Source organism: Mercenaria mercenaria, chromosome 7 (assembly GCF_021730395.1).
Source record: "Mercenaria mercenaria strain notata chromosome 7, MADL_Memer_1, whole genome shotgun sequence".
Taxonomy (NCBI): domain Eukaryota; kingdom Metazoa; phylum Mollusca; class Bivalvia; order Venerida; family Veneridae; genus Mercenaria; species Mercenaria mercenaria.
In genome coordinates, this window is record NC_069367.1 from 18,219,927 (window position 1) to 18,508,284 (window position 288,358).

At 36.2% G+C, this 288,358-nt stretch overlaps 1 protein-coding gene and 4 long non-coding RNA genes across 7 annotated transcripts; 2 read left to right on the plus strand and 3 right to left on the minus strand.

The window, feature by feature from the left end:
• Positions 1-8,810: 8,810 nt before the first annotated feature.
• Positions 8,811-59,333, minus strand: LOC123554815 (uncharacterized). Its single transcript, XR_006687132.2, has 5 exons — positions 59,209-59,333; positions 26,627-26,776; positions 24,647-24,873; positions 22,753-22,865; positions 8,811-15,890 (listed from the first exon to the last, which is right to left on the minus strand). It is a non-coding gene; the product is annotated as an uncharacterized LOC123554815 (long non-coding RNA).
• On the plus strand, positions 59,278-80,224 carry LOC123554816 (uncharacterized). Of its 3 annotated transcripts, none has more exons than XR_006687133.2 (5): positions 59,278-59,417; positions 69,455-69,605; positions 70,977-71,203; positions 72,786-72,898; positions 79,314-80,224. It is a non-coding gene; the product is annotated as an uncharacterized LOC123554816 (long non-coding RNA). The 3 variants fall into 3 exon arrangements; XR_008371615.1 differs by lacking the exon at positions 59,278-59,417 and adding an exon at positions 61,686-61,887; XR_006687134.2 differs by lacking the exon at positions 59,278-59,417 and adding an exon at positions 67,118-67,575.
• Positions 80,225-82,968: 2,744 nt separating this feature from the next.
• LOC123555571 (uncharacterized) lies at positions 82,969-126,169 on the minus strand. The gene is made up of 3 exons (XM_053547057.1): positions 126,018-126,169; positions 85,399-85,774; positions 82,969-84,810 (listed from the first exon to the last, which is right to left on the minus strand). Exons 1-3 carry the CDS (start codon positions 126,167-126,169, stop codon positions 82,969-82,971), a joined length of 2,370 nt encoding a protein of 789 aa, XP_053403032.1.
• A 108,074-nt stretch (positions 126,170-234,243) lies between these two features.
• On the plus strand, positions 234,244-240,019 carry LOC123555569 (uncharacterized). The gene is made up of 3 exons (XR_006687329.2): positions 234,244-234,443; positions 237,818-237,926; positions 238,464-240,019. It is a non-coding gene; the product is annotated as an uncharacterized LOC123555569 (long non-coding RNA).
• An 18,775-nt stretch (positions 240,020-258,794) lies between these two features.
• Positions 258,795-261,954, minus strand: LOC128558448 (uncharacterized). Its single transcript, XR_008371621.1, has 3 exons — positions 261,857-261,954; positions 259,742-259,864; positions 258,795-258,984 (listed from the first exon to the last, which is right to left on the minus strand). It is a non-coding gene; the product is annotated as an uncharacterized LOC128558448 (long non-coding RNA).
• Between the last annotated feature and the right edge of the window lie 26,404 nt (positions 261,955-288,358).

Consider the following 288,358-nt stretch of genomic DNA (forward strand, 5'->3'; position numbering starts at 1 on the left):
AGTTTCGCCAATTCTGCCGGTATTCGGGATTGTAATTAGGGCGATGAAGGGCACCGAGCTGATTAAAATGATCTTCCCCTGAATAACGAGGAAGGTCTTGTCCGACTGAAATGATAAAAGTACTTTCAACGCTTTGATCACAACCAGTCAACGTTTTTGTTTTACAATTTTAAGAACTTTAATATTAACGTACCTTTAAATTTCTTCAGTACGTTTAGTGCTTTGATTTTTTTACGTATAACATTTTCAGTTAATTCAGTATCCTTATACATAATTTCCGGGGGTGGGGGTGTTCGATCTACCATTATAACTTTGTAAAGTCTTTACTTAAATTTACACTTTGCTCCCCTCTATGAGACGAAAAAGTCAAAATATATCTGCTTTTACTAGATTAAAGGCCTAACAAGATTATCCTAACCACCATTCGTGTTTAATATTGCAGTTTTGGTTTATTATTTCATTTTTGACTGCTTTTGTTTTACAATTTTAAGAACATTAATTTTAACGTACCTTTAAATTACTTCAGTACGTTTAGTGCTTTGATTTTTTTAACGTATAACATTTTAAGTTAATTCAGTATCCTTCAGCGCTTTTATTGTTTCAGCTTTTCGTTTTGTTTTAGTATAATACTTATACATAATTTCCGCGGGTGGGGGTGTTCGTTCTACCATTATAGCTTTGTAAAGTTTTTACTTAAATTTACACTTTGCTCCCCTCTATGAGACGAAAAAGTCAAAATATATCTGCTTTTACTAGATTAAAGGCCTAACAAGATTATCCTATCCACCATTCGTGTTTAATATTGCAGTTTTGGTTTATTGATTCACTTTTGACTGCTATTATTTGGGTGGGTGGGTGCGTGCGTGTGTGTTTGTTTGTGTGTGTCCGGGTTTAACTTTTTAATTTTTCAGTCATATAAAGTACGGGCTATTATTTGTACTATATTATGCAGAAAATGACTTTGTATATTTGTGCTAGATTTTATCAATTCTTAGACAGGAAAACAAAAACATACACACACACACACACAAAACGCAGACGGCTAATCTGAGGTAAGTTCTTTTCAGTTACTTAAAATTATGGGGAATAAATAAGATAATGATAAACATGTAAATAATATTAAAGTAAAATGCGCTTACCGCTATATCTCGTTTTTATAGTACAGAATATTCCGTAATTATTATTAAAACTTTTCTTTTTGTGTTAGTGTAATACTTATACATAATTTCGTTCTCCCATATACGTTGGTGTTATTTACGATTAACGTTACAATAGAGGTAGTGTTTCATCCTATAATAGAATGTCACTTATTGTTTTCTACATTTATAGAGATTAGTTTTCGTTACTCCGGTGGCACTTTTTAGTTTAATTCAGATTGTCAATGATTACGCATTGAAGGGGATTAAGTATATTGAAATAAATGCAAATAAAACAAAAACCCTTGTATTTATAAAATTCAATACGAAAACAAAACTTTTATTGTTTGTCTATCTGGATGTTTCCTTATTATTGTACGGATCTGAGATATTGGGTATCTAAAGTCATAAAGATATTGTTAAACTACATTTAAAATTTTGCAAATGTGCATAAGGGAGCCGGAAACAAACTTTGACTGGTGCAGTTTATAGTGAATTAGGAAGATTTCATATAGGTAATGGTATTTAACTGAACGGAACAGAACCAACCTTTTTACTTTTCTGATGAAGCTACCAAAGATTTGAATGTTGTTTACATAGTGGAAAACATTAGTGAATTTATTGTTTGTTATTACCTCCATAAGAAAAATGTTTGCCTTTTCGTCTCGGAAACGTTTTGCAGAATGCTCCTTGCTGTCAATGCGGTTTGCTAATAAATACAGACATAGATAGGGTCGCCGGCTTAGGGATTAAGTCGGATTAGAGCCAAAACGCAATTCCTGAATCACTCTTATGTCCTACTTACGTAAATCCCGCTGCACCAAAGCCGCTGCTGCCCCATTGCACCATTGCCCCGATTACGAGGGGATTAAGCCGGATAAGGGATTATGTAGGCTTAGGGATTAAATCGGATTAAAATGAAAATGCCCCGCAATGCCCCAATGCCCCAATGCCCAAATGCCCCAACTCTGCCCAACTGTCCGATATCTACTACTGTCAATAATATTTGTTAAGGAAGAAATATAATCAATTGTACTCCTTTGCTTACGAAAAACCATTTTGTTCATCGACTAAAATATCATAATGCTCCGCCCAAGTAGCTAGTCTAGTATTCAAAATAGAACAATATATTTTGTACATCGAGCATGATAACGAAATACCTCTATAAGATAATGGGTCTCGAGGGTCAAGTGTACTACATTTTGGTTTAGGATTAATTAGGTAGCTGGGTACACTTTCGAATTTTGGCCCCCGTCAATATTTGTTATAAAGAGAACATCGTGATTTTGGATGTCTGTAAATTAAGGTGAGAGATAATGATTATTAATTCTTTAGAAAATTTATACAGCCGATACATGTAAAATTCTGATGTCAGTTGGAAAACTAACTGCTGGTAGCTTTGTATGATCAATGAGACACCATTTCGCGGAAAAATTCAATTTACGGAAGGGTTCTGTGCTTGTTGATTGATACTCATGAACATTTTCGTTATTTTCCGAAAAAAACGAGCTAGATGGGCCCCCATTCCGTTTATGTCCTGACGTTCAGTAAGGACTATTAAATTAAGAAATGCAATAAAATTGGACAGTGTTCTTGCAGCGGGATCATTGCAGACTGTCCAAAAGGTGCAAAATTGATGATTTTGGCACGCTATTTTTCATGGATGATGTAAACCTTTCGCTTTGATAACTTTCTTTATTCTTGTTTGAGAATCCTGATCTTGCCATTAATAAAAAGCACAAAACATGCACGCAATTTATAAGATAGCCACCCAAATTTTGCTCATAGGGGAAGTGCAATATTGCGACTCGCTACATGTAAGACCGTCCGTGCCCAAAATTTTCGCATCTAAGTGTACCTTGCTACCTTAATTATTTTACCCCATTCTGATGGCATAACCCCTGTGTTAAAACAAACATTATATAAAATATGTAAAAAAGAGACACATGTCTCATTTTTTAAAATATCCACAGGCAAACTATCTATTCCACATGCTTTTCCACATTTAGCTTTCATAATAGCTGTTCTAACATCGAGAAAAATATATCTATATTTAATTCTGAACATCTAGCCCGACTTTCATCTGTTACTATACCATTTGTTACATTATTACCGTAATGCACATTATTCTGTCTAGGTACAAAAAGATTTTTTGAAATCATTTTTCCACTTACATAGCACTGTTTCAATATTATTTGAAATAGACCCATCATCATTTACTACTTGAAACGGTATTGGTTTAGACCTGGAATGAGAAACACCTATTCTACCTATGGACTTCCAAAAATCAGTGTTATTATTATCACAGTCCGAGAGCAATTCTTTTTGAAAAGACACCCAGTAAGCTCTTTTACTCTTTTGGACTTCCCTATCAAAGACACGTCTGGCTGAGACAAATAATGACTTTTCTCCTTGTTCCATCCGTACATCTTAACCAGTCCCGCTCGGCCTCACACATTCTAGTCGATAGGCAGGAAAGATCATTGCTCCACCAAGGCTTACCAACCTTTTTCTTTTTATTAGAACCAGTATAAGGGGCATTCATGGTTTTGTGTTGCAATTTATTAAACATTTCAGCTTTAATATTACATAGGCAGGAAAGATCATTGCTCCACCAAGGCTTACCAACCTTTTTCTTTTTATTAGAACCAGTATAAGGGGCATTCATGGTTTTGTGTTGCAATTTATTAAACATTTCAGCTTTAATATTACAACATAAATCAGCATAGGCAGCATCAATATCATTTTGCAACCGTAAACTTTGCTCTAATTTAAAAACAGTATTGTGGACAGCAGTTATAAAACTGTTTGAAGTCATAAAACTTTCTGACAAATTTTTCATAACTAGATGTGCTTATGTATGGCTGTGTAACAGAATTCTCATCAGTATTACAGACTTCTGAAAGATCGACCTTCCAAGACAAAACTGAATGGTCTAGCACGGACGACGGTGAGAACCCATTATGTAGCTGCAACTGTGATATTAACTCAGTACTTCTAATTACGGAAAATTCTCTAAACATATACAGATAATCATGTGGAACAAGACAATAGTCCACTACAGCCGAACCTTTCACTGAAATTGACGTGAAATCATTTTTCACACAATTACGCCCATTCAGTATACATGTATTACTATCAATTAAAAATTCTATCATCTTATCTCCATAAGAATTACTTGTAAAATCTATGACATCTCTCAAAGGTAATTCATCTACACCAACTATAAAATCATCTATGTCCCCAACTCTACTGTTAAAATCCCCACAAATAAAATTAATACGGTCCCTTATTTTGAAATGTATATATATCAGCTAATAGTTGATCATGAAATTCACACTCGTCAACTTGTCTACTGGAATTTTTAGGTGGCAAATAACAAAGACAAATATGAAAAGAAAAACATGTGTGTTTTTCATAGAAACGAAGTCACAAAATACAATCATGACTGTTTTCAACTATCTCAATATCATAATAGTTACATAATTCTTCTTTAACTAAAAATCCAACACCCCCTGACCCAGTTCTAGCATTAATATGTAACAGTTTTCTGTTATTACCAAACCATTAGTAACCAGGTAAATAAATACATTGATCATGTTTCAGATGAGTCTCTGAAATTGCTAAAACATCAAAATCTAAAAAATATAAACACTGTTCTCTTAAATAATAATTGTTACTATTTTCTAAGGTGCTCCAGCCATTAACGTTCCAAAACCCGATTTGGACCTATGTAGTGCCACCACGTCCTCTCCACTGGCGCCAGACCAGAAAGAAAATGCCTCTGTACATGTTATACCCTACCCCTAGGTATTCTATAAGAACCATGGTCATGAACGGGAAAATATACTTACCCTTTTCAATCGTACATTTCTCAACTTAAACGCGCAGTTCGGTGAATGGGTACCTAGTATATTGAACAAGCGATAATTTATCTTCCAACGTGCACCAGTCACATTGTCTCAATATTCCATATTGCTGAGATTATCAACATATTTTATGCATTCGTCAACGTTACAGAAAAAACTTGCGTGACCTTCCCTTATGAACATCCGGTCTAGAGGTCACGACAGTGTGCACATGTTAGGCGAAACGTAAACAAACAAAAACAGAATTTAAAAAAAAATCACAATTTTACACTAAAACTCGAAATGATGAATGAAATTCATCTTGTATATGATTTTTAATTTGAAATCATACATTGGTCTACATCTGTTCTGTTTATTAGTCCCCTGCTGGTTGAAAACCAGTTTCGGGGACTATAGGAATGCGCTTTTCCGTTCGTGTCTAGTCCATAACTCTGTCATCCATGAAGGGATTTTAATATTACTTGGCACAAATGTTCCCCATAATGAGACGTTATGTCATGCGCAAAACTCGGACCCCTAGCTTAAAGGTCAAGGTCACAGTTGGAGGTCAAAAGTCAACAGGGCTTTTTTCCTCTCTGGTCCATAACTATGCCATCCATGAAGGGATTTTAATATTACTTGGCACAAATGTACCTCATAATAACACAATGTGTCATGCACAACTTTCAGACCCCTAGCTTAAAGGTCAAGGTCACACTTGGCTGTCAAATGTTTACATAGCATGAACAGGGTCTGTTTTGTGTCCGGTCCATAACTCTGTCATTCATTAAGGGATTTTGATATCACTTGGCACAAATGTTTCCCATGTCATGCGCAAATCCCGGACCCCTGACTCAAAGGTCAAGGTCACAATTGGAAGTCAAAGGTCAACAGGGCTTTTTTCCTGTCGGGTCCATAACTATGCCATACGTGAAGGGATTTTAATATTACTTGGCATAAATGTTCCCCATGATGAGACAAATTGTCATGTGCAAAATCTGGACCCCTAGCTCAAAGGTCAAGGTCACAATTGGAGATCAAAGGTTAATAGGGTTTTTTTTTCCTGTCCGGTCCAGAACTCTGCCATCCATGAAGGGATTTTAATATTACTTGGCATAAATGTTCCCCATGATGAGACGACATGTCATGTGCAACACCCAGAACCCTAGCTTAAAGGTCAAGGTCACACTTTGAGATCAAAGGTCAGTGGGAATTTTTCCTGTCTGGTCTATAACTTTGTCATGCAAAACAGGATTTAAATATCAGTTTGCACAGTTATTCCCCTGGATGAGACAATGTGTTGTGTGCAACACTCGAGTCCTTTGCTGCAAGGGCAAGGTCACACTTGGAAGTCAAAGGCCAAAAACTCAACAATCCTTAAAGGGATTTTGATATTACTTGGCACAAATGTTCACCTTAAGACGGAGTGTCATGCGCAAGAACCTGGTCCCTAGGTCTAAGGTCAAGGTCACACATAGAGGCCAAAGGTCAAATACAAGAATGACTCTTTGTTTGGAGCATTTCTTCTTCATGCATGGAGGGATTTTAATGTAACTTGCCACAAATGTTCATCACCGTGAGGCACCCTTGTTTCTAGAATTACCTCCCTTTGTTGTACTATAAATAGATTATATTGTAACTTATTTATTACTGTTTGTAGGAAAAATCGTTTTCTGTGGTATAACATGCATGTTATATCCATTTTTAGGAGCATTTTGACCTATCTTTACCTGGTAAAGAGTTTCTTGTGGACTTATATTTTTTTCTTCCCTTTGTTGTTACTATAACTAACTTTTGACACCTTTTATGATAATCGGCCAAAAAATTGCCATAATGAAAACAACTGTAGGTTTTTATATATATAAATTTTAATCCAAGTGTTTTGTTATAACATATTGTATATATAGTACAATATTGTCAGATATCAGTTCATTATGTTATACTGCAGTAGAGAAAATTAGGTGCCTTCCAGAAAGGGGACTTTGTATTGCATGGCAATACTTCATTCACTTGTTTTACTCATTTTGCACAATTATGCTGCATTTTCACATATTAGCGAACACGTGTAGTAAAATGACGATTGACATACATTTTCACAACAGCCAATCAGAATGGTTTTGTAATCTAGAACGGAACTTCACCAGGGAAGGTCAAGCAAGTTTTTTGTGTAACGTTGAAAAAACTATAAACCAACACGTTGTTTTTGTAAGATAAGAAGTATTGAAGAAAAGCGACCGGTACACAATGGAAGATAAATTACCACTTGTTTGATATCCATAGTACACATTTACCGAACTGCGTGCTTTAGGTATGAAATGCGCGATTAAAACGGGTTAGTATATTTTCCCCTTCATGACCATGGTTCTTATAGAATACCTAGGGGTAGGATATAACATGTACAGAGGCATTGTCTTTCTGGTCTTGCGCCAGTGGTCCTCTCCATGCATTTTGTCCACGACCATTTCCTCTATGACCCTGACTTCCTCTGTGACCACGTCCGCGTCTGCCAGCACCTCCAGGAAAATTACTATTTTCCTGTGATGTATCACGGGGAACGTTCCTATCACTGTTGTTTCCAGCCAGAGGATTACCATTAACACTTTGACCACGATTCTGAGCATTATACGTGTTGGAATTTCCATGAGCCTCGGAGTGTTTTGTTAATTGGTTCAATCATTAAAGTACCTCGTAAAACATAAATTACAGTGGAACCGCTCCAATCCAGAACCACCTCGTAGTTGCTGATAATACATAATGAATAAAACACCATGTACTCCGTTTAAAGTGTTTGAAAATAACAGCATTTTCAAAATTGATTTGTTAATTCTCCGCCACAGCCTTCTTTCAAACAATATATATATGGTGGTGGATTTCTGCCATTTCGTTTTGGTGTGTTGGTGCGTTACCTTACTAAGTTTATCCAAATTTTATCGTATCGGCGTGCTTATTCGTCAGTAGTAATATATATAGCGTTTTTAAGCCACTCTAACCCCAAATTGACCCCATTTTGACCAATGCTGGCCAATCCAAAAAACATTCGGTTTGATGAACGTAAGTCCATTGGTCAAAGGGACAAAACTCTACATGGCTTAGCTTATACAGTAACTAAAACAAGAGCGTTAATTCTCACTGGTGAGAAATCGATAACCACCTGTGCTGGTAAAATCATCTGTTAAGCAATGTACGTGTTCATGATAAAATGGAGTTATAAGATATAGAGTAAGTATACGAACAAGTAAGTTGTTATAACACATTAAGGATCATGTACAGTTGTGACCTACTTAAACGTACTAGATCAGCAGATGCGGAAGTGAAAATCAATGCATTTCATTGGTTGGCTTTTGAAAGTACGTGGGAATATATTTACTACACTTCATTCAAAAGCAAGTATAGTAAATCCGATACACCTTGTCATACAGAAGTAGAATTAAAATGGATAACAACAGATAAATATTGAATTAAAAAAGGAAACTGTTTGAGGAGATACGTATAGAATTGAATTGGTAACTTCCGTGTACATGTTCTGAATTATGTAACAAAATACGTAGTGAATCACCGACATTATATGTCTGGAGTTAATAGAGCGTGTGAAAGCGATATTTAAGCTCGGACTTGGAGATTTAAGTTAATAAAAAATCCAGGACAAAGACAAATTCGAGCAGCGCCAGTAGGATAAATTTTGTACAACGCAGCACAGATAGTCCCATGGATTTAAAAGATTTGTTGAAATATTCAAATGATGCAATTAATATTACTATGCAAACAGAACAATTCAAACAATATAGTAATAGAGTTTTACAAACATTAAAAGGTTCAGAACGGAATACAAATGAAACTACAAAAAAGAACGAATCAACGAAATTGAGTATCTACTTTGAAGCAAAAGTGATATAGATGTAGAAATCAACACATCCTCCCCATAAAAAAGTAAAACAAATAACTGTATAAGACAGTTTTTGGAGTAGTATAGAATATAACGTTTTTACCACATTTTGACAGTAGTATAGAATATAACGTTTTTTTGTCACATTTTGTTAGTAGTATAGAATATAACGTTTTTAACACAATTTGACATTAATTTGATTAAAAATAGATTTCAACCTTTTTCATTGAAATAATTTATGATTGTTTGTTCATTTTGTTTTGTATTGTTAACTTTTAGTATTTTATACAATAAATCATAAATGTTTATACCATCTTGTAACATTTTCATGAAAAATAAACAATAATAACCACATAATACACTTGTTTTGTCTTGATATTATATGTTGTTATACTTTACTTCAGGTATATATTTGACTATTTCCTTTGGTGGAGGAAGTCCGAATGGGTCAAAGTATATTTTATTTACATAACATACCCAGTGTGTTCCAGATCCGACAGAACCATCTAAATTGATTATTCCGCATTCAGTTTTTCTCCATTTTGTTTTTGGTAGATTATTTCTACTAAATACACCCCTAAAGTTTTTAATTGTTTTACCCATTGTTCAATTTCAAAGTTAGAGATTGGTTTGATTATAATTTTTTTTTATAATAGGAATTCGTCTGTAAGGTCTTCTTTGTGAATCTATCTGTATGCCCTGACCTTGTTCCTTACCACTTAACAAAGATGTAATCAAAGGTATTCCGAGACTAGCCGTGAACATACCCAAAAACTCACCGTTTTGTTTCTGTTTTTAGAGTTAATGTAATTACACCAGTTCCCCTTAAATGTTTTCTTTGATTAGGTGTAAGATATCGTGTTATCATATTTCATCATATTAGCTACCGAAACCATACCATTCCAAAGTAACTTATTGACACCAGTACTGGCAAGCCCAGACAAAGCACCAACGCCTAACGGCCCTAATATTTTTGGAGCTATTTTTGCTGCCATTGGAAGAATTGTTTTTCCTATTAATCCAGCTAAAGCACCTAAGAACCCTCCATTTTGACCTTGACTGGACATTTGTTTTTTTGAAATTGTAATTTCTAATCCTTTCTTATTCCTAATCTGTGTTTTTGTTAAAAGTAAAGGAAAGTTTCCACGCAACTGTTCATATTTTAATCTAAAAGTATGTGGAATTTTGTTGTTATAAGCTTGTGCTAAAAAAAATTTCTGTTCATCTGTTAAATCTACTTTATATTCAATATAATTTGATGTCATTATATATTTAAAATTTATTTTATTTAAACAATAACAAGTTCCTTTCCAATAGTATTTATTTCAACTGTTTCTTCGTACAATACAATTGCGTAAACACGGTACCTTGCAGTGGGAAGTGTATTTAATTTAACTGTTAATGCAATATGTTTAGGATCTTCTGCAATTCCTTTTTAAATTCTAAGTTAAAATGAACAAACCCGAACAAACTTTGAAAATTTGATAAATTTAAAAGATTTCCAGTGGTTTTATTAATTTGTTTATGAAAATAATTAAGAACATCATCGTAAATTCTTGATATACTTGTATATTCCGTTTCTGGATAAAAAACACCATTACCAACATCAAGACGACAAGATTCCAGCTTACAGTTATCATCTGCTGCATTAAGTCTAAATGTATCTAATAAATGTGGGTTATGCTCTTGTGAATTACTTTTATTAGGCCGTAGTAAATAAACAAACACATGTTCGGGCTTTGTTACACCAGCTGTTATTCTAAAAGACATATTAACCTGCTGGGTGTCTGCAAATTGTGTCAGCATTTCACGCAGATATTTCCACCTTGCTTTTGTATATCTTTCAGAAATTAAATTAATTCGATAAACATTAAGAAAATTAAACGTGGAACCCACAAAATTAATTTAGTTACAATTACTCTACCCGCATCGGCAGCATTAGCTCTGTAAATTAATTTATCATCATTAGTTAATTGTAATGTTATTTGGATTTGACTTGAAGGTAATTTGTTTTGTTCTAAACCCTGAAAAAATGAATAATTATTTAACGGAATTTTAACATTGACACTATTACCACCTTCGATTAATTTCTTTCTAATTTCAAAACCTTTATTATATCCATCTTGGTCATCCCTACTTTCAGCACCAAGAGAAGTATCTAAATAAATAAATTCATTTGGTTCAGTTGATTCTGCATAATCCTTAGATAGTTCAACTAATTTTTTTAAGTTAATTACCTTGTATAAATTATTACAATCATAGACAATTTTTCCATTTTGTTTAACTATAAGTTGATCTATTATTGAAGCTACATTATCAATTAAAGCAATTTGATCTCCATCAGCATAATTATTATTATCAGCAAGTTTATGAACTTTAAAACTTACTTCAAAATAACCATTAAACCAATCAAAATATGAACTTCTATCATTAATTGTAAAATGATATCCACTTTTTTGCTGTTTAAACATTATTTCGCAAGATAGAAATTAAAGGTGTATCTGATTGAATAGGAGTTAGTTCATATCTTTCACAATACTGTTTTGTTCTAAACATGTATATTATATATTATTTTCTTTTGAGCAATGCTCAGGTGAGTTTTTCTGATCACTCGATGTCCGGCGTCTGCCTGTCGTCTGTCCGTCAACATTTAGCTTGTGTATGCGATAGAGGCTGTATTTTTCAACTGATCTTCATGAAATTTGGTCAGAATGATTACCTTGATGAAATCTAAGCCGAATTCGAAAATGGGTCATTTGGGGTCAAAAACTAGGTCACTAAGTCAAATCAAAGAAAAACCTTGTGTATGCGATAGAGGCTGTATTTTTCAATTAATCTTCATGAATTTTGGTCAGAATGATTACCCTGATGAAATCTAGGCCGAGATCGAAAATGGGTCATCTGTGATCAAAAACTAGGTCAAATCAAAGAAAAACCTTGTGTATGCGATAGAGGCTGTATTTTTCAAGTAATCTTCATGAATTTTGGTCAGAATGATAACCTTGATGAAATCTAGGCCGAGTTCGAAAATGGGTCATCTGGGATCAAAACCTAGGTCACATTAAAGAAAAACCTTGTGTATGCGATAGAGGCTGTATTTTTCAATTAATCTTCAAGAATTTTGGTCAGAATGATTGCCTTGATGAAATCTTGGTTAACTTCGAATATGGGTCATCTGGGTTGAAAAAGTAGGTCATTAGGTCAAATCAAAGAAAAACCTTGTGTATGCGACAGAGGCTATATTTTTCAATTGATCTTCATGAAATTCAGTCAGAATGATTGCCTTGATAAAATCGTGGTCAAGTTTGAATATGGGTCATCTTGGGTCAAAAATTAGGTCACTAGGTCAAATCAAAGAAAAACATTGTGTATGCAATAGAGGCTGTATTTTTCAATTGATCTTTATGAAATTTGGTCAGAATGATTGCCTTGATAAAATTCAGGTAGAGTTTGGTTATTGGTCAATTTGGTCAGAATGATTTCCTTGATCAAATCTAGGTCAAGTTTGAATATGGGTCATCTGGGGTCAAAAACTAGGTCACTAGGTCAAATAAAAGAAATACTTGTGTTTGTTCCAATTTTAATGATACTTGGTCAGAATATTTTTTTCCATGCAATCACTAGGTCTATGTTTACACTGTTATGGTGTATTATGGTGTGTTTCTCAGGTGAGCGACCTAGGGCCATCTTGGCCCTCTTGTTTATAAATTAATCTATTAATACGCTTACGCTGAGCTGAAGCTCCGGAACCCGACAATAATTTATTTATTCTTATATTAATATCCTCTTCATTATTATTTTTACTATAATTTGTTTTTTGTAATTCCTTAGCAATTAAATTATCAACAGCAGGTGTTACAGGTTTTTTAAAACTTTTGATTTTCTCTGTAATTTTATTAGCAGCTAAATTTCCAACTTCCGTTCCAATCCTGCGGGTTCCACTTTCAAATGCAGCTTTTCCTGCAGTTTCCAGAGCTTTTTTTCCAGCAGTGCTAATTGAGGATGCAACAGAAGATTGAATTAATTTTGTTAAAGTGTCTAAGATACCTGTACCAGAGATGGAATCTCCGGAGACCGCAGGTCTACCTTGTATAATTTCTTCTACGTTCCAAGGATTAACATAAATAAATATTCCTTTATTTTTATCATAAACTTTTTTGTACATTATATAAAACTAAATTTTATAATTTCATAATTTATATTTCTTTTAAAATTAATGTAAAACTTGTTTCAACTCCGTTAAAATTAATTATTCTACCAAATACGTCTGTAATATATATTCTTATTGAATTAATAACATTTTTATTAATTTCAGAATATCCGACTCTGTTTGGTTCTTTTGTAAACGGATAAGCTCTTGCTAAATCTGCAGTACTTAAAGCATAGATAATATCACTAAAATTACCATCAACAAGTGTATTATCAGTAAGATCACAATGAATATAAATTGTATCTACAGAGTTAGTTATATTTGGTGTTGTAGTTCCCCATTCAGTATTTCTCAAAGCTTTTTTCTCAAATCCAAGCAATGTATGAAAATTTGTCATTCTTAAATCCAATGTAAAATTATCATGAATTGAAATTAATATCTTAAAACTACTTAAATCAAATTCCAAACTTATAGGGGCAATGTTTGATTTATCAAATTCAAAATCACCATTGCTTATTAATGTTTCCCTGATATAATTATTAATGTCTGTATAACTGTAAGAACCATTTTGGAAAATAACATCTTTCCAATCCTTACCATTATTATAACGAATTCTTTTATTATCATATTCATCACTAATATTATGCCAAGAGTAAGTCATAGTGTTAATACTATCCAAACCAATAATATAAGTTTTATTTTTATCTAAAAGTAAAGAACGACTGAATCTAACTGTAAAATCGCTTGGAGTATTTTTAGTGTTGTTTTTAACTGCCTCAGAACTTAATACTATTTTTTGTTCCATTTATATATTTAAGAAAAATGTTTTTTATATAACATTTCATGTTCTTTTGGTAACAATTATTTATTTTTAATAGTTCATCAATTATGCTAAGACCTTCATTTTTTAGTTTTTCATTATTATTTCCAGAATCAATTGAACCACAAATTAACTCTAAGTTATTAACCAGTTCTTCTGGATTGCATAGACAAACTTCGTAACCTTGACCCCTAATTACTTTTTTAAATTTCATAGATCTTTTATTGATAGGTAATCCTGATTTTTCTGTTAATTCTTTAAATATTTTCCTAGAAAGTATTGAATGTTTTTTAGTATTGTTATATCTCTTATTAATCAAATCAATTAAATCATTATCTACTTTAGTGTTAATTACTTCTTTTCCAGTTTTTTGATCCTTAGCAATCAATTTGTTTTGACCATAAAGTTTATTAAGATCAATCAATAAATTACCATATTGTCCATTTGGTAAAACTTTATATGGATTCAGAACCTTTGGTTCTTTAAAAAAAACTTTGTTTTCGATTATGGTATCTTATTTCTTTTCCCATATATTTTCCTTGTTTAAGAATATCGTTGAGTACTTCTCTAACTTTTTTTATAATTATTTGACTTAGCTATAATTGCTTCCTGTTGCTTCAGCTCGGGTTTTGTGGGATTTATCGTTCTAGTTATTCCCCCAGATTCATTACCCAATTTTCTTATATCCTCTGATACATTTTCTATGATATTCTCTACTTCTTCCCTAGTCATTTTTTCATTTGGATCTTTAGATTTGCTGTGAAACAAGTCAAACACTTCTATTGGTGTTTTATATTTTTCATCTATAAGATCTAAATCAATTCCTTGATTAAAATCAACTTTAAATTCTTTTGGTCTTGCTCCCAATTCTTCTAATTCTTCAGGAAATTCTTTAACTCCTAGTTTTTTCACCTCTTCTTTAGATAATAATCTAATAGATCCTTCTTCATTATATATTGGTATATAGTTTTCTTCTAATTTATTAATATCTTCTTTTGATAATTTACTAATCTCTTCTTTTGTCATTATATTCTCTGGTGGTAACGGTTTTTCTGTTATCCTCATTTTTTCTCTTTTATAATCTTCCAGTACTTTTTTAATTTCTTCTTCAGTAGGTTCTTTGCTTATTTCCCTGTATTTTTATATTTCCTCGCCAGTTCTTCAGGAGACCATGTAATTGGTTGCGGTTCTTGGAATAGCTGAGGTAAGCCTTGATATGTTTGTATGTCATTTATTTCATCACTGAGTGATTCTAATTGTTGTTTTATTGCAGGTAAACGTTTTAATTCTCTTGACAATTTTTCTTTTTGACTTTCTATTCCTTCTATAATTGGTTTATAAATTTCACTATACATTTCTCTGTTGGCAGCCTTTTTTATTTTTTCTCTCATTATTTCATCTCTAAGAGCTCTTACCATTTGTCCGACTAAGTTTTTTCTTTTTCTTATTTTATTAAGTTTTGATTGCATTTATATAGAACTAAATTTTATAATTTCAATAATAATGTAAGATAATGTAAAATATTGTAAGATAATGTAATATTATTATATAAATGAAAATTCCAAATTATGATACAAAAAGTGATAAATCTAATAAATTTAAGCAATTTTATCCTTTTATGCCAGATTAATGCCTATTTCACTTTCACAACTGAATATTCTCTGATGTCATGTTCAGTAAGTTTAATAAATCATCTTTATCTTTGTATCTTTCCAGCTTGCCAGTAGACCCATGGTAGCATTTAGTCTGCGATCAATCATTACTAACAGACAGCAATATATCATTGATAAGTCATTTCTCTGATTTTTTTTTTCTGACCAGAGAGAAACAATGCTCGGAATCTGTGCTACTTTGTGGAAAATTCAACACTTGACTCGCTATTTTGTGGAAAATTCAACACTTGACTTGCACTGGTATTCTCGACTCTTCCATTGGCTGCCAGGAAACAGCGAGAAACTTGGTCTGATCAGTGCATTCCGTCTTCATGCCACTTTGACAGTCAATGACTTCGTGAAAAAGTTCCATGGGAAGCAGCTTCAAGCAAGGGACACAACTGAAATGATGCAAGAAAATTGATACGAAATAATGCAAGAAAATTGATATACAATTAACAAACAGAGCTGGTTAGATTTTGATTCAAAATATTAGTCTGTGGCCCACATTATGTGGGAAACATTATATATATATATATATATTTGATTTCAACGTAAAGACTTTTGAGTTCATAATCCTTTCCTCATACGTTCAATGTATACCAAGTCTTATGTCAAAATAAAACCCAAAAAGGTAATCGATTGTTAGCTTAATCGCCTGTTAAAAGTTTCAAACATCTGGGCCTAAATGGTTACTCAATTTGCAAATAAAAGTATAAGCATGTTTGTTGTTTTCTGTTTAAAAGTATTTATAAATATTCTTGCATGACTTAACATACATTGCCAGTTGATAGTTCATGTTATATGACCAGTCCATATTCAACAATTGTTTACTGGGTTAAAATGTCCAAATATTCTAAAACAAAACTGTGAAAATTAATTTCTGGTGTCATGTAATGAATCACTTCTTGAATGACTCTCAGTCCTTTGCATCTCAGGCAATAGACTTGACTACTGATTTGCAAGTCATTCAGTAAGTGTATAATAGTCGTTAGTCGTTACAAAATTGTTTCATATGTCTAAATGCAATCTATAACAATATTGTTAAATTAAGAAGGTATAAAACAACAGCTATCAGAGGACAGCAGGGCTCGACTTTTCAACAGCCTTGTTAATTGAATTAATGTTAAAGTTGAAAACGGAGAATGCATGTCCGCTCATCACAGTGGACAAGTGTGTGAAGTTTCAATTCATTCTAATTAGTGGTTAATGAGCTGCTTTCTTACAATAACAAGAGCTTTGCCAGTAAAAACTTTAACAAAAAAAATCCAAGTTAAAAAGGGACATAACAAATTCAAACCAAAGTTATGGGGATTGTTTCTCCTGGTGTCAACTTTGATAGTAAATAATTATTTAAAGTTTCAAGACAAAAGTGTCAATAGTAACACAAGTTATTTGACTTTATCAAAAAATTTTACCAAGTTAAAAAGGGACATAACTCTGTCAAAATTCGAACAGATTAATGGGAATTGTTTCTCCTGGTGCAGACTTTGATAGTTAATAACTATTTTAAATTTCATGTCAAAAGCTTTGATAATAACAGAGATATATGACTTTATCAAAAACCTTAACCAATGACGAGATACCAGCTTACATACAGAAACTTAACCAAATCATGATGCCGACATCAACGCACAGGTGAGCTAGTCCGATAGCTCTACCTATTCTAAGAATAGTCCAATTTAAACAAGAGCTCCGCCAAGTGGGGCAATATACGCCCGAAGGGTTACATCAGAGGATGGGAGCAAAATTTCAAGAACTTGACTGTTGAAGCCCAAAGGACAGGAACAACAAAGGGAAGAAATTCCAAAAAAAATTCTAAGTCCAAAAAAAATCCTTACAAGGTATAGGTATGTTAAAATACACCTAAAAGTTGGCGGTACCATTCATGTTGTACCACAGAAAAGTGGTCTTGGTTTTTCTCTATGGCCAATAATAAAAATTTTCAAAATATGCTATTTATAGTAACATAAAAGGGAAATAATTCCAAAAAATTTTTTTATTGTAAGTGAACAAAAATGGGATCTGCCAAATAAAACCAAGAGCACTGCAATGCAGAGCATTATACACAAAGCATCATGTATGACCTTTGACCCCTAAGTGTGACCTTGACCTTGAAGTGAATCGCCTGAAACGTGTGCTCTGCACATCGTCTCAGTGTAGTGAACATTTATGCCAAGTTTCTTGGAAATCCTTCAAGGGGTTCAAGAGTTACTGAGTGGACATGAAACTGCTGACGGACGGACACATAGGGTATAACATAACATGTCCCTTTGGGCGTGTAAAAATATTTCTTTAAAAGATATCATTGGGACCTTCATTTTCCTACCAGATAAAAACATTCCAAATGCTCACCTGTACAGCAAGTCAGGTTTTCAATAGAGGTAAATAAATGAGGAAATGATTGAAAATCTACAATTTAAACACTATAAAAAAAAATGTTTACTTGAAATTCTCATGCAAACAAACAATGCATTTTACCTCCAACAGCAAGTCCAGCTATGAAAAACAAGAGCGCCGCCAAGTGGGGCAATAAGCGCCCAAAGGGCTACATCAGAAGATGGGAGCAAAATTTAAAGAACTTGACTGTTGAAGCCTAAAGGACAGGAACAACAAAAAGAAGAAATTGAAAAAAAAATAATAAAAAAATTCTAAGTTCACAAACAAAGTCATACCAGGTAAAGTTATGTCAAAATACATCTAAAAATTGGATGTTCCATCCATGTTGTACCACCCACAGAAAAGTGGTCTCGGTTTTTCCCTACTGCCAATAATAAAAAAGTTTCAAAATAAGCTATTTATAGTTACAAAAAGGGGAAGTAATTAAACAAGAGGGCCATGATGGCTCTATATCGCTCACCTGTTATCATTGCACTTGAGGACAAGAAGGTTCTCAGAAAAAATATCTAAGTCCAAAGGACAGGAACAACAAAGGGAAGAAATTGAACCAAAAAGAAAAAAATTCTTACAAGGTATAGATATATCAAAATACACCTAAAAATTGGAGGTACCATCCATGTTGTACCACAGAAAAGTGGTCTCGGGTTTTTCCCTACGGCCAATAATAAAAAAGTTACTAAAAATAAGCTATTATTAGTAACGTAAATTGGAAATAATTAAAAAAAAAATATTGTAAGTGAACAAAAGAAGGATCTGCCAAATAAATCTGTTGACATAAATGAAATTTCAGATCAGTATCTTCATTAGTTACGGAGATATACCCATTTTAATTTGAAATAAAGGGAGGTAATTTGACATAAAATCAGTTCATAGTTATCTACCCCGATTGTCTCAGTCCAACTAATAACAATAATGAAATTTCAAATAAGTCTTATAAGTACTTACTGATATAAATCCATTTTGATTACAATCGGGGGAGGTAATCAGATATAAAATAACTCTGGAACCTACGATTGGATCTGATTTGTCATGGAATCCAAGATTTATTGTTGTTGAAGATATTTTGGAAGTTTGTATCAAATAAAACCATAAATAAAGTCTCGATATGGCTGCAAAAGCCAAAATAGCCAATTTTGGACCTTTAAGGGGCCATAACTCTGGAACCCATGATGGAATCTGGCTAGTTCAAGAAAGGAACCAAGATCTTGTGGTGATACAAGTTGTGTGCGAGTTTGGATAAAATCAAATCATAAATGAAGCTGCTATTGTGCAGACAAGGTCAAAATAGCTAATTCTGGCCCTTTCAGGGACCATCACTCTGGAACCTATAATGGAATCTGGCCAGTTCTTTATGGTGATACAAGTTGTGTGCCAGTTTGGTAAAAATCAAATCATGAATAAAGCTGCTATTGTGCAGACAAGGTCAAAATAGCTACCGTATATATCCGGCCATACGTCGACTTCGGCCATAAGACGAGAGCCTACTTTGGATAAAAAATCTTAGATTTTCAACTTGCCCCGACCATAAGTCGAGGGATGGATAGTTCTAGCATTTTAACAACTGCTATGGCACAAAAAACTGTGAAAAGAAAAATGTTTCTAGCAAGTTATCTTTCTAATTTCGCTCGCGATTTTGTTACGTTTCCTCGATAAATTATTACTGCCGTAATAGTGTTGAAGTATACTGTTAGTTTTACAGTAAAGGCATATATAATTGAACAAACAAAAATAAAAAATAAAATTTTACTTTATTTTATTTCATTTTATGACCAATAAATGTGTTTATAACGATAGTCAAACATTTGTTAATTACCGTACAAACAAGCATTAAAATACGCGATTTATCTAGCACCATTAACAAGCGTGAAAAATTACTAAGTGAAAAAAAAAATCAATAATCAGACACATGAACAAAATTAAAGATTTGTAGTTGTACCTACGTTTCAGTGGTTTATCCATCAGTCATTAAAATCCATCAGACTCACTAACATAATCACTATCGAGTATTCTCTATCAGTAATGACACTAAATCACAGGGATCAAGACCCTCTTTGTTCTCTTTCATAAATTAATGATCCATTTAGTTAAAAAAAAAAACCCTGATAAAATGCAATAAAACTGTCAACAACTCTCAGATGAAAAATCAATGCAGTTGCAGCAAATTATGTTGTCTTCTCCCCGCCCTCCGCTGTCAATCAAACTGCCCTTAGCCAACCAAAGATCGATAAAGGGCCATTCAGTGAGACATGACATTTACCTCGGCATACTTCAAAACAACACCTGGGATATTGTTTACAACTTGTTAAGACAATGAAAGTCTTTTGAAGCTGTAAATTTCAAAGCAAAGGGGAGTTGTACATTTGAAGGTTGTAAGCGGTTAGAATTAATTGATTTAAATTGGCTCTGATTAGCGAGATTGAAAATGTGGCAGTGGATCTGTCTAAGTGTACCATTAAACTGTTAATTGTTTGCCGATTGTGACAATAGGTGGTAAGATAATTAATGCCCCCGGCATGTATCAACAAAAATGCAATCAGAATGACATCAAGTTCTTAATTCAAACCAAAACTCAAAGTCCTTTGTAACGATCTGTTAAACTTTATAGATCAAATGGCCAGTAATTATCGGCAATTTGTGAGATGCCTCGTGTCAGTTTTGTTGTTCACAGCAGTTTGATCTCGGTTAAAGGTATAATAAAATTTACGATTTTTTCATTTTTTTTTCAAAATACAATTAACTTTAAATAAAACTAATTTTGTTTAGTTACGGAACGTAACGGCAATCGTTGTTTTTAGCCTAGACAATTAGTGCGCAAAGAGTAGTTTCCCTTTATCAAAATGGCGAAAATCATAACAAACTTATTAGAATGCCTTACATGCGCTGTGTTCGATCCGAAAATGGATAGAGGATCATGACTACGTTTAGTTATGCAGCCAAAAGTCGACCCTTGACTTCAGAGCTAATTATTTGGTCAAAAAACCTCGACGTATGGCCGGAAATATACGGTAATTTTGGCCCTTTTAGGGGCCATAACTCTGGAACCCATAATGGGATCTGGCCAGTTCAAGAAATGAACCATGATCTTATGGTGATACAAGTTGTGTGCAAGTTTGGTTAAAATAAAATCATAAATAAAACCACTATAATGCAGACAAGAAATTGTTGACGGACTGACGGCGGACGAAGAGTGATCACAAAAGCTCACCTTGTCACTATGTGACAGGTGAGCTAAAAAAAATACTGTAAGAGAACAAAAAGGGATCTGCCAAATAAAAACAAGAGCACTGCAATGCATAGCAATATACACAAAGCAAAGTCATATATGACCTTTGACCCTTAATTGTGACCTAGACCTTGAAGCGAGTCATCCAAAACATGTGCTCTGCACGTCACCTCAGTGTGGTGAACTTTTGTGCCAAGTTTCTTTGAAATCCTTTAAGCAGTTCAAGAGTTACTGAGTGGACACAGCAAAGTCATATAGGACCTTTCACTCCAAAGTTTGACCTTGACGCTAGACATCCAAAACAAGCGCTAGTGTGGTGAACATTTGTGCCAAGTTTCTTTGAAATCCTGTAAGCAGTTCAAGAGTTACAGAGTGGACACGAAACACTCTCATATGATCTTTGACCCCTAAGTGTGATCTTGACCTTGAAATGAGACATCCAAAACATGTGCTCTGCACGTCGTCTTGGTGTGGTGAACATTTTTGTCAAGTTTCTTTGAAATCCTTCAAGAGGTTCAAGAGTTACAGAACGGACATGAAATTGCTGACGGATGGACGTACAGACAGAGGGACACCGGGACCATAACATAATACGTCCCTTTGGGTGTATAAAAACATGTTCGTGAGCTATTATAGTAGACAACGCACTTGTCTACTTCGATGCTGAATAGCGAAAAAACAGGCATAACAGAGGAAACTTGAGCTATCACTGGAGTGATTAACACCACTAATGTGGATTATGATGTTGGACACCAGTTTGAATCAGTAAAATCTATTTCAAGTAATAGCAGGGAGGGTTCTGCATTTAATCACACTAATATAAAATGTCACTATGAGCAAGTAGTAGTACAGTAAGTATCAAATGAATATCCTATGCAATGAAGATATTGGACTTCATCATAAAAACTTATAAAAATCTAATTTCTTTAGTTTACAAGAGTGCCTAAGCACTAAACTGCTGCATCCTCTGACCACTCCATGAATATTGACGCCAGTGAAAACGAAAGTACACTTTGGCACGTGGCGGTAAAATGACGTAATTTTAAGACTGGTTTGCAAATTGTTTTGAACATTACGGATCAGCGACTATGATCATATTGGATCAGTCTAAAATCTAGCAGGCACATGTTTACTATTGCCTCCGGGTATGATTAAACGGTTAATTGTTTGCAGATTGTGACAGTAGGTGTAAGATAAGTAATGCCTCGGGCGTGAATTTCTCAATGAACAAGAGGATTATAGACAACTTTCAAAATTATGTTTGACGATTAGATAATCGATTTCCAGGCTACCTGATATGGTGTAATTCTGCCCAGTGGTTTTCAAGAAGAAGATTTTTTTAGAAATTGTTGACGGATGACGCACGACGGACATCAGGCGGTCACAATAGCTCACCTTGTCACTTCATGACAGGTGAGCTAAAAAGGTGCTAATTCTGACAATACTGCAGGTGGAGTTACACAGCCTAACATACTATTGAACATTATCACTACTAACCAGTACAGCATGTTTTAATTGAATATTAATTAATGAAGAAAATATTGGACAACATAAAGCCTTGACTAACACTGACGCATAAGGCCAGGGAAAGTGCAATAGCCCTCCTTATTCTTTGAATAGTCAAGCTAAAAAAAACTTACATGAATTAGCCGATACTTTATCCATCAGTTTGGTCTTGGTTTGCAGGAATGAATCTTGGAACAGGGGCATCTGTATTATGTTGGCTATGACCTCCATGAACCCTACGACAGATCTGTAATTCAATATATGTACACACATTTAATGATCTAAACAATTAACATTGTTTTATTTCCTCAAGGTGTGCAATTCCATTTTTAAGTTCTTGTAAGCTCTTGGGATCCATTGTGCTTGATAGGTTTTTTTTAACTGTTTCACTTAATTTTCTCACATATATATAATATTTTCAAAGTATAATATAACTTCCCCATCTGAAGCTAATCCTGGCAAATAACTACAGTCATGTAGCTTTCATTCTGAATATGTAATTTAAACAAGAGGGTCATGATGACCCTGAATCGCTCACCTGAGTAATAAGAGCCACATGTTTGAAATGGCAAAATGATGCTAAAATATTAGAAAGTGGGTCAGTAGGTCACATTCATGGTCACTGAAAGTCAGATTTAAAATCGGTGTGCAAACCTGTACATGTCATCCAAATTTCAAGGCTGTATCTCAAAAAACAAGTAGGACAGTAGATCAAGGTCACAGTCAAGTGACCCTAATCACCTGGAGTCATCAGGTAATTATAATTAAGCAGTCTAGGAAATACGATCTGATAATATTTGAAGTATTTATTCCTATATAACTCATATAACAAAAAACTAAGTGACCCCAGGGCGGGGCCTCTTTAAACCCCAGGGGCATAATTTGAACAATTTTGGTAGGGGACCACAAGGCAATGCAATATATCAAATATGAGAAGCCTAGGCCTTGCAGTTTCAGACAAGATTTTTAAAGTTTTTTCCTATATATATATATATATATATATATATATATAAAACATGAGATTCCCACGGGGCAGGGCCTCTTTTCACCCTAGGGTTATAATTTGAACACTTTTGGTAGAGCACCACAAGGCAATGCTACATACCAAATATCAAAAGCCTAGGCCTTGCAGTTTCAGACAAGACGATTTTTAAAGTTTTTTCCTATACAAGTATATATAAAACTGGGAACCCAGGGCAGGGCCTCTTTTCACCCTAGGGTTATGATCTGAATAATTTTGGTAGAGGACCACAAGGCAATGCTACATACCAAATATCAAAGGCCTAGGTCTTGTGGTTTTAGACAAGAAAATTTTTAAAGTTTTTTCCTATGTAATACTTGTGACCCCCGGGACGGGGCCTCTTTTCACCCCAGGGGCATAATTTGAACAATCTTCATAGAGGACCATTAGAAGATGTTACACACCAAATATCAAGGCTCTATGCCTTGCAGTTTTGGACAAGAAGATTTTTAAAGTTTTTCGGTTCGGTTGCCATGGCAACCAGAATTCTGCATGGAATTCAATTCTTTGAACAATTTTGAAAGGGGGGCATATAAGGATCATTCCTGTGAAGTTTAGTGTTATTCTACCCAGTGGTTTTCAAGAAGAAGTTTTTTTCAGAAAATGTTGACGGACGACGCACGTCGCACTATGGACATTGAGCGGTCACAAAAGCTCACCATGAGCCTATGGCTCAGGTGAGCTAAAAATCCTATCCTCACTGGCAAAACTAACATACAGGTAACTCACTGGAAGAATGAGAATGAGAAAGGTTTTCAATAAGGTATGTTTGGCACCTAGGTCATGGCCATAGTGATTCTCAGGACAATAGACTGAAGTGCCGCTGACTCAGAACAAAATAATGTGTAAATGTAAATTCCATTTGTTGATTTAAACCAAATAAGAGAGAGGCTTAAAAAGTCAATCAGCTGACCTGCCTTGCCATTTGCAACTTTTGTTTTTTTTCAGCACTCAATCCTGAAAAGAGATTCTATTCCTGCAATGTGTAACTTAAACATTCATGTTACCTGAATTATAGTATTGACTGTACAGATGTGGTTCAAATGAACTCCAGAAAGTTCCAGACAAGATCCAGCTGAAAGTTATTCATTCAATGCCAACTCTGTCTCACATTTCCAGCAACTACTGGTAGTTTAGCATCTGAATTAGCTGATCTGATGTTGCTTAATTGTTGTTGTTATAGTTTTATTCATGTCATTTTTGCCAGTCTCTCCAAACACTGTCTGCACCAAAACTAAATGAAATGTATGCAGAAAGTTAAAGTATGTGAAAAACTACCATGAATAATATGTTTGCAGGAGTTATGGTTTATGCACACTGCAGTTCCTTAACCCGTACCCTGCTAAATTTCTATATAGAACTTGTCCATCTTCCAATCTGGACAGTACCATAAACTGTTAAAAGGGGTGCTTCCCAAAAAGATACTGACTGAATGACAAACAGTGCTGGTCATGATCAGACTTCATGGATGTGCAGGCTGATCATGATCTGCAGTGGTTGCAAAGGCAGGATCAATAGTGTCCAGCATTGTAATTAAGGTTTATGTTCTCAAACACACAGTGTCATGTGAAATTTAATCATTTTCAGAAGGTTCAGGCATAATTTCTACAGGAAATATCTTTATTAAGCAAAGTTGAGTTACGGTTCATGTACACTGCACTTAATCTTAATGTCATCTTTAAGTGTGTGAAATTTTACCAAGTTCTGTTTGAGGGGCCACAATGACTATGCTGTAGCTGCTGCCTTTTTGTTATAAACATAAAACACGTTACTCTTTAGTTAAATTCTGTTATCAATGATGGTTTTCTCTTTTATTTTATACTCTTCTGTGAAATACTGAAATTTATCAGTGAAATAAAATTGATATTTTCACTGTTTCAAACAGTGAAAATAATTATCATTTTTGTTTTTCACTGGTACGGAACTACATTTGAATGCGAAATGATATGAATTATAAATGATAGGAAATTCCTTGAAAAATATTCTTCAGTAAAGGTAAATATGTTATAAATAATAAAAGGATCATAAATATTTACATTTTATCATAATAAAATGTCACAGAAATCTGAAAACGTAATAGAACTATTTATAGTTTTTCTACAAATATATGACATCCTGATGTCACAGCATTATCACGTTAAGGTGCGATGCACGCAACGCTGCGCGGGCAAATACTATAATTTGGTTAAAACCAATAAAAATGCATGAAATAAATAGAAAATTTGTTTGTTTCAGTGTAAGATCGAAATATATTTCACTTGTGAACACCACAATTTACATTTTCACTGTGGCTGTGCCACTTGTGAAAATATTGCATTATTGTGTTCACTTGGTGAAATATATTTTGATCTTACACTAAAACAAATATTCTCTATATATTTATCACAGCTTTGAACTGATTTTATTACCTCCCTTTATGGTTCTGTCTGTATAAAGTCATGTGCCATAATGGAAGATATGCTTTTCTTACTAAGCAATTATGTATTATTTTCTATTTTGACAGCCATTTGTCTGTTTTTAACCTAAAATTAAAGCCTGATGGACCAAATTATTTGTTTTGGAGTCATACTCTGGGGTAAAGTGTTGTAAATAATGGGAAGTAATTCAAAATGTAAGCAATGTTAGATTTTCATCAAACCTCAAACATCTTAGAATATATAAAGCATGTACTCAAATTCTATCATTATAATCAATTAGGATATAAAGTGCAGCTTAGGTGCTTAAATATTTTTTTTCTGAAAAAGCTATTTGTTGATAAATTGTTTCTTATACTGGCATCTCCGTCTTGAATATAATTTATCTTCATACAGTTACCAGCTGAGAAAAATAAGAAATTAGGCTTAATTTCTATCCATTTAACTGTTTTGCTGAAGAAAAATTTAGAAACCTGCAGATTTATTCTATTTTATTAAATTATTATTATGACAACGATATTTAATATTTTAGTGCAAATTCCGAGAACAAATATTTAAAGAGAATATACTTACGAACAGAAGACACCAGCAGTAGAGGTCTAGAAGATTGAAGGCAGGGAACATACAGAAGGACTTGCACCCTGTTTGGCTCACTCACTGTCCCTACTAAAGGTCTGGCATGATTTCACATTTCCATGGGAATACAGTCTCTCTGCTCCCAAGCTTGTAATTAGAAAAGAGCCAAAACAGGAAAAACTGAACTTGAAATTATTTTATGTTAAAAAAGTTACTTATTAATTAATAAGGCAAGAATTTAATACTGCAGAAGTGAGCTACATGAAAAACAAATCTGACAATATGGCATGTCCTGGTAACGGAAGGCAAAAATTCAAAGGAAATCTGAAAGGGAGAAAATCCTGCCTGTTCCTGGCAGGCCTTGAACCTGAAAGAAATAATATCCTGCCCAATGTATGTTCCGTCCAAGTAAAACATGCATTTGAAGACCTGGGCAGGGTATGGTCCTGAAATAAAGAAGAAATCCTTGCAATCCCTGATATCCGTCTCTCTCAGCAAAGGAACAACTATCATCTAGCAACCCGCCGGCGAGAATTGAAGACCAGTTATCCCCATTAACGCTTCCCATCTTGCGGACATATTGACACCGGGTCCTCGAAGGTTATGCAAGTAGTCTTGAACAACAGTTAAGGGATCTGCCAGGCCTTGAAATCTGAAAAAAATATTCTGCCATCTCTGTATGTTCAGCTGTCTTCGGCAGACTTTGAACCTGAAAAAAAAGAAATCCTGCCTACCTCATAAAGGTGGTCCTAGACAGGTCTTGACACTGAAAGAAAATCCTGCCGACTGCATGTATGGACGGGACATACAGTCAGATATCATTGGCAGGCTGTGGACCTGAAAGAAATAAAATCCTCACAATCCCTGATTCCCATCTCTCAAAACACAAAGGAACAACCTTCATCTAAACACTGCCAGCGCAGAATTGTACACCAGTCACTTCCACACGTTTTCATCTTGCGGATATATAGACACCGGATTATCCTCGATGGCAACGATGATAAGTCTTGATCAATAGTTAAGGGATCTGTAAGGCCTTGGCAGCTGTAACAAAAAGCAACTCTGCCAATCTTTTGAAGCAGCATCTGCTCCTCAGCAGTCTGGAAGATTGGCAGGAAAACAAAACAAAACAAACAACAGGGCCCTGAAGGCCTTGTATTGTTTTTACTCTAGATAACCTGGTGCCTTATTTGGCCTAGATTTCATAGAGACAAACAATTTGACCACCTCTTATGTAAAACAGGTAGATCATTAATCAAGTTTTTCAATGATTTGACCTAGTGACATAGTTTTTGACCTCAGGTACCCCACTTCTGAACATGACCTAGATTCCATACAGACCAACATTCCCACAAAAATTTATGAAGATCAAGTTGGAAAAGTGACCGCTACAGTTTTTTTTACAAAGTTTTTCTATGATTTGAATAAATGACCTAGTTTTTTTTCCCAAAGTGACCCAATTACAAATTTATCCTAGATTTTAAACAGAGAAACATTCCAACCAAGTCTCATGGAGATAAGGTAGAAAATGTGACATTTGGAGTGTAAATGTCATTCTATAATTTGACCTTGTGACAAAGATTGACCTAGATAACCAAGTTTTTGAACTTTACCTAGATTTAAAAGAGACAATTATTCTGACCAAGTTTTATATAGGATCATGTAGTAGGCATAGGAAAAAGAGATCAATATAATGCACCTTTACTAATCCTACCAGGTGTTCTGTATTACAAAAGTGTTTCTATTGTGACAGTTTGATACAAGCAAAACTGTATTATCTGCACTATAAAATACTTATTGGTATTTCATTTTATTATCAGCTTGTTAAAAGTTAATTTTTACCATAAGTAAGTTGACAAAATCATAGGAACCAGTGTTTCAGGGGTAAATCAAACAATTCATAAATCCTAAACGATTTTGTTGTTCAAAAATGTATAATATTGTGTCTTAAACCGTTTTCGTTTTCTACTCTATTGTGTAATTGCAAGGGAAGTAAACTAATAAATATCTCTGCTTTAAAGTACTAGCCCAAGGCAAGAGTTGACATTCTTTGCGGATCACAACTTTGAATTAAATATTAAAATTTCTGTTATTGATATTAGCAAAACTATCATACATTGCACATTTGTGAAATCATTTTTGTTAATTTCAAGGACTTGGAAATCAATTTCTAGACTTTATTTAATGTATTTCTATCAATGAAAATGTTAGGGTCTGTCTCTGCATGTAGTAAATGTGTCATTGCTATGATTTGACCGGTTGACCTAGTTTTGACCTCGGGCAACCCAGTTTAAATTTTATCCCCATTTCTTATAAAGAAAATTATTTTGACATAGTTTCATAAAGATGAGGTGAAAAATGTGGCCTCTAGAGAGTATTTTTTATCCAAGATGACCCATTAACAAACTTGAGATTTTACTGAGGATTCTGACCAAGTTTCATAAAGATTGAACTAAGACTGTGACCTCTAAAGTATTCTCAGTCAAATTCTTTACAATGCATGACACGCAGCGCATGATGACAGATGACGGACATATGATGAGCACAGTAAAGATGGAAAAAAGTCCTTATCCTAACCAGAATTTAATGCAATATCAAGCATAAAAATAATTTAAACTGAAAAACCAAAATTATTCAAACTTTATTAAATAAATTTTACAAAAATGAAGAGGGTCACAATAGTGCTAGATTGCTTGACCAAGTTTTACTATATTAAACTAGAGTGTAACCAAGATTTTTCTGTGATCCATTGACCTTAAATGATTCAGTTTGAACATTCCTCTCACTAAATAAGGTTATAAGTTGTATTAGATAATACCTAGTGAACTTTAACACAGATGAACTTAATTTATTTCACACCATTCAAAATGGTTTTATTCCGGTTACCTAGAAAATTTGGCCTCTGCCTTGGTAAGACTTCAAAACTGACCTTGTGACCTATTTTGTAACACAAAATTGCCAAGTTTCTATTTTGACTTTAGTTTATTGAATAGGGGTAGAAAATACCTCTTTACAGTGTTAACATTGGTTTTCTATGATTTTTAACTTCATGACCTACTTTACCCACAAGCTTGTATATAAGATAAGTAAAGGTCTCCTGTGTTGTGCTAACAAGGATTTATTTATGACCTGACCTAGTGACCTATTTTATGACTGATGACAAAGTACATAATTTTTTAGGATAAAGGAATATAGTAACAATATAAATTACGACAATTTATGCTAATTTCAGGGCTGTAACCTTGGTGGTTTTTGGAACAACTCTGTTCACTATTGAACTTTACCAAAATATCTTCTATTATCCAATTACAACTACCTTATGATTTTGTTCGATTTCATAAAATTTGCCCCTAGGATTAAATATTCAAGAAAATTGAAATCAACTCTTGCATGCATTCAACTCATTTACCTGGCCACTTAAACATTACACATATATTATATCAACTTTTAGAACCACTGTATTTTACAAATTATTCCTTATACAGACATTGCAAATGATTTTCCTAGATGCCAATTAATTTCAGTAAATTTAATTAATAAAGAAAACATTTTTGATAAACAATGCCAAAGTTTTAAAAAGTATAATATTTCTGTTACATTGCAAGAACGCCACATTAATAATACAAACTGTCAAGAAAGACCTTTTTGGAAGTATTACCCACAAAAATTTTGATACAGCAATTTTCTACCTTAGCAATCTTATTAATTTTTTTCTTGACCTTGTAACCTGGAAACCTTGTCAGTACTCAAGATCCCTGTTTGAATTAAATGCACCATAAACCAAAATTTATTCACTTTCAAAAGGACTGACTCTCATACCTTAAATTTACTTTATAACACCAGCCATCGAGTATAGTACAAATACTAAGAAATAGTAACCAACACTTCACTCCTTTGTCAAACTATGCTAGAAACAACAAAAGTACCATACCAATCAAATTAATTCTTATTTTTACAATTCTCTACCACGAGAGATGTAAAATTTGAAATTTTGACTTAAATTCAAGGGTCATTACTCTGGAAAGCTTTTCACTTTCATATTATATAACATGACCTACACATTCAGTATGATTGAGATCAAAGAACAAAAACTTTACTAAATAAATAAAGACAACCAGTATCAATTGGAAATTTTGACTAATTCAAGGGGCATTTCTCTGGAGATACTGGTCTTAACTTAGTGATATTGACCTTTACTCCGACTTTATTGGCAGTTGCAAAATATCAAATACCTTTCATCCAGCAGACAACATTAGTTTTACAATTTTGACTAATTCAAGGGCAGTGACTCTGGTGCTACAGTTATAAAACTTGACCTGGATTATATAGAAATAGTGTATTTGAGATCAAAGGAAAGTAAAAACTGAGCAGAAGACAGTCATTATTTACAATTTGACAGTAAAGGACAGTACATTTGTAATTGTGGAGAAAATGGTCCAAAAAGGCTACTTATCAAATTTAGTCTAGATTGTTACAGAGATACAAACTAACAAATTTGGTGGTTAAAATCAACGTTAGGAATATCCCTTGGTTCTGGGACTAGAATTTAAGTACCCAAAAGCAATGATTTTTCAAATATTAATTTTTGAAAACCATTATATTGCAGAGCTTAAAAGCTTCAAGTTTAAATTGCTTAGAAAGGATTCTATCAAACAGCAAAAAGTCATACAGGCTGAATTGTTTTGAATTTATTTCTGTGGTAGGCCATTTAATTGAAATTGCTTCTTCATAGTTACCATATTTCCATGATGATAAACCAGTTTTCTAGTTGAAATATTTTTGTAATTAAAAGTTGCTAAATATTAAAAGACTGAAAGACTAAGGTCAAGAAGAACAATAGCTAGATGAAAAGCTAGCTGGCTGTATACAACCATACAATTCAGCAGCTTTAGCTAGCTTGATGGAAGAAATATACAACCTGGTAGCACACAGGAGAGCTACTTAGATTTAATGTATAGCTGGTATAAAGGAGATGTGTTTGGGGAATGTAATATACTGCCAATAAGACCTATAGGATATTGGAATATATAGGCTATAGCCTTTAAGAAGCGAAGAATGTAAAGTGCTCCCTAGAAGAAACATGGGCTGGCTGGCTGTATGCAACATCTTTCTTGGTAGCAGCTTTGGCTAGCTTGATGGATGAAATATACAACCCGGCAGTACATGCGAGAGCTAGATATAATTATGGCCCTAATGGCAGTAGGGGATAGGTAGCTAGAGACAGGTGGATGTGATAGTTAGAAGGAAGAAATATATACCCTAGAAGCATCATGGGGGACACCATGGGATAGCTAGTTAGAGAAAAATGGAGGAGGTAGAAGGAAGATATATACCCTAGAAGCATCACGAGGGGACACCATGGGATAGCTAGTTAGCGATAGATGGATGTGGTAGTTAAAGAATGAAGAAATATATACCCTAGTAGCATCATGGGGGGACACCATGGGTTAGCTAGCTAGGGCTAGGTGGATGTGATAGAAGATATACCCTAGTAGCATCATGAGGGGACACCATGGGATAGCTATCTAAGGCTAGGTGGGTGTGATAGTTAGAAGGAAGATATATAGACCCTGAAAGTAGCATCATGGAGGAACACCATGGGATAGTTAGTGAGAGATAGGTGGATGTGATAGAGACACTGTAGCAACATAGGAAAGGAAGCTGGATGGGAAAGCTAGCTGAATGAGGATACAAGCACAGCAAATAAGCTGTATTGATAGAAAAGCAATAGAGTAAAATAAAGAGAACTGATCTAATCTTTCAGTCTTTAAATATGGAGCTTTTTAAAATACTTCATTTAATAAATCATATGCTGAACTAATTTCATACGGAATGTGAAGACAAGTCAAGAAATATGGTAAACTTAGAAGTAAACAATACTTATAGTAACCTGCTTAAGCCCGAGCTTTAATTGGGCGCATGAGCGGTATGGTACATTTCATTAACTCTCAAAACAAAGCAATCAAAGGATCTTCTACATTCTTTTTTTTTTAAATTTTGAATATATTCATTTTAAAGACCAAAATGGTTTGCAGTATGAAACTGCTCATTGACCTTTATGCAGTACAAGATTCTAAATCTGCACTAAAATGGTTACTCCCAAATCATAATATCCTCTTAACACTTATGTTTAAACTAAATTCAATCCACCAATGTAAATCCTTTTTGTGTGATTTTTTCACCACATACAGCTTCATTAAACTTGATGTGTAAGTACTATATTTGTAACAATTATTTTCTATGTTGAATAAAGAGATATGCTAGTTCCAATTTATTTAAAAATATTTCCAAAAAGAATGTAAATCATACTTGAAATACTGCCTATTTGACCTTTCACCACGTAAACTTGACCCTACAATATACCGGTATACTAAATTGACTGGACATGACTGAAAGTTGCATGATGAAAAGAGTTTTGCCAAGTTGATATAAGTCTTTTTCTGTGTTAAAGATATGGAATGTACATGAAAACCTGACCTTTGATCTCAAAATATGACCTTGACACTGACCCAACATGACTGAAAGTCATCTTACTTTGGTAAAACTTACGCCAACTTCTTTAAAATCTTTTAAACAGGTAAACAGATAAAGATTTTGCTACTGATCTCATCATACAACCTTGACCTTGAACTGACATGACTTTAAGTGGCCTCATTATCATAAAAAATATGTACTAAGTCAATACTAGAATTTAATTAAAACTCATCATTTTATTTTCAGCACAAAGTAGTGGACTGATGGTATTTATTTCAAAGTACAAATTAACCACATTAATAAATATTGCCAAAGGTGTTTTTCAAAATACTGAAATTCTGTCAAAAATTTATTCCACATGTATGTAGCATTAGGCTACTTTTGACTGAATTTGTAAAAAGCTATATATGTATATGTATGTGACATTTTAAGAAAATGAAGACCTGAATGTTTTATTTTTTCTTTAAGCTACAATTTTGTTAATAGCATTATATGCTTCCAAATGATCATCTCACAGATTTGAATACAAACACTTTCTTCCTGACTGCAAAGACAGAAATGCTCTATCAAATCCTTCCTTCAATTGTTGCTGACTTAATCTGTTTATACAAGAGGGCCATAATGGCCCTATATCGCTCACCTGTTATCACTGCACTTAAGGACAAGAAGGTCAAAAAATCATAATCAAGATCAATCAAAAGAATCATGAGAAAATATAGTTGAAAATTTCTTAAAGGTACAGATATGTTAAAAAAAACACCTAAAAATTGGAGGTACCATCCATGTTGTACCACAGAAAAGTGGTCTCCATTTTTCCCTATGGCCAATAATAAAAAAGTTACTAAATAAGCTATTTATAGTTACATAAAAGGGAAGTAATTAAAAAATTTATTGTAAGTGAACAAAAGAAGGATCTGCCAAATAAAAACAACAGCACCGCAATGCAACTCAAATGCAGAGTAATATACACACAAAACAAAGTCATATAACCTCTGACCCCTAAGTGTGACCTTGACCTTGAAGTGAGCCATCCGAAACATGCGCTCTGCACGTCGTTTCGATGAGGTGAACATTTGTGTCAGATTACTTTGAAATCCTTCAAGGGGTTCAAGAGTTACAGAGTGGAAGGGATATTGCTAACAAACAGACAGACAGACGGACACTGAGGCAATAACATAATACGTCCCTTAGGGCGTATAAAAAGAAATTGAGATCTTATGGTAATACAAGTTGTGTGCAAGTTTGGTTAAAATCAAATCATAAATGAAGCTGCTATTGTGCAGACAAGGTCAAAATAGCTAATTTTGGCCCTTTCAGGAGCCATAACTATGGAACCCATTATGGGATCTGGCCAGTTCAAGAAAGGAACCAAGATCTTATGGTGACACAAGTTTTGTGCAAGTTCGATTAAATTCAAATCATAAATGAAGCTGCTATTGTGCAGACAAGGTCAAAATAGCTAATTCTGGCCCTATCAGGGGCCATAACTCTGGAACCCATAAAGGAATCTGGCCGGTTCAAGAAAGGAGCCAAGATCTTATGGTGATACAAGCTGTGTGCAAGTTTGGTTAAATTCAAACCATAAATGAAGCTGCTATTGTGCAGACAAGGTCAAAATAGCTAATTCCGACCCTATCAGGGGCCATAACTCTGGAACCCATAAAGAAATCTGGCCGGTTCAAGAAAGGAACCAAGATCTTATGGTGATACAAGTTGTGTGCAAGTTTGGTTAAATTCAAATCATAAATGAAGCTGCTATTGTGCAGACAAGGTCAAAATAGCTAATTTTGGCCCTTTCAGGGGCCATAACTCTGAAACCCATAATGGGATCTGGCCAGTTCAAGAAAGGAACCAAGATCTTATGGTGATACAAGTTGTGTGCAAGTTTGGTTAAAATAAAGTCATAAATGAAACCACTTTCGTGCAGACAAGAAATTGTGGATGGACGACGGACGAAGGGCGATCACAAAAGCTCATCCTGTCACTATGTGACAGCTGAGCTAAAAATATATGCTTGAAATTTCAGAAATCAAAACTTAAAGAAGGGTATATTTTTACCATTTGTTTCTTAAAGTACCCAAGATAGGTTTCATGACCTACAAGTTTAAAATCATGCAATGTCTGTGAAAGATATAACATTGAAAAATAAAGTAAGTTCCTAAATTCAGCATTAACAAAAAAGTATATATACCATATCCCCATATTGCCCCTATATATATATGTGTGTGTAACACTTAAAAATCCTAAACTATATACTATTGCTTAGAGTTTCTGAATAAATAACAAAAATGTATAGAGTGGATAGGTCAGAAATTGAATAAATACATGATACATTTGTATGTGGCAAACAGGGCTGGAAGTCTAATGAGCAACAGACTATACCTTAATGCTGAAATACACAAGTTCAATATTAGTGAGTTAAGCCACTATTTCTTTACATAGTCCTACCATATTCCAAACAGCTAAGTTTTACAGATTTGTTTGAGAAATATGCTGTATTCTGATATTAACCAGTAGCAAGCAATTATAGTGAGCTACAAAGTATTTTCCAAAGATGATCAATGCTATAGGAATTTTGACTAAACATGGGAGAAAAGTAACATTTTTTGAATTGTGGGACAAAATCAGGTGACCTGTAAACATAAACAACATAAATGAATGCAAAGTATCTTTTAATGCAGACAATTATTATGAACCAGCAGCCAGTCACCCTGTTTCCCTTATCAAAGACTTTTTCAGTATTTTTGAAAGATGACCTATACCCTTACCTTTTGAAATTTTAATGGCAATTTTGTCAAAACAGTTAACCACCTAAAATTGAAAACACCAATATACACATGCTACTTTACAATTTCTCCATATCTGCTATAAAATCAGCTAAAAGATTATAAAATTAATGCTTCAAAAATAAACGACATTGTCTTTAAATGCAATATTTAAACATGAACCAGTAGTAGTATTTCCCCCATTTCAAATAATCACTAACAGATTTAATGTGTACAATCTTTCAAAAACCTGATCATTTATATTATATACTTACTCTACAGAATGTAGTCCCTTTTAGATAATATTTTGTAGCAAATATGTTGCCAAAAATAAATTTATTATGATTTATTCATAAACCTTTACCCAGTACCTCTTTGCCATTTTATCTTGGGTAAGTATTGACCAGAAACTGTTCCGTTTTTGTTTTGTTTTTAAGTACCCTGTGACCTGACTCTAGTATCTGTTAATACAAACTGTTTAAGTTTGCTTATACACACAAAGTTTGGTGACAAGATTTTGTTTTAATAACTGTTATAGTGACCTTGACCTTGAGCACAAAAGGCCCAAATACATCCCAAGTTAGGTCATGCTATATTATATGCAACTCCAACTGGTCAGAATAGGTCATTCCAAATAATCTTACTGACCAGAAGTTTTTTTTCTTCTAGTTTTTAGTAACAGTGACCTTGGCTCTGGTGGCCCTAACTGCAATTCAACACGAATTTTGACCTTGATCCCTAAAGCCTTACATACTATATTATAAAGCTAGGTCCCCATAATATTATAAACTTAATGCTATACATTTCTCTTTGTGACAATATGTTTACTAGGAAAGCAACACGGAACTGAACCAAATGGCCTCAACTAGCTTACACACCAGGTTTGGTGACACTATGTCAGTCTGGACATAAATTATTAACCAGCAGCCCCAATTGGTGCCGTTAGCCCCATTCTTTAACCAAATCACAAACGGAAACCTGTTACTCACCAAAAACTCTTGTTATTAAAGAAAGCTAGGTCTAAATTTATATAAGTTTACTACACACACTAAGTTGGTGACAAAAGTATCAATCTGACCTACAAACACAGACTGAGCCGGCTTGTCAGCCCACCTTACTACGTTACTTTAAGTACCCCCATGTGGTCACCAGGATTTTCAGAATTGCAACATGGAAGTGATAATGATTCACTAAAATCCATTGCATATTAAACCTGATTTATTATATGATGAATCTGGACAAGTGCTGTCATGTGTGACCTAATATTTGAGGAAGAGACCAGACTCTCAACACATTTCATTATTAACATTTTTTAAGTTTCAGTATTGTTACCGAGACACAATATAAGTTCTAGTAGTTAAATGAATGTGTATAATACATGTGCCCTTGTCTGTGACCTTGAGATTTGATTACTGACCAGACTATCCTACACAACATAGCATCATGCTGAACATAGCATTTGAATTACTTATATACTAAAGTAGACTTATGAAAATACATGAAAATGATTGAAATTTAATGGTACATTACACTCAATTTGACTTGGAACTTTAGTGCATGCAGGGTATGTGCAGGGATGCTGAACAATGCAGGAGAACAGTGCAAGGGAAGGATGCAAAGGAAGGATGAACATAAAGTCCCGTATCAAAATTGTAGTATAAAGTACCTTAGAAGATTCTAGAACCTTAAAAATGATAATGTTACCAGCAGATGTATGTTATACAAAATGTCTGCCCTCAACATTTTACCAAGTTGCATTAATTTTGAACTTTCTAGAAAATGATCAGCTAAATTTGTCTGCCCAAAATATGTTAGAAAGTGTAACCAATTTGGAAAATATCATTATTAAGATGGAAAGATATTAAAATGCCAAAATGACTGCTTTTTAGAGAAAACTGGTCGAGAGCCTGATGATCCGTTCCAAATTAAGCCAATAGCTTTTGGAAAGACACTAACTGGTTCAATGGTTTTCCTAATTAACCTTTTAGAGGATACTGGTTCAAATATATTGTTATTTGTAAACCAAACTGACCATTGGGAGGATACTGGTTCAGACCTGACCTGGTTGACTATTGAGAGGATACTGGTTCAGACCTGACATTGGTTTTCCTATTAACCTTTTAGAGGATTCCAGTTCAAACATATTGCAAACCATGTTGACTATTGAGAGGATACTGGTGCAGACCAGTCATTGGTTCTCCCAATTAACCTTTTAGAGGATACCAGTTCAAAAATAATGTAAACCATGTTGACAAGTTTACTATTGAGATGATACTGGTTCAGACCTGGCATTGGTTTTCCTATTGACCTTTTAGAGATACCAGTTCAAATATATTTTTAACCAACTTGACTACTGAGAAGATACTGGTTCAGACCTGACACTGCTTTTCCTATTAACCTTTTAGAGATACCAGTTCAAATATATTGTAAACCATGTTGACTAATGAGAGCATACTGGTTCAGATCTGACATTGGTTTTCCCAATTAACCTTTTAGAGGATGATAGCTGGTTCTAATCTATTGAAAACCAAGTTGACTATGAGAGGATACCGGTTCAGACCTGACATGGTTTTCCCAATTAACAAGTTCAAATATATTGTAATCCAAGTTGACTATTGAGAGGATACTGGTTCAGATCTGGCACTGGTTTTCCCAGTTGACCTTTTAGAGGATTACTGGTTCAGTTTCATTTTAAACCAAGTTGATTATTGAGAGATAACTGGTTCAGACCTGACATTTCCTAATTAACCTGTTAGAGGATACTAACTGGATCAGTTTTATTGTAAACTAAATTGTAACTATTGAGAGATTACTGGTTCAGACCAAACATTGATTTTCCCAATTAACCTTTTAGAGGATACTGGATCAGGTTTGTTGTAAACCAAATTGACTATTGGGAGATTACTTGTTCAGACCCGACAGTGTTTTCCCAATTAACCTGTTAGAGGATACTTATTCAGATCTAATGTAAACCAAGAAAATGTCTATTGAGAGGCTGTTGGTTCACAGCATTGACATGTTTTCCCAAATTAATGTTTTAGAAGATACTGGTTCAGAGCAATTGCAAATCAAGACAATGACTTTTGACAGAGTATTGGTTTTAGAACTACAACATATTTTTACCCAATTAATTTATTTTGAGAATTAATTTTAGAGTATAGGCCTACTGGTTCATTTCTCTGGAAAATCAAGATGTTGCATTTTATTTTTGAGATAACTGATTAAGTCCTGACCCAAACAAACGAACGTACTCGACTTCAACAAATTTCATCATATAATCAGGATATACATGTGTTATGCAAAATAAATAAGTTATGGCCCTTTTCATGGTTCACCACATCCAAATATATTGCCATTAATAGCAAACAAAGCTGTTTCGGTTATTTTATTTTTTGACAAGCCTAAACACTTAATGACAGTACTACTTACAAATTAAGATGTTTATGCATTAAATCAGCAAAGCCACCAAACCTCCCCTTTTGTATGTGTCAAACGGAATGATGTTCCAGGCAATGAGATGAAATGCAAAAGCCTTAACTGTATCTCAATGCAAGGATATTTATAATTTTATTTCCCCTTTTTGTACTTTGACATTTTTGTAACTTTGTAACTCCAACAAATAAAAACAGAATTCAATTGCACTGAATATTTTGACAAATAACAATGAGATTAAATGCAATGTGCAAGAACCATAACTCTGTATCGAATATATATCTTCTCCTATACTTTCATCATATCGTTGCACTCGTTCAATTTTGTATGTGAGGGATTTTTGCCAAGGGAGCCATATGGAGGAACAGTATTCAAGCTGTGGGTTGACATTCTAGTAAGAGTTGTAAGATGTTTCTGACAGTTGAACCACACACTGGATAACCGGCTATCTTGACGCCCGCTGGAAATGTAACTCAGCTGGAAATGTAACGCAGCTGTAAATAGGTAGGTAAAGTTTTTCATTTATTTCTATTAAAACGAAGCCAATTCTTGCAAATCAACTTGACAGTTTTATCAAGGAATGACCATTGCTTACATTTACAATTGCTGGGCCAAAAACGATCGTTATGTTTTGAGATATTCTCTAACAATTTCTTCACTTTGAAAAATCGAGCAAAAATCCAAAGTTTTGCGCAAATTGTTTTGTTTATGAACAACCTGTGAAAAATTTTATCATCTGGTTGAACAGATGTGTCCTTTTGGAACACCTGTGTGAAGTTTCCGGGTTCTACGTTATTCCTGAAAAAGTATATTAGCCGTTAAATAGGCATGGTCGAAAAAAAAAGACTGTCGAAAACGGCCGCTGTATTTGCAAAAGGCAGTCGTTGAAGTCAGCTGTCGGCTATCGAGAATACAGCTGTATCAAAGTAAAAAAAAATGTCTTGTAGACATGTAATATGCCCCGTAGAGTCTCTTCTTTATGTATATTTTGGATCTGTTTTGTCTGTCTGTGTTTTTGCGACTTCTTTCGTCTTTAATTTGTGTAAAATGTGTATACTTGCAGTCCGTAAACAGTTTGAATATACTTATGTATGGTCCTTATTGCCTTGTCGAGTAATTCTGGTTGATTTCATTATCATTGTCCGTTTGGTTTAGGGTCTAAAAGTTGCTTAGTTCCTTTCGTCTGTCCGTTCGTCCGCCCGCAGTGTCTTGTCCGGAATCTGATTCTACATGCACGTGAACAATTTCCTCGTGTGCAGAACCTGAACTTGTCCTCTAATTGATTTTTGGATCTAAGATATCCAAATGACATCTATCATGTTTTGAAGTACGGGATTGGCAGTACAAATCAATAGGCTATCATTGTACCTCTGAGTCACATTTATACACGAATCTTAGTAGATAAGGTATATACACGAATACACTAAAAGTCTGTGTTTTATGGCAGCTTATTTATGGCTTATAATACTGTGTATGCGTAAAACTTTTATTTTTAAACAAAAAGACATTATGTATGTGAAACAATATACAATACCTAGCGTTGTACAAAATAACAGTGTAAGACAGAAAGAGCAAATGCGTAAACTGCACAAAAGGGGATAACTCTTGTGACATAAATTCTGGGATCCGTTATCGTAAGATCGTAAAAAAGCAAAGAACAGTTCCGATCTACCTTGTTATATGTTGATTAAAGCTACATGTGACTGCCATGCTAAGAAATAACTAATTAACATTCATGTGAGATTTTGCAAAGTACTGCTTATTTAGATTTGAAACAATCGTTTTCAATCGTTTGCCTCTATACATCAACAACTTGCAGTTTTAGACCATGAATAAACTGGTATTTGTTGAAAAGGTATTTATGAATAAAACAAAATAGCAGATTTACATTAGGAGCAATTAAATAATTATGTATGAGCAAATAATATTATACACCATCTAGCACCATCAAAGACTGACGGCCAGAAGCAATCATTTGCACTTGCAAAACCCAAGGTGAAATTACTTTCTGTAGCAGCCCGGAGGCACCTGTAGTGGTTTTCCTCCACCAACAAAAGCTGGCAAAATTGCAATATGCACTGTATTGCTTCGGTGTAACTGCAAAAAAATATATGGTTGGCTTTCGCATGCTGGAAAAATGGCAAGAACGCGTGAACTACGTTTAAATTCAGCCCGGGTGTGAAGGAATATAGTCCTAAAGCCTCTTGAAATGAAAGTGCCAATTTTAAAAATAATTACTTTTCCGTCAAATCACTACCAGTAATACTTTTTACTTACAAAAGTATTCAAAATCATCGGAGTTAATGGATAGTCTATAAATGCTAACATCTGAGTTCAACGACAGCACTAGCGGCCGTTTTCGACAGTCTTTTTTTTTCGACCATGCCTATTTCACGGCTAATATACTTTTTCAGGAATAACGTAGAACCCGGAAACTTCACACAGGTGTTCCGAAAGGACACATCTGTTCAACCAGATGATAAAATTTTTCACACGTTGTTCATAAACAAAACAATTTGCGCAAAACTTTGGATTTTTGCTCGATTTTTCAAAGTGAAGAAATTGTTAGAGAATATCTCAAAACATAACGATCGTTTTTGGCCCAGAAATTGTAAATGTAAGCAATGGTCATTCCTTGATAAAACAGTCAAGTTGATTTGCAAGAATTGGCTTCGTTTTAATAGAAATAAATGAAAAACTTTACCTACCTATTTACAGCTGCGTTACATTTCCAGCTGAGTTACATTTCCAGCGGGCGTCAAGATAGCCGGTTATCCAGTGTGATAATACACATACATTTCTTTGAGTTCCAAAGACCTTCTGTAAATCTTGACCTGCCAATCTTCATTATTCAGTGTCTTGCAGAAGTCTATGCACTGGCTATCAAAAAAATTGCCAACTCACTTTCCCTTAGTAACGGACCTTTAATCTATTTCACACCATTCAAAATGGTTTTATTCCGGTTACATAGAAAATTTGGCCTCTGCCTTGGTAAGACTTCAAAACTGACCTTGTGACCTACTTTTTAACATAAAATTGCCAAGTTTCTATTTTGACCTTAGTTTAATGAATAGGGGTAGAAAATACCTCTTTACAGTGTTAACATTGGTTTTCTATGATTTTTAACTTCATGACCTACTTTACCCACAAGCTTGTATATAAGATAAGTAAAGGTCTCCTGTGTTGTGCTAACAAGGATTTATTTATGACCTGACCTAGGGACCTATTTTATGAGTGATGACAAAGTGCATACATTTTTAGGATAAAGGAATATAGTAACAATATAAATTATGACAATTTATGCTAATTCCAGGGCTGTAACCTTGGTGGTTTTTGGAACAACTCTGTTCACTATTGAACTTTACCAAAATATCTTCTATTATCCAATTACAACTTCCTTATGATTTTGTTCGATTTCATAAAATTTGCCCCTAGGATTAAATATTCAAGAAAATTGAAATCAACTCTTGCATGCATTCAACTCATTTACCTGGCCACTTAAACATTACACATATATTATATCAACTTTTAAAACCACTGTATTTTACAAAATTATTCCTTATACAGACATTGCAAATGATTTTCCAAGATGCCAATTAATTTCAGTAAATTTAATTAATAAAGAAAACATTTTTGATAAACAATGCCAAAGTTTTAAAAAGTATAATATTTCTGTTACATTGCAAGAACGCCACATTAATAATACAAACTGTCAAAAAAGACCTTTTTGGAAGTATTACCCACAAAAATTTTGATACAGCAATTTTCTACCTTAGCAATCTTATTAATTTTTTTCTTGACCTTGTAACCTGGTCAGTACTAAAGATCCCTGTTTGAATTAAATGCACCATAAACCAAAATTTATTCACTTTCAACAGGACTGACTTTCATACCTTAAATTTACTTTACAACACCAGCCATCGAGTATAGTACAAATACTAAGAAATAGTAACCAACACTTCACTCCTTTGTCAAACAATGCTAGAAACAACAAAAGTACCATACCAATCAAATTAATTCTTATTTTTACAATTCTCTACTACAAGAGATGTAACATTACTCTGGAAAGCTTTTCACTTTCATATTATATAACATGACCTACACATTCAGTATGATTGAGATCAAAGAACAAAAACTTTACTAAATAAATAAAGACAACCAGTATCAATTGGAAATTTTGACTAATTCAAGGGGCATTACTCTGGAGATACTGGTCTTAACTTAGTGATATTGACCTTTACTCCGACTTTATTGGCAGTTGCAAAATATCAAATACCCTTTCATCCAGCAGACAACATTAGTTTTACAATTTTGACTAATTCAAGGGCAGCGACTCTGGTGCTACAGTTATAAAACTTGACCTGGATTATATAGAAATAGTGTATTTGAGATCAAAGGAAAGTAAAAACTGAGCAGAAGACAGTCATTATTTACAATCTGACAGTAAAGGACAGTACATTTGTACCGTATTTTCCCGTATTAAGGCCCCCCCTCTAATTAACGCCCCCCACCCGTTTTGGAGGGAAAAAATGTCAACAAGAACGAAAAAAAAAGTCACCTACCTCATTTTTATAAGTCAACATAATAAGTAATTTACAGTATGTATCCAATGTATTAAGAAATAAACACACTTTTAAACAGTCCATGTACCGTAAATCCAAAATGTTTATACTAAGTACGGTACGTATCCAATCATCAAATAGAAAATTAAATGGTAAATCCATTTTTGATTTGTTTTTGCACCACCCGCGCACAAGCTTCCTGTCGTCTTTAAACAAATTTGCGGCAAAGTGTTAACCTTTTCTTCGGCAGTTTTAATAATTTTTAATTTAAAAGCTGGCACATAAGCAGCGTGTCAAACCACTGGCATTGTGTATTGCTACCCGCATGTACTAAAGAAAATATTATCGGAGTACACAGCTGTTTGGGTATGGTGACATAATGTGTAATGTCGCGAGCGTGTCACGAAATACATGAGGTACCGTTTTTAAATGCATAATTTTAAGACACACTGTATTAAATTGGATGCCAAATAATTACGTTTTGGGGGAATTAAACAACACAGAAACACTTTACAGTTGGTTTGAACGATGTTTTTAAGTTTTTTATTTTTTTACCTCAAATGTAACTCCCCGGGGGCGTATATTCGGGAAAATACGGTAATTGTGGAGAAAATGGTCCAAAAAGGCTACTTATCAAATTTAGTCTAGATTGTTACAGAGATACAAACTAACAAATTTGGTGGTTAAAATCAACGTTAGGAATATCCCTTGGTTCTGGGACTAGAATTTAAGTACCCAAAAGCAATGATTTTTCAAATATTAATTTTTGAAAACCATTATATTGCAGAGCTTAAAAGCTTCAAGTTTTAAATTGCTTAGAAAGGATTCTATCAAACAGCAAAAACTCATACAGGCTGAATTGTTTTGAATTTATTTCTGTGGTAGGCCATTTAATTGAAATTGCTTCTTCATAGTTACCATATTTCCATGATGATAAACCAGTTTTCTAGTTGAAATATTTTTGTAATTAAAAGTTGCTAAATATTAAAAGACTGAAAGACTAAGGTCAAGAAGAACAATAGCTAGATGAAAAGCTAGCTGGCTGTATACAACCATACAATTTAGCAGCTTTAGCTAGCTTGATGGAAGAAATATACAAACTGGTAGCACACAGGAGAGCTACTTAGATTTAATGTATAGCTGGTATAAAGGAGATGTGTTTGGGGAATGTAATATACTGCCAATAAGACCTATAAGGATATTGGAATATATAGGCTATAGGCTTTAAGAAGCAAAGAATGTAAAGTGCTCCCTAGAAGAAACATGGGCTGGCTGGCTGTATGCAACATCTTTCTTGGTAGCAGCTTTGACTAGCTTGATGGATGAAATATACAACCCGGCAGTACATGCGAGAGCTAGATATAATTATGGCCCTAATGGCAGTAGGGGATAGGTAGCTAGAGACAGGTGGATGTGATAGTTAGAAGGAAGAAATATATACCCTAGCAGCATCATGGGGGACACCATGGGATAGCTAGTTAGAGATAGATGGATGTGGTAGTTAGAAGGAAGAAATATATACCCTAGTAGCATCATGGGTGGACACCATGGGATAGCTAGTTAGAGAAAAATGGAGGAGGTAGAAGGAAGATATATACCCTAGTAGCATCACGAGGGTACACCATGGGATAGCTAGTTAGCGATAGATAGATGTGGTAGTTAAAGAATGAAGAAATATATACCCTAGTAGCATCATGGGGGGACACCATGGGTTAGCTAGCTAGGGCTAGGTGGATGTGATAGAAGATATACCCTAGTAGCATCATGTGGGGACACCATGGGATAGCTATCTAAGGCTAGGTGGGTGTGATAGTTAGAAGGAAGATATATAGACCCTGAAAGTAGCATCATGGAGGAACACCATGGGATAGTTAGTGAGAGATAGGTGGATGTGATAGAGACACTGTAGCAGCATAGGAAAGGAAGCTGGATAGGAAAGCTAGCTGAATGAAGATGCAAGCACAGCAAATAATCTGTATTGATAGAAAAGCAATAGAGTAAAATAAAGAGAACTGATCTAATCTTTCAGTCTTTAAATATGGAGCTTTTTAAAATACTTCATTTAATAAATCATATGCTGAACTGATTTCATACGGAATGTGAAGACAGGTCAAGAAATATGGTAAACTTAGAAGTAAACAATACTTATAGTAACCTGCTTAAGCCCGAGCTTTAATTGGGCGCATGAGCGGTATGGCACATTTCATTAACTCTCAAAACAAAGCAATCAAAGGATCTTCTACATTCTTTTTTTTTTTTAAATTTTGAATATATTCATTTTAAAGACCAAAATGGTTTGCAGTATGAAACTGCTCATTGACCTTTATGTAGTACAAGATACTAAATCTGCACTAAAATGGTTACTCCCAAATCATAATATCCTCTTAACACTTATGTTTAAACTAAATTCAATCCACCAATGTAAATCCGTTTTGTGTGATTTTTTCACCACATACAGCTTCATTAAACTTGATGTGTAAGTACTATATTTGTTATTTTCTATGTTGAATAAAGAGATATGCTAGTTCCAATTTATTTAAAAATATTTCCAAAAAGAATGTAAATCATACTTGAAATACTGCCTATTTGACCTTTCACCACGTAAACTTGACCCTACAATATACCGGTATACTAAATTGACTGGACATGACTGAAAGTTGCATGATGAAAAGAATTTTGCCAAGTTGATATAAGTCTTTTTCTGTGTTAAAGATATGGAATGTACATGAAAACCTGACCTTTGATCTCAAAATATGACCTTGACACTGACCCAACATGAAAGTCATCTTACTTTGGTAAAACTTACGCCAACTTCTTTAAAATCTTTTAAACAGGTAAACAGATAAAGATTTTGCTACTGATCTCATCATACAACCTTGACCTTGAACTGACATGACTTTCAGTGGCCTCATTATCATAAAAAATATGTACTAAGTCAATACTAGAATTTAATTAAAACTCATCATTTTATTTTCAGCACAAAGTAGTGAACTGATGGTATTTATTTCAAAGTACAAATTAACCACATTAATAAATATTGCCAAAGGTGTTTTTCAAAATACTGAAATTCTGTCAAAAATTTATTCCACATGTATGTAGCATTAGGCTACTTTTGACTGAATTTGTAAAAAGCTATATATGTATATGTATGTGACATTTTAAGAAAATGAAGACCTGAATGTTTTATTTTTTCTTTAAGCTACAATTTTGTTAATAGCATTATATGCTTCCAAATGATCATCTCACAGATTTGAATACAAACACTTTCTTCCTGACTGCAAAGACAGAAGTGCTCTATCAAATCCTTCCTTCAATTGTTGCTGACTTAATCTGTTTATACAAGAGGGCCATAATGGCCCTATATCGCTCACCTGTTATCATTGCACTTAAGGACAAGAAGGTCAAAAAATCATAATCAAGATCAATCAAAAGAATCATGAGAAAATATAGTTGAAAATTTCTTAAAGGTACAGATATGTCAAAAAACACCTAAAAATTGGAGGTACCATCCATGTTGTACCACAGAAAAGTGGTCTCCATTTTTCCCTATGGCCAATAATAAAAAAGTTACTAAATAAGCTATTTATAGTTACATAAAAGGGAAGTAATTAAAATAAATTATTGTAAGTGAACAAAAGAAGGATCTGCCAAATAAAAACAAGAGCACCGCAATGCAACTCAAATTTATGCAGAGTAATATACACACAAAACAAAGTCATATAACCTCTGACCCCTAAGTGTGACCTTGACCTTGAAGTGAGCCATCCGAAACATGCGCTCTGCACGTCGTTTCGATGAGGTGAACATTTGTGTCAGGTTGCTTTGAAATCCTTCAAGGGGTTCAAGAGTTACAGAGCGGAAGGGATATTGCTAACAAACAGACAGACAGACGGACACTGAGGCAATAACATAATACGTCCCTTAGGGCGTATAAAAAGAAATTGAGATCTTATGGTAATACAAGTTGTGTGCAAGTTTGGTTAAAATCAAATCATAAATGAAGCTGCTTTTGTGCAGACAAGGTCAAAATAGCTAATTTTGGCCCTTTCAGGAGCCATAACTATGGAACCCATTATGGGATCTGGCCAGTTCAAGAAAGGAACAAAGATCTTATGGTGACACAAGTTTTGTGCAAGTTTGATTAAATTCAAATCATAAATGAAGCTGCTATTGTGCAGACAAGGTCAAAATAGCTAATTCTGGCCCTATCAGGGGTCATAACTCTGGAACCCATAAAGGAATCTGGCCGGTTCAAGAAAGGAACCAAGATCTTATGGTGATACAAGCTGTGTGCAAGTTTGGTTAAATTCAAATCATAAATGAAGCTGCTATTGTGCAGACAAGGTCAAAATAGCTAATTCCGACCCTATCAGGGGCCATAACTCTGGAACCCATAAAGAAATCTGGCCGGTTCAAGAAAGGCACCAAGATCTTATGGTGATACAAGTTGTGTGCAAGTTTGGTTAAATTCAAATCATAAATGAAGCTGCTATTGTGCAGACAAGGTCAAAATAGCTAATTTTGGCCCTTTCAGGGGCCATAACTATGAAACCCATAATAGGATCTGGCCAGTTCAAGAAAGGAACCAAGATCTTATGGTGATACAAGTTGTGTGCAAGTTTGGTTAAAATAAAATCATAAATGAAACCACTATTGTGCAGACAAGAAATTGTGGATGGACGACGGACGAAGGGCGATCACAAAAGCTCATCCTATCACTATGTGACAGCTGAGCTAAAAATATATGCTTGAAATTTCAGAAATCAAACTTAAAGAAAGGTATCTTTTTACCATTTGTTTCTTAAAGTAGTTCCCAAGATAGGTTTCATGACCTACAAGTTTAAAATCATGCAATGTCTGTGAAAGATATAACATTGAAAAACAAGTGAATGAAGTATTGCCATGCAATACAAAGTCCCCTTCTGGAAGGCACCTAATTTTCTCTACTGCAGTATAACATAATGAACTGATATCTGTCAATGATGTATACAATATGTTATAACAAAACACTTGGATTAAAATGTGCATATATAAAAACCCACAGTTGTTTTCATATTGATTTTTTTGGCTGATTATAAAAATGTTATCATGTAAGTTATTTATAGTAAAAACAAAGGGAAATTAATCTTTAAAAAAAAAAAAAAAAAAAAAAAAAAAATCTATATAATATAAGTCCACAAGAAACTCTTTACCAGGTAGAGATAGGTCAAAATACACCTAAAAATTGGATGTAACATGCATGCTGTACCACAGAAAAGTGGTCTCGATTTTTCTCTACCGCCAGTAATAAAAAAGTTACAATAAAATCTATTTATAGTAATAACAAAGGGACGTAATTCTAAAAACAAGGGTGCCTCATGGTGGTGAACATTTGGTCCAAGTTACATCAAAATCCCTCCATGCATGAAGAAGAAATGTTCCGTACAAAGTTATTCTTGAATTTGACCTTTAACCTCTAAATATGACCTTGACCTTAGACCTAGGGTACTGGTTCTTGCGCATGACATGTTGTCTCATCCAGGGGAATATTTGTGCCAACTGATATCTAAATCCTGCTTTGCATGACAAAGTTATAGACCGGACAGGAAAAAAATCCTCTTGACCTTTGATCTCAAAGTGTGACCTTGACCTTTAAGCTAGGGTACTGGGTGTTGCGCATGACACGTTGTCTCATCATGGGAAACATTTATGCCAAGTAATATTGTAATCCCTTGATGGATGACAGAGTTCTGGATCGGACAGGGAAAAACCTTATTGACCTTTGACCTCCAATTGTGACCTTGACCTTTGAGCTAAGGGTCTGGACTTTGCGCATGACATGTTGTCTCATCATGGGGAACATTTGTGCCACGTAATATTAAAATCCCTTCATGGATGGCAGAGTTATGGAGGGGACAGGAAAAAAACTCTGTTGACCTTTGACCCCCAATTGTGACCTTGACCTTTGAGCTAGGGGTCCGGGATTTGCGCATGACACATCGTCTCATCATGGGGAACACTTGTGCTAAGTGATATTAAAATCCCTTAATGAATGTTAGAGTTATGGACCGGACACAAAACAGACCCTGTTCATGCTATGTTAACGTTTGACTGCTAAGTGTGACCTTGTCCTTTGAGCTAGGGGTCTGAAAGTTGTGCATGACACATCGTCTTATTATGAGGTACATTTGTGCCAAGTAATATTAAAATCCCTTCATAGATGGGAGAGTTATGGACCGGACAGGAAAAAAGCCTTGTTGACCTTTGACCTCCAATTGTGACCTTGACCTTTAAGCTAGGGGTCCAGGTTTTGCGCACAACACGTCGTCTCCTCATGGGGAACATTTGTGCCAAGTAATATTAAAATCTCTTCATGGATGGGAGAGTTATGGACCGGACAGGAAAAAAGCCCTGTTGACCTTTGACCTCCAATTGTGACCTTGACCTTTGAGCTAGGGGTCCGGGATTTGTGCATGACACATCATCTCATCATGGGGAACATTTATGCCAAGTAATACTAAAATCCCTTCTAGGATGGGAGAGTTGTGGACCGGACAGGAAAAAAGCCCTGTTGACCTTTGACCTCCAATTGTGACCTTGACCTTTGAGCTAGGGGTCCGGGTTTTGCGCATGACACGTCTTCTCATCATGGGGAACATTTGTGCCAAGTAATATTAAAATCCCTTCATGGATGACAGAGTTATGGACCGGACACGAAATTGCGGACGGACGGACGGAAAAGTGCATTCCTATAGTCCCCGAAACTGGTTTTCAACCAGTAGGGGACTAATAAAGTAAGTTCCTAAATTGAGCATTAACAAAAAAGTATATATACCATATCCCCATATTGCCCCTATATATATATGTGTGTAACACTTAAAAATCCTAAACTATATACTATTGCTTAGAGTTTCTGAATAAATAACAAAAATGTATAGAGTGGATAGGTCAGAAATTGAATAAATACATGATACATTTGTATGTGGCAAACAGGGCTGGAAGTCTAATGAGAAACAGACTATACCTTAATGCTGAAATACACAAGTTCAATATTAGTGAGTTAAGCCACTATTTCTTTACATAGTCCTACCATATTCCAAACAGCTAAGTTTTACAGATTTGTTTGAGAAATATGCTGTATTCTGATATTAACCAGTAGCAAGCAATTATAGTGAGCTACAAAGTATTTTTAAAAGATGATCAATGCTATAGGAATTTTGACTAAACATGGGAGAAAAGTAACAATTTTTGAATTGTGGGACAAAATCAGCTGACCTGTAAAACAACATAAATGAATGCAAAGTATCTTTTAATGCAGACAATTATTATGAACCAGCAGCCAGTCACCCTGTTTCCCTTATCAAAGACTTTTTCAGTATTTTTGAAAGATGACCTATACCCTTACCTTTTGAAATTTTAATGGCAATTTTGTCAAAACAGTTAACCACCTAAAATTGAAAACACCAATATACACAGTCATGTTACTTTACAATTTCCCTATATCTGACAGCTATAAAATCAGCTAAAAGATTACAAAATTAATGCTTCAAAAATAAATGACATTGTCCTTAAATGCAATATTTAAACATGAACCAGTACCAATGTTTCCCCCATTTCAAATAATCACTAACAGATTTAATGTATACAATCTTTCAAAAACCTGATCTTTTATATTATATACTTACTCTACAGAATCTAGTCCCTTTTAGATAATATTTTGTTGCCAAAAATAAATTTATTATGATTTATTCATAAACCTTTACCCAGTATCTCTTTGCCATTTTGTCTTGGGTAAGTATTGACCAGAAACTGTTTTTAAGTACCCTGTGACCTGACTCTAGTATCTGTTAATACAAACTGTTTAAGTTTGCTTATACACACAAAGTTTTGTGACAAGATTTTGTTTTAATAACTGTTATAGTGACCTTGACCTTGAGCACAAAAGGTCCAAATACATCCCAAGTTAGGTCATGCTATATTATATGCAACTCCAACTGGTCAGAATAGGTCATTCCAAATAATCTTACTGACCATAAGTTTTTTTTCTTCTAGTTTTCAGTAACAGTGACCTTGGCTCTGGTGGCCCTAACTGCAATTCAACACCAATTTTGACCTTGATCCCTAAAGCCTTACATACTATATTATAAAGCTAGGTCCCCATAATATTATAAACTAAATGCTATACATTTCTCTTTGTGACAATATGTTTACTAGGAAAGCAACACGGAACTGAACCAAATGGCCTCAACTAGCTTACACACCAGGTTTGGTGACACTATGTCAGTCTGGACATAAATTATTAACCAGCAGCCCCAATTGGTGCCGTTAGCCCCATTCTTTAACCAAATCACAAAAAGAAACCTGTTACTCACCAAAAACTCTTGTTATTAAAGAAAGCTAGGTCTAAATTTATATAAGTTTACTACACACACTAAGCTGGTGACAAAAGTATCAATCTGACCTACAACACAGACTGAGCCGGCTTGTCAGCCCACCTTACTACGTTACTTTAAGTACCCCCATGTGGTCAACACATTTCATTATTAACATTTTTTAAGTTTCAGTATTGTTACCGAGACACAATATAAGTTCTAGTAATTAAATGAATGTGTATAATACATGTGCCCTTGTCTGTGACCTTGAGATTTGATTACTGACCAGACTATCCTACACAACATAACATCATGCTGAATATTTCATTTGAATTACTTATATACTAAAGTAGACTTATGAAAATACATGAAAATGATTGAAATTTAATGGTACATTACACTCAATTTGCCTTGGAACTTTAGTGCATGCAGGGTATGTGCAGGGATGCTGAACAATGCAGGAGAACAGTGCAAGGGAAGGATGAACATAAAGTCCCGTATCAAAATTGTAGTATAAAGTACCTTAGAAGATTCTAGAACCTTAAAAATGATAATGTTACCAGCAGATGTATGTTATGCAAAAAGTCTGCCCTCAACATTTTACCAAGTTGCATTAATTTTGAACTTTCTAGAAAATGATTAGCTAAATTTGTCTGCCCAAAATATGTTAGAAAGTGTAACCAATTTGGAAAATATCATTATTAAGATGGAAAGATATTAAAATGCCAAAATGACTGCTTTTTAGAGAAAACTGGTCGAGAGCCTGATGATCCGTTCCAAATTAAGCAAATAGCTTTTGGAAAGACACTAACTGGTTCAATGGTTTTCCTAATTAACCTTTTAGAGGATACTGGTTCAAATATATTGTTATGTGTAAACCAAACTGACCATTGGGAGGATACTGGTTCAGACCTGACCTGGTTGACTATTGAGAGAATACTGGTTCAGACCTGACATTGGTTTTCCTATTAACCTTTTAGAGGATTCCAGTTCAAAAATATTGCAAACCATGTTGACTATTGAGAGGATACTGGTGCAGACCAGTCATTGGTTTTCCCAATTAACCTTTTAGAGGATACCAGTTCAAAAATAATGTAAACCATTTTGACAAGTTTACTATTGAGATGATACTGGTTCAGACCTGGCATTGGTTTTCCTATTGACCTTTTAGAGATACCAGTTCAACTATATTGTAAACCAACTTGACTACTGAGAAGATACTGGTTCAGACCTGACACTGGTTTTCCTATTAACCTTTTAGAGATACCGGTTCAAATATATTGTAAACCATGTTGACTAATGAGAGCATACTGGTTCAGATCTGACATTGGTTTTCCCAATTAACCTGTTACAGGATGATAGCTGGTTCTAATCTATTGAAAACCAAGTTGACTATGAGAGGATACTGGTTCAGACCTGACATGGTTTTCCCAATTAACCAGTTCAAATATATTGTAATCCAAGTTGACTATTGAGAGGATACTGGTTCAGATCTGGCACTGGTTTTCCCAGTTGACCTTTTAGAGGATTACTGGTTCAGTTTCATTTTAAACCAAGTTGATTATTGAGAGATAACTGGTTCAGACCTGACATTTCCTAATTAACCTGTTAGAGGATACTAACTGGATCAGTTTTATTGTAAACTAAATTGTAACTATTGAGAGATTACTGGTTCAGACCAGACATTGATTTTCCAAATTAACCTTTTAGAGGATACTGGATCAGTTTTGTTGTAAACCAAATTGACTATTGGGAGATTACTTGTTCAGACCCGACAGTGTTTTCCCAATTAACCTGTTAGAGGATACTTGTTCAGATCTAATGTAAACCAAGAAAATGTCTATTGAGAGGCTGTTGGTTCACAGCATTGACATGTTTATCCCAAATTAATGTTTTAGAAGATACTGGTTCAGAGCAATTGCAAATCAAGACAATGACTTTTGACAGAGTATTGGTTTTAGAACTACAACATATTTTTACCCAATTAATTTATTTTGAGAATTAATTTTAGAGTATAGGCCTACTGGTTCATTTCTCTGGAAAATCAAGATGTTGCATTTTATTTTTGAGATAATCAAAGTCCTGACCCAAACAAACGAAAGTACTCGACTTCAACAAATTTCATCATATAATCAGGATATACATGTGTTATGCAAAATAAATAAGTTATGGCCCTTTTCATGGTTCACCACATCCAAATATATTGCCATTAATAGCAAACAAAGCTGTTTCGGTTATTTTATTTTTTGACAAGCCTAAACACTTAATGACAGTACTACTTACAAATTAAGATGTTTATGCATTAAATCAGCAAAGCCACCAAACCTCCCCTTTTGTATGTGTCAAACGGAATGATGTTCCAGGCAATGAGATGAAATGCAAAAGCCTTAACTGTATCTCAATGCAAGGATATTTATAATTTTATTTCCCCTTTTTGTACTTTGACATTTTTGTAACTTTGTAACTCCAACAAATAAAAACAGAATTCAATTGCACTGAATATTTTGACAAATAACAATGAGATTAAATGCAATGTGCAAGAACCATAACTCTGTATCGAATATATATCTTCTATACTTTCTTCATAGTCAAAACTTTGTTCATATAGATAAATAGAAAGATCCTGATATCAAATAACTTTGTAAAAAGGTTACAGCCCGGACAAGATCTAACATGACCTTTGACCCTATAAGTATATATCCTTAAACTTTAAGAACAAAAACCTGTATCTTACTGCAAACACTGTTTCAAATTGTGGCAAACATTTATGCCAAATAAACAAATATTGCTCTATGCAATGGACAGATGTATAATATACCTAACAGCCATTTTAAGGACATGTTGACCTTACTGCAAGAAGACTTGAAAAATAACAATGAAAGGAAATATTATTTTGTAACCATATTGTAGAGATGGTACCTACCCAAATAAATCAAAGGGGGACAACTCTGAATTGACCAATAAACTGAAGCCAACATTAAATATTGATCAAAAGTGAAAGAAAAATCAGATAGGTCCTTTCTCAAACAACTTATCAGACAGACAAAATATGACCTACATTTTTTTAAATCCCTTTGTATTCAATATACAATATGCACGCTTTTCTCATGACTTACACTGACAGTTATTTTGTAAGTTGTAGTGAGGCCCTGATAGAAAGTTTAGTAATGCATGAAGATTATATAGAATGATGCATAGTTTTTTACATTCCTTTGAAGAAAATTAACGACATTAAGAAACCTTATTAAGTTTTGATCTTTTAGCCAAAGTTATTTATCAATGGTGATACATTGGTTTACACAACATTTATATATCAAAATGTAAAATGTATATATCCAACAATGAGAAATAACAAAAAAAGTTAAATTGGTAACACAAAAATTCATTGTCGTCAAATATAATTACAATGGATTAAGGTAGTGGTTGTAATTATTACATGTTAAGGTAGCTGAGAGGTAATGACTCTATGTAATGTATTTTAAGCAATTCTCAATTTAAACAGTCTCTGGAGGGAACTAGCACGGATCATTTGCTTTCCTTGAAAAACGAATAAATGCTGAAAAAGCATATGGAGATTACTCTATATGATGATTTTCGTTACAGGCCAACTACCCTAAACAAACTAAAAGGTGTTTTATTTATTGTTGAAAACAAAGTAATCGGATAATTTCAGATATCAACATTAATTTAAAACTTATACTGTTTACAAAACTTGAAAAAAGGTTTTTGTTGGGGCCTCTCATTTACAAATATATCAACAATTATCACCTGAATTGAGTGCATTCATGAGTGGATAATATTGATGGTAAAATGGTGTAGGGGTTTGTTTACAATATAAAATCTTTAGTAACTTCTTTAAGGTACATTTTTGGTATCGTTTTGGTAAGCTTATAATAAAAAGCATGTCATTCTCTTTCACTCAGAATTTTTTCAAGCGTTTTAGACTCTTGGCTAGTCTTGGAATTTGACTTTATTAAAAGACAAAAGGAAGTTCAGTATAGGCTCTTTCAAACTGTTGAAAGTAGAGTAAACTTACATTATACTCTATTGAATTTATTTAGCTGTGGGAGCTTTTGATATAGACTATAATTTGGGAAGTCCTAAAATCTTTGAAAAACGGTCAATACAAGAGTTGTTCATTTTGCTTCAGATATTTTGAGAAAGTCATTTTTTAGATATCAAATATTTCTATTTTTGACATGGAGAAGAGGAAAACCATAAATATATTTAGAAAATTGGTGCACTTAGCTATCATTTCACTCTGAAAAAAACCTGTAAAGATGAATTTGAATATTTTAGGTACCATCTCTACATATTGCATTGACAGGAAACTGGTTCAAGCCTAATACATCATGACACGCTGCTTTACCACAAACAATATTTCTTGCAAAACTGCTCTAAAGCACGCCATGTACCCGGATAATCCTAACTCTGTTCAGCGACCCTAACTCAGTGCTCGAAGTTCTTTGATCTACCCACCCCTGCAGGGATGTGGGATTCCTATGTCCAACTTTTCCGACTCGTGATTTTTTGCCGGCGGACAAGTGCATTTTTCATTCTGTGTGTCCACGGACAAGCATACGTTTTCAGGTATGAAATGAGAAAACATAAAATATCATTTAGATTGTGTGTTGCTTCAAGTGTATGGAGGTGATAAAGATAATGGGTTCTTTGACTAGGTCTCGCACACACTGTAACTCGGTGACTATGATAAAATATCAGAGAAGATTTAGATACAAGAACATTTATTTAACGTCGGAAAAGTATAAACATATAACGCTAGCTTAAAGCTATTTTCCGACAAACACATGTAAATAAGCTCAACATAAGTAAAACAGCTGTAATAAAATGTAAATATGTTAAAGCACATTAAAGCAAATAAAGCATCTGGCTCTAAGTAGATAGAAACAAATCACAAATTATCACATACATGTTACAGCGCATTAAAACAAAATAGCACATAATTATGTACTAGCAAATAAAACGAAAAAGTAATTTACCACATACAGATTTAGCACATTTAAAGCAACATAAAAAAATTAGCTGACACTACACAAAAATAAGAAGAGTCACATTTTACAACATGCATTTAAAAAAAAACAGCATAAAAGAAGAAACCATATACATGCTAAAGGGAACATAAGAACTACTTAAAGTAGCTGAAGAAAAATATTTGCATCATCAGCATATAGCATTCTGTAACTAAAACTAAAAAAAGGAAAAAAGGGTTACACACAGAGAACTAAAAGGACATTTAAAGACATCAGAAACGTAAACAACTTAAAAAAAGTATTATGACAAGTTTGTAAGTAGAATTCCAACTGCTGAGACAATAAGTCACTGTCAAAGGAAATATTTGACCCAGTAGTCAGCCAAATTAAAATCAAAAGCACACAGAGATCGCAGGTATGACTAAAACAAGTAGGAACGTTTTAAGAGTCTTTCTCTGAATTCATCTGGCTTTGCACCATTGCATGGCCAGTGTTTCGGGCATGACCTCAAAAGATCCTGAACACTGCTTACGCGATTTCAGACTTTTATAAACGTTAAAAGGCAAATATTTCAACAACTTATATTTTACCACAGTTACTGTAATATGCTTTTCTTTTCATTGTCCTAGATAAAGAACTCAAACTCCAGTCTATTTGCGCTTTCATGAAGGTTTAATATTACAAATCAGAGCAAGTGAAATTTGACTATGGACAAGTAGATTTTAAGTGTCCGTGGACAAGTGAAAAATGTAAGGATACCCACATCCCTGTCCCGTCAGTCCATGCATCACTCCCCCACCCCACCACACCACACACACTTTTATTCCCTATTTACCGTCTGAAAAATATCATATTTAATAATTAATCATAAATCTAATCCCATTTAAACAATATCAAAAATATTCCATTAGCACCTCTATAAAAATCTCTTACACTATACGATATACAAGATTTGAAACAAACACAATTCTTCTGAAACAGAGAGTGTGTGTGTGTGTGTGTGTGTGTGTGTGTGTGTGTGTGTGTGAGAGAGAGAGAGAGAGAGAGAGAGAGAGAGAGAGAGAGAGAGAGGGAGATAGGGTTGGGAACTACAGAACTTCGAACATCGGTGGTATTAAATAATTTCTTATGTAAATATACTAATAATTTTGACTTTATACTGAGTTACTTTTTAGGGTTTATCCAGATTTTTCCAAACATTGCTATTTGCATAATATTAAAATTATGAAAAAATATTTGACTGTAGTGGGCATACATTAACATCTTAAAATTAACGACAAAGTTTGAAGACAATACCGCTTATAAAGTAATGTTTACAATAATCAGACCATGTACATGTCAACTCATTCATTTCTATAGAATACTAGTCAGTTAGGTGTTTATCTGTCACATAATTTCGTGTAAGTTAGGCTTTTATCCATTCTTCATGTAAACTGAGTTCGGTTTTTATCAAATCAAAGTTAGGTTTTTATCCCTTTTCTCGCTGTCAGTACATTTGAACATGTATTGTGTCAACATGTAGTGGGTTAACAACATAGCGTAAAGGGGCCTATAAAGCAGTATATCTTTGCTTTCAAACAACAAAATAGTCGAGGCATCAAAAGCATAGAAGTATTTTTAAAGATTTTTTGTAAAAGTTTTCACTGAAAAAGTTGCCTTGTTCGTCGTTTTTCCACCTGAATACACTGTACACAAAGGTTGATATATTTAACATGATACATTTTGAAATAAATATACACTTGATCAATGGTGATAGATATAACAACAGAAACATTCCTTTATACATCGTAATTACACAGAAAACAAAGTTGTATCGGCTTTACATCCGCCATGTTGGCACTGAGTTAGGGTCGCTGAACAGAGTTAAAATTATCCGGGTACATGGCGTGTAAAGATAATCTGGAAAACTGTTGCATGTTGATATTAAAAAACACTCTGAACATCAAATGAAAGTCTAAAAAGCTAAACTTTAATTAAACATTTCTTTTTTAAAATTAATTTTACCTTCCTTCCTGTGTTCGTTCTTTGTCCTCCTTTGTCCGCCAACGACTGCCTACGACTGACTGAGAGTGAAAACGAGTTCACACACAACACAAATGTCACGTGATTCGCTCTTCGGGCAGATTTCTCTACACATTCACTAGCCGTTACCTGCTACACAATGATAACAATTCAACCGAAATGCGGTGTTGTCTAGCAACATATCATATTGTGTACGACACTGTTCATTTTTCTAAACCACAACTTAGGTTTTTGTTGCGGCTGTTTTGAAAGAGTGCTACTGGTTCACACTGGATAACCGGCTATCTTGACGCCCGCTGGAAATGTAACTCAGCTGGAAATGTAACGCAGCTGTAAATAGGTAGGTAAAGTTTTTCATTTATTTCTATTAAAACGAAGCCAATTCTTGCAAATCAACTTGACTGTTTTATCAAGGAATGACCATTGCTTACATTTACAATTTCTGGGCCAAAAACGATCGTTATGTTTTGAGATATTCTCTAACAATTTCTTCACTTTGAAAAATCGAGCAAAAATCCAAAGTTTTGCGCAAATTGTTTTGTTTATGAACAACGTGTGAAAAATTTTATCATCTGGTTGAACAGATGTGTCCTTTCGGAACACCTGTGTGAAGTTTCCGGGTTCTACGTTATTCCTGAAAAAGTATATTAGCCGTTAAATAGGCATGGTCGAAAAAAAAAGACTGTCGAAAACGGCTGCTAGTGCTGTCGTTGAACTCAGATGTTAGCATTTATAGACTATCCATTAACTCCGATGATTTTGAATACTTTTGTAAGTAAAAAGTATTACTGGTAGTGATTTGACGGAAACGTAATTATTTTTAAAATTGGCACTTTCATTTCAAGAGGCTTTAGGACTATATTCCTTCACACCCGGGCTGAATTTAAACGTAGTTCACGCGTTCTTGCCATTTTTCCAGCATGCGAAAGCCAACCATATATTTTTTTGCAGTTACACCGAAGCAATACAGTGCATATTGCAATTTTGCCAGCTTTTGTTGGTGGAGGAAAACCACTACAGGTGCCTCCGGGCTGCTACAGAAAGTAATTTCACCTCGGGTTTTGCAAGTGCAAATGATTGCTTCTGGCCGTCAGTCCTTGATGGTGCTAGATGGTGTATAATATTATTTGCTCATACATAATTATTTAATTGCTCCTAATGTAAATCTGCTATTTTGTTTTATTCATAAATACCTTTTCAACAAATACCAGTTTATTCATGGTCTAAAACTGCAAGTTGTTGATGTATAGAGGCAAACGATTGAAAACGATTGTTTCAAATCTAAATAAGCAGTACTTTGCAAAATCTCACATGAATGTTAATTAGTTATTTCTTAGCATGGCAGTCACATGTAGCTTTAATCAACATATAACAAGGTAGATCGGAACTGTTCTTTGCTTTTTTACGATCTTACGATAACGGATCCCAGAATTTATGTCACAAGAGTTATCCCCCTTTTGTGCAGTTTACGCATTTGCTCTTTCTGTCTTACACTGTTATTTTGTACAACGCTAGGTATTGTATATTGTTTCACATACATAATGTCTTTTTGTTTAAAAATAAAAGTTTTACGCATACACAGTATTATAAGCCATAAATAAGCTGCCATAAAACACAGACTTTTAGTGTATTCGTGTATATACCTTATCTACTAAGATTCGTGTATAAATGTGACTCAGAGGTACAATGATAGCCTATTGATTTGTACTGCCAATCCCGTACTTCAAAACATGATAGATGTCATTTGGATATCTTAGATCCAAAAATCAATTAGAGGACAAGTTCAGGTTCTGCACACGAGGAAATTGTTCACGTGCATGTAGAATCAGATTCGGACAAGACACTGCGGGCGGACGAACGGACAGACGAAAGGAACTAAGCAACTTTTAGACCCTAAACCAAACGGACAATGATAATGAAATCAACCAGAATTACTCGACAAGGCAATAAGGACCATACATAAGTATATTCAAACTGTTTACGGACTGCAAGTATACACATTTTACACAAATTAAAGACGAATGAAGTCGCAAAAACACAGACAGACAAAACAGATCCAAAATATACATAAAGAAGAGACTCTACGGGGCATATTACATGTCTACAAGACATTTTTTTTTACTTTGATACAGCTGTATTCTCGATAGCCGACAGCTGACTTCAACGACTGCCTTTTGCAAATACAGCGGCCGTTTTCGACAGTCTTTTTTTTTCGACCATGCCTATTTAACGGCTAATATACTTTTTCAGGAATAACGTAGAACCCGGAAACTTCACACAGGTGTTCCAAAAGGACACATCTGTTCAACCAGATGATAAAATTTTTCACAGGTTGTTCATAAACAAAACAATTTGCACAAAACTTTGGATTTTTGCTCGATTTTTCAAAGTGAAGAAATTGTTAGAGAATATCTCAAAAGATAACGATCGTTTTTGGCCCAGAAATTGTAAATGTAAGCAATGGTCATTCCTTGATAAAACTGTCAAGTTGATTTGCAAGAATTGGCTTCGTTTTAATAGAAATAAATGAAAAACTTTACCTACCTATTTACAGCTGCGTTGCATTTCCAGCTGAGTTACATTTCCAGCGGGCGTCAAGATAGCCGGTTATCCAGTGTGATTATGTTGAAATTTCAATGAATCGACAGAATGACCCCCCAGGTCTTTTTAACTTTCTTCATACTTCATAGAAAAATAATTGTACATATACTGCGATTTATTTCGAATTTCTACATACCAACTTTCATTTTCCAATAAAATGAAAAAGTTTCTGTGCTTTTTAAAAGAAATTAAAATGTTCACTTTCTTTAGTATTGGACCTTTAAGTTCATCTGTGTTAAAGTTCACCAGGTATTATCTAATACAACTTATAACCTTATTTAGTGAGAGGAATGTTCAAACTGAATCATTTGAGGTCAATGGATCACAGAAAAATCTTGGTTACACTCTAGTTTAATATAGTAAAACTTGGTCAAGCAATCTAGCACTATTGTGACCCTCTTCATTTTTGTAAAATTTATTTAATAAAGATTGAATAATTTTGGTGTTTCAGTTTAAATTATTTTTATGCTTGATATTGCATTAAATTCTGGTTAGGATAAGGACTTTTTTCCATCTTTACTGTGCTCATCATATGTCCGTCATCTGTCATCATGCGCTGCGTGTCATGCATTGTAAAGAATTTGACTGAGAATACTTTAGAGGTCACAGTTTTAGCTCAATCTTTATGAAACTTGGTCAGAATCCTCAGTAAAATCTCAAGTTTGTTAATGGGTCATCTTGGATAAAAAAATACTCTCTAGAGGCCTTTTTTTACACCTCATCTTTATGAAACTATGTCAAAATAATTTTCTTTGTAAGAAATGAGGATAAAATTTAAACTGGGTTGCCCGAGGTCAAAACTAGGTCAACCGGTCAAATCATAGCAAAGACACATTTACTACATGCAGAGATAGACCCTAATATTTTCATTGATAGAAATACATTAAATAAAGTCTAGAAATTGATTTCCAAGTCCTTGAAATTAACAAAAATGATTTCACAAATGTGCAATGTTTGATAGTTTTGCTAATATCAATAACAGAAATTTTTTATATTTAATTCAAAGTTGTGATCCGCAAAGAATGTCAACTCTTGCCTTGGGCTATTACTTTAAAGCAGAGATATTTATTAGTTTACTTCCCTTGCAATTACACAATAGAGTAGAAAACGAAAACGGTTTAAGATACAATATTATACATTTTTGAACAACAAAATCGTTTAGGATTTATCAATATATGTTTGATTTACCCCTGAAACACTGGTTCCTATGATTTTGTCAACTTACTTATGGTAAAAATTAACTTTTAACAAGCCGATAACAAAATGAAATACCAGAAAGTATTTTATAGTGCAGATAATACAGTTTTGCTTGTATCAAACTGTCACAATAGAAACACTTTTGTAATACAGAACACCTGGTAGGATTAGTAAAGGTGCATTATATTGATCTCTTTTTCCTATGCCTACTACATGATCCTATATAAAACTTGGTCAGAATAATTGTCTCTTTTAAATCTAGGTAAAGTTAAAAAACTTGGTTATCTAGGTCAAAATCTTTGTCACAAGGTCAAATTATAGAATGAGCCCGCCCGCTTAGCTCAGTAGGTAAGAGCGTTGGTCTACGGATCGCGGGGTCGCGAGTTCGATCCTCGGGCGGGGCGCATGTTCTCCGTGACTATTTGATAAACGACATTGTGTCTGAAATCATTAGTCCTCCACCTCTGATAATTCATGTGGGGAAGTTGGCAGTTACTTGCGGAGAACAGGTTTGTACTGGTACAGAATCCAGGAACACTGGTTAAGGTTAACTGCCCGCCGTTACATGACTGAAATACTGTTGAAAAACGGCGTTAAACCCAAAACAAACAAACAAATTATAGAATGACATTTACACTCCAAATGTCACATTTTCAACCTTATCTCCATGAGACTTGGTTGGAATGTTTCTCTGTTTAAAATCTAGGATAAATTTGTAATTGGGTCACTTTGGGAAAAAGAAACTAGGTCATTTATTCAAATCATAGAAAAACTTTGTAAAAAAAACTGTAGTGGTCACTTTTCCAACTTGATCTTCATAAATTGTAGCGGGAATGTTGGTCTGTATGGAATCTAGGTCATGTTCAGAAGTGGGGTACCTGAGGTCAAAAGCTATGTCACTAGGTCAAATCATTGAAAATCTTGATTAATGATCTACCTGTTTTACATAAGAGGTGGTCAAATTGTTTGTCTCTATGAAATCTAGGCCAAATAAGGCACCAGGTTATCTAGAGTAAAAACAATACAAGGCCTTCAGGGCCCTGTTGTTTGTTTTGTTTTGTTTTCCTGCCAATCTTCCAGACTGCTGAGGAGGAGATGCTGCTTCAAAAGATTGGCAGAGTTGCTTTTTGTTACAGCTGCCAAGGCCTTACAGATCCCTTCACTATTGATCAAGACTTATCATCGTTGCCATCGAGGATAATCCGGTGTCTATATATCCGCAAGATGAAAACGTGTGGAAGTGACTGGTGTACAATTCTGCACTGGCAGTGTTTAGATGAAGGTTGTTCCTTTGTGTTTTGAGAGATGGGAATCAGGGATTGTGAGGATTTTATTTCTTTCAGGTCCACAGCCTGCCAATGACAACTGACTGTATGTCCCGTCCATACATGCAGTCTGCAGGATTTTCTTTCAGTGTCAAGACCTGTCTAGGACCACCTTTATGAGGTAGGCAGTTCTATATATCCGCAAGATGAAAACGTGTGGAAGTGACTGGTGTACAATTCTGCACTGGCAGTGTTTAGATGAAGGTTGTTCCTTTGTGTTTTGAGAGATGGGAATCAGGGATTGTGAGGATTTTATTTCTTTCAGGTCCACAGCCTGCCAATGACAACTGACTGTATGTCCCGTCCATACATGCAATCGGCAGGATTTTCTTTCAGTGTCAAGACCTGTCTAGGACCACCTTTATGAGGTAGGCAGGATTTCTTTTTTTTCAGGTTCAAAGTCTTCCGAAGACAACTGAACATACAGAGATGGCAGAATATTTTTTTTCAGATTTCCAGGCCTGGCAGATCCCTTAACTGTTGATCAAGACTACTTGCGTAACCTTCGAGGACCCGGTGTCAATATGTCCGCAAGATAGGAAGCGTTAATGGGGATAACTGGTCTTCAATTCTCGCTGGCGGGTTGCTAGATGATAGTTGTTCCTTTGTTGAGAGAGACGGATATCAGGGATTGCAAGGATTTCTTCTTTATTTCAGGACCATACCCTGCCCAGGTCTTCAAATGCATGTTTTACTTGGACGGAACATACATTGGGCAGGATTTTATTTCTTTCAGGTTCAAGGCCTGCCAGGAACAGGCAGGATTTTCTCTCTTTCAGATTTCCTTTGAATTTTTGCCTTCCGTTACCAGGACATGCCATATTGTCAGATTTGTTTTTCATGTAGCTCACTTCTGCAGTATCATATTTAGTATAGGCCATTTATGAAAAAAGGGGAAAAAACTCGCAAAGAATTGATTTTTGGTGAAAGCATTACACAATATGTATGTAACAGCATACTAAAAGTATAGAATGTTATCATGGTGCAAAATGCATTTTTTGGGGGTAAAAAGTTAAAAAATATGATTGAAACTGTGAATTTCTGGAATCGGCCCATAATGATGTCAATATTTTTATTAAGAAAGTGAAATTTTGCATGGTAGTAGAAAATTATAACACAAAAAAATTAAGCTCATGACTATTTTAAAAAATCCAAGATGGCCGCCAAAATCCAAGATGGCCACCATTAAATCTCATTACACAGGAAAACCGTTTAAGCATTTCACAAAGTTCAAATAGTGTGAAAAATGACCAGCATCATAAAAGATACACACATTTTATCTCAAAACACACAAACTTCAGTCTTAAACAAATTCAAGATGGCTTCTCAATTCCAAAATGGCCGCCATAGGGTCATTTAGACTATACAGACCCCGAATAAAGAAATGGCGCTAAAAATGGTTCGACTAAAAATATTTTTCTTGTATCAAACATGACCCCCATTTTTTCTGATTTTTATTCAGCACTGACAATGTTCGTCAAGAGAATGTAAGATACAGACATTTAAAGTAGGTCCTGATGTGTGCTGCAGACATTGGAAATATGACAATTTTATATAGAATAACGAAGAACAGCTATTTAGTCTGCTGTAACATACAAGGGAACATTGGCAAAAATTGAAATCTGGCTCTTTAGAGCTATTTTCCTTATTTTCTTTGCAATATTTGCTGAAATCATGATAGATCTATGCTTGACATGTAGGTAGCATTTTCATAATAAAATAGCAACACTACAGAATGTGTCATGTTGACTTAGATCATACACTACCACTGTAGTTTGGGATCTCATTGTTTAGCTAATTTTGCAGTTTGTGTGTTTGACTGAAAATATTTTTCTGCATCAAGCATGAACCCTGCTTCAGTATTGACAATATTCTGCAAGAAAATATAACTTACAGACATTTAAAATAGTCATTGGAAATATGTGAATGTTATAAAGAATAAAAAAAGAACAGCTATTAAGTGTGTCATAACCTTAAAAAAAACATTAATTGAATACATTTTACTAAAGTACGATTCGAAATAGCATAGAAATTTATATCATAACAACACTTCAACATAGCATATGTAAATATCAGGATACGAGTTATATGACACGGGAAAATGCTTACGCCTTTAGTATCTTGAACAATGTAATGTATCCAATCACTATGGTGACTGTGCTATGTTAAAACGTAGAGCTGTGAGACCATATACAGTACCTTATAAATATTTTTATTCTCTGGCTACCTCGCCTAAATGATTCATGACTGTAATGATTTCAGGGATCAGGCTAATCACTCAATGTTTCAAACTAACAACCTTAAACTATGATAATCAGCTCAAACTCCTATAGGCTGGGAATACTGTATTTAACTTTTTTCTTTCAAGTTCCTGTCCGCCAATGAATCGACAACATACGAGTGTCCTTTCGCATAGATGTTCAGCCGATGTTCTCTTATATGAAGCTGCAACTCAGTATGATTGCCCTAACTCTCGGATGCTCAGTGCTTATATGCTATAAAATATAGCATTAGCTTTGGCTGTACTTCAGTGATAACGTTGAACCCACAGGCACGGGTCCAGTGTATATTTTTTTGTTTAATATAAAAAAATCACTTTTTTCACACAATTAACCTTTTATATGTTAGTCAAGTGAAAAAAAAAAATCGATGACAAAAAATCCGGACACAGTATCATATACATGGAAAAGGTAAACTATACGAGCGTAACGCTATGGGAAACTACTCGGCAAACTTGAAGAACATTTCAAAATTGGAGTTTATACACTTGCAGCCGCTACCTGCATGATTGCACCTTCGAAATATTTAAAGCCTTCCATAAATACTAAACTGACCCCATAAATTGCTTTGAAATACACAGTACAAGTCTCTACGAGCGAAATATTTCAGTTATCCCCGGTGATTTCATTCCGGATAGCGGACGTGTTCCTGGTTTTTATCACTTCGTTTGGCAGCTGAAGTTACGCTCGTATAGTTTACCTTTTCCATGTATATGATACTGTGACCGGATGTTTTGTCATCGATTTTTTTTTCATTTGACTAACATATAAAAGGTTAATTGTGTGAAAAAACCGTGATTTTTCATATTAAACAAAAAAATATACACTGGACCCGTGCCTGTGGTTGAACCTCGTTCTCTTACTGACTCAGACGATTACCAAACCAAACGTCTCTGTCTCAGATTTCCGATGATCAGCCTATATTTTCTATCGTCTATCCCGTAAAGGTTTAATTTCTATGCGCTGGCGTTAACGCTCGAAACCTAGTTACAATACTGCAACTCTTCTTATAAGATCTAACAAATAGTTGGTCCTGTTTTACTATATGACTGTATATAACATAATGTGCGATGCTGAGATCCAGTTATGACTGTTATTAACCCAAGTCGTTCATAAGGTTATAACACACTAAATAGCTGTTTGTCTTTACACTATATAAAATTGACATATTTTCAATGGCTGCAGCACACATCAGGACCAATTTAGAATGTCTGTAACTTACAATTTATTGAAGAATGTTATTAGTGCGGAATAAAAATCAAAAGAAAAGCGGCGGTTAAGTTTGATTAAAGAAAATTATTTTCAGTCAAACACACAAATTGCAAAAATAGCTGAAAATGAGACCCCAGATTGTAGTGGTAGTGTGTGATATAAGTTTCCATGACAAATACTGTCATGTTATTATTTCATTGTGAAAATGCTACGTACATGTCAATCATAGATCTTTCATGTCATTTCAGAAATAAAATTGCAAAATATAAGGAAAATAGCTCTACAGAGCAAAAAAAAGGAAGAAAAAGGCCGAGGACTATTTGTATGTGCCATTTCCTGTTTAATAAAAAAGACAAGAACTGTCAGTGAACAGCACGCTCGACTATTCTCAGTGCTTAATAGTATAATATAAGCTATGAGTAAAACTTTAACATTACAATAAGCATATTCTTAGTCGAAAAGGGGCCATAATTGAGTCAAAATGCTTGATAGAGTTGTCTCCTCCTTTTTACAGAATGGGGTCATGATGGTAAACAAGTATGCAAAATATGAAAGCAATATCTCAATGGACTTTGAAAATATTTGGGATGGTATGCAAATTTTAACATTACAATAAGCATATTCTAAGTCGAAAAGGGGCAATAATTCAGTAAAAATGCTTGATAGAATTGCCTCCTCCTTTTTACTGACTGGGGTCATGATGGTAAACAAGTATGCAAAATATGAAAGCAATATCTCAATGGACTTTGAAAATATTTGGGATGGTACGCAAACTTTAACATTTGTGTGATGCTCACACTCACGCCAAGGCCGGGGCGAGTAGGATAGCTCCCCTATTCTTCGAATAGTCGAGCTAAAAAATAACTGAAAACACTTTAATGTAATTTTGCCTCAAAACCATAATTATCATATGGGAAATGATCTTACTAAGAAAGGAAAGTACGCATACTCGTATATTTTGTTAATAAATAATTAAGTCATTGCTGCTTTACGACAATTTCTACTGCCGAATGACTCGGCAATTTTGTCTTTGTACTTCACTATTGCCCGGTATTGAATCTGCTGGCAAATGTTTTCCATCTTAGGTAAACTGCATACTGTAACTAACAATAACCAGCTTATTATATGTAAAAGCAATGATATGAGACAATTTGACATAAAATCGACGACAATTCTGGTTTAAATGTCGTTTTTATGGCGGCCATATTGGATTTAGGACGCCATTTTGTTTTCTTCTAAATTTCTAATTAGTTTACATTTTGCACAATATAGTAATCTAACGTTGTGCCAAAGTTGGACCTCGTTAGATGCATAAATCTATTGTTATGGGCCGATTCCAGAAATCCGCAGTTTCATTAATATTTTGAACATTTTAACCCCAAAAATAGACATTTTGCATCATGATACTTTTCTATACTTTTTATATGTTGTTGCATACATCTTGTATAATACTTACACAAAAAATCAATTCTTTGCGAGTTTTTTCCTTTTTTTGGCATTTTGGCCATAAATGGCCTTTACTAATTCTTGCCTTATTAATTAAGAAGTAACTTTTTTAACATAAAATAATTTCAAGTTCAGTTTTTCCTGTTTTGGCTCTTTTCTAATTACAAGCTTGGGAGCCAGAGAGACTGTATTCCCATGGAAATGTGAAATCGTGCCAGACCTTTAGTAGGGACAGTGAGTGAGCCAAACAGGGTGCAAGTCCTTCTGTATGTTCCCTGCCTTCAGTCTTCTAGACCTCTACTGCTGGTGTCTTCTGTTCGTAAGTATATTCTCTTTAAATATTTGTTCTCGGAATTTGCACTAAAATATTAAATATCGTTGTCATAATAATAATTTAAAAAAAATAGAATAAATCTGCAGGTTTCTAAATTTTTCTTCAGCAAAACAGTTAAATGGATAGAAATTAAGCCTAATTTCTTATTTTTCTCAGCTGGTAACTGTATGAAGATAAATTATATTCAAGACGGAGATGCCAGTATAAGAAACAATTTATCAACAAATAGCTTTTTCAGAAAAAAAATATTTAAGCACCTAAGCTGCACTTTATATCCTAATTGATTATAATGATAGAATTTGAGTACATGCTTTATAAATTCTAAGATGTTTGAGGTTTCATGAAAATCTAACATTGCTTACATTTTGAATTACTTCCCATTATTTACAACACTTTACCCCAGAGTAAGACTCCAAAACAAATAATTTGGTCCATCAGGCATCGCACCTTAACGTGATAATGCTGTGACGTCAGGATGTCATATATTTGTAGAAAAACTATAAATAGTTCTATTACGTTTTTAGATTTCTGTGACATTTTATTATGATAAAATGTAAATATTTATGATCCTTTTATTATTTATAACATATTTACCTTTACTGAAGAATATTTTTCAAGGAATTTCCTATCATTTATAATTCATATCATTTCGCATTCAAATGTAGTTCCGTACCAGTGAAAAACAAAAATGATAATTATTTTCACTGTTTGAAACAGTGAAAATATCAATTTTATTTCACTGATAAATTTCAGTATTTCACAGAAGAGTATAAAATAAAAGAGAAAACCATCATTGATAACAGAATTTAACTAAAGAGTAACGTGTTTTATGTTTATAACAAAAAGGCAGCAGCTACAGCATAGTCATTGTGGCCCCTCAAACAGAACTTGGTAAAATTTCACACACTTAAAGATGACATTAAGATTCAGTGCAGTGTACATGAACCGTAACTCAACTTTGCTTAATAAAGATATTTCCTGTAGAAATTATGCCTGAACCTTCTGAAAATGATTAAATTTCACATGACACTGTGTGTTTGAGAACATAAACCTTAATTACAATGCTGGACACTATTGATCCTGCCTTTGCAACCACTGCAGATCATGATCAGCCTGCACATCCATGAAGTCTGATCATGACCAGCACTGTTTGTCATTCAGTCAGTATCTTTTTGGGAAGCACCCCTTTTAACAGTTTATGGTACTGTCCAGATTGGAAGATGGACAAGTTCTCAGATTTAAATTAAGCAGGGTACGGGTTAAGGAACTGCAGTGTGCATAAACCATAACTCCTGCAAACATATTATTCATGGTAGTTTTTCACATACTTTTACTTTCTGCATACATTTCATTTAGTTTTGGTGCAGACAGTGTTTGGAGAGACTGGCAAAAATGACATGAATAAAACTATAACAACAACAATTAAGCAACATCAGATCAGCTAATTCAGATGCTAAACTACCAGTAGTTGCTGGAAATGTGAGACAGAGTTGGCATTGAATGAATAACTTTCAGCTGGATCTTGTCTGGAACTTTCTGGAGTTCATTTGAACCACATCTGTACAGTCAATACTATAATTCAGGTAACATGAATGTTTAAGTTACACATTGCAGGAATAGAATCTCTTTTCAGGATTGAGTGCTGAAAAAAAACAAAAGTCGCAAATGGCAAGGCAGGTCAGCTGATTGACTTTTTAAGCCTCTCTCTTATTTGGTTTAAATCAACAAATGGAATTTACATTTACAAGTTTGTTTGTTCTGAGTCTGTGGCACTTCAGTCTATTGTCCTGAGAATCACTATGGCCATGACCTAGGTGCCAGAACATACCTTATTGAAAACCTTTCTCATTCTCATTCTTCCAGTGAGTTACCTATATGTTAGTTTTGCCAGTGAGGATAGGATTTTTAGCTCATGGTGAGCTTTTGTGACCGCTCAATGTCCATAGTGCGACGTGCGTCGTCCGTCCGTCAACATTTTCTGAAAAAAACTTCTTCTTGAAAACCACTGGGTAGAATTACACTAAACTTCACAGGAATGATCCTTATGTGGCCCCCTTTCAAAATTGTTCAAAGAATTGAATTCCATGCAGAATACTGGTTGCCATGGCAACCGAACAGAAAAACTTTAAAAATCTTCTTGTCCAAAACTGCAAGGCATAGAGCCTTGATATTTGGCGTGTGACATCTTCTAATGGTCCTCTATGAAGATTGTTCCAATTATGCCCCTGGGGTGAAAAGAGGCCCCGTCCCGGGGGTCACAAGTTTTACATAGGAAAAAACTATAAAAATCTTCTTGTCTAAAACCACAAGACCTAGGCCTTTGATATTTGATATGTAGCATTGCCTTGTGGTCTTCTACTAAAATTATTCAGATTATAACCCTAGGGTGAAAAGAGGCCCTGCCCTGGGGGTCCCAGTTTTATATATACTTGTATAGGAAAAAACTTTAAAAATCTTCTTGTCTGAAACTGCAAGGCCTAGGCTTCTTATATTTGATATATTGCATTGCCTTGTGGTCCCCTACCACAATTGTTCAAATTATGCCCCTGGGGTGAAAAGAGGCCCAGCCCTGGGGGTCACTTTTTATATGAGTTATATAGGAATAAATACTTCAAATATTATCAGATTGTATTTCCTAGACTGATTAATTATAATTACCTGATGACCCCAGGTGATTAGGGTCACTTGACTGTGACCTTGATCTACTGTCCTACTTGTTTTTTGAGATTCAGCCTTGAAATTTGGATGACATGTACAGGTTTGCACACCGATCTTAAATCTGACTTTCAGTGACCATGAATTGACCTACTGACCCACTTTCTAATATTTTAGCATCATTTTGCCATTTCAAACATGTGGCTCTTATTACTCAGGTGAGCGATTCAGGGTCATCATGACCCTCTTGTTTAAATTACATATTCAGAATGAAAGCTACATGACTGTAGTTATTTGCCAGGATTAGCTTCAGATGGGGAAGTTATATTATACTTTGAAAATATTATATATATGTGAGAAAATTAAGTGAAACAGTTAAAAAAAAACCTATCAAGCACAATGGATCCCAAGAGCTTGCAAGAACTGAAAAATGGAATTGCACACCTTGAGGAAATAAAACAATGTTAATTGTTTAGATCATTAAATGTGTGTACATATATTGAATTACAGATCTGTCGTAGGGTTCATGGAGGTCATAGCCAACATAATACAGATGCCCCTGTTCCAAGATTCATTCCTGCAAACCAAGACCAAACTGATGGATAAAGTATCGGCTAATTCATGTAAGTTTTTTTTAGCTCGACTATTCAAAGAATAAGGAGGGCTATTGCACTTTCCCTGGCCTTATGCGTCGGTGTTAGTCAAGGCTTTATGTTGTCCAATATTTTCGTCATTAATTAATATTCAGTTAAAACATGCTGTACTGGTTAGTACTGATAATGTTCAATAGTATGTTAGGCTGTGTAACTCCCCTGCAGTATTGTCAGAATTAGCATCTTTTTAGCTCACCTGTCATGAAGTGACAAGGTGAGCTATTGTGACCGCTTGATGTCCGTCATGCGTCATCCGTCAACAATTTCTAAAAAAATCTTCTTCTTGAAAACCACTGGGTAGAATTACACCAAACTTCACAGGAATGATCCTTGGTGGCCCCCTTTCAAAATTGTTCAAATAATTGAATTCTATGCAAAACTCTAGTTGCCATGGCAACTGAAAGAAAAATCTTTTTGTCCAAAACAACAGGCCCTAGGACTTTGATATCTGGTGTGTAGCATCATCTAGTGGTCCTCTACCAAAATTGTTCAAATTATCCGCCTGGGGAAAAATACTTAAAAAATCATCTGATCCTATTTCCAAGACTGTTTAATTATAATTACCTGATGACCCCAAGTAATATGATGTCACTTGACTGTGACCTTGACCTACTGACCTACTGTCTTGTTTTTTAAGATACAGCCTTGAAATTTTGATGACATACACAGTTTTGCACACAAATCGTAAAACTGAATTTCATTGACCATGAATGTGACCTACCGTGACCTACCGAATATAAGACGCACATATTTTTACAAGATTCTTGTCTTGAAGGACCGATGCATCTTATATATGGGGATAGAAAAAGACCAAACATTTCCCCCGACTCAAAAATTAAGAAAATCGATCTTTGTTTACCCCGTGTACCTCGATCTATATTGAAGAGAATTCAAGGGGATTAAATACCTATGACTCAGGCATAATTGATAGCCGGTATCGAAACCCAGCGTCTTAAATTACTTTTGTATAAAATGTAAAATTTAGAGCTCGCATAAAAAAGATGCTGTTTTTCATTAAAATATATTTTACAACGCATTTCTGTAACTGATCGTTAAGTTTTTAACAAGACCTGTGTAAAACTTTCCCGGTGTGTTTTCACACATTTTGCATTAAAATATTGAAACTCCATATCAGGTAGCCCGGAAATCGATTATCTAATCTTCAAACATAATTTTGAAAGTTGTCTATAATCCTCTTGTTCATTGAGAAATTCACGCCCGAGGCATTACTTATCTTACACCTACTGTCACAATCTGCAAACAATTGACCGTTTAATCATACCCGGAGGCAATAGTAAACATGTGCCTGCTAGATTTTAGACTGATCCAATATGATCATAGTCGCTGATCCGTAATGTTCAAAACAATTTGCAAACCAGTCTTAAAATTACGTCATTTTACCGCCACGTGCCAAAGTGTACTTTCGTTTTCACTGGCATCAATATTCATGGAGTGGTCAGAGGGTGCAGCAGTTTAGTGCTTACGCAGAGTTATGCTTTTCAGTTTAAATACTTGCCACAACATCCAAAAACATCGACAATGATTAAGCAAAAACAGGCAAGTTCGTTGAAACTATAGCGAATTTTGGACAAACATAAATTCAGATAAGTGGTAAGTGGGTATAAGCATTTTTCTAGAATTCTGCTGATATTTTTCACTGTGTCCTATACACGAGTGCGACCTATATTTGGCCAATTACGGTACTGACTTTCTTAATATTTTATCATCAGTTTGACATTTGGAACATGTAGCTCATATTACTCAGGTGAGCAATCCAGGGTCATAATGACCTCTTGTTAACTAAAGAAATTAAATTTTTATAAGTTTTTATGATGAAGTCCAATATCTTCATTGCATAAGATATTCATTTGATACTTACTGTACTACTACTTGCTCATAGTGACATTGTATATTAGTGTGACTAAGTGCAGAACCCTCCCTGCTATTACTTGAAATAGATTTTACTGATTCAAACTGGTGTCCAACATCATAATCCACATTAGTGGTGTTAATCACTTCAGTGATAGCTCAAGTTTCCTCAGTTATGCCTGTTTTTTCGCGATTCAGCATCGAAGTAGACAAGTGCGTTGTCTCCTATGATAGCATGAACATGTTTTTATACGCCCGAAGGGACGTATTATGTTATGGTCCCGGTGTCCCTCTGTCTGTCCGTCCGTCCATCAGCAATTTCATGTCCATTCTGTAACTCTTGAACCTCATGAAGGATTTCAAAGAAACTTGACAAAAATGTTCACCACACCAAGACGACGTGCAGAGCACATGTTTTGGATGTCTCATTTCAAGGTCAAGATCACACTTAGGGGTCAAAGGTCATATGAGAGTGTTTCGTGTCCGCTCTGTAACTTTGAACTGCTTAAAGGATTTCAAAGAAACTTGGCACAAATGTTCACCACACTAGCGCTTGTTTTGGATAACTAGCGTCAAGGTCAAACTTTGGAGTGAAAGGTCCTATATGACTTTGCTGTGTCCACTCAGTAACTCTTGAACTGCTTAAAGGATTTCAAAGAAACTTGGCACAAAAGTTCACCACACTGAGGTGACGTGCAGAGCACATGTTTTGGATGACTCGCTTCAAGGTCAAGGTCACAATTAAGGGTCAAAGGTCATATATGACTTTGCTTTGTGTATATTGCTATGCATTGCAGTGCTCTTGTTTTTATTTGGCATATCCCTTTTTGTTCTCTTACAGTATTTTTTTTAGCTCACCTGTCACATAGTGACAAGGTGAGCTTTTGTGATCACTCTTCGTCCGCCGTCAGTCCGTCAACAATTTCTTGTCTGCATGATAGTGGTTTTATTCATGATTTTATTTTAACCAAACTTGCACACAACTTGTATCACCATAAGATCATGGTTCATTTCTTGAACTGGCCAGATCCCATTATGGGTTCCAGAGTTATGGCCCCTAAAAGGGCCAAAATTAGCTATTTTGACCTTGTCTGCACAATAGCAGCTTTATTCATGATTTGATTTTTACCAAACTGGCACACAACTTGTATCACCATAAGATCTTGGTTCCTTTCTTGAACTGGCCAGATTCCGTTATAGGTTCCAGAGTGATGGCCCCTGAAAGGGCCAGAATTAGCTATTTTGACCTTGTCTGCACAATAGCAGCTTCATTTTTGATTTGATTTTATCCAAACTCGCACACAACTTGTATCACCACAAGATCTTGGTTCCTTTCTTGAACTGGCCAGATTCCATCATGGGTTCCAGAGTTATGGCCCCTTAAAGGTCCAAAATTGGCTATTTTGGCTTTTGCAGCCATATCGAGACTTTATTTATGGTTTTATTTGATACAAACTTCCAAAATATCTTCAACAACAATAAATCTTGGATTCCATGACAAATCAGATCCAATCGTAGGTTCCAGAGTTATTTTATATCTGATTACCTCCCCCGATTGTAATCAAAATGGATTTATATCAGTAAGTACTTATAAGACTTATTTGAAATTTCATTATTGTTATTAGCTGGACTGAGACAATCGGGGTAGATAACTATGAACTGATTTTATGTCAAATTACCTCCCTTTATTTCAAATTAAAATTGTTATATCTCCGTAACTAATGAAGATACTGATCTGAAATTTCATTTATGTCAACAGATTTATTTGGCAGATCCTTCTTTTGTTCACTTACAATATTTTTTTTTTAATTATTTCCAATTTACGTTACTAATAATAGCTTATTTTTAGTAACTTTTTTATTATTGGCCGTAGGGAAAAACCCGAGACCACTTTTCTGTGGTACAACATGGATGTTACCTCAAATTTTTAGGTGTATTTTGATATATCTATACCTTGTAAGAATTTTTTTTTCTTTTTGGTTCAATTTCTTCCCTTTGTTGTTTCTGTCCTTTGGACTTAGATATTTTTTCTGAGGACCTTCTTGTCCTCAAGTGCAATGATAACAGGTGAGCGATATAGGGCCATCATGGCCCTCTTGTTTAATTACTTCCCTTTTTGTAACTATAAATAGCTTATTTTGAAACTTTTTTATTATTGGCAGTAGGGAAAAACCGAGACCACTTTTCTGTGGGTGGTACAACATGGATGGAACATCCAAGTTTTAGATGTATTTTGACATAACTTTACCTGGTAAGAATTTTTTTGTGAACTTAGAATTTTTTATTATTTTTTTTGGAATTTCTTCTTTTTGTTGTTCCTGTCCTTTAGGCTTCAACAGTCAAGTTCTTTAAATTTTGCTCCCATCTTCTGATGTAGCCCTTTGGGCGTATATTCCCCCACTTGGCGGCGCTCTTGTTTTTCATAGCCGGACTTGCTGTTGGAGGTAAAATGCATTGTTTGTTTGCATGAGAATTTCAAGTAAACATATTTTTTTTATAGTGTTTAAATTGTAGATTTTCAATCATTTCCTCATTTATTTACCTCTATTGAAAACCTGACTTGCTGTACAGGTGAGCATTTGGAATGTTTTTATCTGGTAGGAAAATGAAGATCCCAATGATATCTTTTAAAGAAATATGTTCACCACAACCAGACGACATGTAGAGCGCATGTTTTGGATGTCTCGCTTCAAGGTCAAGGTCACACTTAGGGGTCAAAGGTCATATCAGGTTGTTTTGTGTCTGCTCTGTAACTCTTGAACTGCTTGAAGGATTTCAAGGAAGCTTGGCATAAATGTTCACCACACTGAGACGATGTGCAGAGCACACGTTTCAGGTGATTCACTTCAAGGTCAAGGTCACACTTAGGGGTCAAAGGTCATATATGACTGCTTTGTGTATAATGCTCTGCATTGCAGTGCTCTTGGTTTTATTTGGCAGATCCCATTTTTGTTCACTTACAATAAAAAAAAATTTTGGAATTATCTATTATTGGCCATAGAGAAAAACCAAGACCACTTTTCTGTGGTACAACATGAATGGTACCTCCAACTTTTAGGTGTATTTTAACATACCTATACCGTGTAAGGATTTTTTTTGGACTTAGAATTTTCTTTGGAATTACTTCCCTTTGTTGTTCCTGTCCTTTGGGCTTCAACAGTCAAGTTCTTGAAATTTTGCTCCCATCCTCTGATGTAACCCTTCGGGCGTATATTGCCCCACTTGGCGGAACTCTTGTTTAAATTGGACTATTCTTAGAATAGGTAGAGCTATCGGACTAGCTCACCTGTGTGACGGTGTCGGTATCATGATTTCTGTATGTAAGCTGGTATCTTGTCATTGGTTAAGGTTTTTGATAAAGCCATATATCTCTGTTATTATCAAAGCTTTTGACATGAAACTTAAAATAGTTATTAACTATCAAAGTCTACACCAGGAGAAACAATTCCCATTAATCTGTTCGAATTTTGACAGAGTTATGTCCCTTTTTAACTTGGTAAATTTTTTGATAAAGTCAAATAACTTGTGTTACTATTGACACTTTTGTCTTGAAACTTTAAATAATTATTTACTATCAAAGTTGACACCAGGAGAAACAATCCCCATAACTTTGGTTTGAATTTGTTATGTCCCTTTTTAACTTGGATTTTTTTTGTTAAAGTTTTTACTGGTAAAGCTCTTGTTATTGTAAGAAAGCAGCTCATTAACCACTAATTAGAATGAATTGAAACTTCACACACTTGTCCACTGTGATGAGCGGACATGCATTCTCCCTTTTCAACTTTAACATTAATTCAATTAACAAGGCTGTTGAAATGTCGAGCCCTGCTGTCCTCTGGTAGCTGTTGTTTTATACCTTCTTAATTTAACAATATTGTTATAGATTGCATTTAGACATATGAGACAATTTTGTAACGACTAACGACTATTATACACTTACTAAATGACTTGCAAATCAGTAGTCAAGTCTATTGCCTGAGATGCAAAGGACTGAGAGCCATTCAAGAAGTGATTCATTACATGACACCAGAAATTAATTTTCACAGTTTTGTTTTAGAATATTTGGACATTTTAACCCAGTAAACAATTGTTGAATATGGACTGGTCATATAACATGAACTATCAACTGGCAATGTATGTTAAGTCATGCAAGAATATTTATAAATACTTTTAAACAGAAAACAACAAACATGCTTATACTTTTATTTGCAAATTGAGTAACCATTTGGGCCCAGATGTTTGAAACTTTTAACAGGCGATTAAGCTAACAATCGATTAACTTTTAGGGTTATATTTTGACATAAGACTCGGTATACATTGAACGCATGAGGAAAGGATTATGAACACAAAAGTCTTTACGGTAAAATCAAAACTTTATATATATATATATATAATGTTTCCCACATAATGTGGGCCACAGACTAATATTTTGAATCAAAATCTAACCAGCTCTGTTTGTTAATTGTATATCAGTTTTCTTGCATTATTTCGTATCAATTTTCTTGCATTATTTCAGTTGTGTCCCTTGCTTGAAGCTGCTTCCCATGGAACTTTTTCACGAAGTCATTGACTGTCAGAGTGGCATGAAGACGGAATGCACTGATCAGACCAAGTTTCTCGCTGTTTCCTGGCAGCCAGTGGAAAGTTGAGAATACCAGTGCAAGTCAAGTGTTGAATTTTCCACAAAATAGCGAGTCAAGTGTTGAATTTTCCACAAAATAGCACAGATTCCGAGAATAGCACAGATTCCGAGCATTGTTTCTCTCTGGTCAGAAAAAAAAATCAGAGAAATAACTTATCAATGATATATTCCTGTCTGTTAGTAATGATTGATCGCATACTGAATGCTACCATGGGTCTACTGGCAAGCTGGAAAGATACAAAGATAAAGATGATTTATTAAACTTACTGAACATGACATTAGAGAATATTCAGTTGTGAAAGTGAAATAGGCATTAAAAATATTAAGATCAAGTGCAAAACTTATGGTTCATGATTGACATTAACATTTACTGAATGTAACATTAAAGGATGTGACAGTGAAATAGACATTAAACATTAAAGATCAAGTTGTAGTTTAAGATAAAATACTGAAAAGATCAACACCAGGATGTTCACAATAATGTTACAATTTATTTTAAGGCATTTAGAACCCTAGCATTAATATGAATTTTGATATTGTACTTACCAGCGTTCTCTATCTTTGCTCCATGACACTCACATGAGACATTATAATTGACCAGATCCTTGTTAGTTAGCTTTCAGTGTCTTCTAACAATTTTGGCATAAACACTGCTGTAACATCAGTTAGTTGATCAATGGTCAATGGCAAAATAACACCAATTGGCTCATTTTCGACTCTGTATGTACGCTCACAATCAAGGCACTCAAAACCAAGGCAGTCTTTGTATTAAAATTTGAAGTGTTGTTTCCTTTATTGTATTTGTCACTGACCTTAATCTTTGGTCAATCATGCACCTGCTTTTGAAACATCACCCTGTGACATGCTAAATGCCACTAATTCTGGTGCGAGTAAAAGCACTTTTCCTTTTTATACGCCCGTCTTAAAGTATGGTGTATTACGTGAACACCTGTGGTGGGCGGGCAGCGTCCACAGCATGTCTGCTCTTCAAGTCAAACAGTTATCATCTGATCTTCACCAAACTTGCTGACAATGTTTGTGGGCATAATATCTCGGCCAAATTAAGCATTAGGCCAAGTAAGATCATGGGCGTATTTTGTGATAGTCGGAACTCTTGTTTCTTGAAACAGTCGTTGAATAAGGACAAACTCATTCATTCGTTCATAGTGCATTTGATCCAATAATAAAAACAAGAATCACCAATCCAAACATGCCACCAATGGTCAGCACAGGCCGATTTCAACTTCTGAAAAAAGAATGAAACAAATGGGGGGGGGTGGGGTTGCGGTTAAACTCTATATAAGAACGCACGTCTGGTTCATATGAATCTATTATTCAAACTCAAGATGTTTACAATATCAGGAAGTGATGTCAGTGACGCCAAAACGTAATACAAATAAATAGCGTTAAACGTTGTGATACATAAATGTACGTTATTTCTGACATTCTGGGGGCCGCGAAATGCTTCAAAGTTAATTAATCTGAAGCATAGAAAAATATCTATATTTAAAATATCATGAAAATGTTATCCCAGAATGCTGATCAAATCATAGAATAAGTCTTTCATAAATCACATTCTCGCGTAGATTCTAGAACTATTAAAGTACAGTGTCTATGTAATTCAAATTATCCATAATTTCAGTTAATATAAATTTACTCTGTCAGTCTATAAATGTATACTTAAACTGTGTATTTATCTTTTTCACGTATTTCCGTAATTCAATTTTGATAAATTCTTGCATGAAATTACGGTCTCTCATTTTTATTCAGCTCAAGGGGGTAAAGTTTCTTAATAGCTCGTGTTGTAAGATCACTTCCGGTACGAATCATGGCTGATCTGGTTAAACCATCTTTACCAGGCATCAGTTCCTCCACCACGGCAAGTTTCCATCGTAATCGAGGACAGTCTTCATGCACCTGTACCACGTCACCAACTTTTATCGTCTGCTTGTTTTGACCGCTTTGCGTGTGTCGTTCACGTAATGATGTAAGATAATCAGTCTTCCATCTCTCCCAAAATCCATTGAGTAACTCTCGCTGGATTCGAACCTGTTTATTTGCTGTGTTGTGGTTACTGTTTACGTTCTGAATAGCTGAGTAATCCACCGGAGTCGTTATCCTTCGACCATATAGTAAATGCGAAGGGGTAAGCGGTTCTGGGTCTGAAGTATCGGATGTAACGTATGTCAGAGGACGGTCATTAAGAACGGCTTCGATTTCTGTAAGTATCGTCTGCAGGGATCCGTAAGTTACGAATGACCGACCAAGTACCTTCTTAAGTGTGGTTTTAACAAGTCCAATCATTCTTTCCCACCATCCGCCAAACCATGGTGAGCGATTTGGGATGAATCCCCACTCTGTTCCTGTACTATTGAGTTGGTCTTTCAATGTTTGGGATTCGAATATTTTCTTCAGTGTATTAGACGCTGCATGATAGGTTGTTGCGTTGTCAGATATTATCAGCCTTGGGAATGATCACCTGCTAACGAATCTCCGAAACGCTTGCATAAATGAATCTTCTGTAAGATCATGCACAAGTTCAAGGTGTACTGCTCTGGTAGCCGCACATGTAAAAAGACACACATATGTCTTGGACTCTCGGCCGGACTCTCCTCGGACGTAAAGTGCTCCACTGAAGTCAATCCCTGTCACAGCAAAAGGTGATGAATTTTTCACTCTGTATGTTGGTAATGGTGGTGGATCTGGAGCAAGGTAGGGTTTGGAGTTGATTTTACGGCATATTGTGCACTTTCTAAGTAGTGATTTTACACACTGACGTATTGTTGGAATCCAATATTTCTGTCATAGGTGGCAGATAGTTGCACTTGTACCTGAATGTAATTGTTTCTCGTGCGCATCAAATATGATAAGTTTTGTCAGGTGATGTTTTGCTGGTAAGAGAATGGGAAACCGGGTATTTTCGTCCAGGGGTGCGTTGTGTATTCTGCCTCCACATCTGATATAACCATCTGAATCTAGGTAAAGACGTAACTGTCTAACAACCGGTAACCGTGATTTTCTGGATTGTAGATTAGATATTTCTTCACTGTAGAAAATTCTGTTGACACTGTCGAATAAGTAACATTTCTGCATTCTCAAGTTCTTGTAGTGTTATGGAACCACTGTTTCTTGACTGGCTTACTGTTCTACAATTACGTATAAATCGCAAGACATAAGCTGTGACGCGTAGTAATCGTTTAAGCTTGCTGAATCTAGTCACTTCAATCACATCTTGGATTGCAAAACTATTTTTTCTCGTCATGTGGGTTGGAGATTCTTCGTTGGTTCGACTTCCGGTTTTGTCGTCTGCTGAAGTAGATAATACGGTTGAGACTCTAACATTCCATGTCGGCCACTGAGACTTCTGGGTGATCCACAATGGTCCATTAAACCATAAATTACTTTCTTGATATTGTTTGGCAGAAATTCCACGGGTCAATAAATCTGCCGGATTCTCTTGGGTTGGACAGTATCGCCAATTCTGATTTCCAGTTAAAGCTGTGATTTCTGATACACGTGTTCTCACAAATCAGTTGTTGTTTTCTGTGTTAATGAGCCAATGTAGTACAATTTGGCTATCAGTCCAATAGTATATCTCCTGTATTCCTAGTGCTGACTGTAAATGCTGTGATAATCTGGCTCCTATGACGGCTGCCATCAGTTCAAGCTTTGGTAGAGTGAGTGTTTTAACTGGCACAACTCTGTTCTTTGCCATTACTAAGCTTGAAATATCGCCTTTGCTGATGTAAACTGTAGCACCGTATGACTGTGTACTAGCATCAACGAATACGTGTAAACAGGGTACTGATTTGTCATCTGCACCTGTAAAATAATGTCTTGAAAACTGTGTTTTCATTGAAGTATTCAAATCTGCCGCTATGTTCAACCATCTCCCTTGATAGGTAATAGGCAGTGGTGTATCCCAAGTGAAATGTTCTTTCCAAATATCTTGGAGTAGTAACTTGGCTCTTACGGTAACTGGACTGAGTATGCCGAGAGGGTCATATATTCGTGATGTACTTTGTAAAATATAACGTTTGGTCGTAATCGGGTTTGTGTCTATTGGTCTTTCTGCAAATGTCATTATGTCCATTTCTGGTTGCCATCGTAATCCTAACAGTTTTGTTATTTTATCTTCGTCGAGTACATTGTGATGTGTCGCCATTTCCCTGAGCAAGATACTGTTTGAATTCCACGATCGTAGCTTAAATCCTGCAGCTGACATAAGATTATGTGACTGCCGAAAATATCTTAATACGTCTGCTTCCTTATCAAAACTGGACAAGAAGTTGTCAACATACAGATCCTTGCACAGTTTTTCACTGACCCAATTGTCGCAATTTCTCTGTAGATGCTTCAGTATTGTTGCATTTAATATAAAGGGGGAGCAAACTGATCCGAAAAGTACGGACTTTAAACGGTATGTTTTCAATGGGCTGTCTGGATTAGTTGGATCTGAAGGCCATAAAAATCGTGTGACATCTCGGTCCTTCTCGTGTAGTCCCACATGTAGAAACGCCTTCTCGATATCACTAACAACTGCAAATTTGTGAAATCTAAATCGAACTAATATGGCTGTCAAGTCGTTGAGTTGCGGTGGTGTAGATTGCAGACAATCGTTTAAACTCTGGTGGTTTCGTGACATCCGACAACTACAATCATACACAATGCGTATGGGTGTTGTCGAAGATTCCTTTTTCACGGCGTGATGGGGAATGTAGTGTACTCTCTTTCCGGGTTCATCTGTAGGCATGACTTCTTCTATGAATTCTTTCTTTATCTGATCTTTTATTATAACATTGTAATGGTTCAGTGTAACTGGATCTTGACGTAACTTGTTTAATAAGTTTCCAGTTCTGCGCTTCACTATGTCATAGTTTGTAGGTAGAGGTGGGCTATCTAATTTCCATGGCAACTCGGCTGTGTATCTCTCACCCGTAATCGTGATGGAATTCTCTTGATATGTACTCATGTAATCCATTTTGTCGTATTCAGAGTCATCATGTTCAATTCCTAAGCTTTCAAGCTTCCAGAATTTTTCTAAATCGATTTCGTTTGGAGCTTGCGTGATAACATGTAGAGTTAAATTGGTTGTAGATTTTCGTCCTGACGGTTGAAATGGAACCGGACCGGAGAGGAGGTATCCAATCTTGGATTTTACAGCTGTAGGTCCCGAGCCACGGATCACTTCATCTTCAATAACCTTCCAGTAAAAATCTGCGCCGATAAGTAGTTGTATTTCAAATGTTTCGTCATCAGTTACTGGATGTGCAAGTTTCAGACCTTTTATGTATTGGAGGTTTGTCACACTTCTGTTGTAATTTTGTAGAGGCACTGCAATAGCTGGCACTATCAACACATCTATCGGGATCTTTTCACCGGAAGTTGTGATCAAATAAATTCTGGTTGTTCCCAAATGTCGGACCTCATTTGTTGAATTCCCGAAGCTTTCGAGATGTATCGTGTTAGTTCCCGTTGTTGTAAGTTTAAGCCTTTCTGCTTGATTTTGCGTAATAAATGATCATTGTGATCCCTCATCAAATAATATATTTGTGTCTGCTGTACACATGCCGGAAGTAACTGTTGATATAGCTGCCTTCAGTAGCACATTGGAAGACAATTGTAAGGATGTCGTCTGTTTGCGTGTGATGTCATCGTAGGTATGTAGAGTCGCCGCTTGCTGATGAACTTGGGTATTACCTGAACTTGGACCTGGTGTTGAATATATAGTACCGTTTTGTGTCTGTTCTGTACTGCCTGTATTCTGACAAATACTTGTATGATGTCTCCTTTGACAATTTCTGCACTTTTTCTGCGATTTGCATTTCGACACTTGATGCGTACCCAAACAATTGAAGCAAAGGCATTTATTTCTAACAACTGTCATTCGTGATGTGTAATCAGTTATTACATTACAGTCATTTGCTAAATGTGTGTTACTTGAGCAAAAAACACATACCTTTTGGTTACTAGGGCGTCGATCTTGTTGCTGAGAATGTTGCTGCTGCTGAGAATGTTTCCTATCTTTATTCCGCTGAAATCCTTGTTTAGGACCGGAACTTGTTAAGAGTGACATTGTAGCGGGGTTTTCTAATATGCTGTGGCTGTTCATCTGACCTGCTTCCATAACGTTAATTTCCTCGTAAATTGCTTTGCAAAGTTCGTTTAGCTGAAGATTACTGCCCTTATGTTCTCGTGCTAAGGATTTTCGTATTTCCGCCGGAAGTTTATCAAAGACAACTGGCACTAAGAGTGTTCCGTAAGATTCCTGATGTTGATTCAATGATTCAAGTCCACGGATATAGGTTTCAAGTTTATCATAATAATTTCTCAGACTGCTGAGTGTGTTGTTTAGTGCAAAAAATGTAACAAAGCCTGCATGTATGCGTGTACAATTTTATGCGCCTGCCCATACTGTTCCTGTAGAAGTTAGACTGTCTTAATGTAGTTGGAGTTCGTAAGTGCAAATCCCTCAATAGTTCTGGCTGTGTCGCCATCCACCTGCGATCGTAGATAATTAAATTTCTGCACATCTGACAAGTTCGGATTTGTGTGAACAGTAGTGCTGAAAGAGTCCCAAAACGATTGCCACTGTAGAATATTTCCGTCAAAAGTAGGTAACGATAATTTAGGAAGACGATGATTCTGTGCTGAATGTACACTGCTAGCGCTCGGAAAAGTTACAGTCTGATGTTGATCTGAAGATGACGAATTATTTCTCTCCTGGTTTGAAAAATTCACGAAATTGACGAAGTTGTATTTCAATTTGCAACGAAAATTCTTCACTGCTGATAAGTTCCTCTTCAATTTCCGTTATTTCTGTCTGTTCTAATATTTTCTTGTTCAGTGATTTCAAATTTTCTACTTTGTTCGTAATTGTTTCCAAGATTGTTCGAAATTCCAACATCGATGAATTTTCTTTAGCACGTTGAATTTTCTCAAGTTGAATTTCAATAACTTTGCGTTGGCTGTCTCAGTGATCGCAATTTATCTACTTTCATTGTTGCGTTTGTCACGGCACCAAAATGTGGGGGGGTTGCGGTTAAACTATATATAAGAACGCACGTCTGGTTCATATGAATCTATTATTCAAACTCAAGATGTTTACAATATCAGGAAGTGACGTCAGTGACGCCAAAACGTAATACAAATAAATAGCGTTAAACGTTGTGATACATAAATGTACGTTATTTCCGACAGGGGGCAACACCTTGGAGTGGTCAGTGACAAAAATACCACGAGACAGAGATATGTTCTTCCCATTATAGAATTGAACCAATGTGGTGCCTCTCTGTACATTGTGCAATCAAGTTTGTTGTTTTTACATCAACATTGCATTGCAAATAAAAATTATGCCCCTTTTTCGATGGTATCTCGGTACCCACTAATGGGAATGGATTCTTATTGAAACTTCACACACTTGTTCACTGTCATGATCTGACATGCAGTGCACAGGTTCCATAACTCCACATTGTATTTTTACAAAATTATGCCCCTTTGACTCGGCAGTTTTTGGTTAAGTTTTTGTATGTAAGCTGGTATCTCAGTACCCACTAATGGGAACGGATTGAAACTTAACACCAATGTCCACTTTCATGAACTGATATGCATTTTACAGGTTCCATAACCCTTTTTAGCAATTTTACAAAATTATTCCCCTTTTTCAACTTACTTTCATTCAACTGACATGGCTGTTGAACAGTGAGCATTGCTGTCCTCCAACAGCTCATGTTCTACTGGTATTCATTTATTTATGTAAGTGACAAGGCTGAATGGTAGAGCAATGCTGTCTTTCAACAGCATCTGTTACTTTAGAACAAATATAAGAAGAATATATAGTATTAGTATTTGTAAGAAACTTTCAACATCTCTACTGCATTAACAGATTTATTTCATTGCACATAGTTGTTCCCAAGGGGATATCATTTAATTTTGGGGGCAGGAAATTCTTAGTATTGGCTCCATTGTATGGGGAAATAAATATGCAGATTTCAACTTAGAGAAGATAAAAGGAATGGCAATTTCAATTGTTCAATGGGTTGATGCAGCCATAAATCCACAAGAAGTAGTCCCCCCTTAAATATTAAACATTTTATATTATAACTTCAAATGTCTGGTTTGTCTGTTAATTTTTAGCCCAACTATTCAAAGAATGTGGACAGCTATACTACTCACCCTGGCATCGGCGTCGGCATTGGTTAAAGCTTTTTTATACATGTGTAATATCAAATATCTTAAACACTATCAAAGATATTCAAGTGAGACTTGGAATACTTGCATAAAATTATAGTGACAGTGTGCACATGTATGACAGGGGATATTACTCTGTCAACAATATAAAAGTGAGTCTACCTTTGCGACCAGTGCAGACCAAGATCAGCCTGTACATCTTTGCAGTCTGATCATGGTCTGCACTGTTCGCTATTCAGTCAGTAAATTTTCTGTGAACACCCCTTAGAATAATAAATGGTACTGCCCAAATTGAACGACGGACCAGTCTATTTTAGAAATTTAGCAGGCTATAAAATATATATATATGTCTATCAAAGCATCATCAATTTGCTCACATAGGTACTGAATTCTGGAAAGGGACTTCATGAAGGGGCCATATCACATCTTTAAACACACACCATTTTTAAAGAACTGTTGCATGTCTTTGTTTTTATGCAACTGCAGTTATGTCCCAGTGCTTAAACTGCACATTTGAACAATTAATTGTTTACTTTTATTATCCCCTGACAAAGTCGGAGGGATAAAGTTTTGGCGTTGTCCGTCTCCAGAGCCATATCTAGGAAGTTGTTGGGAATATTTAAATAAAACTTCATATACATGTTTACCACTATGAGGTTTTGCGGCCCGTCAAGTTTCAGTCAGATTGCCCAAGTAACATCAGCATACATGTGATCTCCCATGCGGGAGGGTCAAAATCCCGATTTTTTCACCTTGCCTCCCGTCTCCCGACCAAAACCATATTTCTCCCGCTTTTCAAATTTTTTTTTTAAAAATCAGTATTATGACTGGGCTGATAATTACCGAGGAGTGCCAAACATGTTTACACAGTAAATCAAAGTGTCACCGACAGTTGTGTATTATACATGTTTGACACACATGTAGCTGGAGGAAAGAGTTGTTTTTCACAGGGGAATTATTAATTGTTTGTTTCGATTGACTCTGAATTAAAGCTTTGCCAGTAAAAAGGGCATAATATAGTCAATAGCTTTGAATGTAACAGAGATATAAGACATTATATAAAACTTTATAAAAAAAATGAAGTTAAAAAGTGGCATAACTCTGTCAAAATTCAAATCAAGAGTTATGAGGATTGTTTCTTCTGGTGTAGACTTGTATACATTATTGTGTGGCCAAAAATGTTTGATTTTGCCTCTAAGTTATGTGTCCGCGCGCTTAATTTGTGTCGATAAAAACCCTCCAGTTTTGAGACCCCAACTCCAGCTGAAAAATGGCAAACCTCCAGTTTTGGGATTCTGAACTTATCACATGTATGCATCAGAGTTATGGCCCTTAGAAGTTTCTAGTGTTAACTACATAGGGTGATATAAATATGGCAATTTCTGCTTCATAACTTCTGATATATTTGACCTAGAACTATAAAACTTAAACTGAATTTAGATAACCATAATGTGGTTGTGAACACACAATCTCGTCTGGATTTCCTTTAATTGTTTAAATTTCCACATATTTGTACATAACAAACTTACCATTTGGTTGAATTTCATTAAACTTCTTTCATTCTTTTCCATGAACATTTATTATAAACATGTGAAGTTGTGTACCCACACCTGATCACCCCCTTCTTTACAAATGGCACTCTTTTATATAAAGGGGACAACTTCTGAGAACATTTTAAGTATCCAATGGTACAGGACAGTAAGGTAAAACGTGTATTATTAAACGGGTAAATTGTTGATAAAAATGTTGTTCCTTTACCATACATTTCTGTGATTTGGTGATACACTGCTAAACCTTAAAATAAATTATAATGATAACAATCTCTGCAATGCATTGATACATTGGATTCAAACTTCACACATGTCTTTAGGGTCAGTAAATACAGTCGAATTTATATTTTTACAAAATTATGTGCCTTTTTACACTCGGAAAATTATGTGTTCATACACCTTTGTAAGTCCTTGGGTGGTGGGCGGCGCTATTGTATTGGAACTTCGCACATGTCTTTGGGTCGTTGCATACAGTCACTGGACCAAGTCCAATAACTCTGAATTGTATTTTAACAGAATTATACCCCTCTGTCTACTTAGTGCATACTGAGGTTTTGCATGCAACTTAAAATCTTTTAAGCACTAGGGCTATTGGATTGCGAAAGCTATGTTAAGGGTTGGTGTACAAGGTCGCATATCTTAGACACTTGTATTTTAACAGAACTATGCCCCTTTTGTACTTAGTGTGTAAATACTGAATACAAATTTCTGCCATTGTAAGTACTTGTAAATTACAGCAGGTTTTATAATTTTGACCCTTAATGTGTCATAGTTGTAACAGTACTATTCTAAAATCCATTTTATTGATGAGCCTTTGAATAGTCGAGCGCGCTGTCATCAGACAGCTCTTGTTTTTAGCTCACCTGTCACATAGTGACATGGTGAGCTTTTGTGATCACCCTTCGTCCGTCGTCAGTCTGTGTGTCAACAATTTCTTGTCTGCACGATAGTGGTTTCATTTATAATTTTATTTTAACCAAACTTGCACACAACTTGTATCACCATAAGATCACGGTTCCTTTCTTGAACTGGCCAGATCCCATTATGGGTTCCAGAGTTATGGCCCCTGAAAGGGCCAAAATTAGCTATTTTGACCTTGTCTGCACAATAGCAGCTTTATTTACGATTTGATTTTTACCAAACTTGCATACAACTTGTATCACCATAAGATCTTGGTTCCTTTCTTGAACTGGCCAGATTCCAATATGGGTTCCAGAGTGATGGCCCCTGAAAGGGCCAGAATTAGCTATTTTGACCTTGTCTGCACAATAGCAGCTTCATTTATGATTTGATTTTATCCAAACTCGCACACAACTTGTATCACCACAAGATCTTGGTTCCTTTCTTGAACTGGCCAGATTCCATCATGGGTTCCAGAGTTATGGCCCCTTAAAGGTCCAAAATTGGCTATTTTGGCTTTTGCAGCCATATCGAGACTTTATTTATGGTTTTATTTGATACAAACTTCCAAAATATCTTCAACAACAATAAATCTTGGATTCCATGACAAATCAGATCCAATCGTAGGTTCCAGAGTTATTTTATATCTGATTACCTCCCCCGATTGTAATCAAAATGGATTTATATCAGTAAGTACTTATAGGACTTATTTGAAATTTCATTATTGTTATTAGTTGGACTGAGACAATCAGGGTAGATAACTATGGACTGATTTTATGTCAAATTACCTCCCTTTATTTCAAATTAAATTTTGTATATCTCCGTAACTAATGAAGATACTGATCTGAAATTTCATTTATGTCAACAGATTTATTTGGCAGATCCTTCTTTTGTTCACTTACAATATTTTATTTTTTTTAATTACTTCCCTTTTACGTTACTATAAATAGCTTATTTTTAGTAACTTTTTAGCTCACCTGTCACAAAGTGACAAGGTGAGCTTTTGTGATCGTGCGGTGTCCGTCGTCCGTCGTCCGTCCGTGCGTGCATCCGTAAACTTTTGCTTGTGACCACTCTAGAGGTCACATTTTTCGTGGGATCTTTATGAAAGTTGGTCAGAATGTTCATCTTGATGATGTCTAGGTCAAGTTCGAAACTGGGTCACGTGCCATTAAAAACTAGGTCAGTAGGTCTAAAAATAGAAAAACCTTGTGACCTCTCTAGAGGCCATATATTTCACAAGATCTTCATGAAAATTGGTTAGAATGTTCACCTTGATGATATCTAGATCAAGTTCGAAACTGGGTCACGTGCCATCAAAAACTAGGTCAGTAGGTCTAAAAATAGAAAAATCTTGTGACCTCTCTAGAGGCCATATATTTCACAAGATCTTCATGAAAATTGGTCAGAATGTTCACCTTGATGATATCTAGGTCAAGTTCAAAACTGGGTCACGTGCCATCAAAAACTAGGTCAGTAGGTCTAAAAATAGAAAAACCTTGTGACCTCTCTAGAGACCATATATTTCACAAGATCTTCATGAAAATTGGTGAGAACATTCACCTTGATGATATCTAGGTCAAATTCGAAACTGGGTCACGTGCCATCAAAAACTAGGTCAGTAGGTCAAATAATAGTAAAACCTTGTGACCTCTCTAAAGGCCATATTTTTCATGGGATCTGTATGAAAATTGGTCTGAATGTTCATCTTGATGATATCTAGGTCAAGTTCGAAACTGGGTCACGTGCGGTCAAAAACTAGGTCAGTAGGTCTAAAAATAGAAAAACTTTGTGACGTCTCTAGAGGCCATATATTTCATGACATCTTCATGAAAATTGGTCAGAATGTTCAACTTGATGATATCTAGGTCAAGTTCGAAAGTGGGTCACGTGCCTTCAAAAACTAGGTCAGTAGGTCAAATAATAGAAAAACCTTGTGACCTCTGTAGAGGCCATTTTTTTCATGGGATCTGTATGAAAGTTGGTCTGAATGTTCATCTTGATGATATCTAGGTCAAGTTCGAAAGTGGGTCACGTGCCTTCAAAAACTAGGTCAGTAGGTCAAATAATGGAAAAACCTTGTGACCTCTCTAAAGGCCATATTTTTCTTGGGATCTGTATGAAAATTGGTCTGAATGTTCATCTTGATGATATCTAGGGCAAGTTCGAAACAGGGTCATGTGCGGTCAAAAACTAGGTCAGTAGGTCTAAAAATAGAAAAACCTTGTGACCTCTCTAGAGGCCATACTTGTGAATAAAAATTGGTCAGAATGTTCATCTTGATGATATCTAGGTCAGGTTTGAAACTGGGTCACGTGCCATAAAAAACTAGGTCAGTAGGTCAAATAATAATAAAACCTTGTGACCTCTCTAGAGGCCATATTTTTCATGGGATCTGTATGAAAGTTGGTCTGAATGTTCATCTTGATGATACCTAGGTCAAGTTTGAAACTGGGTCAACTGCGATCAAAAACTAGGTCAGTAGGTCTAAAATTATTAAAATCTTTTGACCTCTCTAGAGGCCATATTTTTCAATGGATCTTCATGAAAATTGATCTGAATGTTCACCTTGATGATATCTAGATCAGTTTCGAAACTGGGTCACATGCGGTCAAAAACTAGGCCAGTAGGTATAAAAATAGAAAAACCTTGTGACCTCTCTAGAGGCCATATTTTTCATGAGATCTTCATGAAAATTAGTGAGAATGTTCACCTTGATGATATCTAGGTAAAGGTCAAAACAGGGTCACATATCTTTGAAAACTAAGTCAGTAGGTCAAATAATAGAAAAACCTTGTGACCTCTCTAGAGACCATATTTTTCAATGGATCTTCATGAAAATTGGTCAGAATATTTATCTTGATAATATCTAGGTCAAGTTCAAAACTGGGTCACATGAGCTGAAAAACTAGGTCACTATGTCAAATAATAGAAAAAACGACGTCATACTCAAAACTGGGTCATGTGGGAAGAGGTGAGCAATTCAGGACCATCATGGTCCTCTTGTTTATTATTGGTGGTAGGGAAAAACTGAGACCACTTTTCTGTGGTACAGCATGGATGGTACCTCCAATTTTTAGGTGTTTTTTGACATATCTATACCTTGTAAGAACTTTTTTTTTCTTTTTGGTTAAATTTCTTCCCTTTGTTGTTCCTGTCCTTTGGACTTAGATATTTTTTCTGAGGACCTTCTTGTCTTCAAGTGCAATGATAACAGGTGAGCGATATAGGGCCATCATGGCCCTCTTGTTTACTGTATTTTCATCAGGTACAGCAGTTAGTAATTCCATCAATACTGAATTTCCTAAATACTAATTCCAGTCTTTGCAAGTAAGTGACAACTTCTTCACATGAAGTACTAACTGGTTCCCTGCAAGTAACTGACAAAAAATCCACATAAATCTCTGCTAGTAATGATAACATCTCTAATGAAGTACTCAATCTTTCTGCAAAAAAAACCAAACCCTAGAAACTTCTGATGAAAATTTACCCTGTTTTCTGAAAGTAACTGACAATATTTCCAAGTGAAGTACTTGACTGTTCATTGAAAGTAACTGGCAACTTATATAAAGCATGCACCTGTTTTTCTGCGAGTAATGACATCTCCACATGAAGTACGAACATCTACAACTCTTCACAACATAACATGTTCTCTGCAAGTGACATCTCCATTGTAATGTCTTCAGGTACATTTGGTATTGTGTAAAGCTGACATTCTTTTAATCAAAATTTAGATCACCTGAGCCCTCCTTGCTCGGGGGAAGCTGCTATAACAACTCCAAAATCCCTTTTGTAGAAGTCTGGACAGACAGACGGGGGAAATCAGTGCTAACCCCACTTTTTTTTTTTCTAAAGGAACCTTGAAAATATCGGAAGGTAATTTGGGGGTACGAAACAGTCAAATCAGTCGATCTTGAAAGTTAGTGCCAACTGTTTAATTGGACTGGGATGATTACTCGGTTAATCGGAATCGATTCAATTACTAGGTGAAACCGGTTTCAATTTTGCAAAACCACTAATCGCTCTTAAACAATAAACATCACAAATAATTTATCTTTATACATTTCTTTGACCAGCACATAGACCCGCAGTATATTTCCACAAAAACACATCAACTTGAATATAATCAATAGTCTCAGATTTGCTTGTCGTGATATATCTGAAATAAAATACACCAAAATATGACTTATTAATTGTCACAATGTTTCCAAACGATAAAGTCTGCAAGTTCCTAATGAAGTCAGCTGTTGAATTTTTTAGTACCTTTATAAGGTCTTCAGGAAAGAAAACAGCATTTCAGATATGGCAGCCAATTAACCGGTTCGATTTGATTTCATACAAATGATTTACCGGTTTCAAAATTTTGAAATCGTCCGAGCCCTACTGTTTAATGATGTCATTGTTTGGACAGTTTAATGTTTAAAACATTTTAGCAATATATAAAATCAGGGCCTATATTCAAAAAGTCTGAAATGTAGACATACACTTGAAAATCCCAAATTTTATTGTGTTATATTTGCTTTGACTGTAATGAAATTTTCTTTAAAACTACACTAGACAATAACAGATATTACAATGAAATTTTATCATTATAATTGTTTGTTATAAACAAAATTCCAGTGAATTGAATATTCTTTAGTCTAAGTCTGAAACTCCAATTTTTAATGTTGAAGAATATGGGCCAGTAATTACAATTACTTGAAATGATGATAACAAAACAGTAAGTATACACAGGGCTACACAAACGAAATTTGAAACAAAATGAACTAGTTTCAGCTATCAGCTCATCAGTGTACATACATATATATATATAACAGTCTCAGCCATGCAGAAGAGGAATATGGTGTTTATTTTTAATCATGCATACTGATTTAAAGTTATTTTGACTGAAAATTCTACTTTGCCTCATATCAAACATTCATACTGGAGAGATGCCTCATTTATTGCACATTCTAAAATGTTGCATACTGTTTACATGTTGAAATATGGACCAAAGGCTGCATCCATATTAAAATCAATGCATGTGGAAATGATAATGCATATTTAATACTTCTGTATAATTTTGAAGCAGAATTACATGTTTATGAAATTGTTAAATCCCTCTAATTTTCAACAACAAAGCCATGAATAAGGGATGGCTTACTAAAATATTCATATCTATATCTAACATATTTGTAATATTTCAAATGAATGGAAAAAGAAAGTTATGTAAACCTGTAGGGACACTTAACCCTTACCCTGCTAAATTTCTATAATGAACTTGTCTATCTTTCAATTTGGACAGTACCATTAACTGTTAAAGGGGTGCTTACCAAAGAATACAGACTGAATGGCGAACAGTACAGATCATGATCAGACTGCACGGATGTGCAGGCTAATCATGATCTAAACTGGTCACAAAGGCAAAATCAGTTGTGTCCAGCATGATATTGGGTTAACATGTCTCCTAAAATTTAGATGCAGGGACTTTAATGGAGACCTTATTTGTACAGCGATGTAGCAGAAGCTGTAAATTTTACAATATATAAATATGTAAATAATACAGTTTGTTCGCTCGAACTCGTATAATTTGAATACAGCTCTTTGCTCAAAAATAATAGACAGATCCCTACACAATCTTTGAATAAATTATATATATATTACTGCTCACACTGCTAAAAACTGAACAAATTAGCCTGTCCTGTTGAGTTTGAAAGAAAAAAGTTTGACTGTATGTCTGTCTTAGATTATATACTCGATCATAACAGCAAACCATGCCTTTTTAGCTCGACTTTTCGAAGAAAAAGTAGAGCTATTGCACTCTCCCTAGTGTCGGCATTGCCGAGCTGTTGGTTAAAGTTTTTGATAAAGTCAAATATCTCTTATTATCAAAGCAGTTGACTTTAAACTTAAAAATTTATACACTATCAAGGTCTACACCAGGAGAAACAATCCCCATAACTCTGATTTAAATTTTGACAGAGTTATGCCCCTTTTTAACTTAGAATTTTAGTTAGTTTTTGATAAAGTTAATTATGATAAAGATCTATGTTATTATCAAAGCTTAAACTTTAACTAGTTACTTACTATCAAAGTCTACACCAGGAGAAACAATCCTCATAACTCTTATTTGAATTTTGACAGAGTTATGCCTCTTTTTAACTAAGAATTTTTTGGTTCAAGTTTTTGATAAAGTCAAATATCACTGTTACTATCAAAGCTTTTGACTTGAAACTTAAAATAGTTATTCACTATCAAAGTCTGCACCAGGAGAAACAATCCCCATAACTGAATTTTGAGTTATACCCCTTTTTAACTTAGATTTTTTTGTTGAAGTTTTTACTGGCAAAGCTCTTAATTAAGAGTCAAGCACTGAGAATAGTCGAGCGTGCTGTCTTACGGACAGCTCTTGTTAATCAAAAACTATGTTTATTATGGATTGAACAATTATAAAGAAAACATTTTACATCAGAAATGTTTGAAATGCATGCTGCTACTCTTACACTTGTACAGTTTGACAATTTCATTGAAAAAAGTAAAACAAAACTGCGTTTCCTTCAATTTTAGGATGAACTGTATTTCACTGTAATATGACTAAACAAATGATTTACCGATGTACAGTTTTACATTGTATTCCATCTTGTTATAGGCACTTAAATCAGGACCATAGCAAGAAAACATTTTACCAAACTAGTGTTGAAAAAATGGTAATAAACCTTAAACAAGGAGAAAAGTTTAAAATGGGACATGAAATTATGCATTCTGAAACATTCTTGCATAAAAGTTCAGTTAAAATTGTGTTACAGCAGAAGAAAACAAAGTAAAATATATCTGTTTTTCTGAAACGCTCACGCCCACATTGTAAACTTAACTAGAAGATGCTTTTGTAGAATAGTGCATGTTATGGGCGGTGATAACTGCCAAAATTAGTAAATATACAATCCATTCATAGACAAGTCCGTCAGTGCAGTGCATTTCAATGCCGTCTAGTCTAAAACTCCATCCCATCCAATATATTTGCATTCAACGCATTGTATTTTGAAACCATTTTATGCAAAACCAGTGCATTCCAGCCGTTTAACACAACATGAGTACGTGCAGTGTAAAATGAAATGATTTATTACAGCTTGACGCCGTCTAATGGATATTGAAACCATGTTGTGTGATTTGGAGCGGCATATCAAAAGTTGATGCCATGCAGCCAAATGTGAAGCCGTTTAACGAAACACAAGTTCGTGCAGTGTAAAATGAAACGATTCATTAAAGCTTGGCGCCGTCTAATGCATATACTGAAACCGTGTTGTGTGATTTGGAGCGGTGTATCAAAATTTGACAGTATGTCAAAATTACATGTGCTTCACTGTACAGTGCAATGTTTGTTTTGTTTTTGTTTTTTTTTTGCTGGTGGGGGGGGGGGGTTGCAGAAGATCTTATGCTATTATTAAACAGTATTTCATTTAAGTTGGACAGTCAGTTTCCTGGATTTCATACGACCTGTAAGGGGAATTGTGAACCGAGCGAGTGTAACAGATACTTGTGGAGATAAAGTTAATACTTGTATGAAATCCAGAACTTAAATGGAATACTGTTTAGAAACGGCAGTTAATACTTGTATGAAATCTAGGACTTGAATGAAATACTGTTTAGAATCGGCATAAGATCTTCTACCCCCACCTATCCCTGAAAAAACAAACAAAAAAACAAAAATTGACAAAATATTATACAGTGAAGTACATATAATTTTGACATGCTGTCTAAAAACATAAACATGTTAACATTTATTTTATATGATTGATAATTAACTCTGGAGATTTTTAGTGTTTGTTGATTTTATCATTATTATTTCTATTACTGAGTCTGTTTCACGAAGCATACTTCTGACAAAGCTTAAACTAAGAAGAAAGATGTTTCTCGAAAATAAGGTCCCTTTTTAATATTTAGATAAATCGCAGGAACTATGTAAAATTAAATGTTAAATTTTACTACAAGGTCGGTTTTAGGACAAATTTTAAGATATTTTTATATAAAACTGATCCAGAATCTATATTTATAACAGGTCAAACTTATGAACTGATAGTCTTATTAACCTTTTACAATGCACATACTCGTGTTTCGTTAAACGGCTTCACATTTGGCTGCATGGCATCAAATTTTGATACGCCGCTCCAAATCACACAACACGGTTTCAGTATGCATTAGACGGTGCCAAGCTTTAATGAATCGTTTCATTTTACACTGCACGAACTCCTGTTGTGTTAAACTTCTTCACATTGGACTGAATGGCATCAAGTTTTTATACACCGCTCTTAATTACACAAAGTGGTTTCAATATGCATTGGACGGCGTCAAGATTTAATAAATCATTTCATTTTACACTGCACATACTCCTGTTGTGTTAAACGGTTTCACATTGAGCTGCATGGTATCATGTTTTGTTGGATGATTTCATAGTACAGTGCATCGCAACAAGTTTTTCAATGCATCGTTCCATGTTTAAATAGATTAAATGAAGTTTTGTATTAAATAGTTTCAAAATACAATGCGTTGAATGCAAATTTATTGGACGGGATGGAGTTTTAAATTAGATGGCGTTGAAATGCACTGCACTGACCGACTTGTTTATGAATGGATTGTATATTTACTCATTTTGGCAGTAACCGCCGCCCATATATTTTTCCCTATTATTTGTCAAAGTTTGAAGATGAACATAGAAGAAAGTTTTATTGAATATATTGGTTTTTATTACCTCCCTTTATGGCTGTAATTGTAAAAGTTCATGTGCAGCATCAAAAATAGCAAACCTTTCTACCCATATAATTATGCATAATATCTATTTCGGTAGCTGTTTCATCTGTTTTTAACATAAAATTTAAAGCCTTAAGGAAGTTTAAACTAATTAATAGATGTGTCTGCTATAAAATATTTGGTTCTTAGCCTTGTATGTAAAATACTGGATCAAAATATCCTTCACCTTTAATAGTATAATTTTTTGATTTCTCTATAATATAAGCAGGTATATGTGACATCATCAATAGCTTGATTTATTTAAAACAAATACAATTAGCATATTAGAATTTTGATTTAATAAACCATAGTTTAGCTCTGTATGATATGATCTGTGTGTATATATATGTATGTCGGTACTTATACATATATTTACGTATGTATGTATGTGTTTATGTATATGGGTATATATGTATGTTAATATATGTGTGGGTATATATATATATATGTGTATATCACTCTCTCTCTCATATGTATGTGGGTGTATATATATATATGTGTGTGCTATATTGATGTGTGAAATATATATGTATGTTTATATGTATGGATGCTAATGCAAGTATTAAGTATTTGTTTGTAGCAGTGCATGTGTACATACATATATATATTGCATACATAATCTTCGGTTCACATAACGTACTAGGGTGTTGTGATTACAGGGTAAATCTTGTTTTAGTTATTAACTAGAAATGTTATGGTTGTCATTTAATATTTGATTAAATAGTCTCATATAATTCTATGTCAAGAATGGTCATATGCATTTTTAGTTGAGTTGTTTTTATGTTTTATATGTGTTTGTATGCATGTGAATGAGACTTAAATAAATATATCAGTATCAATTCACACAACAATGAACATAAACTCATTAAATAATTAGTGTCCCTTCAGCACGAAAATGTCTATGATCTATAAAAATGAAAACAACAAAATAAAGGACATTTTTTATTTCAAACAAACAATTACACTGAGGTACATGATATATACTTGCAGAAAGATAACAGTCACTTGATGGAAAGCAAATTAAAACAATTTAACAATAGTATATGCATACACAACTGACATACAATAGTACATACACAACTGACACAATAGTACATACACAACTGTCATAAAATTTTAATTTTATTTATACATTACAACAAGAAACAGTTACCAAAATACACCAGAAGATCTACTGCAAACACAGGCTAGTTTTGATAGGAACCCAATGGATACTAACATTTTTTTGTCCATTTAAACCCCTTGCAGAGGCATAGACAGATGGTATGTCTGAATATAATTATATCCCTTAACACAAATTATCTATATATATTCAATGTATCCTTGAGATCCAGTTAACTTTCAGAGAGAGAAAATATAGCTTCTCTGGTCCCAATCAGTAATAAGGACTAAAAAGTCACTACTGATTTGTGAGACATGAAAACAGAGATTTGAGTATATATATGCAAATGTTGAACCAGTACGAATGTGTAGTACAATTCGGGCTCGTATATAAAGCAGTATCGAAACTAATCTTATTGGGTTAGTGGACTTGCTGTGGCATGTGCGTGTTCGTTTGTACTGCTAGGCGCTTTACCGTAATTGGTCTGGTATATTGTGGTGGTGATTTAGTTCGTATTAATTAATTCTCTCTACTATATAATAATTTATGATGCGAACTTGTATCCTAGCGGATCTCACTTCAATGTATCCTCGAGATCCAGTTAACTTTCAGAGAGAGAAAATATAGCTTTTCTGGTCCCAATCAGTTATAAAGACTAAAAAGTCACTACTGATTTGTGAGACATGAAAACAGAGATTTGAGTATATATATGCAAATGTTGAACCAGTACGAATGTGTAGTACAATTCGGGCTCGTATATAAAGCAGTATCGAAACTAATCTTATTGGGTTAGTGGACTTGCTGTGGCATGTGCGTGTTCGTTTGTACTGCTAGGTGCTTTGCCGTAATTGGTCTGGTATATTGTGGTGGTGATTTAGTTCGTATTAATTAATTCTCTCTACTATATATATATATATATATATATATATACAGGTAAAAAGAAGAAAACAAACGGGTAGGTTGTTAAAAGTAAAAATGACCCATTATATTTCTAAAGAAATGTGCATCAGAGTTATGGTTCTTGACCTTCATATTAACCTAATGATGATAAACAAGTTTGCAAACTTTCAAAGCTATTGCTCCTAAAGTATTAAGGTAAAGTGGACATAAAAGTCTAATTATAAAAAGGTCCATAATTCTGATAAAATGCAAGTGAAAGTTATGGTTCTTGACAAAGATACTCGACTTATGATGATAAACAAGTCTGCAAAGTTTCAAAGCTATTGCTCCTAAAGTATTAAGGTAAATTGAACATAAAAGTCTAATTATAAAAAGGACCATAATTCTGATAAAATGCAAGTGAAAGTTATGGTTCTTGACAAAGATACTCAACTTATGATTACAAGAGGGCCATGATGGCCCTATATCGCTCACATGAGTACCATTGCTCTTAATGATAAGATCAAGTTTTGACAAAGATCACCTAGGCATACACTTTAAAATATTATCAGGATAAATATTTTCTTGTAACAATCCCTTAAAAACTAATTAAAACATGCATCTGCTATAAAATATTTGGTTCTTCGAGTCTTGTATGTAAAATACTAGATCAAAATATCCTACACCTTTAATAGTATAATTTTTTGGTTTCTGTATAATATAAGCAGGTTGATGGGACATCATCCATAGCTTGGTTTATTTAATACAAATACAATTATCATATTAGAATTTTGATTTAGGTCTGTAATATATATCAGTATCAATTCACAACAGTACCAACAATGAACATAAACTTAATAAATAATTAGCGTACCTTCAGCACGAAGATGTCTATGACCTATAAAAATGAAAACAACAAAATAAAGGACAATTTTTTACATGTATTTCAAACAAACAATCACACTGAGGTACATGATATATATTTGAGGAAAAAGACAACAGTCACTTGATGGAAAGCAAATTAAAACAATCTAACAATAGTACATACAAAACTGACATAAACTTTTAATTTTATTTATACATTTCAACAAGAAATAGTTACCAAAATACACCAGAAGATCTACTGCAAACACGGGTTAGTTTTGATACCTTGTAGGAACCCAATGGATTCTAACATTTTTTGTTCATCTGAACCCCTTGCAGAGTCATAGACAGATGGTATGTCAAACTGATAAGGATGAGAAGAAAAGGAGAATATATAATTATATACATATATATACAGGTAAAAAGAAGAAAACAGGTAGGTCGATAAAAGTAAAAAATGGCCCATTATATTTCTGAAGAAATGTGCATCAGAGTTATGGTTCTTGACCTTCATATTAACCTAATGATGATAAACAAGTTTGCAAAGTTTCAAAGCTATTGCTCCTAAAGTATTAAGGTAAAGTGGACATAAAAGTCTAATTATAAAAAGGACCATAATTCTGATAAAATGCAAGTGAAAGTTATGGTTCTTGACAAAGATACTCAACTTATGATGATAAACAAGTCTGCAAAGTTTCAAAGCTATTGTTCCTAAAGAATTAAGGTAAAGTGGACATAAAAGTCTAATTATAACTAGAATGTGTCTGTAGGACACAGGGTGTGCCCCCCACTGGTACATCTATCACAAATAAGGGGCATTTATTCAAATGTTTGCAGTCTTAATGGGGTATAGCCTCAACAAACATTTTATGAAAAGGATTCATTATTCTAGGCTCTATACTTTTTGAGCTATGAGCATCACAAACAAAAAATCCACTATTTTGGCTATTTCAAGGGCCATAACTCTGTAATAAGGGCTAAGATTCTCAAGAAAAATGCTAAGTGTGCAAGGTCACATCACGATAAAGACTCCAGCAAGGTTTCCGGAATTTTCATCTAATACTTCTTGAGCTAGGCACATAATTAGGTGAAAAAGTGCATTTTTTTACTATTTCAGGGGCAATAGCTTTAAAAATAGGGGGTGAGCCAGCCAAAAAATTACAGGTGTGCAAGTTTATATCATGATAAAGACTTATGCAAGTTTTCAACCATTTATATTAAATACTTCATGAGCTAGGTTCGTCACAAGGTGAAAATGTGCATTTTTGACTATTTCAGGGGCCATAACTCTGAAAATAGGGGGTGGAGCCAGACGAAAAATAGGAGGTGCGCAAGTTCATATCATGATAAAGACTCATGCAAGGTTTCATCAATTTATATCAAATACTTTTTGAGCTAGGAGCGTCACGAACTTCAGACGGACGGACGGATGCCCATACATTCATGTATTAGGTGGTCATTCCATTGTTTGAAAACAATAGAATGACCACTTAAGGAACAAAAGAATTAAGTGGTTATGGAATGAATACAAAGGATTTCTATTGTCCTAGGCCACACCTCCTACCACCTAAGGTACCAATCGTTTCGGACAAACGGACGGACAGATGCACGGACAAGACCAAATCTATATGCCCCCACCACTCATGGGGGGGGGGGGGGGGGGGGGCACAAAAAGGACCATAATTCTGATAAAATGCAAGTGAAAGTTATGGTTTTTGACAAAGGTACTCAACTTATGACGATAAACAAGTTTGCAAGTTTCAAAGCTATTGCTCCTAAAGTATTAAGGTAAAGTGGACATAAAAGTCTAATTATAACAAGAGGACCATGATGGTCCTGAATCGCTCACTTGTCCCCACATGACCCAGTTTTGAACTGAGTATGACATCGTTTTTTCTATTATTTGACATAGTGACATAGTTTTTGAGCTCATGTGATCCAGTTTTGAACCTGACCTAGATATCATTAAGATAAAAATTCTGACCAATTTTCATGAAGATCCATTGAAAAATATGGCCTCTAGAGAGGTTTTTATTATTTGACCTACTGACCTAGTTATTGATGGCACATGACCCTGTTTCGAATTTGACCTAGATATCATCAAGGTGAACATTTTGACCAATTTTCATGAAGATCCATTCAAAAGTATGGCCTCTAGAGAGGTCACAAGGTTTTTCTTTTTTTAGACCTACTGACCTAGTTTTTGATCGCACGTGACCCAGTTTCAAACTTGACCTAGATATCATCAAGATGAACATTCAGACCAACTTTCATACAGATCCCATGAAAAATATGGCCTCTAGAGAGGTCACAAGGTTTTTTTATTTTTTTGACCTACTGACCTAGTTATTTAAGGCACCTGACCCAGTTCTGAACCTGACCTAGATATCATCAAAATAAACATTCAGACTAACTTTCATACAGATCCCATGAAAAATATGGCCTCTAGAGAAGTCACAAGGTTTTTTTACTATCTGACCTACTGACCTAGTTATTGATGGCACGTGACCCTCTTTTGAACTTGACCTAGATATCATCAAGTTAAACTTTCTGACCAATTTTCATGAAGATCCATTCATAAGTATGGCCTCTAGAGAGGTCACAAGGTTTTTCTACTATTAGACCTACTGACCTAGTTTTTGATCGCACGTGACCCAGTTTCAAACTTGACCTAGATATCATCAAGATGAACATTCTGACCAATTTTCATAAGGACCCCATGAAAAATGTGACCTCTAGAGTGGTCACAAGCAAAAGTTTACGCACGCACGCACTGACACTGCGCAATCACAAAAGCTCACCTTGTCACTTTGTGACAGGTGAGCTAAAAAGGACCATAATTCTGATAAAATGCAAGTGAAAGTTATGGTTTTTGACAAAGGTACTCGACTTATGATTATAAAAAAGTTTGCAAAGTTTCAAAGCTATCTTCTCTTACAGTTTTTGAGAAGAAGTGGATCCAAGCAAAATTTTAACAAAGAAATTCATATTATCTAAGTACAAATAGGGCCATATTTCTGACAACTGCAAGTTAGCATTCTTGGACTACTTATCAACCTATTTAAAGAATGTTAAAAAAGTGTACAAAGTTTCAAAACTATAGCTCTTATGGTTTGTGACAAAAAGGTAGTCCTAAAGAAAAATCTTAACTAACATGGATGCCGCAGATCAACTGATGATAATACTATGTAGTTTTTTTCCCCTCCAAAATCTGACATGCCAAAAAAGAAAAGCATTCATATTATTCTTGTTTTTTCACAAGGCAAATTACCACATTTGAAAAAAGGAATAAATATATAGAGGTTATTTGTTTGTTTTAATGTAATATTGAAATATCTTTCACAAGTGTGTGCCAGATGCAATATTTTCACAAGTGGCATAGCCACTAATGGAAACGTAAAATATGGTGTTCAAGAGTGAAAAAATGTTTTGATCTTACACATAAAACAAACAAATTTTCTTTTAATTTCATGTTTTGACTAAATTTACCTATTTTGTAGTTTCTTATCACTGAAAAATATATACTTTCACTGTGAAAATACGAGATATATTTCATTCTAAAATTTCAATAATTCACTGAAAAACGTAATAAAAAGCTGTTTTTGTTCATCAGTCTTTACCAGCTAAAGCCATGAAAATTCATTGAGAAATCAAGAAATTCGTGAAAAACACAATTTGCATTACACTGCACATATTGTGAATCGAAAAAGAAATTATGAATATATAAAGCACCATGATGTGAAGCACAACAATATGTTTGTTTTGTTTGTTTTGGGGTTAACACCGTTTTTTAACAGTATTTCAGTCATGTAACGGCTGGCAGTTAACCTAACCAGTGTTCCTAGATTCTGTACCAGAACAAACCTGTTCTCCACAAGTAACTGCCAACTTCCCCACATGAATCAGAGGTGGAGGACGAACAATTTCAGACACAAGGTCTTCTATCAAATTGTCACGGAGTACATACGGCACATCTGAGGATCGAACCCATGACCCCGTGATCTGTAGATCAGTGCTCTTCCTATTGAGCTAAGCGGGCGGGTCTACACCACAATATGAATTTATAAAGCAACAAGACTAACAAAGTGTCTGCTAATAAACATGTAAAATGTACACTAACTCTGAGGCAAGCTTGTCAAGATATTTTGCATGATATTCAAAAACGTATGTCTTGGCGAAGAAATTGTTTTTACTTATATACCTGGCAAATAGCAATATTACTTCATCAAATAAAAAATTATATTGAATCTATTACTGAATGAACACCTAAATGAACATATCGTATTTACAGATGGGTGTATTGTCAATGTGTTTAGTTAGCACTCATGAGATGTGGGTTGGAGTCTTACAAATGGCATATTTAAACAAGAGGGCCAAGATGGCCCTAGGTCGCTCACCTGAGAAACACATCATAACAGAGTAAACATGTTTCTCCAGATGACCCATATTTGAAATTGGCCTAGATTTCATGAAAGCAATCATTCTGACTAAATTTTATGAATATCCAGTGTAAAATGCATTCCCTATTGCGTACACAAGGTTTTTCTTTAATTTGACCTAATGACTTAAATTTTGACCCCAGATGACCCATTTTCGAACTTGGCCTAGATTTCATCAAGGTTATCATTCTGAAAAAATTTCATGAAGATCAGTTGAAAAATACAGCCTCTATCGAATACAAAAGATTTTTCCTTGATTTGACCTAGAGACCTAGTTTTTGACTCAAGATGACCTATTTTCAAAAATGGCCTAGATTTCATCAAGGTAATCATTCTGACCAAAATTCATGAAGACAAGTTGAACAAGAGGACCATGATGGTCCTGAATCGCTCACCTGTCCCAACATGACCCAGTTTTGAACTGAGTATGACGTCATTTTTTTCTATTATTTGACATAGTGACCCAGTTTTTGACCTCATGTGACCCAGTTTTGAACCTGACCTAGATATCATCAAGATGAACATTCTGACCAACTTTCATACAGATCCCATGAAAAATATGGCCTCTAGAGAGGTCACAAGGTTTTTCTATTATTTGACCTACTGACCTAGTTTCTGACGGCACGTAACCCAGTTTCGAACTTGACCTAGATATCATCAAGGTGAACATTCAGACCAATTTTCATGAAGATCTTGTGAAAAATATGGCATCTAGAGAGGTCACAAGGTTTTTCTATTTTTAGACCTACTGACCTAGTTTTTAACCACAGTTGACCCAGTTTCGAACTTGACCTAGATATCATCAAGATGAACATTCAGACTAACCTTCATACAGATCCATGAAAATATGGCCTCTAGAGAGGTCACAAGGTTTTTTTATTATTTGACCTACTGACCTAGTTTCTGATGGCACGTGACCCAGTTTCGAACTTGACCTAGATATCATCAGGTGAACATTCAGACTAATTTCATGAAGACCCATTTAAAAGTATAGGCTCTAGAGAGGTCACAAGTTTTTCTATTTTAACCTAATGACCTAGTTTTTAACCGCAGTGACCTCAGTTTACAAACTTGACCTAGATATCATCAAATGAACATTCAGACAACTTTCATACAGATCCAATGAAAAATATGGCCTCTAGAGAGGGTCAAAGTTTTCTAATTATTTAGACCTACTGACCTAGTTTTTGGCGGCACGTGACCATTTTCGAACTTGACCTAGATATAAATCAAGGTGAACATTTCCTGACCAATTTTTCATGAAGATCTTTTGAAAATATGGCCTTAAGAGGTCACAAGGTTTTTCTTTTTAGACCTACTGACCTAGTTTTTGACCGCAGTTGACCCATTTCGAACTTGACCTAGATTTTCATCAAGATGAACATTCTGACCAACTTTCATAAAGATCCCATGAAATGTGACCTCTAGAGTGTCACAAGCAAAAGTTTACGCACGGACGCTGGACGCACGGACGCAACGCACGGACGACGGACAAAACGACGCCTGCGGATCACAAAAGCTCACACTGTCACTTTGTGACATGTGAGCTAAAAATACAGCCTCTATCGCATACACAAGGTTTTTCTTTGATTTGACCTAGTGACCTAGTTTTTGACCAAAGACAACCCATTTTCAAACTTGACCTAGATTTTATCAAGGCAATCATTCTGACAAAATTTCGTGAAGAAAAGTTGAAAAATACCGCCTCTATCTCATACACAAGCTAAATGTTGACAGACGACGGACATCGAGAGATCACAAAAACTAAAAACAAGAAAGTAGGTCAGTAGGTCAAGTTCACAGTCAATTGACCCCTAATCACTTATGGTCATCAGGTAATTATAATTTAACAGTCTAGGAAATAAAATCAGATAATTTTTAAGTGTTTTTTTCCTATATAACTCATATAACAAGTAAATGAAGTATTGCCATGCAATACAAAGTCCCCTACTGGAAGGCACCTAATTTTCTCTACTGCAGTATAACATAATGAACTGATATCTGTCAATGATGTATAAACAATATTGTACTACATATACAATATGTTATAACAACACACTTGGATTAAAATGTGCATATATAAAAACCCACAGTTGTTTTCATATTGAATTTTTTTGACTGATTATAAAAATGTTATCATGTAAGTTATTTATAGTAACAACAAAGGGAAATTAATCTTTAAAAAAAAAAAAAAACAAAAAAAAAAAAAAAATCTATATAATATAAGTCCACAAGGAACTCTTTACCAGGTAGAGATAGGTCAAAATACACCTAAAAATTGGATGTAACATGCATGCTGTACCACAGAAAAGTGGTCTCGATTTTTCTCTACCGCCAGTAATAAAAAAGTTACAATAAAATCTATTTATAGTAACAACAAAGGGACGTAATTCTAAAAACAAGGGTGCCTCATGGTGGTGAACATTTGGTCCAAGTTACATCAAAATCCCTCCATGCATGAAGAAGAAATGTTCCGTACAAAGACATTCTTGAATTTGACCTTTGACCTCTAAATATGACCTTGACCTTAGACCTAGGGACCTGGTTCTTGCACACGACATGTTGTCTCATCCAGAGGAATATTTGTGCCAACTGATATCTAAATCCTGCTTTGCAAGACAAAGTTATAGACCGGACATGAAAAAAATCCTCTTGACCTTTGATCTCAAAGTGTGACCTTGACCTTTAAGCTAGGGTACTGGGTGTTGCGCATGACACGTCGTCTCATCATGGGAAACATTTATGCCAAGTAATATTGTAATCCTTTGATGGATGACAGAGTTCTGGATCGGACAGGGAAAAAACCTTATTGACCTTTGACCTCCAATTGTGACCTTGACCTTTGAGCTAAGTGTCTGGGCTTTGCGCAGGACATGTTGTCTCATCATGGGGAACATTTGTGCCAAGTAATATTAAAATCCCTTCATGGATGGCAGAGTTATGGACGGGACAGGAAAAAAACTCTGTTGACCTTTGACCCCCAATTGTGACCTTGACCTTTGAGCTAGGGGTCTGGGATTTGCGCATGACACGTCGTCTTATCATGGGGAACACTTGTGCTAAGTGATATTAAAATCCCTTAATGAATGTCAGAGTTATGGACCGGACACGAAACACCCTGTTCATGCTATGATAACATTTGACTGCTAAGTGTGACCTTGACCTTTGAGCTCGGGGTCTGAAAGTTGTGCATGACACATCGTCTTATTATGAGGTACATTTGTGCCAAGTAATATTCAAATCCCTTCATAGATGGGAGAGTTATGGACCGGACAGGAAAAAAAGCCTTGTTGACCTTTGACCTCCAATTGTGACCTTGACCTTTAAGCTAGGGGTCCAGGTTTTGCGCATGACACGTCGTCTCCTCATGGGGAACATTTGTGCCAAGTAATATTGAAATCTCTTCATGGATGGGAGAGTTATGGACCGGACAGGAAAAAAGCCCTGTTGACCTTTGACCTCCAATTGTGACCTTGACCTTTGAGCTAGGGGTCCGGGATTTGCGCATGACACATCATCTCATCATGGGGAACATTTGTGCCAAGCAATACTAAAATCCCTTCAAGGATGGGAGAGTTGTGGACCGGACAGGAAAAAAGCCTTGTTGACCTTTGACCTCCAATTGTGACCTTGACCTTTGAGCTAGGTGTCCGGGTTTTGCGCATGACACGTCGTCTCATCATGGGGAACATTTGTGCCAAGTAATATTAAAATCCCTTCATGGATGACAGAGTTATGGACCGGACACGAAATTGCGGACGGACGGACGGACGGACAGACGGACGGACGGACGGAATGACGGAAAAGTGCATTCCTATAGTCCCCGAAACTGGTTTTCAACCAGTAGGGGACTAACAAGTGACCCCACAGGATGGAGCCTCTTTTCACCCAAGGAGCATAACTTGAACAATCTTGTTAGTTTCAGGCAAGATTTTTAAAAAAAATTCCTATATAAGTCTATGTAAAACATAGCATCCCCTTGATGGGGCCTCTTTTCACCTGGGTGGGGGGGGGAGGCACAGTAGAGGGCCGCAAGGCAATGCTACATACCAAATATCAAAGGCCTAGGTCTTGTGGTTTCAGACAAGAAGATTTTAAAGTTTTTTCCTATATAAGTCAATGTAAAACTTGGGACGCCCTGGGCAGAGCCTCTTTTCACCCCAGGGTCATAATTTGAAAGGACCATTACATGATGTCACATGCCAAATATTGAGGCTCTATGCTTTGTGCTTTTGGACTAGAATATTTTTTATGTTTTTCCTTAGGTTGCCATGGCAACCAGAGTTTAGTGTGGAATTCAATTCTTTGAAACATTTTGAAAGGGGGCCATCAAAGGATCATTTCTGTGAGGTTTGGGGTAAATCTGCCCAGTGGTTTTAAAGAAGAAGATTTTTTTAGAAAGTGTTTACGGACGTACGACGAATATCGAGGTCACAAAAGTGGTTGTTAGAGTTATGACACTTGTGCCATATGAATGAAGCAAATCAATCAAATTACTATAGAGACATTTAGGCAGTCAGAAAGACAGCTATATCACCAAAACAGTTTAAATATGGACAGTGAAAGGGTTGATTGTATTGGGTGGAACCATTAAACATTCAAGTTGTGACCTTGACCTTGACTTTCAGCTGGCAGGGGTGAATATTGAATTCTGCACATTTTCTTGATAATTTTTTTTTTTTTTTTTGGTTGGGTTTAACGTCGCACTGGCACATTTTAGGTCATATGGCGACTTTCCAGCTTTGATGATGGAGGAAGACCCCAGGTGCTCCTCCGTGCACTATTTCATCACGAGCGGGCACCTGGGTAGAACCACCGACCTTCCGTAAGCCAGCTGGATGGCTTCCTCACATGAAGAATTCAATGCCCCGTGTGAGGCTCGAATCCACATCGATGAGGAGCAAGTGATTTGAAGCCAGTGACCTTAACCACATGCCACGGAGGCCCCTTTTCTTGCTAAGGGGAAATTGTTGTTACAGCAAAGTCAGATTAAAGTCCTTCAAAGGATTTAGGAGATGCAGTGCAGACATAAAATGGAAGGCTCAAACCTTTGACCTTGACCTTGAGCCAACATGGTTGACTCATGAGTTCTTTTGTTTTGGGTTTAACGCTGTGTTCCAACAGTATTTCAGTCATGTAACGGCGGGCAGTTAACCTAACTAGTGTTCTGGATTCTGAACCAGTACAAACCTGTTCTCCGCAAGTAACTGCCAACTTCCCCACATGAAGTATCAGAGGTGGAGGACGAATGATATGAGAGACTCATGAGTTTGGCACAGCGTCTTGATAAGGTGATAAATTGATCTAATTTTCCTTTAAAGGATTTAGGAGGTACAGAACAAACACAAAATGGAAGTTGTGAACTTGACCTTAAGCCGACATGGCTGACTCAAAAGTTCTGCACATCATTTTGATAAGGTGATCATTTGACCGAAGTTTCTTGCTTGAAGTTCCTTTCAAGGGGTTTAGGATATATAGGGCAGACACAAAATTGAAGGCTCAAACCTTTGACCTAGAGTTGTGATCTTGACCTTGAGCTGACATGGCTGACTCATGAGTTCTGCACAGCGTCTTGATGAGGTGATTATTTGACCCAAGTTTCATGATAATCCTTCAAGGGGTTTAGGAGATACAGAGCGGACATGAAATAGAAGGCTCAAACCTTTGACCTAAAGTTGTGACCTTGACTTTGTGCCAACATGGTTTACTCATGAGTTCTGCACATCATCTTGATGAGGTGATCATTTGACCCAAGTTCATGATTATCCTTCAAGGGGTTTTGGAGACACAGATACAGAGCAGACACAAAATGGAAGGCTCAAACCTTTTGACAAAAGTTGTGACCTTCACCTTGAGCTGACATGGCTGACATAATCTTAATGACGTGATCATTTGACTTAAGTTTCATGATTATCCTTCAAGAGGTTTAGGAGATACAGAGCGGACACAAAATGGAGGCTCAAACCTATGACCCTGAGATGTGACCTTGACCATGAGCCGACATGGCTAACTTACTGGGTTCTGCAAATCGTCCTGGTGAGGTAATCATTTGACCCAAGTTTGATAAAAATCTTTCAAGGGGTTTTGGAGATACAGAGCGGAAACGAAATGTTACGGACGGATGGATGGATGGACGGAGACCAATCCTATAACCCCCTACCACTCGTGGCAGGGGGTTAAGAGTGGTGGGAATTAATAAAGAGGAAGTACATCAAAACTTTAACAAAGGTGTAGACGCAGGACACCGACGCTGACACCAGGTCGAGTAGGATAGTTCTCCATATACTTTGTATAGTCGAGCTAAAACAATTTGTTCAAATTGATGTAGATTAGCAATAATGAATTCAGTGTCAAGATCCTTTGGAAACAAGTGAATGAAGTATTGCCATGCAATACAAAGTCCCCTACTGGAAGGCACCTAATTTTCTCTACTGCAGTATAACTAATGAATGATATCTGTCAATGATGTATAAACAATTGTACAATATACAATATGTTATAACAACACACTTGGATTAAATGTGCATATATAAACCCACAGTGTTTCATATTGATTTTTTTGCTGATTATAAATGTTATCATGTAAGTATTTATAGAACAACAATGGAAATTAATCTTTAAAAAAAAAAATACTAATAATATAAGTCACAAGAAACTCTTTACCAGTAGAGATAGTCAAATACACTAAAATTGATGTAACATGCATGCTGTCCCACAGAAAATGGTTCGATTTTTAACAGCCAGTAATAAAAAGTACAATAACTATTATATAACACACAAAGGAGTTTTTTCTAATAAACAAGGTGCCTCATGTGTGAACATTTGTCCAAGTTAATCACAAAATATCCATGCATGAAGAATGAAATGTTCCGTACAAAGTCATTCTTGAATTTGACATTTGACCTCTAAATATGACCTTGACCTTAGACCTAGGGACCTGGTTCTTGCGCATGACATTCTCATCCAGGGGAATATTTGTGCCAACTGATATCTAAATCCTGCTTTGCATGACAAAGTTATAGACCGGACAGGAAAAAAATCCTCTTGACCTTTGATCTCAAAGTGTGACCTTGACCTTTAAGCTAGGGTACTGGGTGTCGTCTCATCATGGGAAACATTTGTGCCAAGTAATATTAAAATCCCTTCATGGATGGCAGAGTTATGGACGGGACAGGAAAAAAAACTCTGTTGACCTTTGACCCCCAATTGTGACCTTGACCTTTGAGCTAGGGGTCCGGGATTTGCGCATGACACGTCGTTTCATCATGGGGAACACTTGTGCTAAGTGATATTAAAATCCCTTAATGAATGTCAGAGTTATGGACCGGACACGAAACAGACCCTGTTCATGCTATGTTAACATTTGACTGCTAAGTGTGACCTTGACCTTTGAGCTAGGGGTCTGAAAGTTGTGCATGACATATCGTCTTATTATGAGGTACATTTGTGCCAAGTAATATTAAAATCCCTTCATAGATGGGAGAATTATGGACCGGACAGGAAAAAAGCCTTGTTGACCTTTGACCTCCAATTGTGACCTTGACCTTTAAGCTAGGGGTCCAGGTTTTGCGCATGACACGTCGTCTCCTCATGGGGAACATTTGTTCCAAGTAATATTAAAATCTCTTCATGGATGGGAGAGTTATGGACCGGACAGGAAAAAAGCCCTGTTGACCTTTGACCTCCAATTGTGACCTTGACCTTTGAGCTAGGGGTCCGGGATTTGCGCATGACACATCATCTCATCATGGGGAACATTTGTGCCAAGTAATACTAAAATCCCTTCAAGGATGGGAGAGTTGTGGACCGGACAGGAATAAAGCCCTGTTGACCTTTGACCTCCAACTGTGACCTTGACCTTTGAGCTAGGGGTCCGGGTTTTGCGCATGACACGTCGTCTCATCATGGGGAACATTTGTGCCAAGTAATATTAAAATCCCTTCATGGATGACAGAGTTATGGACCGGACACGAAATTGCGGACGGACGGAATGACAGAATGACGGAATGACGGAAAGACGGAATGACGGAAAAGTGCATTCCTATAGTCCCCGAAACTGGTTTTCAACCAGTAGGGGACTAATAAAGTACACAACCAAGCAACAGAATAGCAAACTTGGTTTGGCCGAGTCTGTTTAAGAGGTAGTTAAATTGGTGAAATTGTGTACTTCAGTTGTGGTTATTATTACACTGATGATTTAGTAATCCTTTCATCATCAAAATGTATGACTTGTTTCCTTAATCTTTACCAGTTCTAAGTTCCTACAATGGACTGGTCTATGATACAATTTGGGCATTGCCATTTATTATCTGAAGGGGTGTTTACTGAAAATTTATTGACTGAAAGCAAACAGTGCATACCATGATCAGCCTGCACAGATGTGAAGGCTGGTCTTGGACTGCACTGGTCACAAAGACAAAACACTTGCTACAAGTGGTCTTAAGGTTAATTCAGTTTTACACTGTAACTGCTTTATAACGTATCACACCTGAAAGGTGGTACTAAATTCATTCAGAGGACCCATAATGAATTCAAGGAAGTGGTAACTCAGGCTGAACAACGCATCAGTGAGTCTGGCAGAACATCTTTGAACCCTGTTTCCAGACATTTCACTGTCATCATGACTGTTCAAGTAAGACTTCAAGGCAGGGCAGTGCTGAAGAAACCGTCTCGCACATTTCTCAAGGGATAGCCAGCATGCTGAACAGTGTTTGAAAATCTTCAAAGGCTCAGTATCGGTGAAAGACAGGAATTCTCCATGTATCTCCTTGCTCTTGAAACTGCAAAATAATTTAAGGCAACCTGTGGAATAACATTTTCTTTTATCTTTTATTTCACCTGTAACTTATTACCAGAAAATGCTTACATTTTGTGTTCTTGTTATGCTGGCCCTCTCGAGACTGATCAGTGTCATGAACTTTTTACTTGAAGCGTGGTACTTTAATTCTATAGCAAAATGGTTTTAAACCTTGTTACAATGTTACTGGAAAGCATTCAACATTTCCTTTTTTGTTGGGTTTAATGTAGCGCTGACACAGTTATAGGTCATATGGCGACATTCCAGCTTCGATGGTGGAGGAAGATCCCAGATGCCCCTCCTTGCATTATTTCATCACGATCGTGCACCTGGGTAGAACCACCAACCTTCAGCAAGCCAGCTTGATGGCTTCCTGACATGAAGAATTCAATACCACGCCGAGGTCGAACCCACATGGATGTGGGGCAAGTGATTTCAAGTCAGAAAAGCATTTATTATTCATGTTCCTCTACAATTTGTGTATATTTAGGTTTATTCTATGTTAGACTATATTGTATACATGTCACACATATTTCTGAACCTAGGGCAATAAATTAAACAAGTACGGCAGACAGTTTGATATCACATGCAAATATCAAGGTTCTATTATTGATTCAGAGAAAAAGTTTTCAAAGTTTCTTATATATAAGCCTATGATAAGTACATGTCACACATAGGGGTGTGGCCATTATTGACCTTAGGGCAATAGTTTGGAGAATAATGGTAGAGAGTCAAACCCTTATACCACATACATGCCAAATATCAAAGTTCTAGTCTCAGAAAAAGATTTTAAAAGTCTGATAGCTGAAAACCTATTTTCAACTAAAAATTCCCATATGTTCAACGAACGGAACCATCTGAACAGCTTTGAAAGAGGGCTATTCAGAGATCATTTGTGTAAAGTTTAATCAAAATCCATTCAGTAGTTTTGGAGATGTTGTCTAAAGGAATTGTTGATGAAAAGTGACCATGCCCTCTGGCAGACATGTTTTTTTGATGAATTAAAAAAATTTAAACAATATTTGTAGAAGGTCACACAAGGAGAATTTGTGTGAAATTATTTTAAAATTAACAGTTTTATACTAGAAGATTTTCTGAGTTTCTACTATATATTATATAGGGAAAAGTGACCACGTCCCCTGGCAACCATGTTTTTTGAAGAATCAAAATAATTTGAACAATTTTGGTATAGGGTCACACAATGACCATTTGTATAAAATTATTTTAAAAGCGGGCCAGCATGCAGTTTCACACAAGAAGATTTTTTAAATTTCCACTATACACATATAGGGAAAAGTTACCACGCCCCCTGGCAACCATGTTTTTTGAAGAATCAAAATAATTTGAACAATTTTGGTATAGGGTCACATAATGACCATTTGTATAAAATAATTTTATAATCGGTCCAGCAGTTTCACACAAGCAGGTTTTTTAAATTTCCACTATATACATATAGGGAAAAGTTACCACGTCCCTGGTGGTCATGTTTTTTGCTGAATCGATATAATTTGAAAATCTTTGTAGAGGGTGATATAAGGACCATTTGTGTGAAATTGTTTCAAAATCGCACCATCAGTTAGGGAGGAGATTTTTCTATTTTCAGGTGCCCCCCCCCCCCCATGTGCAAACAAGTGGAACCATTTTAACAACTTTAGTACAGGACCATGATGATGTGGACCTAGTCCAAACCAACTTTCATCAAAATCAATCCAGTGGCTTTGGAAAAGATGTTGTTTAAACAGAATTGTTGACAACGGATGGACAGACAAATGCACGACAGACACAGCGTGATCACAATTGCTCACCATGAGCACTTTGTGCTCAGGAGGGCTAAAAATTAGTGTTATGGTTTGTTAGTCTCATTCTGATTTTGTTTTCGAACAAATTTCTCAATGTATCATGGACATCGGTATGGACAGTCAAGTGTGCCTCCAACTCACACCCACTACCCCCTCCAAAAAAGTTGCAGGGTAAATAAATGTTGACAACTGACAAAAACATTGACTACAAATGCAGGAAATCATGATGATTTATTAAGAAAACAAGAGGCTCTGACAGCCCTGTATCACTCACCTGACCTACTGACCTGAAGATCAGATCATCAAGATTGACATTCTGACCAAGTTTCATTAAGATATGGTCATAAATGTGGCCTCTAGAGTGTTAACTAGCTCTTCCTTTGATATGACCTAGTGACCTAGTTTTTGACCCCACATGACCCAGATACGTACTTGACCTTAAGATCATAAAGATTAACATTCTGATCAAGTTTCATGAAGATACAATCATCAATGTGGCCTCTAGATTGTTAACAAGCTTTACCTTTGATTTGACCTGGTGACCTAGTTTTTTACCCCACTTGACCCAGACTGGAACTTGGCCTTTAGATCATTAGGATTAACATTCTGATCTAGTCTCATTAAGATAAGGTCATCGATGTGGCCACTAGGGAGTTAACTAGTTTTTCCTTTGTTTGACCTGGTGACCTAGTTTTTGACCCCACATAACCCAGATTCGAACTTGACCTAAAGATCATCAAGTTTAACATTCTGACCTATATTCATGAAGATACAGTCATAAAAATGACCTCTAGAGTGTTAACAAGTTTTATCTTTGTGTTTTTGACCTGGTGACCTAGTTTTTCATCCCACATGATGCAGGTTCGAACTTGACCTAGAGATCATCAAGACAAATATTCTGATAAAGTTTCATTAAGATATGGTCATAAATGTGCCCGCTAGAGTGTTAACTAGCTCTTCCTCTGATATGACCTAGTGACCTAGTTTTTGACCCCACATGACCCAGATTCGAACTTGACCTAAAGATCATAAAGATTAACATCCTGATCAAGTTTCATGAAGATACAATCATCAATGGGGCCTCTAGATTAACAAGCTTTACCTTTGATTTGACCTGGTGACCTAGTTTTTTACCCCACTTGACCCAGACTGGAACTTGGCCTTTAGATCATTAGGATTAACATTCTGATTGAGTCTCATTAAGATATGGTCATAAATGTGGCCTCTAGAGTGTCAACTAGCTTTTTCTTTGATTTGACCTGGTGACCTAGTTTTTGACCCCACATGACCCAGATTCGAACTTGACCTAAAGATCATCAAGGTAAACATTCTGACCAAGATTCATGAAGATAGTCATAAATGTGACCTCTAGAGTGTTAACAAGTTTTACCTTTGTTTTCTTGACCTGGTGACCTAGTTTTTGATCCCACATGATCCAGATTCGAACTTGACCTAGAGGTCATCAAGACAAATATTTTGATAAAGTTTCACAGAGATATTGCCATAAATGGTCTCTAGAGTGTTAACAAGACTTTTCCTTTGATTTGACCTGGTGACCTAGTTTTTGACCTCAAGATGACCCATTATCCAATTTGTCCAAGATTTTATTGAGGGTAACATTCTGACCAAGTTTCATTAAGATATGGTAATAAATGTGGCTTCTAGAGTGTTAACTAGTTTTACCTTTGATTTGACCTAGTGACCTAGTTTTTTTACCCCACATGACCCACATTCAAACTTGACCTTAAGATCATAAAGATTAACATTCTGATCAAGTTTCATGAAGATACAGTCATCAATGTGGCCTCTAGATTGTTAACAAGCTTTAGCTTTGATTTGATCTGGTGACCTAGTTTTTTTACCCCACCTGACCCAGATTGGAACTTGATCTTTTAGATCATTAGGATTAACATTCTGATCGAGTCTCATTAAGATAAGGTCATCAATGTGGCCTCTAGAGAGTAAACTAGCTTTTCCTTTGATTTGACCTGGTGACCCAGTTTTTGATCCCCACATGATCCAGATTCAAACATGACTTAAAAATCATCAAGGTTAACATTCTGACCATGATTCATGAAGATACAGTCATAAATGTGACCTCTAGAGTGTTAACAAGTTTTTCCTTTGATTTTTTGACCTGGTGACCTAGGTTTTGACCTCTGATGACCCATTATCCAGATTGTCCAAGATTTTACTGAGGGTAACATTCTGATCAAGTTTCATTAAGATATGGTCATAAATGTGGCCTCTAGAGTGTCAACTAGCTTTTCCTTTGATTTGACCTAGTGAGCTAGTTTTTGACTCCACATGACCGCGATCCAAACTTGACCTAAAGATCATCAAGATTAACATTCTGATCAAGATTCATGAAGATACAGTCATAAATGTGACCTCTAGAGTGTCAACAAGTATTTCCTTTGATGTTTTGACATGTTGACCTAGTTTTTGATCCCACATGATCCAGATTTGAACTTGACCTAGAGGTCATCAAGACAAACATTCTTATAAAGTTTCAGTTTCATAGAGATATTGCCATAAATGGCCTCTAGAGTGCTAACAAGCTTTTCCTTTGATTTGACCTGATGACCTAGTTTTTGAGCTCAGATGACCCATTATCCAATTTGTCCAAGATTTTAATGAGGGTAACATTCTGACCAAGTTTTATTAAGATTGGGCCAAAATTGTGACCTCTAGAGTGTTAACAAGCTTTTCCTTTGATTTGACCTGGTGACCTAGTTTTTGACCCACCTGACTCAGATTGAAACTTGACCTAAAGATTCTAAAGATTAACATTCTGACCATAACTAGCTTTTCCTTTGATTTGACTTAGTGACCTAGTTTTAACCCCACCTGACCCAGATTTGAACTTGACCTAAAGATCATCAAGATTAATATTCTGACCAAGAATCATGAAGATTCTTTTATAAATGTGGCCTTTAAAGTGTTAATAAGTGTCCTTTGATTTTTTGACCTAGTGACCTAGGTTTTGAACCCACCTGAACAAGATTTGATCTTAGCCTACAGATCATCAAGAATAAAATTCTGACCAAGTTTCATAGAGATATTGCTATAAATGTGGCCTCTGGAGTGTTAGCAAGCTTTTCCTTTGATTTGACCTGGTGACCTAGTTTTTGACCCCACATGACCTAGATTTAAACTTGACCTAAAGATCACCAAGATTAATATTCTGACTAAGATTCATTAAGATGTGGTCATGAATGTGGCCTCTAGAGTGTCAACTAGCTTTTCCTTTGATTTGACCTGGTGACCTAGTTTTTGACCCTACATGACCCAGATTCAAAACTGACCTAAAGGTCATCAAGATTAACATTCTAAAAAAGTTTTATGATGATACAGTCATAAATGTGGTCTCTAGAGTGTTAAGGTAGTTCTGCACGTTTGGATCGAATTTTTTTTTACAATGTAGAATTTGATTAAACACTGATTTTTCAAAACTTCAGAATATACACAGAAAATTCAGCAAATAAAAATGATAGGGTCATGTGCTTAATTTTTTGCTAGACTGATTTGAAAAATTTGGACCTCATGCAATATTTCACAATGGGAGTCTATTGGAAAATCATAACTTTCATAACACTTTCGCGAACAGAATTTTTTTTGCAATGTAGATTTTGATGAAACTTTTCACAGTTGTAAATAAACACATGGCCTATAATTTGGTGAAATAAAATATATAGGTCCGTGTGCTTATTTTAGAGATATATGACCAGGATTAATGTGAACCGGACATTTCAAACTAATTTTAAGACATAACGAGCCATATGTTTTAATATCATATTTTGACTTTAGAAATATAGAAACGGTGCCATTGTAATAAATTTACTCACAGGTTTCGAATAATTCATAAAATGATTTTCATTTCCGTACGCTGAATCCAGGCTTTATTCTACGTTTTTCCGATAAATGACGTAACGCCATCACTTCCGGTTTATCAAATGTGCAGAACTACCTTAACAAGCTTTTCCTTTGATTTGACCTGATGATCTAGTGTTTGACCCCAGATGACCAAATATCAAACCGTTCAAGATTTTATTTAGAGTAACATTCTGACCAAGTTTCATTAAGATTAGGCGAAAATTGTGACCTGTAGAGTGTTAACAGTCAAATGGTTGGTGAGGGACGACGGACACAGGGTGACCACAAAAGCTAACCTTGAGCACTTCATGCTAAGGTGAGCTAATAACAAGGATGCCATAGTTACAAAATATGCCCGTCAAGAGCTTATTGTCATTCTTGTATCTGACCTTTGACCTCTAAGTGTGACTTTGACCTTAGACCTAGGGTCATGGTTCTTGCACATGACACTTCGTCTTATGATGGTAAACAATTGTGCAAAATTACATCAAAATCCCTCCATGCATGAAGAAGAAATGGCCCAAACAAAGTTGTCATTCTTGTATCTGACCTTTGACCTCTAAGTGTGACCTTGACCTTAGACCTAGTGACCTGGCTCTTGAACAGGACACTTTGTCTTATGATGGTGAACAATTGTGCCAAGTAACATCAAAATCCCTCCATGCATGAAGAAGAAATGCTGCAGACAGTCATTCTTGAATATGACATTTGACCTCTAAGTGTGACCTTGACCTTAGACCTAGATACCTGGTTCTTGTGCTTGACACTCCGTCTCATGATGGAAAACATTTGTGCCAAGTTACATCAAAATCCTTGGATGCATGAAGAAAAAATGCTCCAGACAAAGTAATTCTTGTATCTGACCTTTGCATGCATAAAATGAATTGGGATGATTTATTAAGACAAGAGAGTCATGATGACCCTGGATCGCTCACCAGAGTAATATGAGCTACATGTTTCAAATGTCAAACTGATGATTTTTAGAAATTTTTTGGAAGATTTTCCGATGTACAATCAAGTAACCCCTGGGGCGGGGCCAATTTTACCCCGGGGGTCATGATTTGAACAAAGTTTGTAGAAGTCTACTAGGCAATGCTACATGTCAAATATCTAAGCTCTAGGCCTTCTGGTTTATTTTTAGAAAATTTTGAAGATTTTTCTATGTACAATCAAATAACCCCATGGGGCGGGGTCAATTTGAACCCCGGGGATCATGATTTGAACAAATTTTGTAGAAGTCTACTAGGCAATGCTACATGTGAAATATTTAAGACCTAGGCCTTCTGGTTTATTTTTAGAATTTTTTTAAAGATTTTCCTATGTTTAATCAAGTGACCCCTGGGGCTGGGTCAATTTTGATCCCGGGGGTCATGGTTTGAACAAATTTTGTAGAGGTCCACTAGGCAATGCTGCAAGTGAAATATCTAAGCTCTAGGCCTTCTGGTTTATTTTTAGAAAATTTTGAAGATTTTTCTATGTACAATCAAGTAACCCCATGGAGCGGGGTCAATTTGATCCCGTGGGTCATGATTTGAACAAATTTTGTAGAGGTCCACTAGGCAATGCTACATGTCAAATATCTAAGCTCTAGGCCTTCTGGTTTATTTTTAAACAAATTTTGAAGATGTTCCTATGTAAAATCAAGTGACCCCTGGGGCGGGGCCAGTTTTACAGCGGGGGTCATGATTTGAACAAAGTTTGTAGAAGTCTACTAGGCAATTTTACGTATCAAATATCTAAGATCTATGCCTTCTGGTTTATTTTTAGCAAATTTATGAAGATTTCCCGATGTACAATCAAGTAATCCCTGGGACTGGGTCAATTTGACCCTGGAGGTCAAGATTTGAACAAATTTTGTAGAGGTCCATTAGGCAATGCTACATGTCAAATATCTAAGCTCTAGGCCTTCTGGTTTATTTTTAGAAAATTTTGAAGATTTTTCTATGTACAATCAAGTAACCCCATGGGGCGGGGTCAATTTGACCCCGGGGTCATGATTTGAACAAATTTTGTAGAAGTCTACTAGGCAATGCTACATGTCAAATATCTAAGCTCTAGGCCTTCTGGTTTATTTTTAGAAAATTGTTGAAAATTTTCCTATGTAAAATCAAGTGACCCCTGGGGCGGGGTCAATTTTGACCCCGCGGATCATGATTTGAACAAATTTTGTAGAGGTTCACTAGGCAATGCTTCACACCAAATATCTAAGCTCTAGGGCTTCTGGTTTTTGAGAAGAAGATTTTTAAAGTTTTTTCTTTCGGTTGCCACGGCAACCAGAGTTCTGCATGGAATTCAATTCTTTGAACACCTTTTGTAGAGCTTCACCCAAGGAACATTCCTGTGAAGTTTGGATGAAATTGGCCTAGCGATTTATGAGGAGATGTTGTTTAAAGAAAAAGTTTATGGACGACGGAAGACAAGACGCCGGACGGTGACTGACCAGAATAGCTCACCCTGAGCCTTTGGCTCTGGTGAGCTAACAAGGGTGCCTCATGGTGGTCAACATTTTGTCCAAGTTACATCAAAATCCCTCCATGCATGAAGAAGAAATGCTCCGGACAAAGTCATTCTTGAATTTGACCTTTGACCTCTAAATATGACCTTGACCCTAGACCTAGGGACCTGGTTCTTGTGCATGACAATCCGTCTTATGTTGGTGAACATTTGTGCCAAGTTACATCAAAATTCCTCCATGATGAAGAAGAAATGCTCCAGACAAAGTCATTCTTGTGTCTGACCTTTGGTCTCTAAGTGTGACCTTGACATAAGATCTTGGGCCCAGGTTTTGTGCATGACATGTTGTCTCATCCAGGGGAATATTTGTGCCAACTGATATTCAAATCCTGTTTTGCATGACAAAGTTATAGACCGGACAGGAAAAAAATCCTATTGACCTTTGATATCAAAGTGTGACCTTGACCTTTAAGCTAGGGTTCTGGGTGTTGCGCATGACACGTCATCTCATCATGGTGAACATTTATGCCAAGTAATATTGTAATCCCTTGATGGATGACAGAGTTCTGGATCAGACAGGAAAAAAAACCTTATTGACCTTTGACCTCCAATTGTGACCTTGATCTTTGAGCTAAGGGTCAGGGTTTTGCGCATGACATGTTGTCTCATCATGGGGAACATTTGTGCCATGACCTTGACCTTTGAGCTAGGGGTTGTGCATGACACATCATCTTAATATGAGGTACATTTGTGCCAAGTAATATTAAAATCCCTTCATGGATTGGAGAGTTATTGGACCAGACAGGAAAAAAGCTCTGTTGACCCTTGACCTCCAATTGTGACCTTGACCTTTGAGCTAGGGGTCTGGGTTTTGCGCACGACACGTCGTTTCATCATGGGGAACATTTGTGCCAAGTAATATTAAATTCCCTTCATGGATGACAGAGTTATGGACCGGACACGAAATTGCAGACGGACGGGGAAATGACAGAAAAGCGCATTCCTATAGTCCCCGAAACTGGTTTTCAACCAGTAGGGGACTAATAACAGAGTTATGGACCGGACAAGAAGCAGACCCTGTTCATGCCATGCTAACATTTAACTGCTAAGTGTGACCTTGACCTTTGAGCTAGGGATCTGAAAGTTGTGTATGACACATTGTTTTATTATATGGTACATTTGTGCCAAGTAATAATAAAATCCCTTCATGGATGGGAGAGTTAAGGACCAGACAGGAAAGCCCTGTTGACCTTTGACCTTCAATTGTGACCTTGACCTTTGAGGTAGGCGTCCAGGTCTTGAGCATGACACATCGTCTCATCATGGGGAACATTTGTGCCAAGTAACATTAAAATCCCTTCATGGATGACATGAGTTATGGACCGGACTTGAAGCAGACCCTGTTCATGCCATGCTAACATTTAACTGTCATCAAATCCATTTTGTAATAACTTGAGATCTAGTGAAAATGAATCAAAATTAACCTTTAACTCTAAGTAAAAGGGGTATAATTCATGAAAAATTGGTGCCAGAGTTATGGACCTTTTGTCATATGATAAGGGTGATAAGGTGGAACAACTATTTTAAGTTTGAATCAAATCCATTCAGAAAAAATTGAGAGGGAAAGTGCATCAAAACTTTAACCTGAAATTTTAAGAAGAGAGATAATTCATGAAATGATTGTGCAGGAGTAATGGCCCTTGTGTCATATGACGTAAGTGATGATGTTGAACAACTATTATAAGTTTGAATCAAATACATCTATTAATAACTGAGATAGAGTAAAAGTGCACCAAAACTTTAACCTCAAATTCTAGGTAAAAAGGGGGGATAATTCATGAAATACTGGTGCAAGAGTTATGGACATTGTGTCATATGATGTGAGTGATGATGTTGAACAACTACTTTAAGTCTGAATCAAATCCACTTAGTAATAATTGAGATAAAGTGAAAGTGTACCAAATTCTAAGTAAAAAGGGGGGATAAATCATGAAATATTGGTGCCAGAGTTATGACCCTTGTGCCATATGATGCGGTTAATGATGAGGAACAACTATTTTAAGTTTGAAGTAAATCCATCCAGTAATAACAAAGATAAAGAGAAAGTGCATCAAAACTTTAACCAAAGTGTGGACGCGGAAGGATGCCGACGCCAGGTCGAGTAGGATAGCCCTCCATACTTCGTATAGTCGAGCTAAAAATCCCTTCATGGATTGGAGAGTTATGGACCGGACAGGAAAAAAGCCCTGTTGACCTCAATTGTGACCTTGACCTTTGAGGTAGGGTCGTCTCATCATGGGGAACATTTGTGCCAAGTAATATTAAAATCCCTTCGTGATTGACAGAGTTCTGGACCGGGCACGAAATTGCGGACAGACAAACAGACAGAAGGACAGACGGAAAAGCGCATTCCTATAGTCCCCGAAACTGGTTTTAAACCAGTAGGGGACTAATAATTCACTTGGGCTATGCCCTTGTGAAATCATTCCACTGACATATAACCTCTTTCCTTGCAATAATAACATTAAAACATGGTTTTTCTATATATTATTTCTTTAACCAGACATTTGGTTTAGGAGGACATGTCGACAGATTTTTTTTGTTTTTTAGCTAAGGCGGCCTCTATATGCAATTAAGTCCAACTGTTTGAACAGTTTTGGTAGAGGACCATTCAAGGAACATCCACACAAAGTTTCATCAAAATCCATTCAGAGGTTTTGGAGGCGATGTCTTTCAAACAAAAATGTTGATGACAGAGGACTTGACGCACGCACGACGGAAGACGGACACAGCGTGATCACAATAGCTCACCTTGAGCTCTTTGATCTCCGATGAGCTTAAAACATTTCTTGAAAGCAAACAATGTAATTGACTAAAGTAATGGCATAACCTAGTCCGCTCACGAGATATAAATGACTTGTTACAACCACATAAGAACTGTAATATGTTTTAGATTTCTTCTTACCTGAAAAGCTCTCTGATGGTTTCTGCTGGAATATCAGGGTTGTCATGAAGATATGTAGGGAGTGTACCCATACCCACAGCAAAGTCCTCATCTGGATGTTGGTTTTCCCTCTCCTCTGCAGGGACTTCAGTGATGGTTTTGGCAGATGTCATAACCTTGGTCTATACAAATGTTCCTAAAAACTTCCGCACTAGTTGTTCCATTTCTGGATGGAGATAACCAATTATTGACTCACTAGCCTGAAAAGAAAAAGATGTAACATTTTGATCAAAGAAGTTGTAAATAAAAGCTGTCACAGAAGACAGCGCCCTAGACTATTTCATTGCTGGATAGTGAAATTAGGCACATCTGAGGAAGTTGGATGTGGATGAAGATATTGGGCATGTTTGTGTCAAATATATAACAGAGATAGAGATAAAGTTTATCAAAACATTATATAAGTATATATAAAAGAGACATCATTCATGAACAAGAGGGCCATAATGGCCCTATATTGCTCACCTGTTATCATTGCACTGGAGGACAAGAAGGTCCTCAGAAAAAATATCTAAGTCCAAAGGACAGGAACAACAAAGGGAAGAAATTTAAACAAAAAGGAAAAAAAATCTTACAAGGTATAGATATGTTAAAATACACCTAAAAATTGGAGGTACCATCCATGTTGTACCACAGAAAACTGGTCTTGTGTTTTCCCTACGGCCAATAATAAAAAAAGTTACTAATAATAAGCAATTTATAGTAATGTAAAAGGGAAGTAATTAAAAAGAAAAATATTGTAAGTGGGCAAAAAAAGGATCTGCCAAATAAATCTGTTGACATAAATGAAATTTCAGATCAGTATCTTAATTAGTTATGGAGATATAACAATTTTAATTTGAAATAAAGGGAGGTAATTTGACATAAAATCAGTCCATAGTTATCTACCCTGATTGTCTCAGTCCAACTAATAACAATAATGAAATTTCAAATAAGTCCTTTAAGTACTTACTGATATAAATCCATTTTGATTACAATCAGGGGAGGTAATCAGATATAAAATAACTCTGGAATCTATGATTGGATCTGATTTGTCATGGAATCCAAGATTTCTTGTTGTTGAAGGTATTTTGGAAGTTTGTATCAAATAAAACCATAAATGAAGTCTCTATATGGCTGCAAAAGCCATAATAGCCAATTTTGGACCTTCAAGGGGCCATAACTCTGGAACCCATGATAGGATCTGGCCAGTTGAAGAAAGGAAGCAAGATCTTGTGGTGATACAAGTTGTGTGCAAGTTTGGTTAAAATCAAATCATAAATGAAGCTGCTGTTGTGCAGACAAGGTCAAAATAGGTAATTTTGGCCCTTTCAGGGGCCATCACTCTGGAACCCATAATGGAATCTAACCAGTTCAGGAAAGGAACCGAGATCTTATGGTGATACAAGTTGTGTGCAAGTTTGGTTAAAATAAAATCATAAATGAAGCTGCTATTGTGCAGACAAGGTCAAAATAGCTCATTTTGGCCCTTTCAGGGGCCATAACTCTGCAACCCATAATGGAATCTGGCCAGTTCAAGAAAGGAACCAAGATCTTTTGGTGATACAAGTTGTGTGCAAGTCTGGTAAAAATCAAATCATAAATAAAGCTGCTATTGTGCAGACAATGTCAAAATAGCTCATTTTGGCCATTTCAGGGGCCATAACTCTGGAACCCATAATGGGATCTGGCCACTTCAAAAAAGGAACCGTGATCTTATGGTGATACAAGTTGTGTGTAAGTTTGGTTAAAATAAAATCATAAATGAAACCACTATCATGCAGACAAGAAATTGTTGACGCACAAAAATAGCAAATTCTGCCCCTTTAAGGGGCAATAACTCTAGAACCCATGATGGAATCTGGCCGGTTTTCGATAGGGAACTGAGATATCATGCCAATACACGTTTTGTGTAAGTTTAATTAAAATTGCTTGCAAAATGTTGTCTCTATCTTGTTCACAAGAAATGGTGGATGGACGACGGACAGACGGACGAAGGGCGATCACAAAAGCTCACCCTGTCACTATGTGACAGGTGAGCTAAAAAGAAAAAAAAAATCTTACAAGGTACAGATATGTCAATATACACCTAAAAATTGGAGGTACCATCCATGTTATTCCACAGAAAAGTGGTCTCGGTTCCCTACGCCCAATAATAAACAAGAGGGTCATAATGACCCTGAATCGCTCACCTGAGTACATTGAACCACATGTTTCAAATGGCAAACTGATGCTAAAATATTAGAAAGTAGATCAGTAGGTCACATTTATGGTCACTGAAAGACAGTTTAAAGATTGGTGTGCAAAACTGTGTATGTCATCCAAATTTTCAAGGCTGGATCTTAAACAAGAGTGGTCACAAGCAAAAGTTTACGCAAGGACACACAGATGACGTAGACCTACTGACCTAGTTCTTGACCGCAGTTGACCCAGTTTTGAACTTGACCTAGATATCATCAAGATGAATATTCAGACCAACTTTCATACAGATCCAATGAAAAATATCGCCTCCAGAGAGGTCACAAGGTTTTTCTATTATTTGACCTACTTACCTAGTTTTGCTAGTACGTGACCCAGTTTCGAACTTGAACTAGATATCATCAAGGTAAACATTCTGACCAATTTTCATGAAGACCCATTGAAAAGTATGGCCTCTAGAGAGGTCACATGGATTTTCTATTTTTAGACCTACTGACCTAGTTTTTCACCACAGTTGACCCAGTTCCAAACTTGGCCTAGATATCATCAAGATAAATATTCAGACCAACTTTGATACAGATCCCATGATAAATATCGCCTCTAGAGAGGTCACAAGGTTTTTATATTATTTGACCTAATGACCTAGTTTTTGACCACACATGACCCAGTTTCGAATTTGAACTAGATTTCATCAAGGTAAACATTCCGACCAATTTTCATGAAGACCCATTGAAAAGTATGGCCTCTAGAGAGGTCATAAGGATTTTCTATTTTTAGACCTACTGACCTAGTTTTGTTCTGCAAGTGACCCAGTTTCAAACTTGACCTAGATATCATCAAGGTAAACATTCTGACTAATTTTCAGGAAGATCCATTGAAAAATATGGCCTCTAGGGGGGTCACAAGTATTTTCTATTTTTAGACCTACTGACCTAGTTTTTAACCGCACGTCACCCAGTTTCAAACTTGACCTAGATATCATCAAGATGAACATTCTGACCAACTTTCATAAAGATCCCATGAAAAATGTGACCTCTTGAGTGGTCACAAGCAAAAGTTTACGCATGCACGGACGTACGACGGACACTGCGCGATCACAAAAGCTCACCTTGACACTTTGTGACAGGTGAGCTAAAAAGTTACTAAATAAGCTATTTATAGTAACATAAAAGGGAAGTAATAAAAAAAATTTATTGTAAGTGAACAAAAGAAGGATCTGCCAAATAAAAAACAAGAGCACTGCAATGCAACGCAAATGCAGAGCAATTTACACTCAAAACAAAGTCATATGACTTTTGACCCCTAAGTGTGACCTTGACCTTGAAGTGAGCCATCCGAAACATGCGCTCTGCACATCGTTTTGATGAGGTGAACATTTGTGTCCGGTTTCTTTGAAATCCTTCAAGGGGTTCAAGAGTTGCAGAGCGGAAGGGAAATTGCTAACCAACAGACAGACAGATAGATGGATAATGAGGCGATAACATAATACGTAACTTTGGGCGTATAAAAAGGAATCGAGATCTTATGGTGATACAAGTTTTGTGCAAGTTTGGTTAAAATCAAATCATAAATGAAGCTGCTATTGTGCAGCCAAGGTCAAGGTCAAAATAGCTAATTCTGGCCCTATCAGGGACCATAACTCTGGAACCAATAAAGGAATCTGGCCAGTTCAAGAAAGGAACCAAGATCCTGTGGTAATACAAGTTGTGTGCAAGTTTAGTTAAAATCAAGTCAAAAATGAAGCTGCTATTCTGCAGACAAGGTCAAAATAGCTTATTTTAGCCCTTTCAGGGGCCATAACTCTGGAACCCATTAAGGGATCTGGCTGGTTCAAGAAAGGAACCGAGATCTTATGGTGACACAAGTTTTGTGCAAGTTTGATTAGATTCAAGTCATAAATGAAGCTGCTATTGTGCAGACAAAGTCAAAAAAGCTCATTCTGGCCCTTTCAGGGACCATAACTCTAAAAACGATGAAGGAATCTAGCCAGTTCAAGAAAGGAATCAAGATTTTATGGTGATACAAGTTGTGTGCAAGTCTGGTTAAAATCAAATCATAAATGAAGCTGCTATTGTGCAGACAAGGTCAAAACAGCTAATTTTGGCCCTTTCAGAGGTCATAACTCTGGAACCCATAATGGGATCTGGCCAGTTCAAGAAAGGAACCAAGATCTTATGGTGATATAAGTTGTGTGCAAGTTTGGTTAATATAAAATAATAAATGAAACCACTATCATGCAGACAAGAAATTGTTGATGCACGGACGGACAAACAGTCGGACTGACGACGGACCAAGGGTGATCACAAAAGCTCACCTTGTCACTACATGACAGGTGAACTGAAAATTTCTGCAAAAGTAATGCACCATATGTCATATTATGTGGCTAATAGTGTGGAACAATTATTTTAAGTTTGAATCAAAATTTATATATTGGTATAACCAATGGGGGTATTCGAGCTACTCCTTACCACTGAAACAAAATGGCGGCCAAAACAGAAAATGTTAGTTTTTCTTACTTTTTATCTTTTTCAAGGATTTCTAGACCATGACACATGGCTATCAACCTGCTCCACTGTTTTTTCTATCTATCGGTACCTTTAACTTTGGAAACAGTGCTGTAATTTGTCTGGAATGCTGGTCATGGGATTTGAATCAATGGAAAATCCTCTGGTAAACACAGGATAAGGAATAGTGTGAATAGCAAAAATGGTCTTTTTTCCTAATTATTCAAATAGTTGTGAGCTATTTTTCTGATTAGAAGTAAACTTTCAATATATATTTCCATCATGGTTAGTCTGGAGATGATTAAAAGTCGTAATTTTAAATTACACAGTTTTTTGTCTGATGGTAAGGAACAGTGTACGAAAATAAGAGGATAAGGTGCAGTTCACTTCTTCAAGCGACTTTTTTCTCCGCTCTTTTCAGAGACAATCAAGTAAAATTCTGTTACAATAATATTTTGGTGATCATTTATATCTATCTCTTGCTCAATGTAGTAAGATTTAAAAGGTATCCGCCTGTGATGTGCAGAAAGCCAAAAGTTTAGCAAGTATTTTATATAGTATCCCTCGCCAACATTTAACTATCTATAAATTTCTATTTGGTATAGGAGGGTTTACACTATTCATAATTTTATGCTTTTTTCTTTGTGTTTTGACAAGTGGTGCTCATGCTTCTAATGTTTTTAGGGTTCCCACTATGTGTTAAAGCATGCATGTTAATTTCAGGGGTGAAAGCAGTATCATAAAATACATTTATCAACACATCTAGTTCCATAAGCTTTATAAATAAACGAATCTAAATCATAATAATATGATTTGAAAACACTAATCCTAACATCTTTTTATAAAAAGGCCCGGACTACTACTTATTTTCCACAAGCCTTTCTCCTAATGGTAAATAATAATTCAAACATTTTAAAAGCTTTTTTGGGGAAGTAATACACCCAAAATCACTAATGAGGCGCATATAGGGCGTAAAAAATCTGAAAAATAATTTTGAGGTATACAAGTGAGGTGCTTTCATTTCCAAAATAAAAGATACCTAGATTAAACACAAAAAAAATCAACCATGAAAACTTTCTCTGAAGAAAGTTATGATACATTAAAAAACATCACCTTTTTTTCCTTGAGGGTTTTCAAAATACATACGTGACTACATCAGTGTTTAAAAAACAAAGTGTTTTCGGGAACAGTTGTGCGGTTGACTGTCAGTATGTTAAGTAGAATAGCTGAAAATATACCAGCTTTTAAACATACTGATTATACAAACTGAATTTATTTTTCCGACTTCGTATATCAAACTAACAAGATAAATTGAAACCAAATTTTATTTAAACATTAAAAGTGAACTAAACCAGTTTTTTTCTTTTTTTCTATGTAATTTAAACGTAATTCAAACAATCAGTCTGAAGGAAAAGTCCTGGAATATTTACAGTCATTCTCACAACTTTGAGAACATTCTATCATATTTTCATCATACATAACACAAAATCGACGAGTATGCTCAAGGTAACGTATGTACCAGTTAAGTAAATTATGCATATTGTCATAGAAATTAGAAATTTGGTAGAAGTGTTAATTATAAGGTGTCGCCATCGTTGAAACTTAATTTTCGCTGCCACCAATTTAGAACTTTAAACTGTTCTAAATAAAATCAAGAGAACTGTTTCTTCTTCTAATATTTATTTCACTCATATTCTTTCACAGAGTTACACAAATTCTTGAGAATTCATACTATCAAGTTGTTCTATCAAAAATCCCCTATCCAAATTGTTCTATCTAAAATCCCCTGAACCAAACATTAATTTGGTTTATATACTCTTCTATGAAAAGGGCCCCAGAAAGTCGTAAAGGGCCGCAAAAACTCATTAACCTATTTAAAAGATAGTGTAGAGGAAATACCTGACAGTAGCATTATTAAAAAACAATTAACCTATACATTCAAGATTATTTACGAGAATTTGCGGACCATGATTTGGTGGCCTCTCTTACATAATTACTTGTGAGGCAGTGAACTCACTGAACTAATACATTACATTAAAAATTAACAAGAGGACCATGATGGTCCTGAATCGCTCACCTCTTCCCACATGACCCAGTTTTGAGTATGACGTCGTTTTTTCTATTATCTGACATAGTGACCTAGTTTTTGAGCTCATGTGACCCAGTTTTGAACTTGACCTAGATATTATCAAGATAAAAATTCTGACCAATTTTCATGAAGATCCATTGAAAAATATGGTCTCTAGAGAGGTCACAAGGTTTTTCTATTATTTGACCTATTGACCTAATTTTCGAAGGTACGTGACCCTCTTTTGAACTTTACCTAGATATCATCAAGGTGAACATTCTCACTAATTTTCATGAAGATCTCATGAAAAATATGGCCTCTAGAGAGATCACAAGGTTTTTCTATTTTTATACCTACTGGCCTAGTTTTTGACCGCATGTGACCCAGTTTCGAAACTGACCTAGATATCATCAAGGTGAACATTCAGATCAATTTTCATGAAAAGCCATTGAAAAATATGGCCTCTAGAGAGGTCAAAAGATTTTAATAATTTTAGACCTACTGACCTAGTTTTTGATCGCAGCTGACCCAGTTTCAAATTTAATCTAGATATCATCAAGATGAACATTCAGACCAACTTTCATACAGATCCCATGAAAAGTATGGCCTCTAGAGAGGTCACAAGGTTTTTTTAATTATTTGACCTACTGACCTAGTTTTTTAAGGCACATGACCCAGTTTCAAACTTGACCTAGATATCACCAAGGTGAACATTCTGACCAATTTTTATGGAGATCCATTCACAAGTATGGCCTCTAGAGAGTTCACAAGGTTTTTCTATTTTTAGACCTACTGACCTAGTTTTTGACCGCACATGACCCTGTTTCGAACTTGACCTAGATATCATCAAGATAAACATTCAGACCAATTTTCATACAGATCCCATGAAAAATATGGTCTTTAGAGAGGTCACAAGGTTTTTCTATTATTTGACCTACTGACCTAGTTTTTGATGGCACGTGACCCACTTTTGAACCTGACCTAGATATCATCAAGATGAACATTCAGACCAACTTTCATACAGATCCCATGAAAAATATGGCCTCTAGAGAGGTCACAAGGTTTTTCTATTATTTGACCTACTGACCTAGTTTTTGTAGGCATGTGACCCACTTTCAAACTTGACCTAGATATCATCAAAATGAACATTCAGACCAACTTTCATACAGATCCCATGAAAAATATGGCCTTTAGAGAGGTCACAAGGTTTTTCTATTATTTGACCTACTGACCTAGTTTTTGACAACACGTGACCCAGTTTCGAACTTGACCTAGATATCATCAAGGTGAACGTTCTGACCAATTTTCATGAAGATCTTGTGAAATATATGGCCTCTAGAGAGGTCACAAGGTTTTTCTATTTTTAGACCTACTGACATAGTTTTTGATGGCACGTGACCCAGTTTCGAACTTGACCTAGATATCATCAAGATGAACATTCTGACCAACTTTCATAAAGATCCCATGAAAAATGTGACCTCTAGAGTGGTCACAAGCAAAAGTTTACGGACGCACGCACGCACGCACGGACGCACGCACGGACGGACAACGGGACACCGCGCGATCACAAAAGCTCACCTTGTCACTTTGTGACAGGTGAGCTAAAAACTGTAATACTAAAAACAGTAACAATATACAATATATTTACCGACACCACTTTTCGTTAATTTAATAAAATCTTCTATATGCCCTTTGAATATGTTTCGATAACATTAAATTTTGTATTACTGTTAATGTGCAATAGTGTATTCTCATTTGAATTCAATGATCTATGACACTGCCCTGAAATTTATGTACGTCCTAAATTTCTAGTATATTGGTCTAAAACTATAATAAAGAAAATGTTTTAAGATGTTTAAACACTATCGAGGCAGTTATGCATATCATGTGAATTGCAGAAAAGTAGAACAAGGGGGCCATGATGGCCCTATATCGCTCACCTGTTATCATTGCACTTGAGGACAAGAAGGTCCTCAGAAAAAATATCTAAGTCCAAAGGACAGGAACAACAAAGGGAAGAAATTTAACCAAAAAGAAAAAAAAATCTTAAAAGGTACAGATATGTCAAAATACACCTAAAAATTGGAGGTACCATACATGTTGAACCACAGAAAAGTGGTCTCGGTTTTTCCCTACGGCCAATAATAAAAAAGTTACAAAAACTAAGCTATTTATAGTAATGTAAAAGGGAAGTAATTAAAAAAAAAATTATTGTAAGTGAACAAAAGAAGGATCTGCCAAATAAATCTGTTGACATAAATGAAATTTCAGATCAGTATCTTCATTAGTTACGGAGATATACCCATTTTAATTTGAAATAAAGGGAGGTAATTTGACATAAAATCAGTCAATAGTTATCTACCCTGATTGGCTCAGTCCAACTAATGACAATAATGAAATTTCAAATAAGTCCTGTAAGTACTTACTGATATAAATCCATTTTGATTACAATCAGGGGAGGTAATCAGATATAAAATAACTCTGGAACATACGATTGGATCTGATTTGTCATGGAATCCAAGATTTATTGTTGTTGAAGATATTTTGGAAGTTTGTATCAAATAAAACCATAAATGAAGTCTCTATATGGCTGCAAAAGCCAAAATAGCCAATTTTGGACCTTTAAGGGGCCATAACTCTGGAACCCATGATGAAATCTGGCCAGTTCAAGAAAGGAACCAAGATCTTCTGGTAATACAAGTTGTGTGCAAGTTTGGTTAAAATCAAATCATAAATGAAGCTGCTATTGTGCAGACAAGGTCAAAATAGGTAATTTTAGCCCTTTCAGGGGCCATAACTCTGCAACCCATAATGGAATCTGGCCAGTTCAAGAAAGGAACCAAGATCTTATGGTGATACAAGTTGTGTGCCACTTTGGTAAAAATCAAATTAAAAATAAAGCTGATATTATGCAGACAAGGTCAAAATAGCTAATTTTGGCCATTTCAGGGGACATAACTCTGGAACCCATAATGGGATCTGGCCAGTTCAAGAAAGGAACTGAGATCTTATGGTGATACAAGTTGTGTGCAAGTTTGGTTAAAATAAAATCATAAATGAAACCACTATCGTGCAGACAACAAATTGTTGACGGACGGACGCACGGACTGACGACGGACGAAGGGTGATCACAAAAGCTCACCTTGTCACTATGTGACAGGTGAGCTAAAAAGCTAAGTTTGGCTCTTTCAGGGGCCATAACTCTGGAACCCGTTATGGGATCTGGTCAGTTCAAGAAAGGAACCGAGATCTTATGGTGACACAAGTTTTGTGCAAGTCTGATAAAAATCAAATCATAAATGAAGCTGCTATGGAGCAGACAAGGTCAAAAAAGCTAATTTTGGCCCTTTCAGGGGCCATAACTCAGGAAAACATAATGGGATCTGGTCGGTTCAAGAAAGGAACTGAGATCTTATGGTGACACAAGTTTTCTGCAAGTTTAATTTAATTCAAATCATAAATGACGCTGCTATTGTGCAGATAAGGTCAAAATAGCTAATTTTGGCCCTTTCAGGGGCCATAACTCTAAAACCCATAGTGGAATCTCCCCAGTTCAAGAAAGGAACCAAGATCTTATGGTGACACAAATTGTATGCAAGTTTGGTTAAATTCAAATCATAAATGAAGCTGCTATTGTGCAGACAAGGTCAAAATAGTTAATTTTGGCCCTTTCAGGGGCCATAACTCTGGAACCCATGAAGGAATCTGGCCAGTTCAAGAAAGGAACCAAGATCTCACGGTGATACAAGTTGTGTGCAAGTTTGGTAAAAATCAAACCATTATTGAAACTGCTATTGTGCAGACAATGTCAAAATAGCTAATTTTGGCCCTTCAGGGGCCATAACTCTGGAACCCATTACTGGATCTGGCCGGTTCAAGAAAGGAACCAAGATCTTATGGTGATACAAGTTGTGTGCAAGTTTGGTTAAAATAAAATCATAAATGAAACCACTATCATGCAGACAAGAAATTGTTGACGCACAAAAATAGCAAATTCTGGCCCTTTAAGGGGCAATAACTCTAGAACCCATGATGGGATCCGGCCAGTTTTCGAAAGGAATTGAGATGTCATGCCAATACAAGTTTTGTACAAGTTTGATCAAAATTGTTTACAAAATGTGGTCTCTATCTTGTTCACAAGAAATTGTGGACGGACGGATGGACGACGGATGAAGGGTGATCAGAAAAGCTCACTCTGTCACTATGTGACAGGTGAGCTAATAAACAATATCGCGACAACAAATAGCTTTTTTTTTTCAAAGCAAGTACATACGTTGACTGCACAATTTCACTGGCATGTAACCTCCTGCTGTTCAAAAATAAGAATCTGCGTTATGTAATCGTCAAAATTCTACGAAACAATATAAAATCCATCCTGTACGAATGAATTGAAGCATTAAGATTGATGTAAATGAATTACAGATTAAATGGAACTTGAATTACATTGTCAAATCAACTTTGGAGATAAATAATGGCACTCGTTCAAAATTAAACATAATGCAAAAATACTTTTCTATCTATTCATATCCTATATATTCCAAACAGGATACTCAAATAATTTTATTACTACATTATGAATGCCACAAAAAAGGAAATGCTTTTTATTTGAAATTATACATACGTTACTATTTGTTACGTATGTATCACTCGTATTCGTCAGCTGTATCTTTACTTTTATATACATTAATATATATGTAATGATTTCATTTGAAAATAATAAGCATATTTTATATCTAAAAATTATTAGATATGAAAATTTATTATGGTGTGATATTCTCTTATCATAACTATAGCATAAAATTATAAAAATTGAATTTGTTTACAATGTGTAGCGTGATAAAAGGTTATCAAAATTAAAAGTTGGCGTCCTTCAAAGCTTGTAAAAATGAAACCCTGCGTCACTGATGATGAATGCTGACGTAGGAGTTAGTTTTAAATATTTCAGTAATGTATGTATCGATCACGTATGTATCATTTCCTTCTTTAATGCTCATAAAGAATATACATAGAAAGATATTTGTTATCTAAAGGGTAATCAGCTATCAAATATGACAATGAACTTCGTCTTTAAAAGCATTCCAAAAAAATGAATTAAATTGTGATATGTCTACAGTACGGTAACGGATGTATCAATCTGTTATATACGCTCTAGAGTAAGGTTTTCCACGCTGATATGGTATAAAATGTAACCCGAGTTAACAGCATGAATCATCTTGTGAGCAAGCATAATAGTTATATAATTTACGAATAGGCATGTGTGAATGTTTATTTTACACAGAAACAGCAGAAACATTACCATATTCTTTGGCATAACGTATGTATCACTACAGTTGAGACATCATTTTAAATGATGACTGATACCAAAGGAGACTGGAAAAATTTGTATCTATGTTTGATAATAAAATAACTTCGTACGTTACATCATAAAAATAAGTGATTTCGTAGGTCAGTAGGTCACATTCATGGTCACTGAATGTCAGTGTTAAGATTGGTGTGCCAAACTGTATATGTCATCCAAATTTTAAGGCTGTATCTTAAACAAGAGGGCCAAGATGGCCCTAGGTCGCTCACCTGAGAAACACACCATAACAGAGAAAACATGTTTGACCTAGTGCTTTCATGGAAACAAATATTCTGGCCAATTTTCATTAAGATTGGACCAAAAATGTGGTCTCGAGTTTTAAACAAGTATTTTTTTACATAGAACCTAGTGACCTGGTTTTTGACCCAAGATGACCCATATTCAAACTTGACCTAGATTTGATCAAGGCAATCATTCTGACCAAATTTCATGAAGATCAACTGAAAAATACAGTCTCTATTGCAAACACAAGGTTTTTCTTTGATTTGACCTAGTGACCTATTTTTTGACCCCAGATGACCCATATTCAGACTCGACTTAGATTTCATCAAGGCAATCATTCTGACCAAATTTCATGAAGACCAATTGAACAAGAGGGCCATGATGGCCCTATATCGCTCACCTGTTATCATTGCACTTGAAGACAAGAAGGTCCTCAGAAAAAATATCTAAGTCCACAGGACAGGAACAACAAAGGAAAGAAATTTAACCAAAAAGAAAAACAAAATTCTTACAAGGTACAGATATGTCAAAATACACCTAAAAATAATTGGAGGTACCATCCATGTTGAACCACAGAAAAGTGGTCTCGGTTTTTCCCTACGGACAATAATAAACAAGAGGACCATGATGGTCCTGAATCGCTCACCTATCCCCACATGACTCAGTGTTGAACTGAGTATGACGTCGTTATTTCTATTATTTGACATAGTGACCTAGTTTTTGAGCACGTGACCTAGATATCATCAAGATAAAAAATTCTGACCAATTTTCATGAAAATCCATTGAAAAATATGGCCTCTAGAGAGGTCACAAGGTTTTTCTATTATTTGACCTAATGACCTAGTTTTTGAAGGCACATGACCCACTTTTAAACTTGACCTAGATATCATCAAGATGCACATTCTCACAAATTTTCATGAAGATCTTGTAAAAAATATGGCCTCTAGAGAGGTCACAAGGTTTTTCTATTTTTCAATCTACTGACCTAGTTTTTGACCGCACATGACCCAGTTATGAACCTGTTCTAGATATCATCAAACTGAACATTCTCAACAATTTTCATGAAGATCCATTGAGAAATATGGCCTCTAGAGAGGTCACAAGGTTTTTCTATTTTTTGACCTACTGACCTAGTTTTTGACCCCACGTGACCCAGTTTCGAACATGACCTAGATATCATCAAGGTGAACATTCTGACCAACATTCATGAAGATCTCATGAAAAATTTGGCCTCTAGAGAGGTCACAAGGTTTTTCTATTTTTAGATCTACTGACCTAGTTTTTGACCCCACGTGACCCAGTTTCGAACCTGACCTAGATATCATCAAGGTGAACATTCTGACCAACATTCATGAAGATCTCATGAAAATATTGCCTCTAGAGAGGTCACAAGGTTTTTCTATTTTTAGATCTACTGACCTAGTTTTTAACCCCACGTGACCCAGTTTCGAACTTAACCTAGATATCATCAAGGTAAACATTCTGACCAATTTTCATGAAGATCCATTGAAAAATATGATCTCTAGAGAGGTCACAAGGTTTTTCTATTTTTAGACCTACTGACCTAGTTTTTGACCGCAAGTGACCCAGTTTCGAACTTGACCTAGATATCATCAAGGTGAACATTCTGACCAATTTTCATGAAGATCCATTGAGAAATATGGCCTCTAGAGAGGTCACAAGGTTTTTCTATTTTTAGACCTACTGACATAGTTTTTGACCCCACATGACCCAGTTTCAAACTTGACCTAGATATCATCAAGGTGAACATTCTGACCAATATTCATGAAGATCTTATGAAAAATATGGCCTCTAGAGAGGTCACAAGGTTTTTCTATTTTTAGATCTACTGACCTAGTTTTTGACCCCACGTAACCCAGTTTCAAACTTGACCTAGATATCATCAAGGTGAACATTCTGACCAATATTCATGAAGATCTCATGAAAAATATGGCCTCTAGAGAGGTCACAAGGTTTTTCTATTTTTAGATCTACTGACCTAGTTTTTAACCCCACGTGACCTAGTTTCGAACTTGACCTAGATATCATCGAGGTAAACATTCTGTACAATTTTTATGAAGATCCATTGAAAAATATGGCCTCTAGAGAGGTCACAAGGTTTTACTATTTTTAGACCTAATGACCTAGTTTTTGACCCCACGTGACCCAGTTTCGAACCTGACCTAGATATCATCAAGGTGAACATTCTGACCAATATTCATGAAGATCTCATGAAAAATTTGGCCTCTAGAGAGGTCACAAGGTTTTTCTATTTTTAGACCTACTGACCTAGTTTTTGACCCCACGTAACCCAGTTTCGAACTTGACCTAGATATCATCAAGGTGAATATTCTGACCAATTTTCATGAAGATCTTGTGATATATATGGCCTCTAGAGAGGTCACAAGGTTTTTCTATTTTTAGACCTACTGACCTAGTTTTTGAAGGCACGTGACCCAGTTTCGAACTTGACCTAGATATCATCAAGATGAACATTCTGACCAACTTTCATAAAGATCCCATGAAAAATGTGACCTCTAGAGTGGTCACAAGCAAAAGTTTACGGACGCACGGACGGACGGACGGACGGACGACGGACACCGCGCGATCACAAAAGCTCACCTTGTCACTTTGTGACAGGTGAGCTAAAAAGTTACTAAAAATAGGCTATTTATAGTAACGTAAAAGGGAAGTAATTCAAAAGAAAATTATTGTAAGTTAACAAAAGAAGGATCTGCCAAATATATCTGTTGACATAAATGAAATTTTAGATCAGTATCTTCATTAGTTACGGAGATATACCCATTTTAATTTGAAATAAAGGGAGGTAATGTGACATAAAATCAGTCCATAGTTATCTACCCTGATTGGCTCAGTCCAACTAATGACAATAATGAAATTTCAAATAAGTCCTGTAAGTACTTACTGATATAAATCCATTTTGACTACAATCAGGGGAGGTAATCAGATATAAAATAACTCTGGAAACTACGATTGGATCTGATTTGTCATGGAATCCAAGATTTATTGTTGTTGAAGATATTTTAGAAGTTTGTATCAAATAAAACCATAAATGAAGTCTCTATATGGCTGCAAAAGCCAAAATAGCCAATTTTGGACCTTTAAGGGGCCATAACTCTGGAACCCATGATGGAATCTGGCCATTTTAAGAAATGAACCAAGATCTTGTGGTGATACAAGTTGTGTGCAAGTTTGGTTAAAATCAAATCATAAATGAAGTTGCTATTGTGCAGACAAGGTCAAAATAGCTAATTTTGGCCCTTTCAGGGGCCGTAACTCTGGAACCCATTAGGGGATCTGGCCGGTTCAACAAAGGAACTGAGATCTTATGGCAACACAAGTTTTGTGCAAGTTTGATTAAATTCAAATCATAAATGAAGCTGCTATTGTGCAGACAAGGGCAAAATAGCTAATTCTGGTCCTTTCAGGGGCCATAACTCCGGAACCCATAATAGAATCTGGCCAGTTCAAGAAAGGAACCAAGATCTTATGGTGATACAAATTGTGTGCCGGTTTGGTAAAAATCAAATCATAAATAAAGCTGCTATTGTGCAGACAAGGTCAAAATAGCTGATTTTGGCCCTTTCAGGGGCCATAACTCTGGAACCCATAATGGGAGTTGGCCAGTTCAAGAAAGGAACTGAGATCTTATGGTGATACAAGTTGTGTGCAAGTTTGGTTAAAATAAAATCATAAATGAAACCACTATCGTGCAGACAACAAATTGTTGACGGACGGACGGACAAAGGGTGATCACAAAAGCTCACCTTGTCACTATGTGACAGGTGAGCTAAAAATACAGCCTTTAACACTTACAAAAGTTTTTTCTTTGATTTGACCTAATGACCTAGTTTTTGACCTCAGATGACCCATATTCAAACTCGACCCAGATTTCATCAAGGCAACCATTCTGACATAACTTTATGAAGATCAATTGAAAAATACAGCCTCTATCGCATACACTTGGTTTTTCTTTGATTTGACCTAGTGACCTAGTTTTTAAAACCAGATGGTCTATTATTTAAACTTGACCTAGATTTTATCAAGGCAATTATTCTGACCAAATTTCATGAAGATCAATTGAAAAATTCAGCTTCTATCGCATACACAAGGTTTTTCTTTGATTTGACCTAGTGACCTAGTTTTTGACCCCAGATAACACATATTCAAACTTGAACTAGATTTCATCAGGGCAATCATTCTGGCAAATTTTCATAAGATCGATTGAAAAATACAGCCTCTATTGCATACACAACATTTTTCTTCTATTTGACCTAGTGACCTATTTTTTGATCCAAAATGACCCATATTCAAACTCCACCTAGATTTCATCAAGGCAATTATTCTGACCAAATTTCTTGAGAATCAGTTGAAAAATACAGTCTCTATCTCATACACAAGAGTTTTCTATAGTTTGACCTAGTGACCTAGTTTTTGACCTTAGATGACCCATATTCAAACTTGACCTAGATTTCATCAAGACAGTAATTCTGACCAAAGTTCATGAAGATCAATTGAAAAATACAGCCTCTATCGCATACAAAATGTGTTTTTTTATTTGACCTAGTGAACTAGTTTTAGACCCAAGATGACACATTTTCAAACTTGCCCTAGATTTTATCAAGGTTATCATTCTGACAAAATTTCATGAAGATCAGTTGAAAAATACAGCCTCTATCACATACACAAGATTTTTCCTTGATTTGACCTAGTGACCTAGTTTTTGACTCAAGATGACCTATTTTCAAAAATGGCCTAGATTTCATCAAGGTAATCATTCTGACCAAAATTCATGAAGACAAGTTGAAAAATACAGCCTCTATCGCATACACAAGGTTTTTCTTTGATTTGACCTAGTGACCTAGTTTTTGACCAAAGACAACCGATTTTCGAACTTGACCTAGATTTTATCAAGGAAATCATTCTGACAAAATTTCGTGAAGATAAGTTGAAAAATACAGCCTCTATCTCATACACAAGCTAAATGTTGACAAACAGAAGACAGACAAGACGACGGACATCGAGAGATCACAACAACTCACCTGAGCATTGCTCAGGTGAGTTAAAAACAAGAAAGTAGGTCAAGTTCACAGTCAACTGACCCCTAATCACTTATGGTCATCAGGTAATTATAATTTAACAGTCTAAGAAATAAAATCAGATAATTTTTATATGTTTTTTTCCTATATAACTCATATAACAAGTGACCCCACAGGATGGAGCCTCTTTTCACTCAAGGGGCATAACTTGAACAATCTTGTTAGTTTCAGGCAAGATTTTTAAAAAATTTTCCGATATAAGTCTAAGTAAAACATAGGACCCCCTTGATGGGGCCTCTTTTCACCTGGGGGGCGGGGCGGACACAGTAGAGGGGCCACAAGGCATTGTTACATACCAAATATCAAAGGCCTAGGTCTTGTGGTTTCAGACAAGAAGATTTTTCCTATATAAGTCTATGTAAAACTTGGGACACCCAGGGCAGAGCCTCTTTTCACCCTAGGGACATAATTTGAAAGGACCATTAGATGATGTCACATGCCAAATATTGAGGCTCTATGCTTTGTGGTTTTGGACTAGAATATTTTTTATGTTTTTCCTTAGCCATGGCAACCAGAGTTCTGTGAATTCATTGAAACATTTTGAAAGGGGGCCATCAAGGGATCATTTCTGTGAGGTTTGGGTTAAATCTGCCCTGTGGTTTTAATTAAAGAAGAAGATTTTTTAGAAAGTGTTTACGAACGTACGACGAATATCGAGAGGTCACAAAAGTGGTTGTTAGAGTTATGACACTTGTGCCATATGAATGAAGCAAATCCATCAAATTACTATAGAGACAAGGCAGTCAGAAAGACAGCTATATCCCCACAACAGTTATGGATAGTGAAAGGGTTGATGGTATTGGGTGGAACCATTAAACAAGTTGTGACCTTGACCTTAAGCTGGCAGGGGTGAATATTGATTTCTGCACATTTTCTTGATAATTTTTTTTTTTTTTGGTTGGGTTTAACGTCGCACCGACACATTTTAGGTCATATGGCGACTTTCCAGCTTTGATGACGGTGGAAGACCCCAGGTGCCCCTCCGTGCATCATTTCATCACGAGCAGGCACCTGTTCTTTTGTTTTGGGTTTAATGCTGTGTTTCAACAGTATTTCAGTCATGTAACGGCAGGCAGTTAACCTTACTAGTGTTCCTGGATTCTGTACCAGTACAAACCTGTTCTCCGCAAGTAACTGCCAACTTCCCCACATGAAGTATCAGAGGTGGAGGACGAATGATATGAGAGACTCATGAGTATGGCACAGCGTCTTGATAAGGTGATAAATTGATCTAATTTTCATGAAAATCCTTTAAGGGATTTAGGAGATACAGAACAAACACAAAATGGAAGTTGTGAACTTGACCTTAAGCCAACATGGCTGACTCAAAAGTTCTGCACATCATTTTGATAAGGTGATCATTTGACCCAAGTTTCTTGCTTGAAGTTCCTTCAAGGGGTTTAGGATATATAGGGCAGACACAAAATTGAAGGCTCAAACCTTTGACCTAGAGTTGTGACCTTGACCTCGACTGGCCAGCTGGATGGCTTCCTGACATGAAGAATTCAACATCACGAGTGAGGTCAAACCCACATCGATGTGGGCCAATTGATTTCAAGTCAGGAAAGCATTTATTAATCATGTTCCTCTACAACTTGTGTATATATTTAGGTTTATTCTATGTTAGACTATATTGTATACATGTCACACATATTTCTGAACCTAGGGCAATAAATTAAACAAGTACGGCAGACAGTTTGATATCACATACCAAATATCAAGGTTCTATTATTGATTCAGAGAAAAAGTTTTCAAAGTTTCTTATATATAAGCCTACGTTAAGTACATGTCACACATAGGGGTGTGGCCATTTTTGACCTTAGGGCAATAGTTTGGAGAATAATGGTAGAGATTCAAACCCTTATACCACATACATGCCAAATATCAAAGTTCTAGTCTCAGAAAAAGATTTTTAAAGTCTGATAGCTGAAAACCTATTTTCAACTAAAAATACCCATATGTTCAACAAAAGGAACCATCTGAACAACTTTGAAAGAGGGCTATTCAGAGATCATTTGTGTAAAGTTTAATCAAAATCCATTCAGTAGTTTTGGAGGAGATGTTGTCTAAAGGTGCCCTCTGGCAGCCATGTTTTTTTTGATGAATCAAAAAAAATTGAACAATATTTGTAGAAGATCACTCAAGGAGAATTTGTGTGAAATTATTTTAAAATTTACAGTTTTATACTAAAAGATTTTCTAAGTTTCTACTATATATTATATAGGGAAAAGTGACCACGTCCCCTGGCAACCATGTTTTTTGAAGAATCAAAATAATTTGAACAATTTTGGTATAGGGTCACACAATGACCATTTGTATAAAATTATTTTAAAATCAGGCCAGCAGTTTCACACAAGAAGATTTTTTAAATTTCCACTACACATACAGGGAAAAGTTACCACGCCCCCTGGCAACCATGTTTTTTGAAGAATCAAAATAATTTGAACAATTTTGGTATAGGGTCACTCAATGACCATTTGTATAAAATTATTTTAAAATCAGGCCAGCAGTTTCACACAAGAAGATTTTTTAAATTTCCACTATATACATATAGGGAAAAGTTACCACGCCCCTGGTGGTCATGTTTTTTGCTGAATCGATATAATTTGAACAATCTTGGTAGAGGGTGATATAAGGACCATCTGTGTGAAATTATTTCAAAATCGCACCATCAGTTAGGGAGGAGATGTCGTTTGAAGATCTTTCTATTTTTAGGTGGCCCCTATGTGCAAACAAGTGGAACCATTTTAACAACTTTTGTACAGGACCATGATGATGTTGACCTAGGAACATCCACACCAACTTTCATCAAAATCCATCCAGTGGTTTTGGAAAAGATGTTGTTTAAACAGAATTGTTGACAACGGATGGACAGACAAATGCACGACAGACACAGCGTGATCACAATTGCTCACCATGAGCACTTTGTGCTCAGGAGGGCTAAAAATTAATGTTATGGTTTGTTAGTCTCATTCTGATTTTGTTTTCGAACAAATTTCTCAATGTATCATGGACATCGGTATGGACAGTCAAGTGTGCCTCCAACTCACACCCCCTACCCCCGACCCCATCCCCCCCAAAAAAAGTTGCAGGGTAAATAAATGTTGACTACTGACAAAAATATTGACTATGAATGCAGGAAATAATGATGATTTATTAAGAAAACAAGAGGGCTCTGACGGCCCTGTATCGCTCACCTGACCTACTGACCTGAAGATCAGATCATCAAGATTGACATTCTGACCAAGTTTCATTAAGATATGGTCGTAAATGTGGCCTCTACAGTGTTAACTAGCTCTTCCTTTGATATGACCTAGTGACCTAGGTTTTGACCCTACATGACCCAGATTCGAACTTGACCTAAAGATCATAAAGATTAACATCCTGATCAAGTTTCATGAAGACACAATCATCAATGTGGCCTCTAGATTGTTAACAAGCTTTACCTTTGATTTGACCTGGTGACCTAGTTTTATACTCAACTTGACCCAGATTGGAACTTGGCCTTTAGATCATTAGGATTAACATTCTGATCTAGTCTCATTAAGATAAGGTCATCGATATGGCCACTAGGGAGTTAACTAGCTTTTCCTTTGATTAAACCTGGTGACCTAGTTTTTGACCCCACATAACCCAGATTCGAACTTGACCACCCAGATTCGAACTTGATCTAAAGATCATCAAGGTTAACATTCTGATATATATTTACCTAACGCAAGGATTTAAGTCACATGATAAATGAATATCCACTGACAGACAGGGCCATCTGTCAGAATCGTCATCTGTCCAGTGTCCCTTGAATGCCCGCCAGTTGCAGTGGGAAAAATGCTGTCCATGCAGTGCATTTTTTACCATTGAATTTCATTAGATATCATTAGTACCATTTATATTCATTGATTTACCACTGATTTTCATTAGATATCATTAAAGTACCATTGTTTTTCATTGACTTACCATTGAAATACCATTTATTTTCCATTAGAATTCTTCCAGGTAAGAGTTATGGATGTAATTTAACTAGAACAAAAAGGATTTCCACTGCCTTTTGGGGTGGGGGTCATCAGCATTTCACTGGTATTGAGATGATATTCTGCTTGTATTCAGATGGAATTCCACTAAAAACTTGATGGAATTCTACTGTAGTCTTGATGGTATATCACTGGTATTTTAAGTGAAATTCCACTGGAAACCTGATGGAATTCTACTGGAATCTTGATGGTATACCACTAGTATTTCAAATGGAATTCCACTGGAAACTTGATGGAATTCAACTGGAATCTTGATGGTATACCCCTGGTATTTTAAGTGGAATTCCACTGGAAACTTGATGGAATTCAACTGGAATCTTGATGGTATACCACTGGTATTCTAAGTGGAATTCCACTGGTATTCTGGTGGAATTCCACTGGTATCTGGTGGAAATCCACAGGTATTCTGGTGGAATTCTACTGGTATTCTGGTGGAATTCCACTGGTATTCTTGTGGAATTCCACTGGTATCTGGTGGAATTCCACAGGTATTCTGGTGGAATTCCACCGGTATTCTGGTGGAATTCCACTGGTATTTTTCAACGGTATTTTGGTGGGATTCCACTGGTATTCCAAATGAATTCCACTGGAAAATAATCGCTATTCCAGTGGAATACCAACACTATTCCATTGAAAAATACCAGTGGAACTGAGACGGAATTCCAGTTGATGTTCCAGTGGTATTCCAGATGTTCATTTTCACTAGGGTAGGGCTTCTGGTTTTTGAGAAGATTTTTTAAGATTTTCCTATGTAAAATCAAGTGATCCCTGGGACGGGGTCAATTTTAACCCCTGGGTCATGATTTATATAAAATTGGTAGAGGTCCACTAGGCAATGCTTCACACCAAATATCTAAGCTCTAGGGCTTCTGGTTTTTGAGAAGAAGATTTTTAAAGTTTTTCCTTTCGGTTGCCATGGCAACCAGAGTTCTGCATGGAATTCAATTCTTTGAAAAAATTTTGTAGAGCTTTACCCAAGGAACATTCCTGTGAAGTTTGGATGAAATTGGCCTAGCGGTTTATGAGGAGATGTCGTTTAAAGTAAAAGTTTACGGATGACGGACACTGGACAACGGACGCTGGACGGTGAGTGATCAGAATAGCTCACCCTGAGCTTTTGGCTCTGGTGAGCTAAAAATAACAAGGGTGCCATAGTCACAAAATATGCATGTCAAGAGCTTGTTAAGTTGTCATTCTTGTATCTGACCTTGCGCTTGACACTGTCGCATGATGGTGAATATTTGTGCAAAGTTACATCAAAATCTCTCCATGCATGAAGAAGAAATGCTCCGGACAAAGTCTGTGGATGCCGTCAGCCAGCTTGCAGGGCGTTCCAAAAAAAAATTTCCATCTTTCAGACGGGCGTATAGAAAGGATTTTCTTACTAAATTTTCTTAATTTAAATCAGCATTTAATTTTATGTGAGGTAAAAAGGGTCAAAATCTCTTCATTAACTTGTAGACTGAAATAAGTCATGTAATTATAAGATATGAATAATCATTTCAAAAGGTGGATTTTGTCTACATTTTAGGTGTAATAAGTGATACAGCATGTTATTCTTGTTAAGACATTTTTGTGTGATTCCAGCCTCATTCTCAAAAAGAATAGCAAAAACACACTTGAGAGCCTTTTGATTAACATGTTTTGTTCAAAGTTAATATGCATGAATCTAGACTGCAACAGACTAAAACTATTAAATATGCATCAACAATTATTGCAAGAAAATGACTTTTTTACTGTCTGATTGTGCTGATCTCTCCTGCATCAGATGGAATTCAGCATCTTAAATGTTGTGTCAAATTTGATTTTCATTCCGCTGTGGGTTTTTTGGACAAAATTTAATGCATAAAATTTGTGATAAATGTTTCATCTGATATATGTAATTAAGAAACTAGAAGATACATTTGTAGAAAAGTGTATGTCTCCCCCACTGCATAGTCGTATAGGCAAGAAGTCAATAGGGGACAGGAGTGAAAGTCAGAGAGACACTGATGGTTGGTTGCAAAAGGGATCACCAACTTGGCATGTGCGGATCCAGCCATTTTTCTCAGAGTGGGTCAGACAGACCCTATACTATGACAAACATGTCACCCTGCACCCTGCCTGTCTTTATACACTTAATAATTTGTTTGTTTTTATGTTAGCCGCTTCTTTTTCTTTTTTTTGAACCGGCTGAAATGGAAAAGTAGCCGATAATGTAGGGGGATCCAGGGGCATGCCCCCCTGGAAAATTTTGAAATTCAGCGCTTCATTTCCTGCATTCTGTCGCATTTTAGGAACATTTAAGAACACCTTTTCCACTGCAACTTTATATACAATATACCCCTTATTTTCACATTTTTATGAGCTCACCTGTTAAATTTGGGAAAAAAATAATAAAATTAAGTTTCCTTAAAGGTAAAATTCTTTGTTTCTTTCAGATAATTAACATAAATATGAAATACGTCGGGGTCGTATGTAGCAGCAGCCACATACACTTTGAATGCGGTCCTAATGTTGCCTTTTCGAAAAACCATTGTCTTTCTTTCTTCTCTTCTTTCCCTTTTTAAGGACTTTCCAGGAGGGGGTCTAGACCCCTGGTCCTGCCCCCTCCCCCTTCTGGATCCGCGCATGCTTCGCATATCCAATCATCCCACCAGGTTTCAACATTTGGGGCCTAGTGGTTCTCAAGTTATTGATTGGAAAGAATTGCCTATGTTCAGCCCCCTTTGACCTTGACCTTTAACGGAGTGACCCCCAAAATCAATAGGGGTCATCTACTCTACATGACCAATTATCCTATTAAGTTTTAACATTCTGGATCAAATGGTTCTTAAGTTATTGACTGGAAATGAATTTCCATGTAACTGTCCACTGTGACCTTGACTTTTGACAGTGACCCCAAAATCAATAGGGGTAATTTACTCTGCATGTCCAATCATCCTATGAAGTTTCAACATTCTGGGTCAAGTGGTTCTCCAGTTATTGATTGGAATGGTTTTCCATGTTCAGGCTCCTGTGACCTTGACCTTTAACAGAGTGAACCCAAAATCAATAGGGGTCATCTGTTCTGCATGTCCAATTATCTTTAGAAGTTTCAACATTCTGGGTCAAGTGGTTCTCAAGTTATTGATCGGAAATGGTTTTCCATGTTCAGGCCCCTGTGACATTGACCTTTAACAGAGTGACTCCAAAATCAATAGGGGTCATCTACTCTATATGATTAATCATCCTATGAAGTTTCAACATTCTAGTTCAAGTGATTCTCAAGTTCTTGATCAGAAATGGTTTCCCATGTTTAGGCCCCTGTGACCTTTGATGGAGTCACCCCAAAAACAATAGGGGTCTTCTACTTCATAAGCCCTGCCACCTTATGAAGGTTCTAGGTCAAATGGTTCTCCAGTTATTGATTGGAAATGAAGTGTGACGGACGAATGGACTGGGCAAAAACAATATGTCTGGGGACAGACATAAATATGCAAAATATACAGACTTGCCAAAAAATCTCATATACATATACTTACTTGAAGAATGAAGATGATTAAGAAATGTCTGATTTTTTGCTGAGGTACTTTGACTGCTAGGTCATCAACAGGAGGATTTTCAGGCACTTTAATTTTCACCATCATGACCAAGTCAGCTGAAGAGGTGGCAGACTTTAGCTAGGTTACAATGTTTCTTGGTGCAGATGACCCATCATACACTAAGCAGCCTGAAACAAGACATTAATTGTTCATGACATTTCCATAATATACAACAAGAGGGCCATGATGGCCCTATATTGCTAACCTAAGTTTAGTTGCTTGCTTGCTAAAGCTTAAGAAACAAACAAGAGGTACACATGTCTGATCAAGTGTGTGATGATTGAATCCATTCCCATTAGTGGGTACTGAGATACCAGCTTATACACAAAACCTTAACCAAAAATTTCTAAGTCGAAAAAGGGGCATAATTTTGTAAACAAGAGGGTCATGATGACCCTAAATCGCTCACCTGAGTAAAACGAGCCACATGTTTAAAATGGCACACTAATGCTAAAATATTAGAAAGTAGGTCAGTAGGTCATATTCATGGTCACTGAAAGTCAGTTTTAAGATCGGTGTGCAGAACTGTACATGCCATTCAAATTTCAAGGCTGTATCTTAAACAAGAGGGTCATGATGACCCGGGATCGCTCACCAGAGTAATATGAGCTACATGTTTCAAATGTCAAACTGACGATTTTTAGAATTTTTTTGGAAAATTTTCCGATGTACAATCAAGTAACCCCTGGGGCGGGGCCAATTTTACCCCGGGGGTCATGATTTGAACAAAGTTTGTAGAAGTCTATTAGGCAATGTTACATATCGAATATCTAAGATCTAGGCCTTCTGGTTTATTTTAAGCAAATTTATGAAGATTTCCCTATGTACAATCAAGTAACCCCTGGGGCTGGGTCAATTTGACCCTGGGGGGTAGAGGTCCACTAGGCAATGCTACATGTCAAATATCTAAGCTCTAGGCCTTCTGGTTTATTTTTAGAAAATTTTGAAAAATTTTCTATGTACAATTAAGTAACCCCATTGGGCGGGGCCAATTTGACCCTGGGGGTCATGATTTGAAGAAATTTTGTAGAAGTCTACTAGGCAATGCTACATGTCAATATCTAAGATCTAGGCCTTCTGGTTTATTTTTAGAAATTTTTTGAAGATTTTCCTATGTAAAATCAATTGACCCTGGGATGGGGTCAATTTTGACCCTGGGGGTCATGATTTGAACAAATGTTGTAGAGGTCCACTAGGCAATGCTGCATGTGAAATATCTAAGCTCTAGGCCTTCTGCTTTATTTTAAGAAAATTTTTGAAGATTTTCATATGTAAAATCCAGTGACACCTAGGGCGGGGTCAATTTTGACCCCGGGGTCATGATTTGAATAATTTTAGTAGAGGTCCACTAGGCAATACTACATGTTAAATATCTTAGCTCTAGGGCTTCTGCTTTTTGAGAAGAAGATTTTTAAGATTTTCCTATGTAAAATCAAGTGACCCCTGGGGCGGGGTCAATTTTGACCCTGGGGGGTCATGATTTGAACAAATTTTGTAGAGGTCCACTAGGCAATGCTACAAGTGAAATATCTAAGCTCTAGGCCTTCTGGTTTATTTTTAGAAATTTTTTGAAGATTTTCATATGTAAAATCAAGTGACCCCTAGGGCGGGGTCAATTTTGACCCCGGGGTCATGCTTTGAACAACTTTAGTAGAGGTCCACTAGGCAATGCTACATGTCAAATATCTAAGGTCTAGGGCTTCTGGTTTTTGAGAAGAAGATTTTTTAAGATTTTTCTATGTAAAATCAAGTGACCCTTGGGGCGGGGTCAATTTTGACCCCGGGGTCATGATTTGAACAAACTTGGTAGAGATCCACTAGGCAATGCTTCACACCAAATATCTAAGCTCTAGGGCTTCTGGTTTTTGAGAAGAAGATTTTTAAAGATTTTCCTTTCGGTTGCCATGGCAACCAGAGTTCTGCATGGAATTCAATTCTTTGAGCAATTTTTAAAGAGGACCATCCATGGAACATCCCTGTGAAGTTTCATCAAAATTGGCCTGGTGGTTTAGGAGGAGATGTTGTTTAAAGGAAAGTGTGGACGGACGGATGGACGCCGGACGGACGGACAGACGCCGGACAATGAGTGATCTTAATATTTCACCCCGAGCACTTTGTGCTCAGGTGAGCTAAAAACAAGGCAGTCTGAAAGACAGCTAAATCCCCCGCCACTGCTATGGATAGTGAAAGGGTAAACCTTTGATTTTAGCTGTTACCTTGACCTTGACCTGACATTGCTGACTCATGAATTCTGCACAAAGTCTTGATGAGGTGATCATTTGACCCAAGTTTGATGAAAATCCTTCAAGGGGTTTAGGAGATACAGAGTGGACACAAAATGGAAGGCTCAAACCTTCGACCCTTAGTTGTGACCTTGACCTTGAGCTGGCATGGTTGACTCATAATTTCTGCACATCGTTTTGATGAGGTAATCATTTGACCAAAGTTTTATAAAATTCCTTCAAGGGGTTAGGAGATATAGAGCGGACACCAAATGGAAGGTTCAAACCTTTGACCTTCAGTTGTGACCTTGACCTTGAGCCGACATGGCTGACTCATAAGCTCTGCACATCGCCTTGATGAGGTGATCATTTGACCAAAGTTTGATGAAAATCCTTCAAGGGGTTTAGGAGATATAGAGCAGACACAAAATGGAAGGCTCAAAGCTTTGACCCTAAGTTGTGACCTTGACCTTGAGCCAGCATGACTGACTCATGGGTTCTGCACATTGTCTTGATGAGGTGATCATTTGACCCAAGTTTTATAAAATTCCTTCAAGGGGTTTAGGAGATATAGAGCGGACACGAAATGGAAGGCTCAAACCTTTGACCCTAAGTTGTGACCTTGACCTTGAGCCAGCATGGCTGACTCATGGGTTCTGCACATTGTCTTGATGAGGTGATCATTTGACCCAAGTTTTATAAAATTCCTTCAAGGGGTTTAGGAGATATAGAGCAGACACGAAACAGAAGACTCAAACCTTTGACCTTGAGTTGTGACCTTGACCTTGAGCCAACAAGGCTGACTCATGGGTTCTGCACATCGTCTTGATGAGGTGACCATTTGACCAAAGTTTCATAAAAATCCTTCAAGGGGTTTAGGAGATATAGAGCGGACACAAAATGGAAGGCTTAAACATTTGACCCTAAGTTGTGACCTTGACCTTGAGCCGGCATGGCTGACTCATGGGTTCTGCACATCGTCTTGATGAGGTGATCATTTGACCCAAGTTTTATAAAATTCCTTCGAGGGGTTTAAGAGATATGGAGCGGACACAAAATGGCAGGCTAAAACCTTTGACCCTGAGTTGTGACCTTGACCTTGAGCCGAGAAGGCTGACTCATCGTCTTGATGAGGTGATCATTTGACCCAAGTTTCATGAAAATCCTTTAAGGGGTTTAGGAGATATGGAGCGGACACGAAAGTGTTACGGACAGACGGATAGAAGGACGGACGGAGACCATTCCTATAACCCCCCACCACTTGTGGCAGGAGATTAACAAGAAAGTAGGTCAGTAGGTCAAGGTCACAGTCAAGTGACCCCTAATCGATTGGGGTCATCAGGTAATTATAATTAAACAGTCTAGGAAATATGATCTGATAATTTTTGAAGTATATATTCCTATATAACTTATATAACAAGTGACCCCCAGGACAGGGCCTCTTTCCACTCAAGGGGCATAATTTGAACAACCTTGTTAGAGATCCACTAGGCAGTGCTACACACCAAATATCAAAGGTCTAGGCCTTGAACTTAACGACAAAAAGATTTTTACTTTTTTTCCTATGTAAGTCTATGTTAAACTTGGGACCCCAAGGGCAGGGCCTCTTTTCATCCAATGGGCATAATTTGAAAATTTTGGTAGAGGAACACTTAAGGCAATGCAACATACCAAATATCAAAAGCTTATGCCTTGCAGTTTCAGGCGAGAAGATTTTTAAAGTTTTTTCCTATATAAGTCTATGTAAAACTTGAGACCCCTGGAGCAGGGCCTCTTTTCATCCCAGGATAATAATTTGAACAATGTTGGTAGAGGACCATAAGGCAATGCAACATACCAAACATCAAAAGCCTTGCAATTTCAGACAAGAAGACTTTAAAAAACAAGAGGACCATAATGGTCCTGAATCGCTCACCTGTTCCCATATGACCCAGTTTCGAGTATGACGTCGTTTTATTCTGTTATTTGACATAGTGACCTAGTTTCTGAGCTCATGTGACCCAGTTCTGAACTTGACCTAAATATCATCAAGATAAAAATTCTGACCAATTTTCATGAAGATCCATTGAAAAATATGGCCTCTAGAGAAGTCAAAATATTTTTCTAATTTTAGACCTACTGACCTAGTTTTTGACTGCAGTTGACCCAGTTTCAAACTTGACCTAGATATCATCAAAATGAACATTCAGACCAACTTTCATCCAGATCCCATGAAAAGTATGGCCTCTAAAGAGGTCACAAGGTTTTTTTATTATTTGACCTACTGACCTAGTTTTTGACGGCATGTGACCCAGTTTCAAACTTTACCTAGATATCATCAAGGTGAACATTCTGACCAATTTTCATGAAGATCCATTCAAGGGTACGGACTCTAGAGAGGTCACAAGGTTTTTCTTTTTTAAGACTTACTGACCTAGTTTTTGATCACAGTTGACCCAGTTTCAAACTTGACTTAAATATCATCAAGATAAACATTCAGACCAATTTTCATACAGATCCCATGAAAAATATGACCTCTAGAGAGGTCACAGGGTTTTTTCATTATTTGACCTACTGACCTACTTTTTGAAGACACGTGACCCACTTTTGAACTTGACCTAGATATCATCAAGATGAACATTCTGACCAATTTTTATGAAGCTCCATTCACAAGTATGGCCTCTAGAGAGGTCACAAGGTTTTTCTATTTTTAGATATAATGACCTAGTTCTTGACCGCACAGGACCCAGTTTCGAACTTGACCTAGATATCATCAAGATGAACATTCTGACCAATTTTCATGAAGATCTTGTGAAAAAGGTTTTTCTATTTTTAGACCTACTGACCTAGTTTTTGATCACACGTGACCCACTTTCAAACTTGATTTAGATATCATCAAGATGAACATTCTGATCAATTTTCATGCAGATCCAACAAAAAATTTGGCCTTTACAGAGGTTACAAGGTTTTTCTATTATTTGACCTAATGACCTAGTTTTTGAGGGCACGTGACCCAGTTTCAAACTAGACCTAGATATCATCAAGGTGAACCTCCTGACCAATTTTCATGAAGATCTCATGAAAAGTATGGCCTCTGGAGAGGTCACAAGGATTTTCTTTTTTTAGACCTACTGATCTAGTTTTTGACAGCATGTGACCCAGTTTTGACCTTGACTTAGATATCATCAAGGTGAACATTCTGACCATTTTTCATGAAGATCCATTGAAAAAATTGGCCTCTAGAGAGGTCACAAAGTTTTTCTATTATTTGACCTAATGACCCAGTTTTGAACTTGACCTAGATATCATCAAGGTGAACATTCTCACCAATTTTCATGAAGATCTCATGAAAAGTATGGCCTGTAGAGAGGTCACAAGGTTTTTCTATTTTTAGACATAATGACCTAGTTTTTAAAGGCACGTGACCCACTTTCGAACTTGACCTAGATATCATCAAGATGAACATTCTCACCAATTTTCATGAAGATCTCATGAAAAGTATGGCCTCTGGAGAGGTCACAAGGTTTTTCTTTTTTTAGACCTACTGATCTAGTTTTTGAAAGCATGTGACCCAGTTTTGACCTTGACTTACATATCATCAAGGTGAACATTCTGACCATTTTTCATGAAGATCCATTGAAAAAATTGGCCTCTAGAGAGGTCACAAGGTTTTTCTATTATTTGACCTAATGACCCAGTTTTGAATTTGACCTAGATATCATCAAGGTGAACATTCTCACCAATTTTCATGAAGATCTCATGAAAAGTATGGCCTGTAGAGAGGTCACAAGGTTTTTCTATTTTTAGACCTAATGACCTAGTTTTTGAAGGCATGTGACCCAGTTTCAAACTTGACCTAGATATTATCAAGATGAACATTCAGACCAACTTTCATACAGATCCCATGAAAAATATGGCCTCTAGAGAGGTCACAAGGTTTTTCTATTATTTGACCTAATGACCTAGTTTTTGAAGGCACGTGACCCAGTTTTGAACTTGACCTAGATATCATCAAGGTGAACATTCTCACCAATTTTCATGAAGATCTCATGAAAAGTATGGCCTGTAGAGAGGTCACAAGGTTTTTCTATTTTTAGACCTAATGACCTAGTTTTTGAAGGCACGTGACCCAGTTTCAAACTTGACCTAGATATTATCAAGATGAACATTCAGACCAACTTTCATACAGATGCCATGAAAAATATGGCCTCTAGAGAGGTCACAAGGTTTTTCTATTATTTGACCTAATGACCTAGTTTTTGAAGGCACGTGACCCAGTTTTGAACTTGACCTAGATATCATCAAGGTGAACATTCTCACCAATTTTCATGAAGATCTCATGAAAAGTATGGCCTCTAGACAGGTCACAAGGTTTTTCTATTTTTAGACCTAATGACCTAGTTTTTGAAGGCACGTGACCCAGTTTCAAACTTGACCTAGATATTATCAAGATGAACATTCAGACCAACTTTCATACATATCCCATGAAAAATATGGCCTCTAGAGAGGTCACAAGGTTTTTCTATTATTTGACCTAATGACCTAGTTTTTGATGGCACATGACCCAGTTTCAAATCTGAACTAGATATCATCAAGGTGAACATTCTGACCAATTTTCATGAAGATCTATTGAAAAGTATGGCCTCTAGAGAGGTCACAAGGTTTTTCTATTTTTAGACCTACTGACCTAGTTTTGGACAGCACGTGACCCACTTTCAAATTTGATCTAGATACCATTAAGGTGAACATTCTGACCAATTTTCATGAAGGTCCATTGAAAAATATGGACTCTAGAGAGGTCACAAGGTTTCTCTATTTTTAGACCTACTGACCTAGTTTTGGACCGCATGTGACCCAGTTTCAAACTTGACCTAGATATCATCAAGATGAACATTCTGACCATCTTTCATAAAGATCCCATGAAAAATTTGACCTCTAGAGTGGTCACAAGCAAAAGTTTACGGACGTACGGATGACGGACGCCTCCCGATCACAAAAGCTCACCTTGTCACTTTGTGACAGGTGAGCTAACAAGCAAATTAGATTAATTGGTATCCCCCGCCGAAAGGGTCTGTGGTGAGGAACGGCAAAGAAATATATCCAGCAAAAAAAAACTAAGAATGTTACAAAGAAGCAATTTTGTGTGTGTGTGTTGGGGGGTGGGGGGTGTTTACAAAACTTTATATGTTGATTATAAATATTGATGGAAAATTAAAACTGAAAAAAAAAAAAAAAAATTTTTGGGAGGGGGTGTGACCAAGGCAAGGTGGCGACCAGGTGTGGGTACACAACCTCACATGTTTATAATAAATGTTCATGGAAAAGAATGAAAGAAGTTTAATGAAATTCTTCCTATTGGTTGGTTTGTTATGTAGAAATCTGTGGATTTTTAAACAATTAAAGGGCAAAAACTGTATGGAAAATTGACCAATAAAAAAAGAAAATGACGGGCATCATTAAAGTATGTTGGTTCATATTCATTTCAAGTTTCATGAAATTCTACAAACTTGTTACTGAGAAATGGCTGCAGACATGTATTTTTCATTAAATCAAGGGCAATAACTCTCAGGGAAATTGACCAATCAAACAAGAGGGCCAAGATGGCCCTAGGTCGCTCACCTAAGAAACACACCATAACAGTGTAAAACATGTTTGACCTAGTGATTTCATGAAACAAATATTCTGACCAATTTTCATTAAGATTGACCAAAAAGTTAGCTCCTGTGAATAAACAAGTTTTTCTTTTAGATATGACCTAGTTTTTGATGGGCACTGACCCATGTTCAAACTTCGACCTAGATTTATCAAGGCAATCAGACTACCATTCATAATATCAATGAAAAATATGCCTCTAGAATCACAAGTTTTTTCTTTATTTGACCAAGTGACCTAGTTTTTGATGGCAATGACCCATTTCAAATTCGACTAGATTCTTTCAAGGTGAACATTCTGACCAATTTCATAAGAATCAAATTGAAAAACAGTTGCCTCTACGCAGTCACAAGTTTTTCTTTAATTTGACCTATGACCTAGTTTTTGACCTCAGATACCCATATTCAAACTCTGATCTAGATACCATTAAGGTGAATCATTCTGACCAAATTTTCATGAAGTCAATTGAAAAATTGACTCTAGAATACACAATGTTTTCTATGATTTAGACCTACTGACCTAGTTTTGGACCCGAGTGACCCATTTTCGAAACTCGCCTAGATTTCTCAAGGTAATCATTCTGGCCTAATTTCATAAGATCCATGAAAAATATCTGCCTCTATGCCAACACAAGTTTCGCTATGATTTAGACCTATAGTCACCTGTTTTGACCGGATGAGCCTAATTCGCAATTAGTCTAATTTATCCCGGAAATCATTAGAACCAAAAATTATATATCAAAAAAAAACAGTATTCGCAAAACAAGTTTTTTGTTGATTGGACTAGTGGGTACCTTATTTTTTATACACAGATGAAATTCAAACTGAAATTTTGGAGTTACAAGGCAATGGCACGGGGTACCACATGTTTTATAAAGTTCATTGAAAAAAAAATACAAATCTCCTATTCGTATAGAATCAGTGAATTTTAAACAAGCAGAACGAGACAGCCCAGAAACGACAAAGATGTCAATTCTAACACAGAACTGTACGGAACATCGAGCGATCTACAGAAAAAACTCCAGAGATTGCTCATATCAAAAAAAACTTGAAGGGCATCATCGCAGTATCTTGGTTCATGTCTATTTCAAGTTTGATGAAATTCTACCTGCTAGTTACTGAGAAATGGCTGCGGATGGACATTTTTCATTAAATCAAGGGCAATAACTCTAAGGGAAATTGACCAATCAAAAAAAAAAAAACTTGACGGGCATCATCGCAGTATGTTGGTTCATGTTTATTTCAAGTTTCATAAAATTCTACCAGGTAGTTACTGAGATATGGCTGCAGACGGACAACGCCATTTCAATACCCCCCTCCCGATTTCATCGGCGGGGGATAACAAGAAAGTAGGTCAGTAGGTCATGATTTGGACAATTCAAGATAAATATTGAAATCTGTATCAAACATTATGCTTGTTGTCCAAATTTCTTTGCCACTGCTTCAAAAACAAATGCCTATACTGACCCAGGGTCATGATTTGAACAATCTTGGTAGAGAACTACCAGAGCATAACACATACTAAATTCAGAGTTTTTCCCTATATGAGTCTATGTAAACCATGTGACCCCCAGGGCAGGGCCATATTTGACACAAGGGGGATAATCTAAATAATCTTGGTAGAGGACCATTAGATGATGCTACATACCAAATATCAAATCCCTAAGCCCTGTGGTTTTGGACAAGAAGATTTTCAGTTTTTCCCTACTTAAGTCAATATAAACCATGTGACCCCTGGGCTGGGGCCATATTTAACCCTAGGGGGATAGTTTGAACATTCTTGGTAGTGAAGTCGAGATGTTGTTCAACGGAAAGTGTGGACGGATGACGGACATTGGACAGTGAGCAATCACAATAGCATACCCGGAGCACTTTATGCTTAGGTGAGCTAAAAAGAGAAAGTGCATAACAACTTGAACCAAGGTGGGGATGCAGAAAGATGCCAACACCGACCTTGGGGTGTGTATGATAGCTCTCCATATACTTTGTATAGTCGAGCTAAAACAATTCTGAGATTTTTTTTGTATATGCCAGCCAGTGCATTTATTTCCTGGATGAGGTGGTTCTATTGAACTATTTTACAATTTGGCATGGCCTTATATAACTTTTTTATTCATATTTAACAAAACTAAATTTAAAGGCTTTAGCATTTCTACTTATTTGGTAATGATTGTACTGGTTCAGTGCCTAAATCCGGACACTTTTGGTGGTTTTTTGATGATAACTTTGCATTCTGAAACCACACGGGCATCACATTTCAAATGTATAATTCTAGGTGCTTTATAAATCTCTATGCAAAACAACAAAATCGTATATTGCTGATTTCATCATAAAAAAGTCATCCGAAGTGGGCCAGTAAAAGCTGTCAAAATCGACCTTCAGAGTGCTTAAATATTCAGACACTATTTGGGTATGAAATGCAACTAATCAGTGCACTAAAAAATAACAATGATCACGACTTTGTTTGAAACAAAGCATAAATATTGAGAGCAGTACAGAATTCTACATGTTTTTACATCAGTTTTGATCAACTAAGAAAAATAGTCGTCTGCAAAAGGAAGAATATTTTTCTTAATCAAATCAGTACCTCGTTGCACCTCAAATAACTGGCGCGCGCTGTATGACATCATCCCCTGCGACACACAACGTTTACTTTTAGCGGTGCGGATGTTTGAAGGTAATTTTCTCTGGAAATACTTTCATTCATACACTGTTGTTGACAACTGGTCATCAGATCGTTTGTTTACGACGATCCTGTTCATTGCAGTAAAAAATCATGATCGTAAAGTGTTTTTTAACGGTGTCCAAATCATTAAGCACCGTCCAGATTTAGGCACAGGACCAGTATAGGCTGATTATGTTTGGTAGTCTTGCATGTTGTAAAGCCTTAAACCTTTGCATCTTTGTAGGCCCTTAACTGTGTGATATATCTCCTGGCAAAACCTTGTGTATCCGTCAGATGTATGTCCTGGTAGAGTCTCCAGTGACCTTTGATTTCCCTTGAAGCATTTGTGGCAGCTATTCATAAATAAGTATCTTTTTTCTGAAATTGAACTATACAAGTTAATCACCACCAAATGTTTGTTTACCACTACTGATTATGAAGGTTCCTATCAGGTTAAAAATATTTTACTTTTATATCATCAGAAACTATGATCCTTGAATGCAGAAAATTCTTGATATTCATTATCTTCTATTTCTTTTTTTTTCAAATTGCCTTTTCAAGTTTAAAGATGCAATTTGTAATCTAAATAAGATTTACTCTTTTTACGGATGAAATAAACATTGGATACTGTAAAAGCAGAAATTTTTTGCGAGGATTTAATTTTCGCTATATTTGTGAGGCTCTAATTCTCGCATAAATATTCACCATTAGTATAATGCTAATTCAAGAAGGATACCATTGGTACAATTTCGCGAATATTTAACCTCGTGAACATAGTCAAAATTCCAAAATCGCGAAATTTCGACCACGCGAAAATATGTGCTTTTACAGTATCCAACAAGAGCGCCGCCAAGCGGGGCAATATACGCCCAAAGGATTACATCAGAGGATTGGAGCAAAATTTAAAGAACTGTTGAAGCCCAAATGACAGAAACAAAAAAAAAAAGTCCACAAAAAAATTCTTACCAGGTAAAGTTATGTCAAAATACATCTAACAATTGGATGTACTATCCATGTTGTACCACAGAAAAATGCAAAGTCCTATAGGCAAGAAGTTAATAGGGGTCAGGAGCGAAAGTCAAAGAGACACTGATGGTTGGCTGCAATAGGGATCATCTACTTGGCATGTCCAGTCATCCCGCTAAATTTCAACACTCTTGGCCTAGTGGTTCTCAAGTTACTGTTCAGGCTCCTGTGACCTTGACCTTTTATCAAGTGACCTCAAAATAAGTAGGGGTCATCTACTCTGCATGTCCAATCATCCTATTAAGTTTCAACATTGTAGGTCAAGTGGTTCTCAAGTTATTTCCAAAAAAATGATTTTACATGAACAGGCCACTGTGACCTTGACCTTTAATAGACTGACCCCAAAATCAATAGGGGTCATCTACTCTGCATGTTCAATCATCCTATGAAGTTTCAACATTCTGGGTCAAGTGGTTCTCAAGTTATTGATATGAACTGGTTATCAATGTTCAGGCCTCTGTGACCTTGACCTTTGACAGAGTGACCCCAAAAACATTAGGGGTCATTTACTCTGCATGAACAATCATCCTATTAAGTTTCAACATTCTGGGTCAAGAGGTTCTCAAGTTATTGATTGGAAATGGTTTTCCATGTTCAGGCCCCTGTGGCCTTGACCTTTAACAGAGTCACCCTAAAATCGTTAGGGTTCATCTACTCTGCATGACCAATCATCCTATGAAGTTTCATCATTCTGGGTCAAGTGGTTCTCAAGTTACTGACCGGAAATGGTTTTCAATGTTCAGGCCCCTGTGACCTTGACCTTTCACAGAGTGACCCCAAAATTGTTAGGGGTCATCTACTCTGCATGAGCAATCATCCTATTAAGTTTCAACATTCTGGGTCAAGTGGTTCTCTAGTTACTGACCGGAAATGGTTTTCAATGTTCAGGCCCCTGTGACCTTGACCTTTGATGGAGTGACCCCAAAATCAATAGGGGTCATCTACTTTGCATGTACAATCATCCTATGAAGTTTCAACATTCTGGGTTAAGTGGTTCTCTTGTTATTGATCGGAAATGATTTTCCATGTTCAGGCCCCTGTGACCTTGACCTTTGATGGAGTGACCCCAAAATCAATAGGGGTCATCTACTCTTCATTACCAATCATCCTATGAAGTTTCAACATTCTGGGTCAAGTGGTTCTCTAGTTATTGATCGGAAATGGTTTTCAATGTTCAGGCCCCTGTGACCTTGACCTTTGACGGAGTGACCCCAAAATCAATAGGGGTCATCTACTCTTCATGACCAATCATCCTATGAAGTTTCAACATTCTGGGTTAAGTGGTTCTCTTGTTATTGATCGGAAATGATTTTCCATGTTCAGGCCCCTGTGACCTTGACCTTTGATGGAGTGACCCCAAAATCAATAGGGGTCATCTACTCTTCATTACCAATCATCCTATGAAGTTTCAACATTCTGGGTCAAGTGGTTCTCTAGTTATTGATCGGAAATGGTTTTCAATGTTCAGGCCCCTGTGACCTTGACCTTTGACGGAGTGACCCCAAAAACATTAGGGGTCATCTACTTTGCATGTACAATCATCCTATGAAGTTTCAACATTCTGGGTTAAGTGGTTCTCTTGTTATTGATCGGAAATGATTTTCCATGTTCAGGCCCCTGTGACCTTGACCTTTGATGGAGTGACCCCAAAATCAATAGGGGTCATCTACTCTTCATTACCAATCATCCTATGAAGTTTCAACATTCTGGGTCAAGTGGTTCTCTAGTTATTGATCGGAAATGGTTTTCAATGTTCAGGCCCCTGTGACCTTGACCTTTGACGGAGTGACCCCAAAATCAATAGGGGTCATCTACTATTCATGACCAATCATCCTATGAAGTTTCAACATTCTGGGTCAAGTGGTTCTCTAGTTATTGATCGGAAATGGTTTTCAATGTTCAGGTCCCTGTGACCTTGACCTTTGACGGAGTGACCCCAAAATCAATAGGGGTCATCTACTCTTCATGACCAATCATCCTATGAAGTTTCAACATTCTGGGTCAAGTGGTTCTCTAGTTATTGATCGGAAATGGTTTTCAATGTTCAGGCCCCTGTGACCTTGACCTTTAAAGGAGTGACCCCAAAATCAAAAGGGGTCGTCTACTACAGCAGCCCTACAACCCTATGAAGTTTGAAGGTTCTAGGTCAAATGGTTCTCCAGTTATTGCTCGAAAATGAAGTGTGACGTACGGACGGACAGACAGACGGAAGGACGGATGGACGGACAGACGGACAGGGCAAAAACAATATGTCTCCTGGGGGAGACATAAATATGCTATTCATAGTAACAAAAAAGGGAAGTAATTAAAAAACAATTATTGTAAGAGAACAAAAAGGGATCTGCCACATAAAAACAAGAGCACTGTAATGCATAGCAATATACACAAAGCAAAGTCATATATCACCTTTGACACCTAAGTGTGACCTTGACCTTGAAGCCAGTCATCCAAAACATGCGCTCTGCACGTCGCCTCAGTGTGGTGAACATTTGTGCCAAGTTTCTTTGAAATCCTTCAAGCAGTTCAAGAGTTACAGAGTGGACACAGCAAAGTCATATATGACCTTTCACTCTTAAGTGTGTCCTTGACTTTGAAGTGAGTCATCTGAAACAAGCACTCTGCACGTCATCTCAGTGTGGTGAACATTTGTGCCAAGTTTCTTTGAAATCCCTCAAGCAGTTTAAGAGTTACAGAACGGACACAGCAAAGTTATATATGACCTCCTAAGTGTGACCTTGACCTTGAAGCTAGTCATCCGAAACAAGTGCTCTGCACGTAGTCTCAGTTTGGTGAACATTTGTGCCAAGTTTCTTTGAAATCCTTCAAGCAGTTCAAGAGTTACAGAGCGGACACAAAACACATTCATATGACCTTTGACCCCTAAGTGTGACCTTGACCTTGAAATGAGATATCCAAAACATGCGCTCTGCACGTCGTCTCGGTGTGATGAACATCTTGTCAAGTTTCATTGAAATCCTTCAAGAGTTACAGAGCACACACGAAATTGCTAACGGACAGACGGACAGATGGACACCGAGACCATAACATAATACGTCCCTTGGGACGTATAAAAAAAACAAGTGATTAAAACATAAGCAATACAGGTTGCCAGGGCCGGGAAACAAAATATCTCATGTTTGCACTTTCTCCACGGACAAGATAAATTCATATAAAAGATAAATATTGGATGGTATAGGTGCCATTCAAGTATCCAAATCTTTCAAAGACTGCAGTATTTCATTAAGACTACTGGTACATGCTGATTCTGCAAGGGCCTTTGTAGGTATTGGCCATTTACATTTCATGACCACAAAATGAAAACTCTAGTAACTTTTGTTTCTGAGCATATTTTTGCAATGTGTGCATGAATTATGGTTCACAAAATATTAAATTTTCTTCCATTCTAGCCAGCATCAGTGAACTTGGATACAGAATTCCAAGAGTGATTTATTGTAGGACATCTTACTCAAACTGACACATGTCTTTTAGTTCTAAAGATATTTTGTTAAGCTACCAAATAAATCCAGGCATGGTTTCTTATAATTGTCTATTCAGGTGCCAGGATGGACCTCCTGGCATTATATTGATATTTAATAGATATTAGACTACTGAAGGTCTTATGTAAAATGGCTTTTTAAAAGAGTGTTGCTGCTCAATTATCAGGGTTTTGTATGTTATTTTACAAGAAAGCATTTAAAAAATTTATAACCGCCAAAATCCAAAATCTTTTTATGAAATGGCATTTTGTAGGAAAATATTCTTAACTTTAAAAACTAGGTTTATATGAAAATAGTATTCCGTAAAAGAGAAAGTACTTTTTTAGGACAGAATATGACTTTATATGATTTTACGTTATACAGTATTTTGCGGGAGTTTTCATACTACCCATGGTCTAAAATGTAACGCAAAATTTTTGCAGTTGAGGTTTTTTTTTAACAAGGCAAGGCCTTCCTCCAACACTTATTTTGTAGGAGGGTATTCAACATGTCCAGATGTGTTACAAAAAGTTGCATTTTATAGAAAAATGTTTTAAACTAGCCAGGGTCTTATTAGGACTATGCCATTTGGCAAATGCCCTAATCACCCTGTCTGTATATTTGAGTATCCATCTTGTCTGGATGAAACAGAGGACATTAACAGAATATGAAGTCTATAATAACCATAACTCTACCTTGATCACTTTTTGAATTATCTCCCTTAATCAAATACGGTTGTCCCAGCAGTAACTCTAGAAGTACTGGAGGGAGTTTGTTCAAACTGCATACAAAGACAGACTTTACAAATTTTAAGGGAAAGTGCAGCGTACAGAAACCAGAACCCTACCTTGTTTACTTTTTGAAATGTCTCTATCAAATTTTCTTAAAACACTTTTGTCAAAAGGACAACTTAATTCATTCAAAGGGACAGAGGACTTTTAAAGGAAATCCTTAAATCTACCTTGCCTACATTTTGAATTATCTCCCTTTATCAAATTTACCAGCTCTGACCGTTAAGTCGCATAAAATCAGACTGTAATGTGAAGCAATATACACCAGAAAGTATGACCTTTCACCCCTGTGATCTTGACCTTGAAGCAAGCCATCTGAAACATGCACTCTGCATGTTTTCTCGATATGGTTAACATTTGTGCCAAGTTTCTTCAAAATCATTCAAGAGGTTCAAAAGTTAAAGAGCAGACATGAAACAAAGTCATATGACCTTGACCCTTAAGTGTGACCTTGACCTTGAAGCAATTCATCCAAAACATGTGATTTCCATGTTGTCTCAATGTGGTGAACATTTGTGTCAAGTTTCTTCAAAATCCTTAAAGGGTTTCAAGAGTTTCAGAGCGGACACAAAATTGCTAACAGACAGACAGATGGGCAGACGGATGGACACTGGCATCATAACACAATACATCCCTTTGAGCTTATAAAAAATGCAATCATTATGGGAAACAGCAATGTACAAAAACAGTATCTCTTTTTTAAGTAATCTCCCTTTATCAATTAACTCTCAAGTAAGTGATGACTTAAAACAGAGTATTGTAGACTGGCCAGGGACTTGAAGACTTGCTTGGGACATAAGTGAATTGGTACTTTGTGGGAGGGTATTGTATACATAATTATATGAAGGAGAATTTTGATAGAGGTAATTAAATGTAGATTTTTTTTTGCAGGTTATTGTAAACTGGCCAGAGATATGAGAAATTGTACTTTCATGAGAGGGTACTGCAGTTGGATATGGAGGTTTTTTTTGTAGGTTATTGTAGACTGGCCAGGGATATAAGATTACTGGTACTTCAGTGTGAAGTTACTGCAGTCCAGGAGGGTTTGCATTTTTATGGGCGGTCACTGTAGTTTGGTATAGAGGGGATTTTTGTAGGAGGTTGTTGTATACTGGCCAGGGATAAACAGGAATTTGTGGTTTCATGAGAGGGTATTGTAGTTGGCTATGGATGGGGTTTTTGTAGGAGGTTATTGTAGAATGGCCAGAGATATACGATAACTTGTACTTCTATGGGAGGTTATTGTAACTGGATATGGAGGGGTTTTTTGTAGAAAGTTAATGTAGATTGGTCAGGGATATACAGGTACTTTCTTCGAAAAGTATTGTAGTTGGTTATGGAGGGGGTTTTTGTAGGAGGTTATTGTATACTGACCAGAGATAAACAGGAATTTGTAATTTCATGAGAGGGTATTGTAGTTGGCTATGGATGGGTTTTTGTAGGAGGTCATTGTAGACTGGCCAGAGATATACGATAACTTGTACTTCTATGGGAGGTTATTGTAATTGGATATGGAGGGGGTTTTTGTATAAAGTTAATGTAGACTGGTCAGGGAAGAACTTGTACTTCTGCAAATTAAGTTGCGTTTTTTATCTTCGCCATTGTCCGTAAACATCGTATATAACACCTTCGGAGTAGATCGCCAGTTCGTCCGGTCGAGCTAATTTCTAGTGTCACCATAACATTTTACTGCTTTGAAAGCCAAGTGTGAATTTGAAAACAAACAATTATCAACATTCTGCACTGTATTCATGTATAAAGTTACAGTATACAGATTAACACTGATCTAAACGAATGTACATTTATTTGCGTGCCTGGTCGATTTAATAATATTATCAATATGAGATTTTTCCGTAGTAAGAAAAGAAAGAAAAAGAAAACAAATCAACATGCACAATATCTATATTGCTAGTTTTCTAAAACAAGAGGGCCATAATGGCCCTATACCGCTCACCTGTTATCACTGCACTTAAGGACAAGAAGGTCAAAAAATCATAATCAAGATCAATCAAAAGAATCATGAGAAAATATAGTTGCAATTTTCTTAAAGGTACAGATATTGTCAAAATACACCTAAAAATTGGAGGTACCATCCATGTTGTACCACAGAAAAGTGGTCTCGGTTTTTCCCTATGGCCAATAGTAAAAAAGTTACTAAATAAGTTATTTACAGTAACATAAAAGGAAGTAATTAAAAAAAAATATTGTAAGTGAACAAAAGAAGGATCTGCCAAATAAAAACAAGAGCACTGCAATGCAACGCAAATGCAGAGCAATATACATACAAAACAAAGTCATATGACCTTTGACCCCTAAGTGTGACCTTGACCTTGAAGTGAGCCATCTGAAACTTGTGCTCTACACGTCGTTTTGATGAGGTGAACATTTGTGTCAGGTTTCTTTGAAATCCTTCAAGGGGTTAAAGAGTTACAGAGCGGAAGGGAAATTGCTAACCAACAGACAGACAGACACTGAGGCGATAATGTAATACGTCCATTAGGGCGTATAAAAAGGAATCGAGATCTTATGGTGATACAAGTTGTGTGCAAGTTTGGTTAAAATCAAATCATAAATGAAGCTGCTATTGTGCAGACAAGGTCAAAATAGCTAATTTTGGCCCTTTCAGGGCCTATGACTCAGGAACCCATAACCGGATCTGGCCAGTTCAAGAAAGGAACCAAGATCTTATGGTGACACAAGTTTTGTGCAAGTTTGATTAAATTCAAATCATAAATGAAGCTGCTTTTGCACAGACAAGGCCAAAAAAAAACCTCTGGCCCTATCAGGGGCCATAACTCTGGAACAAGAGGCCATGATGGCCCTATATCGCTCACCTGTTATCATTGCACTTGAGGACAAGAAGGTCATCAGAAAAAATATCTAGGTCTAAAACGACAGGAACAACAAAGGAAAGAAATTTAACCCAAAAAAAAAAAAAAAAATTCTTACAAAGTACAGATATGTCAAAATACACCTAAAAATTGGAGGTACCATCCATGTTGTACCACAGGAAAGTGGTCTCGTTTTTCCCTATGGCCAATAATAAAAAAGTTACTAAAATAAGCTATTTATAGTAACGTAAAAGGGAAGTAATTAAAAAGAAAACTGTTGTAAGTGAACAAAAGAAGGATCTGCCAAATAAATCTGTTGACATAAATGAAATTTCAGATCAGTATCTTCATTAGTTACGGAGATATACCCATTTTTATTTGAAATAAAGGGAGATAATTTGACATAAAATCAGTCCATAGTTATCTACCCTGATTGGCTCAGTCCAACTAATGACAATAATGAATTTTTAAATAAGTACTATAAGTACTTACTGATATAAATCCATTTTGACTACAATCAGGGGAGGTAATCAGATATAAAATAACCTACGATTGGATCTGATCTCTCATGGAATCCAAGATTTATTGTTGTTGAAGATATTTTGGAAGTTTGTATAAAAAAAAAACCATAAATGAAGTCTCTATATGGCTGCAAAAGCCAAAATAGCCAATTTTGGACATTTCAGAGGACATAACTCTGGAACACATGATGGAATCTGGCAAGCTCAAGAAAGGAACCAAGATCTTGTGGTGATACAAGTTGTGTGCAAGTTTGGTAAAAATCAAATCATAAATAAAGCTGCTATTGTGCAGACAAGGTCAAAATAGCTAATTTTGGCCCTTTCAGGGGCCATCACTCTGGAACCCATAACGGATCTGGCCAGTTCAAGAAAGGAAACAAGATCTTATTGTGATACAAGTTGTGTGCAAGTTTGGTTAAAACAAGTGAATGAAGTATTGCCATGCAATACAAAGTCCCCTACTGGAAGGCACCTAATTTTCTCTACTGCAGTAAAACATAATGAACTGATATCTGTCAATGATGTATAAACAATATTGTACTACATATACAACATGTTATAACAACACACTTGGATTAAAATGTGCATATATAAAAACCCACAGTTGTTTTCATATTGATTTTTTTTGGCTGATTATAAAAATGTTATCATGTAAGTTATTTATAGTAACAACAAAGGGAAATTAATCTTTAAAAAAAAAAAAAAATCTATACAAGTCCACAAGAAACTCTTTACCAGTTAGAGATAGGTCAAAATACACCTAACAAGAGTGCAAGAATGTCACAATATACGCCCGTCACAGCAAATTTCTTTACTCTAGCACCTGTATTTGCAAATGGAATTTTAATTTTGTGGTTGTTTAGTAATAACTGTAAGTGTTTTGTTTTTCTAAGTCCACAAAAAAACTTCTTACCAGGTAGAGATACCTTAAAATACACTGGGGTCACGACCATGACTTTTCATAAGACATCAGTACTGGTTTTTCCAGGAAGTGGACTCGAGAGTGGTTCCAATAAGCTTGAAGCTTTCATCACAATCGAGCTAAAACAAATTAGTATAAACTAAAATACACCTAAAATTGGAAAGTAACATCTATGTTGTACCACAGAAATGTGGTCTTGGTTTTTCCGTACGGTCAATTATAAAAAAGTTACAATATAAGTTATTTATAGTAACAACTAAGGGAAGTTAATCTTAAAAAAAAAAAATTAAAAAAAAAAATTATACGTCCTCACAAAAATCTTTACCAGGTAGAGACTGGTCAAAATACACCTCAATATTGTATGTAGCATGCATGTTGTACTACAGAAAAGTGGTCTCGATTTTTCCCTACGACTAGTAATGAAAAAGTTACAAAATAAGCTATTTATAGTAACAACAAAGGGAAGTAATTCTAAAGAAGGGAACTGCGCACGACACTTGTCTCATGATGGTGTATAATTGTGTCAAGTTACATCATAATCCCTCCATACATGAAGAAGAAATGCTTCAGACAAAGTCATTCTTGTATCTGACCTTTGGCCTCTAAGTGTGACCTTGACCTTAGACCTAGGGACCTGGTTCTTGCGCATGACACTCCGCCTCGTGGTGGTGAACATTTGTGCTAAGTTATATCAAAATCCCTCTATGCATGAAGAAGAAATGCTCCGGACAAGGTTTGCATTCTTGTATCCTTTGACCTCTAAGTGTGACCTTGACCTTAGACCTAGGGACCTGGTTCTTGCGCATGACACTCCGCCTCATGGTGGTGAACATTTGTGCCAAGTTATATCAAAATCCCTCTATGCATGAAGAAGAAATGCTCCGGACAAAGTTTTCATTCTTGTATCCTTTGACCTCTAAGTGTGACCTTGACCTTAGACTTAGGGACCTGATTCTTGCGCATGACACTCCGTCTCATGATGATGAACAATTGTGCCAACTTTCATCAAAATCCCTCTATGCATGAAGAAGATATGCTTCGGACAAAGTCATTCTTGAATTTGACCTTTGACCTCTAAGTGTGACCTTGACCTTAGACCTAGAGACCTGGTTCTTGCGCATGACACTCCGTCTCATGATGGTGAATAACTGTGCCAAGTTTCATCAAAATCCCTTCATGCATGTAGAAGATATGCTCCGGACAAAGTCTGTGGACGCCGCCCGCCCGCCAGGGGCGTTCCCATAATACGTCCCGTTTTTCAAATGGGCAGATAAAAATTGGATGTAACATGCATGCTGTACCACAGAAAAGTGGTCTCGATTTTTCTCTACCGCCAGTAATAAAAAAGTTACAATAAAATCTATTTATAGTAAAACAAAGGGACGTAATTCTAAAAACAAGGGTGCCTCATGGTGGTGAACATTTGGTCCAAGTTACATCAAAATCCCTCCATGCATGAAGAAGAAATGTTCCGTACAAAGCCATTCTTGAATTTGACCTTTGACCTCTAAATATGACCTTGACCTTAGACCTAGGTTCCTGGTTCTTGCGCATGACATGCTGTCTCATCCAGGGGAATATTTGTGCCAACTGATATCTAAATCCTGCTTTGCATGACAAAGTTATAGACTGGACAGGAAAAAAATCCTCTTGACCTTTGATCTCAAAGTGTGACCTTGACCTTTAAGCTACGGTACTGGGTGCTGCACATGACACGTCGTCTCATCATGGGAAACATTTATGCCAAGTAATACTGTAATCCCTTGATGGATGATAGAGTTCTGGATCGGACAGGGAAAAAACCATATTGACCTTTGACCTCCAATTGTGACCTTGATCTTTGAGCTAAGGGTCTGGGCTTTGCGCATGACATGTTGTCTCATCATGGGGAACATTTGTGCCAAGTAATATTAAAATCCCTTCATGGATGGCAGAGTTATGGACGGGACAGGAAAAAAACTCTGTTGACCTTTGACCCCCAATTGTGACCTTGACCTTTGAGCTAGGGGTCCAGGATTTGCGCATGACACGTCGTCTCATCATGGGGAACACTTGTGCTAAGTGATATTAAAATCCCTTAATGAATGTCAGAGTTATGGACCGGACACGAAACAGACCCTGTTCATGCTATGTTAACATTTGACTGCTAAGTGTGACCTTCACCTTTGAGCTAGGGGTCTGAAAGTTGTGCATGACACATTGTCTTATTATGAGGTACATTTGTGCCAAGTAATATTAAAATCCCTTCATAGATGGGAGAGTTATGGACCGGACAGGAAAAAAGTCTTATTGACCTTTGACCTCCAATTGTGACCTTGACCTTTAAGCTAGGGGTCCAGGTTTTGCGCATGACACGTCGTCTCCTCATGGGGAACATTTGTGCCAAGTAATATTAAAATCTCTTCATGGATGGGAGAGTTATGGACCGGACAGGAAAAAAGCCCTGTTGACCTTTGACCTCCAATTGTGACCTTGACCTTTGAGCTAGGGGTCCGGGATTTGCGCATGACACATCATCTCATCATGGGGAACATTTGTGCCAAGTAATACTAAAATCCCTTCAAGGATGGGAGAGTTGTGGACTGGACAGGAAAAAAGCCCTGTTGACCTTTGACCTCCAATTGTGACCTTGACCTTTGAGCTAGGGGTCCGGGTTTTGCGCATGACACGTCGTCTCATCATGGGGAACATTTGTGCCAAGTAATATTAAAATCCCTTCATGGATGACAGAGTTATGGACCGGACACGAAATTGCGGACGGACGGACGGACGGAAGTTCCTACATATGGATACTTATGTGGCTACTCTTTTGTTCTCTCTATTGTTCTTTTAGCCACATAAGAGAAAAATAGCCACATAAAAGCCTTACGGAATGAATGACATCAAAGAACAAGAGTGCCAGAATGTCACAATATACGCCCGTCACAGCAAATTTCTTTACTCTAGCACCTGTATTTGCAAATGGAAGTTTAATTTTGTGGTTATTTAGTAATCATTGTAAGTCATTTGTTTTTCTAAGTCCACAAAAAAACTCCTTACCAGGTAGAGATTCCTTAAAATACATCTAAAATTTGAAAGTAACATCTATGTTGTACCACAAAAAAGTGGTCTTGTTTTTTCCCTACGGTCAATTATAAAAAAGTTACAATATAAGTTATTTATAGTAACAACTAAGGGAAGATAATCTTAAAAAAAAAAAAAAAAAAAAAATCAAAAAAAAAAAATGTAAGTCCACACAAAAATCTTTACCAGGTAGAGATTGGTCAAAATAAACCTCATAATTGGATGTAGCATGCATGTTGTACTACAGAAAAGTGGTCTCGATTTTTCTCTACGACTAGTAATGAAAAAGTTACAATATAAGCTATTTATAGTAACAACAAGGGGAAGTAATTCTAAAGAAGGGAACAGCGCATGACACTTCGTCTCATGATGGTGTATAATTGTGCCAAGTTACATCAAAATCCCTCCATGCATGAAGAAGAAATGCTTCGGACAAAGTCATTCTTGTATCTGACCTTTGGCCTCTAAGTGTGACCTTGACCTTTGACCTAGGGACCTGGTTCTTGCGCATGACACTCCGCCTCGTGGTGGTGAACATTTGTGCAAAGTTATATCAAAATCCCTCTATGCATGAAGAAGAAATGCTCCAGACAAGGTTTTCATTCTTGTATCCTTTGACCTCTAAGTGTGACCTTGACCTTAGACCTAGGGACCTGGTTCTTGCGCATGACACTCCGCCTCATGGTGGTGAACATTTGTGTCAAGTTATATCAAAATCCCTCTATGCATGAAGAAGATATGCTCCGGACAAAGTTTTCATTCTTGTATCCTTTGACCTCTAAGTGTGACCTTGACCTTAGACCTAGGGACCTGGTTCTTGCGCATGACACTCCGTCTCATGATGATGAACAATTGTGCCAACCATCATCAAAATCCCTCTATGCATGAAGAAGATATGCTTCGGACAAAGTCATTCTTGAATTTGACCTTTGACCTCTAAGTGTGACCTTGACCTTAGACCTAGGGACCTGGTTTTTGCGCATGACACTCCGTCTCATGATGGTGAACAACTGTGCCAAGTTTCATCAAAATCCCTTCATGCATGTAGAAGATATGCTCCGGACAAAGTCTGTGGACGCCGCCCCCCCGCCCGCCAGGGGTGTTCCCATAATACGTCCCGTTTTTCAAACGGGCGTATAAAAAGTACAGTTACCTATTGTTCCTATAACCACCTAAGTATGCAAATGTGAGCTTGGACGGACGGACGGAATGACGGAAAAGTGCATTCCTATAGTCCCCGAAACTGGTTTTCAACCAGTAGGGGACTAATAAAATCATAAATGAACCACTATCATGCAGACAAGAAATTGTGGACGGACGACGAACGAAGGGCGATCACAAAAGCTCACCCTGTCACTATGTGACAGGTGAGCTAAAAAAGTACAGGAAACTTACTGGGAAAGGGGTAAGTGTATACCTGGGAATAAAGTAATGTCTGTGCATTCTGATTGGTCAGTCTTGTAAACAAACCAAGGAAGTGATTATTTTTTCAAAATTGATATTTTTTCACTGCATTTACAGTATTTTATCATACATCTTACAAAATTTGCTACATTTTATGTGTATTGGACATACATACCATATATCTCCCGCCGGGAGCCTTTTTCTCCCGTATTTTCAGTTTATCTCCCGGTCTCCCGCCGGGACATGAAAACCTCCCGTAGAAAAATAAATTCAGAAAAAAAGTTCTCTGTCGAAAAATCGTATCTCGGACCCAATGTAGACCTTTAGAAAATACTTTAAATTCAATATCAAGTAGCCTGGAAATACTCCTCAAACATAATTTTGATAGTTGTCTATAATCCCTAGCTTGTTTATCGAGAAATACACGCCTGAGGCTTCTGACACCATCTGCAAATAACTAACCATTTAATCTTACCCACAGGCAATTGTAAACATGTGCATTCGAGACTTTAGACTGATTCATGGTAAATCACATCAAAGTCGCTGATCGGTAGTTTTTAAAACAATATGTATACCAGTCTTAAAATTACGTCATTTTACTGCCACCTGCCAAAGTGTACTTTTGTTTTCGCTGACCTCAATATTAATCGAGAGACAGGTTAGTGCTAATACCGAGTTCATGCTTCTCCATTTAAATACTTGCACAACATGCAAAAAATCAACCACAATTTAACAAAAATTGGCGAGTTAATGTCAGACTACACAGAATTTGGGACAAACATGAATTTGGATAAGTGAATTTTATGAAATAAATTGCAATTCATTCTGCCCAAAGACTGCCATTTGTCATGTTGCAATAATTAACGGGAGAAGAATTCCCAGTTTAAATACATGTAGTTTTAATCTAAATATGGACAATCCAGCAGTAGAACGACTTTCATTTTTGTTTTAACAACTTCATTTCTGAAAAGAAATGACTGCCCTTAAAAGACTGTTTGGACATGATATATCCGCAATCTTTTGAGTACTAATTGTATGCTTAAACATGTCAAAAAGATCACTCTCTTCAGATGCAGAAGCATCAACACATAAAGCAAATTCAAAGTTCCTGGTTCAATCTTTCATGGAATTCTGAATTTCCTTGGATTAATTAAAGTGTTGTAAGTAATAATCATGCATTCTATACACAACTGTTGGCTCCACTCATCAATTCAATATAGAAAACTTGATGATTTTTTCATGAAAACGGCTATTTAGCACGTAAAAATGAGCGTATAAAAGTCTCCCTTATTTTTACCCAAATCTCCCTTAAAAAAAAGCCCTGTTGTCAGGCAAATCTCCCTTACTGACCGTCTGAAAATATGGCATGTATGATTGAAAAAAAGTTTTATCAAAAGAATTTCTCATGATGCCAATGATGTAAACAGGGGGTCATCTCATTCACACGAAAATTACTTAAATAAAGTACCACTATTCATATGTTTTTTGTCTGATATTTTGGTAGAACTAAGATAGTTCTTGAAAAACTTGTAATTAGATATACATGTTTCGATGTATGGAATGCTGTACACACCATAATGTTACAATGTAAGTCTATGGGAAAACAATTGGTGGTCTCTAACCATATGGAAGGGGTTTTTGTAGGAGGTTATTGTAGACTGGCTAAGGATATACAAGAACTTGTACTTTCATGGGAGGGTATTGTAGTTAGACGTATAGGTTTTTTTGTAGACGGTTATTGTAGACTGGCCAGGGATATACGAGAACTTGTATTTTTGTGGGAAGGTATTGTAGACTGGCCAGAGATATAAGAGAATTGGTACTTCAGTGGGAGGGTATTGTAGTTTGATATGGAGGGTGTTTTTGTAGACTGGCCAGGGATATACAAGAACTTGTACTATTGTGGGAGGGTACTGTAGCTGGATATGGAGGGAGTTTTTGTAGGTTATTGTAGACCGGCCAGGAATATACGAGAACTGGTACTTCGTTCCGTTGGAGGGTATTGTATGATTGTATGATAATGGAGGGGTCCAAGAATATACAAGAACTTGTACTTCCGGGGGGGGGGGGGGGGGGGGGGGGGGGGGGGGGGGGGGGTATTGTAGTTAGATATGGAGGGAATTTTGTATACTGGCCAGGGGTATACAAGAACTTGTACTTCCATGAGGGAGTTATTGTAGTTTGATATGGAGGGGGTTTTTGTAAGAGGCTATTGTATACTGACCAGGGATATAAGTGAACTGATATTTTGTGGGTGTCAATGCCAGGGACTTAAATAAAGTGGTACTTCTGCTGGAGAGAAATGTAGACTGAACAGGGCTTTCATAGGAGGAATTTTGTATAAAGATTGTAGACTGGTCAGGAACATAAATGAATTTAATTTAGTATTTTGTGGGAGTGTATTGCGTAGAATTGCCAGGCCTCGTGTTCACAAAACATTTTCAGTCTCAGCTGAGTTTGAAAATGAAAATGGCATGTATAAAACTAAAATTTAAGTTAACAACTATTGTCAAGTGACTATTCCGTGTTGATGGTCAGTCTCTGTTGGAATTTAACCTTGAAGTTTTAGTAAAATTGATATTAAATTTCAAACTCAAACTCAGCTGAGACCATAAAATGTTTTGTGAACACGGGGCAAGCTGGTACCTGAAGACTTACCAGGATCATAAGTTTATGACTTAACAAGGACTTACAGGAAGAGGCATTTTGAAGGAAGTTATTGTAGACTGGCAAGGGACATAAGAGAACTGGAGATTTGTGGAAGTAAAGAGACTTGAAGTCTTGCCAGGAACAAAAATTTGTACTTTTGTGGGATAGTACTGTACACTTAACAAGAAGTTAACTGGAATTTTGTTGAAGTATAATACTATAAACTTGACAGGGACTTAAGTAAGTTGCTACTTTTCTGGAAGAGTATTGTAGACTTACATAAAGGAGAATAATGTAGGAGGTAATTGCAGCCTTGCCAGGGAAATAAGTGAACTGGTATTTTGTCTGAGTGTATTATATAGACTTGCCAGGGACTTGAAGACTTTCCAGGGATATAAATGATCCGGTTCTTTTGTGGGAGGGTATTGTAGACTTATTTAAAGGGACATAAATCAACTGGTATTTTATCAGAGTTTATTGAATAGACTTGTCAGGAACTTTTGTGGGAGAATATTGAAGACTAAACAAGGACTTACAGGAAGAGGTATTTTGAATGAGGTTTAATGTAGCATTATTTACATTGCATTATCTAAGACTTTCTGGGGACTTGGAATATTGGAGGTATTTTGTAGGATCTTATTGTAGACTGACCAGGGATATAAATGACATGATATATTGTGGGAGTCTATTATATAGACTTGCCAGGGACATATGTAAAGTGGAGTACTGTCCCTAGTGAAACAAGAGCACCGCCTTGCAGGTGCTGACGCTCATCTGATTTTTTTTGTATAATAGAAATATTGTCCTACCCATGATTTTCTAAGTCTAAAAAGGGCCATCGTTCTTGCAAAAAGCAGGATAGAGTTATGTTTCTTGGTGTACAGTGTCCACTTATGATGGTGAAAAACTGTTGCAAGTTTTAAAGCAATAGCTTTGATAGTTTATGAGAAAAGTTGCCTTAAACATAATACTCAACCAAGAAAATGATTTTCTAAGTCCAAAAGGGGCAATAATTATTGCAAAAAGCGGGATGGAGTTATGTTGCTTGCTGTACAGGGTCAGCTTATGATGGTGAACAAGTGTTGCAAGTTTCAAAGCAATAGCCTTGATAGTTTAAGAGAAAAAGTTGACCTAAACATAAAACTTAACCAAAATATCTGATATTTTCTAAGTCCAAAAGGGGCCATAAATCTTGCAAAAAGCAGGATGGAGTTATGTTTCTTGCTGTACAGGGTCAACTTATGATGGTAAACAAGTGTTGCAAGTTTTAAAGCAATAGCTTTGATAGTTTAGGATAAAAGCTGACCTAAACATAAAACTTAACCAAGAAAACTGATTTTCTAAGTCCAAAAGGGGCAATAATTCTTGCAAAAAGCAAGATGGAGTTATGTTTCTTGATGTACAGGGTCTGCTAATGATGGTGAACAAGTATTCCAAGTTTCAAAGCAATAACTTTGATAGTTTAGGAGAAAAGTTGACCTAAACATAAAACTTAACCAAGAAATCTGATATTTTCTAAGTACAAAAGGGGCCATAAATCTTGCAAAAAGCAAGATGGAGTTATGTTTCTTGCTATACAGGGTCAGCTTATGATGGTGAACAAGTATTCCAAGTTTCAAAGCAATAGCTTTGATAGTTTAGGAGAAAAGCTGACCTAAACATAAAACTTAACCAGCCAACGCCGACGCCGACAACCGCTCAAGTGATGACAATAACTCATCATTTTTTTTCAAAAAATCAGATGAGCTAAAAATCAATGGAATTCCAGTGGAATGCTACATAAATTCCACTGGAATCTGCTATGTTACTGGAATACCAGTGGAATTACCAAATATACCACTGGAACTGGAATTTGAAATACCAGTAGAGGTGGAACTCCACTGGAATTTGAATTTGAAATACCAGTACATGTGGAATTCCACTGGAATTTGAATTTGGAATACCAGTACGAGTGGAATTCCACTCAACTGAATTTCATGATTTGTGAATAAAATAGCACCAGTTTTGGCGTAAAAATGATGGTTTTTATATAGTTTGAAATTCTGGACCAGATTTATGTGAATAGCATGGTATCAGCTACAGTAAGTGCCTTATATATGTTGAAAACAAAAGAAGTTTAAATCAATTATAAAATGTGATATTTTTTCTGTTTCTTTTATTCATATAATTCTAGTCAGATGCAGTCATATTTTTGTCATTGGTTTTCACAACTTTTATTCTTATACATGTAAATATTTTGATCAGTTCTTGATTTCCATGCTTCTTACTTTGTCAAAATATGTGTTTTTGTGCCCCCACTATGAGTGGTGGGGGCATATAATTTTAGTCTAGTGTCGTCCATGCATCTGTACTTCCATCTGTTTGTGTATGTGTGTAGGGAAAAAAAAAGTGACGCGCCTAGCTCAAAAAGTATTTAATAAAAATTGATGAAATATTTCATAAGTCTTTAACATGATATGAACGTGTGCACCTCCTATTTTTCGTCTGTCTCTGCTCCCTATTTCTAGAGTTATGGCCCCTGAAATAGTCAAAAAAAGCACATTTTCACCTTGTGGCGCACCAAGCTCAAAAAGTATTTTATATAAATTGATGAGTCTAAATTATTATGATATGACCTTGTGCACCTCCTATTTCTATTTTTCAGCTGGCAATGCACCCCTCTCCCAAATTCCAGAGTTATGGCCCCTGAAATAGTGAAAAATGCACATTTTCATCTTGTGATGATGCACCTACCTCAAAAAGAATTTCATATAGATTAATGAAACCTTGCATGAGTCTATAACATGATATGAACTTCAGGGCACCTCCTACGTTTCGTGGCCATCGCCTATTTCTAGAGTTATGGCCCCTAAAATAGTGACAAAATGCACATTTTCACCTAGTGACTCATCTGGCTCATAATGAATTTGATATAAATTGATAACAAGAGGACCATGATGGTCCTGAATCGCTCACCTCTTCCCACATGATCCAGTTTTGAGTATGATGTCGTTTTTTCTATTATTTGACATAGTGGCCTAGTTTTTGAGCTCATGTGACCCAGTTTTGAACTTGACCTAGATATTATCAAGATAAAAATTCTGACCAATTTTCATGAAGATCCATTGAAAAATATGGTCTCTAGAGAGGTCACAAGGTTTTTCTATTACTTGAGCTATTGACCTAGTTTTTTAAGGCACGTGACCCAGTTTCAAACTTCACCTAGATATCATCAAGGTGAACACTCTGACCAATTTTCATGAAAATCCATTCAAGGGTATGGCCTCTAGAGAGGTCACAAGGTTTTTCTATTTCAAGACCTACTGACCTAGTTTTTGATCGCAGTTGACCCAGTTTCAAACCTGAACTAGATATCATCAAGATAAACATTTAGACCAACTTTCATACAGATCCCATGAAAAAAATGGCCTCTAGAGAGGTCACAAGGTTTTTTCATTATTTGACCTACTGACCTACTTTTTGATGGCACGTGACCCACTTTCAAGCTTGACCTAGATATCATCAATATGAACATTCTGACCAATTTTTATGGAGATCCATTCACAAGTATGGCCTCTAGAGAGGTCACAAGGTTTTTCTATTTTTAGACCTTCTGACCTAGTTTTTGACCACACATGACCCTGTTTCGAACATGACCTAGATATCATCAAGATTGACATTCAAACCAACTTTCATGAAGATCCATTGAAAAATATGGCCTTTAGAGAGGTCACAAGGTTTTTCTATTATCTGACCTACTGACCTAGTTTTTGACGGCACATGACCCACTTTCAAACTTGACCTAGATATCATCAAGATGAACATTCAGACCAACTTTCATACAGATCCCATGGAAAATATGGCCTCTAGAGAGGTCACAAAGTTTTTCTATTATTTGACCTACTGACCTAGTTTTTGATGGCACGTGACCCACTTCCAAACTTAGATATCATCAAGCTGAACATTCTGACCAATTTTCATGAAGATTTCATGAAATATACGGCCTCTAGAGAGGTCACAAGGTTTTTCTATTTTTAGACCTACTGACCTAGTTTTTGACCGCACGTGATCCAGTTTTGAACTTGACCTAGATATCACCAAGATTGACATTCAGACCAGCTTTCATACAGATCCCATGAAAAATATGGCCTCTAGAGAGGTCACAAGGTTTTTCTATTATTTGACCTACTGACCTAGTTTTTGACGGCACGTGACCCAGTTTGGAACTTGGCCTAGATATCATCAAGATAAATGTTCAGACCAACTTTCATGAAGATTTTGTGAAATATATGGCCTCTAGAGAGGTCACAAGGTTTTTCTATTTTTAGACCTACTGACCTAGTTTTTGAAGGCACGTGACCTAGTTTCGAACTTGACCTAGATATCATCAAGATAAACATTCTGACCAATTTTCATAAAGATCCATTGAAAACTAGAAAATGCTTTTGTAAAAAAGCGCATGTCTCCCCCAATGCAAAGTCCTATAGGCAAGAAGTCAAAAGGGGTCAGGAGCGAAAGTCTAAGAGACACTGATGGTTGGCTGCAATAGGGATTATCTACTTGGCATGTCCAGTCATCCCGCTAAATTTCAACACTCTTGGCCTAGTGGTTCTCAAGTCACTGTCCAGGCTTCTGTGACCTTGACCTTTGATCAAGTGACCTCAAAATAAATAGGGGTCATCTACTCTGCATGTCCAATCATCCTATTAAGTTTCAACATTGTAGGTCAAGTGGTTCTCAAGTTATTTCCAAAAAATGATTTTACATGAACAGGCCACTGTGACATTGACCTTTAATAGACTGACCCCAAAATCAACAGGGGTCATCTACTCTGCATGTTCAATCATCCTATGAAGTTTCAACATTCTGGGTCAAGTGGTTCTCAAGTTATTGATCGGAACTGGTTATCAATGGTCAGGCCCCTGTGACCTTGACCTTTAATGGAGTGACCCCAAAAACAACAGGGGTCATCTACTCTGCATGACCAATCATCCTATGAAGTTTCATCATTCTGGGTCAAGTGGTTCTCAAGTTACTGACCAGAAATGGTTTTCAATGTTCAGGCCCCTGTGACCTTGACCTTTCACAGAGTGACCCAAAAATCGTAAAGGGTCATCTACTCTGCATGACCAATCATCCTATTAAGTTTCAACATTCTGGGTCAAGTGGTTCTCAAGTTACTGACTGGAAATGGTTTTCAATGGTCAGGCCCCTGTGACCTTGACCTTTAATGGAGTGACCCCAAAATCAATAGGGGTCATCTACTTTGCATGTACAATCATCCTATGAAGTTTCAACATTCTGGGTCAAGTGGTTCTCTAGATATTGATCGGAAATGGTTTTCCATGTTCAGGCCCCTGTGACCTTGACCTTTGATGGAGTGACCCCAAAATCAATAGGGGTCATCTACTCTTTATGACCAATCATCCTGTGAAGTTTCATCATTCTGGGTCAAGTGGTTCTCTAGCTATTGATCGGAAATGGTTTTCAATGTTCAGGCCCCTGTGACCTTGACCTTTGACGGAGTGACCCCAAAAGCAATAGGGGTCGTCTACTCCAGCAGCCCTACAACCCTATGAAGTTTGAAGGTTCTAGGTCAAATGGTTCTCCAGTTATTGCTTGGAAATGAAGTGTGACGTACGGATGGACGGACGGACGGACGGACAGGGCAAAAACAATATGTCTCCTGGGGGAGACATAATTATGGCCTGTAGAGAGGTCACAAGGTTTTTCTATTTTTATACCTACTGACCTAGTTTTTGACCGCCCGTGCAGGAAAAATTGACGTACGATGACGACGGACGGACGGACAGGAAACATTGTCTCCTGGAGATATTTCATAAAGATCCCATGAAAAATGTGACCTCTAGAGATGTCACATGGAAAAGTTTATGCACGGACGGACACACGGACGGACACACGGAAGGACGACGGACACTGCGCGATCACAAAAGCTCACCTTGTCACTTCGTAACAGGTGAGCTAAAAACTAGCACGAGTCTTTATCATGATGTAAACTTGCACATCTCCTATTTTACACATGATGATGACACTAACATCCAATAAAAAGCAACATTGCAAGATACATATTTACCTAACACAAGGATTTAAGTCACATGATAAATGAATATCCACTGACAGACAGGGCCATCTGTCAGAATCGTCATCTGTCCAGTGTCCCTTGAATGCCCGCCAGTTGCAGTGGGAAAAATGCTGTCCATGCACTGCATTTTTTACATTGAATTCATTAGATATCATTAAGTCCATTATATTCATTGATTACCATTAAATTCATTAGATATCTTAAAGTACCTTTTTTTTCATTGACTTACCATTGCAATACCAGTTATTTTCCATTAGAATTCTTCCAGGTGAGAGTTGTGGATGTAATTTAACTAGAACAAAAAGGATTTCCAGTTGCAGTGGTAAAAATCATGAGGAAGATTGACCTCATGACCGATATTGCAGAAGAAAATCGATATCAGGGGAGACAACGCTATATGGTATTGGTTAACAGGTGGACCGGTATTGCCGATGTTGTCGATACTATTGCCTCCGAGTATGTCACCTGGATGTTTATTTCAATATCAAGTGTAATAAAAGAGAAGGTTTTTCATAGGAGAATTAAACAGCTAACATGGAAATGTCACTGGAGTAACAAAACTATGGAAAAGGATTTTTGCGTTAGAAATAAAACAAGTCATTGTTATCAAAAGAATGTTTAATATGTAATTTTCTGAACCATAGCATTTTTAACAGGTATTGATAATAACTAATTAATTTTTTTTTTTTATAGTCAATATAACATATCTATCAGCAATAAAAGACCATATTTTCATATAAATCATATTTTCATATAAAAAAATCATTATTTCAGACAGATTCTTATATAAGAAGAATGTATATTTTAACATGTTTCGAAAAAAAACATGTAACAAATCGGGTGAACATTGCTATCTGTTAAAACATTTAGCTTCGAGTAAGTAGTTAAAGCCAATTATCGATGGGGAAAGTCTTTTTTTTTTTCATTTTCAACCATCGGAAATGTAAAGACCCTTAACTCTAGGAAAGGACGGTTCGTACCCTAGACAAGTCACTGTTATTATATAGAACTAGGCATTGATAGTTTTACGGCGTCTCCCATTTATAAAATACGCTGAGTTGTGAAAAATAAAATCTGAATATATTATAAGAAAATATGATCGATTTTAACATTTGTTTTTGAATAAAGCTGTCTTTAAGTATATTATGACGTTTAAAAGAACATAGTACCCCCCCCCCCCCCCACCCCCCCCCCCCCCCCCCCCCACCCCCCCCCCCCCCCCACCCCCCCCCCCCCCACCCCACCCCCCCCCCCCCCCCCCACAACACACAAAAAAAAAATCGAACTATGTTATAGACGGTTTATAACTTTTACTGGCCATAACACATCTTGTCAAGTCACAAAAATACAAATAAACTGACGAATTATTATTTAGACGTGACATTTTTTAAAATGTCTGATTGACATGTATTCTATACATGCTTTGCCAACTACCACATCCATCTAATGTCACAAAAAATACATACGTAAGTCTTTTGTTTTGATTTTTTTTTAAACAAGCTGTTTACCCAATTTATAATACACAGGTTGGAGGTTTTGAATTTTGTATTCGGAAATGGTTTTGAAATAATACTATATCAATCAGTAATCCTTAACATATCTGGGCAAAACTAGGAAGTTTAAGGAATTGAATGGTTATGTTGTAAAATTTAAAAAAAAAAGATAGTGGCAAATTAGCGGTGGGTACAGGTATTGTTTTTTGACGTATTCAAGCCAAGACATTACTCATTTTAATATAATCACACATTCCAGCCATATAAGTATGAAAACGGTTTGCAAAATAAAAACTTATGCGAAAGATTAAATAGCATATAATTATAAATAGTAATTACAAAAAGAAAAATACCGTAATCAAAAAGAAATAGAGCCTTATCAGTGTTATAAACGTATGTGTTGTTTTACGTTCCTTATTTTAGAAGGAATTGGCAAGTTTTATTACAGGCCATTAAAGGATTATGCGTGATGCATCAAGATTTTATTACTTCTATAAACTATCATGGCAATAGGATGACGTATAGAAATTGGATTCAGTAAAATGATGTAAATAAAATTATGAAAGTATAAGTTAATACGCGACATTTATGATTACTGAAAAGAATGAAACCAGGTAAAATTTTCACGAAAACAAAAATATCCTTGAAGGGACTGAGTAAAATTCAATTATGTTTTAAATGCAGATATTATTTTAATTGCAAAAACATTCTTGTACACCGAAAATACTCCGGACATATTTTTCCACCTTTAATTTGATCAAGGCGGACTTGAATTTATTTACTAAAATTATTAAGTAAAATATATACAAACAAGAGCTGTTCTCCATAGGATGAACAATTGCCCCTGATGGCACTTTGAATTGAATGAAAATATAGTTTATGGCGATGTTGATAGGCCCTTTGACCTACGAACGGGTCTTGCGGCGGACACGCGTCTTACTGACTGTCACACTTCTGCGTAGATATTTTAAAAATCCATGCTTTGAAGAAAAGATTGGACCGGACACGCCTATCATTGCAATATCTGAAGAAAATGAACTTTAACGTCTTAAGTGTGACATTGACTTTGAGCTAAGGACCTGGGTCTCTGTGCCCAACACGTGTCGTACGGTGGTACACATTCATGCCCAAGTATTGAAAAATCCATCCACGATTACAAAGATATGCGACCCAAACGCCCTCAATTGCCAATATCCTTAACGTCTAGTGTGACCTTGACCTTGAGCTACGGGACCGGGTCTGAGCGCGACACGTCGTCTACTGTGGCGTACTACACATTTCTGCAAGCTATTTGAAAAATCCAACTCGATGACAAAGATATGGACGGACAGCCCTTCATAGCACTATCCTTAACGTCTAAGTGTGACCTTGACCTTTGGTACGGACATGGGTCTTGCGGACGACAGTATTTTACTGTGTACACATTGATGCCAAGTTATTGGAAAATCCCGCCATCGATGACAAAGATTATGGACCCCGGACACGAAATGCGGAAACAGAATGACAGACAACTGACAGACCGACAGGGAGCAGACGGGGACCGGACAGCAGGTTTCAAAAAACTATATGCCTCCTTCTTCAGGGGCATAAAAATCATATAGTACCTTTTTTGTACTGATAACTGAGTAGAAAAATAGCGACCGTTTGCATCGTGATCAATGGCGCGATAGAAAAGCTATCTCTTTCAATGTTTAATTGACATAATTGGCATAATTGCACTGATATTTAAAGTATCTGACATAAGCGTGAGAAAACACATAAGAAAGAAATGCCCATCCCTTTCTTTTAGAACGAAAATTTAATGCAAGATTTAATTGCATTTCTTATATTGTAATGCTTATTAACACAAAATGAATACTCGCCGAAGTAAGAAATTACATTAAATGATTAAATCATTACTTAACCTTTGATCACAATACCATGGTCACGCGGCATAATAATATCGTCTTGCTTATGACGCTAAACAAAAAACATTCGCGCTGAAGTTAAGTGTTCTTCCAAATTAGGTGGAAATAACGTCTGAGAACGAAATCAAAAAGTGAATAAATATCATTCAACAGATAATTCAGTGAGCGTAGGAAATTTTTGCACCTCTAAGCTTTCATATCAATTGGTTTTATACCAAAAAATGCTTGTGAAGAAAGAAACGCATGATGCAGATTTTTGCACATTAATATGGAAAAAAGAAGGGAAAAATTGCAAAATGATGGCAATAATTAAACTTAATGTGAAGACGATCAAAAATTATTAAGATAAAAATTATAATTAAAATAAAAAAACCTTGTGATGAATCAAATGTTGAACTTGGTAATATTTTTTGTAATTGTGTTATTAAGTAAAAGTTGTAAATGCCCTTCTTTATTTCTATATAGAAAATATGACCGCTATATTAGTGTGGGCCGGAGGGAATATTCTTTCGGTTGGCTGTCAATGAGTGCATTTTTTTACCAGTGAATCTTAGATATCATTAGTACCATTTATATTCATTGATTTTACCATTGATTTCATCAGATATCATTAAACTACATTTTTTTCTATGACTATACCTTGAAATACCATTTATTTTCCATTAGAATTCTGCCAGGTGAGAGTGTGGATTGTGTAATTTAACTCTAAACAACAAGGATTTCACTGAGTTAGGGGTGGGGGTCATCGAATTTCATGGTATTGCGATGAGATTATGATTGGATTCAGATCGGAAATCTCCACTGGACTTTGATGGAATTATCTACTGGAATCTTGAGGTATTGACCCTGGTATTTTATTAAGTTGGGGAAATTCACTGGAAACCTCGATGAATCTACTGGAATGTCTTGATGGATTACTACCACTAGTATTTAAATGGAATTCCCATGGCAAATCTGATGGAATTTAAACTGGAATATTGATGGGATACACATGGTATTTTATATTTTAAGTGGAATTCACTGGTATTCTGTGGAATTCCACTGGATTTTTCATGCGTTTATTTTGGGGATGTTACACTGCCAGTATTCCAAATGAATTCCATTGGAAAATTAATCGCTATTCCAGTGGAATACCAACGCTATAAAGAGATGGAATTCCGTTGAAGTTCCAAGTGGATTCCAGCTGTTCATTTCACTAGGGGTAGACTTAACAGGGACTTACATGAAGAGAATATTGAGGAGGGTACTGTAGGACTGGCCAGGGACACAAGTTCACTTGTATTTTGGGGAGTGTATCATCTAGACTTGCCGGGACTTGAAGGACTTCCAAGGGAATGAGTGAAGTGTACTTGTGGGAGACTTTACAAGTTACGTGAAGAGGAATTTGTATCAGGAGTATTGTTAGACTTCTCAAGGAATAAGAAACTGCATTTTGGACGTATTATAGGGGGACTTGACGACTTGCCAGGGACATTAAGTTGTACTTCATTTGGTGTGAATGCAAGATTTAACAAAGAAGTCTCTACGGGGAAGAGGAATTGAAGGCGGGTTATGGTAGGATGGCAAGGGACATAAATGAACTGTTATTTTTTGGCACTGTATTTGTGTGAACAGACTTGCAAAGCGAGAAGAAAAGTGAAAAAAGTGAAGAGGTATTTTGGTGGAGAGTATTGTAGATTAACAAGGACTTAAAATAAAAGCCTTTTGTAGGTATTGTACACTGCCAGGAAACAATGAACTGGTTGTTTTGTTGTGTGTGTACAGACTTCGCCAGGATGAGAAGACAGTTGGGGGACAGTGTTGAACGTGGAAAGAAGAGAATTTGTATCCGAGTATTGTGGAGGCAGGCGACACAAGGAAGTGGTTCTGGTTTATTAAGAAAATTTTGATGATTTTCCTATCTTAAAATCAAGTGAACCCTGGGGCGGGGGTCAATAATTTGACCCTGGGGGTCATGATTGAAAAAATTTTGTAGAGGTCCAATGGCAATTGACTAATGTCAAATATCTAAGCTCTAGGCTTCTGGTTTATTTTAGAAAAAATTGAATAATTTTTTTCTGTGTAAAATCAAGTAACCCCCATGGGACGGGATCAATTCTGACCCGGGGGTCAATGATTCGAACAAATTTGGTAAACGTCTACTAGGCAATGCTACTTGTCAAATATCTAAGAGCTAGGGCCTTTGGTTTATTTTTAGAAAATTTTTGAAGATTTCCTATATAAAATCCAGTGACCCCTGGGGCGGGGTCAATTTTTGACCCGGGGTCATGATTTCAACCAAATTTTTTGTAGAGGTCCACTAGGCAATGCTCATGTCAAATATTAAGCTCTAGGCTTCTGGTTATTTTTTAAATTTTTGTGAGATTTTCTATAGACTTCTATGTAAAATAAGTGACCCAGGGGGCAGGTCCAATTTTGACCAGGAGTCTGATTTGAACAACTTTAGTAGAGGTCCACAGACAATGCTACATGTCAAATAAACTAAGCTTAGAGCTTCTGGTTTCTGAGAGAAGATTTTTTAGATTTTCCATGTAAAATCAAGTGACCCCTGGGGAGGGGGGGTTCTAGGTATTCTGGTGTTTTGAGAAGAAGATTTTTAAAGTTTTTTCTTTTGGTTGCCATGGCAACCATAGTTCTGCATGGAATTCAATTCTTTGAACAATTTGAAAGAAGACCATCCAAGGAACATCCCTGTGAAGTTTGATCAAAATTGGCCTGTTAGTTTAGGAGGAGATGTTGTTTTAAAGGAAAGTGTGGATGTACGGACGCTGGACGGACGGACGGCGGACGGTGAGTGATCAAAATAGCTCACCCCGAGCACTTTGTGCTCAGGTGAGCTAATAAATGAATAAACAATTTTTAAATCCTTACTGGAATTAGCAACATGCCTCTACAGACAAAACTAATAATTACCTACTTTGTTGTTAACTTAAAAAAAGATTTAAGGTGGAATGCGCCCCAAATTTTTTTTTCCGAATTTCGTCCTGAAATTTATACTGTACAAAATTCAGGATATATGCGATTAGGTTCCGATTTTACTTTGTCGCCAAATTCTTCGAGTTTTTTGCTATTGTGTCACAAACATGGCCCCTGACGTCACTTTTCGTGCAACGCCCAGTTCCGAATGCTCTCGGCATTTTTCCTTTCCTGCGCTCTGAATGTCATAAAAATGAAAAATACAAAATAATTGTCACTTTGCATTTAGAAAATGCTACTCAATGGTACAAAATTCAGTGAAATAAGATTGACGCTTAAGACGTCAGAGACGATACTGTGACGTCAGAACGGAAAAACTCACATCAAGTTTTGCTATAAATTTTGCCTTAAAATCCAGTTTATAAAAAATCGGCTCGATAAAAAAAGTATAACTTTGGTATGTTGTTTCACAGTATGTGTACGTCTAGCAGACATATAAATACTTAGGGGTCACCGACTTTTATTTTTCAATATTTGACGATATTTTACCCCTACCCCATTAAGAAATTTCACGTTAAATCGTGTTTTCACGCTAAATCGTGTTTTATTTAACAAAATAATCTAAATAGTATGCGAAGTTGTATGTATCAACGGTAAATCGAAATGTATTGAGAGACATAAGAGGAGATTCGCTAAGAAAGTGTTAGAAAAAGTCAGATTTTTAAAACATGTAATAAATTGAACATTCAGTGACTACGGAAATGTTCCGAAAAGAAGAATTGTAGATATGAAATATCTTGGTGAGATATTGATAAAGGGTGTAAATCATGTTAACGACATGTCGTATCTAAGGATATTATCGAGAGAAAAAAACTTGTTGACCTTGTTCATTGGTTTAAATTAAGTGTTTGAAACTATAATTTCTACATCCAGGACATTCGGAGAAACAGATAGGATTTTTACTAAATCTCCGTACTCCGTAAATCTGAACGCTGCAACTGGTGAGGGTTTTATAACATCTTTTCTAGTATTTATTACTTTATTAAGAGTTTGTTACTGCACTTGATTAAAAGGTTTCCGCCAAGAAATGAATTCTTTGCATCGGACCTGCAGCTGTGCTTAATTGTAATAAAAAGACACTGTCTCAAGAATAAATTCTCTGCGTCGGACCAGCTGCAATACTTTATCGTCATCTGAAGATATGTCTTTCAGAAATAAAGTCTCTTCACTGGACTAGCTACTCTGCCTAACTGTGACCTCTCTGTCACTTTGTCTCTCTCTCTCTCTTTCTCTCTCTCTCTCTCTCTCTCTCTCTCTCTGTCTCTCCGGTGGGGCTCAAACTCCGAAACTCGCGATCCAGAGGCGAACGCTCTTCACTGAGCTATAAATGCACACGATTCCACTTTCAGTGAAGTCATCTTGTCTGGAGCGTCTGCCTCCGGTGCGAAATATTATGACTTTGATCGCCAGTCGTTTACCAAGAATGTGAAAAATGATACCATTTGTTCAGCTTTATGCGGATAGAATAGACTCTTTTCTCAACTCGTAATCTCGCATGAATGAGATTTGGAGATTGATGTCTAAATTAGTAGAATTTATTTCATGATTCACAATAAATTAATTAGTGTAAAAAATAATAATTTCTTATCAGATATAGGATCCGATATACTATTGTCGTGCTGATTATACATGTAAAGTGGAGCAACCGTCTGCCATGCGTCGATAAATATTTCGGTAAAATCAGGCAAATGCTCATTTCATAAACTTACATTTGAACGAACGTTCTAAATGTTAAAAACACGTTAAAGTTACCTATTTTCACGATATTAAATCGACGACGGACCACATACAAGCTTTTTTACAAAGCTAAGGTAGCATTTGCAAGAGACTGTGTTGACGTTAAACTATTCTTCAACCTTTGAATTTGCATTTTGAAAACATCAATAGCAAATAAACAATGGATAGTAAATAGTGGATATTGTCCGTAAGTATTGACCTGGCAGTCATGAATATTCCGTACATTTCTGTTATTTAATTCTCCGTGTCCGGACGTAAATAGCGTAAATATTTCTTGATGATAAACAAAATATCCCATGTGCAAGTAGCTGCGGGACAAGCCGATTATCCTCAATCCCGGGGTTGTGGGTTCGAGTTCTCTGTCTGATAATCTATTTTTTAAATTTCGTCTCCAAACTGTGCAGGCCGGAAAATTAAAACTTATCTGATCAAATTTTATGGTTCATTTATTGAAAGAAATACACTTGCATTCAAGATATTTTTGTAGAATGTGTCGAGTAAAGGTATCTTAGATAAAAAGACAAATTACTTCCGAAAATTGATACTACAAGTGAAAACAAATAAAAATGCGTGAATATTGTCGCAAGGAAATGTAAGAATACAAGCAATTACGATTAATACTACATTACATTTTGTACATTGAATATACATAAATGGTCTGAGGTAATTTGAACCCGCGGTAATATGCGTGGAAGTCAGACAGTTGATCATAAAGGTTATTTGTGTAATAATAGATCTTTTCATGATACAATATTGCGTAAAGTAACGAAAACGCCCGAAAATATTAGTGAAGATTAATGAGTGCCAGGTCAATACTTACGGACAATAGTATAAAATATACATTTTGTCAAAAGTGTTTACCCGTGGTAATGTGCGTGGAAGTCAGACAGTTAACTATAAAGGTTATTTGGTGCTAATAGATCTTTTCAGGATACAATATTGCGTAAAGTAACGAAAACGCCTGAAAATATCAGCGAAGATTAATGAGTGCCAGGTCAATACTTACGGACAAAAGTATGAAGTATATACATTTTTTTCAAAGTTGTTTTCTTTTCTTCTGCAGTTCAGATCGAATATATCGTGAACATTTCTTATAATAATACATCTCGTTTTTAACACGAACGTAAGTTGTGCAAGTTGAAAACGCATTCTTTTTAACTCTAACGTCATATACCCTAAAACCATGTGGGGTGGGGGTAAAGTTATATTATATTGCGAAAAATAGAAATCGGTGACCCCTAAGTATTTATGTGTCTGTTAGACGACCACATACTATGAAACAACATGTAAAAGTTATACATTTTTTTATCGAGCCGACTTCTTGTAAACTGGATTTTAATGCAAAATTTATAGCAAAACTTGATGTGAGTTTTTCCGTTCTGACGTCACAATATCGTCTTTGACGTTTTAAGCATCAATCTCATTTCGCTGAATTTTGTACCATTGAGTAGCATTTTCTGTACGCAAAGTGATTATAAGTTTGTATTTTTCATTATTATGACATTCAGAGCGCAGGAAAGGAAAAATGCCGAGAGCATTCGGAACTGGGTGTTGCACGAAAAGTGACGTCAGGGGGCATGTTTGTGACACAATAGCAAAAAACTCGAAGAATTTGGCGACAAAGTAAAATCGGGACCTAATCGCATATATCCTGAATTTTGTACAGTATAAATTTCAGGACGAAATTCGGAAAAAAAATTTGGGGCGCATTCCACCTTTAGGGCAATTTTCAGCTTTATTTACATAAATGATTCTAAAGTCATCAATTGCTAAAACAGAGTTTTTAATACCAGCATATTACACAATATGTTACAGAATGGGACAGTTTAATATTACAGCAGTTACTTTCTAATCTGTAATTCATTCACAAAATAAAGTCTAATTTTGAATAAAAGTCTAATTCAAATTTAATACTGAAAAAAAAAACTGATTTTTTCCCTGTTTTTGTTTTGTTTGTAATAAAGCATTATATATTCCTTACAAATTTCTATCTGTTCTATAAACCTGTTTAATAACTGGCCTGTCAATAGTCAAAACTATTGCCGAAGGTCCAAAGGATCGACAGTCGGAAGTTCTGACTATTGAACAGCAAGCAATATCAATAAGCGTTTTATATCAAGAGTCAGAAATTAATTTTTCCTGCTTTATACTATTAAGTTTTTGAATTATTAGCCTTGTTAACACGTGTTGTATAATCCAGTCATACTGCATGAAATATTGACTTGTAAGTTATACTGGATGCTCACAGCTGTCAGAAGGACTCATAGTACCAAGTTCTCTGTATGACCTTGACCTTTGAGGTAGGGGTCTGGGAGTTGCACATGACACTGTCTCATTGAGGCAAACATTTATGTCAAACAAAACAAGAGGGCCAAAATGGCCCTATATCACTCACCTGTTATCATTGCACTTAAGGACAAGAAGGTCAAAAAATGATAATCAAGATCAAAAGAATTATGAGAAAATATAGTTGAAATTTTCTTAAAGTTACTTCAAATAAAATTATTTTCAAATCAGGCCAGTAGTTTCATGCCCGAAGGATTACATCAGAGGAGGATAGGAGCAAAATTTTGACTGATGAAGCCCAAAGGACAGGAACAACAAAGGGAAGAAATTAAAAATAAATCTAAGTCCTCAGAAAAAATATCTAAGTCCGAAGGGCAGGAGCAACAAAGGGAATTTAACCAAAAAGAAAAAAAAATTCTTACAAGGTACAGATATGTCAAAATACACCTAAGAATTAGAGGTACCATCCATGTTATACCACAGAAAAGTGGTCTCGGTTTTTCACTATGGCCAATAATAGAAAAGTTACTAAATAAGCTATTTACAGTAACATAAAAAGGAAGTAATTAAACAAGAGGGCCATGATGGCCCTATATCGCTCATCTGAGTACCATTGCTCTAAATGATAAGATCAAGTTTTGACAAAGATCACATAGGCATACACATAAAATATCATCAGGATAAACATTTTGTTGTAACGTTCCCTTTTGACCTATGGGTCACATACTAGTCAGGCCCAATTTCAGTATCAAGTTTGAGTATCCTATGCTCAAATGCTGCATTTTTGTACTAGCATGACTATTTCTTACCCTGGAAGACTTAAATAACATTGAAAACCAATCTCATTAGATTCTGCCGAGGTATATTCTTTTACATGAAATAAAGGAAGGTAATTTGTCATATATTCAGTCAAAAGTTATCTACCCTGATTGTCCAAGACAATCTGATGGCATAAATGACATTTCAAATCAGAACCTTCATTGCTTACCGAGATACATCCATTTTAATTTGAAATAAAGGGAGGTAATCTGACATAAAATCAGTCCATAGTTATCTACCCTGATTGTTTCAATCCAACTAATGACAATAATGAAATTTCAAATGAGTCCTATAATACTTACTGAGATAAATCCATTTTTATTGAAATCAGGGGAGGTAATTAGCAATATATTAGAAAAGTATTCATATTGATAAACGTTCAATCAATAGTTATCTAACATGACTTTTTCTTACCATGGAAGACATAAATAACATTTCAAACCAATCTCATTAGAAGCTGCTAGGTATATTCATTTACACAAGAGGACCATGATGGTCCTGAATCACTCACCTGTCCCAACATGACCCAGTTTTGAAATGAGTATGACGTCATTTTTTTTTCTATTATTTGACATAGTGACATAGTTTTTGAGCTCATGTGACCCAGTTTTGAACCTGACCTAGATATCATCAAAATGAACATTCAGACCAACTTTCATACAGATCCTATGAAAAATATGGCCTCTAAGAAAGGTCACAAGGTTTTTTCATTATTTGACCTACTGACCTAGTTATTGATAGCACGTGATCCAGTTTCAAATTTGACCTAGACATCATCAAGATAAACATTCTGACCAATTTTCATGAAGATCCATTCAAAAGCATGGCCTCTAGAGAGGTCACAATGTTTTTCTATTTTTCAACCTAATGACCTAGTTTTTGACTGCAGCTGACCCAATTTTGAAACTGATCTAGATATCATCAAGATGAACATTCAGACCAACTTTCATACAGATCCCATGAAAAATATGGCCTCTAGAGAGGTCACAAGGTTTTTCTATTATATGACCTACTGACCTAGTTTTTGAAGGCACATGACCCAGTTTTGAACTTGACCTAGATATCGTCAAGTTGAACATTCTGACCAATTTTCATGAAGATCTTTTGAAAAATATGGCCTCTAGAGAGGTCACAAGGTTTTTCTATTTTTAGACCTACTGACCTAGTTTTTGATCGCATGTGACCCAGTTTCAAACTTGACCTAGATATTATCAAGATGAACACTCTGACCAATTTTCATAAAGATCCAATAAAAAATGTGACCTCTAGATAGGTCACAAGCAAAAGTTAACGCATGCACGCACGGACGACGGACGGATGGACGATCACAAAAGCTCACACTGTCACTTTGTTACATGTGAGCTAATAAAAAATAAAGGGAGGTAATTTGTCATAAATTCAGTCAATATGTATCTTAACTGAATGTCCAAGACAATCTGATAGCATAAATGAAATTTCCGATCAGTATCTTCATTAGTTATGGAGATATACCCATTTTAATTTGAAATAAAGGGAGGTAATTTAACATAAAATCAGTCCATAGTTATCTTTCCTGATTGTCTCAGTCCAACTAAAGGCAATAATGAAATTTCAAATGAGTCCTAAAAGTACTTATTGATATAAATCCATTTTGATAACAAAATAGCTAATTTTGGCTCTTTCAGGGGCCATAACTCTGGAAACCATAATGGGATAATTGACACTGATATTTAAATGTATATGAAATAAGGTGAGAACAACAACATAAGAAGAAATGCGCATCCCTTTCTTTTTAGAACCGAAATATTAATTGCAATATTTGCAATATTTAATTGCATTTCTTATATTGTTAATTTGTTATATTAACACAAAATGAATTACTCGCGAAGTAAATTACATTAAATGATTAAATCATTACTTTAACCTTTTGATCACAATACCGCATGTTCACGCGGCATAATAATATCGTCTGCTTATGACGCTATAACAACAACTTCGCGCTGAAGTTAATTTTTCTTCCAAATTAGTGGAAATAAACCGTCTGAGAACGAATCAAAAATGAAATAAATATCATTCAAAAGATAAATTCAGTGAGAGTAGGAAATTTTTTGCACCTAAGCTTTCATATCAATGGTTTTATACCAAAAAATGCTTTGAAGAAACGCATGTATGAGATTTTTGCACATTTAATATGGAAAAAAGAAGGGAAAAATTGACAAAATGATGGCATTAAACTTCATGTGAAGAACGCATCAAAAATTAAGATAAAATTTAATTAAAAAAAACCTTGTGATGAATCAAATGTTGAACTTTGGTAATATTTTTAGTAATTTTGTTATTAAGTAAAATGTGTACATGCCCTTCTTATTTCTATATAGAAAATCTGACCGCTATCGATTAGTGGCCGGAGGAATATTCTTCGGTATGGCTGTCCATGCAGTGCATTTTTTACCATTGAATTTCATTAGATATCATTAGTACCATTTATATTCATTGATTTACCATTGATTTTCATCAGATATCATTAAACTACCATTTTTTTTCATTGACTTACCATTGAAATACCATTTATTTTCCATTAGAATTCTTCCAGGTGAGAGTTGTGGATGTAATTTAACTAAACAAAAAGGATTTCCACTGCCTTTAGGGGTGGGGGTCATCAGCATTTCACTGGTATTGAGATGATATTCTGCTTGTATTCAGATCGAATTCCACTGGAAACTTGATGGAATTCTACTGGAGTCTTGATGGTATACCACTGGTATTTTAAGTGGAATTCCACTGGAAACCTGATGGAATTCTACTGGAATCTTGATGGTATACCACTAGTATTTCAAATGGAATTCCACTGGAAACTTGATGGAATTCAACTGGAATCTTGATGGTATACCCCTGGTATTTTAAGTGGAATTCCACTGGTATTCTGGTGGAATTCCACTGGTATTTTTCAATGGTATTTTGGTGGGATTCCACTGGTATTCCAAATGAATTCCATTGGAAAATAATCGCTATTCCAGTGGAATACCAACGCTATAACTGAGATGGAATTCCAGTTGAAGTTCCAGTGGTATTCCAGATGTTCATTTTCACTAGGGGTAGACTTAACAGGGACTTACATGAAGAGAATATTGAAGGAGGGTACTGTAGACTGGCCAGGGACACAAGTGCACTTGTATTTTTGTGGGAGTGTATCATATAGACTTGCCAGGGACTTGAAGACTTCCAAGGGACATGAGTGAAGTGTACTTTGTGGGAGGACTTTACAAGGCTTACATGAAGAGGAATTTGTATCAGAGTATTGTAGACTTATCAAGGAATAAGTAAACTTGCATTTTTTGGAAGTCTATAGGGACTTGCAGACTTGCCAGGGACATAAGTTGTACTTCATTTGGTGTGTAATGCAGATTTAACAAAGTCTTACGGGAAGAGGAATTTTGAAGGCGGTTATTGTAGACTGGCCAGGGACATAAATGAACTGTTATTTTTTGGCACTGTATTGAACAGACTTGCAAAGCGAGAAAAGTGAAGAGGTATTTTGGTGGGAGAGTATTGTAGATTTAACAAGGACTTAAATAAAAGGCATTTTGTAGGTTATTGTACACTGGCCAGGAATACAAGTGAACTGGTGTTTTGTTAGTGTAGTGTACAGACTTGCCAGGGATGAGAAGACATGTTTGGGACATTGTTGAACTGGAAAGAAGAGGAATTTTGTATCAGAGTATTGTTGACTGGTCAGGGACACAAGTGAAGTGGTTCTGGTTTATTTTAAGAAAATTTTTGATGATTTTCCTATCTAAAATCAAGTGAACCCTGGGGCGGGGGTCAATTTTGACCCTGGGGGTCATGATTTGAAAAAATTTTGTAGAGGTCCACTAGGCAATGCTACATGTCAAATATCTAAGCTCTAGGCCTTCTGGTTTATTTTTAGAAAATTTTGAAGATTTTTCTGTGTACAATCAAGTAACCCCATGGGACGGGATCAATTTGACCCCGGGGGTCATGATTCGAACAAATTTTGTAAAAGTCTACTAGGCAATGCTACTTGTCAAATATCTAAGATCTAGGCCTTCTGGTTTATTTTTAGAAAATTTTTGAAGATTTTCCTATATAAAATCAAGTGACCCCTGGGGCGGGGTCAATTTTGACCCCGGGGGTCATGATTTCAACAAATTTTGTAGAGGTCCACTAGGCAATGCTACATGTCAAATATCTAAGCTCTAGGCCTTCTGGTTTATTTTTTAAATTTTTTTGAAGATTTTCCTATAGAAATCTATGTAAAATCAAGTGACCCCTGGGGCAGGTCCAATTTTGACCCCGGCGTCATGATTTGAACAACTTTAGTAGAGGTCCACTAGACAATGCTACATGTCAAATAACTAAGCTCTAGAGCTTCTGGTTTCTGAGAAGAAGATTTTTTTAGATTTTCCTATGTAAAATCAAGTGACCCCTGGGGCGGGGTCTAGGTCTTCTGGTTTTTGAGAAGAAGATTTTTAAAGTTTTTTCTTTTGGTTGCCATGGCAACCATAGTTCTGCATGGAATTCAATTCTTTGAACAATTTGAAAGAAGACCATCCAAGGAACATCCCTGTGAAGTTTGATCAAAATTGGCCTGTTAGTTTAGGAGGAGATGTTGTTTAAAGGAAAGTGTGGATGTACGGACGCTGGACGGACGGACGGCGGACGGTGAGTGATCAAAATAGCTCACCCCGAGCACTTTGTGCTCAGGTGAGCTAATAAATGAATAAACAATTTTTAAATCCTTACTGGAATTAGCAACATGCCTCTACAGACAAAACTAATAATTACCTACTTTGTTGTTAACTTAAAAAAAGATTTAAGGTGGAATGCGCCCCAAATTTTTTTTCCGAATTTCGTCCTGAAATTTATACTGTACAAAATTCAGGATATATGCGATTAGGTTCCGATTTTACTTTGTCGCCAAATTCTTCGAGTTTTTTGCTATTGTGTCACAAACATGGCCCCTGACGTCACTTTTCGTGCAACGCCCAGTTCCGAATGCTCTCGGCATTTTTCCTTTCCTGCGCTCTGAATGTCATAAAAATGAAAAATACAAAATAATTGTCACTTTGCATTTAGAAAATGCTACTCAATGGTACAAAATTCAGTGAAATAAGATTGACGCTTAAGACGTCAGAGACGATACTGTGACGTCAGAACGGAAAAACTCACATCAAGTTTTGCTATAAATTTTGCCTTAAAATCCAGTTTATAAAAAATCGGCTCGATAAAAAAAGTATAACTTTGGTATGTTGTTTCACAGTATGTGTACGTCTAGCAGACATATAAATACTTAGGGGTCACCGACTTTTATTTTTCAATATTTGACGATATTTTACCCCTACCCCATTAAGAAATTTCACGTTAAATCGTGTTTTCACGCTAAATCGTGTTTTATTTAACAAAATAATCTAAATAGTATGCGAAGTTGTATGTATCAACGGTAAATCGAAATGTATTGAGAGACATAAGAGGAGATTCGCTAAGAAAGTGTTAGAAAAAGTCAGATTTTTTAAAACATGTAATAAATTGAAACATTCAGTGACTACGGAAATGTTCCGAAAAGAAGAATTGTAGATATGAAATATCTTGGTGAGATATTTGATAAAGGGTGTAAATCATGTTAACGACATGTCGTATCTAAGGATATTATCGAGAGAAAAAAACTTGTTGACCTTGTTCATTGGTTAAATTAAGTGTTGAAACTATAATTTCTACATCCAGGACATTCGGAGAAACAGATAGGATTTTTACTAAATCTCCGTACTCCGTAAATCTGAACGCTGCAACTGGTGAGGGTTTTATAACATCTTTTCTAGTATTTATTACTTTATTAAGAGTTTGTTACTGCACTTGATTAAAAGGTTTCCGCCAAGAAATGAATTCTTTGCATCGGACCTGCAGCTGTGCTTAATTGTAATAAAAAGACACTGTCTCAAGAATAAATTCTCTGCGTCGGACCAGCTGCAATACTTTATCGTCATCTGAAGATATGTCTTTCAGAAATAAAGTCTCTTCACTGGACTAGCTACTCTGCCTAACTGTGACCTCTCTGTCACTTTGTCTCTCTCTCTCTCTTTCTCTCTCTCTCTCTCTCTCTCTCTCTCTCTCTGTCTCTCCGGTGGGGCTCAAACTCCGAAACTCGCGATCCAGAGGCGAACGCTCTTCCACTGAGCTATAAATGCACACGATTCCACTTTCAGTGAAGTCATCTTGTCTGGAGCGTCTGCCTCCGGTGCGAAATATTATGACTTTGATCGCCAGTCGTTTACCAAGAATGTGAAAAATGATACCATTTGTTCAGCTTTATGCGGATAGAATAGACTCTTTTCTCAACTCGTAATCTCGCATGAATGAGATTTGGAGATTGATGTCTAAATTAGTAGAATTTATTTCATGATTCACAATAAATTAATTAGTGTAAAAAATAATAATTTCTTATCAGATATAGGATCCGATATACTATTGTCGTGCTGATTATACATGTAAAGTGGAGCAACCGTCTGCCATGCGTCGATAAATATTTCTGGTAAAATCAGGCAAATGCTCATTTCATAAACTTACATTTGAACGAACGTTCTAAATGTTAAAAACACGTTAAAGTACCTATTTTCACGATATTAAATCGACAACGGACCACATACAAGCTTTTTTACAAAGCTAAGGTAGCATTTGCAAGAGACTGTGTTGAACGTTAAACTATTCTTCAACCTTTGAATTTGCATTTTGAAAACATCAATAGCAAATAAACAATGGATAGTAAATAGTGGATATTGTCCGTAAGTATTGACCTGGCAGTCATGAATATTCCGTACATTTCTGTTATTTAATTCTCCGTGTCCGGACGTAAATAGCGTAAATATTTCTTGATGATAAACAAAATATCCCATGTGCAAGTAGCTGCGGGGACAAGCCGATTATCCATCAATCCCGGGGTTGTGGGTTCGAGTTCTCTGTCTGATAATCTATTTTTTAAATTTCGTCTCCAAACTGTGCAGGCCGGAAAATTAAAACTTATCTGATCAAATTTTATGGTTCATTTATTGAAAGAAATACACTTGCATTCAAGATATTTTGTAGAATGTGTCGAGTAAAGGTATCTTAGATAAAAAGACAAATTACTTCCGAAAATTGATACTACAAGTGAAAACAAATAAAAATGCGTGAATATTGTCGCAAGGAAATGTAAGAATACAAGCAATTACGATAATACTACATTACATTTTGTACATTGAATATACATAAATGGTCTGAGGTAATTTTGAACCCGCGGTAATATGCGTGGAAGTCAGACAGTTGATCATAAAGGTTATTTGTGTAATAATAGATCTTTTCATGATACAATATTGCGTAAAGTAACGAAAACGCCCGAAAATATTAGTGAAGATTAATGAGTGCCAGGTCAATACTTACGGACAATAGTATAAAATATACATTTTGTCAAAAGTGTTTACCCGTGGTAATGTGCGTGGAAGTCAGACAGTTAACTATAAAGGTTATTTGTGTGCTAATAGATCTTTTCAGGATACAATATTGCGTAAAGTAACGAAAACGCCTGAAAATATCAGCGAAGATTAATGAGTGCCAGGTCAATACTTACGGACAAAAGTATGAAGTATATACATTTTTTTCAAAGTTGTTTTCTTTTCTTCTGCAGTTCAGATCGAATATATCGTGAACATTTCTTATAATAATACATCTCGTTTTTAACACGAACGTAAGTTGTGCAAGTTGAAAACGCATTCTTTTTAACTCTAACGTCATATACCCTAAAACCATGTGGGGGTGGGGGTAAAGTTATATTATATTGCGAAAAATAGAAATCGGTGACCCCTAAGTATTTATGTGTCTGTTAGACGACCACATACTATGAAACAACATGTAAAAGTTATACATTTTTTTATCGAGCCGACTTCTTGTAAACTGGATTTTAATGCAAAATTTATAGCAAAACTTGATGTGAGTTTTTCCGTTCTGACGTCACAATATCGTCTTTGACGTTTTAAGCATCAATCTCATTTCGCTGAATTTTGTACCATTGAGTAGCATTTTCTGTACGCAAAGTGATTATAAGTTTGTATTTTTCATTATTATGACATTCAGAGCGCAGGAAAGGAAAAATGCCGAGAGCATTCGGAACTGGGTGTTGCACGAAAAGTGACGTCAGGGGGCATGTTTGTGACACAATAGCAAAAAAATCGAAGAATTTGGCGACAAAGTAAAATCGGGACCTAATCGCATATATCCTGAATTTTGTACAGTATAAATTTCAGGACGAAATTCGGAAAAAAAATTTGGGGCGCATTCCACCTTTAGGGCAATTTTCAGCTTTATTTACATAAATTATTCTAAAGTCATCAATTGCTAAAACAGAGTTTTTAATACCAGCATATTACACAATATGTTACAGAATGGGACAGTTTAATATTACAGCAGTTACTTTCTAATCTGTAATTCATTCACAAAATAAAGTCTAATTTTGAATAAAAGTCTAATTCAAATTTAATACTGAAAAAAAAAACTGATTTTTTCCCTGTTTTTGTTTTGTTTGTAATAAAGCATTATATATTCCTTACAAATTTCTATCTGTTCTATAAACCTGTTTAATAACTGGCCTGTCAATAGTCAAAACTATTGCCGAAGGTCCAAAGGATCGACAGTCGGAAGTTCTGACTATTGAACAGCAAGCAATATCAATAAGCGTTTTATATCAAGAGTCAGAAATTAATTTTTCCTGCTTTATACTATTAAGTTTTTGAATTATTAGCCTTGTTAACACGTGTTGTATAATCCAGTCATACTGCATGAAATATTGACTTGTAAGTTATACTGGATGCTCACAGCTGTCAGAAGGACTCATAGTACCAAGTTCTCTGTATGACCTTGACCTTTGAGGTAGGGGTCTGGGAGTTGCACATGACACTGTCTCATTGAGGCAAACATTTATGTCAAACAAAACAAGAGGGCCAAAATGGCCCTATATCACTCACCTGTTATCATTGCACTTAAGGACAAGAAGGTCAAAAAATGATAATCAAGATCAAAAGAATTATGAGAAAATATAGTTGAAATTTTCTTAAAGTTACTTCAAATAAAATTATTTTCAAATCAGGCCAGTAGTTTCATGCCCGAAGGATTACATCAGAGGAGGATAGGAGCAAAATTTTGACTGATGAAGCCCAAAGGACAGGAACAACAAAGGGAAGAAATTAAAAATAAATCTAAGTCCTCAGAAAAAATATCTAAGTCCGAAGGGCAGGAGCAACAAAGGGAATTTAACCAAAAAGAAAAAAAAATTCTTACAAGGTACAGATATGTCAAAATACACCTAAGAATTAGAGGTACCATCCATGTTATACCACAGAAAAGTGGTCTCGGTTTTTCACTATGGCCAATATAGAAAAGTTACTAAATAAGCTATTTACAGTAACATAAAAAGGAAGTAATTAAACAAGAGGGCCATGATGGCCCTATATCGCTCATCTGAGTACCATTGCTCTAAATGATAAGATCAAGTTTTGACAAAGATCACATAGGCATACACATAAAATATCATCAGGATAAACATTTTGTTGTAACGTTCCCTTTTGACCTATGGGTCACATACTAGTCAGGCCCAATTTCAGTATCAAGTTTGAGTATCCTATGCTCAAATGCTGCATTTTTGTACTAGCATGACTATTTCTTACCCTGGAAGACTTAAATAACATTGAAAACCAATCTCATTAGATTCTGCCGAGGTATATTCTTTTACATGAAATAAAGGAAGGTAATTTGTCATATATTCAGTCAAAAGTTATCTACCCTGATTGTCCAAGACAATCTGATGGCATAAATGACATTTCAAATCAGAACCTTCATTGCTTACCGAGATACATCCATTTTAATTTGAAATAAAGGGAGGTAATCTGACATAAAATCAGTCCATAGTTATCTACCCTGATTGTTTCAATCCAACTAATGACCATAATGAAATTTCAAATGAGTCCTATAATACTTACTGAGATAAATCCATTTTTATTGAAATCAGGGGAGGTAATTAGCAATATATTAGAAAAGTATTCATATTGATAAACGTTCAATCAATAGTTATCTAACATGACTTTTTCTTACCATGGAAGACATAAATAACATTTCAAACCAATCTCATTAGAAGCTGCTAGGTATATTCATTTACACAAGAGGACCATGATGGTCCTGAATCACTCACCTGTCCCAACATGACCCAGTTTTGAAATGAGTATGACGTCATTTTTTTTCTATTATTTGACATAGTGACATAGTTTTTGAGCTCATGTGACCCAGTTTTGAACCTGACCTAGATATCATCAAAATGAACATTCAGACCAACTTTCATACAGATCCTATGAAAAATATGGCCTCTAAGAAAGGTCACAAGGTTTTTTCATTATTTGACCTACTGACCTAGTTATTGATAGCACGTGATCCAGTTTCAAATTTGACCTAGACATCATCAAGATAAACATTCTGACCAATTTTCATGAAGATCCATTCAAAAGCATGGCCTCTAGAGAGGTCACAATGTTTTTCTATTTTCAACCTAATGACCTAGTTTTTGACTGCAGCTGACCCAATTTTGAAACTGATCTAGATATCATCAAGATGAACATTCAGACCAACTTTCATACAGATCCCATGAAAAATATGGCCTCTAGAGAGGTCACAAGGTTTTTCTATTATATGACCTACTGACCTAGTTTTTGAAGGCACATGACCCAGTTTTGAACTTGACCTAGATATCGTCAAGTTGAACATTCTGACCAATTTTCATGAAGATCTTTTGAAAAATATGGCCTCTAGAGAGGTCACAAGGTTTTTCTATTTTTAGACCTACTGACCTAGTTTTTGATCGCATGTGACCCAGTTTCAAACTTGACCTAGATATCATCAAGATGAACACTCTGACCAATTTTCATAAAGATCCAATAAAAAATGTGACCTCTAGATAGGTCACAAGCAAAAGTTAACGCATGCACGCACGGACGACGGACGGATGGACGATCACAAAAGCTCACACTGTCACTTTGTTACATGTGAGCTAATAAAAAATAAAGGGAGGTAATTTGTCATAAATTCAGTCAATATGTATCTTAACTGAATGTCCAAGACAATCTGATAGCATAAATGAAATTTCCGATCAGTATCTTCATTAGTTATGGAGATATACCCATTTTAATTTGAAATAAAGGGAGGTAATTTAACATAAAATCAGTCCATAGTTATCTTTCCTGATTGTCTCAGTCCAACTAAAGGCAATAATGAAATTTCAAATGAGTCCTAAAAGTACTTATTGATATAAATCCATTTTGATAACAAAATAGCTAATTTTGGCTCTTTCAGGGGCCATAACTCTGGAAACCATAATGGGATCTGGCCAGTTCAAGAAAGGAACCAAGATCTTATGTTGACACAAGTTTTGTGCAAGTTTGATTAAATTCAAATCATAAATGAGGCTGCAGACAATGTCAAAATAGCTAATTCTGGCCCTATCAGGGGCCATAACTCCAGAACCCATAATGGAATCTGGCCAGTTCAAGAAAGGAACCAATATCTTGTGGTGATACAAGTTGTGTGCAAGACTGGTTAAAGTCAAATCATAAATGAAGCTGCTATTGTGCAGACAAGGTCAAAAATGCTAATTTTGGCCCTTTCAGGGTCCATAACTCTGGAACCCATTAAGGGATCTGGCTGGTTCAAGAAAGGAACCAAGATCTTATGGTGATACAAGTTTTGTGCAAGTTTGGTTAAAATCAAATCATAAATGAAGCTGCTATTGTGCAGACAAGGTCAAAATAGCTAATTTTAGCCCTTTCAGGGGCCATAACTCTGGAACCCATGAAGGAATCTAGCCAGTTCAAGAAAGGAACTGAGATCTTATGGTGATACAAGTTGTGTGCAAGTTTGGTAAAAATAAAATCATAAATGAAGCTGCTATTGTGCAGACAAGGTCGAAATAGCTAATTCTGGCACTTTCAGGGGCCATAACTCTGGAACCCATAATGGGATCTGGCCAGTTCAAGAAAGGAACCAAGATCTTATGGTGATACAAGTTGTGTGCAAGTTTGGTAATAATAAAATCATAAATGAAGCTGCTATTTTGCAGTCAAGGTCAAAATAGCTAATTTTGGCCCTTCAGGGGCCATAACTCTGGAACCCATAATGGGATCTGGCTAGTTCAAGAAAGGAATAGAGATCTTATGGTGATACAAGTTGTGTGCAAGTTTAGTTAAAATAAGATCATAAATGAAACTACTATCGTGCAGTCAAGAATTTGTTGACGGACGGACGTTCTAACGAAACGGTATTTATGTGACACCCCCATTGTTCTCTCTATTGTTCTAACAGTCACATAAAAAGAAAAATGTCACATAAACAGAACGGAATGAATGACATCAAAGAGAAAGTACCGTTATGCAGTCACTTAACCATCATTTCGCGGGCACGGACGCACACACAGACGGACTGACGACGGACGACGGACAAAGGGTGATCACAAAAGCTCACCTTGTCACTATGTGACAGGTGAGCTAATAAAATATTGTAAGTAGACAAAAGAAGGATCTGCCAAATAAATCTGTTGACATAAATGAAATTTCAGATCAGTATCTTCATTAGGGAATAAAGGGAGGTAATTTGACATAAAATCAGTCCATAGTTATCTACCCTGATTGTCTCAGTCCAACTAATAACAATAATGAAATTTCAAATAAGTCCTGTAAGTACTTACTGATATAAATCCATTTTGATTACAATCAGGGGAGGTAATCAGATATAAAATAACTCTGGAACGTATGATTGGATCTGATTTGTCATGGAATCCAAGATTTATTGTTGTTGAAGATATTTTGAAAGCTTGTATCAAATAAAACCATAAATGAAGTCTCTATATGGCTGCAAAAGCCAAAATAGCAAATTTTGGACCTTTAAGGGGCCATAACTCTGGAACCCAAGATGGAATCTGTGCAGTTGAAAAAAGGAAGCAAGATCTTGTGGTGATACAAGTTTTGTGCAAGTTTGGTTAAAATCAAATCATAAATGAAGCTGCTATTGTGCAGACAAGGTCAAAATAGCTAATTTTGGCCCTTTCAGGGGCCATCACTCTGGAACCCATAATGGAATCTCGCCAGTTCAAGAAAGGAACCGAGATCTTATGGTGATACAAGTTGTATGCAAGTTTGGTTAAAATCAAATCATAAATGAAGCTGCTATTGTGCAGACAAGGTCAAAATAGCAAATTCTGGCCCTTTCAGGGGCTCTAACTCTGGAACCCATAAAGGAATCTGACTGGTTGAAGAAAGGAACCAAGATCTTATGGTAATACAAGTTGTGTGCCATTTTGGTAAAAATCAAATCATAAACTAGAGCTATCACTAAAGGTGATGAATGTACCCCCCGCATGCACTGACACAGTACATTGCAATTTGACGAACACAAGATTGCATAATTATGTGGACTGTATGTATACAGTATAGTAACAAAAAACAAAGTCCCATAACTATGCAGAATATTTATCTAAAAGAATGTAACATGCACCATGCACAACTAGGGTTGGTATTGATCACTTGTGTGAAGTTTCATTAAATTGTGTGCAAGGGTTTGGTAGATTAGGCACGCACAAGATTGCATATGCAGACTGTATGTACATAGTATGTTAACAAGAAACAAAGTCCCATAACTCTGCAATTTTTGTTGCTGAAAGAACCTAACATGCCCCATGCACAACTACTGTTGTTACTGATCACTTGTGTGAAGTTTTATTAAATTGTGTCAAGAGGATGAGGAGAGATGGTGCGCACAAGATTGTGTCTATGTATATAGTATAGTAACAAAAAAACAAAGTCCCATAACTCTGCAAATTTTTTTTCTGAAAGAACCTAACATGCCCCATGCACAACTACTGTTGTTACTGATCACTTGTGTGAAGTTTCATTAAATTGTGTCAAGGGGATGAGGAGAGATGGTGCGCACAAGATTGTGTCTATGTATATAGTATAGTAACAAAAAAACAAAGTCCCATAACTCTGCAAATTTTTTTTCTAAAAGAACCTAACATGCCCCATGCACAACTACTGTTGGTACTGATCACTTGTGTGAAGTTTCATTAAATTGTGTCAAGGGGATGAGGAGAGATGGTGCGCACAAGATTGTGTCTATGTATATAGTATAGTAACAAAAAAACAAAGTCCCATAACTCTGCAAATTTTTTTTCTAAAAGAACCTAACATGCCCCATGCACAACTACTGTTGGTACTGATCACGTGTGTGAAGTTTCATTAAATTCTGTCAAGGGGATAAGGAGAGTTGGTGCGCACAAGATTGCGTCTACGGACAGACGGACAGACCAGACGGACAGACAGACAGACAACCTGAAACCAGTATACCCCCCCTTACAACTTTGTTGTCGGGGGGTACAATAAAGCTGCTATTGTGCAGACAAGGTCAAAATAGCTACTTTTGGCCTTTTCAGGGGCCATAACTCTGGAACCCATAATGGGATCTGGCCAGTTCAAGAAAGAAACCGTGATCTTATGGTGATACAAGTTGTGTGCAAGTAACTCTGGAACCCATAATGGGATCTGGCCAGTTCAAGAAAGGAACCGTGATCTTATGGTGATACAAGTTGTGTGCAAGTTTGGTTAAAATAAAGTCATAAATGAAACCACTATCATGCAGACAAGAAATTGTTGACGCACGCACGGACGCACGGACTGACGACGGACGAAGGGTGATCACAAAAACTCACCTTGTCGCTATGTGACAGGTGAGCTAAAAACAAGAGGGCCATGATGGCCCTATATCGCTCACCTGTTATCATTGCACTTGAAAACAAGAAGGTCCTCAGAAAAAATATCTAAGTCCAAAGGACAGTAACAACAAAGGGAAGAAATTTAACCAAAAAGAAAAAACAATTCTTACAAGGTACAGATATGTCAAAATACACCTAAAAATTGGAGGTACCATCCATATTGTACCACAGAAAAGTGGTCTCGGTTTTTTCCTACGGCCAATAATAAAAAAGTTACTAAAAATAAGCTATTTATAGTAACATAAAAGGAAAGTAATTAAACAAATTTTATTGTAAGTGAACAAAAGAAGGATCTGCCAAATAAATCTGTTGACATAAATGAAATTTCAGATCAGTATCTTCATTAGTTACGGAGATATACCATTTTAATCTGAAATAAAGGGAGGTAATTTGACATAAAATCAGTCCATAGTTATCTACCCTGATTGGCTCAGTCCAACTAATGACAATAATGAAATTTCAAATAAGTCCTATAAGTACTTACTGATATAAATCCATTTTGATTACAATCAGGGGAGGTAATCAGATATAAAACTAGAGCTATCATTAAAGGTGATGAATGTATCCCCCGCATGCACCGACACAGTACATTGTAATTTGACGCACACAAGATTGCATAATTATGTGGACTGTATGTATACAGTATAGTAACAAAAAACAAAGTCCCATAACTATGCAGAATATTTATCTAAAAGAATGTAACATGCACCGTGCACAACTGGGGTTGGTACTGATCACTTGTGTGAAGTTTCATTAAAGGTGGTCAATCACATTTAAACAACATTTAATGACATTTTTTACTTTTTGTATATTCTGGTAGAGAATTATTTAAGGAACAAAAAGACCGATTACATAGAGTTAGATTCCTATTTGAAATGTATATTTTATTATTTTTATAAAATTTTGTAATTACTCCCCTTTAATATGAAAGTATATAAAAAGCTGGGTATTTCTTTTTATTTCGATACAATGTCTAGTTTTACATTTGCATTTGATAGACATATCAACTATTGAACAATTTGAACCAAAATGCAAGTTTAAAAGCTGTGTGTAGCTTCTGAAATTATTTATTTCCAATCTATCTTGGTTGCGCAACCAAGATAGGCAAAGGGAGGTAATAATAATTTTTCAAACTTGCGTTTCTAATGAATTCCATCTAAATACATAATTTTTAATGCAAATATTTTACAAATATATTACAATATGTCTAATATTTATAAATTTCCTTAGGCAAAGTATGTTTATCAAATTTATACTTATGATAAAATAACTCTTATCTTGGTTGGGCAACCAGGATAGGAAAATGAAATTTTAAAAATACCTCCAGTGAAAATCTAATTTGTATTAAGTGTTAAGTGAACATAAATGAGTGTAAATGATCAGATGCTAAAGTTTCGAACAAATCCGTTACATGGCCAAAATCTGATTATCCACCTTTAAATTGTGTGCAAGGGTTTGGTCGATTAGGCACGCACAAGATTGCATATGCAGACTGTATGTACATAGTATGTTAACAAGAAACAAAGTCCCATAACTCTGCAATTTTTGTCGCTGAAAGAACCTAACATGCCCCATGCACAACTACTGTTGGTACTGATCACTTGTGTGAAGTTTCATTAAATTGTGTCAAGGGGATGAGGAGAGATGGTGCGCACAAGATTGTGTCTATGTATATAGTATAGTAACAAAAAAACAAAGTCCCATAACTCTGCAAATTTTTTTTCTGAAAGAACCTAACATGCCCCATGCACAACTACTGTTGGTACTGATCACTTGTGTGAAGTTTCATTAAATTGTGTCAAGGGGATGAGGAGAGATGGTGCGCACAAGATTGTGTCTATGTATATAGTATAGTTACAAAAAAACAAAGTCCCATAACTCTGCAAATTTTTGTTCTAAAAGAACCTAACATGCCCCATGCACAACTACTGTTGGTACTGATCACTTGTGTGAAGTTTCATTAAATTGTGTCAAGGGGATGAGGAGAGATGGTGCGCACAAGATTGTGTCTATGTATATAGTATAGTAACAAAAAAACAAAGTCCCATAACTCTGCAAATTTTTTTTCTAAAAGAACCTAACATGCCCCATGCACAACTACTGTTGGTACTGATCACTTGTGTGAAGTTTCATTAAATTGTGTCAAGGGGATGAGGAGAGATGGTGCGCACAAGATTGTGTCTATGTATATAGTATAGTAACAAAAAAACAAAGTCCCATAACTCTGCAAATTTTTTTTCTAAAAGAACCTAACATGCCCCATGCACAACTACTGTTGGTACTGATCACTTGTGTGAAGTTTCATTAAATTGTGTCAAGGGGATGAGGAGAGATGCCTGCGCACAAGATTGTGTCTATATATGTATATAGTATAGTAACAAAAAAACAAAGTCCCATAACTCTGCAATTTTTTTTTCTAAAAGAACCTAACATGCCCCATGCACAACTACTGTTCGTACTGATCACTTGTGTGAAGTTTCATTAAATTCTGTCAAGGGGATAAGGAGAGATGGTGTGCACAAGATTGCGTCTACGGACAGACGGATAGACAGACAGACAGACAATCTGAAACCAGTATACCCCCCTTACAACTTTGTTGTCGGGGGGTACAATAACTCTGGAACCTACGATTGAATCTGATTTGTCATGAATCCAAGATTTATTGTTGCTGAAGATATTTTGGAAGTTTGTATCAAATAAAACCATAAATGGTCTCTATAAGGCTGCAAAAACCGAAACAGGCAATTTTGGACCTTTAAGGGGCCATAACTCTGGAACCCATAAAGGAATCTGGCCAGTTCAAAAAAGGATCCAAGATCTTGTGGTGATACAAGTTGTGTGCAAGTTTGGTTAAAATCAAATCATAAATGAAGCTGCTATTGTGCAGACAAGGTCAAAATAGCCAATTTTGGCCCTTTCAGGGTCCATAACTCTGGAACCCATTATGGGATCTGGCCAGTTCGATTAAAGAACCAAGATCTTATGGTGACACAAGTTTTCTGCAAGTTTGATTAAATTCAAATCATAAATGAAGCTGTTTTTGTGCAGACAAGGTCAAAATAGCTAATTCTGGCCCTTTCAGGGGCCATCACTCTGGAACCCATAAAGGAATCTCGCAAGTTCAAGAAAGGAACCAAGATCTTATGGTGATGCAAGTTGTCTGCAAGTTTGATTAAATTCAAATCATAAATGAAGCTGCTATTGTGCAGACAAGGTAAATATAGCTAATTTTGGCCCTTTCAGGGCCCATAACTCTGGAACCCAAAATGGAATCTGGCCAGTTCAAGAAAGGAACCAAGATCTTATGGTGATACAAGTTGTGTGCAAGTTTGGTTAAAATAAAATCATAAATGAAACTACTATGGTGCAGACAAGAAATTGTTGACGCACAGACGGACGGACGCACGCATGGACTGACGACGGACGACGGTCGAAGGGTGATCACAAAAGCTCACCTTGTCACTATGTGACAGGTGAGCTAAAAATATTGTAAGTCAACAAAAGAAGGATCTGCCAAATAAAAACAAGAGCACTGCAATTGATGCAAATGCAGAGCAATATACACACAAAACAAAGTCATATGACCTTTGACCCCTAAGTGTGACCTTGACCTTGAAGTGAGCCATCTGAAATATGCGCTCTGCACATCGTTTGGATGAGGTGAACATTTGTGTCAGGTTTCTTTGAAATCCTTCAAGGGGTTCAAGAGTTACAGAGTGGAAGGGAAATTGCTAACCAACAGACATACAGACAGAACGACACCGAGGCGATAACATAATATGTCCCTTCGTAAAAAGGAATTGAGATCTTATGGTAATACAAGCTGTGTGCAAGTTTGGTTAAAATCAAATCATAAATGAAGCTGCTATTGTGCAGACAAGTTCAAAATAGCTAATTTTGGCCCTTTCAGGGGCCACAACTCTGGAACCATTAAAGGGATCTGGCCGGTTCAAGAAAGCAACCAAGACCTTCTTGTGACACAAGTTTTGTGCAAGTTTGGTAAAAATCAAATCATAAATAAAGCTGCTATTGTGCAGACAAAGTCAAAATAGCTAATTCTGCCCCTATCAGGGGCCATAACTCTGGAACCCATAAGGAATCTCACCAATTCAAGAAAGGAATCAAGGTCTTATGGTGATGTGTGTGCAAGTTTGGTTAAAATCAAATTATAAATGAAGCTGCTATTGTGCAGACAAGGTCAAAAAAGCTAATTTTGGCCCTTTCAGGGGCCGTAACTCTGGAACCCGTTATGGGATCTGGTCAGTTCAAGAAAGGAACCAAGACCTTATGGTGACGCAAGTTCTGTGCAAGTTTGATTAATATAACCATAAATGAAGCTGCTATTGTGCAGACAAGGTGAAAAAAGCTAATTTTGCCCCTTTCAGGGGCCATAACTCTAGAACCCATTATGGGATCTGGTCGGTTCAAGAAAGGAACTGAGATCTTATGGTGACACAAGTTTTCTGCAAGTTTATTTAAATTCAAATCATAAATGAAGCTGCTATTGTGCAGACAAGGTCAAAATAGCTAATTTTGGCCATTTCAGGGGCCATATCTCTGGAACCCATAATGGGATCTGGCCAGTTCAAGAAAGGAACCAAGATCATATGGTGATACAAGTTGTGTGCAAGTGTGGTTAAATTCAAATCATAAATGAAGCTGCTATTGTGCAGACAAGGTCAAAATAGCTAATTTTGGCCCTTTCAGGGGCCATAACTCTGGAACCCATGAAGGAATCTGGCCAGTTCAAAAAAGGAACCAAGATCTTATGGTGATACAAGTTGTGTGCAAGTGTGGTTAAATTCAAATCATAAATGCAGCTGCTATTGTGCAGACAAGGTCAAAATAGCTAATTTTGGCCCTTCAGGGGCCATTACTCTGGAACCCATCATGGGATCTGGCCAGTTAAACAAAGGAACCAAGATCTTATCGTGATACAAGTTGTGTGCAAGTTTGGTTAAAATAAAATCATAAATGAAACCACTACCGTGCAGACAAGAATTTGTTGACGCACAAAAATAGCAAATTCTGGCCCTTTAAGGGGCAATAACTCTAGAACCCATGATGGGATCTGACCAGTTTTCGAAAGGAGCTGAGATGTCATACCAAGTTTTGTACAAGTTTGATCAAAATGGCTTGCAAAATGTGGTCTCTATCTTGTTCACAAGAAATTGTGGACGGACGGACGGACGATGGACAACGGACGAAGGGTGATCACAAAAGCTCACCCTGTCACTATGTGACAGGTGAGCTAAAAAGATTACTTTATGCATGGCAAAGTTACAGCCAGGACAAGCGCTAAAATGATCTTTGACCCCAAAGTGTGACCTTGACCTTTGAGATAGGGACCTGAGGTTTGCCCACAACACTCTGTCTCATAGAGGTGAACATTTATGCCAAAGAAAAACAAGAGCTCCGCCAAGCGGGGCAATATACGCCCGAAGGGTTATATCAGAGGAGGATGGGAGCAAAAATTTAAAGAACTTGACTGCTGAAGCCCAAAGGACAGGAAGAACAAAGGGAAGAAGTTAAAATTTTTAAAAAATTAAAGTCGACAGAAAAAAAAACAAGAGGGCCATGATGGCCCTATATCGCTCACCTGTTATCATTGCACTTGAGGACAAGAAGGTCCTCAGTAAAAATATTTAAGTCCAAAGGACAGGAACAACAAAGGGAAGAAATTTAACCAAAAAGAAAAAGCAATTCTTACAAGGTACAGATATGTCAAAATGCACCTAAAAATTGAAGGTACCATCCATGTTGTACCACAGAAAAGTGGTCTCGGTTTTTCCCTACGGCCAATAATAAAAAAGTTCCTAAAAATAAGCTATTTATAGTAAGGTAAAAGGGAAGTAATTAAAAAAAAAATATTGTAAGTGAACAAAAGAAGACTCTGCCAAATAAATCTGTTGACATAAATGAAATTTCAGATCAGTATCTTCATTAGTTACGGAGATCTACCCATTTTAATCTGAAATAAAGGGAGGTAATTTGACATAAAATCAGTCCATAGTTATCTACCCTGATTGTCTCAGTCCAACTAATGACAATTATGAAATTTCAAATAAGTCCTATAAGTACTTACTGATATAAATCCATTTTGATTACAATCAGGGGAGGTAATCAGATATAAAATAACTCTGGAACCTACGATTGGATCTAATTTGTCATGGAATCTAAGATTTATTGTTGTTGAAGATTGTTGTTAAAGAAAGGAACAAAGACCTTTTGGTGATACAAGTTGTGTGCAAGTTTGGTTAAAATCAAATCATAAATGAAGGTGCTATTGTGCAGACAAGGTCAAAATAGCTAATTTTCGCCATTTCAGGGGCCATAACTCTGGAACCCATTATGGGATCTAGCCGGTTCAAGAAAGGAACTGAGATCTTATGGTGACACAAGTTTTGTGCAAGTTTGATTAAATTCAAATCATAAATGAAGCTGCTATTGTGCAGACAAGGTCAAAATAGCTAATTTTGGCCCTTTCAGGGGCCATAACTCTAGAACCCATAAAGGAAACTCATCAGTTCAAGAAAGGGACCGAGATCTTATGGTGATACAAGTTGTATGCAAGTTTGGTTAAAATAAAATCATAAATGAAACCACTATCAGGCAGACAAGAAATTGTTGACAGACGCACGGACGCACAGACGACGGACAAAGGGTGATCACAAAAGCTCACCTTGTCACTATGTGACAGGTGAGCTAAAAAAAAACTAAGTCCACAAAAAAAATCCTTACCAGGTACAAATATGTCAAAATACACCTAAAAATTTGAGGTACCATCCATGTTGTACCACAGAAAAGTGGTCTCGGTTTTTCCCTACAGCCAATAATAAACAAGAGGGTCATGATGACCCTGAATCGCTCACCTGAGTAATATGAGCCACATGTTTCAAATGGCAAACTGACACTAAAATATTAGAAAGTAGGTCAGTAGGTCACATTCATGGTCACTGAAAGTCAGTTTGAACATTAGTGTGCAAAACTGTACATGTCATCCAAATTTCAAGGTTGTATCTTAAAAACAAGAAAGTAGGTCAGTAGGTCAAGGTCAGAGTCAAGTGACTCCTAATCTCTTGGGGTCATCAGGTAATTATAATTAAACAGTCTAGGAAATATCATTTGATAATTTTTGAAGTTTTTATTCCTATATAACTCGTAAAACATGATTGTGACCCCCAGGGCAGGGCCTTTTTTCACCCCAGGGAGCACAATTTGAACAATCTTCATAGAGGACTATTAGATGATGTCACATGCCAAATATCAAGGCTCTATGCCTTGCGGCAACCAGAGTTCTGCATGGAGATCAATTCTTTGAACAATTTTGAAAGGGGGCCACCCAAGGATCATTTCTGTGAAGTTTGGTGTAATTCTGCCCAGTGGTTTTCAAGAAGAAGATCTTTTTAGAAAATGTTGACGGACACACGACGGACGACGTGGCGACACACGACGGACATTGAGCGGTCACAAAAGCTCACCATGAGCCTTTGGCTCAGGTGAGCTAAAAAGTTACAAAATAAGCTATTTATAGTAACACAAAAGGGAAGTTATTTAACAAGAGGGTCATGTTGCCCCTGGATCGTTCACCTGAGTAATATGAGCCACAAGTTTCAAATGGCAAACTGATGCTAAAATATTAAGAAGGTATGTCAGTAGGTCACATTCATGGTAACTGAAAGACAGTTTTAAGATTGGTGTGTAAAACTGTACATGTCGTCCAACTTTCAAGGCTGTATCTTAAAAAACAAGGAAGTAGGTCAGTAGGTCAAGGTCACAGTCAAGCAATCCATAATTGCTTGGGGTCATCAGGTAATTATAATTAAACAAAACAGTCTTGGAAATATGATCTGATAATTTTTCCTATATAACTCATAATTATAACAAGTGACCCCAGGGCGAGGCCTCTTCACCCCAGGGGCATAATTTGAACAAACTTGTTAGAGATCCACCATGTAATGCTACATACCAAATATCAAAGGCCTAGGCCTTGAACTTTCAGACAAGAAGATCTTGAATTTTTTTCCCTATATAAGTCTATGTTAAACTTGGTACCCCAATGCAGGGCCTCTTTTTCACCCTAGGAACATAATTTGAACACATTTTGGTAGAGAAACACTAGGAAAGGCAACATACTTAATATCAATAGCCTAGGCCTTGCAGTTTCAAGCAAAAAGATTTTTTTAAAGTTTTTTTTCCTATATAAGTCTTTTCACCCTAGGGGCATAATTTGAACAATTTTGGTAGGGGACCAAAAGGCAATGCTACACACAAAATATCAAAGTCCAAGGTGTTGCGGTTTTAGACAAGAAGATTTTTAAAGTTTTTTACGATATAAGTCTATGTAAAACTAAATGGGATCCCCGGGGCAGGGCCTCTTTTCACCCAGGGGGCACAATTTGAAAAATCTTGATAGAGGACCATAAGATGATGTCACAGGCCAAATATCAAGACTCTACGCTATGCGGTTTTGGACAAGAAGATTTTTTAAGCTTTTCCTTTCGGTTGCCATGGCAACCAGAGTTCTGCATGGAATTAAGTTCTTTGAACAATTTTGAAAGGGGACCACCCAAGGATCATTCCTGTGAGGTATGGTGTAATTCTGTCCAGTGGTTTTCAAGAAGATTTTTTTTGAAAATGTTGACGGATGGACGACGGACAACACACGACAGATGACGGACATTGAGCGGTCACAAAAGCTCACCATGAGCCTTTGGCTCAGGTGAGCTAACAAAAAAATTATTGTAAGCGAACAAACAAGAGGGTCATGATGACCCTGGATCGTTCACCTGAGTAATATGAGCTACATGTTTCAAATGTCAAACTGATGATAAATTATTAAGAAAGTCAGTAGGTCACATTCATGGTCAATGAAATTCAGTTTTACGATTTTTGTGCAAAACTGTGTATGTCATCAAAATTTCAAGACTGTATCTTATAAAAACAAGAAAGTAGGTCAGTAGGTCAAGGTCACAGTCAAGTGACATCATATTACTTGGGGTCATCAGGTAATTATAATTTAACAGTCTTGGAAATAGGATCAGATGATTTTTTTAAGTATTTTACCTATATAACTCACATAAAAACTAAGTGACCCCAGGGCGGGGCCTCTTTAAACCCCAGGGGCATAATTTGAATAATTATGGTATAGGACTACTAGACAATGCATCATACCAAATATCAAATGCCTAGGTCGTATGGTTTCAGACAAGAAGATTTTTAAAGCTTTTTCCTATACAAGTCTATATAAAACTTGGGAACCCCCAGGGCAGGGCCTCTTTTCATCCAAGGGGTACAATTTGAACAATTTTGGTTGAGGACCATAAGACAATGCTACAAACCAAATATCAAAGGTCTAAGTGTTGTGGTTTCAGACAAGAAGATTTTTAAACTTTTTTTTCTATATAAGTCTATGTAAAATTTGGGACCCCCAGGGCGGGGCCATATTTGACCCTAGCGGGGTAATTTGAACAATCTTGGTAGAGGACCACTAGATGATGCTACTTACCAGATATCAAAGCCCTAGGTCATGTGGTTTTGTACAAGAAGATTTTCAAAGGTTTCCCTATGTAAGTCTATATAAACCATGTGACCCCTGGGGCGGGGCCATATTTGACCCTAGGGGGATAATTTGAACAATTTTGGTAGAGGACCACTAGATGATGCTACATACCAAATATCAAAGCCCTAGGCCATGTGGTTTTGTACAAGAAGATTTTCAAAGTTTTCCCTATATAAGTCTATATAAACCATGTGACCCCCGGGGCGGGGCCATATTTGACCCTAGGAGGATAATTTGAATAATTTTGGTAGAGGACCACTAGATGATGCTACACACCAGATATCAAAGCCCTAGGCCCTGTGGTTTTGGACAAGAAGATTTTCTGGACGAATAGTCGTTCATGTATATAAATGAACCATATAAATTCATGGTATATATATTAATGTGTTCAATTGTTTTCGAACTCTGTTTGACTGGCTGGTTCTAGAAAAATTATTAGCTCTGTATGCTGTATAAATAAACAAAAGGGAACCAGCAGTGATGTAATTTGGATACTCTGTCGCTTCGCGAATACTATTGGATTTTTTTATGTTTTTATGCATGAAAGTGTACAGTTTACTTATTTCTTTATGTTGGAAAAATATTATTTTATGAGAAACTATCAGCGATCGGGGATAGTGCGCGTGGAAAACGTTGTTTTTATGTGTATTTCATCGGGGAGGAGTTGACCTAGTTTTTGCGCATGAGATCGTAGCAGGTGCGTAAGGTTTATGTCCCAGTTGTGCAAGAACAAGCAAAACATATCTGGATTTCTACACTCCTGCCAAAAGGGCAATTATAAATTTGTCATTCATTTCTTCTGCATACCGAACAATTTAAATTCCCCCTGATTATACCCACAAAAGATATCTCCATTTTAAAACAAACATCATCAATTACTAGGTTTCAACTTTTTATATATACTGTCTCCTTCACATATACTGGAAAAATTCTTGCCAACAAAATTTCAGAAGCGAACATTATCAACAATCTCAAGCTTTGTTTTTCCATCGCAATCTTTCTGTTTGAACTTTAACATGAAGATGTACATCTTGCCCATTTGTAACAACAGGCTAAACACATTAAGAAAATGTCTTGCCCGAATTAGATGGCCCGTATTAGCCATGGTGCTAATCATGCTGTTCCCTTTCCAGGGCACCAACAAAACTATGTCGAACAGAATTATGCATTTAACAAACTTTCAACTGACAATGCATCGTAAAAAAAGCTTTTATGGACACATTTCCGTTAACCTACACAAAACTACTTTCTCTTGCAGTAACACATGTTCGCAACGAAAAAACAACAAGAAAATCTCGAATAAACACATACACTTTCACTCACTTCGCCTGACTGAAGCGCAAAAGAAACCACGTGACCATTCACCAAAGTAATTCCTTCTCCATTCTATACCATTTTCACACAGTATCTAAATGATACTCAATCAATTTTTTCACCATCTCTACTTAAACATATGAACAATTATATAAGCTAACGCCCACAAATTTACATACATGGCAACACAATTAATAACCTCAATATGTGTACAAACGAAAAGCGCGCAAAAAAATTTGCATCAAATTATGATCAAACTTTCCCACTCTTGGGAATGAAATGATCACTCACGTAAAATTGCACCCTTCAGATAGGCTTCCAAAATAACTTGGAAACATATAAACATATTTAAACGCACTTCCAGACACAAATTCCTCCTATTTCACAAACAATTATTCTTTCAGTTATGCACACCATGTAAACATTTCGCCATGACACTTACTGCTTCTGATTGGCTAATATGCATCATGTGGTCCATAAAAAAAAAACAACCACAAGTAGGTCAACACTAAATATACAGGAATTATAACATATAGCGCAGAAATGTGATGTCTTTCTTCGAACAAAAAAGAGGTAAATATCTAACTTTAATGATACAGAAAAGTCAAATCATGACCGCTGATGATAACTATACCAGTCGTTATATGACAGACGTGCTGATTTAGGTCATTGGCCTTATATACATGTAGTTTAATTATTGAGGTATTCATGCAAAATTCTGGAGTAATTTCGCTCCAGTCAACTCATCCCAAATTTTAATATTTTCGTACCGGTGACAGTTAATCTCTGTTATTCCTTTCTCTTAATTTAGTAATGTCGGAATATTGAATATGAAACATTACAGGGATATTTCTTTCAGATTTAAGGTTAGACAAGCTTACTGTTACTGAGTGGCTGTTTTTTAACTCTGACATTTGCAGCCACTGTTACAGTTTGGCTGTCACAATAGGAGAGATCACCATGACGTCACGCATTAACACCTGTTTATCTGGTGGTTGACAAAACAAATGTTTTTACATCGTTTGTGTATGGGATTGGAATTTTTAACTTTTAATAACTTTTTCTCTCATTCATGGATTTCAAAAATTCAAAAAGTTTTGAAATGCTTACGATTTTCATATTTTCTCATTTAAATATCTTTTTAAAATGAATAACCATTTTAAATGACATATGATTTTAATAGCGGCATAGCAATGCTCCAAACTTTTAGAAAAACCACTGTAAGTTAAGCGTTCACAATAAATCCATTTTATTTCGAAATGATAATTAAAAGTTATCAATAAATTATCCTTTCCATCACACTGGCCATAGCTTTCGCAGAAGCGGTGGTTCGAACGCAGTGGCGGTGGAGGATTCATCGCAGAAGCGGTGGAGAAATATGGCCGACTGACTACATTTATGCTGTCATCGGTACGTTTTCTAATGACCTTTTCACATTTGACTGAAAACAACCAGTGAGACAGGAGCCCACATGTGTACTCTTCTAACCAGAAACACTTGTTCCTTGCAATTCTTTGTCATTAATGTAAACACTTCTGTACAGTTTGACGAGGGACTGCCGTTTTTGCAGAATTCGCATTTAAAATGGTAAAATCTTGTACAAAACGACCCCTGAGCACGTTTGCGGCAAATCGTAAGTACGGCCCTGTCAAGCAAAAACTATTTCTCCGTAACAGGTGAATTTTCATTACACGCATATGAAAAAATCGACCAAAAATCATTCCAACGCAGTGTGCGGTGGGTACAATTGCAATGCATTATGGTGGATCTTGTTTCTTTAATGTTCGTTCTGGACTTTTAACTTAAGTAAACAGCATTTTCCTGGGATATTGATAGGGGTAGGTCCATGAAATCACTTTGACATCAGCAACAGAAACTTAATGTTTAGTAAACTAATCATATACTATTGATTTGCACTTAAGTTCTGTTGAATGCACACACGAAAATCTTTATTTTAAACCATAATTATTTTACTAAATCAACTGCCAAATAATAAAGCCATGTTCTTTCGTACTAAATACACCCCCAATTATGATTATTGATATTAAAGTATGAAGGTTTTCTTCATTTTCCTTTTCCCATATTATATACAAAATATCAACTGACAATTTCGATTGTTTGATTAAATGCTTACCACATATGACATCATAGAACAGACCAACTTATCTAATATACAAACTGACAGGGTTTCTGCTGTCCCTTTGTTTTGGCCACATAATATCGAATTCGGGTTTGCATTGGAGTGGGGGCGGGGGAGTATTCTCCAACACACTGCACATGCTGCAACCATTTGTCATTTTTATAAGTTTTTAATCATGTTTTAGCATATTTAAGTATGTTCCCAGCTACAATTTTTCTTCAGTTTTTATAATAAGAATAACTGAAATGAGTTTTTCTTGATTCCTTGTCATCCTCTTGGCACTAGAACAAGGAGTTAAAGGTCTCTTAATATGTTTGATTGGCGCTGTGACAGTTTTCAGAGGAAAATGGAGTTTTTGTCTTTCATTTTTTGTAACATTTCTTTCTGCTTGTCCGTTGTTAGTGATTTGTACTCTATTTCTCCGTTTATCTTTCAATGTTAAACTTAAACTTAGAATCATCAAGATAAACATTACTGAAGATAAGGCCATGAATGTGGCATATGGCGTTAACAGGCTTTTCTTTTCATTTGACCTGGTACCCTAGTTTTTGACCCCACATAACAAAGTTTTGAACTTGACCTAGAGATTATTAAGATAAAAATTCCATGCACAGTGTGTCTAATCATGTGATCGCGCTACGTCATTTTGAGCTCGAAAGTGAAAGTACAAAGGTAAACAAAAATTGAAAATCAGGGCGTAATTTTTTAAATCTATATATTGTGTTTATAATGTGCATATGATTCGAAACCTATTTGAAAGAGCTATCCCCACGGTTTCCCCACCAAAGGCTTTTTGTTTAATGCTATTCCTGTTCAGCTGACTTGCACATTGAGCGCACACTGTCGAAAGTGGTTGAACAGGAATAGTGTTAAAACGAGAAGGTTTTGGCGGGACAATTGTAGTACCGGGGCTAGCACTTTCAAATAGGTTTCGAACAATGTACATGATATTAACACAATATACTGAGTAATAAACTTACACCCTGATTTATTATTTTTGTTTACGTTTCCACTTTCACATTCGGGCTCAAATTTAAATCCCGTAGCGCGATCATGTGATTGGACATACATATGCAAGTATGTATCAAATCCAAGCATAAATGAAACCTTATATATGACTGAGAGGGCCAGAATAGAAATTTTTCCTCTTTCAGGGGTAGTATCTCTTGCAATCTGACTAAAGTACATATCCTATTACGCTATGCTTAGAATCTGAACACGAGCTATTGATAAACTCGTCCTGACGACCCTTCTGCAAGCCAATCAAAAGCTAAGTTACAACATTCTGAAAGCCTTGGTTTTCGATATCTACAATTCTTATGTCGTAAGAGGTCGGATAGCCGGTTAGCTCAGTCGGTAGAGCACTTGCTCTGTTAGCGAGGGTCCTGGGTTCGTACCTTGGACTGACTGCAAATTTTTCTTACTCTTTGACATTCGAACAAGTCTTCAGATTGGTTAAAATAAAAATAGATTTGCGAAAATAAAAATAGCAATATTGGAAATCCAAAACATACAGAAGACAAATGTGAATGGTTTGTTCTCAGATCTTCGTTTAGAAAATCAGGTACTTTAGTCAGATTGTATCTCTTGAAAATATGATGGAATCTAGCTGGTTTTCAATAGGAACCGAGATCTTACTGTGACTTAATTTGTGTGTAAATGTAGTTAAAGTCGAAAGTAAAATGTCATGGCCATCATGTTCATAAGGTGAACATCTTGGCTCCTTCAGGAATTAAAATCTGTTGAAAATCAGACCTCTACCGTGTTCAAAAGAAATTGTGGACAGACGACGGACAGACAGACGACTGACGGACGACGGACGAAGGGCAATCAAATAATATCATCTTGTCACTAAGAAAAAAATCTAAACTTTCTCCTTGACACTTTAAGATGCTGTGGTAAACGTCTAAAAAATAAAAGGATATTGTTGAAGAAGAGGTAAATTAGCCTACTTGTAAAAAGTCTTAACTCCAGTAACACAGCTGCTCAATGGCATTTTGTTAAGGTATGCTACATATTAGTAATTGTATTTAGCCAAGTTAGTTTATCATACGATGCAGAGGTCGCATGTGATCAAATTAGAAAATTAATATTGTCACTTGATATTATGTATTTACGGATGTGCAAATCGATGTCATATTTATTCTACACTTTCAGTTTCTGCTGCTATCAAATGTCAAAGTGATTTCATGGCCCTACCCAATCAAATTCTGGGAAAATGCTGTTTATTCCAATTTAAAGTCAATAGCAAACATTAAAGAAACAAGATCCACCGTAATGCATTGCAACTGTACCCACCGCACACTGCGTTGGAATGATTTTTGGTTGATCATTTTGTATGCTTGCAATGAAAAATCGCGGATTACGGAGAAAAAGTTTTTGCTTGACAGTGTCATACTTACATTTTGATGCAAACGTGCTCAGGGGTTGTTTTGTACAAGATTTTACCATTTATGATATAAATTCTACAAAAACGGCAGTCCCTCGTCAAACTGTACAGAAGTGTTTACATTAATGACAAAGAATTGCATGGAACAAGTGTTTGTGGCTGGAAGAATACACATGTGGGCTCCTGTCTCACTGGTTGTTTTCAGTCAAACGTGAAACACTCGTTAGAAAAAGTACCGATGAAAGCGTAAATATTGTCAATCGGCCATATTTCTCCATCGCATCTGCGACGAATCCTCCACCGCCAATGCTTTGGAACCACCGCTTCTGCGAAAGCTATGGCCAGTGTTTCCATTGATAAAAAAATTATTGATATAATTTGTGTTTTAAGAAAGTTTAAGCCATTAGAAAAACATCAATTCTTACAAAAACATATGGACGCTTGGCGTCAGCCCACCTGATATTTTCTTATCAGTTCTAAAAATAGAAAATATAAGGGATTTGTATACAAACACGATCTCTTCTATATATGAAACAAAACTGTTTGTGTCAGATTACTTCGACTACTTATGGATAGTACTGGATTCAGTAAACTTTATGAGAATGTTGTGTAAATTCCAGATTTAGCAAAAAAAATATAAGCCTTGGGCTACTATAAACAATTGGCTTCTGCATGTTTACACATTACTGCTGGTGACTGCAGGTGGAGCAACAGTTGTAATTTAAATGTGGTGGGGACGGCATTTGTAGACCTGGTTGTTTATTGCTTATTAAAATTTATTGTTTAATTCCCCTCTCACTACTAGTCCAACAAATTTGATGCAATTCTAAGACATATTAAGATTTTTCTTATGCCAGTTATGGGCAGTGTAGAAATTGCACATCACTAAAATAAATAATCTGACCCTCAAATTATTTTGACTACTCCCACAACCTTAATACAAAAAAAAATGCCCCTATGTTATCAAGTATTTTCTTAGTGGCTAGAGGTCCGGTAATCAATATGAATATTGAGAGTTGTATTACAAAGAGCAGAAAATATCTTATCTAAAAAATTGTAGATGATTTCGAAAGTTTGTTCTTGTATTTTTCTCGTTTTAAAAATGGCAAGTCGCAGAAAACAGAAGTAAAAAAAATATTTCTTTAATCCCGGAAAAAATATGAATTGCAAATTTGACAATTAAATAATAGTAATTTGTACACCAGTCAGAAACTTTTGTTGTTTTTTTTCCACGAGACTGATGGATTTTGCTCATGAATTTGTTTACTGCTTGAGTAAAAGATAATGACAAATATTGGAAATCGCTGTTAGAATTTCATATTTAATATGCATAAAACTGGAAAAACAACGAAAAAATACGAAAACAATTTTTTGAATTCCCTTCCCATTCTTAAAGATAAAATATAGTCTTCTAGCTCTTTGTAAATACTGTTCTCAGTATTCATATTGATTACTGGACCTCTAGCCTGTCCTGTAAGGGTTGTCTGGAGGTTAAGTTGCCGGACCCCTGGCCACTTCCATTTTGTTAACTGTAAAGCAATGTGATTTTTAGAATGTATAAGAATCTTCTATTACTTTTCAGAGTTGGCCGGTATTAGCCACAGCAAGGGTGGCAAGATCAATTGTCCGACTTGCGCACTTTACCCAGAGCCAATACAGGGTTCACACAGGCCTGGAAAAGTGCTTGAAAATGAGCTGCATCTTGAAAAGTGCTTGAAACGAAGGGCAGCCTTGAAAAGTGCTTAAAAAGTGCTTGAATTTGGAAAAAAAGCCTTGAAAATGGCAGATTCATTTGGCATTGTTGTCACAACATTTTGCAATCAAAATAACAGATCAGACCAAAATAGTTGGAAAAAGACGAACAAATGGCAGATCTATCTTTGACAGGGCTTACTGATATGTACTAAGTAAATGATAGTACGGTACAGTACCAGAACGGGCTTGAGTACTCTGAAAGCAATTATCATGCGAAATTTTATCGGTGCTGAATTGACGGTCCTTTCCGGGTTAATGTCGCAGTGTTTATTATAGAAAATCGACAGAATCCGTCATGAGTAAAAGAAATAAAAGCAACATATGTGATTTTGTAGCCCTTGAAAATGGAGAAAAATCCTTGAAAAGTACTTGAATTTTGTTTTGAAAGTTCTGCATGAACCCTGCACTAGGGACAAATAGAAGTTCTCCACATTTTACAATATAATCATAAATATAACAAATCTTTGAGAAAACAGACAAATATGTATGTCAAAAAAATCAGATTTCACCATCCCTGCAGGGGCAGGGATTAAATGTGTTTCCCAGTAATATGTTTCCTTTAATACTCTCTTACATTTGCAAAAAAGAAAATTAGTTAGGATAACTGTTCAAATGACACAAATTCAAAAGATATGGCTGTTTAATATGAAGAAACATCAAAATTTGATATTAACTGAATGATAATTTTGAATGCACACATGTATATGGGACAAACTGTGCAAATATACAGCACATATTATGTAACTGTAGAGGAATAGAATTTATATTTCTGGATTAATTTCAAGATTCTCATTTTTGCCCCTTTTGGAGAAGGTGGGGTATACTGTTTTGCAGGTGTTGGTCGATCTGACGGTCTGCCCATAGATTAATCCATTTCCGGATGATAACTCTAGAACACTTGGGCCTAGGATCATGAAAGTTGATAGGGAGGTTGTTCATGACAAGCAGATGGTCCATATTTATTTTGAGGTCAGTATGACAAAGGTCAAGGTCACAGTGTCTCAGAACAGTTAAATGGTTTCCGGATGATAACTTGTGAAGATTTGGGCCTAGGACAATGAAAGTTGATAGGGAGGTTTGTCATGACCAGCAGAAGACCCCATATTGATTGTGAGGTCAGTAGGGCAAAGGTCAAGGTCCATGTGACTGGGAACAGTTGAATGGTTTCTGGATGTTAACTCAAGAATGCTTGGGCCTAGGATCATGGCTGTTGAAAGCGAGGTTGGTCATGACCAGCAAATGATTCCTGTTGTTTTTAAGGTTAAAGGTCAAGGTCACAATGGCCAGGATCGGTTACATCATTTCTGGATGATAACTTGAAAAACACTTGTGCCTAAGGAACACGGAAGTTGATAGGGAGGCTGGTCATGACCAGCATATGACCCTATTGATTTTGAGGTCAGAAGGTCTAAGGTCAAGGTCGTAGTGACCTGGAACAATCCAACCTTTTCTGGATGATAACTGACGACCACTTGGGCCTAGGATTATGAAACTTTAAAGGGTTGTTGATCATGACCAGCAGATGTCCCATTTTGATTTTGAGGTCAAGGTCGCAGTGATCCGGAACAGATGAACCATTTCCGGATGGTAACTAGAGAACGATTGGGCCTAAGATCATGAAACTTAATAGGTTGATCCTGATCTGCAGATGACCCCTATGATTTTGAGGTCAGTAGGTCAAAGGTCAAGGTCACGTTAACCCAAAACAGTAGAACGGTGCTCAGTGACCAAATAATTTCTGTTCTTGTTCAAGTACTGAATGCATCAAGGGGGTATTTCGTGTTCTGAGAGCTCTTGTTTTAAAATAAAATGGTTGAAGGAAAATAGGTATAACCATGCATTTTCACTTTGTCATTATAATGTATATGGATTTATTCTAATTACAGATAAATATACTAAAATATTGTATTTTCAAGTTCTACAACATGTGATTTAGTTTTCCTCTCTATATAGTTTAATGTAAGAATGCTTCTTACATTATGTAGGAAGAGGTCTGGGTTCAAGTCCCAGTGGAGAGTATTTTACTACAAAAAAAAGTTGCAGACTGGAAAAAACATACCTGCTCAGCAAAAAAGTTACTACAAATGGAATGTAAAATTTATAGTCTTATCCAGAGATAAGTAAAGGCTATTACTTAAATAGATTTCCTGAAAACAAAAGAAACTAGAAAATGCTTTTGTAAAAAAGCGCATGTCTCCCCCAATGCAAAGTCCTATAGGCACGAAGTCAATAGGGGTCAGGAGTGAAAGTCAAAGAGACACTGATGGTTGGCTGCAATAGGGATCATCTACTTGGCATGTCCAGTCATCCCGCTAAATTTCAACACTAGTGGCCTAGTGGTTCTCAAGTCACTGTTCAGGCTCCTGTGACCTTGACCTTTGATCAAGTGACCTCAAAATAAATAGGGGTCATCTACTCTGCATGTCCAATCATCCTATTAAGTTTCAACATTGTAGGTCAAGTGGTTCTCAAGTTATTTCCAAAAAATGATTTTACATGAACAGGCCACTGTGACCTTGACCTTTATTAGACTGACCCCAAAATCAATAGGGGTCATCTACTCTGCATGTTCAATCATCCTATGAAGTTTCAACATTCTGGGTCAAGTGGTTCTCAAGTTATTGATCGGAACTGGTTATCAATGTTCAGGCCCCTGTGACCTTGACCTTTAAAGGAGTGACCCCAAAAACAATAAGGGTCATTTACTCTGCATGAACAATCATCCTATGAAGTTTCAACATTCTGGGTCGAGAGGTTCTCAAGTTATTGATTGGAAATGGTTTTCCATGTTCAGGCCACTGTGGCCTTGACCTTTAACACAGTGACCCTAAAATCGTTAGGGTTAATCTACTCTGCATGACCAATCATCCTACGAAGTTTCATCATTCTGGGTCAAGTGGTTCTCAAGTTACTGACCGGAAATGGTTTTTTAATGTTTGGGCCCCTGTGACCTTGATCTTTCACAGAGTGACCCCAAAATCGTTAGGGGTCATCTACTCTTTATGACCAATCATCCTATTAAGTTTCAACATTCTGGGTCAAGTGGTTCTCAAGTTACTGACCGGAAATGGTTTTCAATGTTCAGGCCCCTGTGACCTTGACCTTTAATGGAGTGACCCCAAAATCGATAGGGGTCATCTACTTTGAATGTACAATCACCCTATGAAGTTTCAACATTCTGGGTCAAGTGGTTCTCTAGTTATTGATCAGAAATGGTTTTCAATGTTCAGGCCCCTATGACCTTGACCTTTGACAGAGTGACCCCAAAAACAATAGGGGTTGTCTACTCTTTATGACCAATCATCCTATTAAGTTTCAACATTCTTGGTCAGGTGATTCTCTAGTTATTGATTGGAAATGGTTTTCAATGTTCAGGCCCCTGTGACCTTGACCTTTGATGGAGTGACCCCAAAATCAATAGATGTCATTTACTCTTCATGACCAATCATCCTATGAAGTTTCCACATTCTGGGTCAAGTGGTTCTCTAGTTATTGATCGGAAATGGTTTTCAATGTTCAGGCCCCTATGACCTTGACCTTTGACGGAGTGACCCCAAAATCATTAGGGGTCATCTACTCTTCATGACCAATCATCCTATGAAGTTTCAACATTCTGGGTCAAGTGGTTCTCTAGTTATTGATCGGAAATGGTTTTCAATGTTCAGGCCCCTGTGACCTTGACCTTTAATGGAGTGACCCCAAAAACAATAAGGGTGGTCTACTCCAGCAGCCCTACAACCCTATGAAGTTTGAAGGTTCTAGATCAAATGGTTCTCCAGTTATTGCTCGGAAATGAAGTGTGACGTACATACGGACGGACGCTGCGCGATCACAAAAGCTCACCTTGTCACAAAGTGACAGGTGAGATAAAAAGGGATCTGCCAAATAAAAACAAGAGCACTGCAATGCAGAGCAATTTATACAAAGCAAAGTCATATATGACCTTTGACCCCCAAATGTGACCTTGACCTTGAAGCGAGTCATCCAAAACATGCTCTCTGCACGTCGTCTCAGTGTGGTGAACATTAAAATTTTGTGCAAAGTTTCTTTGAAATCCTCCAAGCAGTTCAAGAGTTACAGAGCGGACACAGCAAATTCATATATGACCTTTCACTCCTAAGTATGACCTTAACCTTGAAGCTAGTCACCCGAAACAAGCTCTCTGCACGTCGTCTCAGTGTGCTGAACATTTGTGCCAAGTTTCTTTGAAATCCTTCAAGCAGTTCAAGAGTTACAGAGTGGACAAGAAACACACTCATATGACCTTTAACCCCTAAGTGTGACCTTGACCTTGAAGCTAGTCATCCGAAACAAGCGCTCTGCACGTCATCTCCATGTGGTGAACATCTGTGTCAAGTTTCTTGAAATCCTTCAAGGGGTTCAAGAGTTACAGAGCGGACACGAAATTGCTAACGGACGGATGGACACCAGGGTCATAACATAATACGTCCCTTTGGGCGTATAATAAGCTGTATGCCTGGGAAAATGTAGGTTAAAACGCATTAACTTTCTTTCTTTAAACAAGAGCTTCACAGGAGACAGTGCGCTTGACTTATAATTTCAATACTGGATAGTGAATTAGGTACATCAGAGCTTAACAAGTATAAGAGCTTAACAAGTAAAGCAGGTATATTTAACATAGAGAAAATACAGGTATTCCATGACAAGAGGTCATAATCATTCTTTAGCCTTAATTATTATGTACTGAAATTCTATAAAATCAAAACTGATTGCATTTAATATTAATATAAAAATTCTCCCATTTTCCTGAAATTAGACTGAGTGATATGTGCTAACAAAATACCATCAGTTTAAAAACTATTCTATAAAATATTTTTAAATAATCTACAATTTCACTGAAGTTTTATCTTGCCTATTCACATTTCTTCATCAATTATTTTGTCAGTTATCTTAAATTGTTTAATTCTTCCATCATATAAGTTGCAAAACCTTTGGTTCCGTAACAAGAGGGTCATGATGACCCTGAATCGCTCACCTCAGTATATTGTACCACATGTTTCAAATGGCAAACTGATGCTAAAATATTAGAAAGTAGATCAGCAGGTCACATTTATGGTCACTGGAAGACAGTTTAAAGATTGGTGTGCAAAACTGTACATGTCATCCAAATTTCAAGGCTGGATCTTAAACTAGAGTGGTCACAAGCAAAAGTTTACGCACGGACAAACAGACGACATAGACCTACTGAACTAGTTTTTGACGGCAGTTAACCCAGTTTCAAACTTGACCTAGATATCATCAAGATGAATAATCAGACCAACTTTCATACAGATCCCATGAAAAATATCGCCTCTAGAGATGTCACAAGGTTTTTCTATTATTTGACCTACTGACCTAGTTTTTGACGGCACTTGACCCAGTTTCGAATTTGAACTAGATATCATCAAAGTGAACATTCTGACTAATTTTCATGAAGATCCATTAAAAGAGAGGTCACAAGGTTTTTCTATTTTTAGACCTACTGACCTAGTTTTTGACCGCAGTTGACCCAGTTTCAAATCTGACCTAGATATCATCAAGATGAATATTCAGACCAACTTTCATACAGATCCCATGATAAATATCGCCTCTAGAGAGGTCACAAGGCTTTTCTATTATCTGACCTAATGACCTAGTTTTTGATGGCATGTGACCCAGTTTCAAACTTGAACTAGATATCATCAAGATAAACATTCTGAACAATTTTCAGATATCATCAAGATGAACATCCTGACCAATTTTCATGAAGATCCATTGAAAAATGTGGCCTCTAGGGAGGTCACAAGGATTTTCTATTTTTAGACCTACTGACCTAGTTTTGGACCACACATGACCCAGTTTAGAACTTGACCTAGATATCATCAACATAAATATTCTAACCAACTTTCATAAAGATCCCATGAAAAATGTGACTTCTAGAGTGGTCACAAGCAAAAGTTTAAGGACGGACGCACAGATGGAAGACGGACACCGCGCGATCACAAAAGCTCACTTTGTCACAGGTGAGCTAAAAAGTTAGAACCTTGTTTAAGCATTAAACCTTGAAGTATTGCTTAGCCCAGCATAGGGTACCCTTTCACCTGTGGTCACATAATACGTCTCATTTCATGGGCATATCTAAAAGGCCATTATTTAGATGAAAATATATAAGTGTTCAGGTTTTTTGCCTACTTACTCAAGTGCAGATGTTAATGTTTACAATGTTTCAATGCTGAGTTTTGTCTTTCAAAGAAAGTGGAACTAAACAAAAATCTTTCCCAAGAAATACCAATTTTCTGAGTGATAAACAGCCATAATTCTAATAAAATGCCTTGCAATTGTCAGTTACAGTCCTTGGCCTATTTACTAAACTTTTAAAACTACAGCTCCTGTAGTGTAGGACTAAAATAATTCTTAAGTCAGGTCCAGGTTTTGGAGAGAAAAAGAACAAACGAACATCGCCAAATCATAGAAAGAAAGAGTTGTTTTACATGAAACAGCATATAAAACATATGTGTCGCGCCATGAGATTTTTGGCCCAAATGCAGCGTTACGTCATTCGAGAAAAACCCGATTAAAGTTACGTCACAAAAATGAGTGGAGTTCAACACATTTTCGCGTCAATTAATGCATTTGATCAATTAACACTATATTATTGGGACAATAAATAAATGAAGAGACAAACGTCATTTATCAAGCATGCATTGTAACATTTCCGTGTTAAATTGTCATTTCGTTTCGTTATCAAATAACCGACAATTTATCGCCCTTTGTATCAACACGCCATTTGCAAACATGAAAGGTCGTGAGAAAGGAAACTCTTAAACAGTTATTTGACGATTAATTTAAAAGGGATAATGAATGGCATTGCGCGATTTACAGGTAAGTAGTAATATTTACACAATATGTAGAATTTAGAAATATTAATTAAATCCATATCGACCGTTTTGTCCGTGTTTATTCGTCTTCAAAAATATCCTGGAAATGTCAACTGGGCTTTAATCACGGGGGAGGAACTGTTACACGAGACTCGGTTGTGGAGGATATCATGTTACAGATTTAGGATGCTACTGTTACAGTATTCCTGGATAACGTTACAGCATTCGGAGGATAAAAATCACTGTCGGTGTTTTGTTTGCCAAAAAAAAAGTAAATATTTATCTCTTTTTTGCAAAAGTAAAAATTGTTTCTCTAGATCAATGGTATGTACGTCTGCTGAGACATGGTTTAACACGTGAAACACAGTATATTGATGTCTATCAAGCGTTTAATGACAAAATCCGGAAATTTGATAGAAAATTATCTAAAAGAAGTTGATTAAAATATGTTTCAACCATATTTTATGCTCATTTGCATCAGTAAAGACCCTTTTTAGGCATGCAGTTATAATACGAGGTAGAAAAATCAACGTGGGTCTAATTTTCCGTAGTTTTATAGAATGTTACAGTTGTGGGGTGCTTCTTGTGGATGTGTTACAGATTTAGGATGATACTTTTTGGAATACATTTTGACAATATACAATACCAGGATAGCAAATAAAATTTAGATATCATGAATTATGCGGGATTTTTTGTAAGATGTAACAAATATATTATACCAAGTGCATTTTTTCTAATTTCGAAATTCTAAATCTGATTCAACAGCTATATATAATAAAATGATATATAAACATTTTCAATGGAAAGCTAGTGTTCTATATCTAATGTATATGATACCATAATCACCAATTCGCATTGAATCGTCGTTTGCACTTTAATAAGCTTTCATAAATAGTACCTGTTTATGCTACATGTATTAAGCTAGCAAACGATGTGTCCTAGCTTCAGAAGAGTTTGGCAATGCGTGTCTTTATCAACGATTTCAATTACTAATAAGCTTGAAAGAAAATATCCTCTCGGAATCGGTAATAGTGAACTTAAGAAATTAATTGGCTTTTCTCACGACAACTCGCACATGTGCAATAAAACTTCATTTCAAATAACAAAAGATTCTTTGTTGTTAAACATGTATACGTGTTTACTGTTGGAACAACCATCGAATCATAGTCTGCTTGCAGGCGCGTAGCTGCCTACAAGCAGATATGCATCTGCGCAATGAAGATTTGGCAAGCATGCACAATCAAATAGGCTAATCTGAAGCATTGAATCTGTTTGGTCACAGTTAGGAGCCTAAATCATTTAACAGAGGATTTTATATGCAATTCATAGCTAAAATGGATATTGTTTCAGGATTTTCATCTAAAGGTATATGCGTCTTTGTCTTTGTGTGTATGACGGTGGCAAGGGCTTTTCAGGACTGTGCGCCATTAGAAGGCAGGTCTCAGGACTGTAGGCATTGCGTAAACGCGAGCACGAGCACATTACATTCGGGTTGTTCAAAAATTAGGAGTTACCTTATAATCATAGTAACTCACTCTCTTTTTAGATTTGAATGAAAATAATTAATCTATGTGAATATAAATAAATACACACTTAAAACATTTTTCGATTTCGCTCCGCGATATCTTTGGTGATTTATTTAGAGGTTATGGAAAAACATTTAACAACCGATGTATTAAGAGATTGTTCAAACGATGGGTCAATTTGCATGGAAAAGGGATGGGAGATTTGCTCTGCATAACTTGTATCATCAACTGTTCATCATAGGTGATTCTTGACATGTCACAACCGACATCTTCTCCCGTTAGGTGGACTTTCCTGTGTTTTTAAACGTCGTTACTGCAACGCCACTCTAATACATATCTGACTGCCTCAAATGACAAAATAAATGTTGTTTAGCAGTATTTACATCTAACAACAGAATCCTGAAGAAGGAAAAAGTAACATCCTAAATCTGTAACACATTCAAAAGCAGCACCCCACAACTGTAACATATCCGGCTAAACTGCAACATTCTATAAAACCACGAAATATTAGATCAACAGTAATTTTTCTACCTCGTTTTATAAGTCCATGCCTGAAGAGGGTTTTAATCAATGCAAATTAACATGAAATACGGTTGGAATATCTTTTAATCAATTTCTTTTAGATATTTTTCTATCAAAATTTCATTTTTTTTTCATAAAACGCTTGATTGACATCAATATACTGCGTTTCACAGGTTAAGCCATGTCTCAACAGACGTGCATATCACTGATCTAGAAACACAATTTTTATTTTTGGAAAAAAGAGATAAATCTTTACCACATCTTTGGCAAACAAAATACCGACAGCTATTATTATCCTCCGAATGCTGTAACATTATCCAGGAATACTGTAACAGAAGCATCCTAAATCTGTAACATGATATCCTCCACAACCAAGTCTCGTGTAACAGTTCCTCCCCCGTGTTAATTCTAGCTAAAAATATTCAGCTCAGAGATGTTTATATGCTGTTACGGACCTCTGATTATAATGGAAAATAATCACAAAATTAAAACAGCGTCAGTTAAGTTATGTCAGCCAGAACACCCGCAGTTTTTCAAAAAAGAAAATTATCCCCCTCCCGGAAACATTTTACCCCCCCTTCTCCATTCCACAACTGCGTTACCTCAAAATACCCCCCTCCCAATCAACTTCCTGTCAAATACCTCCCTTCTCTTTCCCTCCCATAGTCATATGAAATACACCCTTCCCCAGCTTGAGAACTGCTTCCACACTACATAAACTAAATGCACCCCCTCTTTCCCCTCCCCCGTTTTTTTATCTGTAAATTACCCCCTCAGATATCCTCCAAAAAAGTGGTGGGGGGGGGGGTGCGGCATTCAGGAAGCTAACTTTTTTCCACAACAGTTTTCACTCTTATTTCTGATCAGTGTATCAGTATGAAAGACCAGTATGCCAAAGGTCACAGCCTTATCCATATATGTAGTGACTAACAGGAACAGTTGTATCACATCTTTTGTCAGTTTAAATAAATTATTTCTTATTCATCTCAAACTAACTTTAATTACAAAAGTACAAAGAATATTGTTTTGTTTTTATTTTGTATAAAACAGATGCTCAATAGCTTTCCATGTAAATTTGCATTCAGTTCATTTGACCATGATTGTTGGATTCCTCACCACTACATAATGTTCTTTACAACTTACAAACAACTTCTACACATTAAATGAATATATTTTAACCTTTAAAGACATTTTGTTAAGAAAGTCATACTTTTGATTGAAACATATTACACTCTTAATATAAAATTTGTGTTCTATGTGCTGAGGTAACTAGCTAGGCCATCTTTATCTCACATTTCAGCTTTTTTTAAAAGTATTTTTAATTTTACAGATCAACTTTTGATCAACAACTGAGGAACATCTGGCATATTGCTATGTCCTTAAACAAAAAAGGATTTCTCAAGGCATGCCTACATACCATATGTTGGAAGAGTTTGTGGGTTTGTAATTTTCTGCATTTTTGCAGTTTTTCTATTGTAAGAAAGATAAATACATCTTAAAAAATATATACAAACAATAAATTCCTCTTAAAATAAGTACAAGTAAGTTAAATACATCTTAAAATATCATACACATAAATAACCTGATTGTATTAATAGCATTTTGAAAGAAATCATTACTAATAGTTTCATTCAACAAAAATATCTAGCATATTAAGAGGAGAGTGGGGAAATAAGCATAATGATTGAATATCATCATACATGTATTTTTCCAAGAACCTATTGCAGTATTTGAGTATTCATTTTGTTAGACAGAATGAATTAATTCTTTTAAGTGTATGTCTAGTATGTCAGAAAATTAGCTAGCTTTTGTATTCTTGAAAATTATGAGATTGATGGATAGATGGATTCTTTTTAGTCATGCTTTTATGTAGATTACACATAAAGACACTTTTAATTTAAAAAAATGCTTCACAGTGTTCTATTCTGTAACTTTCTACTTAAAGTTACTAATACTTATGCAATTTTGTTTTGCAGAATGGCTGAAGGATGAAAGAATTTCCAGAAAAATAAAATTCTTTATGAATTTGTGAATGGAAATGAAACCCAAGGAACTAATATATTTCATAATTTGCTTACCATCCAGTTGACAGTATGCCAATGGAATAAAGTGCAACTGTCACAGAAGTGCACAAAATAAGGTCATGCTTTCTGCAAAAGTTTCAAACTACAAATGGGAGTCAGTCAAGAAAAAGTAAAACTAACTGAACTGTCACAGTTCAACTGTGAGAAATGTTTGGTAATAGTATGTTTTGTTGCCAGAACAGCAGTGAAGTGGTTAGGGTAAAACTGTCTTAATTGTTTAAGCAATACAGAATATTTTGTTTAAAACTTACTCCATGCATAAAATATCTCGAGTGCTCATTTTTATTTAAATGATCATACAGTTTCAAGAAATTTGACAATAAATGCAACTTTTATTTTTATAAGAAAATAGTGCAATGTTGCCATGGTATTAAACATAAATCTGACTATAAATTATTGTAAAACATCTTTCATGTATATGTTCTATTTGTTAAAAAAATTAATGTATGGTCATATTCTTTTGTAAGTAATAACTGCATCAACAAAACATTATGTTATCATATGAATCTGCCTTAAACTAGCAAGAGTTTTAACTGTGTCGTGTGTATCAGAAAATTATGTATATCCCAAACAGTGTCACATCAGTTTACATGAAATGAGGTTTTCTTACTTTTGAATATGAAAGTAGACAGCTTTCGATGTAAATAGTATTTTGAAAAACACTTTAACATATTCAATTTTTTCAAGAACTTGATAGGAGTGGTACTTTTGGTAAGAAAATACATCATTGTTGCCATGGTAACGAGTCACTGATCAGTATGACATCTGTACTACTACTTTAAGCAAAATCAGTTTATAATATATCTAATAATTATATCTTTTTGCCTGATTTTCTGTCTAACAGTTACAAAGAAATATGCCAATGAGTCAAGTGTTCTAACAACAATCTTAATGCCCTAGTTTTGTCATGTTATCTAACTCAATATCCAGTAAAGCTGTTTGTACAAAAGAAAGCCATAAGATTTTTGCAAAAAAACTGTTACCTTTAAACTCTGTTTGTACACTAGAAAATGTTGACAGTATATTAACTTTACTTTCTAGATGTTAATTTTGGCTGGATTTACCATGGAACTATTAAAATTGGATTTAACAACTGTGTTGCCATGGAAACGATTTTCAGGGGAAAATGATATGTGCTAATATGAAAGAAAAAAAAAACAGAAAGAAATAAATTTAATTAACTGCATGTTGTGTTTGATATTTCATTATGTACTTTCTTTTCATAGTATTTTAAGAAGGAGTCTGCATTAAGATATTCTGCGTCTATTTTGATTCAGTTAGACGAAAATATGGTGTCCGAAAAGCGGTAATTTCTCCATAACAATGGCTGATTTCTATTGTCAAATTGCAAATTTTTACTTGGAACATGACAATCTGTCAGATTAGCTGAAAACCCCATTTTCGACCAAAATCGCATTTGGGCCAAAAATCTCATGTCCTGACACATATATATAAGTCTACAGAAGCATCATCAATTTGCTCACATATATACTGCTTTCTGGAAAGTGACTGCATGAAGGGACCATTAAATACTTCTGGACAGTTCAACGCCAGCTGTTACATGTCTTTACTTTGATGCAACTGCAATAATGTCCCATTGCTTAAACTTCACATAACTAGGTTAAACATCGATTTGAACAATTGTTTACTTCTATTTCTTTACAAATGGCATTCTTTTATAAAGGGGGACAACTTTTGAGAATATTTCAAGTATCCAATTGTACAGAACAGTAAGGTAAAACATGTATTATTAGACAGGTAGATTGTTGGTAAGAATGTTGTTTCTTTACCAAACATTTCTGAAATTTGGTGATATACTGCTAAACCTTGAATAACAAGAGCTGTCAGTGGACAGCGTGCTCGACTATTCTCAGTGCTTGATAGTATAATATAAGCTATGAGTAAAACTTTAACATTACAATAAGCATATTCTAAGTCGAAAAGGGGCCATAATTCAGTCAAAATGCTTGATAAAGTTGCCTCCTCCTTTTTACAGACTGGGGTCATGATGGTAAACAAGTATGCAAAATATGAAAGCAATATCTCAATGGACTTTGAAAAAATTTGGGGTGGTACGCAAACTTTAACATTTGTGTGACGCTCACGCCGACGCCGGGGCGAGTAGGATAGCTCCCCTATTCTTTGAATAGTTGAGCTTAAAATCAAGTGATATTTTTTTTTAACTAAAACACTTTCTGTAGCCTATACCACTTTATTTACACTTAACATGTGGTCAATGAAGGCCAGTAGTCACACAACTGACCATGAGTGTTTGACCTTGCTTCTTGTCAAATTTGGTGAACATCTATCAGGTGGTTTATGATAATTAGGCATTGAAAAGTTTTTCCCTTGTCCCCTTTATTATACAACAGTGGAACCTAAACAAACTTGAGAAAGGTTAAGTCAAGGCATGTTTGCTGCTTATTAGAAGTTGTTGTTGCTTATGTAACCCTGGTGGCCCTTCAGTGCTGAACCATTTGAACAAACATGTTAAATGTGTGCATAAATATGCTAGAAACATCCCTCTAGTGGTTCATCAGGCAGACTTTTAAGTTTAAAAGTTTGTATCTTTTTTAGCTATGGGGGGGACCTAAAATGAAGACAACGGGTACCTTCTGAAGAAATGCAAGAAAGGTTCACAAAAGACCTAAGTCTGTGACTGACCTTGACCTTTTGGCATTGTTCAAACCAAGTTTATACAGCAAAACTGCTAGACCATAATAGACTATCATAAGGAGATTTTGTTTTGTGTTTAACAGCATTTTCAACAGTATTTCAGTTAAGTGATCCTGGATTCTGTATAAGTACAAACCTGTTCTTCGCTAGTGACTGTCAACCTCCTCACATGAATGTAAGGTGGCAGATGAATGATTTCAGACACAATGTCCTTTATCAAATCATCATAGAGAACATAAGCCTAGCCTAAGGATCGAACTCCTGACCCCATGATCCATAGATCTGTGCTCTCCCTACTGAGCTAATCGGGTGGGCTATCATGAGAAGAGGTTCTTTAACAATGATTGCCCACTGTCAGCAGATGACCCCTGTTGATTTGGTGGATCACGAGGTCGAGGTCAAAGTCAGTGACCTCTAGACTGAAAATAATTGACTGTCAAAAAACTGGAGAATGCTGAAGCTGAGCATTAATAACTTCAAAGAAGTATTGCCTGTAGTCAGTAGATAATCTTTTTTGTTTTGATGGTAAGTAGGTCAAGGTTCAAGGTCACAGTGATATAGAGACTAAACATGGTTTCTTATCAATAACTGGAGAATGATTTAGCCATATGACTGACTACAGTCAGAACATTCTCTATTGTTTAGGTGTCAAAACTTCAAAGGTCAAGGTCACACTGACCTTGAGATGGAAAATGGTTTAGGATGTATAGCAGGGGAACATTGACATATGGTCAACAAATGTCTATGGTCTGTAGATGACCCATATTGTTTTTGGGTCATTCAGTCAATGGTCAAGATCACAGCATACTTGAGAGTAAGAATTACAAACACACTTCCCTGCAACAGGTCATGGGGAGCATATCATAAAGAGGGAACATTTCTGTTCTACTGAGACCTTCCAGAACATTCTATAATAAAGCAGCTTCAGGTTGTATGGTTACAAAAAAACACTATTAAAAATTTAAAAATATCACTGTGTAAGTGCATATTGCTTTCCAATATATCTAAGATCTACATAACAAGAGGGCCAAGATGGCCCTAGGCCGCTCACCTGAGAAACACACCATAACACACCATAACAGTGTAAACATGTTTGACCTAGTGATTTCAGGGAAAAAAATATTCTGACCAATTATCATTAAAATTGGAGCAGTATTTTCTTTGATTTGACCTAGTGACCTAGTTTTTGACCCCAGATGACCCGTACTTCAACTTGACCTAGATTTTATCATAGCAATCATTCTGACTTAATTTCATGAAGATCAATTGAAAAATACAGTCTCTATCGCATACACAAGGTTTTTCTATGATTTGACCTAATTTCATGAAGATCAATTGAAAAATACAACCTCTATCGCATACAGAAGGTTTTCCTTTGATTTGACCTAGTGACCTAGTTTTTGACCCCAGATATTCAAACTTGACCTAGATTTCATCAAGGTTATCATTCTGACCAAATTTCATGAAGATCAATTGAAAAATACAGTCTCTATCGCATACACCACGTTTTTGTTTGATTTGACCTAGTGACCTAGTTTTTTACCCCACATGACCCTTTTCAAACTTGGGCTTGATTTTATCAAGGTAATCATTGTGACAAAGATTCGTGAAGATTAATTGAAAAATACAGCCTCTATCCCCAGATGACCCATTTTTAAACTCGGCCTAGATTTCATCAAGGTTATCATTCTGACCAAATTTCATGAAGATCAGTTGAAAAATACAACCTCTATTGCATACACAAGCTAAATGTTGACAGACGACGGACGACAGACGCCGGACATTGAGCGATCACAATAACTCACCTGAGCATTGCTCAGGTGAGCTAAAAATGGTAAACAATGAAGAAAAGGAAATGAAGCTATTATATTATGCATAACAATCTGTATGACGCTTTACTGCAGTCATGTATTCAGGCAACAAGTCTTCCCACCAAAACATGTGAAGATCCACAGAACAATAAATGAGAAAAAGTCAGTCACTGTAAAATCATTATTTTCATGGGCATGAAATTTCAAGGTTTTGGTCAAAATAGCAATTTCGTTGGGTTAGGAATTCATGGACTTCAACTTTTGAACATAAAATGAATGAGAATTTTACTTGTTCATTGGGATTAAATTTTGTCGATTGACTCGACCATGAAAATACTACTGTTTGCAGATCAAATTGCCCCTTCAACTTTTTTGAAATCGATAGAGTTGCACGTTTACGTCACAAAAACAGTGAAGCTGAAGCTATTTTTGGAGTAATCTCCACTGCTTAACCCTGCCCCATCCGCAATAAATTATTCATTCACCTTGTCGTGAAAGTGTTGAATGCGTTCTTTTTCTCGTTATCTTGATGTCACACAAAGCGCGTGCTCTGACTCTTTGAAATGTCAAGAACTGTATCGCCGTACTTTCATTCATTATAAAGAATGGATATGTTGTTTTAAAAGTTGAATACAGAATATTTCAACTACGTCTAAATGGAATCAGCGTGTTTTTTTTTTTTGTGATGACAATTATTATCTACTAAATTTCCAATTACGCAAGTCATAAAGTTTTTATAGAAAGATCTACTGTATCATTGAATCTGCAGAGAGTCTTCCGAAGCTTATTAACTATCGCAAAAATATAACTTCATTATAGATCAAGATTTTTATTTTACTTTTTTTCGGTGGGGTTTACGTTTATGTGTATTAATCTACTATATTTGAAGTAGTTTAACTCCCTGAGGCCGATATCATAATATACATGCTGCGGCGAGATAAGAATTACCACCTGACGTCGAAGAACATTATCTGATCTTATCATAATCGCACTCGCATGCAGTCAATTGAAATCATGCATGGAAATATTATTAACATGGGTGTAAATCAAACTATACTTATAAAACCTTCCAAGTTTGAACACATATTTATATATATCCACTTTCGTCTGTAACTTATATCCAAAAAGAATAATAATTTCACTTCGAAACATTCACCATTTTTACACACCTATTGCGTTTAATAAATACATGTATTTGAACATTTTCGATTTTATTACTTGTTTCACATTTAAACACATTAAATTCCAATAAATAGAAATACATTATTAACACAAAGTATTAACATCAGCATTACTCAAAATTAACACCCATTTCTGAGTGAATATCGATGTTTATTTTGATGTATAAATTAATTTCTAAACATGTACACAAATGTTGCGTGACACGCACTGAGATAGTTAAGTTGTAATATTTACACCCATCTTTGAAGAATTATTAAATTTTCAAAAAGCATTTATTTACACACATTTTTATGTATGAAACATGTTTTGCTGTGTTATTTTTATCCATTTGAATTTAATGCGATGTAATTGTACGAATATTTCAGCCCTCTAAAACTTAACATTTTCCGACCATCAATTTCTCTGATAATGAAGTTTCATCGTTGGAATCATCATCCGACGGAACTGATACGTCAAAATCAGCATGATAATGTATATATTTTCTTCAATGTAAGAAAAATCTCTGGCAGCCGACATTATTTTAATATTTTGAAATACAGTATGAACGAAACACAGCAGAGTTCGTCCTCTTTATTTCTTTTACCGCACATTTACAAACATTTATTTTAGCAAGGAAACTAATTATTAGCATAATTAATAATTATAACATCTAAGAAATAATAGCTGGTATGCAAAATAATTTTGCTTTTATCAGGATTATCAAAATTTAACAAGTACGTGATGCAATCAGCATGATCTCGGTGCTGCGACTATACTCGTCAATCGCCGTCCTAGGGAATCCTGATAACGTGCGTATAGTCGGATATTGACGCTACAGGGGTAGAAAATATAGCGCCTTTAGTCGTATTTCGTCCCCAAGGAGTTAAACACTATTTCAGATAATTTACAAACCTTTCTTCGTTCATGGAAAGAACCAAGAAATTCGACGTTTAGTTTGTTTTATAGATCTATTTGTGAGGGGCAATCTAAAAGGACCAAAATAATTGAAGATATTCCGTAAAAAATTAGACTCTACCAACTTTTTTCAACTAAAGAGGAACAACTCGACCACGAGTCAGTCGCGTTTTATAATTATTGTGAAAACTAAACACGAGATACAAGTCTGCAGCAAAAGGTACTGAAATTTAGGCAGAAAAATGCCTGCACATAATGTATAAGAGGGTGACTTTTTTCACATCCACGCTACCAAAATGTAGTGTGCATTGTGGCAAGATTCATTTAAATTTTAAATGAAGATTAGCTCTACTACATCTGTTACATTCCAGTTAAACACCTGCTCCAACAGTATTTAAATCAGCATTTCATCTTGTAAAATTCTCGTTCATGCAGCCAATGTAAACAGGTTCATTCAGTGTACTTTTTTAACTCGTATCGGAAGAAGAAAAAAACACTATAAAAGGGCGGAGTCCTGTATAGATGATATCCAAAAATAGCTTCAGCATCGCTGCTTTAGTGACGTAAAGGTAAAAGTCTATCGATTAAAAAAAAGGCGAAAGGGCAATTTGATTTGCAAACAGTAGTAAGTCCACCACGAATATTAATGATTTCACTGTAAATGTGTTTTTTCTGCTTTTAGCCCTGGCTTCCCTTTCCCCACAAATGCAGTCAAGTATTCAGGCAAGAATTCTTCCCACCAAAACATGTGAAGATCCACAAAACAATTAATGAGGAAAAGTCAGTTAAATGTTATTTTTTCTGCTTTTAGCCCTGGCTTCACTTTCCCCACAAATGCAGTCAAGTATTCAGGCAAGAATTCTTCCCACCAAAACGTGTGAAGATCCACAAAACAATTAATGAGAAAAAGTCAGTTAAACATGTTTTTCCTGCTTTTAGCCCTGGCTGCCCTTCCCCCACAAATGCAGTCAAGCATTCCAGCATGTATTCTTCCCACCAAAATGTGTGAAGATCCACAAAACAATTAAAGGCCTAGATTTTGGCAGTGGGCCAAGGGATTTCTGTCTTCACCAGCACAGTTGGGGCTAATGACCATCACAGTATGGTTCCAATAAACAAGGGTCAATGTTTATTGGAGGGTCAGTCTACCTTACAAGTGTACCAATTAGTGAGAAGGGGGAACAATGTAATTTATTTTAAATTGATATATAATTGATAACTTTTTAAGTTATACTAGTTTTGTTTTTTTTGTTTTGTTTTTTTTGGCATTTCTATGTAAAGAAAAATATTTGTTGATCAAACACAATAATATAATCAGAAACTTATTTTCACAATAATGAAATAATGATAAACTTACTTATAAAGAAATATGCAAGTTTTTATTTTTTCAAAGTCTGTCTAGAGAATTGTGATATTTCAGAAAAATGTGACTTTCACTCATCTAAAGCTTGCAGAATACTGTAAATAACATTTGTCTAAAAATGTGCATTTCAAAGTTACAAAGCAAAGCATGAAAAAAGTCACTTTTGGCAACATACTGAAAATGAAACTTCAGTATAGATGGAACACAATAATTTGAAGTTCAAATAATGTTGATTACATGATTACAAGAAACCCAGTTTCCAATTAGAAAAATATTGTTTGTCAGCACAGAGAACTCATGAAGTTTTCACTACACTTGTGTTTTATTATCATTATTATTTTCAATATTATTACTGTATCTTTAATCATCCTTTATGTAATATAATAATAATAACAATAATAATATTTTTTTTTTATTATTATTATTATTATAACATTAAATTAATAGTTATTATCATTTATATAATATCAAAATAATAATAAATATTATTATCATTCCACATTTCACTGAAGAAAAATTAATTTCTTTCAACTCCACTGCACACATCTTCATGGTCTAGTTGGGGTCCCTGCTGTGCTAATTGCCCTCTAATCAGTTACGGTTACATAATCGCTAATAAGCAGCAGATAAGATGGGAGTTGTATATTGGATTTGGGGAGGGGGGGGGGGACACTTATATAGTAGTGAATCTAGGCCTTTAATGAGAAAAAGTCAGTTAAACATGTTTTTTCTGCTTTTAGCCCTGACTTCCCTTTCCCCACAAATGCAGTCAAGTATTCCAGCATGAATTCTTCCCACCAAAACGTATGAAGATTCACAAAACAATACATGAGAAAAAGTCAGTTAAACATGTTTTTTCTGTTTTTAGCCTTGGCTGCCCCCTTCCCCCTCAAATGCAGTCAAGTATTCCAGCATGAATCCTTCCCACCAAAATGTGTGAAGATCCACAAAACAATTAATGAGAACAAGAGGACCATGATGGTCCTGAATCGCTCACCTGTCCCTACATGACCCAGTTTTGAACTGAGTATGACGTTGTTTTTTCTATTATTTGACATAGTGACCTAGTTTTTGAGCTCATGTGACCCAGTTTTAAACTTGACCTAGATATCATCAAGATAAAAAAATCTGACCAATTTTCATGAAGATCCATTGAAAAATATGGCCCCTAGAGAGGTCACAAGGTTTTTTTATTATTTGACCTAATGACCTAGTTTTTGAAGGAACGTGACCCAGTTTTGAACCTGACCTAGATGTCAGCAAGGTGAACATTCCCACCAATTTTTATGAAGATCTCATGAAAAATATGGCCTCTAGAGAGGTCAGAAGGTTTTTCTATTTTTATACCTAATGACCTAGTTTTTGACTGCACATGACCCAGTTTCGAATTTTACCTAGATATCATCAAGGTGAACATTCAGACCAATTTTCATTAAGATCCATTGAAAAATATGGCCTCTAGAGAGGTCACAAGGTTTTTCTATTTTTTGACCTACTGACCTAGTTTTTGATCGCACGTGACCCAGTTTCAAATTTTATCTAGATATCATCAAGGTGAAAATTCTGACTAACTTTCATGAAGATCCATTGAAAAGTATGGCCTCTAGAGAGGTCACAAGGTTTTTCTATTTTTAGACCTACTGACCTAGTTTTTGACCGCAGTTGACCCAGTTTCAAATTTGACCTAGATATCATCAAGATGAACATTCAGACCAACTTTCATACAGATCCCATGAAAAATATGGCCTCTAGAGAGGTCACAAGGTTTTTTTATTATTTGACCTACTGACCTAGTTTTGACAGCACGTGACCCAGTTTCGAACTTGACCTAGATATCATCAAGGTGAACATTGACCAACTTTCATACAGATCCCATGAAAAATATGGCCTCTGGAGAGGTCAAAAGGTTTTTTCATTATTTGACCTACTGACCTAGTTTTTGACCGCAATTGACCCAGTTTCCAACTTGACCTAGATATCATCAAGGTGAACATTCTGACTTACTTTCATGAAGATCCATTGAAAAGTATGGCCTCTAGAGAGGTCACAAGGTTTTTCTATTTTTAGACCTACTGACCTAGTTTTGGACCGCACATGACCCAGTTTCGAACTTGACCTAGATATCATCAAGATGAACATTCTTATTCACACATCGTGTTACTGTGTCACACATTCATGCATAGTTATTTTAAAATCCATGCATGAATGACAAAGATATGGACCGGACATACCCATCAATGTACTATCATGAAAAATGATCTTTAACGTCTAAGTGTGACCTTGACCTTTGAGCTACGGACCTGGGTCTTGCGTGTGACATGTCGTCTTACTGTGGTACACATTCATGCCAAGTTATTTGAAAATCCATCCATCGATGACAAAGATATGGACCGGACACGCCCATCAATGCACTATCCTTTAACGTCTAAGTGTGACCTTGACCTTTGAGCTACGGACATGGGTCTTGCGCACTGCACGTCGTCTTACTGTGGTACACATTCATGCCAAGTTATTTGAAAATCCATCCATCGATGACAAAGATATGGACCGAACACGAAAATTGCGGACAGACCGACAGACAGACAGACGGTTCAAAAACTATATGCCTCCCTTCACAATTTCAACAGGAATAGATCTACATGTACTTTAATCCTACACGTGAAACCTACACATGTCAAACAGCGATACCATGGTTACCTAATTTGCAATCTATGCTGCGGGAGATTAGCGAGTGATCATGTGCCAATTAATGACCGCGTTAGCTATAATTATACGACCCCTACTTTGCAAAACTGTGAAATATTGAATAAGAGATGTCAGCGCCAATTAAAAGGTGTCAAAACCGTAGCACCTTGCACAATTAGCAATCATAATAGAAACAAATATAAAGTTGATCACTGATCATTTGATCGTGTTTTAAGCAAGATCTAGTTAAAACTAGAACTGACACAGGAGTGACTCATACCCCCACCATACGGTCTTGTCACAGAAGAATGGCAACCATAAAAAATCTTAAAAATACTTAGTCTTTGGAGTACTTCATCCTGGGCTTCCACATATAAATAATACTAGTATAATACTAGTATAGTAATACTAGTAAATATATTAAATCTCTAATATTAGAGATACACTAAAAGTGAATACAAAAAAAATCTTACCGACCCATGTTACCACAGAAAAATGTATTTACTTTTTACATAGGACTTATAATAAAAATACCTAAAATATTGAAAATCTAAAAATAGGATTTCTAAAAATAGACTAATTCCTGGAATTTGAGGGGAAGAAACTCAGTACAAAAGTTAAAAAAAGGTTACTTCCCTTTGGCTCTAAGCCAATCAGAATTAGATATAGTGAAAATACATCAAAATTAACGTTAAATTCTAGGTAAAAGGGGACACAATTCAAGAACAAGAGGACCATGATGGTCCTGAATCGCTCACCTCTTCCCACATGACCCAGTTTTGAGTACGACGTCGTTTTTTCTATTATTTGACATAGTGACCTAGTTTTTGAGCTCATGTGACCCAGTTTTGAACTTGACCTAGATATTATCAAGATAAAAATTCTGACCAATTTTCATGAAGATCCATTGAAAAATGTGGTCTCTAGAGAGGTAACAAGGTTTTTCTATTATTTGACCTATTGACCTAGTTTTCGAAGGTACGTGACCCTGTTTTAAACTTTACCTAGATATCATCAAGGTGAACATTCTCACTAATTTTCATGAATATCTCATGAAAAATATGGCCTCTAGAGGTCACAAGGTTTTTCTATTTTTATACCTACTGGCCTAGTTTCTGACCGCACGTGACTCAGTTTCGAAATCGACCTAGATATCATCAAGGTGAACATTCAAATCAATTTTCATTGAAAAATATGGCCTCTAGAGAGGTCAAAAGATTTTAATAATTTTAGATCTACTGACCTAGTTTTTGACTGCAGTTGACCCAGTTTCGAACTTGACCTAGATATTATCAAGGTGAACATTCTGATCAATTTTCATGAAGATCTTGTGAAATATATGGCCTCTAAAGAGGTCACAAGGTTTTCCTATTTTTAGACTTACTGACCTAGTTTTTGAAGGCACGTGACCCAGTTTCGAACTTGACCTAGATATCATCAAGATGAACATTCTGACCAACTTTCATAAAGATCCCATGAAAAATGTGATCTCTAGAGTGGTCACAAGCAAAAGTTTACGGACGGACGCACGGACGCACACACGGACGGACGACGGACACCGCGCGATCACAAAAGCTCACCTTGTCACTTTGTGACTGGTGAGCTAAAAATTAGTGTCAGAGTTATGCACCTTGTGTCACATGATGTGGGTGATGAGGTGGAACATCTATTTTAAGTCTGAATCAAATCCATTCAGTAGTAACTGAGATATAGTGAAAATACATCAAAATTAACCTTAAATTCTAAGTAAACAAGAGCTGTCTCCATAGGATGACACATGCCCCGATGGCACTTTGAATGAATAGTTATGGCCGATGTTAGAGTTTAGGACCTTTGACCTACGGAGCTGGGTCTTGCGCACGACACGTCGTCTTACTGTGGTACACATTCATGCCAAGTTATTTGAAAATCCATCCATGGATGACAAAAATATGGACCGGATACAACCATCAATGCACTATCATGAAAAATGACCTTTAACGTCTAAGTGTGACCTTGACCTTTGAGCTACGGACCTGGGTCTTGCGCACGACACGTCGTCTTACTGTGGTACACATTCATGCCAAGTTATTTGAAAATCCATCCATGGATGACAAAAATATGGACCGGACACGCCCATCAATGCAGTATCCTTTAATGTCTAAGTGTGACCTTGACCTTTGAGCTACGGACCTGGGTCTTGCGCGCGACACGTCGTCTTACTGTGGTACATATTCATGCCAAGTTATTTGAAAATCCATCCATCGATGACAAAGATATGGACCGGACACGAAAATTGCGGACAGACTGACAGACTGACAGACCGACAGACTGACAGACCGACAGACGGTTCAAAAATTATATGCCTCCCTTCGGGGGCATAAAAAGGAGCATAATTCATGAAAAATTGGTGTCAGAGTTATGCACCTTGTGTCACATGATGTGGGTGATGAGGTGGAACATCTATTTTAAGTTTGCATCAAATTCATTTTGTAATAACTGAGATATAGTGAAAATACATCAAAATCAACCTTAAATTTAAAGTAAAAGGGGATAATTCATAAAAAATTATGTCAGAGTTAAGCACCTTATGTCACATGATCTGGGTGATGAGGTGGAACAACTATTTTAAGTTTGAATCAAATCCATTTAGTAATAACTGAGATATAGTGAAAATACAACAAAATTAACCTTAAATTCTAAGTAAAAGGTGACATAATTCATGAAAACTTGGTGTCAGAGTTATGCACCTTGTGTCACATGATGTGGGCACATGATGTGGGTGATGAAGTGGAACATCTATTTTAAGTTTGAATCAAATCCATTTTGTAATAACTGAGATATAGTGAAAATACATCAAAATCAACCTTAAATTTAAAGTAAAAGGGGACATAATTCATAAAAAATTATGTCAGAGTTAAGCACCTTATGTCACATGATCTGGGTGATGAGGTGGAATAACCATTTTAAGTTTGAATCAAATCCATTTAGTTATAACTGAGATATAGTGAAAATACATCAAAATCAACCTTAAATTCTAAGTAAAAAGGGGCATAATTCATAAAAAAATTGGTGTCAGAGTTATGCACCTTGTGTCACATGATGTGGGTGATGAGGTGGAACATCTATTTTAAGTTTGAATCAAATCCATTTAGTAATAACTGGGATATAGTGAAAATACAACAAAATTAACCTTAAATTCTAATTTATTTATTTATTTATTTTGTTGGGTTTAACGTCGCACCGACACATTTTTAGGTCATATGGCGACTTTCCAGCTTTAATGGTGGAGGAAGACCTCAGGTGCCCCTCCGTACATAATTTCATCACGAGCGGGCACCTGGGTAGAACCACCGACCTTCCGTAAGCCAGCTGGATGGCTTCCTCACATGAAGAATTCTACGCCTCAAATGAGGTTTCGAACCCACATCGGTGAGGGGCAAATGGTTTGAAGTCAACGACTCTAACCACTCGGCCACGGAGGCCCCCTTAAATTCTAAGTAAAAGGGGACATAATTCATGAAAACTTGGTGTCAAGAGTTAAGCACCTTGTGTCAAATGATGTGGGTGATAAGGTGGAACATGTATTTTATGTTTGAATCAAATCCATTTGGTAATAACTGAGATAATAGATTTCGGGACGCAACGGGACAGGACGGGACGCAACGTGACAAAACTGACTCCTATATACCCCCCTCAAACATGTTTGGTGGGGGTATAATTAAAACAAACTATTATAGATTTAAATAATTTCTACATGTAAATTAAATATGTCGCTTGCACAGTGGTTGAAAATGGGTAAAGTGAGCACCCGTATACCGAAAGAACCTGGACTGCCGGATCCAGCAACAGCAGATTCACCGAGACAGGCTCTTTTGTTTCAGGTAAACAGAACACTCATGCTATACGTAAATGTTTGAACCTTTAATATTACAAACGTAAAAAAAAGGTATTGGTTTACGTGACACAACCAGTTCTTTCAATATTTAATAGCACTGTACAATTTTTCGTAACCAAGAAACTACCGCTTTTTATTTGTTCGAAGACTTTTAGTGAAGTATTTTAACATTCAGACAATACAGTAAATAAAATTATCTTTCTTTCGTCTAGGCTGCTAACGATTCCTGTTAAGTGGTCCTGGTTGAATCTCGGAAATGAAAAAGAGGCGGCTATGGTCACTATGACGACGAAATCAGTGCTAAGATTTGTTGTGATATTTTATGTTGCTTGCTGAAAATTTGTTTTGCAAACGATTGATAAATATATACATATATATGATTGGTCTAGAATCTTGAAGAAAAAAAAAACCTTCCGTAAATGGCTGTTGTTTTTATTCCGTAGTACTAGTATAACCATAGTAATACTTACATAAACTATTATAAACTGGTTGCTAGACTTTCATCCGATTTTTTTTGCAAAATGAGTGCGCGTCTCCATCTAATAATTACAAGCTGTTGAACTTGTGCATGTGTTATTTTCTGCCGAGAAACGTGTCATGTGAATAGGGTAATAATGCATCGGACGCAAATCTAGCAATTAGTTTATAATATTTAATAGTCCCAAAGTAAAAATAAAGGCTACATAAACATTGCATAGCGGGGCCAAAAAAATCAAATAACAGCTGTAGCATAGTGCGGTTGGCTCGTGACGCTACGTCAAAATTCTATTTTTAGTATCTACTTTTACTTTGACAAGCATGTCATAAACATGGGTTAATTTCTAAATTAAATAGTCAGTTTTGTTTCCATGCATATCTATCTTTATCGTTGGAGCCTCCATAATATACACGAAAGCTGCAGGTTAGTACTGCCACATGCATACAACTACGGATCAGCTCATTTTTGGCGACTTAGCATACAATTAAAAATTATCATGGGCACAATTTGTTCATTGGGACTTAAATTCATGGTTGGGCTCAACCACGAAAATTAATCCCCCACGAATAATAATGATTTCACAGTATTCAGAGTTTTTTTCTGTTTTGCTCTGGCAGCCCCTAAATGAAGTGAAGTGGATCTTTATGAATGAATTTGAGAAAAGTACATGCAAAAAGAGGTAAATATGGATGCTTTTTACCAAGTTCGGTCAACATCCATCAAGCTGTTTATGATAAGTTGTTTAAATATTTTCTGAACAAGCTCTGAGAATATCCATGAAGCGGTATTATGAGAAGAATGCTTTCAAAAGTTTTTTTTCTGTTTATATCTCTCTTGTCCTTAAGTGCTGCTCACAATGAAATAAATGTGAAAATAGCTCAATCACCATATATATTAGTCTTAACTGATGACAGCACTGATCTGCTACAACCCTGCTTTTTTAAATAATATTGTTGAAGTTTTAATTATAACTAAGCAGGCAGTAAAACACTGCTCTAAGTGTCATACCTATTCTAAAATTGAGCGGATGTTTACTGTTACATGTGAAGTTGCATGTGATTAGGAGTGAAGTTCTTTTATTTCTTAAATGACTGTTTATTGAAGTATACACTCCTTCCAAAGTTCTAAATGTTGAGCAATGTTACATTTGTCACATAAAGGTACCTCAGTTTGTAAAATGCTTAGTTTTCAGGGTATTAAGGTAAGAGCATTGTTTTGAAGTAAAATTTTTTGTTACATGTAGATCTAGTGTGTGAGACTAATGGTAAGGTGTTCAATCATCTACCAGTATAGTAGATAGGAATGTTTAACATTCTGAAATATCCAGTATCAAATGGAAACTCAGCTTTGAAGTTTTGAAATTAAAGCTGTGAAGATGTCACAGTGTTCAGTTAGTATATAATTGTAATTAAGTGCTTCTTTCATCTGCAAAGACATACATACACAAAACTACAGTGCTGATTCCTAGTACACAAGTCGCAACTGTCCCATAGAAATTTCAAATGTCACATAACTAAATTTGTGTATGATGGGCCATTGTCCAATAGACATAAATTTTTTCCCAGTCACTGAAAAGGAGGTGAAACTAGAAAATGCTTTTGTAAAAAAGCGCATGTCTCCCCCAATGCAAAGTCCTATAGGCAATAAGTCAATAGGGATCAGGAGCAAAAGTCAAAGAGACACTGATGGTTGGCTGCAATAGGGATCATCTACTTGGCATGTCCAGTCATCCCGCTAAATTTCAACACTCTTGGCCTAGTGGTTCTCAAGTCACTGTTCAGGCCCCTGTGACCTTGACCTTTCATCAAGTGACCTCAAAATAAATAGGGGTCATCTACTCTGCATGTCCAATCATCCTATTAAGTTTCAACATTGTAAGTCAAGTGGTTCTCAAGTTATTTCCAAAAAATGATTTTACATGAACAGGCCACTGTGACCTTGACCTTTAATAGACTGACCCCAAAATCAATAGGGATCATCTACTCTGCATGTTCAATCATCCTATGAAGTTTCAACATTCTGGGTCAAGTGGTTCTCAAGTTATTGATCGGAACTGGTTATCAATGTTCAGGCCCCTGTGACCTTGACCTTTAACGGAGTGATCCCAAAAACAATAGGGGTCATTTAGTCTGCATGAACAATCATCCTGTGAAGTTTCAACATTCTGGGTCGAGAGGTTCTCAAGTTATTGATTGGAAATGGTTTTCCATGTTCAGGCCCCTGTGGCCTTGACCTTTAACAGAGTGACCCTAAAATCGTTAGGGGTCATCTACTCTGCATGACCAATCATCCTATTAAGTTTCATCATTCTGGGTCAAGTGGTTCTCAAGTTACTGACCGGAAATGGTTTTCAATGTTCAGGCCCCTGTGACCTTGACCTTTCACAGAGTGACCCCAAAATCGTTAGGGGTCATCTACTCTGCATGACCAATCATCCTATTAAGTTTCAACATTCTGGGTCAAGTGGTTCTCAAGTTACTGACCGGAAATGGTTTTCAATGTTCAGGCCCCTGTGACCTTGACCTTTAATGGAGTGACCCCAAAATCAATAGGGGTCATCTACTCTTTATGACCAATCATCCTATGAAGTTTCAACATTCTGGGTCAAGTGGTTCTCTAGTTATTGATCGGAAATGGTTTTCAATGTTCAGGCCCCTGTGACCTTGACCTTTGACGGAGTGACCCCAAAATCAATAGGGGTCATCTACTGTTCATGACCAATCATCCTATGAAGTTTCAACATTCTGGGTCAAGTGGTTCTCTAGTTATTGATCGGAAATGGTTTTCAATTTTCAGGCCCCTGTGACCTTGACCTTTGACGGAGTGACCCCAAAAACAATAGAGGTCGTTTACTCCAGTAGCCCTACAACCCTATGAAGTTTGAAGGTTCTAGGTCAAATGGTTCTCCAGTTATTGCTCGGAAATGAAGTGTGACGTACGGACGGACGGACGGACAGGGCAAAAACAATATGTCTCCTGGGGGAGACATAAATACAGCTTAATACACAGAAAAGGGGTATTCTGCACTGGCTTTGAGCATAAGGTGAAAGTTCAGCTAAAATATGCAGAAAATGAGGTGAAATAACTGCTCAAATATGCATAATATTATGGTTTTTGCCCTGGCAATGAGCATGATACTGAGGTGGAAGTACTGTACACAAGAGGGCCAAGATGGCCCTAGGTTGCTCACCTGAGAAACACACCATAACACACCATAACAGTGTAAACATGTTTGACCTAGTGATTTCATGGAAAAAAATATTCTGACCAATTATCATTAAAATTGGAGCAAAAATCTTGAGTATAAATAAGTATTTTCTTTGATTTGACCTAGTGACCTAGTTTCTGACCCCAGATGACCCATATTCGAACTTGACCTAGATTTCATCAAGGCTATAATTCTGACTTCATTTCATGAAGATCAATTGAAAAATACAGCCTCTATCGCATACACAAGGTTTTTCTTTGATTTGACCTAGTGACCTAGTTTTTGACCCCAGACTACCCATATTCGAACTTGACCTAGACTTCATCAAGGCAACCATTCTGACAAAATTTCATAAAGATCAGTTGAAAAAATTTAGCCTCTATCACATACACAAGGTTTTACTTTGATTTGACCTAGTGACCTACTTTTTGACCCAGATGACCCATATTCGAACTTGACCTAGATTTCATCAAGGCAATCATTCTGACCAAATTCCATGAAGATCAATTGAAAAATACAGCCTCAATGCATACAGAAGGGTTTTCTTTGATTTGACCTAGTGACCTACTTTTTGATCCAAGATGATCAATAATCAAACTTAATGTAGATTTTATCAAGGCAATCATTCTGACCAAATTTCATTTAGATCAATTGAAAAATACAGCCTCTATCGCATACACAAGGTTTTTCTTTGATTTGAACTAGTGACCTACTTTTTGACCCTAGATGACCCATATTCAAATTTGACCTAGATTTCATCAAGACAATCATTCTGACTTAATTTCAGGAAGATCAATTGGAAAATATAGCCTCTATTGCATACACAATGTGTTTCTTTGATTTGACCTAGTGACCTAATTTTTGACCACGGATGATCATTTTCAAACTCGGCCTAGATTTGATTAAGGTTATCATTTTGACTTAATTTCAGGAAGATCAATTGAAAAATACAGCCTCTGTCGCATATACAAGCTTTTCCTTTGATTTGACCTAGTGACCTACTTTTTGACCCCAGATGACCCATATTCAAACTTGATCTAGATTTCATCAAGGCAATCATTCTGACCAAAATTCATGAAGATTAATTGAAAAATACAGCCTCAATGCATACAGAAGGGTTTTCTTTGATTTGACCTAGTGACCTAGTTTTTGACCCCAGATGACCCATTTTCGAACTCGGCCTAGATTTCATCAAGGTAATCATTCTGACCAAATTTCATAAAGATCAGTTGAAAAGTACAGCCTTTATAGCATACACAAGCTAAATGTTGACAGATAACAGACAGACAGATGCCAGACATCGAGCGATCACAAAAACTCAACCTGAGCACTGCTCAGGTGAGCTAATAAAAAAGATGCATAAACTTTTCTCAGTGGAGGCCCTTAAACAGGTAGAATCCATTTCCACACCCTTTGTCTGTGCACATACCCCATCATTCTACGAACGCCCCTCACACTTTGACAGAAAGCTTGTCATTCAAAAAATGTACCGAGAAATTATGCTATTATAGCATCTTGTAACCAGATACTATAGTCTCAGTTACACATAAGAGTTTCACCTTCAGGGATACCTGTATAATTTCTTGTTGTTATTTTTAGTAAGGGTCTCATCAGAGTAGGCTAAATCCTAAGACACTCTATGAAAGCCTTTAGATTTGAACCACCAAATTAGCATGGAGAAAGTAGTCCCTGGTTAACAAAAAGAAAGCAACTGTAAGCATTTGCAATATTAGCTGGAAAATGGATATGAAGTGATATTACTAATACAATAATACCTGCATTTGTGGAATTGGATAAGTCTTGCACTATATGGCAATGTGTGACCTGTTGGTAAGGCAAGTGTTCAAAGTTTCAAAATTTTTAAAAAAATTTTTTAAAATTTTTTTAAAACTTTTTAAGAAAATCCTTCAAGGTGTTTAGGAGATATGGAGCGGACACGAAAGTGTTACGGACAGACGGACGGAAGGACGGAGACCATTCCTATAATCCACCACCACTTGTGGCAGGGGATTACAAAGAAGCAACGTCTATGTTACCTTAAAGCTTTACTGTTTTCTCTTCAAGGTTGTCCAATGTAACATTTTGCCATTCCTCTAACATGATATTCTGCGGTGCCTCATTCTGCTGGGTCTCTTACATAATATACTCAATTTTATACACTCCATCTACATCTGATCTCTACGCAAGCATGGACCAAACAACCAGAACTATCTTTTCTATCTAAATTTGGTACATGTATCTGAAAATGAACATTTCTGAAACAATTTTGTTCTATAAAAGCAGTTAAGATTTTTCGATAAAGTAACTAAAAGTGACTAAATTTTCCCTTGTTTCATCCAAAAGGTACTAAAATTTATGTAAATCCTGCAGTGGGTAAAACATTAATTTATTAGGGTCGAAAAGTTCATACTATATACTTATTAAATGGCAATGGCAGACCTGGTTGTGATTAGCACATTACTAAACTTGTATTGCACGAGTTTAGCCCGAGTGCCAAGAAAAATGTGCTATAAAGAAAGTCATTTGTTTGATTTTATTTTAATTATTGTTTGTTGAATATAACATGCAAGAAAAAGATTCTATCACTGACTGTAGGTGCGGATGGGAAAATCCGGCAGATCCTCATTACCGCCTAAACAGTCATCCGCAAGCCAGATATTCCCATCAGCCCCTACAACCAGTGAAATAATCTTATAATGAACAATAAACATTTAAATATATACACAGTAAGAACAATTAAATATATACACAGTAAGAACAATTAAATATATACACAATTAAATATATACACAGTCAGAACATTGAAATATATACACAGTAAGAACAATTAAATATATACACAGTAAGAACAATTAAGTTTGAAACTGATGTTGATGACCTACAGGGTGTTGTTGCGGTCATATGTCTCGCTCGGTACAATAAAGGTCACTTTCACTTTGATTTAAAGAAAATTGTATCTCAGTATAAGTTATATGTGGACATGACCACCTGTTTACCTATTTGGTTACATCTTTGCCATTGCCATTATACAATACAAAACTGTCTACCAGAAGACCAACTTCTCTACCACAACAAAACATGGAACTGTGTACCAGTGAACATCTTCTCTGCTAAGATACCTGAAAAAAAATTGAACATGTTTGTACGAAATCTATTTACTTGACACAACATACTGAAATTCTACTTCATACGCTGAATAATAATCCTGTCAGGTTTGATGACTGGGTCAAATACTTTTTGAGATATGCACAACACAAATTTGAATGGGACAGACAGATGAACAAGGGCAATTGTAAGTGCACCATCCAAAAATTGGGGGAGAGGGGGAGCAATATGGCACAAAAAGAAAACTTTTTGATATTGGAAAATTATTGCTCTATTTCTAATTATTTCTTAAGAAGGCTACTGAAAGATTATATGTTGTAGAAACATGTAAGAATTTAAGAATTAGTTGTTTTTACTTATTTTTCTATCCAAAATTGAAAAGCGTTCATTCTTATAAATGTTCATAATATGACCAAACTTCAATTTTAAAGAAAGATCATTTTTAGCCAAATTCTTGAGGTCAGTACATGTGCTTTTATTTTGGCTGAGTAACAGATTTGCTCGAAACTCCAATATCTGATCACTTACACTTATTTATGTTCACTTATAACTTCATACAAGTTACATTTTCACTGGTGGTTATGGTATCATGGAGGAAATCAAGGGAGACAATACAGAAATGTTAAACTGACCACTATCCACTTTAATATAGTGGTTAAGGAGTTCAGTTAATTTATTTATGATCTTTAGTGCATTTGAATATCAGCTAGCACATTTTTGTACTTAAGAGCTGAAAGGTAACAGCAAGTGACAAAACTGGAACGAAGTGGGTCATGATGACTCTAGATCGCTCACCTGAGTAATACTGCCTGTCATCAATAACAAGAAAGTAGGTCAGAAGGTAAAATAAAGCATAAGAATATGGTCCAAACATCAAAGCTGACGCTAAAATATTCAGAAAGTAGTAGCTTTGTTATCTCTGAATATAGAGATCACCAAAATAGCCATTTTTTTTTACCCTTTCAGGTCTTTAACAGGTCCCAGAAAAGTCTCATTGAAATTAGCTATATAGCTAAATCTAGCTATATATAGCTAGAAATAGATATAAAACCAATAACAATTGTTCAAAATATGTGAATATCAAACATAAATTGAATATCCTATTCAAATGGTTTATGAGACAAAAGACAAACACAAAGAATGGAGATCTATGCAGTTTCAGTTGCACTACATGTTGCGAATTTCTGCGATTAGTCATTTATAAATTTGTCTTATACTACGATGATTATCACAAGTGAAAAATTCAGTGATGATTTATCGCAAAATACTGCAGGAGTTATTGAAAACGTGACTACAAAGATCTTGGTTTTGTGTTGTTGTCTTTCATCTTATGGACGTGATAGACCATTTTGCATCTTACTTTGACATATTTTGCATTACTGGTATTGGTTTTATAGCTACTTCTAGCTTAATATATACTTTAATTTATGCATGCTGTAAATAAACCAATTAATTCGAAGCTGCGGTTTTGAGAATAAGTGTAATTTCATCAGTTTTCATACACACAATCTGTAAATTTACAGATTGCAAAATCTGTAAATTTATAGATTATCTGTAAATTTACAGATAATCTGTAAATATACCACTTTCCTAGACCTGCCCATTCAATGTGGAATATAGCTGATTCAAGAAAGGAACCGAGATCTTATGGTGATACAACTTGTGTGTAGTTAAAATTCAGTCATAAATGAAACTGTTATTGAGCAGACAAGACCAAAATAGCCCATTTCTGGGGCAGTAACTCTAGAACCCATGGTGGACAGAGATCTTATGGTGATATAAGTAGTGAGAAAGTTAGGTAAAATCAGATCATCAATGAAGAAACCACTATGTGCAGACAAGACTGAAATAGCCAATTTTTGCCCTTTCAGGTACTGTAACGCTGGAACCCATGTAATCAGTGGTAATGGTTAGCCTGCCTTGGAAACAACAGTCGCCTGTAAAAAAATCCCGCATAGCACGTGCTAAGCTAAATGAACAGGAAAACACTAACTGTATATACTAACCTAGCGTTTCGAATCACCTCCTGCTTAACATTTGTACATTTTATTTTCTCTTTTTTTTTTCTTCGACAACAACACAAAAGCGTAATGGCGGTAAATAGAGTGACACATCTCGCAATGTCACGTGATCATGTGTAAATAAATATGGAAGGCCGGTGGAGGACACATTCGCAATGTCAAGTGATCATGTATATGGAAGGCCGGTGCACTATGGTATAATGAATGATGCATGGTATGGAAGGCCAATGCGCCGTGCTAATTGCCAAATACTAAATGACAATTATTTAATACCTTATGCCAAGAACAGTTTTTAATTACACCTATTTGAAAACATTTTATGTTTAACCAGTCTGATATGTCTGATTGTTCTATCTGTCATGGGAACATAACGAAATTGTTTACTCTAAAATTTTAAGAAAAAGTATTTTAATCGCAGGGACATATAGATATATGGCTGGACATATAGCCGCCGTTTTGACTAGCCGCCGTGTTTTCACGTTAGTGAGTTATTTCTCATATTTGAAATTCTATACATATATAGTCACCAAATTTTGCCGATGATATTTTTAAGGCAGTGGCTAGAGAACCGGAATCGGTTCCCTAGACAGCGAACTTATTCGTCCGGAACCGGTTCTCTAACCAAAATAGCGTGCATAGGCTAGGGAACCGGAATTTTATTTCTATGCATAATGCTGCCAAATCCACTTTGTTTCTTGACAAATGGCATGCATATAGGAGAGATCGCCCTGACGTCATGCATCAACACCTGACAAGGTAGTTCTCACGCCATTTTTTTTTTCAACCAACGGAAGCGGATTGAATCCGCTTGGCAATGAGAACGACAAAATCCGCGGAATCTGCAGAGCAATAAAACACCAACTGGATATGCCTGGATAAAGAAATGACAAGGGTAATGATACCTGCAAAGTTCAGAGCCTGGTTCGGTCTAAAAGACATTCAGTTAACGGTACCCTCAAAAAGCGTCAATTCTCTGTAGGTCGGGACCTGTTGAAAATTCGGGATTTTGGGTGATTCTGAAGATCCGGATATTTTGCTTGCAACTGATGCTAGGATGGTCCTTGAATAACAACCAGCCACTAAAGTAGGTAGCTGGCTGGTATTCAAGGACCATCCTAGCATCAATTGCAAGCAAAATATCCGGGTCTTCAGAATCAGCCAAAATCCCGAATTTTCCACAGGTCCCGACCTGCAGGAAATGGTCGCTTTTTGAGGGTACCGTTGCTGGCCGTTTTGGTACAAATTTTTCAAAGTAGGTGGCTGGTTGGTATTCAAGGACCATCCTAGCATCAATTGCAAGCAAAATATCCGGGTCTTCAGAATCAGCCAAAATCCCGAATTTTCAAAAAATTGACGCTTTTTAAAAAGAGGGTACCGTTGCTGGCCGTTTTGGTACAAATTTTTCAAAGTAGGCGGCTGGCTGGTATTCAAGGACCATGCTAGCATCAATTGCAAGTAAAATAACCGGGTCTTCAGAATCACGCAAAATCCCGAATTTTCAAAAAATTGACGCTTTTTGAGGGTACCGCTGCTGGCCGTTTTGGTACAATTTTTTCAAAGAAGGTGGCTGGTTGGTATTCAAGGACCATCCTAGCATCAATTGCAAGCAAAATATCCGGGTCTTCAGAATCAGCCAAAATCCCGAATTTTCCACAGGTCCCGACCTGCAGGAAATGGTCGCTTTTTGAGGGTACCGTTGCTGGCCGTTTTGGTACAAATTTTTCAAAGTAGGTGGCTGGTTGGTATTCAAGGACCATCCTAGCATCAATTGCAAGCAAAATATCCGGGTCTTCAGAATCACCCAAAATCTCGAATTTTCAAGAAATTGACGCATCTTGTTGGTACCGTTGCTGGCCGTTTTGGTACAAATTTTTCAAAGTAGATGGCTGGCTGGTATTCAAGGACCATCCTAGCATCAATTGCAAGCCAAATATCCGGGTCTTCAGAATCACCCAAAATCCCGAATTTTCAAGAAATTGACGCTTTTTGAGGGTACCGTTGCTGGCCGTTCTGGTACAAATTTTTCAAAGTAGGTGGCTGTTTGGTATTCAAGGATCATCCTAGCATCAATTGCAAACAAAATATCCGGGTCTTCAGAATCACCAAAAATCCGGAAATTTTCAAAATTTGACGCTTTTTTGAGTGTATCGTTGCTGGCCGTTTTGGTACAAATTTTTCAAAGTAGGTGGCTGGTTGATATTGAAGGACCATCCTAGCATCAATTACAAGCAAAATATCCGGGTCTTCAGAATCACCCAAAATCCCGAATTTTCAACAGGTCCTGCAGAAAATTGACGCTTTTTGAGGGTACCGTTGCTGGCCGTTTCGGTACAAATTTTTCAAAGCAGGTGGCTGGCTGGTATTCAAGGACCATCATGGCATCAATTGCAAGCAAAATATCCGGGTCTTCAGAATCACCCAAAATCCCGAATTTTCAAAATGTCCCGACCTGCAGAAAATTGACGCTTCTTGTTGGTACCGTTGCTGTCCGTTTTGGTACAAATTTTTCAAAGTAGGTGGCTGGTTGGTATTCAAGGATCATCCTAGCATCAATTGCAAGCCAAATATCCGGGACTTCAGAATCACCCAAATATCCGAATTTCTCTTACAACAAGTACCTGTGCAGACACACAATTGAAACAGCTTTTTTCTGGAGGGTACCGTTGCTGGCCGTTTTGGTACAAATTTTTCAAAGTAGGTGCTGGTTGGTATTCAAGGATCATCCTGCATCAACTGCAAACAAAATATCCGGGTCTTCAGAATCACCAAAATCCGGAATTTCAAAAATTGACGCTTTTTGAGGTATCGTTGCTGGCCGTTTTGGTACAAATTTTTCAAAGTAGGTGGCTGGTGTTGGACTCTATTCAAGAGGACCATCACCAGCATCTGAAAAATTGCCAACCGCATTGGTACAATTTCAAGCTGCTGGGTTTCAGGAATCATCCAGCAAGCAAATTCCGCAATTATTTCAAAAAATTTGACGTTTTTGAGGGTATCGTTTGCTGGACCTTTGGGGGTTGACCCACCTATATTGGCCGTTTCAAACACACATTAAATTTTTCAAACTACGTGGCTGTTTGGTATTCAAGGATCATCCTAGCATCAATTGCAAACAAAATATCCGGGTCTTCAGAATCACCCAAAATCCGGAAATTTTCAAAAATTGACGCTTTTTGAGTGTATCGTTGCTGGCCGTTTTGGTACTAATTTTTCAAAGTAGGTGGCTGGTTGGTATTCAAGGACCATCCTAGCATCAATTGCAAGCAAAATATCCGGGTCTTCAGAATCAGCCAAAATCCCGAATTTTCCACAGGTCCCGACCTGCAGAAAATGGTCGCTTTTTGAGGGTACCGTTGCTGGCCGTTTCGGTACAAATTTTTCAAAGCAGGCGGCTGGTGACCCGGATATTTTGCTTGCAATTGATGCTAGGATGGTCCTTGAATATCAACCAGCCACCTACTTTGAAAAATTTGTACCAAAACGGCCAGCAACGGTACCCTCAAAAAGCGTCAATTTTCTGCAGGTCGGCCCCTGTTGAAAATTCGAGATTTTGGGTGATTCTGAAGACCTGGATATTTTGCTTGCTCTGTTCTTCACCATTTAAATGCGTGTTAAACCTAGATGATTTTCTGCAGTTTTATCTAAAAGTTCGGAATACTAAATGTAACTTCGTTGTCGGCCTTTTTTGAAAAAAAATATTGTTATTTTAATTTAAATACATTGTATTTTTCACACATCAGTTTTAAGATTAAATTTATTAAACTAATTTTGGAGTTTAAACAACAATTTCGTTTGAAACATTCCCTACGTTCAAGAAGAATGTTTGTTTCTGTATGTAGAAATCTGACATTATAAACAATAATTATAATTATGGCTCTACAAGATTAAGCAAAGTGTCAGCTTTCTGTTATTTTCCTTTTTTTTATTCAAATCCAACAAAAATCGGCCCTTTGATAAAGGTTTGAAGTTACGTTGTAAAATATTTCTTCAGGGAAGTGAGCTCGAGTTAATTCATAATAATCACCCCATGCAGTCGCATGCTGTTTTGGCTTCAGAATCCCTTTAGATCAATCTCTGATCATCTAATTATTGCCACTTAACATGTGACTGGTAAACCCTTTGAACAATAAGTGTTATAGCTCCATGATTAACATGAGGTAATATGCTAATTACGCGCTAATCGATAGTGGCGAAAACAAAATATCGATCGCTAACGACTGGTCGATATTTACAGGTATGGACGACAGCATAGTACAGATAAATGTATTGATTTATACGGAGTTTCTACTCCCCGTATCACCATAAGATCTCTGTCCACCATGGGTTCTAGAGTTACTGCCCCAGAAATGGGCTATTTTGGTCTTGTCTGCTCAGGATGCTAGGATGATCCTTGAATACCAACCAGCCACCTACTTTGAAAAATTTGTACCAAAACGGCCAGCAACGGTACCCTCAAAAAGCGACCATTTTCTGCAGGTCGGGACCTGTGGAAAATTCGGGATTTTGGCTGATTCTGAAGACCCGGATATTTTGCTTGCAATTGATGCTAGGATGGTCCTTGAATACCAGCCAGCTACCTACTTTAGTGGCTTGTTGTTATTCAAGGACCATCCTAGCATCAATTGCAAGCAAAATATCCGGATCTTCAGAATCACCCAAAATCCCGAATTTTCAACAGGTCCCGACCTACAGAGAATTGACGCTTTTTGAGGGTACCGTTAACTGAATGTCTTTTAGACCGAACCAGGCTCTGAACTTTGCAGGTATCATTACCCTTGTCATTTCTTTATCCAGGCATATCCAGTTGGTGTTTTATTGCTCTGCAGATTCCGCGGATTTTGTCGTTCTCATTGCCAAGCGGATTCAATCCGCTTCCGTTGGTTGAAAAAAAAATGGCGTGAGAACTACCTTGTCAGGTGTTGATGCATGACGTCAGGGCGATCTCTCCTATATGCATGCCATTTGTCAAGAAACAAAGTGGATTTGGCAGCATTATGCATAGACATAAAATTCCGGTTCCCTAGCCTATGCACGCTATTTTGGTTAGAGAACCGGTTCCGGACGAATAAGTTCGCTGTCTAGGGAACCGATTCCGGTTCTCTAGCCACTGCCTTAAAAATATCATCGGCAAAATTTGGTGACTATATATGTATAGAATTTCAAATATGAGAAATAACTCATTAACGTGAAAACACGGCGGCTAGTCAAAACGGCGGCTATATGTCCAGCCATATATCTATATGTCCCTGCGATTAAAATACTTTTTCTTAAAATTTTAGAGTAAACAATTTCGTTATGTTCCCATGACAGATAGAACAATCAGACATATCAGACTGGTAAAACATAAAATGTTTTCAAATAGGTGTAATTAAAAACTGTTCTTGGCATAAGGTATTAAATAATTGTCATTTAGTATCTGGCAATTAGCACGGCGCATTGGCCTTCCATACCATGCATCATTCATTATACCATAGTGCACCGGCCTTCCATATACATGATCACTTGACATTGCGAATGTGTCCTCCACCGGCCTTCCATATTTATTTACACATGATCACGTGACATTGCGAGATGTGTCACTCTATTTACCGCCAATTACGCTTTTGTGTTGTTGTCGAAGAAAAAAAAAAGAGAAAATAAAATGTACAAATGTTAAGCAGGAGGTGATTCGAAACGCTAGGTTAGTATATACAGTTAGTGTTTTCCTGTTCATTTAGCTTAGCACGTGCTAGGCGGGATTTTTTTACAGGCGACTGTTGTTTCCAAGGCAGGCTAACCATTACCACTGATTACATGGGTTCCAGCGTTACAGTACCTGAAAGGGCAAAAATTGGCTATTTCAGTCTTGTCTGCACATAGTGGTTTCTTCATTGATGATCTGATTTTACCTAACTTTCTCACTACTTATATCACCATAAGATCTCTGTCCACCATGGGTTCTAGAGTTACTGCCCCAAAAATGGGCTATTTTGGTCTTGTCTGCTCAATAACAGTTTCATTTATGACTGAATTTTAACTACACACAAGTTGTATCACCATAAGATCTCGGTTCCTTTCTTGAATCAGCTATATTCCACATTGAATGGGCAGGTCTAGGAAAGTGGTATATTTACAGATTATCTGTAAATTTACAGATAATCTATAAATTTACAGATTTTTCAGTCTGTAAATTTACAGATTGTGTGTATGAAAACTGATGAAATTACACTTATTCTCAAAACCGCAGCTTTGAATTAATTGGTTTATTTACAGCATGCATAAATTAAAGTATATATTAAGGCATCGCCCACAGTGGCAGCCATTTGACTCAAAAGTTTACATGCAAATTTTCATAAAATAAAAGATGACTAAGTGGTAACAATAAAGTCAGTAATTTTGTCATAATAATGTTTTAAATATCTATGTGAACATATGCAAGTAAAAGGATGTGCATTTCACTACCTGTATTATGCCTTTATTCAATATTTTTCTCTTGCCAAAATGACAAAATTTTGCAATTTTACGTGCAGTCAAACTCAATGTATATTCAATACATTTAAAAGATAGTTACAGCCAATTGTAAAGCAGACTGTGAAGAATAAAGTCTACAGAAATTATTTTGAAATTTTACCTGATTACTGAATTATACACAAAAATCCCAACACCATCAATTTATCCAATTTGTGTTATCTGTTCACACATAATTTACATGTATATAAACAGGTGATATTATAGGATTATGTACAGGTTTACCTGGCTACCTGTGGTCAATAATGCATGTACAAACAACATTTTAAACTAAATTTACATGGGGTTATCTTTTTGTGTCTTATGCAATAACCAGGAACAATTTTGACAAAAATCCGTAAGAGTTTGCAGTATACATATTGTACTTTGAAATGAACTAAATTTTGTCTTTGTAATATTTTTTTATTGGAGTTTGATTGCACGTAAGATTTCAATATTATGGGTAAACTTTCGGTCTAAACGAGACTCAAACATTTTACAAGCGGCATATGTACTATAAAATCATCATATGCTTCTTATGTTGATGATAATTTGACTGGCTGTTACGGCTTTAGTGCAATTTTCAAGAGAAAAATACTTGGCCTGAAAATATGAACGGATACTGATTTGTGACTGTGGTGATGCCTTAAGCTAGAAGTAGCTATAAAACCAATACCAGTAATGCAAAATATGTCAAAGTAAGATGCAAAATGGTCTATCACGTCCATAAGATGAAAGACAACAACACAAAACCAAGATCTTTCTAGTCACGTTTTCAATAACTCCGGCAGTATTTTGCGATAAATCATCACTGAATTTTTCACTTGTGATAATCATCGTAGTATAAGACAAATTTATAAATGACTAATCGCAGAAATTCGCAACATGTAGTGCAACTGAAACTGCATAGATCTCCATTCTTTGTGTTTGTCTTTTGTCTCATAAACCATTTGAATAGGATATTCAATTCATGTTTGATATTCACATATTTTGAACAATTGTTATTGGTTTTATATCTATTTCTAGCTATATATAGCTAGATTTAGCTATATAGCTAATTTCAATGAGACTTTTCTGGGACCTGTTAAAGACCTGAAAGGGTAAAAAAAATGGCTATTTTGGTGATCTCTATATTCAGAGATAACAAAGCTACTACTTTCTGAATATTTTAGCGTCAGCTTTGATGTTTGGACCATATTCTTATGCTTTATTTTACCTTCTGACCTACTTTCTTGTTATTGATGACAGGCAGTATTACTCAGGTGAGCGATCTAGAGTCATCATGACCCACTTCGTTCCAGTTTTGTCACTTGCTGTTACCTTTCAGCTCTTAAGTACAAAAATGTGCTAGCTGATATTCAAATGCACTAAAGTTCATAAATAAATTACTGAACTCCTTAACCACTATATTAAGTGGATAGTGGTCAGTTTAACATTTCTGTATTGTCTCCCTTGATTTCCTCCATGATACCATAACCACCAGTGAAAATGTAACTTGTATGAAGTTATAAGTGAACATAAATAAGTGTAAGTGATTAGATATTGGAGTTTCGAACAAATCTGTTACTCAGCCAAAATAAAAGCACATGTACTGACCTCAAGAATTTGGCTAAAAATGATCTTTCTTTAAAATTGAAGTTTGGTCATATTATGAACATTTATAAGAATGAACGCTTTTCAATTTTGGATAGAAAAATAAGTAAAAACAACTAATTCTTAAATTCTTACATGTTTCTACAACATATAATCTTTCAGTAGCCTTCTTAAGAAATAATTAGAAATAGAGCAATAATTTTCCAATATCAAAAAGTTTTCTTTTTGTGCCATATTGCTCCCCCTCTCCCCCAATTTTTGGATGGTGCACTTACAATTGCCCTTGTTCATCTGTCTGTCCCATTCGAATTTGTGTTGTGCATATCTCAAAAAGTATTTGACCCAGTCATCAAACCTGACAGGATTATTATTCAGCGTATGAAGTAGAATTTCAGTATGTTGTGTCAAGTAAATAGATTTCGTACAAACATGTTCAGTTTTTTTTCAGGTATCTTAGCAGAGAAGATGTTCACTGGTACACAGTTCCATGTTTTGTTGTGGTAGAGAAGTTGGTCTTCTGGTAGACAGTTTTGTATTGTATAATGGCAATGGCAAAGATGTAACCAAATAGGTAAACAGGTGGTCATGTCCACATATAACTTATACTGAAATACAATTTTCTTTAAATCAAAGTGAAAGTGACCACTATTGTACCGAGCGAGACATATGACCGCAACAACACCCTGTAGGTCATCAACATCAGTTTCAAGCTTAATTGTTCTTACTGTGTATATATTTAAATGTTCTTACTGTGTATATATTTAATTGTTCTTACTGTGTATATATTTAAATGTTCTTACTGTGTATATATTTAAATGTTCTTACTGTGTATATATTTAATGTTTTTACTGTGTATATATTTAATTGTTCTTACTGTGTATATATTTAAATGTTCTTACGGTGTATATATTTAATTGTTCTGTGTATATATTTAGTTGTTCTTACTGTGTATATATTTAATTGTTCTTACTGTGTATATATTTAAATGTTCTGACTGTGTATATATTTAATTGTTCTTACTGTGTATATATTTAATTGTTCTTACTGTGTATATATTTAAATGTTTATTGTTCATTATAAGATTATTTCACTGGTTGTAGGGGCTGATGGGAATATCTGGCTTGCGGATGACTGTTTAGGCGGTAATGAGGATCTGCCGGATTTTCCCATCCGCACCTACAGTCAGTGATAGAATCTTTTTCTTGCATGTTATATTCAACAAACAATAATTAAAATAAAATCAAACAAATGACTTTCTTTATAGCACATTTTTCTTGGCACTTGGGCTAAACTCGTGCAATACAGGTTTAGTAATGTGCTAGTCACAACCAGGTCTGCCATTCCCATTTAATAAGTATATAGTATGAACTTTACGACCCTAATAAATTAATGTTTTACCTACTGCAGGATTTACATAAATTTTAGTACCTTTTGGATGAAACAAGGGAAAATTTAGTCACTTTTAGTTACTTTATTGAAAAATCTTAACTGCTTTTATAGAACAAAATTGTTTCAGAAATGTTCATTTTCAGATACATGTACCAAATTTAGATAGAAAAGATAGTTCTGGTTGTTTGGTCCATGCTTGCGTAGAGATCAGATGTAGATGGAGTGTATAAAATTGAGTATATTATGTTAGAGACCCAGCAGAATGAGGCACTGCAGAATATCATGTTAGAAGAATGGCAAAATGTTACATTGGACAACCTTGAAGAGAAAACAGTAAAGCTTTAAGGTAACATAGATGTTGCTTCTTTTTAATCCCCCGCCACAAGTGGTGGGGGATTATAGGAATGGTCTCCGTCCTTCCGTCCGTCTGTCCATAACACTTTCGTGTCCGCTCCATATCTCCTAAACACCTTGAAGGATTTTCATGAAACTTGGGTCAAATGATCACCTCATCAAGACGATGTGCAGAACCCATGAGTCAGCCTTGTCGGCTCATGGTCAAGGTCACAACTAAAGGTCAAAGGTTTGAGCCTTCCATTTTGTGTCCGCTCTATATCTCCTAAACCCCGTGAAGGAATTTTATAAAACTTGGGTCAAATGATCACCTCATCAAGACGATGTGCAGAACCCATGAGTCAGCCTTCCCGGCTCAAGGTCAAGGTCACAACTTAGGGTAAAAGGTTTGAGCCTTCCATTTTGTGTCCGCTCTATCTCCTAAACCCCGTGAAGGAATTTTATAAAACTTGGGTCAAATGATCACCTCATCAAGACGATGTGCAGAACCCATGAGTCAGCCGTGCCGGCTCAAGGTCAAGGTCACAACTTAGGGTAAAAGGTTTGAGCCTTCCATTTTGTGTCCGCTCTATATCTCCTAAACCCCTTGAAGGATTTTCATCAAACTTGGGTCAAATGATCACCTCATCAAGACGATGTGCAGAACTTTTGAGTCAGCTATGTCGGCTTAAGGTCAAGGTCACAACTGAAGGTCAAAGGTTTGAGCCTTCCATTTCATGTCCGCTCTGTATCTCCTAAACCCCTTGAAGGAATTTTATAAAACTTGGGTCAAATGATTACCTCATCAAAACAATGTGCAGAAATTATGAGTCAGCCATGCCAGCTCAAGGTCAAGGTCACAACTAAGGGTCAAAGGTTTGAGCCTTCCATTTTGTGTGCACTCTGTATCTCCTAAACCCCTTGAAGGATTTTCATCAAACTTGGGTCAAATGATCACCTCATCAAGAACTCATGAGTCAGCCATGTCAACTCAAGGTCAAGGTCACAACTGAAGGTCAAAGGTTTGAGCTCTGTATCTCCTAAACCCCTTGAAGGATTTTCATGAAACTTTGGTCAAATGATCACCTCATCAAGACGTTGTGCAGAATTCATGAGTCAGCCATGTCAGTTCAAGGTCAAGGTCACAGGTATAGGTCAAAGGTTTACCCTTTCACTATCCATAGCAGTGGCGGGGGATTTAGCTGTCTTTCAGACTGCCTTGTGCTGTTATATTTACTGTTCAAGGTTTTGAGACTATTCTAGACACAGGTGTCTTTCCAGCAAGGCTGCCATCTGGCTTTTTGTTTTTAGTTCGACTATACGAAGTATGACTATACGCAGTATGGAGAGCTGTCCTACTCAACACAACATTGGCATCCTTCCGTATCCGCACCTTGGTAAATTGGCTGGGTCATTACTCAACATCAATTAAAATAATTTTGTGTACATTCTAAAAAACAAACAAAAAACAAACAAACAGAACAACAAAAAAAAAACAGCATTTCAATCAATAAAATGCAAAACACAGGAAATAACCAATTTATCTGTAGGCAATAAAAGTTACGATTCTGTGACAATAATTAGGCTACATGTCAAGTCTACAGGGGTTTTATGGACCCTTATCAGATTGGACCAGACAGGATCTTGTATATTGGGGATTAAAAAGTCTGGTATTTGGGGGGTGGGGGTCACTTATATAGGAGATTTTCTTTGCCTTTAATGCACTTTCTCTTTATCCCTGTAATTACTTGATGGATTTGTTTCAGACTTAGAATATTTATTCCTCATCATCACGCACATCATATGACACAAGGGCCATAACTCTCGCACAAATATTTCATGAATTATCACCCCTTTTTACTTAGAATTTCAGGTTAAAGTTTTGATGCACTTTCCCTCTATCTCAGTTATTACTTAATGGATTTGATTCAAACTTAAAATAGTTGTTTCACATCACCACCCACATCATATGACACAAGGTCCATAACTCTGGCACCAATTTTTCATTATTTATGCCCACCTTTAACTTAATTTTGAATATAGTAGAAACAATTACAATTTTAAGATACCGACATTTTGCCAAAAGGCTTCATCAGGGTAATCGCTAGAGAGTTTACTACTGCAATCAGTCCCATCCATGAAAAACATGCACGCCCTTACACCATTAGAATGCGGTATATGGGTATATAACAAATTCACATCAAGAGTAACTAAATACGAGCTTTTGCAGACATAATTTTTTGAATAAAGTCATTGGTATCCTTAATATAAAAAGGTACTTTTTATGCCCCCAGCATCTACTGATGCGGGAGGCATAAAGTGATTGTCCTGTCTGTCCGTCCGTCCGTACGAGGTTAACCAAATGGGACCGTTTTTTCTAGCATCAATACCCCTTACTAGAATGACTTGATACTTATGCAGATGTAACCTGTGACCATTCCTCATTTTCAGACATCACCTGACCTCATTTTGACCTTGACCTTGACCTCATTTTGGACTTAGGTTGCTTTATATGGGCCATCTCTTGGTTAACCAAATGGGACCGTTTCATCTAGCATCAATACCCCTTACTAGAATGACTCGATACTTATGCAGATGTAACCTGTGACCATTCCTCATCTTCAGACATCACCTGACCTCAGTTTGACTTTGACCTTGACCTCATTTTGGACTTTGGTTGCTTTATATGGGCCGTCTCTTGGTTAACCAAATGGGACCGTTTCGTCTAGCATCAATAACCCTTACAAGAATGAATTGATACTAATACAGATGTAAACTGTGACCATTCTTCATCTTCAAACATCACCTGACCTCAGTTTGACCTTGACCTTGTTTTGGACTTAGGTGCAAAATCTATCGACAAGGATGCCACTTGGGGCATCAAACGTTTATTGTTTATGTTAATTTTGATGCATTTTCAGTACATCTCTGTTATTACAAAAGGGATTTGATTCAAACTTAAAACAGTTGTTCAGCATCATCACATCATTTGACACAATGGCCATAACTCTGACACCTATAATTTATTAGTTATCTCCCTTTTTAGCTCACCTGAGCCAAAGGCACAGGGTGAGCTATTGTGATCGTCCGGCGTCCGGCCGTCTGGCATCTGTCCACACTTTTCTTTAAACAACATCTCCTCCTAAACCACCAAGCCAATTTTGACGAAACTTCACAGGGATGTTCCTTGGATGGTCCTCTTGAAAAAAATTTCAAAGAATTGAATTCCATGCAGAACTCTGGTTGCCATGGCAACCGAAAGGAAAAGCTTTAAAAATCTTCTTGTCCAAAACCACAGATCATAGCGCTTTAATATTTGGTTCTATACCAAGATTGTTCAAATTATCCTCCTAGGGTCAAATATGGCCCCGCCCTGTGGGTCACATGGTTTACGTTGACTTTTACAGGAAAAACTTTAAAAATCTTCTTGTCCAAAACCACAAAGCGTAGAGCCTCGATATTTGGCATGTAACATCATCTAATGGTCCTCTATGAAGTTTGTTCTAGTTATGCCTCTGGGGTGAAAAGAGGCCCCACCCCGGGGGTCCCAAATTTTACATAGAGTTACACAGGAAAACAAACTTCAAAAACCTTGTCGTCTGAAACCGCAAGATCTAGACCTTTGATATTTGGTATGTTGCATTGCCTAGTAATCCTCTACCAATATTGTTCAAATTATGTCCCTAGGTTGAAAAGAGGCCCCACCAGGGGGTCCCAAGTTTTACATAGACTTATATAGGAAAAAGCTTTAAAAATCTTCTTGACTGAAAGTTCAAGGCTCAAGCCTCTGATATTTGGTATGTAGCATTGCCTAGTGGTTCTCTAACAAGATCGTTCAAATTATGCCTCTGGGGTGAAAAGAAGCCCTGCCCCAGGGGTCACTTGTATGTGTTATGTAGGAAAAAAAACACTTTCAAAATTATCTGATCATATTTCCTAGACTGTTTAATTGTAATAACCTGATGACCCCAAGTAATTAGGGGTCTCTTGACTGTGACCTTGACCTACTGAAATTGTGACCTGCTGACCTACTTTTTCGTTTTTGAAGTTACAGTATAGAAATTTGGATAATTATATCTTTTATGCAGATTTCAATACTCATCTTGAATAGTCTTAATTGTGACCTTCTGACCTACTTTCTTGTTTTGTTTTTGAAGCTTTAGCAAAGAAATTTGTTCAAGCAAGCAATTAAACTCAGATGAGTGATATAGGGCCATCATGGCCCTCTTGTTAAAATTTTAGGTTGAAATTTTGATGTACTTTCAGTCTATCTCTTTTATTACCAAACATATTTGATTCAAATTTTATATGGTTTTATCACATCATCACCCACATCATATTACACAAGAACCATAACTCTTGCACCAATATTTTATCAATTATCCCCCTTTTTAGTTCACCTGAACCAAAGGTTCAGGGTGAGCTATTAGTATGGGGTGGATGGTCTGGCATCCATCGTACGTCGTCCATATTGAAAATGTGGAATAATGCCTGGATTCTGCGTACTGAAACGAAAATCAATTCTAGGTCAATTACCAACCTCACCGGGTCAAGTTCCATAACTTTTAACATGTATTTTGAGCAAATTATGCCCCCTTTTGGACTTAGAAAATTCTGGTTAAAGTTTTACATGCAAGTTACTATCCCCAAAACTAATGCAGATATTGAATTGAAACTTAACATGTTTCTTTGGGGTTATAAAACTAGTTGATAACATCAAGTCCCATAACTCTGATATGTATTTTGGTCAAATTATGTCCCCTTTCGAACTTAAAACTCTTTTGATATTTAACATTTTTGGGTAATAATTTCCTGCTTCTGTGACAATATTTCGAATAGTCGAGCTTGGCTGTCTTATGGACAGCTCTTGTTACAATAGAACACATGCAAGTAGTTTGGGTAAATTTGAAGTAAATCTAACAAATCAAGTAATTTTCTGTTATGGTTTACTTTAACGGCAGTTTGATTTTTGGTTTAGGTTTTATTAATTTGTTCCAATTGTTTACAAAATTCCTAGGCAGTATAATTGAAAGTGGTATAGATATGGTATAATTGCTTTTCATATTAAAAATTGCAAGTTAGTCTATTTTCTCAAAGATCGAAAAAATATTTTTTGAAATAATTTAATATCTATCTTGATACATTCCAGTAATAATACTAATTGTATGGTAGCTATATTGATGTCACGTTTGGATTAGGGGACTCCAGAGTTACAGCTCCTTGGATTGGTCAAAATTTCCAATGACTGCGTAATAACTAGATAAATTTTTCTTAGAACTTATCAAAACTCATACAAAGAATGTACCTGTATAAAATCTAGGTCAAGTTTGATAACCAGCAAGTTCAAACCAGTTTCTCCAGACTTACGACCCCTGAATTAGTCAAAATTGACAGAATTTTTTTTCCACCAAACTTTGTCACAATGTTTTTGTGCATGATATTTCAGATGAATTTGATAACCAGTTTGATATGCTATTTTGCTCTTGAATTGCTTGAAATTGTGAAAATTGACAGTATCCAAATAACCACTTAATAACTTAAGCAGCTCTTTTCCAGTGTTTACTAAACTCTTGTCAGAATGTTGATTGGCATACTATATTTACCTTTGAATTAGTTGGAAGTGAGAAAATTGTCACTGATTTGCATAGTAAGTAGTTAAGTAATTTTAAAAATCAAAATAACTTGCTGTGACAGTCATATATTGTGACAGCATGTGTGGACTTTCAAACAACTTGGCAATTGAAGTATCACAGCAAGACAATGTGTCTTGTGCAAGACCCAGACCCAATGCTTAAAGGTCATACTAAAAGGTCAGATATGTTTTTTTATATGACCGAAGGGAAGTATTATATGTTATACCCCCGGTGTCCGTCTGTCCGTCCGTTAGCAATTTTATGTCTGCTCTGCAACTCTTGAACCCCTTGAAGGATTTCAAAGAAACTTGACACAAATGTTCACCGCTCCGAGACAACGTGCAGAGCACATGTTTTGGATGTCTCCATTCAAGGTCAAGGTCACACTTAGGGGTCAAAGGTCATATCAGTTTTTGTGTCCGCCCTGTAACTCTTGAACTGCTTGAAGGATTTCAAAGAAACTTGGCACAAAAGTTCACCACACCGATGTGCAGAGCGCATGTTTCAGATGACTCGCTTCAAGGTCAAGGTCACACTTAGGGGTCAAAGGTCATATCAGTTTGTTTCGTGTCTGCTCTGTAACTCTTGAACTGCTTGAAGGAGGGGTCAAAGGTCATATCAGTTTGTTTCGTGTCTGCTCTGTAACTCTTGAACTGCTTGAAGGATTTCAAAGAAACTTGGCACAAAAGTTCACAACACCGAGACGACATGCAGAACGCATATTTTGGATGACTCGCTTCAAGGTCAAGGTCACATTTAGGGGTCAAAGGTCATATATGACTGCTTTGTGTATATTGCTCTGCATTGCGGCGCTCTTGTTTTTATTTGGCAGATCCCTTTTTTGTTCACTTACAATAAATTTTTAGCTCATCTGATTTTTTGAAAAAAAAATTATGAGTTATTGTCATCACTTGAGCGGTTGTCGGCGTCGGCGTCGGCGTTGCCTGGTTAAGTTTTATGTTTAGGTCAGCTTTTCTCCTAAACTATCAAAGCTATTGCTTTGAAACTTGGAATACTTGTTCACCATCATAAGCTGACCCTGTATAGCAAGAAACATAACTCCATCTTGCTTTTTGCAAGATTTATGGCCCCTTTTGTACTTAGAAAATATCAGATTTCTTGGTTAAGTTTTATGTTTAGGTCAACTTTTCTCCTAAACTATCAAAGCTATTGCTTTAAAACTTGGAATACTTGTTCACCATTATAAGCAGACCCTGTACATCAAGAAACATAACTCCATCTTGCTTTTTGCAAGAATTATTGCCCCTTTTGGACTTAGAAAATCAGTTTTCTTGGTTAAGTTTTATGTTTAGGTCAACTTTTCTCCTAAACTATCAAAGCTATTGCTTTAAAACTTGCAACACTTGTTCACCATCATAAGCTGACCCTGTACAGCAAGAAACATAACTCCATCCTGCTTTTTGCAAGATTTATGGCCCCTTTTGGACTTAGAAAATATCAGATTTCTTGGTTGAGTATTATGTTTAAGGCAACTTTTTCTCTTAAACTATCAAAGCTGTTGCTTTAAAACTTGCAACACTTGTTCACCATCATAAGCTGACCCTGTACAGCAAGCAACATAACTCCATCCTGCTTTTTGCAATAATTATTGCCCCTTTTGGACTTAGAAAATCATTTTCTTGGTTGAGTATTATGTTTAAGGCAACTTTTCTCATAAACTATCAAAGCTATTGCTTTAAAACTTGCAACAGTTTTTCACCATCATAAGTGGACACTGTACATCAAGAAACATATATAACTCTATCCTGCTTTTTGCAAGAATGATGGCCCTTTTTAGACTTAGAAAATCATGGGTAGGACAATATTTCTATTATACAAAAAAATCAGATGAGCGTCAGCACCCGCAAGGCGGTGCTCTTGTTTTTGAATTACTTTCCTTTTATGTTACTATAAATAGCTTATTTTGAAACTTTGAAATACCAAGACCACTTCATAAATGGTACCTCCAATTTTTAGGTGTATTTTGACATACCTGTACCTGGTAAGGATTTTTTTGTGGACTTAGAATATTTTTTTGTGGACTTAGAATTTTTTTTGAATTTCTTTACATTGTGGTTCCTGCCCTTTAGGCTTCAACAGTCAAGTTCTTTAAAATTTGCTCCCATCCTCTGATGTAACCCATTGGGCGTATATTGCTCCGCTTGGAGGAGCTCTTGTTGTACACTGCATATCTTAGTATGGATATTTAAATAACTTGTCATAAATGAGCCAGTGTATCAGCTGCAAGTCTTTGATCCCTACCTTATTTTAAGGCTAAAGTTACAATCTGAGCTCAAAGATTTAAGCTCATTTGTTTTTGTCTAGTCTGTACATTTTGCATGCATAGTTTCAAATAACTTGGCAAAAAGATTTACCATTATAACAGTGCTACATGCATGAGTCTGGCCTCTAGCTCAAAGAGGTCAAACTTTGTCATTAAAATTTGTCATTAAAACAAGAGTTGAAAAATTTTGATTTCCTTTTTATTGTACAGTCTGTTGCTTTTTTATATGGCTGAATATTCAGATCCTTTGACCTAAATGTGTATGGCAAGAGACATGTTCATTACTCATAGCTAAAAGGTCAAGGTCACCAATATGGTTAACAGTTTTTAATCCCCCGCCATGGCGGAGGGATTATAGGAATGGTCTGCTTCCGTCCGTCCTTCCGTCCGTAACAAAATCGTGTCCGGTCCATATCTCCTAAACCCCTTGAAGGGTTTTCATGAAACTTGGGTCAAATGGTCACCTCATCAAAAGATGTGCAGAACCCATGAGTCAGCTTTGTCTGTTCAAGGTCAAGGTCACAACTCAAGGTCAAAGGTTTGAGCCTGCCATTTTGTGTCCGCTCTATATCTCCTAAACCCCTCGAAGGAATTTTATAAAACTTGGGTCAAATGATCACCTCATCAAGACGATGTGCAGAACCCATGAGTCAGCCATGCCAGCTCAAGGTCAAGGTCACAACTCAAGGTCAAAGGTTTGAGCCTTCCATTTTGTGTCTGCTCTATATCTCTGAAACCCCTTGAAGGAATTTTATAAAACTTGGGTCAAATGATCACCTCATCAAGACGATGTGCAGAACCCATGAGTCAGTCATGCCGGCTCAAGGTCAAGGTCACAACTTAGGGTCAAAGGTTTGAACCTTCCATTTTGTGTCCACTCTATATCTCCTAACCCCTTGAAGGATTTTCATCAAACTTGGGTCAAATGATCACCTCATCAAGAACTCATGAGTCAGCCATGTCAACTCAAGGTCAAGGTCACAACTGAAGGTCAAAGGTTTCAGCTCTGTATCTCCTAAACCCCTTGAAGGATTTTCATGAAACTTTGGTCAAATGATCACCTCATCAAGACGTTGTGCAGAATTCATGAGTCAGCCATGTCAGTTCAAGGTCAAGGTCACAGCTAAAATCAAAGGTTTTACCCTTTCACTATCCATAGCAGTGGCGGGGGATTTAGCTGTCTTTCAGACTGCCTTGTACCATTTTGCGTATGTCTGTATGTGTGTTTATAAGTAGACAGTTTAGTTTCTTATCAATATCTCTCGCTGCATTGACATGCAGTTGTCAAAAGTACTAAGGATGATTATAATTATGTGGTCAGTTGATGCCCCCTATTGTTTGGGAGTCAGAAGGTCAAAGATCACATTGACATTGAAACTAAACAATATGTACCAATTAAACTAGAGAATGACTAGGCCTACAGTTATCAGTCTTCATAGGATGATTAATTCACCAGTGGTCACCATAAGACCCTTTGGGCCAGTAGGTAAAAGGTCACTGTCACAGTGTACCACAAGACTGAAAGAAATTTCATTTTTAGCTCACATGTCACAAAGTGACAGTGTGAGCTTTTGTGATCACGCAGCGTCCGTCGTCCGTGCGTCCGTCCGTCCGTCCGTGCGTCCGTGCGTAAACTTTTGCTTGTGACCTCTCTAGAGGTCACATTTTTCATGGGATCTTTATGAAAGTTGGTCAGAATGTTTATCTTGATGATATCTAGGTCAAGTTCGAAACTGGGTCACGTGCGGTCAAAAACTAGGTCAGTAGGTCGAAAATAGAAAAACCTTGTGACTCTCTAGAGGCCATATTTTTCAAAAGATCTTCATGAAAATTGTCAAAATGTTTACCTTTGATATCTAGGTCAAGTTCGAAACTGGGTCACGTGCCTTCAAAACTAGGTCAGTAGGTCAATAATAGAAAAACCTTGTGGACCTCTCTAGAGGCCATATTTTTCATGGGATCTGTATGAAAGTTGGTCTGAATGTTTATCTTGATGATATCTAGGTCAAGTTCGAAACTGGGTCAGCTACGGTCAAAAATAGGTCATTAGGTCTAAAAATAGAAAAACCTTGTGACTCTCAGAGGCCATATTTTTCACAAGATCTTCAGAAAATTGGTCAGAATGTTCACTTAATGATATCTAGTCAAGTTGAAACTGGGTCATGTACCTTCAAAAACTAGGTCAGTAGGTCAAATAATAGAAAAACTTGTGACCTCTTAGAGGCCATATTTTTCATGGGATCTGTATGAAATTGGTCGAATGTTCATTTGATGATATCTAGGTCAAGTTTGAAACTGGGTCAGCTACGGTCAAAAACTAGCTCATTAGGTCTAAAAATAGAAAAACCTTGTGACCTCTCTAGAGGCCATACTTTTGAATGGATCTTCGTGAAAATTGGTCAGAACGTTCACCTTGATGATATCTGGGTCAAGTTCGAAACTGGTCACGTGCCATCAATAACTAGGTCAGTTGGTCAAATAATGAAAAAACCTTGTGACCTCTCTAGAGGCCATATTTTTCATGGGATCTGTTATGAAAGTTGGTCTGAATGTTCTCTTTATGATATCTAGGTCAGTTCAAAACTGGGTCACATGATGTTCAAAAACTAGGTCACTATGTCAAATAATAGAAAAAAACGACGTTATACTCATTCAAAACTGGGTCATGTTGGACAGTGAGCGATTCAGGACCATCATGGTCCTCTTGTTATAACTAGAGAATGTGTTTGCTTACATCCTTTAGTTTTTTAGATTGATGACCTGATGTCAGTAGATGACCCCTGTTGATCTGGGGGTGATGTTAACAGTCAGTGACCTTCGAACTGAAAATGGTTTACTGTCAAAAACTGGAGAAAGCTTTAGCTTAGCATTAATAATCTTCAAATGGTTATTGCTAATGGTAAGTAGATAACCTTTATGTTTTGAGGGCCAGTAGGGCAAAGATAAAGGTCACAGTGACATCTGGACTATCCATGGTGTCTTATCAGTAGCTGGAGAATGATTCAGCCATTGATTGTCTATTGTCAGAACATAACCTCTATTGTTTTGGTGTTGGGAGGCCAAAGTGTCAAGGTCACAATGACCTTGAGATGAAAAATGGTTCAAGATGTATAGCTGGGGAACACTTTGGCATATGATCAACAAATGTCTATGGTAAGTAGATGACCCATTACTGTTTTTTTGTCATTCAGTCAAAGGTGAAGGTCACGGTATGCTTGAGGATGGGAATTGCAAATACATTTCCCTCCAACAGGCCATCATGGAGATTGTATCCCAAAGAGGGAACATTTTTGTTCTGAAAAGACATCCTTAGAATGGTCTATGATATTGCAGCTTATGGGTTTTTTTATTAGGAAGTGCACAGTGCATTCCAATACATCTAAGATATACATTGAAGTAATAAACTATGAAGTAATGAAAAGGAATTGAAAGTTATTATCTTATATGCAACTGAGTGATTTCATCATGTTTAAATGGAATCTTAAATGAAAAAAAAACAAACATGGTAGTGTCACACTGGTTATTCGGGTACCTACATGTGTGAGCGATACCACCCTCGTGTGATTAATGTACATGTTGGTGAACACCTATAACAGGTAATTATTCCATATTTTACTGAAGATTTGAAAAGTTTTAGTATTAGATGTGTAAGACCATACCTTAACTATGTCCATGTCAAATATCTATCTCATATGATCTGAATAACTGTGAAAAAAATACGTTCTTTGTCGCGGAAATGAAGATATTTTAAGGCGATGGTATATATTTTCACGATTAATGGTATTATTTCGGATTATACTGGGAATTTTTGTTAGCAAAATGAAAAGCAGTCATTCTGTGTATTAGCCATTGCTTTTATTTCACAAAAACTTGAAGCACAGTAAAATTAGATCGATTTTTAGCTCACCTGTCACAAAGTGACAAGGTTAGCTTTTGTGATCGCGCGGTGTCCGTCGTCCGTCCGTAAACTTTTACTTGTGACCACTCTAGAGGTCACATTTTTCATGGGATCTTTATGAAAGTTGGTCAGAATGTTTATCTTGATGATATCTAGGTCAAGTTTGAAACTGGGTTACGTGCCATCAAAAACTAGGTCAGTAGGTCTAAAAATAGAAAAACCTTGTGACCTCTCTAGAGGCCAAATATTTCACAAGATCTTCATGAAAATTGGTCAAAATGTTCACCTTGATGATATCTAGGTCAACTTTAAAACTGGGTCACGTGCCTTCAAAAACTAGGTCAGTAGGTCTAAAAATAGAAAAACCTTGTGACCTCTCTAGAGGCCATATATTTCACAAGATCTTCATGAAAATTGGTCAGAACGTTTATCTTGATGATATCTAGGTCAAGTTTGAAACTGGGTTACGTGCCATCAAAAACAAGGTCAGTAGGTCAAATAATAGAAAATCCTTGTGACCTCTCTAAAGGCCATATTTTTCATGGGATCTGTATGAAAGTTGGTCTGCTTGTTCATCTTAATGATATCTAGGTCAAGTTCGAAACTGGGTCACGTGCAGTCAAAAACTAGGTCAGTAGGTCTAAAAATAGAAAAAACATTGTGACCTCTCTAGAGGCCATATATTTCATGAGATCTTCATGAAAATTGGTCAGAATGTTCAGCTTGATGATATCTAGGTCAAGTTCGAAAGTGGGTCACGTGCCTTCAAAAACTAGGTCAGTAGGTCAAATAATAGAAAAACCTTGTGACCTCTCTAGAGGCCATATTTTTCATGGGATCTGTATGAAAGTTGGTCTGAATGTTCATCTTGATGATATCTAGGTCAGATTTGAAAGTGTGTCACGTGCCTTCAAAAACTAGGTCAGTAGGTCAAATAATAGAAAAACCTTGTGACCTCTCTAAAGGCCATATTTTTCATGGGATCTGTATGAAAATTGGTCTGTATGTTCATCTTGATGATATCTAGGTCAAGTTCGAAACTGGGTCAACTGTGGTCAAAAACTAGGTCAGTAGGTCTAAAAATAGAAAAACCTTGTGACCTCTCTAGAGGCCATACTTGTGAATGGATCTTCATGAAAATTGGTCAGAATGTTCACCTTGATGATATCTAGGTTAAGTTTCAAACTGGGTCACGTGCCTTAAAAAACTAGGTCAGTAGGTCAAATAATAAAAAAAACCTTGTGACCTCTCTAGAGGCCATACTTTATATGGGATCTGTATGAAAGTTGGTCTGAATGTTCATCTTGATGATATCTAGGTCAAGTTTGAAACTGGGTCACGTGAGGTAAAAAACTAGGTCAGTAGGTCTAAAATTATTAAAATCTTTCGACCTCTCTAGAGGCCATATTTTTCAATGGATCTTCATGAAAATTGATCTGAATGTTCACCTTGACGATATCTAGGTCAGTTTCGAAACCGGGTCACGTGCGGTCAAAAACTAGGCCAGTAGGTATAAAAATAGAAAAACCTTGTGACCTCTCTAGAGGCCATATTTTTCATGAGATCTTCCTGAAAATTAGTGAGAATGTTCACCTTGATGATATCTAGGTAAAGTTCAAAACAGGGTCACGTACCTTTGAAAACTAGGTCAATAGATCAGATAATAGGAAAACTTTGTTACCTCTCTAGAGATCATATTTTTCAATGGATCTTCATGAAAATTGGTCAGAATTTTTATCTTGATAATACCTGGGTCAAGTTCAAAACTAGATCACTATGTCAAATAATAGAAAAAACGACGTCATACTCAAAACTGGGTCATGTGGGAAGAGGTGAGCGATTCAGGACCATCATGGTCCTCTTGTTTCAAAGACAGTGTCTAGAAAATAAGATACCTCTGACAATGTACCATGGGACCAACCTCGTTGTTTCTGTCAATCTAGCGGATACCGTCCTCGTTATTGAAATGAACATTACATTGACGCAGACTCTCCCACGTTCAAGCCCGCCCGCTTAGCTCAGTAGGTAAGAGCGTCGGTCTACGGATCGCGGGGTCGCGAGTTCGATCCTCGGGCGGGGCGCATGTTCTCCGTGACTATTTGATAAACGACATTGTGTCTGAAATCATTAGTCCTTCACCTCTGATTCATGTGGGGAAGTTGGCAGTTACTTGCGGAGAACAGGTTTGTACTGGTACAGAAACCAGGAACACTGGTTAGGTTAACTGCCCGCCGTTACATGACTGAAATACTGTTGAAAAACGGCGTTAAACCCAATACAAACAAACAAACAAACAAATAACCCACGTTCAACTTCGTTTTGAGGAATAAAGCAAGTTATTCAGTCGAAAATCTGCTTCGTTTGAGTAGTCGAAAGAAGTCAGTAGTAAACAGATCCTTGTTTCGCCATTTTTTTGTGCGAAAATTCGTGTAGAACAAGTGCATTAATCTCACCTTTTTATTGCTGGAATACATAATGCATGAAATGAGATGAGATAATGTTTATACACTTCACATACAAGTTTTCAGATGGAAACCGAAAGTAGGGGGTTTATTGTGCGGACAGGAGCATATAAGCGCCATTTTAGGGTAGCAGACCATAACTGACCGGCATTTTACTAGTAACTATTCAGCTCCCTCTTTATTTTGATCGTTACTTTAACTTGTGATAGAACTTTCATGAAAAATAGGTGTTGGAAAAAGTGATGTTCTATTAAGGTAGGTAAAGAGGGCATGAAGTTTAGTAGGTTTGCAGGTTTGTCGAGCAATTCAAGCTCCGAGCAATTTGCTTATCATCTAACTGTTGAAAGCAGAGCTGAAATGGTGGGAAATGAAAAGAAAAAAAAAAGAAAGCGACGAGAAAGTTTGCTTGTTCTTGGTAACCATTTTTACATTATTTCAAAGTTATTACAGCTCGTCTGATACTTAAACTTTAACAAAATATAATCTTACCTGTCTTATAGTCTGCTAATTCTGTATTGCAAATGGTGATTATGAATACAAAAGTATAAAAAACCAATCTGCTCTTATATTGTACCATTGTAGATTACAAGAAAGCGTTTGATTCTGTCGATCGTATGTGTTTATGGAATAAATTACTACAGCATAGCATTGATGGGGAAGTCTTTAAGGCTGTATATTATGTAATATATGATAAAGCCAAATCTTGTGTAAAGAGTAGCCAAAGTCTGTCAAATTTCTTTATTAACTCAACTGGTGTACGACAAGGTGAAAATTTATCACCAATATTATTTTCTGTTTTCTAGAATGATTTAGTCTCAAATAGGACCTGCTAAGTGATGATATTTCAGAAATTTGTTTGTTTGTTTTGGGTTTAACGCCGTTTTTCAACAGTATTTCAGTCATGTAACAGCGGGCAGTTAACCTAACCAGTGTTCCTCGATTCTGTACCAGTACAAACCTGTTCTCCGCAAGTAACTGCCAACTTCCCCACATGAATCAGAGGTGAAGGACTAATGATTTCAGACACAATGTCGTTTATCAAATAGTCACGGAGAACATGCGCCACGCCCGAGGATCGAACTCGCGACCCCGTGATCCGTAGACCGACGCTCTTACCTACTGAGCTAAGTGGGCGGGCTGATATTTCAGAAATGTCCTTCAAGCTATTTTTGTTACTTTATGCAGATGATACAGTGTTTTTTACAGAATCTTAAAATGATTTACAATCTGCATTAACTTTGGAAACTTTCAGTTAATTCATTTAAAACTAAGGTTGTTCTTTTTTAACGTGGAAAAGTATATTTCAATAAGTACCTTTTACTATAATAATGCGGAACTTGAAATAGTAGATGACTTCATTTATCTAGGAATTAAATTGAACTACAATGGTAACTTCAATAAAACTAAAATATAGTTGGTTGACCAAGCTAGAAAGGCTATGTATGCTCTGTTGAAAAAAAGTAGGAAGTTGCAGCTTAGTATTGATTCACAGTTACATTTATTTGAGTCTGTGGTTCAACCAATATTATTGTATGGATCAGAGGTATGGGGATGTGGTAATGTTAGCATTGTTAAAAGTTTTCAGCTTAAATTTTTAAAAACATTACTGAAGGTTAAAATGTCAACACCTTATGTCATGGTTTTTGGTGAGCTTGGGGTATTACCAATAGATATTATAATTAGAAATAGAATATTGAACTACTGGTGTACAATTTATTAAATGGTAAACAAGAAAAGATAAACTGTATACTTTACAGGTTCATGTATAGACTCCATCAGCAAAATGTAAATTATTGTTCTTGGATTTCATATGTAAAAGAATCTTTATAACAACTTGGATCTGCTGAATTCTGGTTGAATCAGTCAGTACTTGTACTTTCACCAGTGTATTTCCGCAATATTCTTATTTTAGAATGTCCCTACATTGATTTGGACAGAGTAAAATATATACCAAATGACTTTCAACTGTTAAATGTAATGTAATTTCAAAGTTTATTTCAAAGTAATGATAGTACTCTTTTTAAGTTAGCATTGTTTGTACAGAAAATACTTCAAATTTTTAGGTAGGGATAGGTTTTTGTCACTGGCAGTTATTTGCTGGCCAGTTAATGTTTTCAACCTGGTTAATTCTAAATGTACACCATCTTCTATTTTTTAGCTTACAAAATATTTGTATTAGATCTATTATGACCGTAAAACTACCGTTTTATTTTATGTATTAGTGTTTCTTTTGTTATAAATAAAGTCTTGAAGTCTTGAATCTCACAGATTTCCTCCCTAGACGTACATTTTACGTTTACAACCGCTGTGAGGAGTGTTTGAACAAACAATAAAAAGCGATAGAATCTGATACCAAGACTTCCATATCTGCTTCTGTTTCTTCAGTTAGTCACCTGTAAGACACTTATA

What these genes read in the sequence shown, in the direction of transcription:
- LOC123555571 (XM_053547057.1), bottom strand. Translation starts at nt 126,169, where the DNA reads ATGACATCTGCCAAAACCATCACTGAAGTCCCTGCAGAGGAGAGGGAA. An exon ending in ACCATCAGAGAGCTTTTCAG is followed by an intron (nt 85,775 to 126,017) that starts GTAAGAAGAAAT and finishes CACACTCAGCAG; the next exon opens with TCTGAGAAATTATTATGATA. An exon ending in GACGCCCTAGTAACCAAAAG is followed by an intron (nt 84,811 to 85,398) that starts GTATGTGTTTTT and finishes TCCGGTGAAAAG; the next exon opens with ATCCCGATAGATGTGTTGAT.